At 45.8% G+C, this 254,406-nt stretch overlaps 1 protein-coding gene and 2 long non-coding RNA genes across 5 annotated transcripts; all 3 read right to left on the bottom strand.

Moving 5' to 3' along the window:
- Nucleotides 1-28,393: 28,393 nt before the first annotated feature.
- On the bottom strand, nucleotides 28,394-166,187 carry SLCO3A1 (solute carrier organic anion transporter family member 3A1). Of its 2 annotated transcripts, none has more exons than XM_040569570.1 (10): nucleotides 166,170-166,187; nucleotides 131,394-131,859; nucleotides 56,426-56,524; nucleotides 53,125-53,388; nucleotides 45,093-45,257; nucleotides 42,974-43,172; nucleotides 41,900-42,038; nucleotides 37,319-37,494; nucleotides 34,162-34,226; nucleotides 28,394-29,456 (listed from the first exon to the last, which is right to left on the bottom strand). In XM_040569570.1, the coding sequence occupies exons 2-10, from the start codon at nucleotides 131,692-131,694 to the stop codon at nucleotides 29,077-29,079; spliced, it is 1,788 nt and encodes a 595-aa protein (XP_040425504.1). In that variant the 5' UTR covers nucleotides 131,695-131,859; nucleotides 166,170-166,187; the 3' UTR covers nucleotides 28,394-29,076. The 2 variants fall into 2 exon arrangements, with proteins under 2 accessions (XP_040425504.1, XP_040425503.1); XM_040569569.1 differs by lacking the exon at nucleotides 166,170-166,187 and adding an exon at nucleotides 155,674-156,174.
- LOC121075862 lies at nucleotides 103,883-109,453 on the bottom strand. The gene is made up of 3 exons (XR_005823201.1): nucleotides 109,309-109,453; nucleotides 108,951-109,027; nucleotides 103,883-107,362 (listed from the first exon to the last, which is right to left on the bottom strand). It is a non-coding gene; the product is annotated as an uncharacterized LOC121075862 (long non-coding RNA).
- A 2,702-nt stretch (nucleotides 166,188-168,889) lies between the features above and the next one.
- On the bottom strand, nucleotides 168,890-200,291 carry LOC121076174. Of its 2 annotated transcripts, XR_005823380.1 has the most exons (8): nucleotides 200,281-200,291; nucleotides 190,528-190,533; nucleotides 188,094-188,170; nucleotides 180,473-180,616; nucleotides 179,754-180,044; nucleotides 176,756-176,946; nucleotides 171,649-171,737; nucleotides 168,890-170,676 (listed from the first exon to the last, which is right to left on the bottom strand). It is a non-coding gene; the product is annotated as an uncharacterized LOC121076174 (long non-coding RNA). The 2 variants fall into 2 exon arrangements; XR_005823379.1 differs by lacking the exons at nucleotides 168,890-170,676; nucleotides 171,649-171,737; nucleotides 176,756-176,946; nucleotides 179,754-180,044; nucleotides 180,473-180,616 and adding an exon at nucleotides 185,519-186,664.
- Nucleotides 200,292-254,406: the final 54,115 nt, after the last annotated feature.

Here is a 254,406-nt window from a genome sequence, read left to right as displayed (position 1 = left end):
CGAGAGCTTCAGCTGTGGGCATTTCCCAAATGACACCTTTCTTGTGGCCCACGGGGCTGGGAAGGCAGAGAGGGAGTGAAAGCAATGAGGGATGTGGCTATTTTGGGACAGAGAGCTCTGAGAGCCCTGGAAGCAAGGACAAACACTCCTGTGGGTTTGGGTTTGGGTGTCGCACTTCTGCAAGATGTTCATATGCAAGTACCCATCCTCTGTCTTCCCACAACAATTCTCCACATTGCACATGCACGTGCATGAAATTGTCTTGTAATACCCAAAAATCTGCTTCCAAGGGCCAATATTGCTAGTTCAGACCCCTGGATGCTGCACAAGGCAGAGCGCACCAGCCTGGTCCAGGCAGCCTGGCCCCGCTCGCTGCAGCCCTCTCACCCCTCCGCCGGGTGGGGAGATCAAGATTTTTGGCCGCAGCTCCAAACGCTCCTCTGCCGATGAAATATTTATTATGACATGTTGCCTAGCAATGACCAGACTGCCCTGAACATGCAGGAGATAAAACATACTACGGGATGCGGGAACCAGGGAGAGACAGTGGAAGACAAAAATCAAAGGAAAAATAACTCCAGACGGTCACCGATTTCGCTGGGTTTGGAACAATTTGCTAGCAAGAGATGAAAAATAGATTTTGTTCAGTAAAGTGTTGGATTGCTCAGACTAATTTCACCAGCTAGGTAGCAGGCTTACAGGGATAAAAGCAGACAGTCAGGAAGCACTTAGCAGTTATGTAGCAAAATGGGTTATTTTTGTCACTGCTTGGTGGTGTGTGTCCGGACTGCACGGTGCTGTGGTGGTGTCTTCCTGCTCGTTGTCAATGTGCCAGAGCTAATTAAAGCAAGCTGGGCCTATCCACGGAGTGGGATTTACTGAAACAAACTAATCAGGAAGGCAAAAATAGCCGTGGATTTCTGCCGTTCGGAGGGAATTTGTCTGCTCGGGAAGAGGATGGCAGGGAGAGCCGACATCAGATGTCTGTTTCGCCATCTGATGCTTCTCATTCATCCCACTGTATACTCAGAGCGCTTGCAGGGTTGGTTTTGTTTTGTTTTTACCTCCCAGATTTAATCCCGTTTCCAACAAGCTGAATAGCCAACAGGTGACAGAGGTAACATTTCCGAAAAACAAGCGCTTTAGAAAAGCTGTCGGGCATTTGCCTTTTGATGGAACTCCGCACAAAAGAGAGGGAAAAAGGGAAAGAGAGAAGTCCTTTTTCTGTGAAAAGAGATCATCTCGCGACTTCATTCACCGTGTTTGTTTGCTGGAGCCTTTGCAGAGGCCAGCTGTTAATAGATGGGCTGCATGAGCCTTCTCATTCAATTTATCACCAGGCTTGCACAAAACGATTCTGCTGCTTTCGCGGGGGCATAGTCAATCTAACTACCTCTCGTGTCGGGTAAAGCCCTGATTGCTTTAGCATCCATTGCCTGAGAGCTTTTATTCTTACAATAGCCCTGCGGGGAAGGGATTAATGCTCCATTTTACAGATTCACAGAGTAGTGCTTAAAACCAGGAGGAACTTCGGACTACCCAGCCTAACGCAGCTCAGGACAACTCATCAGATACCCCTGGATGCTGCCCACGTTTTTGAAAGTGCCTGATGTCCTCATGGTGTCCCCATGGCAAAACCATGGCGTGGTCCTGCCACCAAGAGGTGGAAAACCCCTGGAGAGCTTGGTCTTGGGAAGCTGTGTAGTCTCAAATCTATGCATCTCCAGTTTCAGCTCCAAGACACTGAAGCCCTGGTCCTCAAAAGCAACAGGGTGCCTTCTTTCACTTTAGGATTTAGTGGGCTTTACACACCTAAAATTTATAAGAACCTGAATCCCCTTTTCAGGGATCCTAAAGAATCAAACCAGAGCTCCTCAGTCAGAGATGCAACACTGAACTCCCCTTGCCCACCATGATGAGGAGCTCCTCAAAGGTCTTGCTTCAAATGTTCTCACAGTCCTAAAGGATTCAGTCAACCCAGGGCTGTTTAAAATAGCCACAAGTTTTTTCTTTTTTTCCCCTTATTTCTTTTATTTATTTATTTATTTACTTATTTTGCAAACCAGCGAAGGTATAATTCCAAAGTAATCCCCAGAGGCTGTTGTGGAGACTGGGGCATGGTTGAAGCCCTGTTCTAGGAAGGTATTTGTAAACAGGAGAGAGAGCACGGAAGGGGACTGAAAAATATTCTGGTCTGGAGGGTGTGATTTATGGTGACAGATGAGGTAGAGCTTCCTATGTTGGCCAAGTGATGGCTAAACGGGAAGATGCTAATGGCAAATCTATTTGAAAGAAAAGGTATGAACTATCAAGGACAAAGACTGAGTGCTTCTTGTGGGTGCATGGCAGCGTGCTGGGCCCGCTGGCAGAATGACCTGTGCAGCAGTGAGGTTACGGTGAGCTGAGGAACAGTCTCCATACGGATCAGAGGAGCTTGTGTTAAGAATTTAAGTAAAAATTTAATGGTCAGGCTGGGAAAAAAAAAAAAAAACACAAAAAAAACCAAAAAACAACAAACAAATCGACCAAAACAAACAGACAAAAAACCAGGTGTACGGAAGGGAGTTTCCTGGCCAGCCCAGGAGCAGGGCTGTGGGACAGGGTCAGAGCTTTCCCTCCCCAGGTTTCACCGTGCCCACGGGCTCTGGTCCCAGCAAGCTCCTTCAAGCATTTCGTCCACAGCCTGAATTTCTGCACCGCTCTTGCTTTTTCAGCTTCGTCATTTTGACAGGCCAATTCTCTGACATTTTCCCCTCTGCTGGCTCTGCAAGCAGAGGCGACACGCATTACTTGAGCTCCCAGCACTGTCCTTCCCCAGGCACCAGCCGTGGCTGCACCAACGCCTGCCAACCTTGCAGCTTTTTCCCCCATTTTTTTTTATTTCACAGCAGATGTTTGGCTGGGCCCCTTGGGGCTGTTCGTTCAGCTGCTTGCACGGTGGAGAGAAATCCCTTTTTCTCCAGGGTGGGTGATGGCTGTGGAGCCGTAGGAAGCTATCGGGGTGTTCGTGCCTTCCTCCTGCAGGTGTTTCGGGGACAAGGTTACCTCGTCCCCTCCCGATTTTCACCCAGAGTCAGCATGGGGGAACTAATTGCCTGCCTTTAATAGATAAACCAAGGGCTGTTTAACCTTTGATGACTGAGTGGATCTGGGAAATGAATCGACCAGTCTTTAACACAAGGAATTATACGGGCAAAAGAGGCAGAATGAGGAGACAGGTCTGTTCAGCTGCTGAAACTGAGGCAAAAGAGGCCAGGATGCGCCCCTCTCTCCCACACCCAAATAAAAGGCTGCCCGTCAGAATAGGAGGCTGGGGATGGGGTGATGAGATATGGCACGCCTGTGTCAGGAGCCAGACCCATCAATTACCACGGCAGGACTGTCGCTGGGGAGATGCCTCCCTCGGCAAAGAATCCGATGGTGCTGAGTCGAGACCGTGCCCTGCAGCAGATTTCAGAGGCCCTCGTGGCCCTGCTGTTAGTAGCAGCTGGAAGAGGGAGGTGCAGGGAGAAGAGGAAGCACCGGCTCCCCTGGGCTCAGTGCCTAGCGTTTCCAGCGATTTGCTGGATGCCCTTGGAAAAGCCAATTACGGTTTTGCTGCCTTGGATTTCTCAGTTGTACAATCCAGAGCTGTTCGCAAGCGTAATTAACCGATAATCTGACCACAGTTTCAGGCTTGTGGTTAGTAAGAGGGTGGCGTGATTATTTCAAAAATCATGTATTGAAAGTATTAATAGATTTTTAAGACCTGGAGCAATGACTGTGCTAATTTATTTATACAGCATTTGTTAACCAGATCGCAGAACCTCTTCCGGCAGTATCTACACTGCAGGCACGCCTGTAAGTCCCCTCTGTGCTATAGCATACCCTCCAAAAAGCTGTTAAGTTTTGATTTAAAGATCCCAGGTGACAGAGACTTCATCACATCTGTAGGTCAGCTGTTGGAAGGCTGATTTCCCTGCATTACTGAAGTATGCCGTATTGCTAGGCTGAGTGTATCCAGGATCAGTTCCCACTGGGAGAAGATTAAAGAGCCGTAAATGTGAGCAATCTCTAACCCAAGTAGGAAGCTGCAGACTGCGACTGAGTGAGCACTTTGCATGCTTGTGGATAAACTGAATAGATTAGGGTTTAAGCCTCTCAGAATAAAGCAGGTTTTTGAGATCTTAAATAATTCCTGGAACTCTCCTCTGAAACCTTTCTGATTTTTCCAAACTCTCTTGGAGCTTTAGGTGTCAAAACTGAAGAAAGTATCAAACGCAGTCTCAATGACAGTAGATTTAGATGTAGCAGCTCTACACTACCTACCATTTCCTTCCTTACTCATTCGTGGCTCATATTTGCACTTGTAGCTACAGATTTGTGCTGGCAGTCTGTTTGGTTGTCTATCACGACGCCCTATTTCTATTCCAACAGTTTCTGAACACTCTCAGAATACCTATTTACAACGTGATCAATGTTTAGACATAAGGGCAGGATGAGTAACTGGTATTTTGATCTAGAATAACTTAACAAGTGCCCAGTAGTCAGTCTGCGTCTGAGAGATGGAGTCAAATCCACAGCTGGAGTTTTTAAGCCCAGACAAGCACAGCCTGGACGGGGAGCAGCATTAACCTGCAAGGTGGGCTGTGCTGCCGGAGCACGTCAAACCTGGCATAAGCTGATGAAATGCACTTTTCTAGGAAAAAGGTCTGTGGGAAGGGAGGGGGGCTTGACAGGCAGGAAAAGGGGATTTCTCTAAACAGAAGGGAAGTTGTGGCGAGAAGCAAAAAAGCCAGGACCTGCTTTACTAAAAAAGGGAGAAAAAAGACCTAAGGGAGTGGTAGGGAAGCCTGCAGAGAAACCTGGAGGTGAAAACTCTTTGTTTACCTGAATTAAAACCAAGGTTGGTTAATTCCAATTAATTAATCCAAGTTAAAAACACAATTTTCTTGCCATGTGGAGATATTCTGCCAAGTGGAATGGACAGGGAGATGATCGGTGAACAAAGTGGGCAGAAGAAAAGCAAATAGCATACACTGACTGTGGGGTGTCAGAGAGATGTATCAGAGGTTGTACCAAAGATGCAACAGATTTGAGTGTTTAGTATAGAGGGGAATAATGAGAAAACTGGGGGAATGGAGAGAGTAGAGAAAGTAGAGATGGGAATTCTCCAAACTGAGCGATGACCAAAAAACACAAGAGCTTCAGGAACTGTGAAACCAGTGGAAAGGGAAGCTGAAGAGAATGGGGACAAAATCAGGTGTGCCAACAGCAAGTGGCAGGGGAACATGCGGGCAGAGAGGGCGAATGGTTTGCAAAGGTGAAAGCGAAGAGAAAGTTCCCCTGGAAAATCTAGTACTGAAGAACTGTGATTAATTGCCTCATTAAAAGTTTTGGCCTCTGGGGAAGTCCCTGAGAAGCTTCATATGGAGCTTCCAGCTGCTGTGGTCTGGTAGATAAATGTCATCTTCTTGGAGGCTTTGTGCTGCTGTGTGGAGCTGGACCCCAGCCCCAGGCAGCGGCGTGATTTACCATGCCAACATTAATGCTATCAAGTGATGGGCCTCTAGTTATTGGGGTGTATGGTGGCGTATTTTACTGGTAATGGATGTAGCATTTGCCTTGAGATGTCAATCAATAAGGCACCTGCCCTAATTGCTATCAATTTCTTCATTCGTTATTGTTCTGTATGATTAGAAAACCCACACTGTCACGGCCACTGCAGCAACAGCAGCAGGGCTCTTGCAAAATCCATCCTGCACAGCAAAACTCTTCATCCGAGACGGAGGCAAACCTCCGCAAGACTCCCAGTGACTTCGCATCTCCACTGGGATGTGAAGGGGCCACTGCGCATCACTTCTCATTGCCACAGACAAGGGTCTGATGTTTGCTTTTGCTTCTCCTGTCGTGTCTGCTGCTGAATGGAAAAAGAACGCCACTCGCTCCTTGCTTTCTACATCAATTCAGCAACGGAGAACAAAGCTTCCCCTAAGTGAAAGTGTAAGCTTAGCTATATGATTGGTTACGAGGCGTGTTTGCAGCCTGCAGAGACGCTCAGGAGCACAGCGACTGGCTTTGCTTACTAGCGGCGACAAAAGCTCCTCATCTCATCCTGCCCAACAGCACTAAAACCTCCCGGCACAAAGGCGGTGGTGGGGCTGGCGGCTTCTCCCTGCGACGCCCGGCTTCTGTTGCGCTGTGTTTACAAGGCAAGCAGGTTTTATGCTACTTTGGGCTCGGTAGGATCCTGCCGGTATAACAAAACCTCCTCTCCTTTTCCTGGGAGGAGGCAAAACGCTTAAGAGGAAAGATTAACTCTGACACGGCTCTGAAGCTGCTCCCAGGGGCAGGACGACCTGCCTGGAGAGCCAGGGCTCCAGCAGGGGCCAAGAGCTGGCTCCGAAGCTCGTGGCTTTTTGTTTGGTTTTGTTTAAAAAACAGGGGCAGGAGCAGCAGGCAGCCCCCCGGGAAGGGCAGGCAGCCCCCAGAGCACAGCTCCTCTCCCCACCTCTCCCATCACGTTATTCACCACGGTTCAGTCCCAGCACTACAGAACATCTCCCCGAGTCTTTCTTCCTGTGCAAAAGCACCCAATTAGATTTCAGAATGGAAATTTACCAATTACATAACTTTTCTACAGAGAAAATTGCTGTCTACATGCCATATCTTTTCAGGAGGAGATGTCCATTAGAGCTAATTGTGCGGGTGGCTTTGGTAACGGAGACACCGGTTGCGCTGGAGCTGGACAGACAGACTTAATCCTGTTTCCACTTATGCTACTGAACAGATAGTGGATGTCAATTACTTTAGTTACTGATCTTCTGGACCGTGTTGTAACCCATTATCCAGAGGTGAAAAGTTTTGTATCCCATTATCACGTCCATCACATCAACTAATGACACCAAAAATAAACTACGTGTTTGAAGATGTTGAAATTAATAGCGATTTCTCTGTGCTTTGCGATATCCCTGGTTTTGGTACATGTTCTCTAAAGCCTCAGTATTTTACTGCAGAAAATGTTAAGCTGGGAAAGCTATTTATTGATTATACGTGGTATTCGGGGAGTGCTTTTTTGGCATTAGTCCATCTCGTGTCCACTTGCATTTTCAGGGGAGACTGAGTGGCTCTGACGGGAGTAGAAGAGGGCAAGCACATTGAAAAAAATGTAATTGGAGTAAATGAACTTTCCAAGACTCAAAGTGGACTGTAAGGAGAACTCTGGAGTCTGGAGAACCTTCCCATTCCCCCCAAATTACTTATTCCAAGAAAAAGACTGTAGTCATGCTGCTAGGGGTAGGTGCCCAAGCAGGACACATGGTTTGTTGGAGCCCTTCCCTAAAGAACCCTTCCACCAAATATGTTGGCCATCTACCCCAAATTTCCATTTCTCATTGGAAACCTAGGGATTTGTCTATGGAAACCAATCATTTCCCATAATTTGGGATAGAAAAATGTTGGTTTACTACCAAATAATACAAAATTTCCCCTAAATTCCCAACTTTCTATTTTCTCTCCAGCTTCCATTCGTCTCTGCTCATCCATCTTAAAGTATAATAGGGAGTTTGTGGTGCCTTTTTTTTTTTTTTTTGAATCTGAATAGATGCGTTGAGCCTTCAGAATAATTTTTATGACAGGCAGACAGGTGAAAGGGAGAAATCACAGACATTTGAATAAATGTCATATAAAACACAAGAACCAATCTGAAAGTTCACAGGATGCTGAAACAGATGGTTTTCTGAGAGGTAATCTATTTTCTGAATTTGGTGTTGCAGCAGGCACATAAACATTTCCTAAGGAGAAGACTCCTCGTCTTTTGATAAAAGGCACCTACCCTCCATGCAGCCAGTACCTGAACAAGGAAGAAAAGAGAGAAAACTGGGGGAAAAAAAATAATCAGGTTGCATTTTTTAAGTCTTTGTTGGAAAAGGGATGCGGAGAGGGTGAATACTCCTAATTATTATCTGAGAACCATTCACAGCTACTAGCTTTGGGGAAGCCTGTGGCAGGTTAAGAGAGCACATCAGCGAGTGCACACAAATGAAGAGGTACCTGCTCAAAGCAAAACAATGCATAAAACATCCTGCTTATGCAAATGTATGATGATGACATTGCCAGGCACTGATTAGGAAATAAATCTGATTTGCTTAGGGCTCCTTTTTATCAACAATATACTGTTTCTTTAAGGTAACCACGGCTCATTCCTCATATTTGGCTGGCCCCTGGGGTTAGGTCTGGAGCTCGGAGACTGGCAGGGGAGGAAGGCTCCTGCTCTGAGGGCGCCCTGCAGACACCTCCAGACACGGCTGATGGGCAGGTCGGGGTGGCTTTAGTGCTTGCCGCAGGTGAGAACAGCTTTTTAAGCATCCCGTAAGCTGCCTTGCTCCTGCTCCTAAGGGTGCTATGGTATATGTTAATTCTTCTCCAGCCTTACCACGTGAAGGAGGACCTGCTCACGCAGCAGAAGGAAACAAACTGAAATAACTCGCAGAGTAGGCTGGTTGGAAGTTCCCTTCTGGCTGTGTTTACATAGGATTAAACCTTCCAGTCCACACCGCAGGGGCAGAGACATTAGGAAATGGCAGGAACCTCTACCTGTATCAGCCGATGTGGTCCCCGATACCAAAGAGCATCACAGCCCTCCTTTGATAGTGTTCATTGCTGGGAAGATTTTTCTGATAAACAGTGGCCATTAGCACGTCCCGCAAGTGCCTATTCTAAGCCCATCTCATCTTGGCATTCATGACCTGTGGAGACTGGTTGCTAGCTGCTAGCTCTACAAATTGGCAACAGATCACATTAGCAGATGGCCTTAAGTACACGCGTGCCAGGCCTCATTATGTGTCTTTTTTTTTTTCCTCCTCCTTTTTTTTTTTTTTTTTTGAGCCAAGTGTGGACTCTGTCCAAGTATGTGGCAACACCTCCCATGCCTGGGATGCTGCTGATACACCTTTGTTATTCAAGAAAAGGGCTGTCTCCATTTGCAATGCTTTCTGAAGTTCTCGCCCTCTGAAGGCGCAGAGCATCTGCCTGCTTTGAGGAAACAGCTGTGCGTTCATTTCGGACAGCTTGGAGTAGGCTGCTGGCAGCCTATGCAAAATGAAGCTACCAGCATCCAGCCATTTCTCAGCAGACTCCCAATCTCCGTAGATTTTCCCCAATCTCAAACACTTCCTCGGCTGATATTTCCATGACAGCCACAGCACAGGCAAAACAGGGCATGGAAGGAGAGGAATTGTCTAGCAAAAGGCACCCGGCTGCAGACAAAGCCTGCAGAGAGGATGAACGGAGCCCGGTGTGTTTGCTGCTTGGGATGCCTTGCTCCTGCTGCCACGCCAAGCTGCAGAGCCGTGCAGGGAAGCATTTCCAGGTTGCAGCCAGAGGACATCGGCACCACAGCACCTACAGCTGTCATGGATGCTGGTTTTGAGGCTTTCAGCTTAGTTTTTGCATAGCTTCAGGTCTGTGTTATTCACCTGACGCCTTGCCCCTTTGTCTTCTCGAAGATCGCCGTGACTCCGCCGCCTCCCCACTTGTGCCAATCTCAATTTTTTTTCCCTAAGAGAAATATGTGCCACGTGCTGATCTGTCAGTCACTTCTTCATGGATACCGAATCTATTAAAAAGAAAAACCTGATTTTAAATGACATGTCATACTAAACTGTCTCATTACCTCCGAAGCGAGATGAAACACATTCTCTCTCCATATTATTTTTTACCCCGTGTCTCAGTATTACTCCTCATTCACGAGAAGGGCGTTTAGCCCAGAAGATTATAGACTGGTCATAACCAAAGAAAGGGAGAGAAAGATTTACTCCAATCATGTCGGAGGGACCTCAGCGAGTATTAACTGATGAAGTATACACAGATCACAGCACACCCTCAGTGCCCGCCTGTGAATTTATCCCGCTTGATAAATGGGAGCAGTTTATGGAACAGGCAGAAATTGATACGGAAGAGGTTTCTATCTGGAATGCGCTGTATAAATTACGGGATGCTTATCTGTGAGTAATTCTCTTGCATATGCTAACTGTCCAGACACTTACAGCCTATGGCAAAGACATTAGATAACCTTCGATTCACAATTGCCGGGGGCAGTCTTCATGCTAAATAAATAGTTCATCTTTTTTGGACTCAAATGATATATCTGTTTGCAAGCACTACAAATACTGGTCTTGAAATGGATACTTAAGGTATAATTTTTTTTTTAAGCTGTCCTTTTTTTTTTTTTTTTGTGCCTGCAATTTGTGGCTGCACTTTATGTAATTTAGCAGCCTGCTACTCCTGCCTTGTCTATTTTATCTATCAGGTTTCTAATGTGCTATCTAGGTGCCTGTCAGGTAGATGGACAGTTAAAGGCATGATATTTTTTGTCTTGCTCTTTCTTGCTACACGTGTCCCATTGAGGGCACACGATACCCTTGTTCATCTATTTGCCTGTTAGGCAATTTTGCCCACGGTTCTTCGCTGCCACAGACCTATGTGCTGATCTGGAAAGGAAATATTTTTTTCTACTGCGCACTGCAGGCTTGAGATCAGAATTCAGCCGAGCAAAAAGTGAGGCCGGGATGCAGGCATGATGAAAAAAAAAAAAGTCAAGCACTCAGTATATAAAGAAAAGAGCATTTCCCAGTGCTCAGACAGGTGAATGACAAATATCTTCCTCTTTTGACATAACTCCCCACCCCCCCCAGCTTAATGCAGACATTGCATAGTGTTTGTTTGGCATAAGCCGGGTTTATAGCTCTATTTTCTAGAAATAAAATCACTGTCTGCCTGAAAGCCAAAAGCATTTTTTTTTTCTTTCCAAAGGAATTGCATTGGCACTCGCAGCCCATCTCAGAGGCTGGTGCCAGCTGAGTGCAAATGAACCAGGAGGAAATTCAGCGCACAGAGAGAAACCTCGGGCTCCAGGCAACTTGCAGCAGCAGATCAAGATCAGCTTGACACCACTACTTCTCCAGCCATCAAGCCCCAAGCCAGGGATGCCCGTCCCATCGTCACCCAGCTCCTGAGACACTGCCCAACAGTATGCTTTGCTCTAACTTCTGCGGCCTAACAAGCAGTGCTGATAACTTTCAAGGGAAATTGCACTTATCAGCAAAGACGGCTCTGTTTGCTCACAGGATTTGTATTTCTCAGCCCTGGAAGAGGTGCTGATCCCACATCTCATTCTTGGCACTGCCAGCATCCTGGCAGAAAGCTGCACATGACTCTGCCCGCTGGGAAATACTCCATTAATCAAGTGCTGACAGACCTCCTCGCTACTTTTCCCCCCCATGATGGTCACACATGTCATTTTTTCTCCGAAAAGCTGTTCTCTGCATTTCGGCACGGCACAGATGCATCATCACACAAGCCTCAGGGGCAGCAGAGAGGCTGGATCTCAGCCTGTATCTTTTGGGAAAGGAGCAGTGCATCCCACCAGGATCTCATGCGGATGCAGGCAGAGAGCTCATCTTCCGAGGAAAACTGGGATGGAGTCACCACTGCACACCTGTGATTTGGGTCGGCCAACCCCTTTTCTGCGTGCATTCGTCAGTGATTTCACAACTTTCTTTAGATGCACGGGTCCAACCAGCGTCCGACTCAAAAAAAAAAAACTGGGAGCAAGTTTCCTTCTCTGTCTCAGCAGAGCCACGCACACGTCTGTCTCAAAGGAAAGAGCATCCAGATGTTATTTCTGCCTCCTCAGGGCTTGTTGCAACAAGGGCTCCCTCACTACCTTTCCCAGAGGGCAGAAGAGTTGCCTTTAATTCTAAATTTAGCCTTAATGAGCGCAAAATGAATGAGGTAACAGGGGAACTTAATCTGGTTAACAGAGCAGCAGCAGAAAAAGCAAGATGTTTGCGTGCGGTGATGGATCCTGATTTCCCATGCTGAATCCACGGGAGCATCAAAAGGACTCAAGTCTACTGAATCTTGAGTGGTTCTGTGGATACGTGGTTGGATATGAAGCAGGCAGGTAGTCCTCACTGCCAGCGATGACAGCAGAGCTCTATTTGGCCTTGGGCAAACACACATGCGTGCTGACTTTGGTGCTTGGATGTTGTTTATGAAGGGAGAAACAGCACAGGCTGGAATACATAGAGATCTGTGCAAAATCATCTGCCTGCATGGCTTGCAGGTACACCTCACTCCTAACACGTACCCCCTGGCTGTTCCTTCTATCATCCAGGCTCTCGGTCTGACAGCGCCTGATCTTGCTTTCTCCTCCAGTCCCGGAGCACCGCAGAGCTCTGCTCATTCATCTGTTTGAAGAAAAACGACGTGTTCCATTTAGTTCAATCCAGGATCCCCGAAACAACAGCATCAACACACCTCGGCCTTGGTCCAGACCTGATTCTCTGACCCTGTGGAGCTGACCTGCACAATCCTTCCTGCCCTTCACAGCCCAAAAATGTGTATCATAGTTTGCAGAGATGTGCTATCTCAACGAATAGTATGACCTACCTGACTTTCGCAGCTAGGGTTTCGGATTCACATAAGACATCCAAGGATGTATTCAATAAACCTTACAAACCCAAATTCCTCAGTCCATTGCTGAGGAGTAGCTCCGTGGGCAAAAGAAAAAAATAAAAATGAATGAACACCATTGTAACCAAAGCAGGGCAATACCGCCCAAAACCACAAAGAAGAACGTGTGCAGAGAGATAAATTATTCAGACACCACTGCAGGGCTTTTTAAGCCAGGACTCCAGAATTAGCACCTTGCTCGTGTCAAAAACGGCAGAGGATGGCTCATGACTGTAAATGATCAAGGCCTTTCCTTAGTTTCACATTTCATATGAGACCAATTTCCAGAAACAACAAATTCCCCTCGTTCTGTGCCAACGCCAGCACTTTCTGCGGGGTCCTGGGGCTTCCTTGGAGGTCTCTGGACCAGCCACAAAAGGGATGCACGGACTGAATTTTTGGAAGGGGCTGCGCACCCGCAGCTTCCACCAAAGCCATCCGAGAAGGGTGCAATGCTCCAAATCCTTTCCTAATTAGATCAGCAGTCTCATCACCTCCTGGGATGGCTTGGTATATCCTATGGCTTTTAAAGGATTTTGTATTAAAAACAGATCTCTGATAAACCAGAGCCTCCCTGCATACAGAAAGAAAAGGACGATAAACTCCTTTCTTTTCCTTGCAGTTTTGAGCGATGATAGCTAGAGAAATAACACTTGCTTGTAAATAACCCATGACCCTTTTCATCCAAGGGGATCTTCCTAGCAAATTAATCCATTTTTTAAGACATGGAGGGCATTAAAAACACGCTCAGCCAGTTTTCTCATTTGGATTTCCAACTTCTTCAGTTCTGTGACCGCTCATTCTCCGAAAAAGAAATAAATAAAATTCTCTCTAATTTCTCCTAAGTTTCTATGAGCTTATTTTTAGGGAATGAAGCAGAAATAATTATCTTTTTTTTAATAGACATTTATATTTCAGGGGATGAATGAAAACAGTAAGCACCATCGGTTTTTGGTGGCAACAACAGGGGAGCAAATCAGCCGTGTGTGAGCAAATTGCTCGTATGAGCACCAGGGCCAACTCTCCCCCTAGACACCATATTTCAGCAGTCTGTACATTCATAAAAAAGGCTGGATTCATGTTTTAATGTGACACACACCTATGCACGTAGCCAATAAGCCGGTAGGACAAGTAAATAGCACCTGGGGAAGTAGGCATTATTATTCCCATTTGACAAAGGCAAATGGAAGTCTATAAAGGACTGAGAAGTGAATACTGGTTTTTCAGCACATGGTGCTTGAGTCACAAGGCTTACGTCTTCTCACCAATCTCTCAACCTCAGAAATTCAGCTCGAAAGCCACAGCTTTACCCTCACCATCTCCAGCAAAACGAAAGGGATTTGGAGATGCTCAGAGAAACCAGGCAGCCCGGAGGGCACGGAGGAGCCAGCCCCTCACATGCCCAGACCGTCCTGGTGAAGCTCACGCAAGCCAAAATGAGCAAATAACAGTGAAGTGTCTGCAAAGATTTCCGTGAACGATGCTTGAATATTTTCCTCTGACTTTTGCCACGAGTGTTCACGTGAATGATATTTTTGATAGTAAAAACAATTGTGCAAAGGGAAACGCTCAGAAATACGCATTTGAGTGAAGCCTCACCACAAAAAGGACATACGCAGCCGTGCGGAGATCTCCCCGCTGTGTACAAAAGTTTCGGTCCCCCAGGAGGGAAGCAGAAGTAATACGATCTAGGTAATACATTTTGCAAAACAGAAAACAGCCGCGAAAGGATGGCAAACAGCCAGGCGCAATCGAAATGAACTCGAGGACTGAGATGCATCACGGGCTGCGTTTGATTAAGGAACGTTGTCATAAAAAACAAGCCTGTTCATTCATGAATAATACAGGACCAAGAGACAGGTCTGGATTTGTCATTTAAATTATTTATCATAACTACGAAACAGCCACCTGTCCAGGCTTGTGGCAGTGTTTGAACCTTGGCCATTTAAATCAAAAAGCAAAAGCTAACGCTGCTTACACTAAACTTTTTTTTTTTAAATTATGATCATACTCCTCAAGGTGTGCTTTTTGCCCTGTTCCATCGCTGAAGAGAAATCAGTGGTGATTACGATTTCTTCCACAGGCCAAAGGGACCCCAGGGTATCCCAGACACTCAAACCCGCGGGCAGGATCACCAAACCGCTGCGATGCGGCAGCACGGCGCACATCAGAGCAGGACTACCTGCTCCAGATGTGGATTTTAGGCTTCCTGAGGTTACAGCTCTCAGTACAGGGAAATGATGAGCTCAGGGCAGGGATGTCTCGATTTGCAAAGCCTGTCCTACATGGTGCAGGGAGCAGCTCTACACGGCCAGCCTGACAAAGCTGCTCCAACCTCACGCCAAGGAGACAACATCTCCTAGAAGCATACCATCCTCGTGCCCAATCAAATAGTTAGAGATGGAATAAAATCAGTGCTGGAGGAGGTCTAACAGGTATTTGTGAGCCTTCTGGATAGGCCCTTACGTGCCTCCCCGAGGCTGTTCCCAGCACCTAACCTCAGGCAGCTCCTTCAGGGCAAGCTGCGGCTCTGCTCGACCTGAGCTGCAAGTGAGCCAAGCTGCTTGGGATTTCAGTACGGCTTTAAAAGCCGATGCTCTTTCCAAAATATCTCAGCAGATCTATAGTAAACAATAGCTACTTTTGAAAGCCACTCAGCATTCTTGTTCAAATAACCCCTCTTCCTCTCGAAGCATCTTGTTTCCCTCGGGGTTGTCATAGAGAGGAAGATATCGATGAGCTAGTCATGTGTCAGTGAGCAGAGACGAGAAAGAAGCATTGAAGTGAAGCCATTTACTCTCTTCTTGAAAGCTTACAGTTTTGACCTGTTTCTCCAGCGTGTATCTACAGCATCTCTGTTCCTTTGTGTCAATTTGGACACTGGGAAGAGCGCCCTGCAGCAGAGGCGGTGCACAGACACAGTTAATGCCGCGATGCCTTGGACTGGAGAAGCATCTGTCATGTTCAATGCAGCCTGTGAAAGCAGACACCTCGTAGCAGGGAAGTCAATAGGTTGTTTGGTTACACTGAGCTTCTAGAAGGCAAAGCCTCGCTTTCACCTCTCTAAAGAAAAGGAAGGCCTTGGATAGCAGTGCATTAGATCTTAAGAACGTCCCATCAAAACGCAGACTGCTATAAAGGTTGTTACCTTGTAAGAGAAACATCTTACTGAAATCAGCAAGGTCTTTGCTCTCTCCCTTATAAGAGAAAGGTAAAGAATGAAAGCAGCCAGTAGGTTCTGAGGCTGTTTTCACCAGAAATAACCCAAAGCTTTTTTTTTTTTTTTTTCCCTGGTGCATTCCGGCTTTGCTTGCACTTAACTAGAAACCTGAAAAAGAAGAGATAAAAGGTGAGCGATGCCAGGCCAGGCCATCAAGGAGTTTTAACCATCAAAAAGCTTCTTCAGCAGCAGCAGCAGTCCAAGTCAGCATCTATAACGTGGATCAAGAGCTGCCTACAACCTCCAGTCCTTCTGGTACAAACATTTTTGGAGACTTTTTCCTGCCCTTGCTGGAACACGTGGCTGTGTTCCTGACCCACACAACACCTTTATCCTGTTCAGGCACCTCTAGCAGTTACCCCATTCACATTGAAACGGTTTTTATTGTAGCAATACATTAACTGAACATATTAATTAAGTGATGTGCCCTTTTATCTTCTCAAGTTTCCACCACCATATGGTCTGCTGTACTCTAATCATACTTGAAATTTCTAACTGTTTTCTACTTCCCTAGCTACCAGACATTATTGTGTGCCCATTTGCAGCTTTGTATAAGGGTGCATATGCAAAAACAAATAAGCATGCATTTTGCAGGCATCTCCATCTTGTTCTGAATGCAACCATCAAAAGGCTGACTTATTTCTAAAGCCTCACCCAAGTGATTTTAAATACATTTAAATACAGCTATGGCAATGCATGGCCAGGTAGCTAATTCTGGTGATGACAACCACGGAGGGAGGAAAATAAAGAACCAGCTCAAATAACATTTGCTGAAAAGACAAACCTGAATGTTGTTAACCTGATTCTTCTCAGCCATCACATTGCTGGTTCAATGAGATTCAGAGCCTGAAAGGTAAAAACAAATCCTTTCTGCTAACAAGCCCATAAACTAATGACACTCAGAAAAAACTTGGCACACCAGGCTTCGCGGTCTGCAGTGAAAACAGATCAGATGTCATGCCTGCAAACCTCAAAAAAAATCCCTGAGAGCCTCACTCAGCTGTGAAGTGCCTTGGTGCGATGATCAGACTTCGGTTTCAGCCCAGCACCCTGTTCTGCACCGCTGTGTGCGTTTGTGGACTCAACAGCACGTGCACAAAGTCGGAGAGATCAGAGACCTTTTTGTTCACGTGTCACTTCCACAAAGCCTGGGTTGTGTTCTGACTTGTGGCTTCATCAAGAAATCGAGGTGTCTTTCAAGCTGCTCTGCTCCTTTCCAAAGGCGTTTAGAAGCTGTGTGGGTGTTAGTACTGGATGAGCATCGATTTCAGTGGGGAATTAGTACATGCTCAGAATGGAGAAAATACGCTGTATAGACCCAAAGCTTGCAGGAAAAGGTACCCAGGATTCAATGGAAATGCATTCCTCCTATTTAATCGAAGGGAAAGGGTGGTGGGAGAGAGGAGTTGAATCCCAGAGGCCACCTCTACGAGCGAAAGGCAGGATGAGGCTCCACTCCCCTTTCCTGTTCAGCCAGTGGCTGAATTTGCCCAATTTCTGCACCGCAGTCATTTGCTGGATGGAGGCAGCCCCAGGCCCCCTGCTCATTGTACATGGGCCATCCTGGAGCCTTCAGGGGCACCTTCACCCCTCGCTGCCACCTTGAGTCCATTTGAGATGGAGATAAATCTGCGCCCCCTTTCCTCTCCCACCTCTCAGAGGAAGTTTCCCTAACGTGCTGGATAATGAGCCCATTTTTATTCTTTCTGGCCATCTCCTAAAGGTGAAAATGGGACCTCCGCTGAGCGCCATCACCAAAGGCTCAAGGTTTTTAATAAAAAGCCTGAAATTCCTTCTCTTTAAGGCCAGAAGGTGACTAATGGGCTACGCAGCCTGCGAGGCAGGGGAGCGGCTCTGCTGAAGAGCCTGGTGGCCGGCAGTGAGCCCCACAGACCTCAGGCAGGAACTGATCCCCTTGATCGGCCCTTTGTCCTCTGCAAGCTTTTTAGCTTTTTGTCACCTTTTCCCTGCCTGTGAGGTTGGTGGAAGTGCCAGATTTCTCTGGCTGCCCTTTTCCTCCATGGATTTGCACCCTTAAAATAAAAATCCTCCTACTGGGGCTCCTGCCGTCTGCAGAGCAGGCTGGAGCAATGCAGCCAGTGCCGTGTTCCTCCCACCCGAGCAGCAAAGTAGCAGGACACGAGCAAGCTCTGCCCCAACCACAGAGCTGCGAGCCCGGCTCCAGCATCGTGCTGGCAGCTCCTTTCCAGACCCTGCTCGGAGCACGAAGCAAATTTGCAAAAAGAGCAAACCCAAAGCCAATTTCAAACGAACGCTGGCCTCAGACTGACAGGAAAATGCACCATTTGCTTTGATTTTTCCATACATTAGTTCTTCTCTCAAAGGCTGGATCGATAGAGAGGGAAAACCAAGCGATGGGTAACCCTTTACTTGTGTAGGAATGGGATTTATCCTCATGCTGCCCGGCAAGGACTGCGGGGTGGCTGCGTGCTCCTGCACTTCCCTCGCAGCAGCCGCGGCTGCTCTCGTTTCCCAGTTAAGCACCAGGCTCACGATGCTCTAGAAATAGGCACCAGCGGGGTCTGGGGAGGCAAGGAGCCGCCCGTGGAAAGTTCCAGGAGGTCTGCACACACGGGTATTTTGAAACAGAACAAAATATTGAATTTTGAGATTTCCACAGAAGCGTGATCTTAAGCAGAAGAGGTTGCTGGAAGGCCATCACAACGTTTCGTTTCGCTAAGAGCCCAAACACTTTATTATACATGCTGATAGCATTCAAGCTGCCGCCTCCCAAAGAAAACTTGACGTGATCCAATTCCAACGAGACCCTTTGAGCTCAAAAGATTGTTTAAATGAAACACCACTGAAAGGGGGATACTCCCATAGTATCCCCGAGCAAGGCACAGCTGCAACGTGGCTCGCAGGTAACAGCATCGCTCGGGAGCGTGCCAAGCCCTCCTCCCACACGCTGGGTGCCCGTGTCACCGAGCTCAACGTGCATGGCTCCTCGGTAGGTGCATGACAAAAACCATCTTTTGCCATAGAGAAAGAAGCGAGCCCTTTTGGGAGCTGGGAACAGGGAGGAATTTGGCTCTGTTATAGGAGCAGCGATGGCCAAAATACAGCACTAACAAAGCTGTAGGCACCATGATAGCATTGCGCAGGTCTCGGGGGATCTGCAAAAGGCACACACACGTGCCTAAGCTCTCTGTCTCAGGAACGTGATTCAGCACAGGGCTGCTGGGAACACACCTGCTGCTTAAAAGCAAGGTTTCAAAGAGAAACCTTTGTGCTCCCACCCTGCTGCAAGAACCTGCCTGATGTGGTCCAGGGCCGCTCGGGGTCCCTGCGGCGGCAAAGCCAGGCAGGAGGCTCACTGCAGAAGGCCCACTGCAGGCAGCTCCCATCTTGCAAGAACCTCCTCACCGTGCTCCTGCCTGGCCAGTGTCTGTCACAGGAGGAGGAAAAGACAGAGACCAGGGGCAAATAACTAACTTAGCACTGCCATGAATAATACGGGATATGTCGGTCATCTCTGGCTGACCAGGACTCTACAAAGTTGCTGGTATATATATATATATTTTCCTTCCAAAACTCTCCCCTCCTGACCTCCCAATTGATCTTTTTCATGATCCCTACTCCAATATACACATACCTCAGGGCATGCTCTGGCAGCAAGCGCAGGAACGTCAGAATCCCCAACCAAACCGAGTTCCTTTAAACCCCCAGTGACCATTTCTAATAACCCCACAGCATTCAGCCAGCTCCGAGCTCACCAGAGGCTTGGGGAGCTGAGCAGACCTGGTGCAGAGCTCAGGCTTTCTGCTAGGCACATTCCTGGACACACAACCACCTTCTCAGCTTGGAGATCTCCTGACTCCACCACTGCTATTGACCAAGCACAGGCTCAGAAATCCAAGGTGCTGGGCTGCCAGGATCGTGCCCTCCCCAGGGCTGGCACCACATCCCTGAGACTTACCCAAGGTCCAGGGACAGCAAGGAGGAAAAGCAGCAGGGAGGGCTGAAGGAGGCAGACAAACCTCCTCGTGCTGTTGATGTGACCCATCTGCGAGTCCTTTCTAATTAGAATGGGGCTCACAGCACAGCCACACATGGCTCTGCTGCTAATTAGGGAGGGCTGAGCACCGACACATTAACCTCCCGGTCTCGAAACATTAACTTTACCAGGTGTAATATCTTCTAGGTGACATAAAGGTTAATAATCTGCATCCAAAACAGAACCCAGCTCAGTAAATACCCAATTAACCGGGTTCTGGCAGAGGTGGCAGCAAAACGCAATGCTGTGGGGACAGCCAGAGCGTGCGGCAGTGATGCCTTCGGAGGGGTTCTGTGTGGGCCCCACTGCCAGCAGTAGCAAGGGAAAGCGACAAAATAAGATAAATGATTTTTTTGCTGAGGGTGTTTCACAAAATGTATTTCCTTCTTCCCTCACACCCTCCTTCAGAAACTGCTCCCCACGGCTTCTGCCGTACGAAGGGGAACTCAAAGTGGTTGCACTCAAGGTGTGTGCAGTAAAACGGCAGGTTTGGCTAACTTTTAATGGTTGTTTTGTACTCTGCCTTCCAGAAGAGGGACTGGGAACAGGGAAGGATAAAGAAGGAAACAAATGTGCAACGAGTGAATATTCTGCTCAGTATGAACGTAGATGCCTCATTTGGGATCATTTTGTAGAAACTAAGGAGAAAATGATTTCCTTTTCTTACAAGAGCTGAAACATTTAAAAATAATGGGCCAAATAAACGCCTAGTCTTACCCTGACCACAGCAGCAGACAAACCAAGTAGAAATGATACCCGCATTCTCACTGTGCTGCCCTGACCCCGGGGCCCTGGGCGCACTGATGGAGATGAAGGCAGAAAACCTCTCCAGCTCTCCGAGCAAGAACAGCTGCAGGCTCTCAGGGTACTTCGCAGGGCTCAGCCACTTCACTGAGCTCTTGTTATTTTAACTAAAAGCACTTTTTTTTTTTTCCCTGCACAGCTGAACTGACGCAAAGAGTGTCAGACAACTAGAAGACATCCAGCATTCTTCCAAACTGCTCCACTCACATTCCCTCCCAGCTCCTCCTCGCATTACTCTCTTCCAGGGGTTCAAGTTCCCCCATTCTGCAACCACTTAGGATGCCCTGGTTCTCTCTCTCCTTTTCTACAACCACTACGCACACTTCAGCTGAGAATCCACCTTTCCAAGAATCTGCCTTGTGCTGTCACAACCAAGCATTTCTTCCCCAGGAGCTCTCCTCTGCAGGCACTGTGAATGCACAGGAAAATGTCCAGCCCCACTGCTATTCCTAACAAACTGCGCCTCGACATCACACCTCCAACCCAACCTCTCCGCTCTGCTTTTACTGAAACAAACCCTTCTGGGAGAGGCAGAGTACCAGCCCGGCCAGCTGAGCAGTAAAGAAGGGGAGTACTGAAGAGATCATCCAGTGAGACAGGAGAAGAATGAAAATAGTGTTTTTAATATCATTTACAGTAAGCTTACAGTATGTTATTTCACATCACATATTTCTAAACTGCTCATCTGGAAAATATAAGCTGCAAAAATACAGAATGCAGTACTCAAAATATATCGAGCACGTGGTTTCTCTCTCTCTCTCTCTTTTTTTTTTTTTAAATCAATTGCACAGCGAAATATTTCCTTTTCCAAACCAAGTTTTGGTTTATTTTGGAAGTGCTGCTAAGCATCTGCAAAATGACCAGCGGTAAAACCAGCACGCTTCAAAGACGGTCCCTTGGGCACCATAGGAAGGGGCTGACCCGCAGCCTGAGGCAGGGGCAGATCCCGTGCTGCAGACCTCGATGGAGCTGCCCCACGCAGCAGGGACCTCCTTGCTGTGCAGTCTCCCAAAAATGCTGCTCTGCCCAGGTGACGGAAGAACAGCAATGATACGTGGGTCCAACACCACGGACCGGCCTGGCACAGAGGCAGGAAGGTGCTCAGCCAATATCGCGGGTCCTGAGGGGCGAGTTTCAGGCCTCAGTGGTGAGTGATGGTCGTATCCTTCAGCAAGACAACCAACGTGGAAGCATCCTCCACGTGCTGATGGTGGATTGCACTCACCAACAGCCCAGCTATGAGAGGCATCAGGATTTGGAGGGCAGGCAGCAGATCTGCCTCACTGAAACGCGTTGGTGTGTTGTTCTCCATTACTGCACCATGGAGAAACGTGAGCATGGAGAAGGGAGTGGGTTAAAGAACAAATTAAGTTCCCAATATTCTTATCAGCCAAAAAAAAAAAAAAAAAAGCTCCTCAGTGTTTGCCAGAGCCACAGAGGGGCCAGCTGGTTGAGTTAACAGGATAACTTCTTTCCCAATCTGCTTTGAATTTTAAGCTCTCAAGTTTGCTCAGCTGTAGCTGCTGCTGAGGGATCTCAAGGGTGGAGAATAACTGGGTTACACAGGCAGGGCATATGCTCCTGATCAACCTCTGCATCAGGAAAATGAGCAAGGAGAAATCAGAAACATGGCAAGGTGGCTGGGCAGTGCTGCTGCTTCTGCTCACAGACCACTCCAAGTAAAGAGCTGCTCTCCTTCTATGCATTGCGGCTGCCCCACTCCCTCTGCTCCGGCTTTCACATGGTGCTTGCTTCTTATCTATAGAGGGCAAGAGGAATTTTAAAATGTCCTTATTGCAAACATTTCCCATCGAATGCCATTTACGTGCTTCTAGCTCACACGACCCCAAACGTCCCCATGCCTGGAATGTGATGTAAGAACATACAGCAGGGAAAAAAAAAAAAAGAACAAAACATTTTTGCAGACTGCATTTGACTCGTATCAAAATCCTAACAAACACCACGTTTATTGTACTTTATTTACACGACCGTCACGTATACTATAATACAGCACAGCGTTCCGTTTGCAGTGTTAGGCACTACGGGTTTTAAAAGGTCACAGCTCTTCCCCTGCTCCCATCCCACCCTCCTCCCCACGGACTTTTTACCGAAGAGCAATGAGAGCTGCCGTTTGCTCATGGTGCTGTGTGGTCCCAGCACTGTTACACTGAGCCTTACTCTGAGATGGCTCCTTCCCAAATGAGCAGGATGGGAGCTGCTTTCAGTGCCAACATGGGGTCTCCCAAAATTTGGGGGTCAGAGACCACCAGCAAACCCTAACAGTTGTCAGTGACAGTAACGTACATCCGCACGACGAGGCGTTTAACTGAAAGCATCAAGAAGGCAATAACATGGGGCTGTAGGACAGGGCACAGACCCGTGAGCACAGCCTGTAGGCCACCTGCGATCAGCAGAGCCCTGTTTTGGTCCCACTGCACTAAGGACTTTAGGAAAACAGCTGTGATCCTGCAAGGGGGATCGCAATCCTCCGGGCTCACTGGAAGCATCACGGGTGCAGAACAGGGCTCGTTTCATTTCTTTCTTTCTGGTTCACAATGTTGTGAGGCACCAAAAACATAGCACTTGGATGCAGTTTGCACTGAAGGGTAAAAGCACTGGTATTTGTGCGATGCCATACTGCAAAAGAAACGGGTTTTGAAGGACTAAAATATATGAGTGGTGGGGAAAGATGCCTTTTGCTGTCCTAGCAACTGGCAATCCAACTGGGAAGAACCAAGATATGTCGGGCCATATGCAACTTGTTGATTCCCGAGAGATTTTTGCTTCAGGTCTAAGAGCTGGGCAAACATTGCAAATAAAATTTCCACCACCTGCTTCACCTTAATACCGATTTGTTTTTGTCTGGGTTCATACCCTTCTCGTATTTGCTCTCTGTAATTACTCAAATGAATGCATTAACTGGTAGGAACACTGCGAGAGGCAGAGAATTTCAAGCATCTGTGAGAGAATATTCCTGGAAAGTGAACCGGGAGCTGAAAGCCAGCACTTTGGCTGTCCTAAAGCTGTGCATGTCCAGCGGCGCTCTGCCCACTGGCATTGAGCAAGGCTCCTCTTACTCAATTTCTAATCACATACTTCTGAACTAAACATTTGCACTGATGAGAAAATTCCAGTCTCGGGAAGTAGGGATCAGAAACGTCCCCAGTGACTGCGATGTCCAGACAGAACAAACCAACTTGCATGAATTATAAGGAAGCTTTTTCAACCCCCCTCCCGACCACAGATTATATGCAGAAATGACCTTGCAAATACACTGGAGGCATTTTCTTGTTTTTCTCAGCAATTCACAAGGAGGAAATAAAAGGGAAAATTCATTTATGAAGTCGCTATAAATTATTTGCTGAGTTGGACTTGACAAGTTTCTTATTGCTTTTTGCCATGTGCAGACACCAACATCATGTAGAACAAGCCCAGCACTAGAAACTGTCAGGGTATCGCTAATCTTTTCCTTTCTAGGCTGTGATACTCTGCTCTGCCGCAGTTAATCAGAAGAATTTGGGGAAAACACCACAAGCTCATAGCATCCCTAAGCCCACATCCCTGTAGTGCCCTCGTTCCCTTCCTCCTTGGATCAACCTCAACCCGAAGCGAAGCCTGACTCGTGCCAAAGGCTCCCTTCATGTGGCTGCCCACCTGAATGAAGGGCTGCTCCTGTCAACTGATGGTGTCCTGGCTGCCTGGGGTGTGTGAGGTTGTGGGGACAGGAGGGCATCACGTTGGGAGGAAAGGAGAATTTCCGGAGGCTCCTCAGCTGCTGCCACAAAGCAGGGGAGTCACAGCAGCAACACGGGCTGTTGGGAGAGGTGAGCTCAACTTAGGTAAGGAAAGAAAGAGCTCCTAATGGAAGTGAGAACAGGTCAATATTATTGCTTACATTCAGGGTGCTCAGCCCAGCGCATGGAAAGCCTATGAACTTGGCAGGAATTAATCAGATCTGGAGAGAGAGCAACAACAAACCTGCTTCTGCCTGCAAAAGTTCACATACATGAGGGATAGATGAGCACGGCTGTGTCTAAATGCAGAGTGGAAGTAAGTCTGGAAACCCCTGCGAACAAAGCCGTTATCACATCAGTCCAGCGAAACATTTGCATATGTCTTTCATACTGACAATTCCCTGCGTCACCTGCCAAGAATAAAACAAACATCACAGCAAGACTGTCCAAGCCTTAAGAAAACACAGGCCAACACAAACAGCTGTAAAAAAATTCACTTGACAGTAACGGCCGTGGTTGACTCTGGGGCTAAAGTTTCATGGTGCTGGCGGCCTCGGGGTTGTCTTGGGTTTGCTCTGGGGTGAAGCTGCTGGTTACTAGTTGCAGTTGCCCTTCTGTCTCCCTTTTTCACTCTGAGAAAATGTGTCGGACTGACACGCAAAGGTAAACCCCCAGTACATTGCTTCCAACAGTTCTGATGAACAAAAACCAGCCAAGGATGCTACTTTGAACCCTGATGGGGATTGGAGGGACTAGAAGTCTCAATCATTCCCTTTATTATTATTATTATTTCTTTTGAGAAAAAAAAATGCTACGTGTCTTAGCCATTTGGAAATACTCCAATCACTTTCCAAATGTCTGCAGCCTGCCAGTTCAATTCTGAAGCAGCTAATTCCTTTCTGCATCTTTCCCTTTTCACCTTCCCAGCAAGGTGAGACCCAGCTGAGATTAAAAATAGGAGCTCTGAGTAGCTCAGAGCATCTCACAGGGGCATGGCAGCGTGAGGCCCTTCTAAGCTCCTTGCAAACCCTTCAAATTCTAAGGAATGGGGGTTTGGTCTAGATAATTCAAGTGATGGCCTTTTCATTCCCATTACACATCCAAAATGTGCTGGGCAAAGACAGAAAAACGTATGATTTCAACACGTATTAAAAAAAGATGGTTCTGAAAATGCATCTTCTTGTTGAAAAAGGATGTAAAACAAACAAGCAAACAACCCAAACAACAAAAAACCACCCATGGGACAGATTCTAGTGTCATCTGCACCAATTTTAGATTGGGATTCCCTTCTAATTCTGTTGGGGCAACATCAAGGTGGGATCTGTGCTAGGGAAGGGAAACCCCAATCTGAAGTCACGCAAGGCAACCAGACAAACCTTAGAGACTGCTCAACCTCAGGTAGATTGAATCTCCAACATCCCATTCCTTAGCAGACAGCCATGAAGAGAACACAGTGCTTGGAGATGTCAAAATAAAATCTCTGCTGAGACAGAGGCCTCAACAAAACCCTGAATTTTAATGCCCCTGAATACGGAAAAGAATTTCTAACTCTAAATCTGCACTGCACGGCTCAGACCATGCCACTACTTCTGCTCCCAGGAATGGACATTTTTCTAACCCCATCTTTGTTCTCAGGTTTCCCGCATATTAAGGCAGTTGCGGATGGAAGTGGAGTGCTCGCAGGCTAAGGCGCACACCGCGTTTTGGGAAAGAGGAGGGTGTCGGAGACTCTCCACTTGCTATTCTAAAACAAAAATGGGGTTGCAGGCAAAACTGATTTGTGGTTTTGAAATCAGAAAAGCAAAGAGGTTGCTGGGATGGATGAGGGTTCTGGTCTGCACATTTTCTTTAAAATAAAACTTTTATTTGAATCTGTACCAAAGCACTGACAGTAAAACCCTTCACAATGCAGGCATCTGATACATCCTTAAAAAAAGAGGGGGATGGGAAGAGCTTTTCAAAAGCCACATTATCAAAAGAAATAAAACAACAATCATGCAGATATTTTAAGTTACGGCTTAAAAATAATAAAAGTAACCCCATTCAACTGCATCTCCCATACACACCACAAGAAGAGATTAAAAAAAAAAAAAAAAGAGGAAAAAAAAATTGAAAGCATTAAGTGCTCTGGAATCCTGTTTCTATAACTCCGGTCAAGGGGGACTTTTGACTGTACTGACAAACCACAGCTCTTGAACACTGGGAGTTTGTTTTGCATCATGCCAGCACGTCGTTCTCCTTCACCTTGGACTTTCAGAGGGGAAGCAATGGAATTGTGGAAGGGGTTATAGAATTTCAAGCAGTCAGGCTTTGAGAAAGGCTCTATTCTCCAACGTTTGTGTTCAAGTCTGAATGTGTGTGTACGGTATAAAATTATGAGCTAACATTTGAAAAGACAGCAGTCTAAGTAATAAATTTCCAGAATGAAGAGAACTGTACAGAATGATTTCAAAGGCTTATACTTGACAATTATACATATTTTATGAGACAGTTATGCACCCTGTGCCTTTTTTAAATTCATTGTTTTATGGATGCAGTATCTCTTATTTTATCAGACAGGATATACTAAACAAATCCAATGGTCTAAAAAGCATCATTTACCGCCCAGCGTAACAATGGCACTGCATAGCTTTGTAACTTTTTTTTCTTAAACTCCTTCATTAATCAAACGATCCTTAACATGGCTGAAAACCGAGTATCTGCAGTTACAATATTTGTTTAGCATTTGGCACCATGGAGTTTATTTGATACACCTTTTTTTTTTGCCCTTATTGTTGCTGAACATTTAATGCTGTGCATAAATTACAAACACACTTGTAAGTCAAACGGAAGCAGTTTGATACCCCACGCCCATGTTTAAATGCCTAGATAAGAGCAAAGTCTGCTAAAAACAGTGCTGAACATGAGTAGCAAGTCATCAACTCCCCTGTAACTGCACCAGCTGTAGGGTGTCCACTGCCAGCAGTGGACAAGGACCTGGGGAAGATCACCCAACCTCCAGCTGCATGGAAGCGATGTCCAGCATTCGGTTCAACATACCAGGTTACTTCTCTAAACACCTGCAAGTTCACAACAGCTTCAAAATACGAACAAAAAAGGCGTCTTTTTTTTATTAAGATGCTAACCCTTAAAACCCTTCTGACATTTACTCCATTGGAAATGGGCCTGGTTTCCATTTCTGACTGGGGAAAACTCATCAAACACAACCACTTAGTATTGCTTCCCAACAGGAATGTTTTGGAAAAGAAAAATAAGCATGCAAAATAAGCCTGGCCCAATGCTTCTTGAAATCAGATGAAAGTTTTCCCTTGATTCTTTACAGTCTTGGCTAAGACTGCATTGCAAAGGCAAAGCCAAATCTGTTCTTGTATGGGTGCCTCTTGAGGATCTGAATGAAAAACTCAGAGGTGCTTAGTGCTGGCCAGCCTCTGCTCCCACAACCCAGCCTTCCACGGGAACACAATTTGCACATCTAAGGTCAAAATGTGGCCTCCAGGAGAGGAGATTATTCCACCTTTCTCACACGGCTTCCATTGAAGTGAGTGGCATTTCTCAGGTGAAAAAATATCAGTTGTGAGGGTTCAGGATCAAGGTCAGCATTCCTTTCATCTTGTACACACACACACACACTTTAAAGAAAACATCCACCACACAATTTCTAGATTGCAAATTATATATATATATATCTTTAAAAACCGGAGAGAACATAAATAGTCTCTCCATATATATATGTATTCACTGAGTCACATATAATATGAAAAAACTATATTATGTAAATCATCATATTATCTATAATTTTCCAACTGACATTTTTTTTTTTTAGAGAGACACAGTGCATTCATTCTCTTTTTTAAAAACATATTGTGTGTCTTCATTGGCTTGGTAGCATATTAGAATGAAGGCGTATGGATAAAAAATGCAGAGGATTAAACAAACCCCTTCAGTCATATTATTAAACAGAATCCTTCCCCGAACTAGCATAAATAAATCCACCCTATGGAAAAGTGTCAGCGATTTAAGGGTTAACATAGATTTGAAAATAACTTTATAAAACCTTATTAGAGGACTACGCAGACAAATATTTGGAATTCATCCCCCTTTAAAAATGACAGCACGTTTGGCAAGTGTGAGCAAATGTCTTGAACTTTACTGGGTTTGACAGATCTGAGCACAGCTATTCACAGACACCCAAAGAGCTGCGATCTGCGAATGCGCCTCAGCTGGAAGGACTCGGATACTCGGACAGCACTGCCAGCTACCTGGAAGGTTTCCAGCAGCTCTGAAGGTATTTATCGTGGACTTGTGGCTGGTGGCAGAGTGTGAGTGGTCGAACAACTCCAGCACCATTCCCTCTTTGCCATCACGACGTGCGCCGGGTTCGAACAGCCCAGCTAACCCCTCAGCCCACGTCGCGGGAATAGCAGGGCTCCACACATCCCTGCCCTTAACATCTTGCTTTCTCTATGCCTCATGCCCAAGCCTGTCCGTTTGCCGAGCTCTCCGATGAACCTCTGTGGATGCCCTTCGTCGATTCCCGTTTTGGAAGCCCGTACTGTCATCAAAGGGGCTGGTACCCAGCCGCAGCAGCTCCCTGCTTTCTCCATCACCCCGCAGGATATCGCAAGTGATCCCATGAAAAGATGTTGTTCTCAAGAATCCTGACTGGGTTTGACTTTGAGAAAAAGACAAAAGTTTCCTGTGTCGCCATTGTTGCTTTGCAATTGTACTTCTTCACTCTCACTCTCCTCTTGTTTTTATTAAAAAGGACCCTTATATTATTAATATAGTTCACCCCTCCACAGTCACTATAAAACAGACTCCATATTTTCACACCACTCATGATCTTCAAGGTTATAGATAAATTTTGTCCTATGTGATTGATTTTGGGGCACCGAGTCCCGCCCCAGATTGTCTAAGGTGAGAGTAGAGGCAAAAAACTCACTAGTGCTGAGCCCACCTTCGTGGTTCTTGATGTATCTTTTATAGTTTTTCCTCAAGCACTGCCAGGTGGTTGTGTACAAGATGAATGCAAAAGACTTGAGGGCTATAGCAATACTAACGTACAGGTATCTATAGACCACGTTGTCATACAGTGCGCAGGCTCCTTGCTCGCCACAGAACGTGCTCCAGAACAGACACGTGGAGTCAATTCCAGCCCCAAAGATCAGGGGAGGTGGAATAAAACCTGTCAAAATAAGAGAGACAAATCATGCTTTTATGATCTTTACGATAAAGGGAGAGGACATGATTGCAGTGAATGGAAAGAGAGGACACTTATCAAGGTTAATGGTCCCAGATGGAGCCTGTAATTCTCCTGTTTTTTCAGTTCTAAATCAACCTAAACAAAGGCTGTGGATACGAGTTTTTATTTTGGACTCATTATCTATGGAACAGACTCCTGCTGATATCCCAAATGCAGGTAGGATTTTCTCAAGATTAAGTGCCTTACATTAAGCTTCTGGTTTGAAGCTGGGTGGAGGAGTAAATGAAAGAGGGGGAGGATGGCCTTGTAGCTTGCTCTCTGTTTAGATACTGGTAATTCTGCACCCTGGGATGCTCACTTGAAGGGTGTCACAGGACTCCAGAGTCTGAAATCAGCTGGGGAACTGAGATCTAGTTTTGGACCTTTCGCTGGCAGAGGAGTAGGCTTTCCGCTGATCCAAGGAGAAGAAGCAATGGCCTGTAATGCATGCCAATATTAAATAGGAAAAGAAGGGAAAAATTCAGTGTGTCATTAAGTGAAACATCACAGCAGGATTCTCCCAGAGCCGCTGCAGCTAACGGCTGATGGAGCATTTCTCCATTTGCAACAGAGCTGCAATCAAAAAGCAAAGCAATCACTCCAATCTCTGTTAACCAATGAAGGCGATGTTTTTTCTTCTCTGCTTTTTCTCACCTTACAGGGATACTGTAGAGCATCACATTACCCCATTTCACATTACCCCCACAGTGGTGAGGTTGTCCACATCCAGCTGTGTGCTCCCCATCCAGCACATGGGCACCGAGCGTGCAGCACTCAGAAGAAAATGCGGATGCTCTAAATGTGGATGCTCTACATAATGCAAAGTGTTTCTTTTCCTTCTGTTACATTTATGGGGGGAAAAAAAAATCAGATGGAAAGTGGATAAACCTGGGGGAGAGGGGGTGGGGAACAAAACCAAAAAAAAACACAAACAAAACTTACTGCTGTGGGTTAAGACAGCAAGCAAAGGAGGAGAACACTGTGGGCACCATGTACTCTCCCAGATTGGGCCTTGACAGTATCACCCCATTTGTAGGTGCTGTGATGGCTGAGTCCCTATAAATACATGTGTAGGCAAACAGACACAAGGACTGCAGTTTTTAGACAGAAAAGTGCTTAATCTTGGATCAGGTTTCATCATTAACCTGGATTTCCAGGCTTAGATAAGATGCCTTCTTTCAGCTTGTCACGAACAAAACAGTGACATTCATGACATATATCCTACGACTACAAATAAATTGGTTGTCTTCACTGTTCCCTGTGGCAGCTGAGATCTCTTTATTTTATTTTGATGACTAGAGCTCTGCAGGTTTTGTTTGATCTTCCTTATATGTTAATAAATGCAGGAAGGAAGAAAGGCTATATGGACTTCTGGTACTCTTTTTAACCAGTCATTAATAGCATGGATTTAGTAAATAAAAATAGACGATATAAAAGAGAGACGATCCTTTTGTTACAAACACTAGTTCCAGTCATCACATCTAAAACCTGGTTATGTTCTGGAAAAACAGTCAGTGCCAGCTCACTGTTCCTCATGGCAATGACTGGAAATTCCAGACTGAGCTGGGTCTGCGCTGAAGTTAAAAGATGTCTGCTTTTTAAACCCGTGGACAACTGCACACTCAATCTAGCATTTAAAAATTCAGGCAGGCTCCTGCCAGAAACAAGCAAAGAGATTGTGCTGCTGAATGCAGTTTGTGTGTCCGGAGCTGCAGTGGCTCTGGATGCCACCTCCCTAAGGGCTAACGCACAGATGGGGCCGTGACCAAGGAAGCAGGAGCCGCATGCGTTCTGGACTAAGGGAAAGCTGCATGCGAATCATAATTTTGAGGTGTGAACCCATACTTATTTTAACACACTGAGAGATGCTGATGCAAAGCTTTGGAGGTGCACAGGCTGGACTCCAGAAATAGCTCCCATCGGCTGCTTTCAGCTGGCTTTCCAGCTTTTCAAAAGATAATTTGACCTGGAATTTGCTCCTTACAAGACTCGAGGAAGGACCTGTTTCACTGAACTACAAACCTATACCTACGTGGATGCAGGCACGTGTGGAAACCTTTAAGAAAAACACATGAAAAAAACTTCTTTTTAGCAACCAGTGTTTCAGGTCATTTTCATCAGGGCACAAGACTCTCAGGGTGACTCAGGGATTAGACCCTCTGAGCGATGGGAGTTGAGGGATTGCACTGTGGTAGGAAAGTCCTCCCAAGAGAAGCACTGCATTTTTGTCACGTTGGACGGAGACAGGCAAACAACATGGGCTTGTACAAAAAAACAAAGGAAGTTCCCTGGTAAGCGGAGGCTATGCCAGGATGCACAGTGAACACAGTTCAGAAAGGATGCATCCAGGATCTCTGCACGTGACCAAACCCTTTCACCACTCCAGACATGCCCAGTCGGTGCTGACAATCCCTGACACAATCAGGATGGAATTATCAAGGATGTTTTGTCTCATGCTGTTTCCAAAAGCCATTTTTCAGTCTCAGAGGGACCTGAACTGGACATTTCCCATCCAGCTCAGAACTTCCCCAGCTACTGGAAGCATTAAAGAGATTCCAGGTTTCTAGTTCTATCAGCCCTACCTCTCTGTGCATGAGGTGTTATAGGGAAAGAACATCCCTATCAGAGCTTCCTGTATAGCAGCTGCTGCTTTTGAAAACCTTTGGCTCCAACTGCATTGCTTTACACTCGTCCCTGAGAAACTGCAATAGCACTTTTATATGAAAACACTGTTATGCTGCTCTCTCTCAGCAGAATTCCTGTGGAATGAGATAATACATCCAGAAGGATACTGGAAGAATTCAGTGGTGTTTCATGTTATTATAGTGAATATTAAAGAGATTCAATCATGCTTTACCTCTTATTGCAAAGCGTTGCAAAAAATTCTGCGATATATATTTCATGCAGAAACTGCAGGGCCATAGAAAAAAAGCTACCCCTGGCTTACTGAAATCTATTAGCTACGATTGCACCTCTGGGTCTCATACCACCTATATTTAATATATACTCTCCTTTGGTTCAAGAAGCAGCTATTATCACTCTCTTCTTAAGTCAAAGCTTAAAGGTGAACTGAAAAGCTTTTAGAATAAATCAGTAAAGCTAGTCTCAAACCTCAGATTGTTAAGGGCAAGATTTGCATACCACAGCTTATATTGAAAAGTACCTTTCTCTTCATTTTCTATATGTTCTAGCTATGTTGCTGGATATATTCTCTTATTTCAAGGGAATTCCTTAGTGACAGAGCAACATATAAGGATTTGAGTTTAAATTCTTATTATGGCTTCTTTACTGGAAGAAAAAAAAAGATCTATTCATCTTCAGTACATGCGTCTGAGCCCAGTTTTAGTGGAATTCAAGATACTGCTATCTCAGAAGGTTTCTCTCTTTCAAAATGTAGAGAGAAGAGAGAAAACCTTCCCCCTTAAGTACTTTTTCATTTGGAAACAACAACCCACAGATCTCCTCCTTGCACACTTGCCTGCTGACACTCCACATTCAGCCAAAAAAGACAGGCCAAAACCTGAGAGCAGCACTGACAGCGAAGGAAAATACTGTCTTTGCGAGGCTTGAACCAGAGCCAGGCCAAGTCAACCCAGAAGCTTCCCGTTGACTTATCTGAGCTCTGGATAAGATTGCTTGATGGAGCTTTAATGCAAACTGGCCTGGAACATCATTTCCCTTTCAGCTCATGAGAGACAAGGTGTTACTAAAAATAAGTAAATAAACAAAGTCACTTATTCAAGGCAATGTGTGTTACTGTGTGATTTTTAGTCCTCTAGTTCCCAGTGCCTTGCTACAGCCTAGAAGATGGCATTTTACTCTCCAGCTCATCCCCTTGAGACTGGGGGATCATGCAGGGAAGGTACCACCTGTGCCCTGCTGCGGGAGGCATGAAGTGTGACCCTAAAAAAAGCAAATTTCAGCCCTAAAACATGAAGAAACCATGTGTGTGAGATGGACCCACACAACGATGTGTCATTGAGATTAATGAGCTGAAATACAGGAGCTTTAAAATAGGAGCCATCTCTTTAAAAGGGGAAACAATTCCACCTAGAAATAAGAAGCAGACAAACAAAAGCCCAGTGTGTTCCTTTTAATTCACACATGAGAAACACATACTGGTCCAGAGGAATAGCTGCATGCATTTTAATGGGATATTAACCCACAGGAGAGTACAAGGACTCAGCCTGTCTCATTTCACTGTTTTCTTTTCTGAGAGACCAGAAGGAAGGGACAAACACAGCATGTAACATAGGTCTTGTCCCTCAAATAAGGATCAAAATATACATTCCTCTACTTCAGCAATATGCAATACAGCAGTAATTTTGCAAGCTGCTGACATGTTAATAACAACTATAGAGGAGAACTGTCTGCATGGGAGCGTGACAGAAATGGTCATTCCTCATGCAACACCACATTTTCTTCCATTAGCACAATCCAAGTGGCAGGAAAAGCGCCTTTAGGAGCCTTGATGCAACATCCTTCACAGGGAGGTCCTAGACCTCATTGCTTCAGACCCCACTCGTGACAACCAGTGTCTGATGTGCAAGTTTGCACGAAGAAGAAATCAACTCTTGCATATTAAAAACAGTGTTTTCTGTGAGAGAGGAAAGGGTTGGGGAGGAAGACAAGAATTTTTTGTACCTACCTAGCAAACGGAGAAGCAGGAAAAGCACCCCCAAAGCATAAGACTTGAGTTCAGGGCTCACGGTTCTGTAGGGAGGAGAGAGGGAGAGAGTGAAATCGATTCTTATTCTGCTTTGATTAACACACCCCATGGCGATTCTGTGCTGTCAGCCAGGATGCCACCACCACCTCTTCAAAAAGTCATTAATGGGGTTTTCTTCTCCCTTTGCCTACAGCCTCGAAAGTAATTGCGATGGTGGCCATGTGATGGGTTCAGGAATTTAGTGAAGTCATTAATAACAGCAGCTGATCCTGCTGTCGGATAGGGAAAAATGAAATTCCCATCCCAGTAAATCATCGCTTACAAACGCCACATCATGCTTTTAAGGCTCCATATGCTGAGAATTGGTGGGAGAGAAAACTTTCTGATGCTTCCCAGACTACTAGGAGTAAGAGGGGAAGGGTGGATGATGGACCAAAATGTTCGGCCAACCTGTTACAACAAGCCTCCCAGTGATGACGTGCTCGAGAAGACTTCTTTTCATGGAATTTGCTTTATACCGGGAAGACAACCATTGCCCAACCTTTTGCTATGAACAGAACCCGGTTTATCGCATTAGTATCAGCCTCCAAAGTGCCTTAAAAAATAATTCATGGTTTTCCGATTGGCTTAGCTCAAGGATCCTATTGGCTAAAGTTATCCTCTCGAGGCAGGCTCAGCAAAGCCTCTGGCATTTCAGAAATCATTAACTTGGTCTCAAATCTTATAATAGCATTTTATGTCCCACGGTGTACAAAGGCTTGGAAAGCAGACGGTGATCCCCACGTGACTGGGTTCATCACACGGGAAAACGTTAAAGGCCTCGGTGGTCTATTCCCCCAGCTTCTCACAGAGGCCTGCACTCAGCGCTGCCAGTGACACCCATGGGGCACAGGCACTCCTCTGTATAAATATATCGGAGGGGAATCAGACAATACCAATAAAGAAGCCAGAAAAGCAATAGGTTTCAAATTAAGAGAAGACCATTCTGATCACTGCCCTTATCTCAGACATTACACAGGCCATGTAACGTGGTATCAGGATTCCTGCATGAAGCCTATAACCTCTGGCTGAGGTTCAGCAGTTTTCAGGCAGACACCCAGGCTTGATGTAAAGACTTGAAGGTGTTAAGTATCTACCCTTGGAAAAACATTTGAGTGGTTAATGGCTTGGCTCAAAGAGGGTCTATGGTAGCATGGGAAGTGAAGGAAACAGAAACAGTATCAAAGTTTATTTTATGGAAAAAATAGATTATCATTTGAAAAATTCACAGTGGGTTTTTAATCAATATTGGTGTCTGTCTGTCCACCTTTTTCTATTTAAGTCAAGGTCAATCCCCATACCTTAGTGTGAAGTACAATTTGTCAGCTGGAAACATCTCCTTTTCTCGACTACAACAGTGAACTAATGACTTTCCTAGACAAGACATCTAATTTGTGGACCCTGCAGGGAGGGCAAACAAATTTCATACCAAGTGCTGAAATTCTTCAGAATATGGACTTGCCCTGATTTCTACCCAGGTGGTACCCACTTCCCTTTGGATGCTGGGTGAGCAATACCAGAAGGCCTTGAGGGGCAGAAGGCAAACCTCTTTTTATTTTTACTCCCACTGCAACCCTCCAGCCAGTCCCTAAACCTCCCAGTGACTCAATTCCAGAGCCTCAGCTCCAAGGCAATCAGTTACAGCTGATCAAAGTGTTTTCTGGCTAAAACTTCAGTTCCTGCCCTGTGGCCATCTCAGGCACATGCCCGGGCGCACAAAAGCTACCAGTCCCAGTGCAACTCTTGCTTGTCTGGTGAGGGGAGTTCGTTTTTAAATTAAACACGGGAAGCGAATGATGCTGTTGTCACTGCCAGAGACACCAGGGATACATGCCAACACTTCCTTTTAGCAATGCCTTATCCAAGATGGCATTTGCGAGAGAACATGTGGTGGGATATGGTGAGCGGCTCTTTCCCATGCATTTTAGCAGCTAAAACACTAAAACTCTGAAGGGAGTGCAGCTACTAGTTTGGAAGGGTGAATTGTTTGTTTATCTGAGCTGAGCGCTAAGTATTTTTAATGCTCCCTTCCCTTTTTCTTGTATTCCTCTTCCTGGCTGGTGACTGGCTTGTCTCATTTGAAGTCGACACAAAGACAATTTCATTCAGGATCCTACAGGTGATGGCAGCTCCCTCGAACAAAGAACCCTTCAAACTTCAAATTACTTTTGCCACAATATTTATCATGAGAAATTTGATTTCCCTTTAGCTACTGTAGATGCAAAGAGAGAAAAGAACTAGTAGATGGAATATCTCATTTTGTATCCTGCAGGGAGACATGCCCTCACAGAGCTGTTCTGTCCAAGATCCACTCAAGAGTGTGCCTCTAATACAGACCTTATTGATTGGGTTTTATTGGAATTTTCCAGGCTGCAGAATGGATCTGCTATTTATGCCTCTGGTTATTATTCTCACTAAGTGACAGCCTCTGGATAAACGTGGGCTTAGATATATACTTGTATCATAGGGTGAAGTGTTCCGTGTGTCTGGAAATAACACAGGGTCAGTTATCTGACTAAGCTACTTCAACTATTCACATTGGCTCAGCCCGAGACGTCCTTCATACTTTAAAGTTCCTTCTGGTTTTGGACTTGGTCCAGGGTGAGAGAAGTCAAACTCTAGCCAAGTGGGTACTGACCAATGCTCACCTTTGCCACAGTCTTGTATTTTTCCATCATTTCTAAGATCTCCAGGGCATCTCTAACGGTATCTCAGCCATTACATGCTGAGACCACGGGGCTGCATTTCTGCCACTTCGCTGCTGCAGCTGTAATGTCCCTCCTGACTGGACTGGAAGCTGTACTTCTGCATGTCCTTTCCCATGCCAACCCCAGCCTTGTCAAAACCAAGTTTGCTGCCTCTTTTTGCAGCATCCTGGCAGCGACCTTCTTGGTTGGCAAGCCCAGCTCCTCCTCACTCCCTTTTTACCAACACCGTACATGAGTGATTCCTTTATTCCCATCAGCCACGGCATGGATGAACCAGGAGCTGTGAGTAGTACCCCATGAGCCCCTGGCCCCATTCCCACCCCGAGAGCAGCGCCCCAATGACTGCAGCCCCCAGGCAGCCCCCCAGTTCCTCCTGGCATTGGCCTTACCTGATGAGTATGATCACTGAGGGCGTCTGCGCCATGGCCCCGATCATGCTGCAAACGCACATCACGCAGAGGAATGTCAAGAAGGCCTCTTCGCAGCCGGGACTGGGGCATTTTCCGGGAACAACGGTGGCATTTTCGGCAGGGACCGAGCTGAGGCATGAACAGCCGCTGAGGTTCTGTGGAGGAGCACAAGGGTTCAGGGAAAGCAAGAGCTGTGGTCCCCAGCACCTGCCCTCTGCGATAAGGGCTGCCAACAGCCACTCGGAAGGCTCCCATGGTCAATTAAGTCACTCCTAAGTGCTTATCTGAGGGGGGCTTGGAAAGGATTCCCAAGCATGTCAGCTCTGATGCATGTGACCAGCAAGGAAACGTCCCTCGGCTTGTTTCTTTTCTCCCGCTCCTTTCAAGTCTCTCCCATAAATGTCACGGCGATGAAATTATTGCCAAGTTATGCCCCTTTGGAGGAGAATAAAGAAACGATCTGTGTCCCTCAGACACAAAAGATCCCCAAATTATGGTTCTAATTACTTCCTTCTTTACCTTTGTCTTCGTGGCTCTTACAGTTAAATCGAAGTACGTTAAAACCAGGTAAATCCGCAGCCCTGTTCCTAGCTGTGGGACTGGTGCCCGATTCCAGCACCCTGGGTATCGGGAGGAAGACACCCATGGCAGGTGCTGCAGACCACCAAGAGCTGACTATTGTGGTGTGGCAGCACGGACACTGCTGGACTCGAGTGCACTGCAGGGCTAATCAATGACATCTGGTTCAGAGGAATTCGTGTCGAGCTGAAAGCTGAAGTCAGGCAAGATAAACTGTCAATATGTGATCAGAAGAAGAGTGAAATGACTGCATTTCTCTTTGATGTCTCCAGCAAGTGCAGGATGTGAAAAGAAGCTTTGTTTGCCAGTCACAGATTTAGTTTTTTTTTCTTATTTTCTAGCTTGCCCTCCTGAATTTGTGAGTGGGGGATGTCAATGCAATTAAGGCGCACAATACTACCAAGAAATCCCTTAATGAATACAGAATGAAACGATCATAAATGATTCATGTCTTGTCTTCGTTGGGTTGCTGGGTTTGCAGGTCACATGTTTGTAAGAGGAGTAATGCCATAAGTAAAACATACTGAAAAACAGCTTCGTCTCCTCCCCTTCCCTCTACCACGTTCAAGCAGAAATTCCTTTGCTTTTCTACTGGGGTCCTCTTAGGACTGTACAAAAGCACACTTTCTGGTTCACCGCCTCTAAAGTTAAGGATCCGTGGGGACGCTACTCTAGCCTTTCTGACACCAATCTCTTTCTTCTTGCACAGGAGTCAAATGATTTTCTTCCACATAAGTGCACAGAGGGCAAGAGAGACCGCAGTGCAGAACTCCAGGATCGTGGCAGTAGACACGCAGGTGCCTTTCTGGCTGGCAAGCAATCATTAACATAACAAATTCCTGTGCTGTGAGTGAGAAGCTGCCACCTGAAGGCTTTGAGTTGGTGACAGTTAGCACAACTGCAGTGGTGTTTGCACAGCAATAACAGTGCAGTAATTTGTAACTCCTGGCTCTTATTGCTGTACATTGTTGGTATCCAACCAGCCAGGACACGGCCCTGTAGATTAAACCACATCTAAATACATACCTGTACTGAAAAATCCTGGGATAAAATTTCCATTGTGGTAACCGTGCAAACCTGGCTGCTTATTTCTGCTTATTTCTGATGGGCTCTCATCAAAGAAGAGAAAGTGCCTGTTCCTGACAGTGATGGGGCAGATTCTCCTCCCATTGGTATGGATTTATACCCGGTACAACAAACCATGCAGCAGGTCCCTACCTTCGGACCCTGAAACTTTGCCCCTCAATCCGCTTTTCCAACCACCTTGCACCGAGGTGCTATCCCAAAGCAATGCAAGTATTTTGTTCCAGCTACATCCGCTCGCTTAGTGCTGTGCCTCAGCCTTACTTGGGAGATCTTTGATCTTTTATTACTGACATGCGATACAACTCACAGACATCAAACCCAGGAAACATCAAAGATGGACTTTTACCTTTGCCCCGTGGCAAGGCAACTTTTTGTTATCCATGCCAAATCGCTACAGATTCCCTTGTCCGCAACCCCACCACCATTCAACCACACATTTATCTTCCACCGCCTAGCAGCTTGCACACCCACATTTTTTGTGCACGTGTGAAGCTGCACACACGCAGACTTTGCACCTTGAAGAGCATCCCAAGTTTGGGGTAATTATCTACACAAATTACCCATGATTTTAATTATCTATCTTTTTTAAACCTTGGCTCTGACAGGAGAGGGACAAGCTGGTCCTTCACTGCAAAGCCCTGAGATGCCAGCAATGTAATGCCAGGCTGGAATTCACGCACCTCCCGCCAAAAGAGAGATTAAGAAAAGCAACGGCACAAAACAAACAAGATGTACGGTCAAAGGCTTTGCATGCATGGGTCACTTGTGGGAATGGCTCAAAAGAGGTTTTCCTGTGGGTGCCAGAGCTCTGCCTATCAGCCCCGATACTCCTAAAGCTTTTTGGAAAGGTGCACCCCTGCAACCAGCTCAATAAGAGAGCATAAATGAAAAAAAAACAACACTGAGCTACACACTGCTTTTAGAAATTGTTCACAGAGGGAAAATGTAGAGAGGCAGTCAGAAACATCCAATGCAGTAAAGTTAAATAAAGCATTCAGAGAATTTTATGTCCCAGTAAAAAGCAACCCTTGGCTCATCACGAGCATATAACACTCACAAGAACCTCTAGACAGGTCATTACCTGGATTATAGGTTTAAAACCTGGTTTGGAAATTTGGCTTTGCCTCAGGGCCATGACATGGCCAAACTGGTCCATAATTCTTGATAATGCCCTTTCAAGAGGATGCTATTGCTTCACTAATTTGTATTCAAAACGTTACTGCAAGAAACCACACAACCCAAAGCATCAAAAAGAACCCCAAGATGACGATGAAAAGAAACGAAGGAATGAGTGTGTAAGAGAGAAGGGAAGGGAGAGAGAGGTTCTTGCTCAGGGTTTGCTCTCATGGAGCACGAGGTCAGGCAGCTGCTCGCTGAATGGACGGAGCTGAATTTTCATTCCTGAACTCCTTCCAGAGGAGCCCGAGCTTTGCCCTGAGTCGCACAGCGAGGCGGTTGCTCCTGCACTCCAGACACGAACAACACTGGTTGTACTCTTGCTAAGGGCTCGGTGAACTGGTGAGACACCACTCTGCGTGCTCTGTACAAGCTGGCTTCTTGTCAAAACGCTCACGTTGCTGCCCGAAGTGCTGGCTTGTCTCTTGTCGGGAGGCTGAGGGCAGGACGTAACATCTTTGCGTGTACCACGGCCCGGGCCACACGCTCGTGGAGGCCCTTCTGGGGTTGCTGAGAACACCTTGAATCTGTGGCACTTTCCCTTTTTTCAAAGGGCCGCCTGCATCTTTGAGGCTGGAGTGGGAATTCGGGAGAGAAGAGGTTTCAGCAAGATGAGCTGGCTCCCGGGTCATCTGTACCACGAGTCTGCGCTTGTTAGCAGCGAGCTTGTGCCTCCGCTGCCTGGTGCTCGCAGGCGGTTTGTCTCTTCAGGGAGGGAAGGCAGGTTTGATGTCTCCTCAAAAAGGAAGGATGAAACCACAGAGGGATAACTGCACGTGGTGAGCACTGATGTCCCTGCAGCTGCAAACGGTCACCACGACTGGGCTCACCTCCCTCAGGCTCCACACAACACGGCAGTGGTCACTGTGCCTGGCACAGCCCCAGCCAGGGAGCAAAGACAGCAGAAACCCTGCTAATTCCCCCCCACGGGAGCGACAGGCGTTCATTTGCAGTGTAACCCAGCGGGCATTAGCATTTCAGCAGCAAAAAAATGGAAAAGCAGACTTTTAAGAATTCCTCATCTTTACACAGAGATGGCTTGGTCTTTAAGAGTTTTCTAAAGGAATAAACTCTTAGAAATAGAGAACTGAAAAATGCAGAATGTCTTTAGATGGAGTCTCTGTTCTCTTGACAAGCGTTCTTGCCATTGCCTCAGAGAAAAGGAGTGAAAGAGAGAAGCAAGAGGAGTAGAAAGAAATCTTAAACAAGGATGAATAAAATCAGGATTTGGTCATATGTGTCTAGGAACCAGACTTGGGAAAAAAGCAAGAGGAAAAGTAGAAAGGACTGGGCAGGGTGAACATTGCCAGGTGGAGAGCCAGAGAGATGGCAGCAGCAGGAGCAAAGAGAAGCTTTCCCCACAGTTTGGGCCAGCAAGCTCTCGCAGATCGGGATTCTGTCAATGCACAAACACGCAGATTTCCTCTTGTGTTCCTCTGCTTCAGTGCTGAGAAGAAAGACTGGAAGAGGGGGATGACAAGGAGGAGAACGAAGGGAAAGCCCATCCTGCTTTGTGAGTGCCCCTGACACACTGCTGCCAGAGCCAGTGGGCCTTTAAGCAACAGAGTGAGAAACATCAATGGCTCAGGACCAGAGACTTGGGGGTTTAACCACTGCTGACTGTAAACGAGTGACTCTACCAGATATGCACTACCGTCCCGCACTTGCTCTCACAGGGTCATTCCTACAGGTGAGAGATACCAAGGAAAGGCTGCTTACCGTGCTGCTGCAGCCAGCAAAGCAGGCAGATAAGTAGGTGACCCCATCTGCACCACAGACTGGAGTGAAGGAATCAGTTTGGCATTCACAGTTGTTATTGCAGGGGGAATATGGGTCCAGAGATGAGGTTGGAGTTGAGCTGTAAGAGAAGCAGAAATAGAAATTAACAGGTAGTATAATGATATCAGCAAGCTTTTCCAATCAGTGCCGCACAAAGATGGCTTTGAAGGGGGGTCAGTTAAGGCAAACAAATTACAAAAAGCAGCGGGCAGGCTATCTGGGTCCCAGCTTGAGGAAACTGAGGCTACAGTGTCTCCTGAGGACAGAAATGCCTTGGCCACCATCACTCTGCAGTAGGAAATCTAATGCAAAACTTGGGATGCCTTGGCTTCTCAATGAGCAGCCCCAAGGAGATCCAAAGATATGCCCGGAGAGGTTGCTCTGTGTTTTTCTGAAGCACTGAACAGCCGAGAGCCTGAAGTTTTCATCTTCATAAAAGTCACTACTGCATACTGAGGAGCACCAGAAAAGAAAACAGGGAATAACTCTCCAAGTCTTGTGAATGCTACAGTGAACTGGGTACCTCATTACTCCCATCAAAATGGGTTTGGAGCCATTCATGCTCTCTCCACCATATCCAAATTTCCACGTGTCTAAAACCTGGTTCTACAAATTCCCCTCAGGCGCTCCAATAAACATAAAAAGCAGTGTTATGTCCCTCACTGCCAGGAGAAACCAGATGGTGTGGTGGACCGAATGCTATGTAGGTGGCCATGGGTTCAGGATTGGGTTTGGCACCTTTGATTCAGTTTCGCTGATTTTAGTAAAGCTCATTTGTCAGCTGCAGGCACTCAGCTCTCACGGAGATATGTGGTATGAAGAGCCCCCAGAGTGAGAGCATTATTCGACACGGCCCTCTTTAAACTGCTTGCTATATGGTTGCCCGTGGGCCAGCACCGCCTGAAGGCTGCTCATCGAGGACAATAATGTGGCACTTATGTTGGCAAGGCTGAGAGGGATGTGCCCTTTGCTGGCTGGATGGACGGGAGACCTTGAAACTCTCTGGGGACTTACTTGTTTCCATAGGGAACAGTAACCCCTGCCACAGGTCCTGTGTCGCATCCCAGGAACAGGAAAGACACGTAGCAAGCTGTGGACACCAGGTTCACCAGCATGGCCATCCTGATGGCTCCCAGAGCAGAGAGGCTGAGCTTCTTCACCAAGAGGCCACCCAGGAATATGCCAAGACACGCACATGGGATTGCTGTCATCCCTGCAAGAGAAAAAAAAAACAGTTAGCAGCAAGTGCAGGTAAGGGTCAGCAAACCACACTGTTACAGGCTTGTATTTCTCCGCAGACAGATCTGTGTGTTATCATTGGGAAACCTTCTAATGGTCAACTACTGGAGCTGGTATTTATTCACTCAGGCATGTTCTTCTTAGCAGTCATCAGTCAGAAGGCACAGAAGCGCTGACACCTGGCAGTGACTGAGTTAGAGCCCATTTGGGATGGCAGACCAACTCACCGACCACCAGCCCGCTCCTCTCCTCGCCTCAGGCACTGCACAATTATATCTGTGCTGTTTTCTCCAGCCTTGTTTTAGGACACGAACTGGGGCTGCTCCACACAGAGGGATGTATACAAACAGACAAGCTGGAGGAGCCACGATCTTCTTCCAGTTCTCATCCATATTTTAGGAGGATGCCAAAATAGCCGAGGCTGGCCCACCCTAACCTAAACAATAGCATTGTTAATGCTTTGTGTGACAGTCAGCAGCCAGAAAAGCCACAAATACTCTGAGGTGTCTAGAAGCTCTGGGTGAACCCCGTTTGGTATAGTTCAAAGCAGTCTGATTTTCAGAGATTAGGCAATAGTTGCATTTGAAAATGCTAAGCCTCCCTTATAGGATCTCCTTAAAATGAGAGATGTAAAATCACTGCCAGAAGTGACTCACTTTCCAGGCACAGAAAGGCATTATCACACTGAACGTGTCTGGGTTCACTTTAATCCCTTTGCTGCCAGTTGCACTCCAAACCTCACCTTCCCAAGCTAAGCTCAGAAGTGCATCCAAATCCTCACATTTCTGGACTCCCACGAAAGTCACCTGGGAAATCTGGCAGCAACGCTGCTTAAATTAAACAAGTTGTGAGGACAGTGGAAGTATCGAAGTCTTCTTTTCCCCTGCTCGGTCAGAGGCAGGACGTGCTCTGGCTCACAGCAGTTCCCTCTTTGCTGGCCGGCCAGCTGGACACACATGCTGACCGGCCAGACACCCTCCTTCAAACAGCACAGTGGTTGTCCTTCTTCCATTGGGCCAATACTGAAGTTGCTTTCCTTTGCCAAGCCTTTAATTTTCAGGAAAATTACAAGAACCCAACATCTCTGAGACCTCTGCCCTTCTGTAAAACCCATTAAAACCCACCAGCAAGTTTTGCATTGCTGGTGGAGGCAAGATTGACTGCACGAGGTTGTTTCTTTTGGAAAATTGGGCCCAAACCAGAAGATATCAATGAGTTCGACGGGAAAATAAGTAACTGTCAGGAGAGCAGCTTGCAAGTTTTTTATTTCGATATTAAGATTCATCCATTTCATGATGTCCCAGTTTTTGACAGGTCACTGCCAGATGCCCATCTGGCGAGCTGTGGGTGCAGATCAGCCAAGATCAGCTCGCAGATATTTCAGATGGGTGCTGCTGAGAGAATGGCTGTCACAAACAAATTGCTAGACTGCTTGCAAATGAGCAGCAGGAGAAAATAAATGAAGATCCTGCCTATGCATGAGTATCCTGACAGAGAATGAATGAATGCTGAGAAATGAAGAGTATATGGGAAACAGCAGCAGCATGAGAAGAGAGAAGGGGTTTTTGAAGCTATTTCAGCTGATGATTGCAATCTTCTCATTTCCAATACAAGAAGAAAGGAGGGGACTAGCAGGAGAAACTGGAGAAATTTGGAATACCTGAACCAGGAGGTAAGTAGTTAGATGGGCAGCCCTGCAGCTTGGCAGGTAATTGTGCCAATGGCCCAGTTTGGTTAGGATTTCGGCTGAACTTCAGGCCCATCACGTCTTTGGATGATGGGCAAGTTACTTTCTGAGCAGCCTTATCAGTCAGCCTGGTTGCAGCTACCAGTCACGCCGAATATTTCAGTGCCTTTGGATGCTGGAGACTCGGTGGTCCCTGTGGTTACTCACCCAGCAGCTGGTTGGCAGACGAGGTGGTGAGGTTGAACTGCTGCTCCAGGTACTTTCCCAGGAAGGCGGCAAAGCCCGCCACCACGGCAATCTCCATGCAGGCTGCCAGGATGATGCAGGTGAAGACAGGATTGGAGAGCAAGTGCTTTGTTACTTTGGGGATCACTAGAAGAGAAAAAAAAGGGAGAGGTGTTATTGTGCAGGCTCTGCTCGAGGTGCTGAAGGTGCCTTGCTACTCTCCTGAGGACAAACTCATGGTATTAGGACTAAATTTCCACTCTGCACAGACAAGCTGGTTGAAAAGTGGCAACGCCAGAACAAAATGAAACAAATCCCACGGTGTCATCTAAAGTACCAGGAGGTGCAAAGGGAAGTCATCTGTCATTATTCTGAAAGGTCAGAGATGATTTTGAAATTTTAAAGGATCAATGTTTTCCAGTATTGCTTTTGTTTCCCCCATAGAGAGGTCAGTCAAAGCCTGGTATTCTTTTTCCTTCACCTCTTCCTACCTGCTCCCCACAAACAATACCGAGCCAGCTGATAAGTGCCATGAGTACTGTACTTAGCACCCGCAGTCTTTCAGGCTTTCAGACACAAACTAATCCAAGCTCACATTTGGCCCTTCCTTTTCCTGCCATCCAGATTTGCCTCATTTTTTAACTCCTGCCTAACTGGCCCACATGCCAAGGGACATCTTCTTGCAGCATGTTCGGATACAAGCTGAAATTCTCTTCTCTGGCCCAGGGGCACTCATGAGCATAAAGGATCCCACACCTAGGACAGGCAGATTAGCCTGTATGTTCCCATAAACCTCAGCTTGAGCAGCTGAACGACACCTTGTGCATAGACCCTACCAGCCTCGGTGGCTGCAGGGGTAGCTGGGGACGTGCTGAGCTCCCCTCTGCCTAACACACACGCACCTGCTTTAGTTTCATGATCCCTTGCTCCTCCCTCCCGCATCATTAGTGTCCTGAGTCCTCTTCTCCAAGCCTGTCTCTATTTCCGATAAGGAAACACAAGTTACCTTACAAAGGGAAATTTGGCTAATGAATCAGATAGCACATTTTCTACTTCAGTGAACATTTTAATTATTGCCGAGATAACACAGCTTGAAGAGGATAGCATCGCAGTACAGGAGAGAGCCTTGCTTTGTCTTAATACCTGATGACTAATTTCTCCCTGAATTAAATGTGAAAATCATTAAGTTTGAAAATTACCCTGCTGAAGTGTAGTGAAGCCTCAATGGGCCCCTATTTGCATTTTGAAAATCCATTCCCCACCCACCTCTGGTGTACCAGGGTCTGCCAGATGACAGATTTCTCTGGTGTGGCTTCTATTTTCCCTTAGGGTTTTTTTTGGTGTGAAATCTAATTGCATTGGCCTCAGCAAGAAAATGCACAGCTCTTTGTCAAGGCTCTGCTTGGGTCCCCACGGTTCTTTCTTTGGGAGAAAAAAAAAGGTTATAATTAGGTTTGATCTAACCTTTCTGGAAGGGACCACTCCACAGTTTCTGGTCTCTTTATATCACAAATGTTTTTTCGTGCTGTATAAAATTCTTGCTTCCTGAGGATTTGCTGAACATAATGAAGGTGCTGGAGGCACAGCATTTTTTAGTGGGAAAGGACTTAAACAAAAAAACAAAACAAAAAATTACAGGGAGGAAGAAGTCTGGGAGATTCGGATGTGGACAGATCTCAGAAGCTACCTGCTGCCTCCTTCAGTTCTTTGGAGGCCACCCACAGAACTTCCCCTCCTTGCCAGGAAAAGAAGGGAAAAAGCAAAGGTGGACTTGGCAGAGCTGAGCTCGGAAAGCCATATTTAAGGTATTACTGCCTGTTGTGCCTCTGGAGTTCAATCTGTACAAGATTAATGGATTCCTTGAGATGTAGCTTTGTGCCAATTCAAATGTAAAGACACAGAGGTCTCTCCGTAACTTCACCCACCAAATAATAACAGTGACAGCCTGTCTTTTGCAAGATGGAGTTAAAGATCACGGACATTTATTGCTGAAGGTCGCAAGGCCGGTACCAAATCATCATGCATTACAAAGTGAAAACCCATCCCTCATACATGCTGGAGGAGGGGAAGGCTTTTGCAGTCCCTGCAGCATCTCACACGAGGGAGGAGGCCGCTACGACTGCCTGGCCTGGCAGCGCTGGGCTACAAGTCCCATCACTTCGTCACTGGTCATCCTCTCTGTGCATCTGGGCGTGAGGTTTCTGGGACAGGGTCTGCCCTTTACTGCACGTCTGACCAGTGTATACTGCAACGGGGCTCTGTACCAGCTATATAATAGGGTATAATACAAAACCCACAACAAAGAGCGCAAAGGCAAAACAGGAAATGCCTGGCAGCCTCCACCATCTTCTCTCAGCATGGTCCAGCTCATTCCCTTTTATTTTCTAAGGAAAATGACAAGAGGTTCCCCAAAGAAATGAATATCCTTTCATCTTGCTACTGCCACCCGTTAAGATGATCCATTTGATACCTGCTGCTGCCTTATCTGTCTCAGTTCTTGGGGTGAAATACCTCTAGGAACAAGATTAAAAGTCAGCAGTGAAGTTTAAAAACCTCTCCATAGACTGGAGTGACGTGCATTCAGCTGTCTAGCATATGGTGCTGGGTAGGAAGGGAAAATGGAAGATGTCTGATGGGGGACAGGAAAGCCCCAAGAGCTGAGCGTGGTGCTCCTTCCCTGGATCCCAGTGGAAGTCATGATAAATGTTACCTTGCGCCTTGCTGACTCAATCAGGAGTTCGATGTGTGCTCCAGCCCAGAAGGTTAGCCGTATGCTTTGTAGCACCATTTTGGAGCTATAAATCTGATGTTGAAGTCCACCCATCGAATGGAAAAAGGGAAAGGATTTTGGGATTCAAAATAGTCTCCAAAGTCTTCATGGAGAACCCACCAGCTGTATCAGACAAGGCACAAGAAACCCACCCTCCCGTGGTCAGAAGGACCAGCTTATTTAACATCCTCATCCCAATGCACCCAATACGTTACAGCAACAACGATACACTGAGAAGAAGTAGAAACTTCATCACCCTCTCTTCCCTGCTCAAGCACCCAAAGCCCAATGCTTGCAGCACTGGTCATAGGATGTTCAGGTTGGAAGGGACCTAGGAGGATGCCCCACAGCTCTCTGACACCCCTGCTAATTCCTCACCTTCACACCTTTTACCACCCTCAGCAACACCAAGCCAACCACCAGCAGTTCGAGCTGAGGTTATCGAGCATCCCCTCCTGCTGACGGGCCAGCTGTGGGTGACAGACCACGGGCTCGACGAGCAAATGCACTTATGTACACCAAGTAGCTTTGATTTGTCACTAAACATCGGGGAGTACCGGGGATAATTGGCAACCTCATTACATGAGGTTTAACTACTCTCCAGAAACGACAAACTATAATCATCATGTTGGTGCTTGAAATGAATTGTTTGGAACATTACAATCACCAAGGCCCCTTTTTCCAGTTGGAGCACCCTACAGAGACATGTTTTCAATTTGCAGTAAAGATGAGGAACACAGAAAGCAAAGTAATAAATTAGAGGGAGGTTTACAGCCCAGTCCACCTAGGACAGTGCGATGGGAGAAAGACGGAATTTAGCATTGATCCAAAATACTACTTTCTAACAGCAACGTAGGCAGCAAGTCTCAAATTTGAATAATAATAATAAAAAACAAAACAAAAACAAAAGGAAAGATCTACAGCTTGCTTGAGGTATAAGGGATGAAGAAAAGAGTGAAGGCAGCAAGAAGAAAATACCTCCTGGAAAGAGGAAGCTCCTGTGAAAGAGAGAGAGAAGATGGGATAAGGCAAGAGGCACTGAAGATAATTCAAGTGAGCTTAATATACCAGAGTTCATAAGGCCTGGGCAAAATTAATACCACAAAGGGTATGAAGAAAAAGGATGACACCCGTGTCAAACAGGCTTCTTGGGCAGTGAGTCCCTCTAGTCTATCGCCCTGCCTCCAGCATCAGCAGCAACCTGATGTAGGGCCTTTCACGGTCACCTGCCTCCCCTTCCTTACAATTAGGACTTCTCAGCAAGCCTTCTAGGTGTTGGTAAGGAACCGAGGTCTTGGGACCAACAGCTCTGGGCCAACGACTCACCTCTACGGCCATACAGCTGGAGCCCTCTCCAAACGGTTGTCCCCAAGACACGTTAGAGCTGTGAATTTAAAACTCCTTGTGGTACCTGCTAATCCTGCTCAATTCCACGAATGCCCACAGAGGGATACAGGTTGGGACCTGTGCACAGCTGGGAGCTTCTGGCCCAGCACAACTTGTCTGCCCGGAGAGCACTCGTGGGGTCAGAGAGCCAGGATCCAGAGGAGCTCTCTCTCGAGGTACTCAGGAGATCGGCACATTGAGCAGGAAGGAACCGAACAGAAGACAAGACAGCTGTCAGCTGTACATCTCGGCTCTCCTACGCTCTTGGAAATGAAGCTGGGTGGAAAGCAAAATGTTTCCAAATTGAGGGAATTTGCAGTTTTGAAATTCATTTAATTCCGCAGTGGGTTTGCTTTTAATTCCTTGTGAATGAATTTCTATCTCCGAACCTGAAGGATTCCATATCAATTTCAATCCCGTAACATTTTTTTCATATCTCTCGCTAGACAGATGTAATGAATTTCTGGTTTAAATAATTACAAAACAAATGCATTTAGAGCAGAATGTTTCAGGATTAATAAAGAAAAAGCCAAGGAAGCATTTTGAAACCAAATTTCATCAGAGCTGACCACTCAAATTCAACCAAAGCGATGTTTTCATAGGGAAAAATGATTCTGACAGAGCATTTCCAAGCACGTCCCGGAGCAGGTGGTGGGTTAGAGGCAGCGTGTTAATGTGGAGCGAGGGGGCAGATGCGTGGCAGACACGAGCAGAGGGCACAGGTGCCCTGACAGAGCCGAACGTCATCTCCGGCCCCAAATAGCAGAGAGGTCCCCAGGGCAGAGCAGAAGTGTGAAAGCAGAGCTGTGCCCCCGGGACAGCAAGGACTGCTGCAGCCCACGCCTCAATTGCTTTCGTGGACCACACGAAGAATGCTGGATGGGAACAACCCCGCCAGGCTGCCCGTTGGGAGCAAAGATCAATGGCAGCATTTATCCACCCTCTCCCTGCTATTAATCCTTCCCTTCCCTGTACTCCCAAACGCATTTGTGTTGCTTAACTGAAACACCGATCACATAAAATGGTGCAGCATTCATTCTCCAGTTTGGTGAACCTCCCAGGTCTGTCCCCGGGTTTTCTTGAGGACAGCCAGGGGGACAAGGGGACTGCCCTGGGCTCAGCCTCCTTCCCCAGCTCTCTGGGGGCACAGAAGAGCTGCCCCAGCCAGCAGGTCCTACCTGCAGCACGGTGCGCGGTTTCCATCGCAAGTTTGAAGCTCCTCTTAAAGATGCTTCGTTTCCCATCGTGAAAATACCCCGCAGGAAGAAATGCCATGGCTTCCCAAAAGCCAGCTCTTCCTTTCTGTTTAGACCTTGGTAGAGATGTAAAAGACTTTCCAACACTTTGAGAAGGTTGTTTTTATATTAGTTACAGCTCGTCTGTGTGCTAAGGCTAGAGAAAGCCAAGGAATCTCACCCAGCCTTACATCTCCCTGTCTCTCAGCAAACATTGTAGTGTCTCAGGCATCCTCCCATGTGCCAGACATGCCTTGTCACTAGCTGACAGCCATGACCCAGCTGGGAGCACGTCTCCAAATTACACTACCCCCCTTCTCTCCTCCCATGTCTCCTCACTTGTAGCAGTCACTGCGAGACCTGATTTTTTTTTTTCCAACAGCCAAAAAGGACCTTCAGTTTAGCCTCCATGAATGCCCTGTTGATACAACGTGTTCACACAAAGTCCAGAGGAAGAACTTTTCCTTCCCATACTAAGCACAAGAGATGGACAATCCCACGCCTCCCTGCAGGTGTGGACTTATGCCCCATACACACCTGTCCAGGACCAAGCTGCAGTGACAACACATATGAAAAAGGACTTGGAGTTACTGGCCACACAAACCCTGATGAACATTTCCACCCACAACCCCACGTACAGGTACATTCTCTGCTGTTCGGCTTCACAAATACTTGAAAACCCCGAAGCCCATTAACAGTTGTAATCTGTTAATGTAACCTAACGTATGTAACCTAACGTAACGTATGTATGTAACCTAATGTAACCTAACGAATTAACAGGTGTAACCGTCCCCAAAGGAAACTTTATACAGCCAACAAATGGATTAAGGATATTAGGTCCTGCCACGCAGGAATGCACATGTATTTTGCAGCTGGTGGCAGAATAATGCATATACACAGCAAGATTCAAGCCATCACCTTAAACACTACACATCAGAAGTGAGTGAAGCATGTTTGTCTTCCCTTGTGGGGTCTGATCACCTCCTCCAGGCGGGCACTTCAGCAAACACAGCTCCTGACCACGTTCTGACTGTGACAACAGTGCCAAGGGACTCGAAAGGAGATGGCAGCTACCAACACCATGTCATCTGTGACAGCCTCAAAGGCGTGACTAAAAAGGTCGTTCCCTGTCTTATTTGATGCGATGTAAATTGTACTTCAAAGTCCATCTACAAGGAGACTTCTGGAGCTCACTGATCCGAAGTGGGATTTACCTGCAGTGAGAAGACTTACGTGGAAGACTGTAGTGCCTCCTGATTTAACCAGTACTTTGAAGCATATGGAAGTGACACTTACATTTCTGTACTTTGACAAGCAATAGATGCCGTAGCACCCCCCCTCTACTGGCCTCTCTACGTGCTAAAACCCAGCTTGCTTAGAACCACCCCCAGGCAGAACTGTCACCCTTCCTTGCAGCAAGGACATGCCATATTTTATCCTCTCTACAAAAACGCAAAAATGTCTAGTGCCCACTCCAAAAACTTAGCAGCCAGAAACAGATGCTCCAACGAGTCCACAACAAAAGCCACAGAATCATCCAGATGGACGTACCATTGAAAAAGCCCATTTCCCAAACCTGAGAAAATCCTTGCAACAAGGACAAGAGGATCACGAAATTCATTTTACTGGCACATTTTCAAACAACGTATCCTTTTACCTTCCTTTCTTTTGAATTTTCTCACCAAGTCAAAGTTTCACATCTTTGACCTTCCCTTAATGAACAACCACATCAACTATTCAAACGATTTTTTATATTTAAGAAAACATTTTTTCCCCAAAGCCTCTTTTTTTCCTTCCCTCATGTACCTCATTCAACTCCCAATTAGGGTGACTGCACAGGGAGTAAGTGATTTTGTCCTCATTTATCAAAATGTATTAGGCAATAATGAAACCTGCTCTGCCACAGTGACAGAGAGTGGGAAGCAACCACCAGTACTACAGAACCACCTTCTCAGATGAAAGATTTTCGGGTGCAGAGTATGGAAAGGATACGTACCCACACTCCTGCAAAATGCCAGGTCGTTAGCTGGCCTTCATTAGAGCCAGGCCCCTTGACATCACTGCAAGACACGATGTAGGGTTTTCTATTCTGATCTGCTTCAAGCTATTTTCTGCCCTGCTGCTTTGCTGCCATTTGGGCTGGTATCTCTCTCTTCCCCCTCCCAGTTTAAGAGCTGTGTTGGTAAAGCACTTGTTGCTTTCTATCTGGGATTGCAGTAGCCCTGCTGCAGCTCCAGTGCTGGGAGCTCCCCGTCCCTTTGAAGCACCCGTGCAGGCTCGCTCTCTGTTTCAGGAGGCAGAGGGAAGCAGGACAGCAGACTGGAGAGAAGTCCACAAACTGCGTTCCCCTTCATTTTTATCAACTCTACAGGACTATCACGGATTTCAGAAGCTTTGTAGTTTAAAAAAAAAAAATCTTTCAAGTGGAACAAAGTCTCTCTTTAAAACGAGGACAATGCCAGAGATAATTAGAAGCTAGGGACTGAAATCTCAGGATACTAGGTTTGTATTTTTTTTCTGGGTAGAGGTAGGCAGTCCGAATCAGAGACCAATTATAAATCCCGCCAGATGTTAGCCTGTCGCTGACTCTCACAGAAAACATGACAAGAAGGCAGTGCCTCACCTCGCAGCTGCTGGAAGCAGGTTGTGCTGTTCTCCGCATCCAGCGGGTGCCGCAGGACCCCGTTGCTCGGCTTGGCCCTCTCGTAGTCCCTCTCGGGAAGCATGGCCTGCTCACTCTCCCCTGCGTGCTCTGTCCGCGGGGGCAAGGACTGTGGGAACCCAAACATCGGCAGGGACGAGAAGAAGAGTAAGGCACCGCAGAGCAGGAAGCCTCCCCACCACGCACCGATCCACCGAGGGTCGTCCGGAGTGATGTCCAGCTTACCTGCAAGAGGGCACACGTGTCAGTGAGGGCTGCGTGGAGGGAACACAAGGGGTTAATGATCCTGTAGGTTTGAAGGCAGTTGTTGGGGGCTCTGATGGCTGGTGAGGGGCTACAGAGCATCCCACACCCCTGTCGTGTGAGCCACCAGCACATACAGACCTCCCCCTGCAAGAGGTCCTTAGGACAAGCAACCCATCACTTGTCTACCCCGATGGCACGTCCAGCTTCTGCAATGCCCTGCAGTCAGGGCTTCTCTCCAGTGTCGTTGGCCCTGCCAGCTCTAGGATGTTGCTGTGTACAAACCAGTGTCCCCTTTGTTGGCACCAAGGTTTTGGGCATCACTGGCCCAGTGTGTCAAACGTGCAGAGGAAATAAACCCTCACTGGCCTCTCCAAAAGCTGGCCCGTGAGGGAAATGGTTGATGGATAAGAGTACGAGTGAGGTGCCTGTGACGGGGTGCAGCTTTTCAGACCGACCCTGACATGGGCTCCAGCACAGGAAACCTGTGCTCAGCTGAGACCTGCGGCTGCATGAAGCCTTGGAAATGTCCTAAAGAAAAACAAGCACAGCTGACATGCAGAGACATGCAGGGAACAGAAGCGGCACAAACAAGGCATTGCATCCCCATCCTGGCTCATCCAGGATCAGGCTCTCCCTGCCTCGAATTCACAGACGTGAATCCTTTCCAGCAAAGGAGAGCTGGATATTTGGGCTTTTTGGGCACCCGTGACTGTAAGGAGGGTGAAACACTCCTAAACATTGGGAAAGAAACCCACTCACTGCAGCGAATGGGCCTGGAAATGTAGAGATATCAGAAAAGGAAGAAAAGCAGAGCAAAAGGCAAGAGTATCCTACAGGCTGCCACTCAGCAGAGATAAGGAAAAGAAAGGCACTGGAGTCAATTCGGGGGAATAAAAATAAGCAGCAGGAGAGAAGAAATTGTATTCCCAACAGCAACCTCACTGCCACAGCCACTAAGTGTGCCGGCAGAGGGTGCCCAGCACTGGGAGCTGAGTCCCGGGGGAGACCGGGGCCCACGTGGCTGGAATAACAAGCTCCCCCATCGCGACGTCTGTCTGGTTACAGCCACTCTGAAAAATCTGTCTCAAGTGAGGCAATCAAGTTGTCTCTCAAGCAGAGACAGAAGGAAACTCTTTTCTCCTTAGGGAAAATAACGTGTAGCTCTCAAATATATATAAAGTTTGAAATATAGTGTTTTGGGAGGATTGAATTCTTCTGCTGTTATTTCCTCCTGCCTGAAGTGCATTTTTTCAGGCTCTTGGGAACACAGCCACAAGAAGCGCCATATAAACAAAGGTCTTCCTCACATCCCCGTCCTATAACAAGCCCTGCATGGCAGGCAGTGCAGCAGCTGCCCTGGCACCCTACACCTCTGGTCCGGAACAGGGAGCAGGATTGGGCTCACCCCTTGGAGCTCGGTCTCCTTGCACTGCCCCGAGCTGCAAGGCAGAGCCAGCTGAAGGCTGAATCTCCTTCTGACAACAAAAGAGACCACGGCCACACATGCCCCAGCCTTCAACAAAGGACCATGGCCAAAGCCAGCTGGACCTGCCCCTGGAAAGTGCTGTACCCTCCCTGTAAGCTGCTGGGCCACAGCCCCTCCAGGCTGCTCAGCGATAATGCCCTGCTGCTCTCCTCCACAGCTCCGTATTTGTCTGGGGCTTTTTGAGCTGTAAATCTGGAGTGACGATCTTACATAAAAAATAGTCAGATTGCATTAACTTTTCACCTAGGCCAGCATCTTGCCACTGACGGTACCAACTGCAGGCGTCCAGAAAGTGCACAAGACAAAAGCCAACATATTCCTGATGTTACTCCTCCTACTTCTTGCAGTTTGTGGCTTAGGGACTTATAAGCTAGATTTGGTGGCTTTTCCATTTGTTCTTCTATAATCTCATGAAGGTGTTTTTGAACCCATTTGTAAACTTTTAATGCCCTGTGGTGAGGAGTTCCATAGCTTCACCTACTGGACAAGGAATGTCTTCTTGTGCATATTCATATTTCGGAGTGAATTATATTTAATGATCAAATGTGTAGCAGGGTTCAAGCAAGCTCCCCTGCCTACAGAACCAAGCGAGCCTTTGGCATAGGTGTACAAGGTATGAAAAGGGGCCATGCCCCTCTGACCAAGCCACAGCTAAAAGTTCCAGCCATCAAAAAAAAAAAGAGACTTCTTCCCTGCTCATTTCATATTATTAAGATTTCTTGGCCTGCCACATACATGCAAGACCAAGAAAGGCCAGCAGCACTTTTCCAGATTTGCAGAAGTCTCTTCTGACCCCTGCAAGGCTAAACTCCATCCAAACGCATCCTATGAAGGTGTATCCACAACATCATAAAACCGGAGCGCACCCTCACAGGTGACAACACGAAGCCTTAGATTTTCAGCTTACAGCCAAAGGGCTTTGGGAGCAGTGGAGAAAAGCCTGTTACACATTGCCCTCTAATGGCAAAGAGGGCATAGTGCAGGTAGCAATACAAGAATTTGCACATTTTTCTTAACGAAAAAAAAAAGACAATTTGCCAACAAATTGCTTTAACCCAAGAGCAGTGTCAAGGTGAGCAATAATTAGCACTGCTTTGGGAAAAAAACAACAATGCTGTGAGACTGAACTCGGTCATTTGCAGGTAGTGCTGGGTGTGGGTCTGACGGGTGTGCATCCCTCCGAGCGCCTGGCTGCCTCTCCCAGGTCCCAGGGATGGCAGCTCTCTCTTCCATCCTCTGCTCTGGACACAGCCCCCCTAGCATGACTACACCCACGCTGCCCTGTATGCTCTGCCACAGTGATATTTTAATCTTTTAGCCACTACAAACCTGTTACTTATGGGGATGAAGTTGAAAATAGTTGAATCCTAGTCAAAAAATAAATAAAAACCCAAAAACCTCTAAAAGTGATACACATACATAAGGGGCACTCAAGATGAAATGAGAAGCAGCGTCCTACTTGCACGCATCAATGTTGTCACGCTGATACATCAATACACTTGATTTTAAATGAAACCCCTTTCTCCTTACTTGTGTCAATGAAGACAGCATCCACGTAGATTTTGGTACAGAAGGAGCCCAAGATAAATCCACAGGCTGGCCCAAATACCAGCATCGTAAACAGGATCCCTACAAGGAGAGAGAAAATAGAAAATTAGTATTTGGCTCAGATTATTCCTTGCAAGTTGTTCTGCTTGGCTCCTACAAAATGGCATTGCCCTACTAACACCAAACAGATATGGATATGTGTCTGTGTCGAGTGCTTCAGACAAAAGGGCACCCTAAATGCTTTTTGCTTTTCCACAGCCTTTCAGGAAAAATAGATGAAGCTGTGATAATGCTGAAGGATTTCTACTGAGCTGGGAAGACTGTGGACATACACCATGTTTTGCTTGTCTGGTTGCTCTGAAGGATGTCTTACTCGAGAGCACGAGGTAAAGCAGACCTGTATTCTCCCCACAGGAATGTCTTTACCTTTGCCACCCCCAGCTAACTCTGGGATATTTGTAGAGCTTAGAACCAGTGAATCTATGAAATTCTGAGTTGTCACAGACTACTGAATAAAGTCCCTTTAGAGAGGTAGGAGCCCTCATTGCAACCCATGAAAGCCTTCTCCCCAGCATATATCACGTAGCAAATATTCCCCGAGACACACGGCTACTCAGACCTCTCCTGCAGACTCGCTCCTCCTGCAGAACCTGCAGGAAATTGCCAAAGCAATGCCAGGCAGAGAGCTCTTGTGAGTCTACGACTTACTTCTTTAACACAATATTTGGAACCATTTATTCCCACTCCCATTTTGGCCCTGCAACAGGAACGCCGCAGGCACGCCGCCAGCTCTCAGCCATCCAGGGCAGAACGGCAGCGGGACGCGAGGCTAATCCAGAGGAAGCAGCAGCAGAGATAACACAAAGCAGCTGTAAATTAGACAACGGGAGCATATTTAGCGCCTTCACGTGGGACGGACAAACAACTACAAGTCCCCAAGGAGCCTTGTAAACGGCTTTCTGAAGGAATCACTGGCAAGGCTGAACAGCACGGAGAGGAGCCGCGTGTGCGGTGAGGACAGCACGGCCAGGGACGTGTCGGCCTGTGGTGGCACCAGCCTTGGTGTCACTGCCTTCAGAAATGTCCCCTGCAGGAGCTTCTTCACACCTGGGTGCTTTGGGATGCATCCTGAGTCTCCCTCCCAGTCTCTGCGGGTGCCGCCTGCTACCAGTGCGTGCGTAACCCGGCCGAGAGAGGAGGGATTTGTGCACCTGCATCAACCGAGCAGCTTAGGAAGGCCGTGCCTTGCTCCCCTGGGACCCGTAAAGCTCCCCTGGGAGACCCCAGGTGCTGTGAAGCACCTTGCGGGACGTGAAGGAGAGAAGACCCAGGTCGGAGAGCAGGGGAAGAGCTTTCTGCCCTGTGCCCACCCAGTACCGTCGCCCTCTTCCCCAGGCCGGGGCTAGAAAACTTCCCGTGGCACTTCATAAAACATCCACAGCACATTTTTTTGGTCACTAGATGGCATGAGTGTCTGCCACTCGCCCACGAGCAGCGCTGGCACTGAGGCTGTAGTGGAAGAGTTTAGTTTTAACAGACGTTATCTGGCAGGGGAATGGCCACGGCTGTTACCCTAATGGCACTCCGGCAACTCAACCCCTGTAGGGTTGAAGAGGGACAGAGGTTTGTCTGGGGATGGTTTCCAAACCATAGGCAGAGCTGTCAGACCACGCGTATATAAGGAAAAACACATTACCAAAATGTGTTTCATGGGGCAACGGGTGAGACGAGCACACACACACACACAAAATCCTTCAAAATAAACAAACAAAAACTGGGGAATAATTTCCCTTTTTCCAAAGCAGAAAGGAGCAGAGGCCTTTCGCCCGTGGCCCATCAGCAGCAGGGAGATGCAAGCACGGGCAGCGGGCTCAAACAAAAAGCCAACTGCAGGAGAGCTGTCAGATGCAGGTACGCGCACACGTGTGCGTTCCCTTTCCCAAGGCATCCCCTGCAACGGGCGAATGCTGCTCCTCCTCGAGCTCTTTGTATTGCATGGCAAACAGCCCCTTCGAAACCAAGCCATGTCCTCAGTTATTAAAGCACCACCTTTGATATCCTGGCAGCTGAAATCCAGAACGCATCACTCTGAAATGTTCTCGCTAGAGGGCAATGTGGGATAGGGCATCCACTGAGCAGGGAGATGAGGAGCTAAGACCTTACGGGAAGGTATTAAATTAACATTCACCTCTAGGGTAGGTGCAAGAAACCCTTGTGTTAATTGTGTTTTTACTTTTTCTACATTTTGTCCTAAAACCAGGTAAACAGCAGACTCTCCCCATGCCCTTTTTGCTATGTTCTTTCGAGATGCCAACAAAATCCTTTGATTGCAGAATTTTACACTTTGCCTCACAAATTGAACAGATCCTGAAAAAAACAAGGCATGGGCTGTCACGATCAATAGACTGGGGCCTGGAGATCTCTGGACGATGCTCAAGGGTCGGCAGAGCACACCACTGGGCAGAAGAAATAGGCAATGAGGCAATTTGGATCCTACCTGTGGTTGAACATGTATGTGGAATTCAGCGCTCGAGAGGAAATTACCCAAATTAGAATCAGCTTAAGACATCCTTCCTCTTCCGAGAAATTCTGCATGATTGCTCATCACCACCGTTATTAGGAAAACACTTTCCACATCACCTGCCTGACCACACAACCATGAAGCTGCTTAGTTAGAGAAGCTCGAGTAAAACCTCTTCTCCCAGCCCTGGGGTTGCTGCTAAGGATAAAGATGTCTTAAGCTTGTGGATGGCTTTAACACCACTTGCTAGGGCTTTTCCCATCTTCCCCTCTAACTTTTTATCGAATCAACCTGATTCAACACAGGTCGCTGCTAAAGGGCACCAATACCAGGAGCAAACAGATCCAAGATCTAATCCCGGCTCCATTACAGCCTCTTGCAGAAATCCCATTGATGGCAAAAAAGCTGGCCATCAGTGCAGGATACTCCAGCCTCTTCCCTTTCCTTTGTAGCTTAAAATTCATTTCCATCGCTCAGAGCTGCACATTTGGTAACATCCTCCTTGAGAGAAGGGAAAACAAAGCTGGGACTGTCAGATCCAGTAGTGCTCTGCAAATGAACACCTCCTGCTCTGCACGGCAGACTGCCCCTCTTCCAGGGGGGCTCTGCTTCATCCTGCACCCAACTTTGCAAGGAGGAGCGGGGCACATTCCCAGGATAGCCCTATACAAACCACTGGAAAGAAGGATGAGAAAGGTTTCTCCTGTGTGCAGTTTGGTGGGTTTTTAAATTTTTGTTTTTAATCTTACTTTTTTTTTTTTTTTTAATTCTTCCCAAATTATGACGATTCTTGAAAATGGTCAGGAGCTGAGGACTGAAACAAACAAACTTGCTTTGGGACAATTCAAAGTTTTCTTTGGTAACTCAAAAATACTTAATTTCATCTTGGTCTCTTTTAAAGCACAATTACATTTAATTTTGAAAAAAGCTCATTATTTTCAGCTTTCCTGTTCTATCCCTTTCGACCACGCTGATTGCCTCTGGAAAAGTCCGGAGGAAAAAAAAAAAAAAAAGAAAAACAGGCTGGACTGAGGAATTAGAATTATTTTCCTCCCCATCTTTTCAAATGGAACAATTTGCCAAATTCTACTTTGTCCTGTCAACTAACAGACATCTTCCAGGAGCTGAGGAAAGGGCAGGGACAGAGGGAAGAATTTGATCTGACATTTCATGATGGGACTTTATCACTTCTTAGTGAATAAGGCCCAGGACTGCTAATGCAGTTCTCCATTAGGGCAAAAGGAGAGAGCAACAGCAGGTACGGCTACTTCTGTGGAGAGAGACGTGCACAGGGATGCTCCATCAGTCATGCAGAGTTACAAGTTACAAAGCCAGGGATAAAGGATGTCAATATTTCAGTAATAAGGAGCTGTCCCCTGGCAATCCAGGTTGCTTTCCAGCACCAGTAGGATCCCAAAACACTACCAAACTCTTGCTGTCCGCATCAAGTCGATCTCTGTAAAGAATTACCCAGGGACAGTAACTCCCAGCAGAAAACTGGGAAATAAGACATTGATGGAGATGCAGCAAGGCTTCCCACCCGTGCCATGGGTTAGGAAAATAATGCGTGCTGTTAAAGGACACCTTTTTCCATTTTTGTTTGTTTGTTTTTACATGAAACCCTGAAGCAAAAGAGTCAGGACTCTGGGTACGGGTTTGCTTTATAAAGGAACTAAAGTACTTTGTGAGGGGATTTAGTGAATAGTGGTAGAGATGTTGGAAGTGGAGGTGGAAAGCGAAGTAGCCTTGTTAGCTGTCATCTTGTCCCATCTCTCATTCCTCGTAAGTCCGGATATGAAGTACTGCCATTATCTGCCACGTGCTTTGCCCAGTAACGGACCATGTAGCGATGACTAACAGCAGGATATGCGTTTCTGACTTACTCCACACAACATTCAGACATGAGCTAAGGCTTGCTTCAAGAACATACACGAATCCAGCATGTTGGCTTCAAAGGAACTGGCGCAGAGCAGACGCTAAAACAAGATTTATCCCTGAAGCAGCCAAAGGCTTCTGTCCTCTGCCTTGGTATCAAACTGGTCCAAAAGTCAAATTGCCCAGCCACAAGTCAGCGCCTCTTCCAGGTTACACACTGGCTCTGGGTTTCCTAACAGCTTTGCCCAGCCAGCAAAGCATGGCTAAAGTGACCTCTTCATGCCTTTGCTCTGTGCACTGGGTGCCATGTGTCTGACGTTCAAGCCCAGACTGCTATTTGCCTTACCACCAGCTGGTTCAAAGCCCACCTTGAGCACACACTCCTCAGCTCTGTGCACCATGCAAACAGCCTGAGCCCAAGGGCTGTCAACCTTCCTGGCCTTACAAAGCTGCAGGCTGAGATGCAGTTGAGAAGTGCTCACTTTGGAGAGCTAGGGGAGAGGAAAAAGGTTGGGAGGTGAGGCTGTGAAATGACAACCTTTCCCCAGCACTCCCAGCTGTAGGATGTAGCTGAATTACAGCCTCTGCTGCCCCTGCCCCCTCACTTCTTTTCAAAGCCCTCCTGTCAAAAGAGCCCTGCTGCCACTCCCAAGAGCCAGCGTCAGCAAGAGAAGTCATGCTTCAACTATTCCCAAAGCAAGGATTTTATTTAGTGCTGAGAGGATGGACATTTGTTCGTGATGCACTCTGGAAGAGCTCGGTTGCAAAGCCCCTGTGCAGAGCCACCCTCTGCCAACAGAGTCCCTGGAAAGCACTACGAGAACTGCCTCCGGGGACCTGCAATCGCCTTGGAAGTTTGCTCGAGTCAACCAGATGCTGCTGAAAATGCTGCTTCCTATTTCCACGGCTGGGATGGGCTGGATCCGAGGTGTGTGTGCACAGACACCGCACTGCTCCGCTCCTCCCAAGCTGGATGTGTTTGAGCACCAGGGAGTTAAATGACCTCTGTGATGTGCCTTGAAATTGTGGCAAAGCAGTGGCACTTCCGAACCGATCTATAAAGCCAGCAGGGCCTGGATGGCTCAGCCCCACTCGCCCCCCAGGAACAGCTGCTCTGTCGAGGAATGGGGTTTCGAGGGAAGCATCTAAACTCAAAAGTGTGATTTTTGACTCCACCCAGCACTCCTTCACAAACGTTCGCCTCGCTGTGAAAATCACTTGCATGTGAAGTGGGGAAAACAAGCTCAGTTTGGGAGATGTGGGAAGCTCCGTCCGCTGCAAAGCCGGTGGTGCTGTCGCTGCACCGAGTAACTGCATCCCCGGGGGAACGAGGAGCGCAACGCGATCTCCGTCAAAGACGGCAGTGACCAGATGGTTCAGCGACGGTCACAAAGTGCACATACGGGGCACGCAGAGGAGGGCAGGGCACACGCATGTGCTGCCGTGGCCCCGCGGGTGCTGGTGACACGAGGAGGTGTCGCGCTGCGGGTGGCGGCCCCAGCCAGCTGCCGCTGCCTCCTGCCCGCCGCAGGAGCGAGCTGTCTGAAGCACAGAGGGAATAGTTTTGCAGAGCACGAGATAATCTCAAAACCCTGCCTGTCCCACATTTCGCGCTGCGTGGAGGACGGGGCAGGCCCCTGAGAAGGGATTATGGAAACACAGCTCGCGTGCTGTCCTTAAAGGGACACCGCTGCCCTGGGGATGGCAGGCAATGCTGGGCCAGCTGCAAAAGCTGCATCCCCCTGAACATGAATAAATGGCCCTCAAGTGCTCTGGAGATGGGCTTCACTGTGGGCTGAGCTACCGTCACTTTCAGTGGGCTTTCTGTCACTTCCATCAGCTGTTGTAACCTCACAAACGCACACTGCGGGTACGGGGTCAGCTGCGTCCTAGCCAGATGGCTTCCTCCTGCGGCACCACAGCCGCCGTGGCGCAGGGATGCCTGCGGCGCCCAGCGACACCCCCAGCCTTTCCTTCCCTGCTTTCCTGGGGACAGCTTTCTTCATTTACCATGGACGGACGTCATTTTTCCTGCCGCTCAGCTCCTGGTGTGCACCGGCAGCCGCCCGCCTCCTTCTGAGGCCTGCTCCCTGGCCCCACCGTGGTCTCATGGAGGAAACGTGACTGGCGGCGTTTGGATCTGTTCTGCTTCCTCGCTGCGGCCACTGAGGCAAAGGGAAGGCTCAGACAATCCTGGCAGATGTTTCCAAGTGCCTGCAGCTGACGAGGAGCAACTTTGGATAATTCACTTTAACGTCGAGGCTCTGTTCTGACGGGCATCAAAGCGGTCCCAGCCCTCTGTTGGTATTAGATGAAATGGGGAGTGGGAGAGGTTGGCTATCTCTGTGTAGCAGCACACGTACTTTTTATTAGCTTTGCCCCCGGCCTTCAAGAGCTCAAAACCAGTAGCCCCTCAGCTGTGGGCGTCTCTTGAGGGCTGCTCAGTGACGCCTGTGAGAGGTGTCCCAGTGCTGCCGAGGTTCCCGACAGCCTGAACTCCCTGCTCAGCCCCGGCCTTTGATGGACTTCTCCCATTTCTGTGGGGCTGCTCATGACAGGAACCCCACACAGGGGTTCAGTATTTGAGTGCCCTACTTTTAGTCAGTGAAGTAAGTAATTGCCTGGTTTGAAAATCAGACAGTTTTGGACATCTTCTGTCAGCTTCGTCCCCTCCTCTCCTATCAAAGCTTTCTTGTTTCCAACAATTTACGAAATCGCTGCCTGGTAAGGCAGGCAGCCTGTAAAATCAGCTCCGGCTTCACGAAGATTTTTTTTTATTTTAATGCAAGCTACCCATCGCTTCGTGGAAATGCTGCGGAATGACTTATTTGCCCCTGTATTTAATAAGCCTTAATGGCTGTATTTAAAGCTGGCTGGAGTTTTCCTTTACTTGTCAAGAGGCAGGAAAAAGTGCATCTGTGCTACAAGTACAACAAACTTCTAATGTGATCCTTCCAGAGCTGCAGAGAGCTCATAGCATGGCCTTCCTCACCTGCTGTAAAACACTGCTTAACTCCTCAGCACAGCCCTTTGTTCTGGCCTATATTTAGCATTCAGATGTTAATCCCTAAAGAGGTTGCTAGGACGTGAAGATACATTACAGAGAGGTTTCTCCCCAGACTACCAGTGTCCCTTGAAATATTGATTTCCAACAGAATTCAGGATTTCTTCAAGGAGATGTCCGCTGCCTTTGAGATGAAGTCTCATTCCTATAAGCAGGTATTTTGCCAGGTGAACTACCCTGCATTTTCAATTATTACCAAGCCTGAAGTTTGTTTTATCAGCAAATCCCTGTCTCCAGCACTATCAACACTGCATTTGAAAGGATCAATGTTATACGGACAGCTGACAGTCCCTGGGGATCCCGACACACACACACACACACAATGTTTGCAGAGTGGCACAAAAAAGTGATTGGACCATTGCATTAGGAGCACAAGCTCGGAGCCCAGCCCTGAATTTTCCATAATAACGTGGAGCACTTCTGCCTGCTCAAAACCCCCCTGTTTGCTGGCTTCTGCTCCTCATTCTGATAAGCACAGAAATAACGAAAAGCCAAGCACACAAACAAAAACCAGCCCAGATCCCTATTTGTTCTGGCCTTTGGGTCACTGGTTTGCCCAGCTACTGAAACAGGATCACCAACAAGATTGCAGAGGAACAAACAGTGCAAGGACAAAAGCTCCACAATCCCCAAAACTGCATTTGTTTGCAAAATAGAAATTAAATAGTCTATCTGTGAGCTCTGAAAGGAAAACTAGGGGGATGCTCCCACCACAAAGTCTTAGAATTACTTCGGTCCCTACCAGCTGGCACTGGGCGCTAGCTATTCCCCTCTCCTGAGCAGTTTTCCTCCTTAGGCAGTGGAGGGACTGCTTGTTGCATTTCTTTCCTTGCTGATGGGAAGCTGGAGAAGAAATTTGCTTATGTTAATCAATCCCTGGCACGCCTCATACCAGACACTAATCCACGAGCAATCTCCATCAGTCTCTGCATATTTAACTAAGGCAGTGAACACTCGTGGAGGATTATGAACGCAGTGGTATTGTTGTAGCAGTGTTTTCCTACCTAAGCTGCAATCACTCAGATGCCCTGTCTCCTAATATTTACATCCACTGCACATGCAGGCAACCTGCAGGATCACCGGAGTCCACGCCAGACCTGGCCAGACCCTGCGTACCAAGCCACACACCTGCATCGTGATTTAATAGACGTCCCTGCACCGTACAACGCTGTCTCCATTACCCTCTGTCAAAATGCTTATGTTCACGGGGTTTATTTATAAAGCACCATCCTTGAAGGTATAAATACTGCCTTACGCTTGTAAAACGTGCGCTTCTTCCTCCAAACTACTCACAGGTAGTCTGCACATGCATTGCCAGAGATTACAGACTGGGGGCTGGGTTGAGCAAGCCTTTTGAAAAGGCTTTTAGTGGCCCAATTTTCCATCTCCTGCCAGAATCAAACCCACGCCACATCCACTCAGGTGCATCACCGACTTCACTATTCCTGCTCTCCCAAGAGCGAAAAAGGCAATGCTAAGCACTCTTCAGCATCTCTGAAGTGTAAGGACAAGTCACCCGCTCCACCTACCCAGCTGGCTCCGTTCTCGTCCCTGAAATTTGCTCCTCACTACACGTTCAGAAGAAGCCAGCTCAGCTGAAGTGGGTGTGAGGATGTATCTAACTATAGCACACACATCCATGGCCAGCTCTGCACCCCGTGCACCATCCCCAGACGCAGATTCCACACCTTCGACGTACCGTGCAAATACGCCAGCCGTAGCTGTGGGCTCGAATGAGAGATTTCCACATTTCAAGCAAGTTTCTCTGTGCTAATTACCTTGGGAAGCAGCCACCAAATAGACTCCGAAAGAAAAGTATGCTTGGATGCCAAGTACACTCTGAAGGGTTTAAGTCACATGCCTTGGAGCTGTGTTCATCTCCTCCCAGCCGTTAAACACAAACACCTGTTTCACCAAATCTGTGGTGCTGCTTTAGCTAAAGAAGGCCAGATTTCCTCGTGTTATTTCACAGGAACCGTGCCAGCAGGAGGTTAGAATGGAAATGCACTTCCAGGGCACATTTCCCTCTCTACAGGGCTGTAATTCTCCGAGTTTGCTGACTGATTTCTCATTTAACACCGAGTGGTTTTGATCCTACGTTGGGATACATCAGGAAACTGCACAATGTCCTTCCCATCCCTCTCTGCCCTGCTGGGGCAAGCTGTCTAACCCACCTGTGGGCACAACCCGTGTTTGTGACATGGGGACGTGGCTCTGGGATGTTTTTATCTCCATTACTTGAATTCCATAAAAGCCAGCACCTCTTATCCTCCTTACACATTAGAATACACTAGGAAAAAAAAAGAAAGAAAAAAGAATAAAAAGATCATACCGCTGAGAGGCACACACAGACAGCAAATCTCTGAGCCTGAAAAACCTGAATTTTGGCATTTGTCAGTTTGGAGGTTGGCACAACACCTCCTTCCTTTTTTATTTATTTTTTTAAGCTGTGCACAGAGTTCAGCACAGATACATCAGTTTGAGGATAAGGCTGCCAAGACTGCCTTCCTCCTACTTTCACCTTAGTCTTTGGGGTATCCCTCCCCAGCCCACACACCTTAAATGAGAAAACAGCAAGTCGCCTTTCTAGCTGACGCTTTATGTCAATACAGACAGCTTGCTGCTTTCCTGAGCAATGATGCAGTCAGGAAGAAAAGTTCAGCTCCATTTCTTCCCTATTGGATCTATTCTGTGCCAACCTCCCTGTTTGAAAGGCTTTTCCCTGCAAAAGTCCCCATTCTTCCTTCCTATGCTGCACAGGCAGAAGGGTAAGCACGGGTAAGCCCCAAACCCCTGCAGCAAGGAGAGGCCTGGGAATCACCTACAAGGGACATGCTGGGAATGCAGAGCTGATAACAGTTATCAGTACCAGCCATTTAAGAAAGGCTGCGCTTTTCTCTGCAAAGTAGATTTAATCTGCTCCAGGAATGGCTGAGCCATGAGGAAGGAAAGGAAATTAAAAACAAAACTTCTGTTGTTCTGCTTCCTCACATTGTGAATGCCAGCAGAAAAAGTATTTGCTCTTGACAATAGTCATTCTTTGCACTGACCCAAACCTCGCTGAAGTTTATAGGAACTCTCCCACTGACCTCAGCTGGCTTTGGATCAAATCCATCGTTCGCTCCGCTCCGCGGGGAGGAAGGATGGCCAGACACTTCGGGTGCAGGCCAGGGACCCAGGGCACTCCTGCTAGGGAGCAGCCGTGGCTGATGGCAGGTAGTGGTTGGGATCCTGGTGCCTCTTTCCACCCACCTCCTGCCTTCGAGGTCCCTCGCTGCAGAGGGAAGCCATCCGTGGAGATCACCACTTGCCACGCGCTGCCGTGGCTCCAGACGCGCTTGCTTCGTGGCAGCCTGACTTCCCAACCGGCTCTGGGCAAGCTTCTCAGCAGGAGGAATTTGGGAAGCCTTAAAGATGTACCGTTTGTTAGCATCGGGAGCATCGCCGGGAAATTTAATTTGCCGTGTCTGAAGCGGAAGAAATGCAGTCGAAAGCCTGAAGCCAGGCATGTGCTAATGAGGGCACCTTACGGAGATGTTCAGGAATAAATACGAGAGGAGGCTGGGACAGCACCGTGCTCCCAGGGACCACTTCAGAGCAGGCAGGGGGTGCCCTGGTCAGACAGCCCCCTCCAAGCACGCCCTGCTCACCCCGGTGAAATCTGAGGGATGCCAGATGCCAGGCTGTTCAGGGGGATGGGGAGGCTGGCTGGATGCAGGATAATCCCCCAATCTAAGATTACCTTCAATATAATTTCTGGCAGTCCCTAGCAGCTCGGTTGTGCTATGAACACAAACCCTGGGGGCTGGAGCCAGAGGAGTGCTCCTGCAGGGCGCACCACCCAGCGGTCCATCCCTAGGGACCCCCATCCAGAGCACACCCTTCCCTCCACGTCCCCAAACTGCAGGGCACAGACTTTTTGCTGAGGCTTCTTACAAAGACAGAAGCCACGAGGAGCTGCAAAGTTCCCCCGTGCTGCTTTCGTGAGAATATTTTCCTTTGTGCCAGGGAGGACCCTGTCCCTGATGAGTCTCTTTCTCCCCAGGGGACAGAACAGCTGCTGCTATCATTATGGGCTTGTCTCCCTTAATTAAGCATCCACAACCACAGCACAAAGATGAAAACAAAGCCCTTTTCCAGCCCTCCAGGAGGACTAGGAGGGAGGTCCTGGACAAAGCAAGAGAAGCAATTCTCTCCCACAGTAAATCTTCTAAATTGGGAGGTGAATTAAAGGCACCTGAACATCCCATTTAAAGGTAAATGCACCAGGAGCCAGTTAAAGGTGTTTAGTGGGAGGTTTGCCACCTGTGAGGGAAGTAACCCAACTGGGCTATGTAGGCTCATCCTACCACGAATGCAGGAAGGTGCACGTCAACCTCTTGTTTCCAAAACAGGACGTCCACAGATATCCCCGTGCAGCTCCTCCCAGCGCTCAGGGACCTCTCATGAGATGCTGTGGCTCTGCCCAGCCTCAGCCGTTGCCCTCCTGGCAGCAATACCTCGGTGATAAATGTCCAATTCCCACACTGTCTGGAGATGACCAGCTCTGGACTTGTTACTTGTTGAGGAGGTTCATGCTTTCAAGACGGTGGAGCTACAGTTTTCCTTTCTTTAGAATTAAATTTTAAATTAATACAAGCTCCTTAATTCCCGCACCTTTGGCTTCAAGCTGCTTTTCTGTATAAGCATCCCTTCGCCCTGGTTAGACAACAAACAGATTGCACTCGACCAAGTAACAGGTTTAACTCAACCAAGGTTTGCAGCTTGTTACCACCTATCTGTTGCAAGTTCTGCCAGCCAAATTGCCAGTGTTGGCATTTCCAAGCCCAGTCCTGCAGAGCGATCCAGGTTAGGAAACCCACGCTATTAAACTAACCCAGCTGAAGAGCTGCCATAGGGAAGAATCCTACAGACAGTGCGACAGACGACTGGAAATGGCGATTTCTAACGCAGCAAATAGAGGCATTTTTTAAAAAATATTGTCATTTCATATGGTTTATCTTTATTGGAAAGTCCTGGTAAGTGAAATAGGTCCATCAAAGGCTTCCTGGCCAACGTGCCACTGGAAAAATACAGTGGGTGAAGTCAGGAGGCTTCATGAGATTATGGCTGCTCGTCCTTAATTTCATTTTGGGGAAGGGAAATAAGGACAGGATTTTGAAAATTCCCTTTCTCAGAATTTCAAAATGAAACACTATTTCTGGTCTTGAAAAAACATTGTCACTTTTATGCGATAAATTTCTTACTGCAGGATATACGGCCACATAAAAATATGAAGTGGTAATAAAAACAATGACCTCACAGACATTTTGTCCTCAAAATATTCCGTTGTGGAAAATTTCACAATTTGCCTTTTTTCCTCCACAAAGAGGAATGAAGACACGTTTCACAAAAACCTTATAGGGAAGGGAGCCGCCAGCTGAAAGGGAGCACGGCCCCGCTGAGAGCCGGCCCCGCAGGATGGCGCTTGGCTGGCCAGCGGGAGCTGCCACATGTTTCAGCCGGTGTGGCTTTGGATGATGATCTACTTTTATTATTTCTGGCAGAGTTTGTCGTATTCTTTAGGACAGTAATTACATTTTCCAGGGCGGGCTTGCTGCCAGAGCTCAGACCGATGACCGACAGGCCCTTTTTAACCACCTGCTATGGTTCCAGCCTTGATTAGTTATTAAAGTGCTGCTGAAACCCGTTGCATCAATCGCCCTTTCTGGTTGTGTTGCCAGCCTGACTCCAGGGAGAGGTAGGCTTGAAAGGAGAACGGGGAAACACCGTAAGCAAAGACACGGATTTGAAAGCACTGAAAGAGGAGAGGTTTCCTACAGAGGTCCTTACCGTTGTCAATGTTCAGACAGCACCAGCCTTGTCCCCACTGTTCCCACATAAACCAGGATCGAGCACGCTTGGTAAGATAAAACTCATCTCTGATAAGCAAACCCAATGCAAACTTTTAGCTAAAAAATGAAATAAAACTTCTCGTAGGAGTCTGGAGTCTCTTTACCTTCCAAATATCAGGCTTCCCATTTTCTTCATGTGCTCTAGCTGGCTTTGGGGAATGCGACAGGCTTGAAAATGCTGGGATTGCGCGCGTCCTGGTTGCCTGCTCCCTAAATATTCTGGGTTCATGGACTCATGTCTGACAGACAGTAAGGACCTTAAAGATACTAATTCTTGTAACTCATGCATCTGCGGCCATGGGGAGCAGCAATAACGCCATGGCCAAAGGTCAAGCAGGAACATCCCGGCCGCAGGCTCTATTTGTAGGTGTTGCAGATGCTCATTACATGGTGTCACACAGTGATCCCAAAGCGCAGCCAGAGGTTCATCTGTGGTTGGGAGGGTGCAGCGAGCGTGCCTTGGCCGGGGAGCAGGCCTTTCAGTCCAACGAAAGCCTCTCATTTCCTCTATCTTCTGATTTCCACCCTCTAATTTCTACCATCTCCTTGCTCCCAAAAAAGAAACAACAGTTCCTGCCACGGTAAACCCCAAGCAGGGGGCCAGGCCTTGCGCGAGGAACAATCGGGCTCCCTTCTGCCTCAGTAAGAGGCTCCTGCTACTGCACATCACGCACGTTGGGTATTTTCTTCATTAAACAAGTGAGAGAAGGGAACAAACAGAGGACTGAGGCACCAATGACCAAGCACATTTCCAAGGTTTTATGGACCCTGGATTTTAATCCTACCTCTTTTTCCAGCACTGTTGTCAAGAAATGTCCGGATGACACACAGACCACACTAGATCCTTTACAGTCTTTGCTGGATCCCTTCTCATAGTTTGTGCAGTCACCCGCTGAACTCTCTGTCCTCCTTTTAACACTCGTCACGTCTTAATTTTACTTTCAGCCATCGAGCACGAAAAGCCAAGGGCTTGGCACACACCACAGGCACGAAGGACACAGGCACCTGGCACCTTCACAGAGCATCAGTCCCTAAGCGAGCAATCACAATTACGCTCACCATGAATTTCCATTCTCTACAGCCTCCAAGTTCTAAAGGAAATATGACTGAAAATATTCCCTCAGCGTGGTCAGGATTCCTCTGGCCAGGCTTCCTGCGGCATCCTCCTCATCGCAGACTGCAGCTGCAGGCTGCTCGGGCTGGCTTGCTGCTTCCCTCCAAGCAGACCTCAATAAAGTTACCCACAGGATCCTGATAAAAATCAATGTGATACTCTGCCATATGTCACCGAATCCGCATCCTGAGGGGGATACGATATATGAAAATTACAACCTTAGTTTTGTGGTAAAGCATCGCCAATGAAATGGCCATCTCAGGGGACCACTGTGCCTTTGCTTTCACTCTGTTCTTCTACCATCTCCCAGAAGGTTTTTATTATTGAACCTCGCAATATGTTTAAGAGGTTCCAGAGCAGACACACAAAGTGCTTGGTATTTGTTGTGCTCGTTTCTGCTTTGCAAAGCAGGCATATGTCTGCCAGAAAGCTCCGCATTTTGCCTCTCCCAGAGTAACCTGAACCCCGGGGAGGGGAAGGGGACTTGGTTTTCACATTATCCCGTTTACATTCCTTTTCACAATGAAGCTGCAACTCTAAAAACATCCCCCTCATCGCTTTTTTCCTTTACATGGTTAAAGGTACGATTTCATCAGGTTAGCACTCCATGGAGATAAACATTTACAAACATCCCGGTGGTTCCTCGGTGTGTGCCGTGCTGCCAGGAAAAGTCAAAGAGCTCAGCTCTAGAGAGCTGAGTTTCTCCATGGGAAGTTTGGAAGAACAATTCAATAAAAATATGATTTTTCCATCCCCGTGGAAATACTTCCTTCAGTCCTACAGCGAGACAAATCATCAAACCTTGTGACTTTTTTGCCAAAAGAAACATTCCCAAAATGCTTCGCTGAAATTACTAGACCGTTACGTGTTGATAGAGTGAAAAATAGCTACCACGAGTTTGTCTCATCTCATTATTAGATTAAAAGTCTTTTGCCCCCATCCAAATGACATAATGGTGAAAATCTTCTTTAGAAAATTTGGACAAGTTTGATGTAATCCAGCAAAACACCTCAATTCGAACGAATTGGCCTTACAGAAAATTGCCAAAGCCAGCAAGGTGCAGGAATGACCGAGAAGGTTTTCTGATCTGGAAACGACCTTTATCACCATCTTCAAACCTGCAGGCTGTAGGAGTTTGCACTGCAGACTTTAATCATTTCGTCGTTGCATTTTGACAAGATTATGCACGAGACTGTAGCGGGGCATGCGTCTGAAGGAAATTACCTGGGCCCCGAGATCACAGGCTGTGTGCATCTGCAGCGCTCTAATTGAAGCCTGCGGGCTAATTACTGTACCTTTCCACTTAGGCAAGAGAAAAGTTTCCTTTCCCTGTGAATGACCATTAACTGTGTAATAATAACAGGAGACGGTAACCATTCTGTATGATAAACTGAAGTGTGTGTCACGAAGGACAGTTTGGCAATGTACAATTTTCAGAGTCCAACCAGATTAGAGTCCATCCAGTTCATTACTACAAGAAAGCACATCACAGCTCAGCAGTATTATGGCAAAGCCGTGTTAGGTCACATTTACTTGATCGCCGTGCTCAGTGCAGGAATGCTCTTCCCTGCCTTTGTAAGGGACTAATTTTCAGATGTACACATGTACAGCTGTAATTTCGTTATGCAAAACCGAGCATTTATGCTCGTGGTCAATAGTGAACTCATAAACGAGTAAAGAAAAAAGACAGGAAAATGTATTCTTGGTAGCGTACGAAGGTATGAAAATGATACAGTGAAAACTACTTTTCCTTTAGACGGCAGGTGATATAACACAACAAAGGTGCTGACTGACACAGTCTGAAATTACAGAACCCTTCTGGGGACAGCGACGCTGTTTACGAGGGGCCCTGCATCCTGACGTGATGACACTACACAGGCACTGCTGTAAAAGGTGTGCAGAATCCAGCCCGTGGATGGCTCGCTAGCACCGATCCTGCTTTCTGCGTGCTGCTGGATGAGAAACGTGCTGCACACAAGTGCCAGAGAGGCAGAAAGGATTGAATGTGCTTGAAAAGGGGGAAAAGGAGCACGATGAGACATCCAACATGCTATGGATGTCCCACCTGCAGATCTCCTTCTCCTCACCTGCCCCTGAAGGTGGGCACTGAGCTGTGACAGTCCCCTTTGTATGGGGGATGTTGCTCTCCTTTGATTGTCCTCACAACTTTCCTCATGGGTGATGACAAGACCTAAAAAACCCCGAGCACCTCCACTTCCCAATTTCCTTGATGTTTTTGAGCCAGCACTTTCCGAAAGAACTTCCAGTAAGGATGATCACCGAGCTCTCAGAGGAAGGTGTTCTGCCAGGAACTAATCGCTCTGGGCACTTTATAGGTGGAAAAACAAAAAAAAAACACATTTTGAGACAGCTGTAGCTGAAGGCCCTTATTCATCCCCACAAGGAATTTGCCAGGCCACGCAAGGTACAAGCCTTTCCCTCCTCTGTTCTCCCTCCTTCCAAATAGAAAGGAATCTGCTAAGGCAGCCTTGGCGGGCCAGCAAGCTCCTGGGAGGCGCATCGCCTCCCCTCTGGCCATGGGGGAAGCAAGAGAAGACAGGTTTTATATAAGGCACCTCAATTCAGTAGGGATGGATTAGGACGTAGAAGGGTAAGAGGGAGAAAGTTGCCCAAGTTCCGTCCAACTTGTACGCTGGCGCAGGATCTGATTTCTGCAGCTCAGGGAGCAAACTGTAAAAAAACCTGTAGCAGCAGCAGTCAGAAAAATGGCATTTGTGGCATACTAAAGACGGACCACTTTCACTAACGGGCGCTTCTCTCGCAACCCAGCGGTTCCCAGACACATCCACATAAGAGGCTTGAGCGAGCTGAGCTTTGCGGAGTGCGTGTCATGCCAGACCCGAATCGCAGCGCTGGGATGTCACGGCCAACAGCAGCTCAGCTCCAAGACTCGCCTTTTTCTGCACCCAAATAGCAGTTAAGCCTGAACAGGAAGTTCTGAAATATTCATAATGATGGAATTAGAGGGAACACTTAATCCTCGTTACTTACTCTTGGTATTTAGGCAGCATACTGTCCCGCTAGAGAGCAATCTAGAGGCAGAAGGCAAAATAAGCTAATATACACGAACAAGGTGCTGTCATTTCAGAGAAGTTGCTCAGCGCTGCCTATTGGCCCCGTGTAATCTTTGTGGGCAGAGAGAATACAAATTCCTCTCTCTAACTGTCATCGTAAGAAAAGGCAGAGCTGGCATGAATAAACCAGGGAGCATCCAGTTGCATATTCTGCTTCCAGCCTCCTGGAGCCATATTTACAGTGTAAGAGGTGCACAGAAATTTCCCTGCACATTTAAGGACGGTTAGGTTGGTGGTTCTGTGCGTCCACGCCACCTTGTCCACACAGCAACAAATCTTGCTGTAAGCAACTGATCTTGCAGTCCAGGGACTGTGCTTTCCACAGTCCTGACCTCGAAGTATTTTGCAAGAAGAGCCAAAATAACGCCTTCTTTCCTTCCAGAAGGAACTGAGGTCAATACACCTGCCCCATACTTCCCACTGCTGGCAAGGAGACGGCACAGCCGGGCTTGCAGGGCCACCACCAAACATCTCACCCTGCACACGCTGCAGGGACCACGTTACCGTCCCTTCCGGCTGTGCTGCATCTCCCCGGATGATCTTTGTTTTTCCTACGAGGACAGGGAAGCAGCAGCTCCCCGTCACACCGACTTCCCTACCATCCACCCACGCTCTCCTCTCCCTCCTGGATGAAAGCTCCTGTTTCAGCCCGCTGTCACGGCCGAGGCGTCTCGCTTTCACTCCTCGCACTAAAGCAGTTCAAGAACGGAGGCTGCTGTGCCCCGATAAAAGCAGCAAGCACCAGGGTTTTCAGCAGAGGCTTTGAGTTTGCCGTCTAAGGCATCAGGCTGCCAGGCTGCCAGCCTGCTGAGCAGCGAGGGAGAGAGAGGAGGCATCCTCAGGGGCCCTGTACCAAAACCAAACCAAAACGGACTCACCAACTAATAAAGCCCTTCAAAGCATTGTAGGGAAAGCAGTTTTCCTTCCTGCTCTTAGGAGCATAAAGACTCACATTTCAGTGCCGTTGCTGGATGCCCTGTGAACAAGGACAAAGCTGGGTACCACCAGGCAGCTCCCAGGCTCTGCAGGTCACTCCCATGAGGGGGACAGGGGTACAAGTCGGGGATAGGGACCCCGCAGACAGGGCTGTGACAAAGCTGTGACCACGGCACGGTCACCCAGCACCTGTATCCCTGCATGCAGCCTGCAAAGGGTCACCAAACCCATCTCCAAAGCAAAATAAAATGTAAAAGTAAAACCTAACTCTCAACTGGTGAGGTTTTTGCGAGTTTAAAAGCAGCTCAGCTAACTGCCACGTTGCAGAGCAGTGGCAGTAGTGTCTGCCTTGAAATGAGAGGTGGTGTAGGTCAGTGCTCAGCTATCCCCAGGTGGTCCTGAACCGCTTTCCAGATGCGGCGGAGCAGGCACCGTGTCAGCCCTCCAGGTTGTTTAAAGCACGCTGCAAGGTGACTGAGGGAAAAGAAAAGGAGATTCACCGATCAACGTGCAAAGTGTCAAACCACCGGCCTGTCCTTCCCTCCGCTGCGCTCTGCCCTGTGGAGACAGGGATGTGTAACCACAGAAGAGAGCAAGATTTCCACCTCTGACATTAAAAGCGGAGCACAAAGCCTGCTGCTTACTCACAGCTCCTCTGTGCCTTCCCCGGCGTGTGGGCAGCGAAGCTGACTGCAGAGCGCTAACCGTGGTGGCCACTGCCATCTTCAGAACTGCCGCTTGCGACTGATTAATTAATGCTGCTCGGGTACAGACTGTAATGTTAATAAGCTAAGCGGGAATTTCAGAAAGCAATGCTGATGAGTGCTACCAGGCGCTAGAGAAGGGGCTGAACGAGGCGCTCTCTCCCCTCCAGAAGCAGGGAAAACAAACAAACAAGTAAAGTATAGACCTGAACAAAATGGGACCCAGTACACTTTTAAACCGATCTCATTTGGTTAATTTCAAATAAATGCTAGGCAATTTAATTTCCAGGGCTATAGGCACGAATAATACAGCCCTGCTGTGTTGTCTTCATCTGTCTTCTAATAAACTGATTAGAGCCCAACACATTAATGCCCTGTGCACCATTATCTATTATTCAGGTCCCTAAAAGATGTTAATTAACCCGCGTGTTCTGAGAAGCTCCATTGTAACATGTACAATAAGGAACCACATGGCACAGTCAAAGCACGTGTTGCTTACTCATTTTGACTTAATTACACGGGCACGACGCCAAGGTGGTTCTGGAGGAAAAAATGTATTATTGCAGAGACGATGTCCAGATACTTGCATCGTGTTACAGTGCAATATTTCACCAGGAAAAAAAAAATAATCACCCTTCTCTGTTCTTATATGATAAAAAAAATGCTGGCTCACTCCTAACTAGGTTATGTCAGGGAAACAGATATGTTTGGGTTCAACGAGCAGCACGGAGAAAGAGTTCATCCTGCCCGCTGAGCATACGCAAAATAAAACCTTCTAGAGGCTCACGGCTTAGCCCAGGTTAAGCACACTTCTGCAGTGATGACAAAAGGCTCCTCGGAGGCTTCAAAATTATCTCTCCCCAGATTGCAAGGCACAAGAGCACACGATAACCGTAAGAATTACAGTACTATTTAAACGGGGTAGAACAGCATGCACTTAGCCAAAAAAAGCCAAGACAGTCATTTGTGCTGAAAATCATTTTCTCTGCATAAGAAGTAATCCTGAGATGTGAAGTTCACGTGGAAATCCCGGGCTCAAATGGTGAAAGTCAGCAGCGCTGCAAGCCCTAAGGACAGGGCAGTGCAGAAGGCAGGGCCAGCCAGCGGGCAGCTGGTACCGCTCCTCACTCCACCTCCGGACAGATGTAACGAGACATCAGGTGGAGCAGCCAACCCTTATAAACCCCAAAGCGCTCGAACGGTGTCTTTTAAACCCGGTGATCAAATACAGAGGCAGAATCAATGCAATCTGGGAAGGTTTCTGATCGGCTGGTGCCCTGCTTCCCGGCATGGGGTCGCCGGTTCGCCCTATGGGAGCTTGCATCAGGGTGCTGAGCATCCCCGTACTGCGTGGGTTAAATTAAATGGGATAAGTTACCTGCGAAGCTCAAACGATGAATATCGACCAAAATTAATTGCTTACAGGTTTTAACTCTGATTTGGGGCCGGTCCAATCATTACCTGTGATAAGTAAATATTACCCCGAGAAGAGATCAAGCAGGATGAAAGCCAGCACTCTGCACGTTATGCTAACTCTCCTCTCCTCCTATTTTGCAAACTTGTTTTTTAAAACAAGATATTCAAAAAAAAAAAAAAAGGGCGAAAAAACCCAAAGCTTCCCCTCTCAGCCCCCACGGACCATGGGGCAGGTGAGGCTGCAGGAGGAGCACAGCAGTCCCTGGTAGGAGCTGGCCCTCTCGCCGGGACTCCCATGAAGTACCGTGGCAGGGCTTAGCAAGAGCACACCACGTTCATTTTTAAAGGACTCGTAACACGCAGCTGGCAGGAAATGAGCTCAAACCCCACTCCTGCAGCCAGGCACCTGGCTGGGAGCTGGCTGATAAGGGCAGGACTTTGCTCTGGGGCAGGAACCGCCTCGGTCCCCCGGGGCTTTCATGCTCCGTGTCTCTGCCATAAATCTAAGCCAGCTCCATAAACCCGCTAACGAAATTTTCTGGTGGGAGTTACACAAACATAACACGTGCAACGGGGAGCTTGGAGAGAGCCGACCTTCTTGTTCATCTCCTGGCGCTGCTGGGTTATTTGTTTTTTAAGTAGTTTAAGAGCTACTGGATCTGCCGAGCGTGCGTTACAGCCGGCATAACCAGCGGCCTCTGGGAGCCCAGCACGTGGTGGGTTGCATTTTATGGCCACACACGACCTTTGTGATGGGTTCTCAGACGTCTCTGATGTCAGGATTTGGTACTTAAATGCAGGACAATTTGTTCCTTGTTCCCGGAAAGAAGGAACTTGAAGACATGACAAAATTTTTATTGGAATTCAGTGTTAAATAAATAATTTGAAAGGGATATTTAACTCAAGGTGTTCTTAAGCCCTTGGCTGTTGGAGGGCACCCAGTATCAGGGACAAATTTTCCTCCCATGTGTATTTATTGAAGATTTACCCTTCAGTAGCCCATGCTTTCCCTCAAAAAAGAGGGACCACGGGTTTGGGGACCATGGAGAAAATAAAGGAAAAAGCCAGAGAAAACTGGATATTTACTGAAATATCTACTCAGCAATGCACAAAGTGCTCATCCAGGGTATCTTCTGCTGGCAGAACTGCAGATGCTGAGCAGATCCCCTGCTGGCAAGGGAGCACGGCTCGCCGGGCAGCAGCATCACCAGGATTTTCCTGCATCTTAAGGTCAACCCTTCCGCGCACCCACCCGGCCGCTTCTCCCGCTGACAGCGGCAGGATTTTTACGACCAACCAATATCAGTGCAGACGCCGTTAATATGTCTGCGTATATCAGCACAAGTAATAGCGCGGTGTTACTTGAATGGCGCAGCGTTCGTTTCATCACGCATTAACACTGCTGAAAGTTATATAATGCAGTTCCCAGGGAACGTTTTAACGTATACCATAAACTACCTCCAGAAAAAAAAGAGCGAAGACAAAGCAAATCAGAAGATCAGATGGCTGAAAGCTCCTAGCAGCTTCTCCCCTTTTGGAGGGCTGTTATTTAATCAGCTTTTATTTCCATTATTTATCATGTGGAAGCAACTGTGCTGTTTCAGTTGCTGTAGCTTAAAATGTAATAAAATATGGTTGTGACACAACAATACCTGGATCCTCCAGCCAAGCCCTGAATTTCAGTGTCAAGATGTACAAAATATTAATCATCTGATGCAGCCGCTGCCGCCTTTGTGAGCAGAGCATATATTTCACTGCACCCTGCCACAGCTCTTCTCCTGAGGGCTTTTATTAAAAAGAGCCTGAGTTACTGAACTGTAAGGGTTGCAAGCCAGAAATTCAACCCCATATGCAGGTTCATAATGCTTCTGGAAAATATTTAAACCAATGATGAGACCCAGACCCTTAAATCACAGCAGAATAACACCCGATACACCATTATACAACAAATCTGTTTAAGAAGAGGGAGCTGACGGAGCTTAGCTTCTGGCATCATTATTTGCAGTGTTTTGTAACCAAGGCGGCCAGGTTCCTACCTACAGACTAGGTCAACAGACATAAAAAGAAAACATTTGGGCAGAACACCCCTTCCTGGAGTTTCAGCTTTGAGCTGCGAGCGTCACGACACTGCCATTAAGGAGAACATGAGCAAAACGTGGCTGGGTGGCAGCGCCACGCTTTGCTTGGAGGGGAAAAACCAAAGGGACACCTCCCCTGCTGCTGCTGGCCGCCCACCCGTGCCATCAGGGCCGGATCCTGGCTCTTGTCTCGCCTGACGCAGGAGTCGGAGACGAGGAGAAGTGCAGCTCCAACTCCCTCGGGTTCCCCAGTTCTTACACCAAGCTCTTCCATTCGCCCCAGACTTTAAGAAAAGGGAATGCAGAGGCACAAAGAAGGATAAGCACATTTCGTTTGGCTGCAGTGTCAGTCCTGATCAGAACTGGGTCATTAAAGAACAGCTATTTCAGCCATTATATCTAATTACAAAGAGGAATCTGTCGCTAAAAATAAAGCTTCAAGTGCCTGAACTATATTAAAGACAGATAATTAACAATCAAATAGATGATGCCATCCTCCCCATCACGATAAGCCCAGGTACCCTGCTGGGACACATCATTTGGGCGCATCGCTAACCCAGCAGCCCAAGTAAAGGACAACAGCCACGGCTGCTGACTGATGCCACCAATATCCAGTAACTTCTGTCCCGGTGCTTTTGAAAAAGAAAAACACTGCTGCTGGGGGTTTTGCTGCCGAAGGAAACGTGTCCGTGTTGAGTTCAGAGAAACAATCGACTGAGTATCATCCCTCTCCATCTCAGACAAATCCCAGCTATCTAGACACAATCGAGGCACCTAATTTATAGGCACTCCATCCTCCAAGGACATACCTCCAAAAAAAGTGCCAGATGTCGGGACTGCCCCTTCACCTGAGGATGTCTGAGGCCACCCTTCATCTCCAATTCAGTGGGGGCCGCCAGGCCGAGCTCTCCGGTGGGAGCTGGGAGCAAGACGCCTTTGGAATAAGACGGTGTAAAACAGGGTGCAAGCTTGCAGAGCCAGTGCTCAGCAGGCTGGCCTCAAAGCTTGTTCTGTGTACACAAACACGCCAAAGATCAGACGTATCTCTGGAGCTCTTGGAATTGCAAAGCTGGAGCAGAGTCTCACAAAAATAATCTTGCTCGTGGTACAGCTTGTTCTTCCTATTTCTGAAAGTGATGGGAACACTGTGAGAACAGTCTCTGCCACCGCAGAGGAGCATATTGTATTCCCAGGCCGTGCAGCAACAGAAAAGCAGAAGTGAATGGGCCAAAAAAAGCCTATCCTTTGGCATTATCAACCACAAAAAGACTGTGTTCAAAAAAAAAGTCCAAATTGCCTAACACACTGTTTGAAAGTTTTTCATGTCCATTTTACCATCAGGGTAGTTCTCTCGGAGATAATTTCACAGAGAGGACCTAAAAGGTGAATCAGACGTGAGAGATTCATCCACTTTGGGTGAAAGCCCTCCCCTCTCCTCCTGTTCTCCAGACCAGCATGGATCCAATTTACCTGTACCAACCCAAGAGAAACGGCAGGGAGGATGGGAGGGAGCCAGCCCAGCTGCAGTGACGGAGGGAAATCGAACACCAGGAACTGCAAACCTGCATCCAGCACCGATGGGGCAGTTCTTGCTAAAACCTGGATGTGTGCAAAGCAGAAATCTGCGTCCACTGCTGCCTTTTCTTTCTCCCCATCCCCCAAGAAATCTTTCCTAGACTATTACCTGTTACTCACTAAAAAAAAAAAAAAAAAAGAGAGCACTGCTATAAGGAAAAGAAGACAGAGACAGCACCTTTGGGGGATTCAGCTGAGGCTGAAAGGGATCACTAGGAACATACACCAGACAGCCTGCACAAGAACCTCACCCAACTATTTCTACACCACTCCAGAGTATCTGTTTGAGCTATGGCACATCTTTTAGACGAATGCTCAGCTTGGACTGAGAGACTTCCCATGACACAATTGTTCAGTGAATTCCTTCGATGATTCATTAAACTCGGTATACAAAATGTGTCCCTTATTCCTTTTCCTAATATGTCCAGCTTCAGCTTCCAACTACTAGATCTCATTTTGCCGTCTCCTGCTCAGTTGAAATACCCACTGCTATTGGATGTGTTGTCCTGTTAAAATCCTCTGCTGGGTGCTTGTGTACCACAGTAACAGGCAGTGCACAGCACGAGATCAGAGCGGCAGGAGCCGAGGCTGCTCAGAGGTGTGCGCAGGTCCTGAGCCGGAGCTGGCAGCGGCTGCCAGCCCCCCCTGCCCTCCTCCCAGAGCTGGGGAGCAGCGCTCACACCAAGCCGCTCAGGACGACCAAGCCCCGGTGCCAGAGATGCTCCCGTAAGAAAGATGGCAAGGACGGACCGGGTAAAGGCTCAGCAGGAGAAGAACCAGCTGCAGAAACCACTCAGGCAGGGACGTCCAGCTTTTTCAGCCTGTTCAGGCTTTCTTTGAACCGTGATCTCTCGCGAATCCTTATCGTGCACCCTTCCTCCCCTCTCCCTTTTAGCCAAGCTCCTTTCATCCCTCCCTCCTGACACGCAAAGCGTTTGCAGACACCATTCACCTGCCCGTGTATCACCCCCTCCCCGCTCTCTGCCACATCTGTTCAGATCCAGCTCTTCAAACGCGCTCCTTGCGTCACATCTGCTAAGACTTTGTTAGCCATACTTTCAAGAGCTTACAAGTGGGATTAAATAGCATCTAGTAGATACTGAGCTGCAGGAATCAGCATGTTTTTCACACAGGGCCATTCAGGGTAATTACTAATCACATATTCATTGCAGATGCAACCTTTCCTGACCCAATTCTCAATAAGCAACATCTGCCCGCCCGCAAAAAACGTGGATCACTGAGCTACGCCTCTCATATATGTAGAAAGAAACTACTATGTGCAGAAAGCCCCTTGAATTTATAGCTCTGGGATGCCTTGTTCTGAACCTAGGAAACAGGAGCGCCAGGGCTGCTGCTGGGGCTGAAGGCTCGTGTAGGTGGGGAAGGAGCAGGGAGGGCTGCGGAGCACCCTGTGCTTTCCACTGCACACCAAGCACTGCTCGGCACCTGGGCTACCTACCTGCTAATCCACTTCTGCTCACTGCTCCCAGGTTAGCCGCCTTCTGCTGAGAGTGGTACTGAGGGACGTAGAAAGAACGAAGAAAAGTAAAACATCAGCACCTTGTCGCTGGTTAACCCGGTGCAATTACCACCGAGCTCGTGTCCCGTACCGGGCAAGAAGCTCTTAACGCGGCGATGTAGCACAGAAGCTCCTGCAGCTCGCAGCTGGGAGCACGGCTGAGAGCTAGGAAGCACTCCTGGTTAAAAATAGGGCAGTGCATGGAAGAGGTAGGGTTTGTAACTTCTAAAAATAGCCTTCCCTAAAAGGATGCTTCTTACCCCGCTCACATGTCACACGTGCATCAGGCCGCTTGGCTGGTACCGGCAGCCATTGCAGGATTTTTGCCTGGTCCTAACTTATTATTGCAGAAACGTCTAATCTTAAGTCACTAATTAAAAAAATTAGTATTTACCACGGTGACTCATTCCAAGGGCTACATTCACAAATCTCCCTTCCCCCTACCAGGAGCCACATTCCAGGCCCATGTGAGCAAGAAAACGCAGCGGCAGTTCCCAAATACCACGGGCTCTGCTTATTTAACAATTTTGGCAAGCCTCTGTTTCCTGATTCAGTGTTTCAGCTTTGCAACAACAGAAGTGAGAGATTACAGAGCAGGTTCGCGTGGAGGCTGAGATAAATGTAGGTCGACAAAACTGAATTTCCTACCAAGTGTAGGAGAGCCGTGTTGTCACACCACAACGGTCTCCAGCTGTTACGCCACCAAAATACACAGCTCCGCTTACAAGATGTGTGGATAGTGCTTGAAAGCATGTACAGAGCCGGCTCGTCTCACGGGAGGTCTGCGGGGCAGTCACTAACACAGGGCCGAGGGTTTATAGAAGGCAGCGTGATCACTTGGTGACACTGCGATGTAATTCAACTGAATTGTAGCGGGACAAGGATTAAATTCAATGATTCTCCAAGTTCCTGCTGCCTGTTGCTCTGCCAACATCCCCACTAAGCTCTCTGTTAACACACAGCATCAAAGTTGTTATTCCACAGGGAGGAGAAAAGCCCAAACCGTGTTGCTGGGCAGACGGAATGAGGTGGCAGCAACATCCATCGAGGGTCCTGCTGCTCCCAGCCCTGCCGCTGCCCTACGGGGCGTCCCTGTGCAAGGACATCTCCCTCTTCATGGTCTAATTCTTTATCTTTGGGCAGAAACACCTCTTACGTCTCATCAGACCTACCACTGGAACAGAAGTGACCGCTACGCATTGATCTCTGGCACAGTGGAAAAGGAAGCAAGAGGTTTCTCTATTTCGTTTTCTCTGCTTCCAACAACAGGCAAGCGTTTGGGCAAGCAGCTGCGGTGCCATGTAAATCTGGGGCCTGCCTGTATAAGCAGCGGCACTGAAAGAGATGAGTTTAAAGGATACCTTTGATGCATCAAAAGCTACAGTCTGCCTCTCTGAACCAAACCATAAATCAGAAAGGAAACTCTTCTGAAGTTTCTTTCTTCTCTAATTTGCATTTTGTTTTCTTGCTCCTCTTTTGTAACTTGTGCTGTGAAAACACGTTTCTCTGCTAGCAGCAAGGCAGAGCCCGGGAGGTGAGAAACCTCCCTCCCACCACCGCAGGGATCCCTCGCTCGCTGCCTACGTGTCTTCCAGGCCTGGCTGACCCGACCCACCTGCGGGAGGCTGGGAGCTCCCTCTCCCAGCTCACCCATTCCTGGAAAGGCTCCGGAGACCTCCAATTGCACCCCGACACTCGGGGAAAAAAAAGGGTGCTTCATCAGAAAGGGGAATAAAACCCAAAAAACATAGATGCTTGCTGTCAGTTTACACCCACCCCACACGAACACATGTTCCTGTGCTTTCCTCCACCTAGTTTTTAAGGGTATGAGTGGTTAACGCAAACTTTGCAGCGCTGTATGCATAACCCTCTACAATTATGCTCTATTGAGCACCATACCCCCGGCCCACGGTCTGATTAGAAGGAATGATAATTGTCCATTTAATACCCAAGACATTTACTGATAATGGCAGCTAGGTACTGCTCCAGGAGGAGGTTTTGCACTTGTACAACTGCTTTCATGCAGTGTTGTGAAAGCACATTGCAAATTCCAGTATCTATCTAAGCTGGAATTTGTTTTCGCTTTTGTTCTCTCCAAGAGACCATGTTGCAGCTCTGAGCGTATTATGATGGTCCCACTCTACACCCAGACCCTTGTAGGGTTCTGTGACTGTGTCTCCTGGGAGATGGTTTACAAACACTTGGTAAACACTTGTAAAACAGATGGTTTACAAACATTTAAAATCTCTTCACAAGGCAATAAACCAGCATCTCATGCTGCCAAATCCTAGGTGAAAAAATGTGCAAAGGCATCACATTTTTCACGTCTCCACTCCTGCAGTCTCTTTTTGAACCTAGAACTCATTTTTAAAGGAAGTTTTAAAACAACTAGAAGACCACAACAAAGTCAGTTGTACATTCAGACCATTGCCTGCAGAGTCGGTTCTGCCCTGCAGGAATTGTTACTGACCTCCCGAGCTGCCCTCCAAGTGGCCAAACGTAGGCTGGACAGAGCTGTACCAACACCTCCAAGCCCAGTGGTGTGCACCTAGATCTCAGCAAAACTGACAGCTCAGAAATTATGCAAAGTTTGTGCAGAGATAAGGCAGATTTATCAATTTCCTGGCACCTCAGCAACAGCTCCATGGCTACCGCCTGTGTATCTAACCCTAAACACAGAAAGGAAAAAAAAAAATGTATTTCACGGTCAAAACCTTGTGTTTAATTTTCTCATGAATAACGCAACAGCAGCAGGATGAAATCTTGCCTTCTGCCCCAATCACGGTTCCGCAGTCATCAGAATTCCAGCAGTGTCTTTCCCTCGCTCGCCAACTCCCATAGGTAGATACTTGACAATTCAGTAAACTAAACTGAAATGAAGGCTCAACAGAGCACAAAATTTGAGGCTAGTTGCAGCCTTTGAACCAGACCATTATGATATTTTGGGTCAGTGAGTAGGAAAACAAGTTGGGATAGAAAAATGTCAAAGTGTAAAACTGTCAGAAAAAAAAAAAAGATGTCAGAAACAATATACTTTTATTCCTCCCTGAAGATGACTCAGTTCGTGATACAATACAAAAATCATTTTACACGCCAGAGATCCATAAAGTCCTTTCAGATGGAATGACAGCAACTGATATCTCGCTCTGGAGCGAATACAGGGAGCTTCATCACTCGATCTCGTGTTTCAAGAGTTGACTTGGACCATGAAATTTTATTGGTAGCACAAAAATTTTTCAGTATAGCTAAGCTGATGGGTTAATAGTGCTGAGAACAGGAGACATGTTCATTTTGATCATTTTGTCTCCTCAGAGATAAAAGTAAGAATTTGAGAAAGGTATAAACCCCAAATCAGAGATCTTTTACGTGAGAAAGATGAAAGTTTCAGTACTACTTCGGTAGGAAAAGCGGAAGTTCTATTAACTTATGGATCGCTCTGAAAGCCTGACAGTCAATCTTGCAACATTATCTATATTTAAGCAAACTACAGCATAGAACCTACAATATCAGCACCAGAAATATCTTTGCTACATTTTCGTAAGGATATTTGGACTTCCTAAATCTACAGCGGATAAATTTGTACTCACTCACGTATTAAAATCAATGATATGATAGGAGACAGAACACCTGAAGCGTTGCACAAGCAATTCCATAATTCTTAGCTGCGCTGTACCCTGAAATAATTTGGCTAAAGCTTTTTATATTAGCCTGCCCTGGGTTCGTCGATTAACCCCAGCGATGACTTGAAGCATCTAGTAAACTCACTGTAAAAGGAGCACATAATTTGTAACCGGAGAAAGAGTTTCTTTCTACAAACATTTTTGAGTTATACGGGATGGGAGAGAGATTTGAAGGCTCCAGGTGCCTCAGAAAGATCACAGAAGACAGAGGTTTCAGATCTCTGCTGAGAGCCAAGTTATCAGTAACCACAAGAGATCCTTCTCATCCTGCGTCTGTTTCCCAGCACATCTAAAAATGCATTTGAAGGTCTCCTGCCCCAGCCTGATGAATGCCATGCCATGTGCCACCCCCACAGCGGCATGAACTGGGGGCTTTGCTGAAAGCTCAGCGTCACTGCCAAAATTCTGAAGAGATGCAAAGTTAAGAACACAGAAGAACACCAGCAGGTGCACGTGGGGAGCCCTCCCCACCACTCAACTCTCTAGATGAAGACAAACGCTCTCATGAGCGTTAAACTCATTTCAAATATTTTAAAATGATAGTTTAAAATTCATAGCCTTTTGCTTCTGTACATTAAATACTGAGCTGAGAAATCCCCTTGCTCAGCTCCCAGGGAAAGCCAGCAGGAAGCCACTCTGCCGATCACAGCTATCAAACCGCAGCCCTGGCTTCCCAAGGGGCACCTCAGCACACAAGGCATTCAAAGCCGGACTGGATGGGCCATCAGCACACGTACCGGTGGAAATCAGCTTCCATTCAACCCTGAGAGGACAAGGTTGTAAATAAATATTTCCAAACTCTCATTTCTCCAGTTCCGCTAGATGCACTTGTGTCGAAAAGACAGAAGATAAAAGGCAGAGTTAAAATAGCCACTTACAGAAAACGCTCAGCTTGATCCATCCAGGTCAAGGATCCTGGCATGCAAATACAATGCAGCAGAAGGCTATAAAATAATGGATTTGATCGTTTTCAAGTATGTCTTTCTCTCTCCAGGAGAACTACCTTTAAATAAGCCACGGTGCCTTCTCAAATACAGTGCCCTCAATTAGCAGAAGTAGTCTTTGAGTGAATTGTTGAATTTAATCTAGAAGTCTGTTCTTTTCTCATGCTTATTCCCTAATCAGATAGTCATTCAGAAGGAGAGAAGAGCAAAGACATTGTCAAGTGTTTTCATCAGCTGAAATGCACCTCAGATGGCATGCAGATGACCCCCACCTCACCTGTGATCACACGGCCTTTCCTTCCCCCCTTGCTGAGATCACTGTGCCAACCCAAGCAATTTCTTCCCAGGAAAAGTAATGCTAGAGATATCTGCCAAAGTTTTTAGAGCACCTAAACAACACAGGGGAAGACCAAGCACCAACCAGAGGTAAGTCAGCTGCAGAAAATTCAGAGGGAACAATTTGGCTTACTCTAACTTTTGTTATACTAGTGTATCCCAAAGACCAAATGGACAAAAACACCTTTTTTCCAAAATTTATTTGTAAGTGGTGGAACCCATGATGAGAGCCAAAATCTTGGATGGATTCGGAAAGCAACTGGACAAAATAAGAAGTCTCTCTTACTGCCAAGAAGCACAGCATATACATGCGGACAGGTGAGAGCAGGGTCTCACTTAACCTGCTAGAGATGGGACAACGGGCGATGCGATGTGGAGTTAATATCACACCGAATCACCGGCATCTGAAATCCCAGCCCTGGGTCAGTATATGTATTTGAAGAGACAGACACTCGTATCACCCAAGTGTATTGCGCTGTTTTATGCTGCCCCAAGTATATTTTGATGTTTAATGTTTGCTCAACACTTGGACCACGTGTCTTCTATCACAGAGAGGTCCTTGTACAGCCCTGGAAACGTGACAGCATGGGCAAGAGCTCCTGTGCTCCTCTTGGCGTCCAAGTAGTGACGGTGTTAACTCACAGGTTTATTGATATTGATCATTTCTGGCACTAGAAAACATCAGGGACCCTCCCGACACCTTTAGGGAACAAAGCAGCATTACTAATTCTGCATAAATGTATATAGGATGAGACACAGAGGCACAAAGACATTGAACTACACGGTCACAAGCACGAGACAGTAGGACAACAACCCAGGTCCCAGCCCAGAGACCCTCGACCAGCTGATGCAGGCGTATTGGCATGGAACCTTGAAGTGGATTCTGGCTGCAGCGACAGTGGTTAGAAGCTCTTTTCTTTGCTTTTCCCTTCTAATCTAATATTTTACTTCTTGGAGGCAAATGACATTCCTTTTAATAAAAGAAAAAAAAAATTAAATGCCAAGAAATTTGAGAAGGGAAGGATGATTGACAAAAACATGTCAGTTTTCAGAATTCAGCTGCCAGAGAGAACACTCAGTCTATCCCCTTCCCATGGCCGTGATGGGAGCACGACACAATTCACTGGGAGACCTAAACCCCACAGAGCCATGATGCTGCTCACAAGAAATGTCACGTCACCAAACCCAAAGCCTCTCGTTTTGTCCTGAGCGCTCCTTCCACAACAAGAAGACAAAGCTACTGCACAAAGATATGGATAAATGTCTCTGTTCCAGCTGCTCAATGGACAAAGAAATCAGGGCAATTAATCTGTACTCACAGCTGGCACAGATTTAACTTTTATTTGGAGACGTCGACCATAAGAGACAGCCCAAGTCTCCATCCTATAATCAAACAACTGTAAAGGTTGAGATAGCATTTTCAAAGGATGCAAGTCAGACCAGCAATGGCTCAGCATATCTTTTTTTAAACTTCTGCGAGTGAAAAAAAATAGAGGTAGGCCAGCACTAATTCTTTTTTCTATTAGAAATCAGTGCAGACCATATGTGCTCCGACTTTCTGGACTCAAGACAGCCACCTGGCACCAAAGCACTGCACCCAATTAGTGTGATGGATTGATTTCTCCAAGAGGCCAAATTAATGCAAAGCATTAGTGTTATCCAGCTTGTATCAGCATCTCACAGTACCCAGGAGCAGGTGACACCAGCCTGGCACCACTCTGAAGATGCAGGGGAAGGCGCGTCCCTAGCGCTGGCCGGCTGGTTGTGCACGCGGCCAGGATTTGAGGAAACCTCAGGTGATTGCCGCGAGATCTCTGCTCCGCTGGGAAACTTCACTCAGTCGTGGATGTCTGCAGCTTGCTAACGTACCTTTTCATCAACCAGTTTCTCTTTGCCCAGTAAACCCCATGCCTTGTAGCACTTCGACATCTTGTCTTCTTGCATCTCTTTTACCTTCTCCCGTTCACGCAGGGACAGCACTTCCCTCTCTGCATCAGTACAGGCAACCTTGAGGGTCCCGTTTTGTTCACAACAGGGCTGCTTTTTGCAGGCAAAGAACAGGCTCAATTCATCTGCCAAGCCTTCAACAGCAGCAACGTGGATCACAATCAAAGGGCCCTTCAGAGGAAGTCTTTTCAGGCTGCGAGCAGATGAGCTATGCTTTGGGAACTCGCACTGTATGGCAAAATAGCCCTGAAGCCCCAGCTGCCACAACAGGCTCAGACTCAACAGCTACAGCTTCAAAAATGAGGCAGAATTTAACTGTACCATAAGAGCAAGAGCAGATTTCTTTTTGCCTCCGAAAAGCCAAAAGCAGGAGCAAACCACATGAAAAGGAGGTAACGCAGTAAAATGAGCTAGAGTTTGTAGGCATTGCTGCAATATGCTTCAGTGCAGCAGAATAATAGACTCTTCTCACAGTATTTTGGCTGCTGCAACCCCAGCTGGAGTGCAAATGTGCAGCAAAAGCCAGGGAAACGAAGAATAACGAAAATAAATTATTATTTTTAAAATGCTGGAAAAAATCAATTTGAATACGACGCACACATTTATTTTACTTTAAGACTGCTACAATAAGCTTATTACAGCCTCATCGCACATGTATAGGTTCAGGGCAACACCAAATGTTAGTTTATGACCACAAACCTTCAAAACCATAGGCAGGTAAACACACACACAGCAAGTCAAGCTCCTGTTTAAGAGTAAAGCCCTAGTGACACATTTGTAATTTAAATGGGGGGAAATACCCTTGGTTTCCAACAACATTAAAAAAAAAGATATTTATTTAGGGTTTGATGGGTGCACCTTCAGCCAGAGCAGTGTGTGCTCCAACCTTGACAGTTTTACCATAACTGATGGCACAAGCCATGGCCAAGAGGCATTTTGGTCCCACCTGTGAGCCCCAGACTCCCCGAGGTAGCTGCCAGAGCATCGGAACAAGCAGAGCGCAGGAGCCAGCCTGGTCATTTCACCCCAGAAGAAATTTCAAGGAACAGCAAGGAAAGCAGTAAGGGGATCAAAAGCCTGGTTTACTGATAAACTGGGGACCCTCTGCATTTTTTTTTGTTTTTGTTTTGTTTTTCTCCTGCGTTAACTTTATGGGATAAGAAAAGGGAAGAATGAGGAACAAATAAAGCAGGATTTCACAACTTGAACAATTTGCACAGGCATCTACCTTCCCAGACACCCCCTTGGCAGAAAGGCTAAGCAAGATCAGCTGAGCAGTAACCACCAGGGCACAGCATGGCAAAACTGCGTACATGTACTGAGTTGTCTGAGGACATACAGCGGGGGACAGGAATATATCTCACTTAGAGAGGGAAAGAGTATGAATGGTCTCATAATCCAGAATAACATGAGGAAAATAACACCTCGGAATTTATGCTTAGGTAAAGGTAGCCAGGGCTTATAACCTCCGTGTTTCCTCCTCCGTTCTCTCTCCTGTGATGCTTGCTAAAAAGGCATTTATGGTCCCCTTGTGTGGCTTTGCTGTAAGATGACTCCTTGGTTTCCTCCTCTTTGAGTTCCTTCTGACAGGTGTGCCCAAGGGCACGCTGAGCAGCACCTCAGACATCTGTTGCTCCGGCTCCCTTTTCAAGCCTGCCAAGAGACATCAACTGGATTGTTTTGCAAATGCAGATGGGAGGATGCAACCTAAGGGTATTATCTACACGGTATCCCTTTTATAGGTAAAAATAACAACAACAAAAATAACCACAGCCTACGTGCAAACTCCAGTCCCTGTCTTTTTATCGTATCACGTTATGGTATCACCTGGCCACTTCTGCTAATGTCTTTTCTTTGGGGAAATGGAAAATAGGAGCTTATCTACAGGGATCATAAACCAGAAGGCTCTAATCTCCTGGAAATAGTGCACACCAAGAATAGTCATGATGGTGAAGTCACCCAACAACTGTTTGGAAAGCACTGACAGGAAAACACAAGTTCAACCTTCCCCACAGCATCGTATGCAGAAACATCTCCCTCTCAGCTGCCAACCTCTCAGCTCACAGCTTGACACTGCCAGTATCGCAGCTCTGGTTTCTGCTAACAAGACGCCTGCACTTCAGAAATTCTTCACAGAAGAGGCAGCTCCTTTCCTGTGAGACCGAGGGGTCCCCCTGCCACTGCCAGGACAGTGCCACTTTCCTTCAGCAATGCAGGGACACAGCCTGAGGACATCGTGATGACTTCCCCCCTCAGGTGTAAAGACTAAACTAAAGCGGGATTTTGTGGGCAGTGCCTGAATTATGTTCCCAAAGTAGCCGAGCATTTGTCCATCATTATCAGGAGTTAGCTGATCAGCAGCCAGCGCCAGGAGCAGAATGAGGATCAGCAACCGTGGCAAGCGCTGATGTGAAGTGAGACAGACGGACAGAAAGGCTGCAGACAAGCCTGCGGAGAGCGGTAGCAGGGACTGATGGAGTGCCAGATGGTTACGCAGCAAAGTTTTGCCAGCCTTCGCAGCTAACAGCATTGCCCTCTGAGCAGCTCCAGTGTCAGTGTCAAGGCTGTTCTCGTTCAGGGTCCTCTTGGTTGATATTTGCTCTCCGGTCCTCCTGCGTAGGTGCCATGTAATGATCGGCCTAGCTGCTGCTGTGGCCACAAGGAAGGGAGTGGAGAAGCAGGTTGTCAGATATTTACAAATTAAGTGCCAGTCTTGCAATTTAGACCCAGATAAACCATTTGGGAACTTCTCCCGGTGATTTTTGTAGTCTGTAGGATCTGTCAAATGCCTCAGTGAGAAGCTGGGTGCCTGGTTCCTATGGATGGGAAAGGCTTGCCTGCATGTCTGTGAGCACACGTGCATGGGGTGATCCAGGCTGCCTAAAATAACTGCCTAAGCCCAGAACACAGGCAGGCAGAGGCAGATGTCTCTGATGACCTTGATATTGAATCTTTGGAGGTCATGGGAAAAGCCTTGTTTGAGGCTTTAGCAACTGTAACCCTGAGCAATACTTGGGGAAATAGTCTACTATCAGGCCCAAGTTATGCAGCTGCACATGCAGGTTCATCCTTCACAAAGCAAATACAAGTCTCCCCACATTACAGGATTTGGGACACTGCAAATATCATCACTTCGTCCTGCCCTTGGAACTGGTGCTAGACCCACCTCTAGGCCAGGCTCTATGTCCCTAGCAGGCTCAGGAGCCCCGCTTTGGCACTGATGGGTACAGGACAAGGATTTTCCTCTCCTCTTAATGCAGGCAACGTAAGTGAAAACCACAGAATCAGCCCTCAGCAGTCTACAATAACACCCTGCACAGTACGGGTATCATTAAGGAATACTACCAATATAAAGAGTAACTTCAGTAGCCAAAGTGACTCACAGACAGTGGGGAATATACACCACAGTTCCTCATGCATACAGTTAAATGTGTTTCTCATCTTGCAATTCTCCAGCAGAACTATTCCCAAAGCCTCATTCCTCTCCCAGGAAAGACAGTGAACAGCACATTCACACAGGCTCCTGTACACGGAAATCCCAGGCAAAACCTACGGCTTCTACCCCACGTTCATGCGCTGACACCCCAGCCGCCTGCTGTCCTGCTGCTCTACAATTACAGCACCGGTAACGATATAAATAGATGGTGATGGGCACAGATGACGACAAAGATGAACTGTTAGGGATTTACTGTCCGTCAGGTGTTGCATGAGCAGATGACGGCCAAGAGCAGCAGAGAAGCCAAGCAGCCACCCAGAGCAGCTTTGCCCCATTCATAGAGCTCCGAACCTGCTGTTAGGGTTCCCACCTCCTGAGGTAAAATTTTGTCACCAGAGCCTGGAAGACCGTGTGTTATGAGGAGGACTGGATTTGGCCCTATGGGTTTAGTGTTTTCTGGAGGTAAAACCATAAAATCCTCCCATTTCACTTAGCTCTGACTATAGCACAGGCCCCAGTGAAGTGGCTCTGATGGCATTCACATGTCAGAAGTAGTCCCCTCTGACACCACACAGTGACCAAATGGCCCTGGGCCTAATGAAATTTCTTTAAAAAGCCTATTTAGGCACTCTGTCTCTCTGTTTAGTCACACAAATACCACAGGACAGGAAAATTCAACTCAACAGCACAGAGAAGGGAAGGAAGAAGTGTAAGGGAAGCAGGGAAAGTACTCTCGGCCGTAAACTGCCCAACTATGGGCAAGAAATAGAGAAGTGTGAATTCTGACCTTTAAACGCCACATTTCCATAATGTTTTCATAAGAAAAACATCTGTGCTCTGATGGCTCAATTACTGACAAAATAACATCGACGTGGGAAGGGTGCTCAGATTCACAAAGAGGCCTTTTGGCCTTAACTACAGTTTAAAAACTCATCCACCACCATATTGTGAGACCCTGGTGAAACTTGTCCTGGACTTTAAGGCTTTCAAGGGAAATTTTAGACAAGCACTAGCATTTTATGGATCAGACAATCCAATTTAAGGGTTTAAGGCTAGGAAGTTTGCTGCTTTTACCAGCCTGTGGTGGCTGAAGTGGCACCCTGCTCAGCCAGCCCCAGGCCTCACGGTGGGTGCAGTTGTGCATGTAATAGTCCTTGCATATGTACAGTTTATTCACTTTTGTGAGCAAAATAAGCTATTCCAATAAGAAATGGGCTGACATCCCACTACCTTTTCCACCCTGTGCTGTATCACCTCCAAATTGGCTCTACGTGGAAATACGCTCTCTTCTACAGCAAATAAAACTTCTCCTTATCGCACAATAAGTTTTCCTTCTCACTCAATTCTCTATCATTTTAAACACAAACTTGCTCCCCTTACACCAATTTTCTAACGCTAATGGTATGATACACAGGCATAAAAGAGGATTCCCGGTAACTCCTGCTCTGATCCTTGGTCAGGATGTGACATTAGTAGAGCCCCTGCTACCAATTTACTGGAACCATTTTCACATCAGAAAACTTGATTTCTACTGGAGTCTGGGGCACAGCCTGAGCAAACTGCTCTCCTCCTTGCCATTTCTGCCTTTCCCCACAGAAACCCAGCCAGCAGACAACACAAACAGAACCTACTGAGCATCCTCCCTCGTCTCTCTTCTCTTTTGTTGTTTAAACTGCTCTGTAAATTACTGGGCTCCAGAACTCCCTCTCTATTAAATAACGTAATTAGCCACTTGGATCTGGAGCACTATCATTAGTCTGCAGCTTAACAACATAGGTTAGAAATTGTGCAGCTTATATACAATGCTGCATGCAGGCTTGGATCATGGCTCGGTGTCAGGGTGTGCTCATGTACTACCACAAAAAGCAGACGAGCTCCTTGAGTGCCCAAGTTCTCTGTTGCACAGAGCTGGACTTGCAAAGTTTGTCTTTCCTGCTCCCACCCTTGGTCTTCTCTTCCCCAAGCCACAAGCTGCAATATCTACAAGTCACACAGGGCCAAATGGATGATTTTTTGAATGCTCCTGCACTTCTGAGCTCACACCTCCCCATGACAGTGGGAAACACTGGTCCTGCAGCAGGACCTTTCCAACACTCCCCTTGCACCAGCAATCCTGCAGCTCTGCCTTTGCCAGGTGGACTTAACGTGCACAAAACTGGGCTGGGATTAACAGACAGAGCCCTAGCCCACAGAGCAGAGAAAGAGCTAAAGCTACTATCTTTCCTCATTCAAAGCTTTTGCAACTTGAGCTTTGGTGAAATTAGCTGAAGCTTCCTCTGTGGTTTCTCCTTCCACCCCATCTGCTCTTGGATAAGCGAGATTCTTCTTATCTAGGTACCCATTCCTACGTGTGGTTTCACTAAGCTGGTGGATGAGGTTTTCTTATCCTCTGCAATCCACCAGAGTGGTGAACAGAACTGTCTTATGAATAACGGATGCTCTGAAAGGGAAAAAAAAAAAAGAAAAAAGAGAAAACAGACTCACTTATCCTCGCTATTTGGTGTTATTGAAATAGGTTTTCATTAGCTGATAAACACTGACAGTGCAATTACTCCAAGAGAAATCATCCTACAGAACAAATCAGTACATCCTCAAGGCTGTCTCTGTTCTTCAGCCTCCATGGGAATTGCTTCCCCCATCGATCTTAGCATAGGGGAAGGAGATGCTAATTCTTCATAGTAATACTTTGCCTTTCATCTGAGATTTTCAAAGCACAGCATTGACCGTTTGTTTTGTCAATGTTCAGACGACCCAAGAGGAAGGAGAGCCTCAATGCATTAGGAAATGTTGATACAGGCAATACAGCATCATCCCTACGCTAAAGACTAGAGGTGTGTCAGAGGAAACCAAGGCAAAGGAGCTCGTATATAATCATCCATCAAGATAATTATGAAGACAACTCTGTTTCCCTATGTCTCACCAGTCTCATTCACTGGATCAGACTGTGAACATCGCAGACAAGCTCCCTGTACTGGGGCACAGGAGGCCTCATCCCCATGCTACAGACAGGAGACAAAGATCAAAAAAAGGCCAAAGGAACTTTGACTTATAGGAAGCAGAAGTCAAAAGAGCAGAGACTTATTTCTCTGGCCCCTAAAAAAAGCTCACAGATGTTTCCCTGATAAGCTAAGGCTCGAATACATACGTAGAAAGATCCACCACAAAACCCAGGAAGAAACGTGTGGAAAAATGGCTACGTGAACAACAGTCACTCCTCTTTTCACTTCCAGTATTTGCTTCCAAAAGGAGAAAGTATTCTGTATTACATGGATCTATAAATACTTTATAGTTTAGATATCCAAAAGAAAGAAGACAAGGTCTTACAAATGAAGGTACCATATGCCTACACACACATATTTGTTTATGTACACAAATATATGCACGCACAACACGCCACTATCCTGGCACTCTGTTTTCTCCAGACAGCTCATTTCTTTCCCCTCTCCTCTCCTCCTTTGCAGGATCACAATAATGAAGTTAGGCCTGGCAACATTAGTGAAGCACTTATTTAATCCACCCTTTCAAATTCAACTGATATCTGCCCAGATAATATCAAGAGAGCAGCTGAGGCCCTTTTGTCAGCAGCCTTGAAGGAGTCATAAGCAAGGAGATAATAAGAAATCTTATTACCAGCTTGGAGACGAGGGGGAAAAAGAAAATATGGATTTGGAGAGACATGTAAGTCAAAATTGACCTTAGGCAAATGCATGTGAATAGGTCTTTCAAATGCAGTGCATCAGGAGAGTCCTATAATAGGGTTTTAACTGTGTACAACACAACTAACCAATTAAAAAGGCATTTTATCAGATGTTGGGCAGCTCTATCTCTATCAGGACACAAAAGCAAATACTTATCCTCAGCTGAAGAAAATAATTTGCCTTACTCTTTCAAGTCCAGGGCATGAATTTTCTTCTGTTCTTCCCTCTTCCCTTCTGAAGCATCAATGAACAAAATGGCATGCTTGGTTTACAGAGAGGATGCTTTCATACATCTCTTCAGACACATGGAAAGTCTCCACATATGCCTGGAGATGCCACCTAAATCTTAATACACATTCCAGAAGACGATTTCAGTAACAAGATGCTTTTGAAAGGCTCTATCTTGAAGAGTAATAACACTGCGTACTTGCCTGAAAAGTAAACGGAGTCACCTACTGCTTGGAATTTCTCAACAGCTGGAGACCTGGCATATTTCTATGCATTAGTTATCTCCTATTTCTTGCCTTTTTTTTTCCCTTCAAATTTTAACCAACTGGCATTTTTATACTTGAAGCTGGATAACAATTAAAAAGGTATAAAAGCCCCACAAAGAAGAAACAACCATATAGAGAAAACACAAAGAACAGTCTGATCCCCACAACGACCTACACAAACCCTTAGGCTGTTATGGTGGAATTAGTGGTTCCTTCACCTGTGTCTTCTTTCCTTAAAAGAAGGCTGGTACTTGGTTACCCATCTCTGAGAAGAGCTCCAGCACACCACGGGAAGTTTGCACAAGATGGAAGAGGTTTTGCTAGTGAAGACACAAGGACCCATCGCTACTTTACCTTCAAAGCCAGGGCTAAGCAATGCTTTGAGGAAAACATTTTCACCAACCTGTCTCAAAAGCAAAAGAGAAGAGCACATCGTGTTATTAACAGACAGATCTCAGCGGCGGAGCTTCACCGGAGGAAGTCTGTATCATCTTCCAGTTTTGGGGCTCGGAAACCTGAGACAGTGCAGAGGTGAGGTGGTTTGCCAAGGGGCACTCACAGTGACTCTGCTCCTTCTGATTTATTAATAAACTCTATACACGCTGTCTCAGCTGGAAAATATGAAGTCCTCTAAAGCCAGAGGATAGCTGGTTTGTGGCCCAGAAAAGTCATGCTAGTTGACTAAACTAAACTAAAGCCAAAGTTAATATGTGCTCCTAAGTGACTGCTGCTCTCACCCTGTTAGAGAACGTCAATTGAGCTGTGCACGCAGCAGGAAGGCAGGTCACCCCACTGGGGGTAGAAACTGTTACCTCAAACAATTGCCCGTATCCTTGTTGCTTTAACCTCAAAACTGAAATAGTAACTGAAATAGTTTTAAGCTGGCCCAAACCCTTGGCTTCACAGGACCCGTTTCTGACTATGACGACCCTGGACACACCAGTTAGAGGGAGCAGTGGGGTGCAGGCAGGGTGCAGCAGCGCAGTCCCCACCCGTTGACATCCTACTGCTGAGAATCTGAAGCCTCTTCATCATCACAGATCTGGGGGCAGAAAGGGCATTTCCAAAGGTTACGTTATTCACGCATCAACCATGCAGTCAGGACGCAGGACACGGACCCATCTGATCCACTGGCATGACCAGCTCGGATCTGGGAATTCTTCCTAAGCATGGGAGACACCCACTTGAAGAATCTCAGCCTAACCCATATTGATTCTCCGTCTGGTTGAATCAAACATAGGATCTAACAGCAATAAAAGATAAAGGCGGGCAGGGGCATCCCTTGCTGCTCTAACAAAGACTAATTGTAAGCAGATCCTCGCTTGCCATTAACTCAGCTCACCCTGCTACCTACCCCGACCTAGGGAAAGGTGGGGGCTGCTGGAGATGATGATGGAGCTGCTCTGCAATAGGTTTGGGATTTATGCAACAAAAGAATCAAGTCTGCAACAGAACTATGGACTTAGACCTAGGTTTATTAGGCCATGCGAATACATCCTGTTGCAACAGGAACCTTATAGGGACTGCTATGCAACCCCACGTTGTTCTCACTCCTGCGCCAGCCCTCCCCGTGCTCACATCTCTGCCTGGGATACATCTGTGAGCTGCACTTAGTACAGCTCTGTGTCTAATCAAAATTAAAAGCCTCTTACAAAGACTGCAGTCTGCCACGACTTCAAAGGGAAGGTTAGTTAAACAGCACGACTACCTGCAGACCTAGAGGAACGAGAATTTGTCTTACTGTCATAAGCGAGAGGCTACAACTGCAAACAGCTGCGTGTCGTGGCAGGGAGCCATGCAAGGAGCTCCTTTCTCTCTCTGCACGTTTCGCCCATCTCTGAAGTCATCCCTCCTGCCCTAGCAGCTCTCTCCCACAGCTGCTACATCAACAAGGCACTCGGCCAGCCTCCAGGATCTGCTTCTCCTCTCCAGTCCCCCTGCAGTTAGGCAGCACCAACCTCGAGAGCTGACAGCCCAGGGTACGGTGCCACGCTCGCCTCCTGCAATGGACGTCTGAGTGAGGTTGGAGAACTTATTGCATCCGCTGACATGGTTGCACACTTTGCAGTCTATGTCTACAGAAGCAAACGGATGTAGCCTGAGCATCACTTCACTCAATGGGGTGATCCCAAAGGGCAGCCTGCGTTCGGGCCCCACTCAGAGCACTGCACCAGCTCCTGCAAGCCTACCTTATTCTGTGGCAGGCTTTGACACCTGCCTAACTTTGCACCTCCTGCCTTTGGTTTCCACTGAAATGAATCAAGATGTTCCCATGCCTGTCCTAACCGGAGCCTTCCTGACCAACACTGAATTAAATCTAATCACCGGCTCATTGCCTAAACTTGATTAGTGTCCATGAGCGGCAGGAAACAGGAGATGTTCTAGAAAATTGAGAGCAGGGTCAGGCTTGATAAAACTTGTTAAAAACTAACTCTGCAAATAAATGCACTGATGGTGCCTAAAAGCAGGCTCCATAACAGGGTGAAGCAGCTTGTCCTGAGCGCGGAGACTCCACAGCTGGATTGCTTCCTGCATCTGGGCTAGCCTGCACAAAGCTCGACATAAACCTTAAGAATAAGATGGCAGCACATTTTTTTTTTAATAAAAAAATCTTTAAATGGATGATACGTCTAGGAGACAAAGACAGGAAGAAAAGATAAGGGACAGGACAAGTAAGAGCAGCCAACTCCTTTCAGGAGCAGCCTGGTTGTGCTTTAGAGACACGGGCTCCTCACTGCCACGCACATGGATTTGAAGGGCAATGCTGGGCTACAAACCCATGCCAACACCGCCGTAGCATCCCAGGAAGCCCCATGAATTCCTGAGCAGTTGCATACTTAACAACTTAGAGACAACATTTGGAAATTGCTGCCACAAAATGGGAAGTCAACACTCCTCCACTGACAGAGAGGGCACTCAGACCTCAGTGTGGCATTAACACAGCGCCCAGAGCTGCACAGAGGTGTTTGCATGAGAGTGCAGCTGGAAGAAGAAAAAAAAAAAAAAACCATATCTTTGCTGTTCTGGAATGTGGTTGTTTGCAAAACTAAAATACACATATGCAAGATCCAATTCAGAGCTTCTTCAGGTTGAATTTTCATAATTTGAGAGCTTGTGTTTATATTGCATTTGACCCTGTATTTTTGGGGGGTTATGCTAGTTTGGGATATTAAATACTTCTTATCAGCTGCTTCTTCCACAAGCGCAGATAACTGTCCTGCTTCCCCAGCCCAATTTACCACTAGAGCCCTGGGAGAAGCAAGCTAGCTTTGTTCAAGGCTTGTTACGACACGGAACAAGACACGCAGCAGTGCCGAAGCCTTGCCGTGACACCAAGTAAAACTGCTGCCAGTCGGACTGGCAGTCCCTCCTGCAGCTCGAGCGGAGGAGCAACGCCTGGAAGTGAAGCAAGGAGGGGGCCGTGTTTTCTGTGCAGCAGCCCAGAAAGAAAGCCACGAGCTTCTTTTCAAGCCCAGTCCTTATTCAACCGAAAAGATTCGACCGAAGACAAACAGTAAGCCATTCTCAAACCGGCAGGGCAGGAGGACGACACATGCAAGCAAGCAGCCTGCATGCAAAAATCAGATGGTTGGACAAGCAGCTGCTTTAGTTTCCTCCTGGAAAGCAGACTGGGAAGTTAGACGTTCCTTGGCTCTGCAAAACTTTGGATAGTATCAACCCCCAGATGACCAACAGCCCTTCCCATAGCCTTTCCGTGGCAGCTTTCAGAGGTGGGTCAGCAGGGCGTTACAGGGAGGCAGCCCAACAGGAGGGCCCCAGCCCTGGTGGCAGGCTCCTGCCTGGTATCGAGGACCCGAATCTCAGCCCAGGCAGCCCTTCTACGCGTGAAACCAAACTGGCTGGCAGCTCTGGCTGCGGGCAGAGTTGTAGAAAGGCGAGGAGGGGAAAAGCACTTCGATAAAACAGACCGTTTGGGGAGAGCTACAGCACCTTACTGCGGTACGGTGTTATTAGCCCAGGCAGGATGCAGGAATTCTGCTCCGATCTCGCTCTCTGCTCCACTGGTGTAAAGACAAAATTAATAAATATGACCGATACGACTTTTTGGCATAAGGGATGCCCACTGTAGTCCGTGGGCGCAGGGCAGCCCTATCCAGAGCTGGAATATTTAGATTATCCCAAAGCACAATGGTGAAATAAAGAAACCAGAAAGGTGGAGATGGCAATGGCTTTCAGATACCAGCGTTCAAGTCTCACCCTTTCCACCACCTTCTTACAATTTCTACTGAAATATTTCTGGAGCAGCAATTGTCATTTGATTTTATTGCTCAAAGATTTCTAGCCAGCGCTACAAATACAGGCAGCAAGGCAAAAATAAACTGCTGTAACTGTAGGTCTCAGAGCCCAGTGGAAAGCACAGCATTTTTGTTCTGGTTTCTGTATGAAACGAGCGGAAGGAGCAGGTACCTCAACAAGAACTTGAGAGCTTCTTAGGCCTTCCCCCACTTCTACAGCTCTTCCAAGCCACACCAAGCAGCACATCCCTGATTTCAGTAAGTGCCACGTGTCACAGTGCTTGGGTGTTTTTTCCTTGAATGCAAGTAGAAACACGGGGATAAGCTGAACGCCACTGATTACCATCACCATTAAAGTATTTGACAATATCCCAGTGAGAGCATTTCACCGCTGCAAAAAAAAACCCTTCATTAAGAACAGGAAATGTCCAGCCACAACTCACGACGAACAAAACGCGGCTCTATGCGGTTTGACAGACTGTCAATTTCTGTCCTGGTAGCTGCGACTGCTTTTACATCTCTGAAAATATTGCTCGATAAAGCCCACAACACCCTGTAAAGTTTTACAAACAGGGAAAGCATAATTGAAATCATTCATCCAAATTCTTGGAGGCAGCAGCGCCTCAACTGGACTATAACCCAAGCAGTTCTTCTCCAGCCCTGCTCCCCAAACATGAGCTCACGCTCGGTTGCTGAGGATTCAGAACCAACTCATTTTTGCACCACAAAAAACCTAGCTGTCTTTGCTGACAGAGCTCCCATTCTGCAAACCATATATTGTTGTTAACGGGAACGCAGGGTAAAATATCTGACAACGAAAAATTAAACAGATTCCACCAAGTGCCTCAGCTCCATACAAAGAGCAGATGTTAAAGCCTTCAAGTGGTGTCAAAATATCTCTCTCAAAGGTGGCAGGTTTTGAATGGTTTGGTAATTAAAAACTCTAAAGATTGCTGGCTTTAGTTCAGCACACTTCACATTTGCAGAAAGGCTTATTTCTTCCCTCCGCAGTGCCAGATATTGATGCACGGCTGCGATATTCAAAAAGCCGATCGCCCGCTGAGTTCCATCAGAGAACGGCAAAAGCCAGCAATGCTAAAAGCCCAACAGCTGCAGGGACTGTCCACGTATCAATCTGCCTGGCTAACGGAGACAAAAACTTGCAAAAACACACAGTCCACAACTAGTATTCACACCTAGCAGACAAGGGAAAGGTTTCTATGGTTGCTCCCCAGAGCGGAGGCATCGCCGACGTGAGGCCACTCCTGTTCAGCCACGCTGTGAGGCTTATAAGTTTTTGTTCTGCCTTGAGTAGATAGCAAAGCAAGCTGTCCCACGGGGACCTGAGGGCTAAAACCATGCAGTTAGCAGGCACAGAGAATCGCCCAGAGGCGAGAGAAGCCGCAGTGGTCCGATTCTCATAGCAGCAGAGAGAGACGCTGCCCCCTGTGCCCCAGCAGCTGGTTTAATACCTCACGGAGGTATCAAACACGAGCCCTAGGGGAAGAACAAGTGAGAAGCAGAAGAAGCTCAAGCAGGACATGGAAGCAATCAAAGACCTTAGGAGTGAGGTGTTTCCCAGAGGGATCTCCATTTGGATCATGCTGAATAGGAGGCTCCAAAGCCGTCGTGTGCTGGCCGAACTCCATCACTATTTCAGGAGCAGATCTGGGGCCGTCCCTTCCAGGATATGCAGAGCACACTGAAACACGCAAACTCCCCCGTAAATATGGTATAGATCAAGGAGAAAACCAAGTCCTCTTTTTGCACCAAGCTTATTTTCCACACGAAAACCATGTTAGCAATTACATTTTTTTCCGAAAGTGGCGCACAGCAAGGGTTAGTCATATACCTCCCATTAACTCTAATGAGAGCCTTATGGCTCGAGCAGCAAACAGCTTTTTCCAGAACATGGTGGGTGGAAGTAATTTCTATTTTAACAGGCCAGAAGTAGCAAAAAGACAGAAAAATGGGAATTAAATGCCCTGCGTGCTTGGAAGTGAAAGAAGTGTGGCATGTGTGTTCTCTGCCTGATGCCAGGGACTTGAGAAGCATCTTCAGATTAGTTATTAACATTTCAAGATGATACAAGAAACTAATTTTCAACATAAATGTGATTTGCTTTACTTGTTCCTTCCCAGAGGATGAAGAACTTCCACAAGGGAAGGACAGAGCACCGAGATACAGGCATGGAAGCTGATAAAAACAACTTGGGTTTGAGAAGGTTGACCTACAGAAAATGACATAGGCTGACGGTAATTTAAGGCTAGGATATTTAGATTACAAAACTAGAAAGTTTTTTTAAAAAAAGTCTAGAGCCATGACATTTTCAAGCCAACAGGCATTGCGAAACGGAAATGGAAACACCCCTCTGCACCTATACTTGCACACACACATATATATAAGACAACCCCTACAAAGTATAAATTTGAGGTTTCACCTCGGAAAGCTGAAAACAGATCTTGCAGTGAGGATTTTACAAAACACTGCTGAAGGTCCTTAAAATGCCCAAAGCTCAGCTGTTCGCAAGCTGACGAGCTGGGCAACAGGCATGAGAACTGGGTCATGAAGGGCATTTTAGAATGGAGGAGCCTTGCACTGTGCCCACATCTCAGCAGAGCCATGGGCAGCCCTACAGTTCCCACCTCCAGAGCAGCACACCTGCTGCAAGCGTGGAAGCCCAGGCTGCTGTAAAGCACGGAGACAATTCAGCTTTTGTTTCTTTTTTTTGATAATTCTGTAACTCCAGAAGCCCTATTAACAATAACCTTTATATTTGCGTAAGGTTTCAAAGCTCCATACAAACATCAATTAATCCTCTCAACAAATGTGTGAGGTAAGCAAATGAATATTATCATTTCCATTTCATGGATGAGAAAGCTAAAACACATGGCGGCTAAAGCCAATGTTTTCAAATGAACAGGTGAACATAACAAACCCACATTTCTGCTTGAGTGAAAAACCGGGCTGGAGCCGTGCACAGACAAGCAAAGATGGTTTTGTGTGCATGCAAACGTAGCCAGACTGGAGGCACAGCTCGTGGGTACTTCTGTAGGCTCAGCTACCTTGTGCCCAAGGACACGCAGCAAGCGAGCTGCGAAGGCAGAGGAATCCTGCCTCAGCTTCTGTCCAGCGCTCAGGCTTACGCCGATCTCAACACAGCCTTTTAAGAAAATATAGCAAAGGTGGAAGATGAAACACAAGTAAGTTCCTATGATTTTCACCGAAAAGGCGGAAAAGCTCAACTACTTTTTCCAAGAGAGAAAATGTGCAGTGGGAACACATCTCACCGAACACCAGGGAATCCACATTAGAGGGAACCTTACAAACGCCTCCCAACAGGAAAGGATTCAACCGGACGCGTCAACTCTGCGGACAAAGTCAGTGAACTTCAGTCCCAGACCCACAGAACAGGCTTCGTTAGCTTCAGTGCTCCCAGAAGCTCTTAATGCATAAAAAGATCCTTAATCAGTGACTTCTGAGAGAAGGCAGCACCGCGGTTACAGGAAGCATCCAAAAGCATAATAAAGGTTTTTTCTTCCAAGCTGTTGTACTACTTGGGAGTCTGGCTGGATTACAAACAGGCACTGTTCTTCTACACACAGCTGCTTACAGAGGCTCACAGGGTGCTATATAGCGCTCCTTACAGTACCTGACACTCATCTGCACCTGACAGAGGTGAATTTGGCTGGGGGGCTCCCAGCTACACCTCGATTACTTGGATCTGATGGTGGCGCGATGGGTAAGAAAGAGGCTGCTCACTGAGTACAGCAAGAGATGGGTCCCAGGATCTTCCTTTCAGGAAATACTGAATTCTAACAAGCACCCCCTGTGTTTCCCCGTAAACATTTCATCCCTTAAATCCAAAAGGTCAAATCTGCTGATCCCGAGGAAAATATATGTTATGGCAGGGATGGGAAGTTCAACTCCCGCTCTCTTTAGGAGTGCCTGCAGTGGTTCCTTCCCCAGTGCCAGGGAGCTCACCCAGCTACTGCTGCACGCAGCAGAGGTTGGTCCCAGATTTGTTTTCATGTCTGGGTTGTTTTGACCATATTTGTCAAGGGCACCTAAGTGTTTGGGCTGGGCACTTTATCATCTTGCTCTTATAAATCCAAATAAAACATCACATCTGCGAGAAAAATGGATTATTTATGAAAAAGCATAAACATGAGCAAGCAAAAAAAAATTTAAGGCCTCAAGGAAAGGACACGTCCAAAAGTCATTAATGTCTGGAAGGATAAAAAAATAAAACGAATGGTGCATCAGGAGCAGCAGAGGCTAATTTATACAAGCCAAAACCCTTTTGTACAAAGTATACTGAACTGTGAAACAGGTTTGACCATGGGCCAAGTCGTGTTTCCTAGGCCGGTGCATGATTATCCAGCATGACTTTGCACTACAACACAAGGGCACTGGTGCAATCTACAGGAGGGAGCTGCAGAAAAATCTCAGGTGAAGACTCAAAAGCTAAGCACTTTCAACACAGAAAGGAATGCACGTTTTTATTTCAAGTACAAGAAGTTTCAAGTTAGGTCAGAGTTTTTTATTGCGGGGATTGGAAGAGCACAGTAAATTAATTTTGCTCGACGTATACTAAGCAAGAATCTCGTCCCTTATATGCTTATGCTGCTGAAATATAAACTGATTAGATATATTCAATTGACAACAATGACACTTATCTTTGGAGCCAGGATGAAAAAAACCCTATGGATTTGCTGTCAGCACATGGAGTAAGACCCAGATTTTCATAAATCTCAGCTGTTGCTCCGGCAACAGCCACTTTCAAAGAGCGAACACGCAGAGAGCACTTCCACCAGCCCAACCGTCACATCGCTGTGACTCAGTTTCCTTGCTGCAAGGGATGAGAACCTCCCAGTGAAAGCAGCATGTGCTCCACGGCCCTTGCACGAGGAAAGCCCCCCCGGGGTCACTACAAAAGCTGAGGCTTCCCAAGGAGAAAGCTTTTGCGGGGATGCAGGCTGAGGCAGGGCTGCAGGGAGGAGTTGCTGCCCTGCGGATGCCCAGGATCCCTCTGCAGTCACAGAAGCCCCGCAGGCCAGCCCTGCCAAAGCCAGTAATTAACAGACCTGAAGCAAAGCTGCTCCCAATCCACGTGGCTACAGATCCCGAGACCTAGAAAGCAGCTACAGGCAGGGCAGAGCCTGCATCCTCCGGTCCCCTGCCTCTCCCTCTATTGCAGTGCGGCGTTTCTGTCCTCTAAAGGCATTAGCTTTTAATTTTTCCTTCCTCTGTTGCTCACTGCCCATAGAAAAGCAACTCGTTCACTGTTCCTGCTCACCTGATCCTATTATTTCAGCTCATTCTGACTGCCTGTGTGGGAAGGAGTGCTTAATAAATCAGCATCAAGTGTGTTATTACCAGATTTGTCTTTCCGTTTGCTGGCAAGGTGGCACGTGTATGTCAGCATGCTTCAACTTTTCTTGCTGAGCACTTTGGACAGAGCCTCAGAGTTGTTTGGGATGGAAACCTCATAGCAAAAGCAAAGCTGTGTTTCAGCACAGAGCTGAATTACTCTACGTTTAAGCATCATCCTATGATCATACCAAAAAAAGATGCTTCTTGCAATAACCCTTATAGCTCAATGAAATAGCAGCAGCCTGCTTTGTTCTGCGCATTGCAACAACAAAACCTGCTCATTTTCTTTTTTCTCTCCTCCAGTCAAATAACGCTGGAGGTTTTCAGCTTGGAAACAATTTAAATGTGTATTTGCCAGCAGTCACTAGAAAGCACGTTAATAGCTGAATGGCAGCAATAGGGCACAGATGACGTTTAGGTGGTAAGTCTCCCTAAATAGAGAGGGTAGCACTGGAAACTGGGGGACCTCGTGCAAGGGCTGTATTTTCAAAAACTGGAACAAGAGCTCCAAATAATAATTAAAGAAGAATAAAGGAGAATCACAGGGGAAAAAAAAGCACCAGGTGACAGGCTTCAGAAAGGAGGTACAAGCACAAGGAACAGGTGACCATCTTGCCACAGGGGAGATCCCAGCGAGCATGCAAAGCAGCCTCTGGGCCGAGGAGAGGGGGGAGAAGGAGAAAGGGATTCAAACGTGGAGTCAAAGCCAAATATCCACACAAATAGATGCTGATTTAATTTGCTTGTGTAGCAGCACTCCCATTACCTGGTGTGACCCCACAGAAGGAGCCCAGCAGCAACACGGGTTGGGGGGAGAAGCTGTGGCCACATTGTCACAGAAATGCAGGGTTTTAGCAGGTTAAAAAAAGGACAAGGCAGCTCCCCCGGTGCACGGCAGTAACACAGCAGCCTCCCTGCTGACCCCGCAGAGGTAAAAAGGTAGAAAGACACCAGGGTTTAGCTGAAATTAAATAGACAGTGGATTAGCATGGGATTTTTTTTTTTTTATCTTTGACCTGGCTTTCTCTTGGGCAGACAGCTTACACTCAAACACCTTGGCAAAAGAGAAACCAGCAGATAAGTGATACGATTTTGCCTTGGCGCAATCAGAAGGACGAGAAGAAGTTATCTGTGCTTTTCTGCACACAGGAATAAAAAAGAAACTAAACTTTTCTTTTTATTCTTATCCTCTACACATGCGAAATTTCCTTTGAAAACAAATGGAAACGTTAACAGCTGCAGACGGCGGCATAGAGCAGGATTCTCCTGTTCTCAGCCAGTTCAGAAAAATGCAAACGAACCAGAAACCAACCCCAGGAAGTTTGCTGCCATCCCTTAGCTCCCAGCGCGAGGGTTTCCCTTCCCCAGGCACAAGCCGCACCAGTGAGCGCCTCATCCCACGCCCCAGGAAGGGACGCTGCAGCAGGAGGTGGCTTCTAGTTAAAATATAGTCTGAAGCGTTTTCTGCATTTAGCCTAGAAGTACAGCCTGCGGCCCACCCACCACCTTTCCATACTGTATTTTTGAAAGAAACCCCAGAAAATCCCTTCCTGTGACATTGCTATGACCCAAGCAGCCAAGATTTTGACAAACTTTCTTTTGAAGTCCCCCCCCCGCCCCCCATAAAAAATACATTAAAAAAAAAAAAAGACTTTCTGCTCTCAAAGTATTGTTCAAGAACGAAAACCACCCTACAACATCTACCCAGCAAGCAGTACATCAGGAGGGGTAACAGCAGCAGGGAGCTTCAGGAAGATGCCCAGAGGGAAACCTTTGGCCGTGCGGCAGCACGCAGAGGGCAAGGCACACGTGCCCCATCCTGCACACGGCTCCAGCCATGGGCACTCCTCCTCCCACTGGTTTGGCTCTCTACCAGTGTTACTGTGGTTGAAACTGTTCTTTTTTAACACCCATGTGTGACCTGAATCCCAGGTTCTTGTGTTTTCTAAGCAAGCAACACCTGCCTTTCCTAAGGATTTGACCATAAGGAAGACTTTGCTACTCAGTCCCCTACAAATCCCTATTCAGTGTTTCAGTTTAGTGGGCTTAAATTGCTCTGGTATATAATGCAACTGAAAGAAAAATGCTCCCCTGAGCAGCTCCAATTGCTTGTTTTAGAGCAGAATAATCCTGCGTAGCTCCTCAGGATGGATCAGGGGAAATGCTGGAATTGTGTGATGTTAACATCCCGACCCAAGGTGACACGCGTAATCCTTTGGCTTTAAATCAAAAGCAAACAGAACCTCAGAGTGGACACTTATGCATTGCCACCATCTCTGTGGTGAAGTGAAGCTGCAGATTAACAACCCATAGAAGCCTCCCAGAACGACTCTGAGGACAAAACATTACCAAGGTTTTCAAAGGGGGAGGCACAAGCACTCGTCTCTAGGGCTGTCCCTGCAGCAATACTTCACACGAGCTGCCGGAGCAGCTGAGCTTTTTGGGGTCAGAAGAGGAAATCTGAGTCCTTGGGCAGTTCTGTTTCTGCAGCTCGGATGCTCTCGGAGCACTCTGTGTACACACACGCATTTTCCCATGCACCCCCTCACCTCCGTATCGACGGACGGCAGCACGCTCTGTCCTTTTCCCCATTCTTTACTGCCGACACTCCGACTGCAAGCCAGCTCTGTGGAAAGGAGGAAGCTCCAACAAAGCAGAGGAAATCGATACGTGACAACTATAATTCTCTGCTCGATAATTACACAGAATTTACATTGCTGAGTAGGCTCCCTCCATTGATTTTTACAAAAATATTTACTGCAGCAGGAACACAGCTCTATGGCTAACTTTTGAAGCTCTGCCTTTTTAGTGCATTGATTTTAAAATAATAACCAATTTCATATTGTACAATGCTTTAATGCCTTCATTCAGAGGCACACCTCCACACAGACGGGCACCTGTGCCTACCGGGCTCTTTTCCCTCTTTTTTCTGATCCTTTTTCAAACCAACAAAGCGTTCCCAGTCCCGCTGCTCGCAAATCCTGCTCTCAGCTCCTTGCTGCAGACTTCCCGAACAAATCACGTTCCAGTTTAGCAACTCCTGAGGACTTATCGCAGTTTCGATAGGAAATGAGTCACGTTAGAGAAGGCCCCGAGTCCAACGAGAGAGGAGAAACATCCCAAGAATCAAGTTAACCACCCTCCGCCCCATGACATAATTGTGGAGCTGTCAAGATGACTGGACAGCTTTAATATCTCAGCGCCGAGTTATTGCAAAGTCAGACTGAGCTCAGGCTGTTAATTACAGCCATGGGAAAAAACAACTCCATCTTCATACCAAAAAATCCCTCTAAGAGCACGCTCTGCAAAACTGGGAGAGGGATGAGAAGGGAACACCGTGATGTCACTGTCTGACACTGAAACAAGTCCCTATCTTTTATGAATGTCTGGCCATCCAACCTTCAGAACAACAGAAGAGAAGAGAACTAGGAAAGTAGACAAGGTGAGACAAGGAAATCAGAAATACAGAATGGGAATACGGAATGTAGGAGGAGAGAGCCACTATCACGGGAATTTAAGAAGAAAACAGCAGATAACTGAATTGCATGGAAAAGGCTAGCAAAAAACATCTACTCTCTCTTTTAATGCCAGAGCTTATGGGTACCCAAGCAGAACATTAAAAGCAATCTGAAAGAAAGAATTTAGTTTAGGGAACTTGCTGCTGCAAGATATTGCAAGGCCTAAAATATAAATCAGCTTCAAATCAGGTTAGATAAATTTGGGATGTACAGGCTAATTCAACACAGCAGCAGTCCAGATGCAGCCTCCAAACCACCCAGCAGGTAGACGTTGGTTGTAAATGCCCAGAAGATGACACTTGGGTGGTTTCTTCCACACTGGGGCATTTGCTACCGGTCACTACGGAAGACAGGGTGTAGGCAAGAGGGGCCCCCACAGCTGTTCCTCTGTTTAACGTTGCACAGAAGCTGCTGAATTACCGCCAGGGCAAACAGCACGAGCACGTGTGTGAAGGGGAGGGAAACTCAGCAGCACCACAGAAGGACGGAGAAACTCCTCCCACTTTCAAGGGGAAAAAAAAAACAAACAAACCACCATTCAATTACTTCTCTGATGTTGATGCTGTCCACTGGCAAAAATCAAGGCGGGCCATGAATCCAAGCCTCCTTTACAAAATACCAGTGTACAGCAGCTCCTATGGGCTCTTAGAAAAGAAACTGCCTTTTCTATTTTAGAGTAAGGAAGAGAAGAGTAAGCCTCTGACCCAAGAGCAGAGGTCTGGATCCAAACTAATATATCACCCTGGTAGGTAAGTATGAAGGGTAGCTCTATGTTTTCTGCATTTGCCTCTTAATTGCAAGCTTTTTAATTCAGTTTCTTGGTTTTTTTACATGATGGAAAGGAACTGCACTTTAACTCCAGGAGAAACAACGGCAGAAGGTCAATACTGCATAAAAGATCTGACTTCTCTTGGTTTTCCCTCGTGAGAATGCTCATGCTACTAACGTGCTGGGAATTTTTTAAGGGACTCATTATTCAAGTAATAAAACCTGCTTCCCCCTACCCCAAAGTGCTCCGAGAGCAGGGATTTTCAGGAGCACGATCAGGGCACCTCGCAGTGGGGCACGCAGGGGCCACGGCTGAACATGCAGCACTGTGCAGCGATCCCATCTTGAAATCCTCTTCCAGGCACTTCACGCAGCCGTGCACTGATACATGGCAGATCGGCGTCTGATGTGCTGCCGGAGAGCTTGCTTCGACTGCTGTAATTACAAGCAAAGCGGAAAGGCAAAGGCAAGTCTTCCAAGAGACAAGCATTAGAAACATTTGTTGAACAACGCTTCTTGGGGTAGCAGCGGGCCTCTTCAAATCCTCCTGCAAGTCCTTAAGTTTTCCCCGTGCTGGGGACACATCAAAGCCACAGAAGCTTCCACAGAAGCAGTGAAAAAATATTAAAAGGAATAAAATCCGCACTCGGGGTATAGAATAATAAATATTTATTGCCTTTCCTCTTTGCACGTTGTAGAAACAGATGCACAAAGTAGTTCAGTGACTTGCGGGAAGCGAGCCAAAGTCAGCTTTCCTGCTGATGCAAACGAACAGGGTCAAAGGAACAGCTCCTATTTACCTTCCTAGTGGAGCAAAATGTGGCTCTGTCCAGCCAGGACGGATCCAGGATACTGTTCTCTTGTAAGCCCTGACATCCCATCCCTCAAAAACTCAAAAACGCCTGCCTGCTCCACTCCACACCTCCCAGTCCCTCCCAGACCCAGCTCCTCAGCAGCCCTCCATGCTGGGAGCCACGGATCCCGCAGTGCCAGGCACGACAATACACCGAGCCGTGGCCCCTCAAACACCGAGGTGTCCGCTACTTACCCCTCAAGCATTGCCAAGATGTAGCAGCTGCTGTCAGGAAGCCAAATTGCAATAGCTTCTGTTTGTCCAAGGCCCAGACGCCAGCTCCTTCTCCTCTCATGTGATGAGGACCTGTTTTTATACCTCCGACTCGAGTCCTTTCAGGGAAGCCTGCTGTATTCTCTCCGACCTCTTCCAGCGTAACCACGCACTAATGAAACTGTTTGTTCTCTTGTCACGCTGCCATGAGCATGCAAATACTACAAAAAGCCACACACAAGCAACGCGACTGCATTTTTTGTTTGTTGTTCCCAGATTAAAGGCAAGTCCCACCATCCAAAACACAGCATTAAAAAAAAAAAAAAGCAGCTGCAATACAGAGAGAAGAGGCTTAAGAACAACTGTTACCACAAACTTTGAACACGGGGATCCCAAATCAAACCTGTCTTAGAGTCAGTAACCTGGCTTCAAAGGGGATGGGTGGGAGCTTTCATTTCCAGCCTTTCTCAGTGGTTTTTGGTTGCTCTGTGTAGTCATATTAAAATTACCAATCCCACCTAATATTTCAAACGACACGTCCCCCCGGATCACCCCTCACGGGTGAGATACAGAGGCACAAAAGGATCTCTCTCTTATTATTTAGCTGGTGACACATCAGGCAGGAAACAAATCTGGCAAAGTCTTCCCAAGCAGCTCGGGCTTTAAGCACCCGACCTTCAACAAGGTGGCAGAGCTCACGCACACACCCACAAAACAGACACGGTGCTAGCTTAAAAACGAGCTGTGGAACGAGACCGGGGTGAGGAAAGAGATCACTGGGGGAACAAGAAGCAGGGAAATGATGCTTCCTCAAAGCAAGAAGTTAAAGGTGGGTAGACAGAGGACAGGCTATGTATATATATTGTCCAAGATACGTTTATTTCCATAAACGAATGGCTGAAATGCATCACAGGGAAGCACGTAATGTGAATCAATTCAAGGAAAGAGAGAAACCTGGGCTGGTGGTTGGTTATACAGAACCCAGGCAGGTCTCTGGGCTGGAAAGGAGAAAGGCTGAACACGTTGCAAAGGGACCACACGTACAAAGGTCCCCAGGTACCTCTGGTGACAGCAGGTGAGTCAGGCAGGTGCAGCTTCACGTGTTCACAAGCAGCTCTGCAAACAGCAGCGCCTGCCAGACCGTGGAAGCCACTGCTCTGTCTCCATGCAAACTCTGCCCACAGTTTCCTAATGCAGTTTGTTTTCCTCCTTCACGTCACAAACATCTCCAGTTCATTTAAAAAGCCACTTCCTTTTTGTGGAAACAGGAAAGTTCTCCATTATTCAGCACTTATTCCACATGGATGAAGGCCGTCGTCCTCTTTAAAGAGCTCTCCTGAAGCATGTAACATTAATAGCTGGACCAAGAGGAAATTAATTTCATTTTCTGAGATCTTACTTTTGACACTGAACTAAGCGGGTGGGAAGGGATGGAATGGAAACAGCATGCAAAGGGCTCTGGGGTGAGCTGCTCCATCACGATTAGCACCAAATCCCAAACTTCTGCTCTAGCACATGATGTTTAATACCTACAAATAAATCAGTCACTGCTCTTCCATTTGTGACACTTGCAACATGCGTTTGCAGGAGACTTCCAGGAAGTCTTCCAACCCCTTAGGAGCTTACTAAGGTGAATCACTGTGTAAAAAGGCACTTTAGTAATCAGAAAGAACCCAAAGATTCAAACTGTGCCTAGGGGTGAGAGTAATGGAAGAAACAGAACAGCAGTGAATGGTGTAAGCACCCTCTCATCTCCTGGAGAAGTCATCATTGCCACCTTACGTCCAGTGTTCAGAGCTGGGTCCCAACAGCTGCACCTCTGCTGCAGATCTGCAGGAAAACAAAAGGGCAACCAGCAGAATGTTTAATAAACCCCTGAAGACACGATTCAAGCTCATTATGGCAGATCCAGGCCATACAGGTGGTCCCAGGATCAGCTCCACAACAGGCTGGCATCAGAGCAGTCCAAAGCTATCACCTGGGCTGAGGCTGTGCCTCCACTTAATCCCAAGAGGTCAGGGGCCCAAATTCCCCCATATACAGCCCCCAGTAATAGGTGCAGCAGAAATAAGTGTAAAAATTCAGAAGGGCTGACCTGAGAATAAAGCAGCGAAGAAACTCATAGAGGTGCCTCTGACCTGGCTTTACACAACGGGTAAAGAGAGCACAGCAAGGAAAGAGCAGCAGCGCCCTGCTTTCCTGACCCACCCCTGTTCAGTTCACGGCATCAGCTGGTAGAAACAGCCCCGAGGAGATTTGCCAGCATCACGCAGAAATCATATGCCATTTAGAGGCCCTGGAATTAGGTTGGCTTTGTAATTCAAACAACAAGCACAGGAGGAAAATAAATAAAAAGCCAGAGGGTTAAAAGCCAGGATCTCCCTGCGTGCTGGAAATACCGCTCGCATTTAGCCTCAGCTTCAGTCTTCGGGTTCACACGGCTGGGAAGATATCGGCATTGGGGCAGACGTCAGCAATTCTTTCAAGCGAGCTACAGATACCAAAGGCTGGAAAGTCAGAAGCATTTCTGTTGTGTAAAACGTGCCATGCCAAGATATTTAGTCTGTTGCAAATGATGCTGCACGTGAATCTTAAACACCGGGCTTCTCGCAACTGACCAGACAGACAGCCCGTCCTTACACACGGAGATCTCCTCCAGCTGTGCTGATGCTCCCGGTCTCTTATTCATCCCAAACTGTGGTCCCTCACAGGGCACTTGGGACTTGCACAGCATCCAAAACCCTAATATGTGGTGCCGGGGCGAAAAACGAGAGGAAAACACGCACAGAGCGGGCGATGAGCGCACGTTACCGGCACAGACTACAAATCAGCGGCAACGTACAGCCGCCTACTACCTGTTAGTTGATCAAGATCACGTTTTCATCTTACGCCGCCCTGGATAGGGTTTCTTCTCCTCGGAAGGGCCCGTGGAGGCAGCGGGATGGGAGGAGGGCAGCCCGGGACACGCCGCCCAGCTCCCCGCGGGAGCACTGCCAGTTCCCACGGGCAGCAGCGGCTGGGCTGGGAGGACCGGGGGCAGCGGCGACCCCGGGGGACAGAGCTGCCCGAGCGAGGTTGCTTTTAACCTCGCTGCAAATAACAGACTTTTTTAAGCTGTCGGCCAAATATTAAATGTCACTTTCATGCTAATTTTCAAGCTTGGACACAAGCGTTTGTTTTTCAGAGAACGCTCCAGAAAGCCTCTGCCTTCTGCACAGATGGGTACAGCCAAGATCGAGAAGAAAAAAAAAACCAACAGAACTGAAGGTTGATTTTACTCCTCGTGAAATGATCCTATTTGTGATTTTGTTCGACACAAAAGGTTACAATTAAAACTCGGAAAAATGAAAGCAGAAGATAGCTTTTGTCAAGAAATGTTGCCAGTACTTCTGCTGTACAAAAGACGTATTAAAGGCAACCCGCTATTCAGAAATCAATGTTTGATTTGACTTAGTCTTGTTAAATTAATTTTTGCAAGGTTTTTTTCTTCCATTTTTAAACTCTGTCCAATTTGCAGCTACAAAACCCTGAAACAGTCAGTAAAGAGAAGAGGGAGCCCGTGTATCCCGTTTGGGGTTAGATCACGTCCAGCTGCATGAGAAATGCAAAAAAAAAACAGAAGGGAGGAACTCAGCTTCTGACTTAGCGCCCGTAGGATGTCACAGCCCTGGGAACCACGCTTCTGCTCCTCTCCACAATTCCAGATATCCCAAAGGGCAGAAGATAAAGGCGCAGCTCCTGCCCCACGTGACTGGGCGTGCAAGGACACTCACTAATATCTCCACTGCACGTTAATCTCTGTGTCACCCCTGAACTGGGCCAGAACCATGAGGTACTGATGAACCTTCAATTTATTAATAACTTTCTTTGCTCCCTAGAGGGATGACATTAAAAAAAAAAAAAATCCCATTTTAATTTCCCTTGAAGTAATTTAACAAATGATCATTCTGACCTAACCTCAGGCTTTTTTTTTTTTTTTTTTTTTTTTTTTAAGTAGCCTATAACTCCCCCCGAAGGCAGCAGCAAACCAGTTGTCTGTAAACGGAGATTTACTTGGTCTCCAGTTGTATGCAAGGGGGATTAGATCTTCGTCATCATTTTCAGAGCATCACGGCTGTAGGCAGAACACTGCACAAACGGAGAGCTGCGCTAGACAAATAACAGCTCGCCCATCCAAAAGGGCTTACATTAATTACGTTAATCCAGCGGAGACAGGAGTGTGATTAAACAGCCTCTGCTGCCTGGGATTTGGCTGTTAGCCAGCAGTAATCCCATGCAATCTGCATCCGAAGCGTGTGTGAGGGGGATACTCTGACCACCTCCCTTCAACAAAGCCGGAGCCGGGCAGGTGACAGCGTCCTCAGGCGCCGGAGCAGTTCCTGGAGAGCAGCCTGCACCTCCCTGGGCCGCTGAGAACACCGGGACCCTGGGGACTTCAGCTTCGGCTGCAACTTTAATTAAACCCCAAAAGTCTCTTCAAGGGAGAGAAGAACTAGACATAAGAACCACAAATTTGCTAAACCATAATACGAAGCTGTTTTCTACGTGCTCGGTTCAGGACAAAATCTCTGTCAGAGAGGACTCGGCTGTACTAGTCCTCGGGGCAGACCCTTGGGGTTAGACTCGGGCTCTCCCCCCTCCAAAAGAGAGGAAACTACAGGAAGAAGCTCACCGCCCTGCTGCACAGAAGAGCCTACTGGATGACAATTTAAGCGTCACCTTCAAACCTCCCTTTTTTCCAGCCGTAACACAACAGTTGTGAACGGCAGCGGCTGACAAAGGATACAGATTCCCACGTGGCGACACGGCCCAGCGCAGTGCAGATACCTGGCAGCATCAACGGGGTTACGAGCCAGGCAGCCTCCTACCAAGTCATGTCTGTGACCAGCAGAAAAGACAAGCCTTCAGGCAACCGGGGTCACTTTGTACTACACAGGGAAGCTGTGACTAATACGCATCTAACTGGGTCGGCGCAGTAAGCCTCGACGGGCACTCCTGGCCCTTCTCCTCTCCCAGCACCCTCCTGCAGACAGCCAGGGCCAGAGGGTAGGAAGAACAGAAGGTGCAAGCCTTGCAAAATCGGTCCGTGGCCGCTCTGTGAGCGCTGCCCTACCTTCCAGCAGCAAGGCAGCGTCACGCCGGCGATGCCTGCCAAGCACGCTCGCTGTCCCCAGGAGGGTGGCACGGGGGGTGGCACAGGGGGTGGCACAGCAGGTCGCGGCCGTGACTCTGCTCCTGCGGCTTCGGGGTAGCAAAAGGTTCCCTGAGCTCCTGGCCCAGCTGGCAGCAGCCCCTCGCTGCTGCCCTGAGGACGCTGCTGGTTTTCCAAGCACCTGCTGTAATCGGAGTCCAGCTCGTTTATTTGTCTGGCTGTGGCAGGCTGTCTCCCGGCCAGAGCCATCTCCCAGAAAAGGGAGCAACAGCCCCGGGTCACTGCTAGCAAGCGCAGCGAGCTCTGCATACCCACTCAGCAGCTTCTACCAGCTGGTTTGGTCTGAACATCACCGTTAGCAAGCAGGGAGCAGGTCTGGGCTACCTGACACTGCTCTGGAGAGGTGCCAGCAGGAAAAACAACGAACCGTCTGTTAGCCGTAACTCGTGACGGCGCTAGCATGGGCTCTACCCTGCAGCAGCTGGGCTGGGCACTGAAGGTTGCGAGGAAGATGCCCAGACACACAACTCCTGGGGTGTGAAATGGGAGCGCTCCACTCCTAAACGTTAAATCCCATCGTCAGCTCTGAGCACGGAAATGAAGCAAAACCTTACACCCAGAGGGATGCGCTTAAACAAAGCCCGTTCTGCCCCACTCCCCATTGCATCCTTCTGAGAGAAGTCACCAGGATATTGCTGAAGAACCGAGGTACACTTTCATAACAAAGACAGAGGTCCCCACCCTTCTTTTGCTTCCATCGCACACATCGAAAATAACCCACGTAAAGGCAGATGAGGCCAATGCTGCATAGCTAAGCCTCCTCACCAGAAAACTAAGGTAGTAACTTAAGCCTATACATTCATGCAGAAGATGATAGAAAGATTACTAAAAGCTATTTCTAAATTCTCAGTCTCATTTACCAACTGACATGCTACACGGGGCAAGTCATTTCTTTATCTCAGCATGGGAGACGGGACAGAAATCTGGCAGACAACGCAAAGAAATGCTCGGGAAGGGCCTGGATAATGCAAAGTGCAGATCACGCCCCGCAGTTTGGTTTGCAGTGTGTTATTTCACAGTAAGGTAGAAAACCCCGCTCGCATAAGCAGGGAAGGATGTGAACGTACAGACATCCAACGCCGTGCTGGATAAGCTCAGTGCAAACTGTTGAAGAAGAACAAACTTGGGGTTTTTGCTGCACCTGTTGTTCCCAAACCTCAACTCAAACAGAGGTGCTTTTCTGTGAGCTGCTGACAGGTCATTTATTCAAAGTCTGTATCTTGTTTGAGAATGCCAGCATGCCCAGAATAAGAAGCAGCAACGTTTTCCCTGGGTCAGCTAAACAGGGCACGCGCAGCTTTTGGTTTTCACCATAACCCTAGATGGGGGAGGCACGGCTCAGGTTCGGAGGCACAAGTACTCCCAGCCACACGGATGGAAACGGGCTGGGGCTGTGTAACTTCATCTCATTCACAGTTGGAGGTTTTCCAGTTAATAAAACGGCCATATGGGGCATTAAAAAACAACACTGAAAACAAAGCATTTCCTTCCTTCGCCACCTCCAGTCTCAAAAATTCCTCCAAAAATTCCTCCAAAAAATGCCAGCCAAAAAGTAAAACAGCAGACAGCAGCACTCCTGAAATTCAACAATGCCTTTTTTTTTTTTTTTCTTACAAGCATTTTACCCACCGCAAGTGTTATCAGCACCTTTGATCAGCGTGCTATAGGCAGCAGACAAATAACGATGGGCTGGAAGCAATAATTAGCATCTTCAGCAAACACTGGGATCTCTTTGGGAACAAGCCCCCCAGCAGGCTCGCTTCCCCTCCTGACACCACCCACACCCGCCAACAAACACGCTGCTTATTCGCAAAACAAGCTTGCCTTGCAAGAAAACAGAGGCCACGTGCAACCCGTGGCCTAGGAGGAGGCACACAGCAATGCCTTAGAGAATCGCCCCAGGACCGTGATCCAGAAAGGCAACGTTTAGCCCAGATTCTATTTAGACACCTAATTCCCACGGTTAGCGGTTAAAACAAAGAGACCGAATTTTAATAGAAATTGAAGAGCTTTTTGATGGGAGGACCCAGGGTTCTGTACGCTTACTGGAAATGGCACATACCGTGGTTTCTCCCGTACGGGCTCAGCTCCCACGTTAACTCTCTTTGCTCCAACACACCTCTCCCCATCTAAATATGCTGCTGCTCACCACCACGCTTCTCCCCCATTCCCCTTTCACACTGCCTTTTTCTTGCCTTTGCTCGTGCAGATTTCCCAAATCTTCACCCCATCCTAAGCCACCTGCAATAGCTCCCCAGTGCATCGTAGATTCAATTTCAAATTGCCTTCCTGGACTTCAGTGAGCAGCACGGACATCCTCGAGCACATCCTTATCTCGCACTACGCCTCCTCACCTGCCACCTCCTCCTCCTGCTCCTCCAGCTCACTTCTGGAATTTACTGCCCCTCCAGGGCTAATAAAGCCCAAACTTGCTGATTTTAAGGCATGGAGCAAGTCTCATCTGTTTACTCAGACTCGGAATACCACAGGACAGCGAGGCTAATTTATTCAGAAAGCTTCGCTCAAGCTGCTGCAGTCACCACATCACTGGGGCTTGGGGTGTGCTGCGTGTGAGACAGACTCAGAGCTACACCCGGGAGTATTTTATCAATATCGGAGAGCAGCACGGCTTCATCCTCGCTCCCCTTCTTTATCTGAAATTTTCACTTCCGCAGGTCTTCTATGCATCAACAAAACCCATTTAAGGCTACATTTTTCACCTAAGGGGATGGCCTGCCCCAATCTTTGCCAGCTGCACCCGCCTGTGCCTCATCTCCCCCCAGGCACCTTCTCACCATTTCAAGGGATTTCCAGAGCGCTCCTACCCCTGGTGGGATCTGGCAGCAGGAAGGCAAGGCCAGGGTGATGGCACGACCGCCACCTCTGGCACCGCAAGGTTTTTGGCTGGCAGATGCCACTTCCAAAACACCTTCACGCCAGGGGAACAGCTTCACACCTGCTTCACCACCTTCACAGCCTCAAAGCCAAATCCTGAGCATCCAGGCAATTAAAACCGGTATCACAGAAAAGAAACAGACTTGGAAGAAAAATCACAGCCTAAGTAGGAGATGAGGAAAAAGCCGGAGGGAAGAGTGAAATTCTTTGCCATTCCCGTTGTGCAGGCCACAAGCACAAGTGACATTAAAAAGCAACAGCACAAGCCCAGGGTGCATCCCCTGCGCTGGGGGCTCCTGGAAGCGGGGTACAGAGCAGCGGGGAGTACGACTGCCCTAAACCCACTTCTCACTCCCCGTTGGCCTCTCTGTAAAGACAGGCCTTGCTCTTCGTTTAGCCACCCAGCTCTTGGAGACAAATTAAAAATAGTTTGCCGAGGCGGGGCAGGATGGTGCTAACAGACAAGAAGCCAGACCCGTTAACCCCTCTGACACCGAGGAGGAAGGGCACAGGAGCTGCAATGCGCTGCAGGAATGCAGCGAAACGTTTCAGGTGTCAGAGCAAGAGCAGGGCGCTGGAGTCAGAATTCCCCGAGACCATTCTCACCCTCCCACTAACTCGCTTTATAACCCGGGAGACATTGCTGAAGGAAGAGTATTTGTTTAACCTATGCTTAGTTCGGGTTTTACTACTGCTTATAAATCAAGTCCCTCCGGGATGCTAGGCACCTAACGAGATGCTGTATCCAGTTACAGGACAGGCTGCACTTCCATTTGGTACGTAACTCTCACCAACGCAGGAAGGGAAGCAGGGGCTGGAGAGACAAATGTATTTCACCAGCTCAGGTGACAGCGGGGAAACAAAAAGCAAATCCTTCCACACGAGTAGCGATCCTGGCCAGAACAACGCCCACCAAGCACTAACGCGCGCTTTCCAGCTGCCTCCGCTGATCAAATAGGAGGTGTATGTCTCCCTACAAACCTCGTACTCCATTACCTGGGGGAACCTCTTCTCACCTTACTGAGGGCCACTGCAAATGGTTCAGTCTCCTGCAGTGCTGCCCCTCAGACAGTCCACAAAGCAGCACGCTTGTCCACGACAAAACAAGTCCCAGAACAGCAAGATTTACGGAGCAGAAACAAAGGCACGCGTTGCCACAGAACAGCACAGTAAAACATCTTCGCCCGGCAGGGATGTACGCCTGTGTATCAAACACAAGGGGGGAAAATAGAGCCCCCCCCCTGAACTTCACCACATTACATCCTGTTATGAACGAGAAACTACATCTAGAGGACAAAGCCATCAACGGCCCCAAATAAGAGACGACCCACAGCCAAGGACCAGAGCATCAAACGATGCTCGTGTCTCCTCCGCCTCCGCAGCACGGCCGGGGATGTTTGCAGCTCGCTCCCCACAAGCCACCGCCCCTACGAGGCCCCCCCAGCGCGCAGCTTGTAAGGGTACAGAGGGGAAGCTCTCTCTAACAAGCATTATCCTTTTGATGATTGAATTAAGACATCCATATGTTGTTAGCTGATGGCTAACAAGATACAGGTGGTCTTTCATCACAGGGGTAATTGGTCTCTGCAGCAATGACTAACGCAGGAAAGTAGTCCCAGTTGTCTTTTTTCTTTTCCCCTCCTAATATTATTTCTTTTCAACTCTAATAAGCAACATCGCTGTCTCATACAAGCGGTTGCAGCAGGAATGTTTTGTCTAACATTGAAGACAGCAACATAAAGCAAACTGCAGGGAAAACGCAAGCAGAGGCAGACAGGAAGGAAAGAACTGCACAGCGCATCTTGCTTTCCTACCTGTTTAAACTCTTGGATTTCCCCTGTTGCTTCGATCTGCTGCCTTTGGTCGGGTTCTGCACCTTGTAAGAGTCTTGCCTAGGTGCAGAGAAGTGCTCTGAGGTATTCGTCAGTGACCTGCTGTTAAAACTCATCTGAGAAACTACTGAAATCCTCAGGTATTAATTAATAAAGGGCCACATTTGGATAGCCTCCTCCGGACAAAATCGTTATTACTGAAATCAAAAGGGGACTTAGTGAGGGCAGGCTTCCTCTAAGGAGAAGCCAAACACCTCATTAGCAGCCCAGTTAACGAAATGGCTGCACCTTGGCAAAAAGAAATCTGCCAAAAGCTTCCAAGTGCTTTCAAAACAGCAAAATTCAAAGGAGAAATTCAGGGACCAAACTTCAATCTCTAAGGCAAAGCCAGAGATTTTCCTCCACGGAAAAAAAGATCAAAAAAGCCTTGAGCGTACCCCCAGGGTGAACCAAACCGTGTACGTGACAGAGGAACATCATTTTACACCCGTGCTGCACCATTCCCTGCTGGAGCTTCTGGGGTGCAGCTAATGGCCGATTCCACCTTTCCCAGACTCAGTCTAGGTCCTTTACTCAGCGTTTCGTGACAGCAGAGCTGGTTGGGAAGGTGCGGCTGATCTGACAGCTGTGAAGTGACAAGTCAGTCAGTGGGGAAACACCTTGGCACGAGCTTAGAGGCAGCCTTCCTGCCAGCACAGCAAACAGGGTTCCAAAAATCAGGAGTCGGATCGTCGGTAGGTTAAATCCCAGCACCAGGCCCCTGGTGACAAACCTGCCAGGTGGGAGGGTTTAGTTCGTCACCGACCCGTGCATACACGGCCTTGCCTGACTTCCCTGAGCCTGCACACTACCCCAGGGATGGACTCCCCTTCAACGAGCTCTTCCGACTGGCTTATAACACCACCACAAAGCATTTCGAACATTACTTACATGTTTAATACAATCCCCACCATTTGATTTCATCATTTTTCTTCCGGTCAGTCCATTCAGGGTAACTGGATGACTGTAGTTGATGGGACCACACCGATGGCTCTACAGCAGCTCTGCCCCAGAAACATGCACTATTGAGCTGCCTCACACCTTTGATTCACGTCACAGCTGTTCCTCTGCTGTTAACACGATTAATTTCTAATTAGACAGGTTCGCATACTGAGCCTGACACGTTGCTCAGGCGCCTTTCGGATGTCTCGTGCCAGCTAACGCGCACAGCCTTGGGCAGTCTCATCCCAGGTCTGGCCTTCCCTCCCTGCTGTCCCTCCCAGCCCCAGGGAAAAGCTCCTTCCAGCCCCGCTCCCACAGCAGCTCTGCTGCATTTAGCTGCTGTGCTGGGGAGAGATCACTGCTCGACACGTGTGTGCGCGCCGTGGCACTGCCAGACTTAGCAAAACCAAACACTTAGGTTACTCAGATAAGCGCTATCTGGCATGCAAAGGGTGCGAACACCGGCAGGCCAGGCACCCAGCTCCAGCCGACCTGCAGCAACCTCTCCCCTTCAAAGGGAAAAAAGAAAAAAGAAAAATGGTTCAGCAAACAAAAATGACACACTGGCTCTCGGAGCACGTGAAAAAAGCCTATGGAAAGTGACAAGCAACATGGGTCACGGGCATGCTCGTGAGCTCACAAGCAAATTGAGCTTCTGTGAAAGTTTCGAGTTTACTTACACACTTCCGTGAAGCACCTTATCCTGCAGATAACCACACAACAGCTAGCCGTAGGCACGCAGCCATGCAGGCAAGCTTTCCCCGAGGCTCACAAGGCAGCAGACATCACCCAGTGCGACCGAGAGCAGCAGTAACAGTGCTGAGCAAGCTGCCCCGAGCCCCTGCCTGCCCCTCTGTGCAGCAGGGTACGTTCTGGTAAGCCCTGCTGACACCAGGCAGTACATGTGCGTGTCCGGATACAAAGGAGAGCAGTATCTGCTTGCAACTTTAAGGCAGTGATTATCTTTTAACACTAGTCCCCCTGCCATGCAGTTCACTGACTTCTTTTATTGCAAGGTTACAGCGGTACAGCAAAATTCATGGAAGCTGTCTTTTGCTCACTTGGGTGAGGGTGAGTAGGATAATCGTTTCTGACAAATCCTAAAATACCCTCCACACCAAATTGTTTTGGTAAGAGAACAGGACAATATAAGCCTCAGTATCAGGCAACAAGTAATCACCACTGCTTTGAGACCAGGGCCCTGGTTCATGCTGGCAAAGGGGCAAATTCTGTGCCTTGTCCCACAGTTGTGAGGCATCCCACCTATCGGTTTCACATCTTGAAGCGTCTTCTGTGCAAGGAGTTGCAGATCCGTCACGTGCCCAGGAGAAGGGCCAAGACAGACACAAGCTGGCCGGCACCTGCAGCCTCTGATGGCAACACGCAGGATGACATGTTGGCTCTGGCTGATGTTTGTGCCATTAAGGAGATACAATACGGCCTTCAGTTCTTGACATGGTCAGCTCAGCACCTTCCAATCTATTTAATTAATGTTATGAACTTAGAACTAATACGTACCGTCCTCTGCATGTCTGCCATTGAAATGACAAACAGCTCTCTCCCAGGGCACTGCTTCAAAGAGGCTGCCACAGAAATGATGTACCTCATGAGGCTCTCAGATGATAACTGTTTTAAATACATGACAGAGAAACCAACACGTTCAAAAATTAAATTAATTTTAAAAGACACTGAAATCAGCAAATCCCTAAAGTCGAAAATCAGCTGTGAAGCAGACAGAGCGCAGAGTAACAGGGGAACAGCTCCCACCCTCAGTACGGTCTCACGGATTCATTTGTGTTGGACCCAAGCTTTATTTACTCAACTCTTAGCAACAACAACAAAAAAGCTATTAACAGAAGGTTAAGGTAACTGGAGCACTTGCTGTAAAATAACGGAGCCCATACCAGTTATGACTTTGTACATATAGACATTTAATTGAATAAACACCGCCTTCCCCAACAGCCTTCCTGCCTGCAGTGGGGAAGGTTATTCCTGTTAATTGATTATTGTTACTGCTCTAAGACACCCTACACACTTGTTTAGGTTTCCGTTTAATTTTCCAGGATATTATCACTGCAAAAGGGGCCACGTGTAACCAAGCCAGCCCTGCTGACACACAGCAAATGAGGACAGAGATCTCACCCCAAAGGGGGATAATTTATTATAAAAGGCTGCAGGTTATCAATGGATCAGTGGGCTAGGCCGGCACAGTTAATAGTGGTATATCCACATGAAGCCGTGCAATTTAAACTGATTGGAGTTAGTCCACAGGGAAGACAACAAGTGAATTTGACGCAAAGACACCTCTCGCTAATGAACAGGCATCACAGCACTCACGTTGGCAACAACTCTCCTTTCAGTGCTGTGTTAATACCTTGTCTTTCTCAGCCCTTTGGAGACTGTGGCAGAAAGGAATGGCTCCCCAAATCATCTGTAGGAGGATGCACTTACTGAACAAAACGATCACAAAATTCTGTCAAATCTGTAGGCTAAAAATACTTCGTACCTATAGAACTGCACACCCCAGCGAGGAGAAAAACAATTCTGTGGAACAAGAGCTCACACTGCAAGCAAACGTGCCCATGTGGAGGTGGACCACCTCACCAAACTTGCAGGTACTTGACGGGCACGCAGAAGGTATACAACAAATAGGAAATGTCAGCTGAAATCCCCTATGAAAGACATGGGAGAAGTGTGCTCCGAAAGGAAAAGGGCTAAGGAAAGCACAAGGCTGGCTGAGCTTTAACAAGGTGAGCTCAGGAAAGCAGCACCCAGGGGTAATGGGGAGAGGGAATCTGAGGATGAGAAAATATTCTAAAGAACTGGGAAGGGACAAAACAATGCCCATCTCAACGCACTTCTGCGGGGAACGAGGGTCCTCACCAGCTTTAAATAGCACCGCTCACGCTGCAGAAACCAAGCTACGTGCAGAACAGAACATGCTTCCAGCATGAAAGCCCGATCATCTGCACAATCTGCTTTCAGCTCCAAAATACTCGTGTTTCCCAGCATTACATGCTGTGTCCCCCAGGAAACAGAATTCTTAGGCTTCAGAATAAATGGGAGACACTTATTCATTATTTTTCTATCATGAAAGGTGCCGTCACTGACTGCTCATTCCACACTCCTCCAAATGTGCTAACTTGCACACAAGGACATTAGCCAACGGGGGGGTTGCCCTGTAGATGGTTAAAGTTTTCTGCTCTCTGCTTTTTATGGCTTTCTCTTTAATGTCATGGACCATATTTTTATATTTGCTTTTAAAATCAGAAGCCCCCTTTTGTTCTTTTTTTTCCCTGTAGGTATTTATTGATGAACCCTACCATACGTAACACCAGATACACAGAAGATGAATGGTTTCAAGGTTCACAGCAACTGCTTAGCTTGCCAACACGTGCTTCCTAATAGAAATCTGAGTACTATTTCTTTGTATTGGCACACGCAAAATGTTGACTCAAACTCTGATGATTTCAGCATCTTACGCTGATAACTTGCTATTAACTCACTGCTATAGATACGCTCAGATTTAATTCTTGTCAGTAGCGAAAACGCTCCTGCTCCTCCAAAACACAATGGTTGCTGTCATTTTGACTGACGTAAGCTACCATAAGTGATTTTTCAAATGGACAAATTTATCCCCGGAGACAGCGAGATTCCAACTAGGGCACATTTGTCTTCCTCTGCGGCAAATCTCGAGTTGATGCTTACAGCAAGCAAGAAAGGCACCAGAAGCGAGAGCGAGCATTGCTCTGCAACTGTGGCGGCAAAACCAAAAGTGCTTCCACACGTCTGATGCAAAATAACCCCTGCAAAGGTCAGAGGCAGCAGTGACAGCACCGGGCACCGTCCCCTTTCCTGGGGCTGGTAAGTCCCATCTGGGCAGAACTGGGCACAAAACGCCATCCTGTTGGGTTTGCCTCTTACATCAGGGTCAGCAGTGGGAACAGCCCTAAAATAAACCCAAATACACACAGTACAGGCCAGACAGAAGCCTGGAAGATGAGGCGGAAGAAAGCAGCTAAAGGGACGCATCCAGCAGAGCCGAGTTCTCTGTTTCTCTGTTCCTCCACCCCGCCACGAAGCAGACCAAGAACAGCTGTATTCCCCCGAGCACACCGAGGTCAGGCACACACCCTTGGACTGCCGACGGAGGAGCACTCATCGCTCCTCGTCACTCACTCTGGCTCAGACTTGCCCTTTCTGGGACTTCCCTCGAGTCAGTCTTCCTCTTAGAGCCATTTCTGCGGGTCACCAGGACTTCGGTCCTCTGTGTGGGGCACGTGGACATGAAATTAAGCACCGAGACAGCCTGGGAGAACCTGATGAAAGTCCCCGGCACATTAAAGACCAACACAGCATTCTTCTGAACGAGCCAAGCGCCACGCAGCCTGGCACTGCCCCCCTCCAACATCAATATCAATTTCCTCCATCAACAGGAGACAGAATAACAGCGACTTCCTCTCCATAATGCAGCCTTTAATTGTCCCAGATCGAATAGCGGCTCCCCGAGCTATTCGCTGTGCTTTGCAGGTAACCGTGTTCTAGACGAGGCGCAACAGCTTCAGCAGCAAATGGTAAATGCTGCAGGAAGCCCAGAAGGAGCATAAGGAGACTGCCAACAACATTCACCTGCCACGGCCCTGCCCTGGCTCTACCTGAACACGCAAACCACTGCTGACACCAACGTGGGCACTCCAGTGACCAGAAACCACTTGCAAGCTCTTGCTCATCTGGGAGGCAGCAAATCCATACAGCCGCTGTCATTTTTCCTCTGGATCAGCTCCGCGATGCCTCTGATCCCCCTCCCAGTGACAAAGTCTTCATCGATTTCCACAGAACGTCGCAAGAGCTAGCAGAAGAGGCACTGAGGAGGGAAATGTCAAGTGAGTCATTAGCGGGTGGAAAAAGGAGCTGTGTAGTAAGGAGTCCTCAAAATGCTTTTCCCCCTTTAAAGCCAACAATGCCACAAATTGAGGGGATTTTAATATTAGTATAACTGCAGCAATGAGTCCTGCAGTCTGCAGGAGCAAGGAACTCCTCCCCTCGGAGGGGCTGCTTATGCCAAATGCCAATAAATGCAGGTAGCACTATCCTGCTCAACTGGGAATCTTTGAATTGGAGCCGAGATCTTAAATCCGACAGCAGACAAGGAGAGAAAAGCACCATAACAGAAGACTTCCCCAACTTCAAACAGCTAAGAAAACTCCTACATTTTCTCATTTTTTTCGATGTTATTGCCAGCTTCATGACCTTTGCTCTTGGTTGAGCATGCTCTTGGTTGCTGAAATGGAAGGGAATGTATTTCCCATCATTAGCAGGAGCAGACGTGGTCCTGCTACCTTCCAAACTCTGTTACAGCACAAATGTGTTTTCTGTTGGACATCCCTTGGCGCGTGCTCGTGTGCGTGTATCTTTCTGATTCGATTTGCCCTCAGTTACCACAGCACAGCCCTTTTCCTAGGGCTGGTTACTACAGCAACAGGATCTGTTTGAGTTTGTTAGCAGGCATCAAAAAACCTCCCGTAACTGCTGTTAGCTCCAGAAACATGAAGCTACATGTCAGCAGCCCGTGCCACAGAGATACCTTCCCGTAGTAGTTCACCCTACCGCTCTAATTATGAAACTCCATCAACCCCCACCTCCTTGGAAGAGCACAAGCCTGAACAGCCTCTGCCTTCAAAGGGTGCACAGCAGAGGGGCACAGCCCACCTCCCGTGTGCATGTCATCGCAGAGAAACCAGTGTGCAGGATTTCACAGACTTCAGGGCCATAAATGTATTCTATTTCACTGATGCTACTGGCTTTCACTACTATTGGAAAGTAAAGTTCCACTTTAAATCCCGTGTAGTAACACATCTGCATTCTTCTTCATAGACACATTTATATTAATACAAAAAAGGTTGTGGGTTTTTTTTGTTTGTTTGTTTTTGTGGTTTTTTTTTTTTGTTACACAGAGCAGTCTTCCTGTGTTGTCACTTCCCTGCACGGAGGTGGTATGAGATTATCTGAAGTTACTCCACTGAACTCTTGCACAACTTGGAGGGAAGGGAAAAATGCAGTGCATGGGTTTAGTTCCGTCTAATTCACTGCCTTGGGACAAAAGAGGAATTTTATTGCAGGTGAACAATTACTGGCACTAAGCTGTCAGGTAAGAGACTATTTCTTCCCCCAGCTACAACGGAGCCCGAATGCAGCCCATCCATACTTGACAGCAGCAATATACTGAAGGCAGCACGGTCTGGTCAATCTGATCATTTCTTCCCAGCCAAGATGGAGAGCTTGGCCAGACTATTACCACTGTTATTAATTAGTTTCTATCCTGAGGGAACAGCCTATGCCAGATTTACTCCTAATTTAAACTGAGGGAACTTACCCAAAAACGTTTCATCCGGTCACACACAGAGTAGCCCCTACTGAGTGAGCGTGCTATTATGAGAAAGAAAACTGCTATAAACATAGCCCAGTGACAGTACGCACTCTGCAGTTATTTCCTCTGTGAAACAGGAGAACGAAGCGGGTAAGCTGCTCAGCCAGCTTTCTGCTAAGGCCACTGAAAATTGCATTGACGACATCGACAAAAATAATCAGTTAAACACAAATCCAAGCACATAATTCTCAAACGGCATCTTAAACTACGGAACTGGACCACCTCTCAAGCACTCACAAACCTGAGAAGACACGTATTTCCACCAGCACCCTCTCCATTTATATTCATTCACAGAGCGCATTTTTTCCTATTCATTTTTTCCTGCTAGCTTTTATTTTCACTAACCGAATTGATTGCGGTTTGATGTAAGAATTAATCATCCCCTAGCCAAAAACCTACTTGTGATGGATAGCTCGGGACAGGACTAATATTAAACTTCATTCAATCAGATGACTGGCTGAGTGTGCATACACATGCACTCTTCTGCAACCCACAATTTATATATAGAAGTCCAGATCATGATTTTATGATTATGATACATTCTACCTGTAGAAAGGAACGCTACACGGTTAGAAGCGCGTATCTGAGGGAAAAATCATGAAACTGCACATAGGAAGCAGAAATCATTTTTTTCTGGCTGTATTTTCCCAGCTACAGTTGAGCTGCCAACTTTAAAGAAGATATTTTAGCATACAAGATGAATGTATCTAAGGAACAGAAAGAATCGCTCTTCCTAATCTTCCTCTTACGCACCCTCCTTAATCCTGTTCTCAGACATGAAGCATTGCTTCAAAAACGCCCGTGGAACAGCCTGAAAGAAGTTGCTGCTCCTCCATATAGTTATTTATAATAGATAATCGTAGAATCGCTCTTAATTCCAACTCATCATTTATGGTGTTGGCAAAATTGCCCCAGTGAATTTAGTCTCATTATTCACCTTTGGGTTGTACCGTACCTTGCGTTTTATATATATCACCCTGCTCTATCCAGAGGATCCCTCGCAAGCACTTACAGAACAAAGTGAAGGTAGTAACAAGCAATAACAGAAATACTAGGATTTTATGGCCAGTTACAGGAAAACACAGACACACTTTGAATATGTAGAAGAACATCTAAGCCAGGTAGAAATACATCCAGGAATGCTATACCATGCTATATAGCTAGTTGTTTTAACAGGCCTCTGCGCTACCCCAAGACATTTAAGGCCATTAGAAAGTCAGTGGGACTGCCCAGCTTTGGCCATCCCATAGCTGTGTTCAGTTATGGTTGGGAGCTTGATGAGTGTCTTAGAAAAAAGAATAGCTGCCAATGGGACCGTCTGCTTGGTTGATGTTTAAAAGCCAAGTGAGGGATGAAGGCACGAGTGCACGCAGTTTTTGTTACTAAAAACTCTACTAACTACCGCAGAAGAACACATTAACAGCAGCACAGACTTCACCTCTACTGTGATTTAATGCACTGGAGCCATTTACCTGGTGACAAGTCCTGAAGAAAGAAGAATGAGCCAAGCCAGGGAGGTTTTTTTTCCCCCAGAGAACAGCTTCACCCACAGCATCCTCTTTAAAACTGTCACAGAGGGTACTGCTGCTGAAACCCATGAGAACTTTACTGAAATAGTGGAGATGTTTGACCGGGTAACCGAACCCAAATTTCATATCTTAGCCATCTGGAATAATTTTGCAACATGATCACCAGAATCATGAGCTCAACTCTAGGCTCACCAGATCTCAAAATAGACATCACCAGCTTCCGCATCCTGTTTCCTTACAGGGATCACATTTTCTGGGGTCCTACTCCACAACAGGCACTTGCTTGCTGAAATGTGATGGTGGTAGTGCCATGACACGCATCTCTTCTCTGTCTCCTTATACAGCAAGGACTGCTCAGATGCAGTCAGGTGCTTCAGAAGGGAAAAGGAACTGGGGTGTCTTGGGACAAAAAAGTTATCACCACATATGCTACTTGGAAATTCTTCACCTAAAACTCAACCGTAAACAAACCATATCAGAATTTAAAGCAATACGGGTACACGCAATAAAAGGAGTAAGCATCTTTCTAATTACCCACTAATAATTACCACAGCTGTCAACTCCTACAATAAAGGAAAGTATCAGTGTGCTTCCCTGCTGCTTACCAACCACTTCGGTACAGCCCAGTGCTTCGTTACCTTCCCGGGCACAGATGCACACAGAGAAGAAACGTCAAGGCATCCCTTCCACTGCCGACAAATACGACAAAAGGGACACACCTGCCCTCAAGGAAAACTTTCAGCGAGCAGTTCAGCGAGCCTCACCTATGTACAGAGAGGAATCTTTCCGCCTCACGTGGTCGTCAATGTAGGAAACTCCCAGGGGCTGGACGGGGGTAGCACCAATGCCCAGGAGGACCTGTGCTCCGATGAGCAGCAAGTACATCATGTTGGTAGCAGTCCGATTTCTGCAGATAAGGTCCGGGTCTGGTCCCTCATCGCTGGCGGACCCGTTGGCAGCGCACACATCCCTCCCTTCGGCTCCCCAGCGTATTTCCCCAGATTCGTATTCATACTGGTGGGTCAGAAATTCAGGCAATGCGGAAAGCAGGGCGCCCAAGGCCATGACTATCCCTCCACATCCTATCAAGCGTGGTCTGTGTCCTCGGGCTCCGAAGTAGCTCACGAAAAGGATGAGGGCCAGGTTGCCGATCTCGAAGCTGCTGGCAATGACGCCCACATCAGCACTCTGCAGGTTGAATCGCCGCTCCAAGGTGGTTAAAACACTCACCTACAACAGAGAAATCCAGATAGAGTTACTGAAAGGGAACACAAACTGCTTTCTGCCCTCCTCGTATGCCCTGCTAAAGCACAAGTTTCCTCGACTCTCCCTTACAGCCAAAAACCTACAAATCAAGGACATCCAAATCACAGCACAGCGGCAGCTGACCTCCAAGTTCAAACGCAGCCCTGCTGGAAGGTCCTAACACCAAGGGACACTTCACGACCTTCCACTTGTCTGCACACGTGTTCATTTCCAAATTCCTAACACATCGATATCCACATACTGGGTGCTTACAGAGCCCTGAGACTCCGTGATCAGCAAGCCTCTCTTAGGGCTCCTTTCCATCTGACCATGCAACCTTCATGTTCCTAAAGCACCGTCCCACAGGACCAATGCAAAACCGCCCCAAGCCACACATCACGCCAGGCACCTGATCTTCCTCCTGGAAAGAACCGCGGTTATTGAGCAGCAGAAAACCTTGCGGGTACTTGGCTCCCAGGCTAGCACGAGGCCATGAAGTCAGTCAGAGACAGCGACGCACAAATAGGCAATTTGGCTGGCAGAGAAGGCTTCCATTAAAGCATTTAAATAAAACGCCGAGCAAATGGCTTAAACTGTTTGTGAATTGGTTAATGACTTGGATCTTCAATTGCAGAATAGTTTTGAGAAGAGTAGCAAATTAAGATTTACACAGAAGATCTAAATCTACAACAAAGAAAGGAAAATTTAACAAATAGCTGTTATTTAACATGAAAGAGGTACAAGAATAGTCCTCAAATGCTTCACATTGCCGCAGAAAGGAGTGATTTGTTCTTTGTCTTCAAATTGGGCAGCACAAGCAGTGACAGGCTTAAACTGCAGCAAAGATGATTCAGGTTAAACACAAGGTTGGGGGGGAAAACAGCCTTCTGCTGGCGAGGGTTGTCAAACAGGGAAACAGGCTGCCTGGAGAGGCTGCAGAGCTCTTTAAAAAGACCACAGGCCAGCATCTGTCAGGAGCAACACAGGTACGACTGATCTCGCCAAAGGGCAGGAAAATGGACCAGCTGCTCTCTTGAGATGTCATCCAGTTTTGATTATTCGGTGCAACGAAACACAACGTGGGTTTTATGCAACAGTCAAGGCACGGATCAAAGCGGGGAGACGAAACGTTGGGTGCCTCGCTCGCTGTCATCCCTGCTCAAGGGAGAAAGCTCAGCACATTCTCCTGTCTATAGCAGCGTCCGTTTTATACGGGAAAATCACAAGAAATTTTTTTTGAAAGTGTCACAGAAATGCCAAAAATGTTTACCTTGGATAAAAGACTACCTTTTTTTTCAGACCGCAAAAGATGAAGATGTTTAAGGTCGTCCTTAAACAGGCAAGTTTCTCTTTTTTTTATTTAAAAAAACAAACACACACACACACAAAAAAAAACCACATTATAAAGACCTCACAGCAGAAGGTAGCCCCTGGATAGAACAAAAATAGCCTCCCACTGGAGGCACTGAAAATCTTTGCTGATAAACCTCACGAAGCAGGAGCCAGCCTGACCGACTTTAAAGTATTCTGACAGCAGCTCTTGTCCGGGGGCAGCTAGCCTCTGCTAGGGGACACCAGGGCACAGCTCGGACAAAGACAGCCCCAGCAGCCACAAAAGGGAAGAACAGAAACAGCCCACTGCTGCTGCTCTGCACCAGCAAGAGCCCCCAAACCTCAACCTGAGAAGAGTCAGAGTCAGGTCTACAAACCCCGACGGTATTCGTGATTTTGGAAAATCCAGCCTTTGCCCCGTACAGGCAGTGGCCATTTTGTGCCAGTGCTGTAATCATCCTGGACTGAAGAGCCAAGAGGTGAACAAGGCCAAAACCAAATAAACAAAAACCCTAAAAATCCAGCCCCTGACTGCAGACAATGCAATAATTCTTCCCCCCACCAAACCCAAGCGAAGATGTGTGGGTCTAACGGAGAGGAGACCGCGGCTCCACCTGAAACGGGGGGTATGGTACCTGTTGGGGTGAAACAGATCTGTGATTCACCGGGAGAAATGCTGACCCTTTCCAGAGGGCACAGCACAGCCTGTCCCTGGCTCCAGCGACCTCCAGCCAGCAGTGCTTGAGCACACACGGAACAACGCCACCATCGCCAACCCTCCGCGGGAGCTGCGGAGGCACAGTGGAGCAGGTGGGGACAGACACAGCCCCAAACCACTACCTGGGTATCTTTATGGTGAGGTGCACCGAGGCAGGGAGAAGTGTACCACCTCGCGATGCCCGAGGCTATCCCACCAGGCACTGCCGTGACACAGCTGCGTTCATCACCCACGGCACGGGCTGGCTTCACTGCGAGGTGTGAGCTGGCAGGGTCAGTGCGCTCACGCCAGGAGGGCTCCAGCGTTCAGCACCACGCAGCCAACGCGCACAAATTCTGCACAGCCCCCTGCTACGGGAACCCCCTTCAGGCACCTGGGCTCTCAGCACAACCTGCAGCTGCTAAAGCAGAAGGTGATGGGGCGAGGCTGCTGGCCGCAACGGCACGGGGAGGCAGAAGCAGGCAGGCGCCTTCGGACTTCCCTTGGGAACTGCGTGGTTCCTGTCTGCTAGCCCTGCTGTGCCAGCAGGCTGGAGGAGCTCCTGCTGCTGTTTCGATCCTTACTCGCGCCAAGAGACATCCTCGGTTTCTGAGGTGCAAGGAACGTTAGGAGTGCAGGCGAGCTCCTTCTCTCCCAGATCCCCCAGCTGAAAACGCCTGGCGACCAGCGCTGTAGCTCGAGGCGCTGCGGTCAGAGCCGGCAGTGCTGCACCCATCTGAGGCAGAACAGCCACAGTGCAGATCCTCCTGCCCTCCCAAAACCCAGCCACCACCTTCAGCACGGCCCCAGGGGAGCACGGCGATAGCTGAGGTCCCACCAAGACGTGGTTTGGCAGAAGGGGGAATCTCTCCAAGATGAGCGAACAACTCGGAGCGTGCAAAACCACTGACAGTCACGGAAGAAAATCCCCAGATAAAAATAGGGCTTGGAAATAACTGGTCAACATGCAGATTTTTAGCCAGATAAACCAGGAATATAACTGTTACATCCAGAGTGGCAGGAGCCGAAAGCACAGCCCCAATTTTTGCTTTGACATTGGCCGTGACCTTAAACACGCACACTGACTACAACACCAGCGTTAGCACAGCGGAGATGTTACCTGCATTTACCCAAAACCAACCTCTGCCCAGGGTCAAGTCGTTCTTTTCGCTTTCTTCTACACCCCACCTTTCCAGGGCTTCCTGCATCCCAGCAGCCCCGTTTGTAACCTGACCGAACGGCTGCAGCTTGCGTGCGGGACACGGCCGGCTGAAAAGCCAGCGCTGTGCTGCCCCTGTTTCCTCACAAGCCTGCTCCCCAGGAGCCACCGCAGCTCCCCGACACTAGCTCTATTTACCGAGAGTTATGTAAACGTTGCAGAAGACACGACAGGTCCCTGCAAAAATACCGACGTCACGTGGAAAGGCTGCGAGGATTACAAAGAGGCCTTGTGCGCTGAGACCAGGCCGAGCGCTCGGGAGCGCAGCCCACGAGGCGGCTGCGTTCCCAGCAGGGACGCGGGGCACGGAGCAGTGCGGCAGCACGGGGCCTTCAGACGGACAGCCTCCCGCTAAACCACAGCGGGACGCGCCAGGAGCCCGCCTTGCTAGCTGTGAACTCGCTATTTCCTGGCTGCTGGAAGTCACGCAGCTGTTTTGTCACGGCTGGAATGAGCAGGTTAGGAGGACGTTCAGTTAAGAGTTTCTGCTCTGTGACGAGAATAGTTACAGGGCCGCTGTTACAACAACCCAGTAAAAGTCAGACAGATGAGATGCATGGGCCCAGTGCCTTGGAAGGAGAGTTTTATCCCAAAGAGGTAACTGTGAAACCATCCACTGACCAGGCAAGTCCAGAGGAGTGGGAGGAGAGAGGCAGCACAGACGGTGTTGTGATCACGGCAAATGCCAGCACCCAGGCATGGTGGGAGCAGCGTTGCAGCTACAGCTTCGTACGCGTTTGCACCTGGGCTGAACACAGCTCTGCCCTGCCGAGATCCCTGTTACTGTTATGTCCTCGCGTCCTTCCTATAGATCGGTCCTGAGCAGGCCACAGGGCGCTGCACCTGCAGAGCGCTTTAGCTGCAGGACTGCACGCACACAAGCGTGCCTGCCCCACGGCCTTTTTTTTTTCCATGTCTCGAGACCTTCACCCATCCCACCTCCTTCATCGGGAACTGCCTTTCCAGCCCTAACTGCACCCCACCTCCAGGAGCCCCATTTTACCCACTCAAGACACCCCCTGCTCAGCACTAAGATTTAGCTATGAGATCAACAGGTCAGAAGCTATTGGTGCTTTTTGCAAGTTCATGCTCCTCCAGAGTAAGCCTACACCAGATAAATCAATTGGACCACCCTAAACTACATCAGTCTGGGCTCCTGCACGTCTTCCTCTCCCAAAAAGCAGGCCTGGGGATCCCGAAATGCCACGTAACCCAGCCTGCTGCCTATACGAAGGCACCACCTAACGTACAATAACCGTAATTTAAACTTATACGATGCTTGTGCTATCTGCAAGCTCATGTACCTCATTCCTTCCTCTTCTTACAGAGCCCAGGAACTCTGCACAAATGTGTCCGTCTCGGTTTTCAAAGACATTTCAGCATTCACAAGGACCTGGGCTAAAGGGGCCTCCTCAGTCCCCTCCGAAACGCTCTTCAATGATTGAAAGAGGAAAATGATCTCACACGATGCATACACTGATAAACTACCCACATTTAAAAAAAAAAAAAAAAGGAAAAAAGCAACAAAATCAATCACCACCTTAAATTTTTTCAGCCAAAGAGACTTATATTGCAACCCCTGTAAGTAAACCCAGCGAAGCTTTTGTCATGCCATTCTGGACTCAGTTCGATAATACTCGCTCACATTCATCATTCCTGTCTGCCCCAGATCTATACATCCTGGCATTTCTGACCCAAGGTAGATTTGTTCTCTCTAGAGGCTGTTTATTTTACATTAATGCTCAGCAAAAATGCAATCCGCAAAGCTGCCTCACACCATTGCCCCACTTTGTCACGAAGGAACGAATTGAAGGCTGGGGGCACCGCTGCGCGTATGTCATGCGTGTGTATGACCGGAGTCATACACACCGTGCATTGAAAACGAACATCATATTGTTCGTATCTCCAATGGTAAGTCATATTCACCCACGGAGTCTACAGATAAGTTCACTGTATTAATAACACGGGGTTATATATAGAAAACACATTGACTTTATGCCTGAAGGGCCTTTTTTAAAGGCTGCTTTTTAATGTAAAATACATTTTCTCAGTTATGTGGTAAGAGATCGGACTTGAAGAGACATGTCGGCAGTGCTATAGGGTGTAAAATAATTGCCTGGCAACTCCGTTCCCAGAGGAAAACGGACGTGAACCATCTCCCACAGTCTCCGTTACAGAGCTGGGAAACGTAAGATTCCTCGAAGGGCCAAAGCAACCGTCCCGCAAACAGCTCTGCTGCTTCCACGCACCTCCACCCCCGTCTTCAGGTGTCGCTCGTCCTCCCTTCCAGCAGCCACGCGGGACAGGGCCAAATCCTGTCTTTATTCTTTACGCTCCATGGTTTCAGCACCATGATGATCGTTTAGGGTTGATCCTTTTTCTTTCTTTTTTTTTTTTTTTTTTTTTTTTTTAAAGTATGGACAATTCCCGTGGCATTTTGCCCATTCCCCGGCTGGCCGGGAGGAGAGCAGGGAGCTCAGAGCCCTTTGCACAGGCATCGGCACCCACTGCTTCTTCCCACCCCGCTGCTCCCTCCCTGCCGAAATAGCGAGCGGGGCCATCGGGAGGGCCCATCTCCGCCTGCTGATGGCTTCTGTCAACGCCGTTCCCAGTCCAACCAAGTCGGTGGGAACATAAAAGACGCTCTCACCAGAGCTGCTGACACCTGTGCTGGCTTTGGGCATACGAACAGAAGAGCAAGCAAAAAGGGTGGCGATGCCAACACACCCAAGCTGGCTCTGCTCAAGGTCTGGAAATTGTCTCTGCATAGAAATTTGCATTCGCGTGACAGGGATAATAGTGCCGCAGCTGAGAAGGAGGGTGTTGTTAGCTTGGCTGTTGCAGCATGTGCTTACGCTGTTTCTAGGCCAGTACCGGTAAATCTGCAAGTTACTGTGCCGGTGCCACGAGGAATGCGCAGCTCGGATCTGTGCTTCACTCTCCTGCCTGGTGCAGACAATTTATTTTATTTTCTGGTGACCAGCCCTGAGCTTATTGACCCGGTCTGAATTAAGTACACGTTCACGGCCAAGATTTTCAGTGGCCTGAGCAGAAAGGATGGTAGAGCATGCAGCAAGAGAAGCAGCACCATGCACTCGTGCTCGAGGCCAGATGCACGCTTGTGACACCACCTCCTCTCTCCCCTCTTTACTCCAACCATGCAGAAAACTTATCTGCTACCTCCTGCACCCCGCTGTGTTTCAGGTGACTTCTCTCTCTGCATCTCAGTAGTCGCAGCATCCTTTGCCACTCACCTTCATTCGACACGAGGCACAAAGCAGCCCTCGGCCAGGCCGTGCAGCTATGCCACAGCCGCTCGGAACAATGCTAACTGCACACTGCAAACAGTGCAAAGAGCAGGCAGCACCCACAGAAGATATCCTGTTTGGTCAGGAGTCGATACGCCCATGGAAACCCACAGTTCATTTCAGAGTAGCTTAAAAAAAAAGTCACGTGCCTCGCGAAGCCGAACGAGTCTATTTTCCACTAGTCTAGCAAGAGCGGGCTCCACACAGATCAAAGACGCAGCATGAAAAACCTAACCTCGGTAATGCAGGCAACCATTGCAGTGAACAGCCGTGCAGTGGGCTGCTGTTAACCTTCTGCATTTGCTTCTTAAGGATCCTGCACGGGACACCAGACTGCCCCCTTTTGCCTGCCTCCCCTGGGGAAACGGAGCGCTGCCCCATTCGGAGAGGCGCAAACAGGACGACTGTCGGGGCTGTTACCTGTCACGGCAGGACGGAGTGAGTCACGGGCAGCTCGAAATAGACACAGGTACAGAGCACCAGGCCACAGCGAACTTCCTAGAGAGGCCCGAAAGGCCTTTTCTGCTGCTCTGACGCAGATAAGCATCACAGTTAAGATGGGCTTTTTTAAGACAAAACAAAACTTTCGAGTCCCAACCTCTGAAAATATTTCCGCAGCCACAAACCAAGCGTCCACACAACCTTTCTTCTTCCAAGCCTGCTGTTCAAGATTCGCCTCACTGCGTGAATGCAGGTGATATTTCAGTCTCTGACAGGGTATCTGCATAAATATATCCAGTGCCAGAACCCATTTGTAGCCCACACTTCTCTTTAGCGGCACGCGTACAACGAAGCTAGCAGATATTTGAATCCTGATTTATTTTTAAATGTTATGGCACTTTCACAGGCAGCAAAATAATGCATCATAAACACGCAAGGAGCACAAACCGCAACCCCAGACTGAGTTTCTGTGTGCTTTAAGAAGTGCGGTGCAAAACTGGCACACTGCAGACCAGGAGGGTGAACAACCCACGTGGGGTACGCAGGCGGCAGCGGGGCTTTGCGAAAAGGGGCCGCTGCTCAGCTCTGTGACAGTAAATGGCCGAGGGAGTGCAGCCGGAGCATCTTCGACGCATTCAGAGATAAATCTCCTTTTTTCATTTTTTTCTTGTGTCCGGTAAGTAGCTGAACAGAGCCAGACCAAAAGTAACCCAAACTGTATTTAACAACTTAAATGCAGACTCCTACAGCATGAAAGACACTCTTGGCGACACGCAGGACTGGCGATAGGATTCACACGCAAACCCAGGACTGTGCAAACAGGGCACCATCACCCCGGGTTCAGTTTAAGATGAGGGCCTTTGATCTGCACTATGCAGATGGATCAGAAGAAACACTGAGTGGAGATGAAGTGCATGTCTCTGGGAGGCTCCTACTGGCAAAAAAAGCCCCTTCCCACGTACTGTCAAGGCACCAGAGAGCCAGGATCCTGACCTGTCACACGGCAGCAGCCTCACTTCCCTCTCCCTGTGGCCCCTCCATCAATGCAAATTTGCTTGTCTATCTAATAAAATACTCCTAGCACAACACTTTGTGTCTGCAGATAAGACATTGTACTATACCCTGCGCCACTCACCACAACAGAAACCATAATGCAAGCCTGGCAGGAAAACCTGTCAGGCAAAGGACTTCATCTTATCTTAACTTACGATCGAGAGCTGAATTCGGGGCTAAGGGTTGCATCCGAGTCATGCCACAGCGCAGATAAAGACGAGAGGGCCGCGGAGCTGCTTGCAGCAGCGTTCCCAGCTGCCAGGCAAGAACCAGGGCAGAAGTGACACAGGCAGGACACTCTCAGGCAGCATTAATAAAATGGGAGCTGAATTCAGTTTTCACGGCTGGAGGACAACGGTGATTATATAAAGGCTGTATACTGAGAGAGGAGGTTTTCTGACAAGTCCTGCTACTTTTCTCCTCATCTGCTCTGGCTCTGCTGATACCTCTCATGCTCCTCTCCCCACCCAGCAGCAAGGATGCCTGGCTACCGCAAATGGGAACTCGGCTTTAGGAGAAATAAGAGGCAGTTCTCATCGACCGGCACACAAATACTTTTACTTAGTAAGCGATGGGAGGAAGGAAGCCGTCAAAGGGAACTAACGAAATGGCCACATGGTATTATCAACCCCCAGCAATCTGTGGTAACTCAAAAACTACCGCAAGCACCTGCAGGTGGTATTAGGGGGTCTCTAGCAGGTGAGTACCAATACCCCAAGTTGGTCTCAAAAATTAGAGACTCTTCTTCCCTGCAGCCCACACAGGAGCTGTCCAGGTCGTCCTGCTCCCAAACTACTCGTTCCTCCTTCCCGTTGTTCTGCGCGGAGCCAAGGGCAGGAAGGGGAGCTGCACGCCTGCTGCTGCCAAACCTCCCGGCGAAGAACGGGGCAGGCTGGGAGGTGAGCGCGGGGAGCGTGTGGTGTAACCAGACAAGAAGTCAGGGCGTGAAGGTGATCTTAAATCTGTTCCTGTCCGAGATCCTCGTCGTTATCTGAACATCTCCTGTGCGAAGAACGAGGGGTGGAAGTTGTGAAGGGCAGCCTTGTGACGTCTGCACGTTGAAGTTGGGCAGTCCTGAGCACAGCACAAGCCCTGCAACGTTACCTCCCCTCCCATCACACCATCTCCCCGTTTTGCCACTTCTCAGAAACGGCAAGCCCTTTCCTCCTGAACAGAAGGTGATTTACAAGTGCTTTTTAAAATAACACACAAAAAGTAACACAGAGGCAATTAAAAAAACATCTTGTAGTTAAAGAACAATTAGCCGGGCGATCTAGCTGTAACTTGCAGACTTGTTATAGCTCACTTGGACTCGACGCGTTCCCTGTAATACAGATACAGGCAACGAGATGTCTCGCCAGATGACGAAAGCTCTGTTCCTTGAGGTTCACTGGGAAGTGAGCTATCAAAAAAGCCAATGAATAAATGTGTCTGCTGAGGCTGTACACACAGATGGCTGAATTTCACCTCATGTCTGCAGTATTAACAACAATCCTTGTTAGAGACAGGCACGGAGCAGCAGCTTATGGGGTCCCCTCACCGTAGAACCACCAGACCCTGCAAAAATTCAATGAGTATGTGCAAGGAAAGCAGAAGTCACCACCACTTACCCACCCAAGCCTGAGATGAGCAAAAGCTCAATACCAGAGAAGTTTCCACAGAGGACCACTGCTCCTCCAGCAGTGGCACAACGAATTCTGGGAGGAACCCCGAATTCAGCCACTGCAGAGCTGGCATGGCTTTGCATTCATTGCTCAGCACCAAGCCAAACCAGGGACTCACTAACCAACTGGGTAGTGCAGCCAACATATGCACTCTTCTGTCCTTGTACTTCTCCAGCCTCTGCTTTCCCCTGACCCTGATTTTGCAGGTGCATGACACACCAGCCAGGGCAAGAGCTGCACACGCAGCTGCAGGAGTCTGTCATCCCCTAGGTGTACTGCTCAAAGCCACGCTAAGCTTCCCTGGGAGACGTGCAGTGAACAAAGTAAAACGAAAAGCCACCTGCATGAATCCATGTCAGATGAAGCCCCTGCAATCTCAAAGCGGCCCACACAGCCCCGAGCAGGGGTTTCTCATACTGGAGGATGATGCTGGGGACCTGCTGTGGTGAACAACAGGGATGTGTCCAGTCCAACTTGCATGGGGGAAGCTGGGAAACTGGGACCTGCAGGTTATATTAACTCCAACTGTTCGACTGGTGGATCAGTCTTTATGGAAGCTCACTACCTGCTAGTCTAGATCCTTTGTCTGCTTTAACATAAGCCTATTAAAGTTTTCCTTGCAGCTTCACACCCATTTTCTTCCTATCACATATCCTCTCTGCACCCATTTCAACTGCTGTGTTTTCATCTCCTTCCACAGTTCTTCACTTATTCTTTACAGACAGCTTTTATATGAATTTAATTCCCTTTACACTCAACTTCCCCCTGGTTCCTGCCTCCCAAAGATACTAATTACAGTACAGTTTATTAGCCAGGCACATAACGTTTAGGCTTTAAATCTGGACTGCTTTACATGAGGCTAGGCACCACTGAAGCAGTCCACTGCAATCAATAACAGGCAGAAAGATTTTTCAAAAGCACTTAAGTGGCTTTGGAACAAGAGCACCGTTTTCAAAGAGACACTTAGAATAAGTCACTTTTGCCAATTAGAGTGTGGCTCGGAAAGCATCTTTGAAAAATAATACCCTCAGGCTCTTAAATCCATCACTACCCACAGAGCAAGGAAAGCAGCCCCAAATAGCCAGGCCCTGGGAAGGCTCAGAAGGCAAAGGGCTGGATGCTCAACACTACAGCTCCAGGCAGGTGTGAAGGAAGCAAAGATAGCACTCAGCTGGCAACAAGGCTGCATCGTAGCCCAGGGTGAAGGAAGATGCCTCACAGATCAACCACAGGTGGGATAATACAAAATTAGCATTAAATAAATTAACAGCCTGGTATCAACTTTATTATAATATCTGATAGAGACCTGGTTCAGGGCATGCCTCTTTCACCCCAGCCACCTTCACTGTGGAGGCTGAGCATCGACAATCCCAGCCCACAACAAAGCCTGACCACATCACAACGACCCAATTAGTTAATGTAGAGATGAAACCCAAAGAAGGCCTGAGGAAGTCCATGACAAAGCCATGACAAAGCCAGGAAATGAACCCAAACGTCCCAAGATCCCAACCTGTACCTTTACCAAAAACTACCTATAGCTGTTGCTGAGCCAACAAGCATTACTCTACGGCAAAGCTGTCTTCTCCTAGCTGTGACACATGTCACATTGCTCAAATGCAAATGAAGACAGATTTCTCTGGGCATGTACGTTAGTCTTGACTGATGAAGGCAGTCAGTTTGGACATGACAGCTCTGGACAGCCAACTGCAAAGCAAAATCCAGGTTATAAAACATAACCCACATGTGGCAGGAATGTTCTTCTGCCCCTGCCAAGATGCCAACATCAACAGGTTCTGCCTAGTGAGTATTGGCCCAGATGAAACAAGTTGTTGTTCTCCCATTTGTTTCATCTCTTGGTTGTGTGCAGCAGGGGCAAGGCAGAGAGCAGGGAAATACCAGGGACACTAACTCCTGGAAACACTCCATGAATTTAAATTTTTGTGACCAAGAGTCACAAAATGTAATATTTGATACCAAGAGTTCTGAGAGCAATCAGGATGCTGAGAATCAAAATGAACATGCCTGAATCTATACATTATGTACCACTGGGGGCAAATAAAGGAGAAAGCAAAGGTAATTTTGGTTTCACCTTGCATTTCTAGTCCAGAAAAGTGCTGTGCATCTCTTAAAGAACGCATACCTTGGAGCCTCAAAGTGCAATTTCTGAGAGACATCTGTAATGGATGGATGTCCCCTTCCTTGATCCACAATCCCAGCTACACAGACTCTTCTTCAGGGTAAGGGTTTGAAACCAGACGAAAATATCATGTCCTAGGTGCAAACAACCTGGTTTCTCCTGCTGGCAACACTCTAGTCCCAACAATGCACTGAAAGCAGAGAGACTTTTATATCCAGATTTACCTAAGTTGTTATCCAGCCAACCAATTGCTCACTGAATACCTGTCCACAGAATACCAAAGATGCAGCTTATTAATGTGGGAGCATCTTGAAAAAACAGATGGCTACAAGGGACCCTGGGCGCTGTTCAGACATGCACATCAAAAGTTTGTAATCTGCATTCGAAAACAGCACAGAACTGATTCTAGAGACTGTATCCAGTATTTCCCAGGAGTCATTATATACAACTACAGTTATTCATTAGGGATCTTTTTAAATAAGGAAAAATATTCTGGCAGAAAACTTGTCCAGAATTGAATTAAGCTGAATGATTCAAATCAATAAATTTCTTCTCAGCTACAAAAGGCTGAACCATAAGCCCCAAGTGCTTCCACAAGACAAAGTGCAAAGAAATCTGAAACTTCTGCCTTCCTAGTAGGAACTAGCACTGTGATTAAGAGCAAGAGCAATACAGCAGCCTTGATGCATCCTAATTCACAGAAAACACTGGACTTCTGTAGAGGGCCAGCATTTGAGAAAGCTTGTACAGTCATGCCAAACAATACAGCAAACTGTAAGCAGCAAACCCACAAAGCTGTGCCTCTAGCACATGGATTGCTAGTGTGGCTTGACTTCAATAGCCATCGAATAATTCCCAAGCTGTTTTTGAAATCCATTCATTCACAGAAACATTTGCTAATGCAGAAGTGGCCTCAACAGAGCAAATAAGCTCTTGGAAGCAAACAGTTTATCTAGGTCCATGGAATGCTTGAAATCTTCCCTTTTCAGCCTTTGCTCTCAGGATATTTCAAGTTGGTAGGAGTGAATCCCAATGGGATTCAAACCCAAAACTATGGGATTCAAACTTCTTGGTAGTCCCAAGCCAGCTCCTTTGATACACATTTTCTTTTTAATATTACTAATTATGACAGATTAAGCAAGAGAAGAAACAAAAAATCCAACCTAGACTAGCACTGCAGCCCCAGGGCTCAAGCTAGCCATACGTTTTTTGATGCCACCTTTCAATGACAGAAACACAAACGTGGGGGCAAACCACCCCTCTGCACAAGAGGTAGAGAAGACAACATGGCAAGTGCTTGCAGAAACCCAGCTGAGCTCAGTGGGTGTTCATGGTGCTGAGCACCTCAGATGGGACTGACCGACCACGGGATCACCCAAACCAGGCGGTAACATCAACTTAATGCCACCACCCTTCACAAACAGGCACCCCCAGACAAGGCATCCCTTCAGCGAGAGCTCCTGTCCCTCGGCCAGCAGCTGCGCTGACTTCAGACATAAGGACCTGCATTATAACGAGCAAAAGGCAGCAGGAAACAAAGTGTGCATCTCATGGGGAGGCTGAAAGGCCCATTGTAATTAACTGCTCTCGGCCCTGTACGTTGAGCAAGACAAAAACAAAAACACAGTTTTCTTTTGCTGGTAAGCCCTAACAAATGCTGCCCACTGTTCCTCATAAAGGGCCTACATGCTCGATGCTTTCTCTGCGCATCACAAACTGCGGCACTTGGTGAGGCTCATTCCCACAATTATCAAATTTTACAGACAATGCCAGCAGGAGAGAAAGAATATCTGTTTTAGTCACACCCTCCACAGGCACTCATTCCTCCACGGCCTGAACCTGGCTGCTGCTCACCAGCCCACCCTAACAGCCTGTGACCGGCCACCAAGGGCTGACAGGAGCCAAGCACGGGGGAATTAATTTACCCAACGGCAGCCAGCATTTCTGCAAAGAGCATGCCAGTGCTGACACAAGATGCAAATTTTACTTTAGCGTCCACCCTCGTGTGGGAGCTCTCTCAGCATCCAACAAGGTGCAGCCTCTTGGGGCCTGAGGGGACGTGCCCCTTGCCTCCCTCTGTTTCAGGGCTCTCCAGACTCAGTGTGGCCAGGTAGGAGGTAGTAAAGGTCCCACTGCCATCGGAGAGGCAGCACAAACCCGCACTGGGTGTCCCCAGTGAGGTGCAGGCAGCTGGGGCTGCTGTGAGGAGAGGCTGGGCCGCCCCAGGCCCGGCTCTGCAAGGGCTCCACCATGGCCACCACCGAGGCAGCAGCAACGCTGAGGAAAACTTAAATAAGTTTTAAATAAGAAAGGGCAAAATGCCACACGGAAGAGTGAGGAAAAAAAAAAAGTGAGAGAGAAAATCCCGTTGTCTTAATTTTTGCCTTCATTTCCCAACCTCCAAATCTACTTTACTAGGCAACACATTAATTTTCCCCAAAGTTGAGTATGTTTCGGCTGTGACAGCATTTGGTCGGTGATCTCCCTGTTACTATCTCGACCCACGAGCTTTTTCATCTCATTTTCTCCCTTGTCCTGTCGAGGAGGGCAGTGAGAGCACATCTGGCTGTTGCAGTCCACGGTTAGCCCACCACAACACCTCACCAAGCATGGTGGATGCTTGTCAACAGGAAAAGTAAAGCCTTAGGAGCAACTTGGAGAAAACAGCTTTACTAAACTGTGGCAAATACAGCTCCTTCTGCATCTTAGAGAAACCACGAGAAGCAAATCTTATGACTGGAAAACTGGAAATCCAAACTTGGTTTCCTCTTTAAAAATCAAGACCCTGTTACGTACTGCAATTTTTCTGTCATTTCCCAGTTAGAGGGAAAGAAAGGATCTACCCCTAATTTGGCAACTCCATACATCATGCAACACTGCCAACCGTGTCAGGATGAGAAGCAAGCATGTTTCCAGCAGATGAAAGTCATTAGCACAGCACAACAAGCAGCAGGATACTACTGGGGCATTCCTCCTTCATATTTTTCAACGTCATTTTCTTTAGACCGTATTTGTAACTTATCTTTTGGAAGCTTCCAAAGCTGACCCTCTTCTCCCTTGACATTTCTGAGTTTAGACATGTATGTCTACATACAGGTCTGGTATTACTCAGAAGTGTGGGGGACTCACCAAGTGAGGTACATGCCAGTTCTCCTGTGGCCTCTCAGAAATTTTCTTCAGGCCAAAGCGTGAGGTTTAGCCTACACTCCAACATCATGCTCCCAAACAATTCTCTGCTCTACTTCTAATGTTGTGCCAACCTACGTTTGCACAAAGCCAAGGAGAGAAGTAGAAAGAGGTAGCAGCCATTTCACATCCTCCTTTTCAGAAATAAGAAACAAAACCCCCCAAACAACCTTTTTGCAGCTCTTCCTGTTGAAACTCTACCAGAGAAAAATAACATTTGTTGTTCAACACAACGGGCTGCAATTCTATGTAGTTATGCTATTTTTCTCGCTCCTTATTATCCCTTTGGAGAATTAAAGGAATGAAACAAATCTGCATCTACAGACAATTCAGAACTCTGTCTTGATATGGGGAACATCCCCATTGCTGCTGCAAAGCATGCAGGCCTAGACAAAGTGCAGTTTTTCTTACTATTCTGTCCGTCCTGCATTTGAACATAGGTGCTCCTTGCCAGCTGCGAGCATACAAAGCTTGATCTAATACACGTTCCAAGCAGGCTCCATGGAAAATACTTACTTTTCACCTTACATAAATTCACAGCATAATTCATCTGCTTTAGGAATTCTGGGGGCACCACTTACTGCTGGCACCTCCACTGTAAATCAATTCCACATCATTTCATTAGATACTGCGTGCTTTAACTGTTAAGCATCACCTTACAGTACACATGCAAAATATACACCTCAAGGCTATTCCTTATATATTGACCCAAGAACAATGCCAACCTCAATGCTGCCAGAGATCTAACTTTTAGTTGGAAAAGAAAGTATACCACTATACGTTTCTAAAAATGACATCTACTCAAGTATTCCTATATTCTTCCACACCCACACCACAGAACTCTTCCTAAACAGCCACGCTTTCAGTTTCTTTGTGGTAGAGTTTTTAGTTGCCTTTTTATAAGGAGAAAAAAAAATAGAAAAAAATGTTAGATTCAGACGCAAACATCAAAGCACCAAAAAACTTGAAAGCAAATCTGACATAGTCGCTTCAGAAACCATAATGCTGATGAGTCACGAAGACCTCAATACAACTGAATTACCCAGGTTCTTTCAAACACTTCACTGTCATTTTATGGATCACCGTAACACTGAATTTTAAGTCCTTTTCCACTTTTAGTAAACTAAGGAATTATGAATTATACAGATGAACAGCACGGTAAGTGTTTTAAAAGTACATTTAAATATTAAAAATAAGAGAATTCCAGCAATCCTTGCCCAGAAAAACACATCGTTAAGGAGCATGGAAAAACAACTTCTCTGTTCCCACACCTGCCCTCATAGCCACACATCTAAAATTCATTTGGCCTGCAAGAAATCATCCATGAGATCGCTGCAGACACCAAAAAGGTAAAGATGTTCAAAAACAGACGGGAAATCAGCTGTCTGGTTGGCAAGGAGAAAGGATGCTATGATAGAGAGGCAACAGAAGGAAAAACGAAAATCAAACCAAAGCAAATTGCTTTTCTCCTTCTTGGACCACAGAAAAATAAAGTAAATATTCCAACAGACCTGGAATAAAGATTTTGCTCTTATGCTGCAAGCAGTCATCTAAAATCATCAAGTGCTTTCAGACACCGCCACAATATGAGCCCCTGTCACTGATCTGCAACTTCAATACAACAGGCACTGTGTAACAACAAAAAGAGCGGGCCTGTGTCCCTTAGCTCAGCAAGAAACATCTAGGGATCAAAATGCAGAAGGATATCACATCCAGAATAAGGCTGGAAAAGGGAAAGTTATTAACTGGAGAGCTGAAGAAATCTGATTTTAGTTCTGAGGTCTTCCCTACATTTGCTAGGCGAGGAGGGGTAGTTCTAGCCATATCTGCATTGCAGGTCTATATGAATACAACAACTGTATCCCCACTTAAAATCTGGGGAAAAGGGATGCTTCTTTTTCTCCATGCTTTTATCCATCTACTCAAACAGAAACATCTTGGATGCAGGACTCATCTTTTTAAGTATTTACAGAAAGCTTCCCCTACCAGGGCAGAGTCCTCCAGCACCACCAGGAAGAAGCACCACACACTCCATCAACTGTTTGCTATCACTGTTCATCGTACTGATGCTGTATGAAGAGTGGCAGCGTGAGATCTCTACACCACGGAATAGACAATACTGTTTGCATTGCAGTATGTATTTACAAAGAGACAGAGAGTCTCATGGTTGCAACAAGGCGACCTGGAGATAGGACTCTTGGGGTTCCAGTCCTGGTTTTGCTGCAGTTATAATGAAACCTTGTAAATCAAAATCTGCAGCAGCAATTTTCTATGCAACAGGAAAAATGGATTCTTTTTGACTTCACTGGAGCACTTACAGGGGGTACTACACAATGTATTATTATGTGTTTGTTTAAACTTCCTTGAATCGTGGTTAAAATATAACACTTTGCAGATTCATCTGGTGTTGATCAGAAGGTCAAGCTACAGCAATTCATCCGAGCTGTACCCTCGCCTATTAAACAGTATTCCTTTGTTTAATCTTGCTACTGCGAAGGAACAACTAGAGACTAAGGAGTATACAAATAAAGGAATATCTTAGATTATTATACACAGAGGACAAATTCTTCTTGATAAATTGAAAAATAACTTTTTTTTGAAGCAATACATTTATTATGCTGTAGCAGAACAGAAACTGGCTTTTCAACCTTTACAATATCCTAAAAGTAAGGGAAAAGAAAGTCCACATAACCTGAGAAACACCCCTTTCTGGAAAACAAGCAATATCTGCTTGCCTTGCAGAGAAGGAGAGGGATCACAGCTCAGCTGACCCCTTTATGGGACAGGTGCTACACTACCATTTAAAGGCTCATGCTGCATAAAGTTTCTGAGCAAGACAAATCCAGACTTTCAAACCAATGTATACTCTCATCTAATTCAAGATCCCTTTAAACCTCAGCTGCATTAATACTGCAGGACGTTAAAACTCACAGACCTACTTGTCACATAGGCACACAGCGATTGCCAAAGAGATTTAGGAAACTAAGGGTAGCCAAAAGAAATTAGACTTTTTTTTTTTTTTTGTGGTGGATCATAACATTTCTAACAGGCTGCTCTTTCTTTCAGGGCTTACAAGTATCACTCGGCCCTTACAGGATAAAAGGAGGAGCTGCCAAACCTTCTGCTAAAAATAATAAAAAATTTAAACGTTAAAACCAATCAGTCCACACTCGTGCATGTTAAATGTGTTTTGCCTTTAAATGCATTTAACCAAAAAGCCATCAGATTTTAAGTTCAGCTTTACTCTGCAAGTGGTACAGAGCACTGGAAGAGATAAACACGTAGCTGTCCCCATTTCACCTATTAGTAGTAGCTGAAAGAAAGCTTTAAACCGAAGCATAAATGCCAGTTACTCATAAGCCTTCCTGGTACCCAAAATCCAACCTAGGTATGGGCCAGAATTTGTTTCTATTCATTTATATAAAGCTTGAACATTAATATATCAACGCTACACTCCTGACCCAAACCACACTGGAGCCTGCAGGCATCAGAACCCGGCGCTGGATCAGGTTTCCCCTCCGCTCCGCACTTAGAGACCCTAAAAACATCAAAAGGCTTCTGAGAGACGTATGAATGTACTCAAAAGCGCTAGTTCAGAATAACTTTCTGTGCAACTCAGCTGCAAAACAGACAATATTCTCTAATGGGAAAGGCATACTAGAAACAACTTTCCAGAAATAACATAGCCAGCAAAGATATATTAAGAAAAAATGAACTGTAAGCAATAACCAGCCAATGCTTGGCAATCCTCATCCCCACTAAAACATTTATTTTCTCTCCATGTTTTTCCCCCCTTAAATGCCCCAGCGACAAATAAATTATGAGCATTACAGCTAATTTATTACTCGGCACTGCTGAGGATGGAAAGAATAAAGAAGTACAGCAATATTTTAAAGTAGATTCTTATTCTAGGAAAATAAATACTTGAATAAAACCAATAAATTCAATGGGAAAAATGCGCTTGCAGTTCAGTCACTTGAGCGAAGCACCTGAAACTGGAATTCCTTGCTGTGCCAGACTCTGCTATCTCCAAGGCACTTGGACTCTGCTGCTGCTACCTAGGCTTTACCAATAGCTTCAGCCACAGAATCACTCTTTTAACCTCTGCCTCATTTTCCACACCTGCAACTTTTCTCCCAGCCAGTCTATTCAGACTGCAAATACTCGGGGGCAAACTCATTCTTTGGGGATGGTTGTACAGCACCATGTACAAGACGACACCATGAGGCACTGCAGTGCTCCTATAAAACTGCCTTCAGTGACATCCTCCACATAGACCTCTCCACCGCCTTCAAGAAGAGTTTGACCAGGTCACTACACAACCCTTTTTGCAACAGGAAAACAGTGATGTATTTAGAACATTTAAAATGGGGAGGAGGAGTTGTGCATCAAAACCCTTTAAAAATCCCAAATCCAAATTCTGCTCTTAACCACTCAGCTCCCTGGTGTCCATCTCACAGGACCCTACTTGTGTTTGCTCCAGCAGGAACCCTCTGATGATCGACTTCTTTATTTAATACCTCCTTTTTTTCCTGAATTTGGTATTTTAAATTCTTCATTAGCATCCCAAACCCCAATAGCAATAAAGACCAACAGAAAGAGCCTGTCCCAGATGCCATATAAGTAGACGCTATCTCAACTGGACTTACACGCTACTATTTTTACTGCAGATACGTTAAGAGGGATTTTGCAGGCTGTAGCCAAACACCGCTGCGCAGACAGCTATAGCGGGAAGTTAAGCGTGGCTTTAAAGTTTTCATTCAGGAAAACAAGAAACAATTTGGCATTCATTCCCACACAAACACCAAGGCACCCTCCTTAGGAGGGACCAATTATTTTCCTTTCCATCTCATGCTCAGGCCAGTCATCCTCTATCACTTGATAAAGCACATGAATAGCTGCATTCAAAGCTGCAGCAAACAGAGACATCTCAGTGGAGCTCTGTAAAAACAGCTACCCGGAGCACACCAAATAACTGCTTCTCAACGTGCTTCCCATATGCGTGCCCTTTATCTAAAGAAGCCCGTGACTTTGGCAGATGTTGGGTGCTTGCAACTAGGTCAGTTTGAACGGGAGCGATCCGAGGCTAAAGGCTAGGGAGAGAAAATTAAATTGCGCTCCCGCTCCACTAACTGTGGCTGTCAGACCGAGAGCTCTTCGCCTTCTGCTAGAGCAATGATTTCACCACTGGCTAGGCAAAAGATTTGACTGGCAGGGTGATGAAATGCCTCAGCGATAAACCATCAGGAGCACTCGGAAGGTTATTACCAGTTAGAATATACCAAAATATAGTGCTTGTAGGAATTTGGGGTGGGGAGGGGATGGGGAAGGAGCTGCTGCCAAGGTATGTGAATCAGCCTTATCAAGATCCTCATCGGCATGACTGATCACACTGCTGCAGTTGCCCGAAAGGCACAAGGCTCCGGCTGGGAACGGAGGTTCCCCTCCTTCCCTGGCGGTCCCGGCTGCACCAGGTAACGCTCAGCTCTCTTATCCACAAAGCTCAGCTCCCAGAGAGCAACCCAGGGGAGATCGTCTGGGCTTTTAAAAGTTGCTGCTAAAACCCCGAGTAACTTCTGCAGCAGGAACGCCTGCAGACGACCAGCAGCATCTTCCCCAGCGCCACTGCAGTTGCTGGGAAATTCAAGTTTCCAAAAGCACGCAGGAGTAATTAGATGAAGCCAACTAAACGCATACACAAAACCTTACAAGAATATGCAAATAATAGGGTGTATTCAACAACCCCAGAAATTAAGGCAGCGGCACAGGCTTGCATTTGCATAAGCTATGCAGGATATGGCACAGAGTCATTCTGGAACACGTGCAGTTTGCAGGCAGCAAGCCCGATAATTGACAACTATTCTGGAACGTGGCATTGATCAAACACTCCCTAAAACTTCACATAAAGAACCTCAGAGACACCACACTAATTAAACATAGGCGTCCACTTTTGGCATCCCAGGGTATTTTCATTGCTGAGTTCTCTGGGAAAAGAATTGGACTTTATAGATTTTTATCAGCATTTATTATTTATAAAGCCCTGTTGGCAAGCACGATGTTTTATGAACAAATAAAAGTGAATGATCTTTGCTTCAAAACGACATAATGAATGAATGTATACTTTGTACATACATTCAGGCTGGCACTGCTAGTTTATTGTGCAGAGAACACGGGAAAAGAGTTGTTACATCTCTAAAAAAATTAAGAAATAAGAACAACCACTTCTAAATTTACTGACATGAAAGCCAAGCCCAAAACCGAGCTCTTCGATCACTCCTAACAGGCCAAGACCCTGCCTTGTTTCCTTACCAAGCTCAGTTTTTGCCCTCATCATCTCTGTGTTGAGCCAGGCAGACAAAACTGAGGAAATCAACTTGTCGCCGTATAAGGCAATAAAAAAGAAAAGCAGAAAGGTTTCTCTTCCTGAGTTGCAAATAACTAGGGAAAGTCGTACATGTGGCCAAGCAAAGCAGAAGTATGAACACAGTACTCGGTCACTGCTGACAAGCTAAAATTAGTAGTTTATTCAACTGCCCAGAACAACACACCGTGACTGCCCCCACAGCACCTCCCTATTTGTCTCTCTTTCTGTTTGTTCACCCGTTTGTCTCGCCTGCTAATTTGTCCCTCGGGGAGCAGCCCAGCACTCAGCTGCTGAGCCCAACAGCCATACTTACACCAGGAACCTGAGTGAATTAATATTCACTCGCAGCCACACCTGGGCAACTCTGCAGTGCCTCTACTGAATTCGCTCCCAAGACAGCACCTGAGAACAGCACCTGGCCCCACAGGACGCCTGGTCTGCAAAAACGATTAGGTCCTAGGTACTTTCCACCAAGTTTTTTCAGCTCCTGCTTTTGCTCCCCCGCGACACCTGTAAGCACAGCACTCACACGGATTCACCCTCCAAAGACAATTCCACATTTGCATCCAATCATTGTATTGAGAACTGCGTGGTATTTGCAATGACAGGTGATAAGTTATACAGGGAACAGAGAAACACTTGCACAGTGCAGCTGGGCCACTGCTTATGCATGCTGTGGATTGTTTGGAGTTTAGTTTTCTTTTTCTTCCTCCCTACGGAGCAGTTGGCTGTTACTGTCTGTGGATCTGGCTGGCCATCGGGCATGATGTCAGGCTGGGGAGGATACAGGGCACTCCCACCAGGCACCCTGAGAGTGGCACAGGGCAGGGAAAGCAGCTCTGTAGCCGTGTTAAATCCTCAGAGGAAGGAGCTGAGACTCCAGGAACTGTGATGGCAGCACATTTTCCAGGTGGTACAGCTGGGGTACGTGAAATGCTCCAAAGGAGCAAGAGGCAGCAAGTGCACTTCAGCACAGAGCATGCTGCAAGAGTTGGGAAAAATGGGACAAGAAACGCTAGGCTGCTGAAGAGAGAGCAATGCAATGGGGTTTGATGGAAATGCTACGCTCAGGACTGTTCTGCCCATCCTGCGTGGCAGGTGTTCGGACACTGTAGCCAAGTGTGCCAATACACAGTTCTCTAGCAGACCCATACATTGCCAGCATACTGGTGCCCACCGAGTGGCATCACCTCAGTGGGCTGTTCCTTGGCCATTACTTTAATGGAGGATTATCACACACTCCTTCCTCCTGACAGCTCATTTTGCAAGTAGCTCATTGGAAACAATATATTTACTTACTAAGGCGTTACTCACCTAAAAGAGACATGTCTCCTAAAATTTAAGTGATACCCACCTCTATCCACACAGGCTGAAAGACTTACTGAATTTAGCTCAGTAGAAGCAATGTAGTTTCCTTTGGAATTACAAACGTGTTCCAAACTCAACTGGCATGCTTTATTATATGAAGGTGACTGCAATTTTCCCTTGCATATTAATTGAGAATATTAACCATATTAATTTTAGCCACATACCTTGAAAAAATTACAGATCACATCCAGTACAAATTTACATAACTAGTTGAGTGCCAGAGCGGCAACGCTAAATACTGAGCACAAGTACAGAACGTGGAGCTCTTACACTTACTGTATAACACATTACGTATGTGGCCTCAAAAAGCCTTACAGATTACAAATACATTTCTTTTCCATGGAAACTCTAACTCTCAAATCCAGCGAGCTATTTTGAGAAATTTAAATCAACTATACGCTCGCATCTGCTGGAAGAGCACCGCTCGCTTTTCACAGGCTGTCTCCCTCTGCGTATACTCGGAGGCACGAGCCCAGCCTTACGGACATCTTTCCAACTCTTCTACTACAGTTCTGACACCAGATCCCAACGCACGGATTCAGTGCGAGGACTCAGGATTCAGTGCGAGGACTTATTTTGAGCGCTCTTTACCCAACGCCGAGCAGCGGAGACTTACGGGGCTGCTGCGCTTAGCGCTGCTGTACCCCTCGGAGAGGGCAAGGAGAGCGAGGAGGGGGAAAACGAGTAGCACAGGAGGCAGCAGGTAGATGCCCCCAGCAGATTTCCCCGGTATTTACCGAGCACAACCCGGGCAGGCTGCCGTGGAGCCGAGGCACCGGGCGGGCAGGCGGCAGGCACAGCACCGCGCCGGGCTCCGGGGGGCGGCGAGCAGCACAAGTTCCAGCCGCACACCGAGAGGGGCGGCAGGCGGGGAACCCCTCGGCAGTGCTGAGTCATTTAAGCCGGGGGGAAAAAAAAAAAAAAAAAAATGCTGCTGGAAAAACGCGCCTGGGTGCGCTGCCCCCCTCCCCGGGGGGAGCTGCCCTGGGCTCACGGCAACTTCCCCGCAGGGCGGGGAGCCGGCACTCACCAGGTAGGCTCCGACGGTGCCCTGGGCCAGCATCAGGGCGCACTCGGACACGAGGAAGAGCTGGATGCTGGAGAAGCAGGACACCTTCCTCCGCCGCCTCCGCTGCCGCGGCGCCCCGGCCCCCGGGAGCTCGCTGCCGCCGCCTCCACCTCCGCCGCCGCCCGCCGAGCCCCGCTTCCCCGGCATCCTCCCGGGCACCGCCGCCGCCGCGGGATGGCGGGCCCCGAGGCTGCTCCGAGCCTTCCTCCTCCTCCTCCTCCTCCTCGGGGTGCCGCTCACAGCAGCAGCAGCAGCCCGCGGCGGCTGCCTCTGCGCCCGCGGGCTGCTGCCATGGCCAGCTCGCCGCCTCCTCCTCCTCGCTTCTCTCCTCCCCTCGCCCTGCCGCGCTCCCTCTCTCCGCCGGATCCGCGCCCCCGCCGCCGAGGGGCGGAGGAAAGAAGCACGGGGCTGGCGGAGCCTCCACGGGGCTCGGCGGGGGCTCCGCGGAGCCCAACGCCGGGACGGGGCCGCTCCGCCTCCCGCCGGCCTCCCCCGCCATGCCCCAACGCGGCCCCGGGGGCCACGGCGGTCTGGGGCCGGGCTGTGGGTGCAGGCAGCCCGGGAGGCTCCCCCAGACCCGGGCTGGAAGTTCCAGACGCGGGGTGAGGGCGAGGTGCCCCCCGAGAGGCCCGGCCCTCGTCTTCCTCCTGGTTGCCCCGGCTTGGAAGTCCTAGTTTCGTGTTCTGCTAAGGGGTGGAGGGAGGCACTATAAATATCGCATGTTGGAAAAAATAAATAGCAGTAGATTCATAGAATATCCCGATTTAGAAGGGACCCACAAGGATAGAATCATTTAGGTTGGAAAAGACCTCTAAGATCATCTCGTCCAACCTTTAACCTAGCACTGCCAAGTCCACCATTAAACCACGTCACTAAGCTCTACATTCGGGCATTTTCTGGAAGACCTCCAGGGAACTCCTTGCTCCACACAAGACCACCCAAAAATCTGACTGCATGTCTGAGAGTGTTTTCCAAACATTTCCTGAACTCCGCCAGGCTGGATGCTGTGCACGCTGCCCTGGGCAGCCAGTTCCAGAGCCCTACCAGCCCCTTCGTGAAGAACCTTTTCCTAACACCCAGCCTTACCCTTCTCCTGTCCCAGCTCTACACCATTCTCTCGGGTCCTATCATTGTTCACCAGAGAGAAGAGATCAGTGCTTCCCCCTCATGAGGAAGCTGCAGGCCGCCATGAGGCCTACCCTCAGTCTCCTCTTCTCTGGGCTGAAAAAAAGCAAGTGACTTCAGCCACATCTTATGCATCTTGCCCTCTAGGCCCTTCACCATATTTGTAGCCCTCCTTTGGTCACTCTCTAAGAGTTTTATGTCCTTATAATATTGTGGCACCCCAAACAGCACACAGTTCTCAAGGAAGGGCCTCACCAACAGAGTTGGGTAGATGTCCTGTGTTGCAGCACCGCTTCCATGTGGACAAGCTTTTGATCTGAGGCCTGTGCTTTGTGTCCACAGCTGTGTGTCATTCTGATGATGGCTTTTGTTGTCACCCCCACCTTGAGTTCTAATTTCAAGAGATATCTTATTTTAAAAACCACTAATCATCACTTCTACTATTACAGATCGCATTCCTTCTTGGCGTACCAGCAAAACCTGATCTGCTTTGCTCTTCAAGCACACATTTCCAGTTCATTTCTGGCTGTACATGGGGGGCTGCTGCCACACATTTTTGTGTTATTCAACTCCCAGCTAAGTGGTATTGAACCACTTAGTACTGGTATGCCAGTGGTCTTTCAGAAGAACAGCTTTCTGTGGAAACACAGGTTACATTTTTCAGAAGTAACAACATGATTTAGATCCTAAATTTCATTTTCAAGGATGATTTAGTCTTCAAAACTCCTAAATACTTAGGAAGAAGCCTGTGAAAATGGAAGTTAAAAACATCCTAATTTCTCACAGCATAAGCTAGTCATCACCAGTCACACTGCGAAGTCAAAAGAAGTAACATTATAAAGGAACTTACTTTCCACCCAGCACCCCTTCTGAGTTTCTCTTTCCAAAATGCTGTCATTGTTTGGGGGATTTTTTATCTTGCTCTTCTTTTATAGGAGTACTTTCAATAAATATAATGCTGAAAAATTAATGTTGAGCAGTCTCCGCCTGAGTTGATAAACCTTTACCCAAGCCCAGAACTGCAAGCCATTACCTGATAGACACGAGAGACCTGGCATGCTCAGCTGTTGCCCTTTGCTCATTAGCTGCCAACATCTCCCTTGCATGCTGAACTTCAGCTCTTTGCAAGTTCTCTAGCACCTCTGGGTCACAGTGGGTGTCAATACAGCTGTCTGTCCTAGGGCAATGGTCTCCAACACTGATGGCCCAAGGCAACAGCACCAAACAATTAGTGAGGAGAACAGTCTGGTAGCTGAGTGGTCATGGTTTTAATGAGGTGCGTATTGGTCTTTCAGACGGAGCACCTCACGAGATACACATCAAATGCTACCTGAGGCCTCAGATGCCAAGGTTTTTGCATGAGGTCATGAAAACTGGGCTCATCACGTGTTTCTGCCAATTCATAAGGTGGCTGTTTTCCATCAAGAAAAACTGGTTCTTCCACCAAAAGAAAAATGAAAAAAAAGCCATTGTCATTAATTCTCTTTAGATTAGAAAATTGCTCATCTCCTTCCTGTTTATTTAGGGACCACTGCTATAAAAATTCTGATGTTAGAAGGCTAGAAAGGTCTCTATCTCTAGATAGAGAGATTCGGAGACTAATTCAATTAACATAGCTAGACAGATGCTTTGCTGCAGATGGATTTTATAGCGTGTTATAAACACGATAGATAATCTAACGGACTTCTTAATGGGTGAAAATAGAACAGCGTCTTTTAAAACACTTGAAGATTTAGAATTATGGCAGGACAAGTCTTGCAATTCCCTGCAAAAATAAAGTTTTGGAATTTGCTGGTCTCGCCAGTCAGCTTTTGGAGGCAGAGCCAGCCTGTGCTAGGTTATGTGCTAATGGCAGCAAAGCTCTGAAAACACACGTGTAACCCACCAAATGTGTATCTGGTGACCCATCTGAGCTCCCACACATGCTACCACACTTACCACTATTCAAGCTAGATGGTTTAAAACTCTTGAATACATATATGCACATATATATGCAAGTGCCATCACGCATCATGGTCATGTCTTAGACATCCTGTTGTAGGAGTTTGTCCAGGAAGCAGATATACTGCTTGCCTGTCAGAAAGAAAACAGCTGCTATAAGAATCTAACTTTAATACTAATTATCTGAAACATCTGGTTAGTTAGTTTATTGCAGCAGAATACAATTATCAGTTAAATTGTCGTCCAGAGGAGACAGAATGCCTGGATTTTTTTCTCTTCTTTATTTTGTGCACTTCCACTTATCTTCTTTAGAAAAAAAATCCTCCTGTATTGCTCTGCTGGAAGAAAGAATGGAGGCCTTGTGTCTCCAGCCAAGTACCTTAGTAGACCTAAGCTTGCCTCCTGTGAACTTTTAACGTACCGCATTCCTGAGGGATCTCAGTCGAGTGCTTTAGGGATGGACAAGTGAACTGTTTGGATTTAATAGTTAATTATTGTTATACCCAAACAGTTTTTCTGATCTAAATTGACCCAGCTTTAATTACTAATGTGTGAAATGCTAATGTTCATGGATTATCATTAGCACAGAAAGGACTTTGTAACTAGAATAGTCCCTTTTCCTTAGGGCTCAATAGTTTTGTCAACACAATTCTCAGCTATTTCCCTGACCAAAGCAAGCATTAACAACTCCTCCCCACCCCTCATGATAATTTAAATTAAATTTCTTGCAGTCATCCTGTCAGATTTTCATAAACACTTGAATAGCTGGGAGGCAATGTGCTGTCATAGATAAGGGTGAACACTACAGACTTAACAGAGTTGGCTCCCCTGAGACATTCTTGCTATATCTTGTCTGCTGGACATCTCCATGTTGAGTACCTGTGGGTTTGTGTCAACTTTCACCTTTGGGTAACCTTAGCAGCTGAAGTTTTCTTGATCTATCACCTTCTTAAAACATTGTTTTATTTTTTTATTTTTTCCCCTTCCTGTTTATGGTTAACCTTAATGAAATTTAGCTATTTAGTCATGTGTTTTGATACAAGGCAGGTGTAACTTCTTTCATCTATATCTAGAATCACTACCTATGGTTTATGGGGTTCATGACTAGCACGGGAGAAGAGCTATGAGGAATGATGGCCTTAGTGAAGCACTTAACTAAAATCCCACACCTCAAGGAGCAGAAGTGCACTTAGAAAATCCAAACGTAACCATCAAGCAGTGTTGGTAACAGGAGGAAGAACAGGAGAGTAGTGACTTTCCTTAGGTAGAGCTGGTGGAAACCTCTTTTGTGAAATGTACCAAGGCAGGCGTCTCTGACATTAGGCATCTCTACAGTCGTCATTAGAGCCATATTCCCAAACCCTCCAGATGTATTTTACAGTCCAGGGAGCTAATGAGTGCCTCATCCAGTTCAACCACACTGGAGCAGCAATGGGCACCCATTGTACCTGTTCTTGCTGAGGATGCAGCACAGAAAAGCAAGGAGAGGTGCTAAGAGAAGACAATGGTCTCATAGGACACACATCAGTCCTGTGGTGTGAATTAAAAAAATTCAACAAAAGCAGTGCTGCAACCCTAAATATTATTTTATTTTTAATTTATTTATTTGCCAAAGCTGCTCATTGCAGGGCTCTGAGCATTTTCTGCAGGGCGACTATTTCATTGCTCTCCTCGACACTGCTGTACACTGGAAGCTGTTATTAGAGTTTGATACTCACCCAAGTATCTAAATCCTCACCCTTCCCTGCAGCTATGGTTTTATGACAGGTGTTTGTATAGTGCAATATTAGGGCTCCTCTCCTGCCCTGTGGTCCCGGGTGCCAAGCTAGTTGCAAATCACTGTTAATTTGGCGTAATTGTGAGAGCTACAGAGGAATATTATCTGGAGAGCCACCTTCGGGGCACGCCTGTGGCAGTCTGCTGGCTTGATGCTTGTTCTGCCCTTTCACCTGGCAGAGTAGATGCTACCACCTGGCTGCTAGGAGGTCATAGCGCAGCATTAGGTGCTGGAAAATAACGTTCCTGAGAGGTCTGCGTTCTGCTTTATTCAAAATTATGCCTGTGAAGTTAAAGTCAGACACAGCTGTCTCGGATATCACTCTCAAACTACACCCATCTGGGTTTCTCTCTGGGACTGTGCAGCCATGTTAAGGCAAATTTTCATTTGCTTTAAGCTATTTGGATGAAAAGAAAACTCATGTGCTGCCAAAATGGATTTGCATGTAGCATAAATCGTGACTCCTCAGCACTGTATCAGCACTCCTGCCTTGTCTGAGCAAAGGCTTGGATGTAAAGGAAATGAGGAATAACTTCAGATATGTTCAAAGAGCAAAGAAGAACACATAAATAAGAAACCCCAAGATGCCAGACAAGAGGCTTTTCCTTGGGATTTCTTTGAAATTGTAATTCTCTGGTGCAAAATCTTGTGGGTCAGCTGGCACGGGAGGGAGGTGACAGGAGAGGATTTTGATGATCTACCAGTGTAGAAGGGGAGTATGAGTATGCACATCAGCCAAGTGTGTACAGCAGAAGGGAGGGTTGAGATTGGTACGGCATGTAGATGGATCAGCAGTCATCATTTCCAAGATACCACGATGCCAGCAGTTTTAATGCTATTTCTTTCTATAAACACTTCTGACTTTACTGCCTTGCTATTTTGAGTCCTGCTGGAGACTTGGACTCATTAAAAAGGCATTTCCTTCAGACAAGCTGATTAGATAGCTGTTCCTTCCCCCAGCTGATGAAAAGCTGGAGAACACCTTAGTGAGACTAAAAATTGCAGAAAATTAAGACATTATTTTAACAAGAGGTGCTGGTTCACCTTGAAATCTCCTACTATGAAAACAGTTAAAAAAAAAAAAAAGATTTATAAATGCAAGAACTGGATGACTTGTCTACAATCTACACTGCATAAACCTGGCTCCTAACCTCTAATTATGGTTTTCCCAAATAAATGAGACTCAAATCTGAAGGGAGCTGAGTAATCTCTAATGCCATTGACTCCATGAGACCTGGGGGCATGCGACGCTTTTACAAGGAAACTAAGCACCCAGCAGGATCATGGTCTAAATGGGAATCAGAATGACTTTTGAATTAAAACAACGTGATTTAGCAAGCACAGTATAATTGTGGAGTACCTGCAAATATTGACATCAGCCTGACGCCTCATTTAGTAGGAAAGTTAATTTGCAGAATCAGAAATTGAAAAGCAAATTACTGGACAATAGACTACCACTTTCCTGATTGTTAATTAGCATCTCAAAAGGAAGTGATTGTCCAAACTGTAAGGTGGTACACAAGAAAAATGTTTAATTTCTTTATTGTAAGGATGAGACGTTGAAGTTCTAACTTCAGGAGATAATTCTATTTAGTCAGTCAAAAAAAAGGGGGAGGGGGAAGGGTGGATGGGAGTGGGAATTGTTATCTGTTTGTATTTTACAAATTGTTGTGTATTTATGAAACAACTAAGATCCCAATGGCAGGAACACCTTATTACAAATATTCTGCTTTCCTGCCACTGTCACACTCTGGAAAATGTTCTTGGCCAGACTCATCCGTGGCTGATGATGCAGCAGAAGGCAATGTTCCCTGGAGTCAGTAAGAATTTGTCTTCCAGGTGGCGGGGTGGTACAAGAAGTGATGGTGCCATCTTTTGTGTAGGAAGTCACACCAAGCTCTGACACAGTCACAGTTGCTGGTGATACACGGTACTTCTGCCCAGCTCTGAGCATCAGTCTTAGTGCGTCAGCCCAAAGTTCATCCCTGGGATTACATTATGGCCCTTTACTTTTTTTTTTTTTCCTCCCCTCTCCCCCTTTGCCCCCTTTCAACAACCACTTTCTACCTCATAAGTAACTTCAAGTAATAGCAAAATGCAGCAGAAGTTTATAGGCAAGTTTTCAATGTGTTTTGGACCATGGGGGCTGTAAGCGCTTTGAAAGCAGCTAGGGTTCTAACCAGACACTAAACAGCTATCTCCTTGCTAGATAATAATTTGAATACCCAATACTTCTAAATCACATTGGCTATTTAATAAAGAAATTATTTACAGAGATACTCAATAGCATCTTGAAATCTAGCCCTGTATGCACAGCCTGACTTCCTGTCGAGCCTTTTATTTACTGTCCACGATGATATTCTCTGTGGATCTTGAACTTTTGCATGAATGCTTTCAATCTGCCATTCATGCTTCCTTTACTCAGCGCAGTCATATTTTGTTCTCTGGATGTTATGTGCAGCATGAATCTGTCTTATGACACTAGTCCCTGAGTTTATTGAAATTACTGGTGTATCTATTTGCAGAATAGATTTTATCAAAATTTCTGACCTGGTAGCAACCTGTCTTAGGGCTTTGCTGGATTAGCCTGGATCTTCCCCTTGGAAGTGACTCTCTGGTGTGATTTTCGCAGTGAGTTTGTAGTACTAGAGAGTCTGTAATACACGTTGCAGCTGCAGGTGAAAGACCTGCCATGTACCACTGTGGGCGATATTCTGTCAAGCTAAGGTATGATCTTCATGGGACAGTTTTAAGCTAAATATAGAGCAGATAATTTTAAAAAGTGTCCTCGCTGTCTATGAAAGAACCAAGACAATCAGCAAACACAAAGTAGGAGCAGTACAGGCAGAAGGAGGAGGAGGTGCATTAACAGTGTCTGTTGTGCTGTTGCACGCCAGCTTCTCCTAAGGAAAACAGCTCCCATAGGCCAGCTTTTAGGTTTTTTTTTGGCCAGAACTGGATTCTCTCGCCCCATCAACTGATGCATAATACAAGTTCAGTTCAACAGCTTCTTCTTAGCAGCAGCTAGCAGTGTTGTTGGATGTTACCTTATATACTTATGTAATTTCAGTTGAGCTAACGATGTAAAAGAACACCCTTTTGTCACCTTAGCTATACCGACACGTTCGGGCACCATAAGGTCAGTCACCATCTTTTTGGCTGATTACATATCCCTGAGCTGAATAGTAATCTTGTGGGTTTACCTTAATAAGCTATGATGTGCCTTCAAAAACTGGCAGCAATGTGAGAATATAGTGAGCATTTTTGCCAAAAATAAATGTTTTCCTTGTGTCTCATACTCTGCTCTAAGAGCTTGTAGTAGTTGACTTCCAGCATTCTTGACAGCCTTTGGTCCTCAAGAGGTTCATATACAGCCTAACGGGAGCAAGTAGAGACCCCAGGAAAGGCGTTTGATAATTTTTTGTAATGTTACTTATTTCATTCTGGAGAACAGTGATTAGTCCTCACTGTGCTTTATTGCTTCAACTTTGAGAGGTAGCAAAATCCCTAAATTCCTTTGAGTCTGTGAAAGCACGTGAGACTGAAGTGTCTATAACACCCTGTTGTAATAAATAATGTTGGAGTATACTAAGTGGCATTTAAAGCAACGATCATCTGGCATAAACACTTGAACTAAGTGCGAGACGACCTTTAGTGAAGGCACTACAATAGGCTGCGGACCGTGCTGCTGATTTCTTGGGGAACTGTAGGCATCCAAGGACCCTCGTAGTCCTGCTGCAGCTTTTTTTGTCTTTAAGGCCTTAGCTGCAGGAAATTCCTCTTATGAAGGACCCTTAAAGCAATTGCTATGAAGGAGTCTAATCTCTCTGAAGTAATGATAAAAATGCAGGACTGAGGAATGCAGAGGAGACGGGAGTTGTTGACCTCAGTGGAACTCAGATAAGTCAGTGGAAGATAAAGAGAACTGCACTGACCTCCAATATAAAAACAGGGCAGTGCAAGGAAAGGTCAAAGAATTAAAACAAGTCATCTGATAGCACCTCAATAAGACAAAGAGTTTCTCTACTTGACCTTTAAATAAGCAAGGCCAATTGGGGAAAAAAATGGCCAATTCCTATTGCTTTATGGTAAACAATTGAGCCCACAGTTTTGGATGTTGTAATAGAACAGACCTCCTGTGACTGACCCCTCAGCAGAAAAGCAGGATATGAGAGGAGGGTTTTGCTAAAGGAGATTTGCAAGCCTATTATCTTGATGCTTCTCAAACACAGCCCCATCTGAATCCAATTCTAGAGCATTTAATGAACATGGAGAAAATGGAACAAAATGAAGAGCAACAACAAGAAGAGGAAAAGTCTGACAGATTCTTATCAAAGCTATTTTCCTGCTCCACTTTTCATTGGCATTTTAAGAAGAAAATAATTGGGTTACAGAAAATGCCCTGAAAGCTCCAGCATGAATGTTTGCTGTTTAGGTAGTATGACCTGCAGGTGAGCACTCAGCAGTTAGTTTCCATTTAAAAAGAGCCACAATTTCTCTCTCCTACATTTGCAGAGCATGAAGAGTTGTCCGCAAGCGAAGAATGACATTCTGCTAATGCTGAGGGGAAGCATGGCAGAGAATAGCATGGCTAGTTCAAATGAATGAAAAGATAGTTGATCTCTCCCTACTCATTTAAATTTCCCTCCCTTCTAGACTAAGAAACCAGCTTCTAATACAAAAGATGGGGCATCAAGAGTTTGGACACATTCCCCCACTAAAATTGTTTAATTTCCCAGGGGAGACCATATGCATTTAAGAAATTTACTGACAGGGCCTAACCTAGTGAAATAAATAGTCTTGAAAAACTGTTTTCAGGGATATTTCCCTGAGTTTAGTGGCATTTGATGTCATAAAGCCACCACAACCATTATTGTCACTACAAGGGTAAGAATTATGTCCCATTGCTAACCCCAGCTCCCTAATTTCTTCTTCTGGTCTGCACAGGAGATACATGAGTAATGACATCCACTTGTGAACATCATCCAGTATCAACCTTCACAGCTGTATCTTGGCTTCCTTTCTGGCATTCAAAGTGTCTTTTTCTGAAAACATCCTGACTATCAATTACTGAGGATATGTTTGGCTGCATAATTATGGATGAAGGACAGTTGTACAGAGGGCAACGTATATATCAATGATAATATAAAAATCTCACTGTAAATCAATCATAAATGTCTCTTCAATGATTTATGACCAGTATGTGGAAGCTGAGAGACAGCTTTGAATGTAGATTTTGTTATAAATTATTTCCTAGAATTTTTGTCCTAAATGCAATCAGTTACTATTATTAATAGTCTGCGTGCATCACACTGAGGCAAAATAGAGTACAACATCTTAAGACAATAAATAACATCAACAAACTTTTTTGTACAACTTCCTCCATGTGGATATATATCATTAGTCTTTTCCCAAGCAGAAGATTCTTGATTCTTTCCTGTCTTAAAACCAAAGAAAAATTGCAGTTCTGAAACAGCACAGTGAAGTTGTACCTCTGCTAAGAGGAGGAGAATCAAGCTCTTTTCACAAACAAACAAATAAATAAAATAAAACATCAGCTTTCATAATATTCAAGTTTGTTGTCTTACATAAATTGCAGCAGTGCTGAACTGACCTGTTGGGATCAAAGTTCCAGAGGTCCCACTCTCCCAAGTTCAACCTCTGTCTCCACTCTTCTCTTTGTAGATACTCATTTACCACCTGCACCATACGATATGGTAACGATCATTCACGGATTTTCACTGCAGTCATTCAATTACATCAACATGCTTTTTCTTGATCAAGCTGAATAGACCACCGATGAACTAATGCTGCAGTTTGCCAGAATAGCTCATTACCTGATCTGATCAAAGTATTTATATCATATTTTCCTTACTGTTGTTTTTAGTGAGAGATGCTTTCCCCATAATAAATGTGCATATTTGTGTGAAACATTTTGTTTGTGACTTTTTTTTACTGAAAGCAGTATATTTTGTTTACTTGATTTTCTGTCACAATTATTCTTTCAGTAAATAAAAACTATGATGTTGATTTTCATACCTTTTATCTATCTTTTCCTCTGTGTTTATCTGAGAAATTCAATGGAAAATGTAAAAACATATCCATTCTAAGCTTTAAAATGGAAACTGAGACATCAACATTTTTGTCAAATTGCTTTTCCTGTCTTGACTAATTAGCCAGCTGTAAGGGCAGAAAGTATCTTATAGCTCCCTGTGTATTATGAATTAGTGTAATACTGCTGACATTACCCAGGGAAACCATAATGGTTTTCACATCCTACTGAGCTTTTTGTGGTTTTATTTTTCCTAATAGCAGCATTAGAGGGGCACATTTACTTGCTTGACCTGATTTATGAGTACATTTTATTTGTGGGGAGATTAAATTGTGGTGGGTTGGATCTGTTTGGGTTTCCTCGATAGCCTCTGATTAGTTTTGGTACAGGTAGCCCTCGCAGTAAATCGGGTGTCTCGGCTGATCGACAACGAAGTGAGGCTGTGACTCATTACCTGGTAGACGAGCCTTTGCTCGTTTGGTAACTCATTAAACTGAGGAGATTATTTACAATATTTGCAGCCACCCCAGCCATGGTGGCACTTAGGGCACTCAAAATTTCCATATAGAGTGTGAAATATTTGATAGTTCATAGATGACTCATTAAGATCTGAACAACTTCAAGACACGCTTTTCTGAGAACATCTCATCTGGGTGGTGAATGTGACCGTCATTGAGCTCCAATGGTCACCTGGCAGCACGAAGAATGTCCCCTGCCTTTGCCCAAGGTTAATGTACGTGAGGTTTTCTTGGAAACTCGGTATCTCTGCAGTTCTTTAACCTGCACACTGAAGTGCAACAAATAAAGTGCATCCCTAAAGACATGCAGGTCCCAGCCTTGGCTGCCATGCTCATTTTTTTTGGAAGCCGAGCACGTAAGTCATGCAGAAACTGCACAAGGACAGGCTTCAAGCTGGAGGTGGCATGAGGGCAAGATAGTGCCCAATGCTTGCGGAGCATTTGAAGTCACTCCTCAAAGAGGGAATTTGTAGCAGCAAGTTTAGTGGTCAATCATCTCTGTTAATAAGCATCGTCAAAATATTTCATTAAATTTCTTTCTTTTTATCACGTTTTGGTGTTAATGCTAATAAAGTTTTAGTGCTCAAATACACTCCTCGAGTCCATGAATTGTCATGCCATTCTTAAAAACTCACAACTGTACCACTGCATTTACACTTCAAGAGCAAAACCAATCCCAAAATTGCTGTGTCCACCTTTACAGCCCTGCCAGGAGGATCCTGGCCCTTCTCTTTGTCATATTTGTTTTATTGTCACTTGGACATCTAGTCTGTCACTCGGATGGCAAGCAATCCGAGACAAGGTCTGTACTCATGTTTTCCATTAAGTGGCGAGCACACAGCGGAGGCAGAGGGGGATATTAAATAATAATGACAATAATAATACATCTGATAGAGTTCAGTTCCGCTTTAGCACTAAATGGAAAGCTGAAAGCCTCCCTATGGATCTTTTCCATCTTGAGCATCAATGATTGTAACAGATGCATCAGTTTTAAATCAGCGCCTTGCATGATGAATAATACTGATCCATGTGGTTAGGAAATCTGGGCCTAACTGGCACAGTTTGGTTAGCTGCAAATGATGCTGCCGTCTCTGCAATATAACCTATAAAATCTATAGATGGGGACCCCTTTTTTAACTGGAGCAAAACAGTGTAGATTTCTTGAAATGGCAGAAGTCCTTTACCTCCAGCTTGATAGGACTTTGGTGAAATAAAAATAAAAACAATGAACAAAAGACTTTCTTTCATGATTTAAAAAACACCTGCAAACAGGAAAGGATTAGTAAAAACCAAAAGAGGAATGAGGAAACAACTGACGATGAAAACCACTGATCCATTTAAATACAGATGAAACGATCTGGCAATGCACTGGGAAGGAATATTAAACAGATACAAGCTATTAATTTTCACTGAGGGTCAGCCTGGGAGCTCGAGTAGCAGACAAGGTTCAAGTTAACCCTTCACAGCAGGGAGGACCTCACCATAAATCACAGGTTCTTCCTGAGCTCACAGACATTGCGATTTGGGGTCAATTGTGTTTAAGGTGCAAGGAGGCGTACGTCTTCCTTGTCTCCTACCAGCATTGTGCTCTACATGCCAATCTCTGCTGGGGGCTGCTGATACAGCTCCTGTAATATCTGAGAAATGTTTTGGATGGGTGGTAATGTTTGTAGAAAGAAGGGACCGTTTGGAAAGTGGAAAGTTGTCAAAAATTACCAGGAAAGCTAGCAAATGACAAAATCAGGATGAAGAAATATTGATCCCTCTCTTTTATTTCTTACAGGATGGGGGGAAAGGCTGTGTGGTGAGACCAGTCTCCATGAAAAAATGCAGTTTCTGCTATTAGGGCTCCTCATGGGAGCAGAGATCTTCCAGCTCATAGGTCAGCATCATATATTGCAAACTCCCTGCCGGCTGGACTCTACTGGTGGTTTTTAATGGCTACAGAATTTGAGCATCTTCCATGTTGAGCTGAACAAACTTGGAACTTGTATAAGACTTCAGGAGGTCACTGGCTCATCTTTAGTTTTGCTCAGTTTTGTTGGAGAGGAAGAACGATGCTGGGAAAATATAAACACTTAATGTGAGGAATTTCAGCCTTGATGCATTCATTCTGATCACTCCTCCTACAACAGAGCACTTACCACCTCTCAGCTGCCTAGCCTGCCAACTTTTTGTCCTTGTCCTTAAAAAAAAATAAAATAAAAAATTAAACTGCACAAGAAATCACTGCATTTGTCCACAGGGGACAATAAATGCCACTCTACTCATACCTTACTACTCCTTCAACTATTCCATTCCCTATTGCTAAAAATAACGATGTGAACGCCTTTACATCAGTCTTTTCTATTATGATTAAGACTGTGCCAGTCATAAAGGTCACCATAAGATAGACTACAGACCACGAGTCTCCACCTGCCAGTGTGACCAACACGTTAAACATTGGAGTGCAGCTTGGTCAAGTGACTAGTCTAGAGTGAGAAATGATATCAATACCCGCTCTGGTGAGAAATGTTAGAGATGAGCATCCACTGTCAGCTGTATTCAGGCGGCTGAGGGTCTGGAGTGCCCTATTTTCATGTTTGTAACCTAGAAGTTGCCTTAAAAAATCACCCCTGAAACTCAGTAGCAATGGCAAGTTACTCCTGCAAGCCTGTCTTTGAGTTTATTGAGGTATTCCTGCTGGGAGGGACCTGCTCTGCCCGGCTGTACTGGGGAAGATTTGGGTTGCTTCTGCCTGTGAAAATCCCTCTAACAAAACTGTTGTAGCTGGTCAAGCGGGATTGTATTTCTATCCCTCACAAGAGAAATATTCCAGGTATAGCTAGATGCATTTTTAATGATCCAAATGGAAGTCGTGTGGAAAAAAAGCCCTCATGCCCCCCCTTTTCTCCCTTCCCAACCTTTACCTCTCTCTGTTGTGTCATATCCTTCCAAGACAAAAGGCTTGTAAGTAAAATATATTGTGCATAAATCCTAACAGTAACTGCTTTTCATAACGAGATCCTTTAACCACGTTTGTAATGTGTTCAGCACCAAAACACACGGCAAATCTGTCAATGGCGATTTCAATAACCTCTGCCACCATTATACCATGTTACATCTTATTGAATCTGATTTAACCATAGGTGTTTATAGAGGGCAGGTTGATCTCTGTCTCCATAACTATTTTTCAGTTGTATCATTCTCTGTTTGGTCTTTGAAGGCAGCTCAATTTTCTTCTTCTACATTTTATTTTGCTTTCAAAGTTGCCTCAGTCAAGCAAACAAATGGGAGTTCAGACTGATCTTATTTCTGTTTACAACAGGTTGATCTTGAGTTCAGAAGTATCACCGTTTAAAAAAGAACTGAAGTTTTAGTCATGAATACTGGAGTGTGTTTTATGTACAACCTTCTGGTTTTGGAAACAAAGAGAAAAGCTGAAGCATTTAGCAAGTATGCTCCTTGAATATGTATTTTCCAGATCAGCCTTAAAGGCAGCCTCTTCTTCACAAAAGCAAATCCAATACTGAAGCTGTAAGTCCAGACACATTCTAAAAACTTGGCCCTGTCTGAAAAGTAATTAATAAGAAGAAATAAAATTATGTTTGTGTAACCTTTCCATAGAAGACACCTCTAATTGGTACAGATATCAGTGCAAAGAGAAACACTCGGAAGAAGCTTTGATTACAATTCACATTGGGACACTGCTTACTAAAGGGCAATCACTTCTTTCATTAATTGCTTTAAAAATAAGATTTAGAGAAAGCTGCTTATGAAATAATTATGGGACTCTAATGATTCCTGTTGCAATCTATGGCAATGTTTCCATTGAGTTCAGTGGGAGAAAGTTGTATCCTCTCTTTCAACAGCAGCAAGCAAAGCCACAGCTTGGATCAGCCCATTTATTTCGTCTGGGTTTGATTTTAAGGAAATTGGCTGCTGAAGAGGTGAGTGTGGCAGAGAACTGCCAAAGCTGCGGGTCTGGTTCTGGCAGCTGAACGGAAAACACATGCATAGCAAACACCTCAAAAAGTGCAAGAGAGAAAATTAAGTCTGGATATGTTTCATCTCTCCAGGCAATTTTTCTTCCTAGGTTACAAGAATCTATTCTTTTCGGTTGTTTAATAAAAAAAAGTCACAGAGTGTAATTGTTAAAACGAGCGGTGGGAAATGCAACAGCCTGACAAGAAATTACATGTCTTATTTATCTCCACCTAAGTTGCTCCTCCAGGAGGTGCATGCTGGTGAAATGTATTGCATTCGAACGTGTGCCTTCAATGCTTGTCAGAATTATTTCCCCATGGCTCTGCAGCAGTTTCTTCCCCACCGTTAAGTCCTGTAGGTAAATGCAAACCCAGGCCTGGACTACCTGTGGGTTGTACTAGAGCCTTGTTTCCTCCCCTGCCCTTGCTATTAATGCTGAAGCAGGAATGAAGCAAACGAGGCAGAACTGGAGTTCTGTGGGTGGCCTCCTGGCTGTAGGAAAAATTAAATCAAAGCTCAAGGAGTAGTTATCCCTGGGGAAGAGGGTTGGTGCTTACAAGCTTTCTCTGTAGATGCTTGAAAAACTGCCAGAGCACGATGCACAGTACGCAGTCCAAGATCAACGGGCTTTGGCTGGAGTATAGACCTGGAAAGGTATGACAAGAAGAAAATAATATTTGGGGTACATTTATTTCATGGAACGTGCAGTGTAAAGTCAGATCCTGATTAACCAGATTGGAATTCTTCTGTGCAATGATTTAACAGGATACTGATGTGCCGATAGCATTTGCACTCGGCTTAGTTAATGTTGGTACATCACACTCCTGTCCTACAAAAATACGCTGGCTTTCACAGACAGCAATCTGAGGGCATCAAGGGTCTTCTGGGATGGATGGCTTCTTCTTCTGAGGAACTTAGCTACTATTTTGATCAGTGCAGTGCAAAAAACCTGAAGGGAATTTAAATTAGATTTAAATTATTTCTTCAATTTTGCCATCCTTATGTATATTGGGAAGAAAGAGAGCAAGCAAATAATGAACAATATTGCAGTTATACCTTCAGAGCGTTTGGCTTATGTAGGGCAACTGGGCCAGCAGATGGTGAATGCAATTTGATGTACAAAAGTATGAAATAACTGATCTGGGCAGAAGGATTAAAGTGATGTGTGTGTATAAATTGCACATGGATCACAAAAAGTATATTGGGCTATTATGGGAAATCACTGAAGCCTGAGCACAGATGCTGCAAAAGACAAGAAATCAAACTGCACTGGCACGGTAACAGAAACAAAGACAAAAGGTGATAGTGCTATTGTTTTAGTCTTTTGTGCATGGTGCACGCTTTGATCCGCTGGAAGGAGAGAGCTGCCTTGGGGCAAGGCACAGAGGGTTCTAGTTGGGAGCAGAAAATTCACAGAGACTGGGCTAACTGACACTGTAAGCTACCAGATGTGATTATAGAAAAATATCTTTAAGGAAAGGCTCCATCAGGGCGTTGCATTTCTTATACTAGCCCTCAACGAGACAGAGCATCTTATTAGTGTTGGCAAAGTGGGCCTGGGTGGGGAAAAAAAGGCCAGGCTGGCTCCTCCAAAGCACAATGCAAGCACAGAATGTGTAAAATGAGGACATGCACTTAAGAGTACTTAATGGGAAACACCAAGTTTTTAGTTGGTAATAGCCACTTAATCAAATAGGCCTTATATAAAGTCCTTCTAATCCTAGCTCATCAGCTGAAGTTATGCATCGCCAGGGTACTCCCAGGACAGAACTACAGTTTAGCTGGTAAAGAAGACTAAATGATACCAGGAAATTTGGGTGATGCTTCTGGTTGCGTTGCTTACTCCCTAAGGGGATGTGTGCACTGGTGGGGATCCCTGGGGACGTCCTGGCTGAGCTGGCTGCCAACATGGGCTGGGGGATGGCAGACACCGATGTGCCTGCATCGCTTTGGGAGCCCACCTCTGTCTCTGCACTGCTCCACAAGGTGCCATGTGTTCAATGCAGCCGGACATCCCACCCTGGATGCAGCCCTGAGGTGGCCACCTCAATGCCATGTGTTCAATAGACTATATGTACATTGAATATGCTACACCAGAACACTGTGGCCAGCCCTCCCATCCCAACCCAGAAACATTTGTGTTCCCTGCTGAGCTTTTCTAACGAACGCGTGGTGCCATGGAGTCCCTACTGATCTGAACTTATGTCTTACTGCCTTCATGCTTGGGGAAGATTATAATGTATGGCTGGCATAGACCAGCAGCACAGCACTGTTTTCCTTACTTCCTAGCTGGCTAGGTTACTTTTGGCCGGACATTTGGTGGGTGGAGAATTGCTTCAGTTCATTTCCCACCCGTAACCGAGCAAATCAACTCATTTAGGCAGAGCTCTGATTAGCAGACCTGATGTAGAGGCATGAGGAAGTTCTTATTTGCTTTTCTGTCTACCCACAGTCACACAGTCCAAAATCAAATTAAACCTTCACCCTAGAAATGTGTCTTTTTGTGCGATGCAGTTAATTCCTGCAAAGGAACCCAGAGTGCTGAGGAGTCAGAATGGCGCAGCCGTAAGGGCTGAAGTGCAGTAAAAACCTGACTTTTGGATTTAATGGCTGGAATAGAAAATAAGAGTACTGGAGAAAATCAGTTTAGGGCAAGTAAAAATGGATATTTCAAAAAAATAGTTTTCTCCAGCTTTGGATTATTTACCTTTATAAACTTTTCTCCCTTTTAAAAAATCAGTTCTAGGTCAATTTTTCAGTAAAAATTCCTGTCTCAGCATGAAGAGGCAAATCCTTTCAGCTTGAAAACCTACTCCTGCAAATGCCATGCCAGAAGTGAGATATTTTGTTTGAAAAATGTGTACGTGGAAGTTAGGACATAAGAATCTGCTCCCCTCACTTTTTCCGTCCTTCATTGTTAGCCTAAGTCAGCTCGAACGCGTAGTCTCAGTCCATCTGAATCACTATTAGGGGGAAATGCTCTTGCTGAAAATATTTCAGCTGGATTCTTTCCTGGAGCCACCAAATTCTTAGATCCCAGTTCTGTTTTGTCTTCTTTTTTCTTCCCTTCTTCAGAAATCTGGGGGCTGACAGATGGAAATGAGAAATATGCTAACTTGTTTGACTGTTTCTTGCTCTTTGTCTGCTCCTGCAGATGATCTGCACTGCCTCAAATCCCCAAACCTGCCTACATCTAGAAAGGAGGTGTCAAGCTGGAAGACAGGCCAGTAATACATAAGCCAGGAGCATGGGTAAATTTATAGTAATTAAGGTAGAGTCCTGAAACAAAAGCAACCCTTACGGGATAGGTTAGTATTAGTTAGCTTTAAAAGAAATTACAAGAGTGTGCTCAGACCTTATTGGTGGATATTCCCTGGGTAGAGAATACATAGGACATCTTAAGAGTTAAGCTGAAAAAGAAAATCTTCAGCAAGGGCTGTTTGGCTCATATGAAGGCCAAGAAGGATTCCATTTAGCAGGAGTTTTCTGGCTAAGAGATGTTACCTGCTCTCTTTGAACCTTTGCTGTTAGAGCAGAATTCACCAACATGCCACCTATCCAGCTGTCAGTAGACAGTAAGGACAGGCCTAGTACAAGACAGGCAGCGACCTGCAGGGCAGAAGTCCCACTGTTAGCAACAAACTGCCTGCACCAGCAAAGAAAACCCGTACCATGGTTGCCAAAGCAGGTGGTACTGGAAAGTAGTTGGACAACATATACATGACATGTGAAACAAGGCAGCAAGGAAAGGCCGTTGTCCCGAACTCCACCAGTCCGCACCTTTAACAGAGAAAAATTACTGATAATTGTTATATTTGGCATGTGGTGTCTTCTGGCTTTCTAATATTCTGTCCCTTCACCCTGATCTTGTGAGACAAAACGTGGTGTGACCCAGCAACTCTGGGAAATTCTTGCTGCCGTGCCTCCATCCCACGGCGGAGCTCCTCGTGGAGATGCTGACACAGGCCTAGTGGTGGCAAAGCCGTGGTGACGTCTGGTGACACCTGCAGCTCCTGAACAAACAGGCTGGCTCTCCCAAGATCCAACAGCTCAATAATACTGCTTCCTGGGCTGCACGTACTGCCTGGGCATGGCTTAATCCTCTCTGCATTGCACAGTGTGACCTCTTCTTTAGTCGCCCTCATTTGCCAGAATTTGTCCCTGCTGTGAGCCAGGTCCCTCGTGCGGCCCAGTCCTAGAGAAAAGCCTCGGTGCGTGCTGGGGCTGCAGAGGTAAGTAACAAAGCGTGTTTGCCCCCGACATGAAAAAAGAGAGAAAGTGAATTTCGTAGCTGTAATAAATGCATTCAAACCTGGAGTGGGGGCTGACAGCAATTCTGCTCTCTCAAGTGGCTAAGCTGGCCTTGAGCTCCTCACTGCAATCCACGGTGCCTCCAGCGCTGCTCTCCATCTGACGCTTCACCCAGACAGACCTTTCCTCCGCCCCAACCCCCTCCCCGAGCAGCACAGGCATGCTGGCTGCGACAGTGTCTTCTGATATTCAGAACAAGGTGCATTTCTGAAGCCTTTTACATCTCCGCAGCATCTCGCAGATACTAACTCACGTTAACTCTCCGGCAAGTTGACGCTGCTTGCCATAAATTCCTTTCTTTTCATTTTAGTGCAAAAGGTTGAAAGGAAAAGATGCTGGCACAGTGCTCTCGCTGGCAGAAAGCCAAATCAAGTGTGGAAGGTCCCCAACTGGTTATAATTAGAGATATAGATCATCTTCTCTCTCACTGTCAGTGCAAGAACCGTGTTTAGTATTTAAAGGCATGGGCCACAGTTCCTTATGACATTTTTCTTGTTCTCCACGGATAGCATCTTGCAAAATCGGATGGGTAAACAAATGTAATTAAGCAAATTTCTTTTGATTATTGGTCACTCTTTGTAACCTGAATTTAAATAACTGTACTACACGAAACACTAGTTTCATGAGTATTTTGTTTGTTGTCAGATGCAAAAATCATTTTTTGCCTATATCCAGTATCAATAAAATGAAGTCTGCATAGTCCCATACCCTGACCACACTCCCTGATGCCAACCCGGATAAAGCATCACTTCATCCAGAAGAAACAAACTGTTGTCGGGTCTGTCACCTTTAGGAAAAATATCATCCTTTTTTTCTTGCTACTGGCTTATCTCTGAAGTGCTTCTCACTTGAGTGACTCTAGTTTTGATGATTAATCAACCTGTTTTCAGGCACCTAAAAAATACCTTTCTCAAGCAGAAAAGGACTTGAATAGTAACTCCGGCAGCATCGTGCTTGTATACAGACCCGTTACTGCTGTTTGTTAATCATGGTGGTGTGCCTAGTGATTGGGTTTTGTAGTGTTTGGGGAAGTCTGAACTCTGGTTGAATCCATCCATTTATTGTCTCTCTTTTGAGCACATTGCTTAGTGATCTAATAACGACCACGGTTCAGCCTTTGCCTCAGCTGAAAATTGGCTTCAAATGAAAACTGGCTTCAGGTGAAAGCTGGCAGAATTTGACCTCCAGGCCCGGTAGTTTGGGGGAAGGTTAGGGGCAGACGTGAAGACACGGGATGATCTGAACCTCAAGAAGCCCAGCAAACGGCAGTTAAAAAACTGACAGCAAACAAATGCTACACTCAGGGCAATCATTATAAATGTATCCCTAGGGCTTATCTCAGGGAAAACCCACCTACTTGGCTGGATGTTCCTGTCTTTCTCCTTTTGCCCTTCGTTGTTTTGCAGCCACAACCAGCGCTGATTCTCCCCCTTTCCCGGGCTGAATTCAATCTCCCACAACGGCAGCTGGCACCACCTCAGCAGACACAGAGACGTTTTGGGCACTGCCAAGCCCATTCGCATTGCCAGAGGAAAGATTATTATCTGCTGAATCAATGAGACCTGTATCAAACTCAACTGTCTTTCCAATACCCCGAACACTTTACTGCTGCATGTGTCTGAGGAAATGGGAACTATTTAGTGATAAATACTGAGGTGCAATCTATATCCCATTGCTGCAGGTGTTGTATGCCCTAGGTTGTTTCCATGTGCATGGAAACGTGAAATAGATGCAATAGGTATTTGTACTTCTAGAGGCACTCATTTTGAGCTATGAAAGTTCAGAAAAAGACCTCCCCATCTGGAAATTAAGTAACAGTCACAAAGGTTAAAAAATCTTGAGTGACAAAGTTTGAGCTCTAGTTATAAAACAACTTCAGTGTTAGAACTGCGTGTGGAAATTTTCAGGTCACCCCAGCAAAGAGAAGTTTGCATAAGCTCCCTTTCCAGTAACACTTTACCCAAACCCCTGCACACACAAACTACACAAATGCTGGCAGGTGGCCCCCCGAGTAGAGAGAGCTGGCCACATGGCAGGCACCATGTGTGGGAAGTATACTTTGCCCCACACTGCTTGAAATCCCAAAGATTTCCAGAGAAGTGCAAACATTACGCTGTAGGTTGGCCATTTCCGCCCTATGCAGTAATCTGAGTTCTCCCTCTAACTTCTGCCAGCATTTTTAAGCAGGGCTGGGGCAGCCCCTATCTATAAATACTCCTCTTCCACACCGATATTTGAAATTCCAGCTGATCAAATTCTGTCTGCTACGCTGCTCTTTTATTTATTACGTATTAATGCTTTGCGATACCCATCTCATTTCTCTCCCTTCTTGTCACTGCTAGGTGAACCTCATTAGGACGCGCTCAGGCTCTGGAGGTTTAAAAAACGTGTGTTTTTCCCAAACCGAGAGCCCTGTAGCTCTCAGCCCATGGTGTTTCCAGGATGTGAAATAACACAGTCAGCAGGACAACATGTCAGTCACTAGCACAAGCCAAAAATAGCACATGCACGGCCAAAGTCAAAGGGCTAATATGGTGCACTTAGAGCAGATGTTTAAAAGCTTGTGCACGGGCTATATGCTTATTGGCCAGCCTGGATCAACTGCAAAAGGCCTTCGGGAAGTATTAAAACTCTTGGCTAGGACACTCTCGTCTCCGTTGGAGGCACTGGAGATTAGTCATTCTTAATAGTAAAAAAAAAAAAAAAAAAAAAAAGAAAAAGAAAAAAGCGCTAACCTGGGCTGAAGTCCTGCTCAGAGGTCTCCTGGCCCTGGTGTCATTCTTGTTTTGCGCCAAGTGCTCGTTAAATCCACCAGGAGTTTGGTCTCAGGATGAACTAACCAGGGATATTTATGGCTCAGGAGAGCGTTGTCTTAGGGAGAATGGGGGAGAAGCAACTGCTTTAGAAATGGGGAAAGTTGATAATTACGAAAGGACGAGATGGTAAATGTTACAACAACAAAATAAATATATTATTTATATAGGTGTATATATATAAATATATTAAAAAACACAATGTGTTAATAACACAATATGTTAAATAGTACCTGAGGAATGCTGGCAGGACTCAGAAAGCCCAGTGGCACTCCCAGCTTCATTTTGCTTCTAGATCAACATTTACTGAAGCACCAGATCCTGATAAGTTTTACTTCAGGCAATATTCAAGATTTTGCCATTTTTTCCCACCCAGTATCTCAAAAAAGCTCCCTGATGAGCAAACCATTTCCTGCCCACCTTTATTGTTTCTGCTGTAACTTTACTTTTGTACATTTTCTAGTTATAACTCTTGATTCTTTTGCCCTACTGCCATGGCAAGAAGGTGCCTAATGTGCCATCCACAGTGAGGAACCTCAATCCCTTCTACTCCACTTAGTGATTTTACAACCCAGCACATGATAACATAAACTAACCTGGGTGGAGAAAGCCAGCTTTCACCCTGATTTATGTACATTTGGAGCTGATTTCTTCAGTCACCAAGCTTTTGGCCAAGTAACACCATTTTTTTTTTTGTTTTTCCTCATCACAAGAAAAAATACCATTGAAGCCTGTCCTAAATGCCAGATTCTACAAGTAACAGGTGGGGAGTAATTACTTCATTAGCTTCCATGCCCTCCTTTCCACAACCATCAAGACCAGCACATTATAAAAGGGGTTAGTTGGACTCAACAGTGAATGAACAATTCAGTAGGGCAAAGAACAGAGAAGAAATAGTCTGGAAGAGGAAACAAAATAATAGATAATTTATTTATTTATTTTAACAGAAGTGAGCCACTTTTAATATTTTCTCTATCCTTGGTGGAAGCCAGATGAGGGAATCCACCTAGAAGTGATGCTTAATCAGAGTTCTGTGAAAAGCAAGTTTTTTTGCCCCCTTTTTTTTTTTTTTAAATAACCACTGTGGTATTAAAAATTTCACCCAAATATGTGATTTTTTTTTTTTCCTGACCTTTCTGGCACGGTTGTGTGAGAGCTCTACCAAGGGCAGAGGCAGAAGTCACTGAAGGCAGCGTATTGTGGAGCAATTTTCTTACAGAATAGGGCAGAAACTGAGAAATGAGCACTGGCTCAGCTGAAAAGCTCAGGTTAAGTGCTAGAACAAAAGCCCATTGAGGAATTAATTTGTAGATCTTGCAAAGAGTAAGGGAACGAAATCTTGCTAAATGAGTTATTCATATTTTTCCCTACCGGGAGTAAGCACAAGCTATTGAATTGTAGCACAATGATGCACTGATCTACCTGCAGTGCATTAACTGGCTCATTTATTCTGAAGCAAGGTTGTGGGTAACAAGGAGCTTCATTAAAGGCTGATCTCAAAAAAAAAAAAAAAAAAAGTGGCTTTGGGCCGCATTTACCTTTTTCAGGCCCTCCTGGGGGTACTGAAGTTTGCTAGAGCTGGGAAGGATGTTTTAGGAAACCTGGTGGTGTGGGCAGGCCAGGTGGTCTGTCTCCTGAGGGTGCGGATTCCTGAAGCTGCTGGTGCATTTTGCTCTTAGCAGCACATTGGATCTGGTTCCCTGTCATCAGCTGAGCTACCTACATTGTTCTGATTGGATTTGGCACCTGGAAAAAGCTTTCTTTCAAGAGTGAGAGAGCAGCAGTACTGTGTAGTGCAGCTGGCATCATCCTAGGAGTGAGAAAGAAGGCTGGCAGAAAACAAAAGTTTGACCTATATAGAAAGATCCATCTGTTTATGGGAATGTTCCTATATTTCTTAGAGTTAGCTTCTACACCCACTTTACCTGTTGGTGTTGTTCTGACAGCTTAACAGAAATTGTCTGGTTTTGCCAGAAAGGGTCTTTTTTTTCCCTGCTGCAACCCTTCTCCCAAGATTACTGCCTGAAGCGTGGTGCTGGGGAAGGCTGAGTCCCCCAGACCTACCGTCGCTGTATGGTTTTCAGCAGTATCCCGTGTTCCCTTAAGGCAGTTCTGCCCTTTTTTTTTTTTTTTTCTTTTTTTTTTCCCCCTGTCATCTGAACTGTTGTATTAATAAATAGACCTTTCCCCACACCAATCAGGCAAGCATATGGAATATGGAGCAATAAATGACAAAGCAGCCCCACATCTTTCATACCGTCATTGGCCTTCATGTCTTGCAGGAGAGAATTTCCTCCATCTGGTTTCACCATGGCTGAATGATTTTCAGTATTAAATGCAGGGCAAAAGTGAAAGATCACAACACCAGAATCCTCTGTACGTAACGTTACAAATGACTCGCCTGCAAATAGAATGAAATGTCAGAAGATGATATCAAATAAATGAAGATATCACCACAACTACTCATGTGGAGCGTAACGTCTCAGACCTTCTCTCTATTATTTCAAAGGCGCTCACATTTCAAAAGAGTGTTTTTTTTTCTCCTCATCACAGAGAAAACTGATGCTGTAGAATTGAAAACACAATTGTGGTGCATGCTGTGTGAGAAGCAGCCACTTGCTGCCTTGGAAACCTTGAAAAGACTTTGTCTCTGATTCCAGTTTCTCTTTCTCTCACCCTCTAATTATGTAAGCCCCACTCATTTGGATTTGGATTCAGCGTGCTTTTCTTCCTAGTATCCATTACACCATTAGTCGGTCGCAATGTCAGAAATGACCTGGTGGGAGGGTGAAAACCATCACGGGCTGATTGAGGAAGCAGGGTGTTGTTCCTGGATGAGCCTTCCTGTAAGTGGGATACAATGGAAGAGATTCTCTGTGTCAATTGTGGTGCCAGTGTGATGGCAACAGCCGCGCCGCCTGCTCAGCCATCGGGGTAGCTGAGCTGGTAATTTAGATGTAATTGGGCACCACTGAGTCTATTTAATGGGGCCCCTGATAAATAGCTCTCCTGCCTAATTGGTGCAGTTACCATAGAAGGGACTGGCCCAGAGTGTGGAGCAATACAGGCACCTTACTCCCACTGAAATCAATTATGCTGAAATCAATGAGAGTTAAACAGCTGAATAGCTTTAAAAATCTGGCCCTCGGTACACCCCAGAGCTATAATTTATCAAAACACCAAATAAATGGCATGCCTAGTTGATTTCAATGGGTGTGATAGGTTTATGGGAGTTAATACTGGAAAGCCCTCAGCTTTTAATAGATATTCCATGTTATTTCTCCAGAATCTACGTCTGTTGATGCACAAGTGCAATGAAAATGTGCTTGGGTCTGATTCTGCTATCAGGGTGGAGTACAGCATATCTTGATTTAGGCCACGAGGAGGGAGGGGGTACTGGATTAGACAGACCTCTACTCTCATCCCATGCAGTTCTTAGCAGGATGATTGCTTTGAGACAAAATTCCGAGGTCCTTGCCTCATCAAAGCTCACCTGAACATCACTGGGCACAAAACCAGCAGTGACATTGAGGATGGAGCCTTTTCCATACACTGCAGTGTTGTAAAATCATCTGCACACAAAAATGGGAGACTACCGTGAGTGCTCTAGTTTTCCAAAGAGAAAGATTATCCAATTAGGGTGAACTGGTGCTTGCTGGCATGATCTTATTGCTCTGTTACAGCTGCTAAGCAGAGTGAATTATATTTTTATAAATGTTGTACAGTGCTTCAGTGCTTTGCATGTTATTGTATGTCTAGTTAGCACCAGATACTAAACCATGCCTCAGTCCCTGCGTCCCTGAGAAACAGAGTCACATCAGGACTGGTACTGACCAGGTATTTGCTTCCGCAGGGGTCGGTGTTTAAAAGTGCCCTGTAGTTAATGGTGTACTAGTGAATGACTGATTTATGTCCCACTGTAGGAATACGTTGTGGTTCTGTTTGGTAGTTCAATCACAACACATTTAGGTCAAACTTTCTACCTATTCTTCTATTTCCTCATGCCCGTTGATCCTTTGACTTCAGAGTCTTTGTATATGTGTGAGTTGAAAAGAGATCAGAAATTCTTTTTCTTGACGTGAAGGTTGAGGTGGCAATATGCTGGATGGCCTCGGAGGATAAATGGCCAAACTCTGCCTTGCTGCAATGTCCCTAGGAAACCCAGCACCTTCAGGATCACAGCAGGGTCATTTACAGGCTCTGATGGATGAACTGAATTTGCTCATTTATCAGAGCATTTTCATGATGCCTCATAACCTGCTAAACCAGATGTCAAGTATCAGTCTTTTAGAGAGTGACAAATAATCTCAATGCTGAGATGACTTCATGTTGCTAATTGGGCTGCTGATGTGGTGTCAAAGACATCAGGTTTGGCACCCATACTTGATGACAATATGAAAACTCTGTGGTGATCTACATACTGGCTCAGTGACTGACTTTATTCTTTCCTGCTCAGAATAGCAGTATTTCCTCACCCCTCCAGTGAATGACATGTTTCTCACATTTTTGTGGCGCAGCTTGGTCAAAAGGCTTGAAGGTGTGAAAGAAAAGTAGCAACAAAAAGTTGCATCACTCCTTCCCAACATAACTCATGCTGGCACTGTTTATATTGTCCTTGTTAAACACGCCAGCGTGCTCTTGAGTTTGCCGTGCTGAGTGGCAAAATTTGCTCACAGCTGTGCTGCCAAGGGTAAGACAGTCCTTTTCTCTGCTCATGACACCCAAGTGTCTCCACTCAGCAGCCAGTTGGTTTGCCCCAGCCTTGAGCCAGGCAGCAGGCAATAAGGCGGCAGTGTAGTTAACACTGGAAACCTGCTCAAATGTGAGCTTAAGCCCTAGCTGCAACAGCATGGATGCGTCTTACTGTCCCGAAATCCTGCATTGGACTGAAGGCAGCTAAAATGCAAGTAGGTTCTGGTATCGGAACATTTCATTCCATGTCAGGAGAGATACAAGGCCTTGGGAAAAGCCGTGAGATGCCTCTTGGTCCTTTGGTGTCTTTGGAAATAGGGACTTGAGTTCCTGCTTAAAATCTACCACTGAAATCCCCAGTTTGGTGCAACTGATATATAGCTACCTCCAAGAGCTGAGCTCAAGGTTCGGGTAGATTTGCTTTCTCAAGGATGCCTGGAAGGGGCACATTTGAAATGACAGTTGTGTATGTTTGGTCGTGCATGCTTTTCTTTCTTTCCTTCTCCACCATAACTTTCTTAATGTTTCCTTGAGGCAGCAGGCGTGCTCTTCAATATGGTCTGATCTGCTATTGCATGAGCTAATCTATGCCACGTGGATCCAGTGGCAGCAATGGAGCGGTATCCATCAATATCTTGTCTACTTATGATATAACACATCCACAAAATTCCTTCAAGTCCTCCCCACCTCTACTCACTTCAGGCCCCAAGCATTGCTTTCTCTCTTCTTTTATTCTTTGCTTCCGAAGTGATGTGTTTCTGTCACTGGGAAACATTTTTGTAAATTTCTGTGTTTCTTAGAATGACCTTGCTGGCATTTTGACCACAGTATGTGAACGACCTGAAATACTTGCAACCTAGCAAGTATGAATTTAATAAATATGTAAATCAATCTATGTTTATTTATAGCCTGGCAGAACTCAAAGGTCCAGATTCTAGCCAAAAACACTCTGCTATCTATCATTTCAAGTGGCTTAACACCTCTGTATCTCAAACACAAGGAGATCAACACTGATAAAAAGAATATTTAAAAAAAAGAAACACCACCACCACCAAAAAACAATTAAATTACCTATCATTTCCTCCTGTGTAGGTACTAAGCTATGACTTGCATAACTCATAGGGGCTCAATTTTCAGAGGTACCATTGCCCTGTGGAAATCAGCAGGAGCTCAGCGTATTGCTCAGCTTTCTCTTCGTATTATTTCTTAAACACTAAATAAATATAAGAAAACTAAATAGTCGTGGGTAGAGACTCAGTGTTTCTGCAATGTTCAAATGTCATTCAGATTTTCTACCTCTGCCAACATGAAGTTTTTTTCCCAGTCAAAACGTCAAAGCTGAAATTTTGAGGAAGCTCCTGTCCAACAATGTGCTGTAGGTTTGGCACTGTCAGGATGTTTAAGGGCATATGCATATTGTCTTGATTTAATTTATGGCATGACCTAGTTTTATCAAACTAATTATGGACTCTGTGTTGGTTTACATTTTCCCTTACTTAATTTAAGATTAAATCACTAGGTAACTGATTTATGCTGGAATATGAAAACACAATTTTAAAGTAGCAAAAGTGGCTTGACATGATATATATATATATAAAACTTATAACTGGTTTATAACTTATAACTGGTTTAGTTACACTAGCAAATTTGTGCATAGACTAATCTTAGGAAGTTTAAAGGCCATTCCTTTCTGGAAACCATTCACCAGTGATGAAGGAAGAAAGTTGCCCTCCTCTCATGTTCTGAATGTTCTTATGAGGTGTTAATGAAGCATTTCATCCTTTAATGGGACCACTGGGATTGCAGTTGTCTATATTTTACTTTAATTGTTGTTCATTTTCCAGGGATCAATACTTAGTTCCTAGAAAAGATGCAAAAAATTCCAGTAATGTAAGGCAGAGAATTACTATGCACCTCAACGATTAATATGTAGGTAATGAAATCTACTCCACAGTGTGAGACAATTTAAAATTCTCTACAACACTGATCTTCCTTTTCCAGATGCAGAAGGGAAAAAAAATCATGTTGTGTAGCATAAACTGTCAAGATAGAGCAGAGCCCTGGCAACTTATCACATATGTGTTTTGGACTCAATCAGTCATTTAACAGCACAGCTTCAGTGGTGCTTTGGGTGAGATAAAAGAGCCAGCACGTGGGGCAGAGAGGCCACCGGTATCGCAGAAACTGATGCCAGGGTTTGTTGCCACCAACGCTGCTTGATGCTCTCAGGAAGAGACCTTGCATTTAGTACGAGCAGCAAAGACTTTTCTGTCATCAGTTTTATGTCCAGTTGCCACTACTTGAGGGCTTGGCATGAACAAAGGCTGCAGGATTTAAGCACTTTAGAGTGCACTTGCTGCACATTTTTGAAATGCTTGTATATCTTCTGAGCTGTGGTAGTCTGGGTTTATTTGACTAGATATCTTCAGGTAAAAGAGGCTGCCATAGGAGATTTTAACCTGTATCAGGAATGACTGGGACTGCGTTTGAGCAGAAAACAGAGTGCTTTGGTTAAAGGCAAGATTTCAATGTGTGTGATTGTTATTCCTGTTCACAGACCAGGTCCATCACTATCATCTGGCTCTGTGAACTATACAGTTTTGCATGGAAAACATGCTTTTCCTTTCCTACCTCAAACCATCTGAAGAAGGAGCCGTTCTTAGTTGCTGTGTAAAGCGTAGTAGTGCAGACTGGAAATTTTCAGATTGATTTTTTTTTTCCATCAGAAATTTGCAAATTCAGTGAAAAAGAATTTCCCCCATTTGCTGGAATTCCTGTGCAAATCCACCAGGTCTCTGAAGCAACCTTCCTTACCGTGCTTAAACCCTGCCTGGTTTTCTGCTGGGCTGGCACCTCAGGAGGCCTTCTGGCAGCCCTGGTAATGCTTTGCTTGGCAGCTGCTCTATTTTAGAACAGTTTTTATTAAAAATTATGGCACATACCCCAGAATGAGAATTTCATTTTATAAAGTATGGAACTGCACTGATGTGGTGGCTGTGTTTCCATAGCTTCCACAGTGTGGTTGCTAAATGTCTTTGTAAAGATTCTCCCCAAATCACTGGGAGATTTCAGTCAGACACATGATTTTCATGCATCATTTGTTGTTAACAACAATTGTTTAATTATAGCTGAGAATATGCTGGATACTGCTCCACGTACACAAAACAGAAGCACTTGTAAGGTGTGAAGTGAAGGTATAGATCGTACTGAGTGTTCCTGCCAAGCTGAGCTTGGTGACAAGCCATAATTCAGGAGAGAGGTAAGAGAGAGCCTCAAGTCTTTGCCTGGACCAAAGCAGGTGCTGAATGGAGGGGCAGATCTGTGAATTGTGATCATGAAGGCACATTGGTTTGAGCAGAGTTCAGGGTATAAAAGCCAGAAGGGAGAAGGCCTAAGACAGCGTCAGTAAGATCCCATTACAGCCTTCTCCCCCAAAAGGCAGGAGTGCCACCCCAGCCAAAGTCTGCATCATTTCTTCTCTCTATTGCTTCCAGCCAAGTAAACTCTGCTCCTGCTTTTTCACAGTCTATATGCAGTACAGCATCTCTTGCAGGCCAGAAATGGTTTCTCATTGTTGCTTGTGAAAAATCAGATGATTTGTGCCCCATTGTAATGGAAATAGCAAAGCGCTCATGGTGCTCCTGTAGCCATCTGAGCCTGAGAGGAGAGCTGGAAACTTCCCCTGACATTGCCAAAAAAGTCGCTGTATTTCCTCTGTTAAGTGATGCTATGGACAGAAGCCCCAAGACCGTTCTCCCTGTCAGTTCCAGAAACAGGCATTTCAGGGAGATGCAATTAATCTCTTGTGATTACATTTTTTTTTCCCTAACAACTAATTGCAAGGCAATCAGGCTGAGGGGAGGGAGAGCAGGGTGGCAGCACAGGTGGCGGTGACAAAGAGGACTGTCAGCCCCGACAGAGTTGCAGAGTTAAGCTGGTGCTACATCACCTGTGAGTTTCAGTTACCAGAGTACTATATTTTGATACAGGGTAATTATGCTTCCACCTCGCTTTTTGTCCCTTTCATTTGTTGCTGCCACTGAATTTCAGGCATCGTGTGTCACGGTAGAGAAAGACTTGAGAAATCCATTAAAAGCTTCCACAAAGAGCAATTTTTCAGACAAATGCACAAAGAAGGAACCGGTCCCCTCCAATGATTAATACCAGTAACTATTCATCAAGCCAGGTGCCAGACTTTGTGGTAGGAGAGGAGCATTAAGGGCTGTGATGAGTAAGGCCTTCTAGGCCTGAGCCGAGAAACTAAATACATCAGCAAATGCACAGGCAGCTAGCAGAAATACAACATTACTTTTAGTCCCTGTATTATTAAAACCCCTACTTTCACTAGCAGGCTGCAGTTGCCAAACCATCGTCAATCTGTCCACGGAGCCAGCTCCTTAAGCACTGCTGGGACAGCTCTGACCCTTCGGGTTATTGAAATCTCACCCTCAGGGAGATTCATGTCTGTGTCTGCGTGGAAGTTTTGGCTGAGAGCACCTGAGGTCTTTAGTCAGCCAGAAGAATAACCAAGCTATGATCACGCCCAGCTATAGATCAGGTACTGCTGGTGAATAGTTAATCCACTGGTTGATGTGCAGAAGAGAGATCAGGAGTTCTTTGTGCTCACAGCTGGCTTGGCAGCTGAGGCTGTGGTTTTCACGGGGAGCTGAGTGGTGCTGATTTGTGTGCCATCGGCAGCACAGTGACCCCCCAGTATTCAAGCAGAAATCCCCCTCCCTAAAACATCATTTCTCATCTCCTTCTACCGAACTTAATTTTGCATTGCACGAAGTGATGCCCCAGATTTCCAACACAGAGAGCTTCTGTTAGGTCAGAGCTCTGTATATTTTATCACAGGAGCTGGAGAATAAACTTCTTGACTGTGGCTTGGGTGAGCGATCTGTTCTAGGAAATACTTTGAGTACGTGTGCTGTGGGGTTTTCCTCCTTGCAGCCTCCTTCCCAGAGAAGGAAGCCGTGGGGAATGAAACAGCTCTGGCATTCTGGCAGCCTCTGCTCCTGAGCCTCCCGCTCTGATCCCACATAAGCCAAATTCTCCTTGAAGTTGCACTTGGGTAATTCTATTGAAATCAATACGATTTTTACAGTGCGATCAAGAAGAAAACTTGTAATACAAGTGTTTTTTTTTTTTTTTTTTTTTTTTTTTTTTTTTTAAGATATACTTACTTTATTCTCTCTTTTTCTTCTGGCTAAAGACATATTTAGAACATTCTCCTTCCTTCTTGCTCTCTTGTGCATACACTCTTCCAGGAATGGAATTCTTCAAAAAATGTCTGTAAAAAAAGGCAAAAAGAAACAAGTTGACTTTTTTCTTTTCTTTTTCTTTCCCTAAGAGCTCTCCTCTGCTGAAGGGCCTGCAACAAGTGATGAGAGAATGTAGGAATCTGATTCTGCCTTTAGACACACGTAATTCTAAGGTAAAGGTATGGGTGCCCTTAAGATGTCAACCTAAAAGTGAATGCCATTTCTATCAGAGTAATGAAGGGAATATTAACCATTCCCTAGTGATGGGAAACTAAGTTACAGAGAAATGAAACAATACACCCCTACTCACACACACACAGCCACAGAGCATTTTGACCACCAAGCCATGGATTAGCTCATTGACCACTGGCAAATCCTCCCTTTTGGTTAGTCTGCTGCTAATAGGAGTAAGCCAAAATACTGGTTTCCATCCAGAAGCCTCTGGGGAGCCAGTGTTAGTCTTGGGCTAAACTGCTGTATTTGATCTCTCACTGCAAAGATGTGTTTTGACATCATGTAGACACAAAATATCTCACCAGCATCTATCCTCACACATGAAAGTATCCACTAATGGAAACTCCATCTCACTCCAGAGAGACAGAAAATAATCCAGCTGTGGATCATTCTTCCTAACGCCCAGAACAATCTCATTCTGTATTTTCTGCCAGATGAAGATACCTTGTGCAGAAAGGATGTCCACGTTACAGCCCAGCATGGACCAACACCCCCCAGTAGTTTGTTTAGTTGATTTAGACATCAGTAGCATTATAAATGACAGCAGCAGGAAATTCAGCTAGCTCTCATAGTCTAAATTCTCATACAGGACCCTGCATGGGTTTGCTGAAGCTCATAACATGGAAATCACACTTTTATCAGAGCCTAGGATAAATAAGCATGGTAGCACAAAAAAAAAGGTTGTTACTTGTGAAACAAAACAGCAAGGAACAGGGGAGTTCTGCACCCCCATTACATTCCTGTATTCTTTAGATAATTTCCCTTTTTTATTGTTAATTTTATTTCAGAGTTTTACAGCTCTCTAAGTGCACAATATTGAACATATAATGGTTCATTTAATTTAGAATAAAATCTATAATCCACTGACATGTAACCAAGTCTTGGAACTATCATCCTGCAGCAAGTCAATCTTTCCTTGCTGTCTGGTGTTTAAGAGCTACAAACCACAAGTAATCACCAGCCTTCTTGACTGTTACTCTTAATGGAAAAAGGAAGGACTTGGGAAGATACTGCTTGCAGGAAGAGCAAACTCCATCACTTTCCTTAAAATGTAGTGTAAGCGTCTTTCTCTTTCCTTACAATGCTGCTTTAGTGTCTTTTACTTCCCAAAATTAATCTGCCTCTAAAAACCAAGTTTTTTAAAAAGGAGTAGAGGGTATCTCTCCATAGCCTAACCTCAACTTGGCACTGAGTTTTAACAGACAAAGTAAAATACAGAGTAGAAAGCTCATTTTTATTCATGTTTATCCTCTTATTCTCTCTTGACAGATTATAGTGGGGCATATACTTTGCAGCTGAGACACCTCGGGCTTTGACTTGAGACTTCTCTCCCTAAGAAAGTTTAAAAGTCTCCATTGTTTTCTACCTGGTTCTTCCATGGACACAACTCTTCATAATCCTCGTTCCTTATCAGTGAAATTGTCTCAAGAAAACAAGAGGATATTGAGGTTCTACAGTCAAGTGCTCAACGTGTAAGATACGCACTGAATTCAGTTTGTCTAACCAATCTTAATTCATACCCATATGAATTTTGAATACAAAAAAAACCCACATTGTTCCCCCCTGCAGGCTCTGATCTGAAGGGGCTCTTATGAGGAAAATCATTCTGCAGCTTCACTATAAATATCGCCTCTAATTCTGCCTGTAATGAGAGTATCATTGTTCTCCAGATAAAATGCTACGGTGTCTTTGTGAAGCATTAGATATGAGCTATCATTACTGCGTAGACATGTGTTATTAAGAGTGTTATTAATGTATCAGAGCATGTTTCTTGTTCTATCATCTGTAACCTTCTATTCAATATTTCACCGGATCTCTGGGGAGGGTCCCTTTTCAGGCTGTGATTCAGACTCCACGCAAGCAGAGCACAGCTAACTGGGAGATGACACATGTTTGCTGTTGGACCGCTGAAGATGGTTGTGATTCTGGATCCCAGCTGTCTTCTAGGATGACCAATATATTTTGGCTGAATGACATAATTAAATGCATGACTAAAATTCTCCTCACACAGCCTCTCTTCTGTCCCCACGCAACCGCAGATCTCTGAACTTTTCTTGCACTCTGCTGTTGAAAAGTTAGCTATTTTCTTCCCTTAGGAAGGATGAAGTTGAGTCAACTGAACTTTTGCCTCTTTCAGAGATCACAAAGATCTGTCCTTCAAAATACTGGTGGACATTTCCTAACAGGCAGGTGTTTCCCTGCGACATCCTTATATCATGCTTCCCACCAGCCAGGTACGCACCAGGGGTCTTCCTTGGATATCACTAGGTAAACTTCAGATAACGAAGTTACTTGAGATGACTTTGTGAACAGTTTACAGGAAAAAAAAATCCATTAATTTACTTTGGTTAGAGCGATTATACAAGCTTATGCACTTATTTTGCCTCACAGAATCTTTCCAAGCACCATTAGTTTTCATCTAACAGGAGGCACATTTCTACCTGTGCATGAAAACCCCTCCCAGCTGCACCAAAGCCTTCACAAACCATAACTGACCTCACCTAGTACTCTCTACCCACATCCAACATTTCTGCTGATTGCCAGCTCCCCACCCCTTTTCATTACTCCTCCAGAGCACTACCTCCATGGTGCCGCGGAGCTGATGCTCTGGGGGCCAACAGATGCTGTAGGGTGATTGCAATGGTGAGGCTTTGAGCTTCCCAGCATGGCAGGCTGAAGGGGGCTCAGCTGAAAGTCCCCTGTGACCACGCAATGCGAGCACCCTGCAGATTGCTCCCTTCCTGGTGATAAGCAAAAAGCCATGAGAGCAGAGCTCAAGTCCCCAGAGCTGCAACCTTCCTTCTCCCTGTGAAAGTCACTGACCAGTTCTTACCATCAGATGGACTTTGACGGCCTGGCACCTCCCTTCTAGAAAAAAAAAAAAAAAAAAAAAAAAAGGCATAATATACAAACCCCCTACACCAGCATTTTGAGAACATTTTCCAATTAAATAAATCAAACAAAAATAGAGGGAAATTTCCAAGTGATAAAATTGGCCCAGCCTGTCAGTGCTGCTGTACTAAAACAATCAGTCATACCTGGAAGCTAAGCTCCCATGAAAGGCAATTGCATCTTCATGTTGTTAATGCTTTTTGTCATTGCAGTATGTCTTTAAGGTACCTCCAGTCCAAGTACGGCTACTTTAACATAATCTCTTCTGATAGCAAATAGGAATTTTAACTGTAGTCAAAAGGGCTTGACAGTGTTGCTTTCATCTTTGTACCATCCACGCTGAGGATCTAAGCAGAAAAATATCAAGAACAATGCATCAGCTGGATTATATTGTTGCAAAGAGTTCAAAAAAACAACCCCACTACCACTTTCTGATGACACCGTCATTAAATCCCACTACCCTGAAGCATGATTAGTGCACACATGGACAAAACAACATTCAGGATAACAAAGTGAACTGGCAATAGCTACTCTTTGAGTAATTCCGAGTTATCCCTGATTACGTGGTGCATGATCAAGGAAGGAAACAAGCAAAGCCAAGCTGATTTATGCTCCAGATGCAACATACTTTGCCAAATTCAGGCTAGCGCGACTCCATTGTCCTCAGAACTGACTACAATGGCTCTACATCAAGGAAGAATTTGGATTAGCGTGCGTTGAGGAATTAGCATCTGCCAAAATGAAACAAAGCAAACAGTGGGAAAGGCATCATTTGGATTCATTTTGTGATGCGACGTTTTGTAAGTTCCCTTGGAAACAGTTTGGTGTTTGACATCTGATGCTTTCTAAATACATTGCCGTGTTTGTAGCATTTTTGAAGGAGAACCTGTAATCATCACGACCTCTTTAATGCACCACAATGAAAGCTGACTGTACCAATAAATCATAACTCATCTTATTCTATTCTCATTGATTTTGGTGGAACAAGGACTCAGCCCAAAGGAATAAAACCGTGTGAATATTTGGTTAGCTTCTATCACCTCTTTCTCAGTTCATTACTGCTTTGCTTTCTGCTCTGATGACTGGTCACGAAAGGCAATTTAGTAAATAAATCTGGTGAAGGAATCGTGTTCTCGTTATACGTGAGAAAACTGTGTTTCATCTGCAAGGAGATTAGTAGGGTGTTAAATCCTACAAAATATGTAAACAATATGATACTGGGTTTGTCCCCGATTGGTTGAGAATAATCCAAAATTTTTGACTTTCAGGTACAGATATTTCTAGCTATGTTAAAATATACTTGCTGGGAGATTATACATGTATGTAGTGGTCCAGGGGCATAGACCATGAAATGGCAAAGCTTCTCCTCATATTAACTTCTCCTGGACTCTCTTTAGACTGACCTTGCAGTCCACGTCACAGCTCTCTAGTCTCAAGTACTTCATGGAGTTGGGGATAAAATATCAGGGTGCAATAGGAGAATTTGCTTGCAAAATGATTTTCACAGCAGTGAGGTGCAAGACAGCTGGCTGAACAAAAAGTGATGGCTGCCACAATGAACTAACTTTAGTTTCCCCCACACTTCACTTTTTCAGTTTACTGGACTTAATACTCAGGCTGAGAAAGATGGATTATTGGAAAATAGGCTCTGGCAACCAATAAGGATGCTGAATGCATTTGATTAGGTTTCTATTTAAGGGGGCACATTCTCTGGGAAATCGAGTCTCACTCCTAGTTAGAGACTGTGATACCAGCTTATCAGATGTGGGGTAAAGGAGGATAGGTAACATTTCAATGAATCAGCTGCTAGTGCTACAATGACCCCTGAATTTAAGGGAATAATTGCTCCATCTAGCTTAGATTTGAAAATGGAGAAGACTTGACTCACAAGGTACCAGCAAAGTAAATCTCATTTTGGTTTTAATTGGGAAGCAGCAAGGAGAAAACTGATCGTCCTGCGGCTGTCGGTGCAACCTCGCTACCCAAATCAGGATGACTTTGGACATTAGCATGAAACAGCACCGCCAGCACCAGCTTTATGCAAACCTGCAGCTCCTGATGGGGAAGGAGAGAGGAGGTATCTGGGACTTCTGTCCAGACATCGCTTTGAAAATTTACCACCAAGTGCTACCTTAAATCTATAATGCAGTAATGGTGTTGAGCAAGGCAGGGACATTAAAGCACTGGCTTAAATCTTGGATTGCCATAATGCTATTAAATAGGACGATTGCAAATCTAGCACTTGGTCTTGATTAATTATGTGCGAAGGATATGCTGGACTGACCAGCGCTGTCATAGGCAAATTGCTTATTAAAAAGGTTATGCTCTTTTCTTTCCCATCCTAAATACCTCCTAAATGCTCCATCAGCTCCATTTGAATGGAAAGAGGGGACGTCATTGAGGTCACCTGCAGGTAAGTATTCCCCCAGGACAATCTGCAAGCTTTCCTCTATTCCTGGCCATGCCAGGATAGTAGAAACTATCTTCCCTATGGGGATTGCAAAGCAAAAGGCAATCCCTTTCCACCAAGCAATGCTTTATATTCTTAAATTGCACCTATTTTACAAGGTGAGAAGCAGGTACCTACAGTGCTGGATTGCGCCAGAGAGGATGAGGGGTAAGGGATGCTTTGCTGAGCACTCCCAAACAGGCTTTTGTCTTTTGCTGGTGGCTCTCCAGCAGCAAATCCTTCTACTGTAAGATGGGAAGTGAAGGGTATCAAAGGCTGCAGAAGCATGGAGCTTATCCACACCTGTTTCTGGCATCTCTGCCATTAGAGATGTGGAAGGAGAAGGAAACTAGCCTCACGTTCAATCCACGCTGCTGCACAAACACATTTTTCTTTTTCTATTCTCATTCTGCCACCCCTCCTCCCGTGAAGTTTGCCTGCAGAGAGGATGCCAATATTCTTAGATGCTGTTTTCACAAAATAGAGCAGAGCTGCTAAAATGTTTCGACTAGTTAGAAAAACATTTTCCTGAGAAATGCAGTTAAGATTTGTTTGAAGCTTCTGAGAAGCTTAATGAACCATGGCAATGCCTGTAGCTTTTTCACATTTGAAAACTTTTGTTGCTAATTAACTTCATTAATAGTAGTTAGAGGCACGTTGGCCAAAATTTACTAAAAGCTGGCATTGCTGCAAAGTAACAATGGACTTAGTGGCTAAGTTAATGGATTCCCTACAGAAACCTTGACCAGAGTTGAACTTCTTGTGGCCAAATCGTTTCTCCTTTAAAAACAAAACCCAAAAAACCCTCATTGACGCTGTTGTTTAAATAGCCACGAGATGCTAAATGAATTGAAGGAACTTCCTAACCCTGCTGTGGCTGTTATTGATAGCAGCATTCCCACAATGAACTCGCAGCAGGATCACGCCCTCGAGCCGAACGCGGCTGCACGAGAGCAGTTCTGACTTGCAGAGTCTGGGAGCTCAGGGGAAGGCTCTGCAGAGGCATTTGCTCCCAAACAAGCCCAGATCGGCTTGGTGGCACCGAGGGACACGGCTGGGGAAGGTGGTGTGGCTCTGGGTGCCTGGCCTGTTTTGGTCTGCCTGGATGACTTCAGTCTGGCAAAATTGGTGACAACTCAGCATCCCTTGGGTAGCCATGGGGTACATCCCCTGTGCACAACAGGGTAGTGGTTCTTCATAAGATCACCCTACCAAAAAATGCTTTCTCATCAGGTGAGGAGGAGTTGCATTGACTCCTCCGTCCCCTACAGTTATGCCCTCTGGAAGTGCAAGGCTCTTTCAATGGCAAAGCAAGGTCAAGCCCATCTAACTGGACATCGTTGCCCCAACGAACCGATCTCCTGCAAAACCGCTGTTATCATTACCAAACAAGCAGCTGGAACTATTTCTTCCCCAGATTTTCACACATTTCTCCTCCTTATTCTCTACCTTTGTCATCTTTTACCTCTTTCTTAACCCCTCTTATTTACAGTATATCCTTCAGGGGACACTGTTGAGCTATCCACTATGAATCTAAAATATGAACATCGAGGTTGGTATATATATGAAAATAGATGAGTCTCTTTAACTTAGACTTCTAGTCAGTCTCGCCAGATTGTGTTCTACAAAGAGACTTCTACTGAGCAGAAAAATGTTTAAACTAAATTTTCTTTTTAATTCTACATGAGCATTTCTATTGGTCTGATGGTTCTCAGATGCTTCTTTCCAGCCCTTTTGGCTTTTATTCCACTGACAGGATTTCAGGATGCTCTGGCAACTGCTGAAAAAAATAGCTGAAGGCCGCTGGGATATGAATTTTCTCCTTCAGCTTTTGCTGCAATTCTTCTCTTTTTTGACATGAGAATGCAAAACCATGAGGGACTGCTGAGACGGTGAGGGCATCTAAAAGAGGAGGAATAGCTTAGTAGGCAATTGCTACAGGAGCAAGGAGGTTTGTTAAAGCTTCCTTATCACCATGCCGTTATCCACAACTCCAAATTCTCTTTGCTCTTATACGAAGAATGTATCCCTTAGTACCTTACATAGTGGATTACTGAATTTCTGTTGAGAATTAATGTTTTTGCTCGTTTGTTGTCCATGAAAGTAGGATATGGGAGAAAGCTAGAAAGAGAATCCTCACTTGATGCCCTGGTTTTGGGGCATTGCTGAGGGTCTCCGTGTGCTGGGTGTAGGTTGGGCTCAGCCCCTACAGTTAGCCATGCACTGTTCCTGAAAGTCTTAAATAAAACCAACCCAGTGAATTTTTTTGGGAAAAAAATCCACGAAGATAAAAAATGAATGAGAAAGACATGAAAAAGAGCAACTAAGCCTTAAGGGGATATATCTAGCAGGAAGCAGGGGAATAAGCGACCAAGGGAGGACGCACACCCTCCCACGCTGGAGATGTTAGAGAATGTTTTGCTGGAGCAGCTTTCACAAAGCTGAGGTCCCTCAGTATGCTGCTGCCTATCACTGTGGCTGGGATCATATTCGAGATCTCCATGAAAAACAGGATAGGCTTGTGCACAAAAGGAAGGAAGGATCTCCAGAGAGCAGCATTCCTCCCAGGTTTTCATAGGGTACAAAAACCCCTCATTTCTTCTTTTTTTGTTCTGAAAAGAAGTGTATGATTTTTTCTTGAATGTGGGGGCCTCAGGGGTAAATGTCTAATACCTTAATTAATAGCTTAACAGCCAAGATTAGTGCTGATACTTTCTTAGACAAGAATGGAAAGATCAGTATTAAACATGGCTTTAAATTATAAAGAAGGTATATGGGAGGCAGACAGGAACTTAGGAAATGACAGTGCTTTTATGTAATGTATCAAAATGAATGAAAAAGCATCCCTGTGCAAGGACCAGAAGGAAAAAAACAACACTTAAATTGCCCTCTCAGGGCCCAGGTCTTCTCCTGCCCTGTTAACAACAGCCAAACTCCTAGGAATGATTCTGCAAATACTTTGCACCCCAACTCTCTTCGAGTCACTGACTTCAGGAGCCCAGCTCTGCTGTGAGCAGGATCATACCGCTGCTGTCAATAGGAAATGAAAAAGAGATGAGTTGCTGCAATTACAGGGACTGGAAGAAATACACAATGTACACAGCAGCAAGACGTTTAGTGAACTCCTAAGGCATTTCCATCACTGGCCAACCTCTGTGGGCTGTAAATGGGTCTAAGGCTTTGGGATGGTTTCACCATCTCTAAAGGTCTGCAGAGGTTTTATCCACTTCAGCTAAGCCTTCAGCGCCAAATCCTGGTGTCTTGTAAGTATCCATCAAAATCACCAGTGGTTTCAATGGGTGCAGGATCAGGTCCCTTGGAGCACTTTAAGTAATTTAAACCACCCTAAATCCTTGAAGCAGCTTAAGTGATAAGCTACTTGTTCCAGGGTTTGCAGCCCACAGACCTTGCCTGTAACCTGCTCAGGGCAGCTGGGCACATCCTTCACTGCCAGCACTCAGAGCTGTCTGCTCTGAAATAGAGCCAAGGTGGTGAGCCTGTTGTCAAGCTCTAAGTGTTTTGCTTTTAGAGAAAGCGGGGCTTTGTGAGTTTTCACATGCAGACAATAAGTTTCCAGCAGCCGAGGTGCTGTTCCCTCAGCTCCAGCAGGAGAGATGGTGCCAAAGGCTCTAGGACCAGCCCCAGCTGCTGCTCACTGCTGTCCTCCCAACCAGCCTGGTGTCACCATAATCCCAGCAGGAGAGAGTCTGTCCATAGCAATAAGCCCCTCTATTTTCCATGGGAATCGTTGCTCTTGCCACACATCCTCCATCGTGTGGGAGAACTGAACCCTGCAGGGACTCCTCATGGCTCCTGGGGACTGATGGGCCCTGGTTAGCACTCATCTGGCTGAACACACCTACTTCCAAATTGAGTTTGACATCAAGTGAGTGGTGAAAGAGGACATCTCAGCAGCTGGTGGGAGGGAATTGCCACCAGTCAAGGGGCAGAAGCAGCACTCATGGATCAGTGCTCCTCTTCTCTTGGGGGGAAAGCATTGCTTCTCTCAAACCTAACTCAACATGATGTGACACCTCCATCTTTTGTGCCAGGGCCTTTAAGGGAGCAGCAGCTCTTCCTGATGGGCCCAGAGACACTCGGAAGGAGAAGGCAACTGATGCTCACTAGTAACAGAGACAGAACCACAAACCTTTCTGAAAGCTGATGATAAACTTTGGTGCCTGCAGCTTGGAGAAAGGTGAGAATCAGAAGTGTTGTCTTTTCCTCCAAGCCCTGTTAAAAAAAAAAAAACAGGCACCACATGGACAAGAGCAGATTTCAATCTGCAGCTCTGCAGTTCCAGCTGCTTTCAGAGTCCCAGCAGATCACCAAGTAGTGCTGGAGCAGAACTGCTACAAACAGATAAGTATCTTTAAAGGAAAAGGAGGGAGAGAAGGCAGACAATTTTCACTGCTTTTTTTTTTTTCCATTTGCATGAGAGCACCTGTTTCACACTTGCATTTTCCATCTATTTTTTGCACATCTGCAAATCAAAGCAATTATGGCCAGTCCTAGTCAAAGGGATATTTTAGGGAACTTATTAAGTCTTGCAGAAATCAGAGTGGTTTGCTACTTAGCATGTGATGGCAGAGACTAAGATGTTGTCTGAGGCTTTAGCCAAGCTGTCTCCCTGGAGATGCCTGTCTCCCTTGTGCTGCAGGGGATTCGGCGTTCCTGCAGGAGCGTGGGAGGCTCTGATGGAGCCCAGATCACTTCTTAGTGAGCTCCATGAGCAGACATGGAGATATATGGGCTGCAGCTATGTTGGCCAGCCCAGCATGAAATCTTTTCTGTGTCTGTCATTGCTGAGCACCATCTCAATATTTCTGTCCTCTAGCCCATCTATCCTCCCTGTTAGTCCAGGATCCTTTCTTCCTTGAAGCCACCAGAAGTTCTCCTTCCCATTTTGTGTACTCCTCCACTGCCTCTTTTCCCTCCTCAGCATTCTCATCATCCTCTGCCTGTCCCAGCTTCCTGCCCTGTTCTGTCCTCCTCATCCCACCTCTCTCACCCTCCTGGTAGTCCCCAGATTAGTGTCATAACCTCAGTGACAGCTGCAGACCAGAGGCCAGGACTCCAGGGGCCAAATCCTGCCAGCATTTATGAGCTTTCACAACTTAACCTCTCCCTGCTTCTCCTTCCCCAATCTACAAGCAGAAGCTGAAAAAAGTGGTACTGTGTGTATCATTAATTTGGCACCACATAAATGCAGGATGTGATCACCATTAACCTCTTCTGGAAGGAGTTGGACTGGCCAGATTTTCTGGTTGAGGCCAGTGCCTGCCCTTGGCTGTCACATTTGCCATTGAGATTTTTTTCCCCCCTCCCCATCTGTGGTGTGCTTGGCACCAGAGCTGCAAACCATACAGTACTATTAGGGAATAAACAGTGCCAGTGAATGATTAAAACCCAGACAGAGCTGCTGGTATTGATTTTTTTTAAACTCTGTAAAGAGTTGCACAGAGTTTTTTAATGGGCATTACGAGGATAAGCCAGGTCATCCATAGGGAGTCTTCAAAATACCACTCTGCAAGAATGCAAATAGAGAAGCTTTTGATTTGCAGAAAGTCTTCCAGGGACCTGTGCCCTGGGCTGCCGCTGCCAGCAGCAGTGGTAGGCACAAGGCACTGGCTCCAGGGGATGATTTCTGTGATTTGAACCTTATAATGAGAACAAAACTGCTGCCATACTGGGGGAAGCAGAGGGGCTGCAGAAACAAGCTGCATAGACAGTGATGGATATCAGTAATATTTAGTAGCCTTTTCCCTGGAGCATCTTGTGCTGAGGAGGCAGAGCCCTTCCTCCTCTCCTGCCCTGTTCCAGTCCCAGCACAACCAGCCTCCATGCCTATCCCTCTCCTTCTTTCCTGCCTTCTCACTGCCCTCAGGTTAAGCCATCTCCATTGGTATGATGCTTAGAGCCATCCACTTTCTCACTGTTTGTCCTACCTCCGCTTCTCATTAGCGCCTCAGGACAGAAAGCATCTACTTGACCTTCCTTAACCAACACAGCTACATCAGTGGACTTCATGCTGGAGCAAACAAGGAACACCACAGCTCTTTACTAGCTTATGCTTTACAAGGGGTAGCCTCTCGCTATTTAACCTCGTAACCTTTCACAAGGTGATAACTTTCAGGTTGGTTGAAAGGGGGGTGCTCTTTAATCACCCCTGTGGTTCCCATAGCAGTTGTCTAAGCAGGGTGCCTCTTACCATCAGACTCTTGTCCCTAAAAACTAATACAAAAAAAAAGACTCTGCATTCAGATGTTCTCTGCTCAGAATAATTTACAAGTATTTTTGCATGCAGTGAGATAAAGAAACATTACAGAAAAATGCCTAAGGTATATATGGGAATTGGATCCCCAGCCCTTATTAAAAGTCAGCAAAAATCGATGCCTAAGAGTGGTTTGTCTTTGAAAAGCTCTCCATTTGATTTCAGGAGACAGGAGCAAATGGCTCCTCCTGCACAGAAATTGCTCAGTGAAGCCGCTCACCTTTGTGACTCAGGAATATTTGACTTAGGGACTTAAAAACAAAATCCCATTTTAACACTCAGTTACACACCTACAGGTCCAGCTTGGAAGAGCGCTCAGGAGGTGCCTCTGCACATGTAAATCTCTCATCCTGTACGGCTGTAGGAATTGAAAATTTAATGCACTGGAAAGCAGTGATCCCTGGGGTGTTGGATGTAATCTGGATGCTGCCCTTTGCTCTGATAAATAGTAAAAATAAAAATAAGCTTCTTTGCAAGACTGAATATCTGAAAAGCAGGCCTAAAACCCAGACTCCAAGCAACGACAGCAAGAATTTAAGTTATGTGCATGTGGAGAGAACAGGGACAGCAGAGCAGCAAGCAGATGGGCTGCACAAGTCCCTGCCACCACATCAGAGCTCGCATGGAGAAGAGACCTGAGCACCACAGCTGTGACCAGGGATGCTTTCAGTGCCTGGGGGTCATGTACAAAAGTCTTCTGTGGAGTCAATTTAATTAATCCTGAAACAATCAAAATCACTGTGAGTGATGTTGCTTTTAAATAAGAAAAAAATAGTTCTGTAGATTTCGATGGGCCAACATTCAGCGTTCTTTACAGACCCATCTGCCTAAGGACCTGTATCTTATCTGATCATTTCCATGGCAACAGCTCTGGGATTAGAAGAGGATGAATGTTTAGGAATAGTTGTTGGGATTTCATGGAAGATGATGAATTGAGGATTACTTCACTACCTTCGTGTTACCATGGAAATGTACATTTACAAATTGCACAGGATTTAAGACATTATTAGTATAAATTTGTGCTGCTTTTCTAACTAGATCCAGGAAAGGAAGGCTCCGAAGGCTCCTCTCCCATTTCACACTCCTCTACCCCACGAAGCAGCTGCCTGATGAAGAACCAGAGTAGTGCTGGCTGCACAAGCGGGAGCAAGTCTGCTCCTGGACATGGCTTTCCCTCAAATTGAGCTTCCTACTGAAAAGGGTTCAACAATGCGTACCTCAAAAACCCACTAGAGTATACAAAGCTTCTCAAACATATTAATGAAATTTTCTAAGTGAATGACTGGGCTTATGAAATGCCACATCTGAAAATGACTGGGGAGATCCCTTTTAGCCTTGCAAACGTAAGGCCAATTTTACACTACTTTTGTTTTAGAGAAGCTTTTTTGAAGCAAATCTATAGTCTTCTCTTAAACTCTTCATGACATCCTCCGTAATGCATTAGCCTCTTATGCCCCGCCTCCAGGACTGAAGCTGGACTTGAGATTAAATCTTAGCAAAGCCTTGAAAAAACAGTTCTCATCTTTGAAGCACAATGCAAAGGGCAGCAGAGAAATAACCCCCACCCATACATAAAGCATGAAAATTCAGAGGGTCAGAGAAATAACCACTGGAAATTCTTTTACCACAGATGCACTTCTTATTCAGCAGAGCCCAAACAAGCATCTTACTGTACAAAGAACAACAAATGTAACAAAAATAGAATGACAGAACTCAAAGATATTGAATTGCGAACAGTGGATTTCATCTAAAGGTCCCAGAGCACCTTTGAAGCAAAAATGAAGATTTGCTGCATCTCGAGCTGGAAATATTAATGCCATTTTATGTACTAGGGAAACGGAGCACAGGGACTCTACCCTGAGGGTCAGCAGCCCAGCTAAGGACATGAATCCAGTCTGGCATCAGGCAAAACTCACTGGGATCTGCTGTTTATAAGCCTTAAAGAAGTGAGGGGTTCGGGTGTCATAGTGATGCATGTAATCACGATGCAGATGTAAGGACCACCTCAGGGCAGGGAAGCAAAGGTGTCCTCTAAGGAGCTGCGTGGTTGAGACAGCTCCAAAATGAATTCATCAGCACTGACAGTCCATCAGTGTCAGGTCTGTATTTAGGCTGGCATCCTCCCTCCCTAAGACTGAGGGATCTAAGCGGTGACAAGAGCTTTCCAAACAAGGCCACCTTTTGGTATAACCCAGCTGCTCTCTTGTACTCTTTACATGCTTTTGGCCTCTTAGATCCTGGGCTTGCTGAAAGTGTATTGTAGTGATGCTCATAAGGGGTTCTGGATATCTCAGTGACCTGGAAACAGGGCTGAAGGCAGAACAGGCACACAACATACCTATGCTGCCTTTTGGCCATTAAGGAACCAGCCAAGCAGCTCCCCCCAGATAAAATCAAGGACATGAGCGGCTCCAAGAACATTCTGCCCACTTGTCCTTCCCATGATGGGAAGAAACACCTAGAGGTGGCCCAGGAGCGAACTCTCAGCACCACCAGGGCTCCTCTCCCTTTTGTCCATATGCCGCCTCCCAAATTAACACAGCAGATTAGTCAGATCACGTTACACTTGGTGGCATGATTTACGGTGGCTTCTTTTAATGCTCTCCCTTAACCACCACTTTCCTGCAGGCTTTTTCTTTAAGCCACCTTGATCCTGGTTTTATAGCAGAGATTACTTTGAGCTGCACCTTCCTGGGAGAAACTGAGGGGATGCCCCTACCCTGGGCATCCTGCCCCACTCAGCCTCCTGCAGGCACTCTCACAAACAATTCAGAAACACCCCAACAGCAGGGAGGATGCAAGGAGGTATGACATTTTCCCCACGGCAAGAAAAACAGATGGGAATCAGCTGTTTCAAAAGCCTCCACACCCCTTCCTCTGAGATAAGCCCCACTGCTGGACACACAAGCAGAGACAATGAAGGAAAGCAGCCTGGAAAGGGTGAGGTTTCCACCTCTCTGACCTTTGGGACTGACATTTCCAAGGGCTATGAGCCTGTGGTTGGCTTCACCACTTCTGTATGCTTTGTGGGGGCAGAAATAGCCCCAGCACACCACAAGTACAGAGCCCTAGAGCCTGGCTGCTGCCTCCTTCAGCACAACTGCATGTGGCTGCTCAGAGATCTTGCACAGACTCCTGAAGCCTTGCACAGTCACTGCAGCAAAGGGGTTTTATCCCAGCAAAGGGGCACTGCCCAGCACCCTCCTTTCCCAAGGAGAAATAAGAGTGTTATTAGAAGTTACCTGCACAGTTCTGAACTGGCAGCTGCTTGGGGCTGCTACAAGCCTTAGGAAGCCTTAGTTCTGTGCCTTAGGCAATAAAGACTCATTAAAGCTCAAGCAATGAGATACTTCTGGCTTTCTTAGCAGTTCGTTGACAGTTTTTAAGCTGCTGTTTAAATATTGCAGGGCAATAAAAAGATTATTGGGATGGCATGGGGGGCAGCCAACTGCTTGAATTCCCTTTTCTTTCATGCCTGCACAGCTAAAATGCCTGTAACTTTCCACACAAGGAAGCAGATTTAAATGCCAAAAGTTTTTGGAAACTGATTTCTATGAAACCAAAACTGAAGTCTTACTAAGAGAGGAGGCTGCTTCTGTATCAACAGCAGGGGTTTGGGACTCCTGAGGACTGTCTTCCTCTCATCTTGGAGAAGGTTCATGTGCTGCACGGTGTGACTTGTAGAAAGAAGATAACATCACGCACACTATGAGATAGTCAATCTTCCCTAGTAACGTGCAGGAAGTAAGCAAACCTCTTAAAGTATTTTGAGTTTCTGCATGCAGAAGGGAGCTGGGATTTTTCTAGAAGGGAAGAAAATGTTTTCACACAAAGGCGGCAATCGAATACCTCTAAGATATTTAACCTTGGGAGATGAGAGATCTAGTCGTCACCTTCCCTAAATCATTATCAGAGCAATTGTGTGATTTAGGAGTCTGCTCTGTTGCAACACAATTTTGTTGTCTGACATAAGTGGAGCTGCAGACCTGACCCCCATACAAGTTCACTGAATCTGCAGCACAGGACAGGTGAAAAATATTACAGCAAGGTGAACAAAAGCTCTGGGTAATGCATGGGAATGAGCTGATCACTGCAGGCTTCTTCACACATCCTTAGCAGTCAGCAAGTTACCAAGAGGGAGAGAAGCTACCCAGAGCTAAACAGAACAGATTCCACAAATATCTAAATGCTCAGGATAAAAATCCTGCAGATGTCCCTTTCTGTAACCACAACCCCAGAGGTCTGTGCTGTGCCCAGCAATGCAGGGCAGTCTGGTTTTGCAGGAAAACAAGTAAGTAGTTGACCTGAAAGAACAGTCTTGGGATTTACAACCACAAGTTTACCTCTTCTCAGACACAGACCTCATACATCCCCCCACAGGTTTCCTATACTAGTAACACTCCTACAGATTTTTGGATTGCTACTGCAAAACACTCAACACCACAGCCATAGCTCTGCAGTATGTTTTAGATTTACAGCTATAGCCTTGTACATTAGTACAGGGCAGTGATACCTTGTCCCTGCATAAACTACACAAGATTGTGGATACAGTCTGGGGGCTGCCCAGAACTGCCCTATTCACTGACAAAGTAAAAAGTCCCACAACAGATATAAGCTGAATGGAAAGCCCCCACTTATTCCCCAGGAAGAGGATTCTGAGCTCAACACACCTTCCCGTAAAGCTGAAATTTGCTTTGCAGTGCTAGAGGCAGGCAGAAGTGAAACAGTGATAAGAGCCTCCACTGAAATGAATGGAAAGTTCCTGGTGACATTAGTGATGCTGCATTAACACAAACTTCAGGCTTGCTCCCCCACCCTCCACCCCCCTTTGTACACCCAAAATAGCTATAGGAAGTAGAAGAAACATGACTCAAAGAAAGACTTTTCCTCTTAAGGCCTGGCTTCCTTCCTTGAACAGTTGGGAGAAATTTCAGCCAAACATCTACAAGTGAGGGGCTTTCTTTGAATTTCTTCTGTTGTTAGGAAAAACTCCTCCAAAACCCTGTGGCCTCTACAGCAGACATCCTGGGTCAGACAGGTCACTCCTGGAATACAGGATCTCGCTGCTTTAGGATGCCATTTTATTCAGGAAAGCAGGATGTGAAGTCTACTCTATCCTTTTACTCTTAAAAAAAGAGCAAGGACTTGAGGTTTTGGTCCTTGAAAGATGTCCTGGCACAGGAGTTAAGTTTGGCCATTTAAGCCAGCATATCTTCCACCCACATGACCTGTGTCAGCCACACATCCTATTATTTAGCAAGTCACACAGGACATATTCCAGGATGAAAATGTGCTTTTTTCTTTTCTGAGCTAAATATTGTAGCTAAATGGGAGGTTTAGCTTCCTCTATTTCACCACAGTGCTACTCTTTTCAGTGCTCAGCCTTCAGGAGGTGCCTGACATGGTGGGAAGGTGGGAAAGAGAGCCTTTGTGTGAATGGGAACAGCTTAAACTCGTGTTAATTTCTGTCTGGACACTGACAGCCCCTCTCACAGAACAGAGACCATTTTTTGTGCAAAAAATTTCTTGCTACTCCCTGAAAGCAAGCACAGAGTGGGAGAGGATTCCAGCACTTTCTGATCAGCTCACACAGGCACTGAGGGGTATCCTGGTCTGTACTGCACATGGCTGCCCAACAGAAGCACAAGGGTGCAAGAGCTGCACATTGCTGGTGTTTGCAGCTAGGCCTGAGCATCCTTCCCAGGGCATGCAACAGATTCAGACAAATCCACTGAAGGAAAAGCCAGGAGTGGGATCTTACAGCAGAATTTGAAACTTCAAGGCTGCAGCAGTTCAAGGGTTTTTAATGGACCTCTTTAGGGGTATAGAATGTTTTGGTGGAAAGACCATCACTGCTGATGAATTACTAAAACATATCCTTTTGCCAAAGATGACATTCCTGTACTGGAAACTTATCGAAATCTAAGTGAGGAATTTTGGGAGAAAATTTTAAAGCCCTAAAACTGTGGCTTGAAAGAGCTCAGATGAAGACAAATCACATTTCCACATTCATGCAGTATTTCAACATCAATTACAGGGTTCTCCCATTCCTCTTTCCAGACAACTAACTCCTTTCTCTGTTTATTACTTCTGGTGCCAGTTCTCCCCCCAGCCAGGCTAGGAGGCATGGTGCAGGGAAGCCCGAGCTCCCCAGAGGAACAGGCAGCCAGGGGCAAGGGCTGACACATCTCTGCCCCAGGAATCCCCAGACTTTGCAACTTCTGAGACTGAGCAAATAATGATTTCCACAGGCATGCTAAATTCTCCATAAATTAAAAGCAGGGAGCATGCTGTTCCAAGGGCTCTAATCCACCTGGATGAGCAAGACCAAGGAGAGTTACCCCATAGGAATGAGAAGTGCTCTTTCCCATTTTCTCAAGGCGATACTGCCCCTTTTCTCATCTGTTCTATGCCTGTGGGCTCCTCAGCTCTGCCAAAGGGCAGCATTTCTTTAATTGTTACATCTATAAATACATGCTACCAACCAAATTTATTTTCAAAAACTAGGTAAGAAAACCTCCCTGAAAACAAAAAAAAAAATCAGGAAAGCCTCATACTAAAATCATAGCCATCACTCCAGTCTTAGTTTATTTGCCCCTCAAGATCTCGAGCACAAAGATGCTGTAAACAAAACATCACGTTATTCAAGCTTAGAAAGCCTCGAGGCCATTATGAGCCACCAGTGATCATGGCAAAGCTGGATCATTATAAAACATGCCCAGAAGACACAATAAAAGGCCTAGTGAAGGACACCAGAGGGAACCCTGAGTCTTGCTTTTCCAAAGCTGAGGAGTCTCTGGGACAATAAGTGGTAATATTGTTACCCAGAACAAACCCAAAGCCCTTGCCTAACTCTGGTAATGACCATTGTGTGATTTACAGGGTATCTCACAGGCTGTGACAGAGCAAGGTCACACTGGATTGAAACCATGCTTCTAATTGCAGCACATTGTCACTTGACAAGGGGCACAGGTCCTCTCAGAGTAGCGAAGCATCAGCTAGTTCCAGGTGCTTGTCCCTCCGGGAGGTGCCAGTCTGTTGGTTGAGTTGGGTGAATCCAATATATTTACCCTGAAATCATCAACTTCACTGGCATCAAGAAACACACCTGATGAACATGCACAGGTAGCTGCCTTGCCCTGGAGCTTGGGGGTTTGGCTTTCTGTTCTCTACAGCAGGCCACTTCTAGCTATGGTGCCAAGGTATACAGCCAGAGCTGCAACAGCTTAATATCCAGTTTAATTCTGTATTCGTCAGTGCACCTGAGATGTTTAAGCCATTCACTGTTTCATCAAGCATTTAAGCATGTCCTATATGGGATGAGCCATCAAGTTGTCAGCTGAAGGATGTATTTTTCAAAACACTGAGCACTCAGTAGCTCTAGCTGAAATAAAGCTTTTAGAACAAGTTTTGTCCTTTTACTTCTATCTAGTGAATGGGCAAAGTCATGGGAAGCCTATTGGATTTCACTATTCAAGAGTTCTGGGGCATGGGGGAACACCACCAAGACAATCTGACAAATCTGTAGGAAGTGTTCTGCCTTTGCAAGAGTGGACTTCTGTTCTAAAGGGCAATGTGAACTGGTAGATAAACTGGGAAGAAAAACAAAAAGCAAAATTCTTTTACCAGGCTTTAGACATAGCAAGTTCACCCCAGCCTTCACTCCTCATTGTGCGAGAAGTCTGGCATAGGCCATTTCCAGAAATTACATCTTTCAGCAACCTCATTCTCTTAATGAGCATACCACAGGGTGATGGACTTTTATAGAGGAATATTTCCCCCAAGATACTGCCTCTCCAACTAAGTAGGTCCTATTCACTCTAAATGCCAGGTGGGTAAAATACCCTCTGAATTATATTTGTCACTATCAAACAAGACAGTATTTGCACACAGGAATAAAACAAAATTATCTTTTCATATGCTTGAAAAGGATGTTCCACATCAGATTATTTTATCTTCATTATTCCAAGTTAGAGAATTATGTAAATACTAATTTAGAGAACCCAGAGGATGCTGAAGATTCAGTTTAATGATTTGTAATGGTTTAATTGGACTGTAAGCTAGCCCCTGCAGGGAGTTGAGCACAGGTACAAGTATATACTTCATGTCCCTACCAAAAATGTCTAATTGTCTGCTTTTGCTTAAGCAGCAGCTTCTAACCTCCCCCAACAGCACAGCAGTTTCATATTTGAGTCTGAAGATGATTAAGTTTTGGCTAGGGAATGCCTGTAGCCTGGCATGGACACAGGTACTCAGAGACAGCAGAACCCAACTGCAGAGCATTCGCCACAAGCAGACCTTAAATACAGGTATGGGGGGAAATGCTATTAGCCATGAGAAAGAAAAAGTCATGGCTCAATTACTCAAGACCCCTTGTATGAAAGATGCACATGGCAGCTTAGGAAAGCAGGCAGCGCGGGAACATGTAAAACCTAGCAGTTTCTGTAGATTTATCCAGCATTTTGCGGATGTGCCCTGTGAAGGATGGCTTGACAGGAGCTACCTGAAAACACACCTAGGTAAACATTTCCTCAGATGCTGGTTCAACAGATCTATAAAATCTTTACCTCTCCAGTGGAAGCAGCAGGAAACTCAAACTACTGAAGCAGGGACTCAGCCTCTGAGCAGAGGGTCCAGCCACACAACCAAACCCTCTGCTGTCCCTCCCAGGGAGAATAAACAAGGCAAGGAGCTAAATTACTGCAAAGGGCAGCAGGTGTCCAGAGGAAAAGAGGCCAGAGAACCTGAGATTATTTCTGCAGCAAGACTAACTAGCTTGACAAATGAAACATAATGGAAAGTGCAGACTCCACTCCACTCCTCATCCACCTCTTCTCTGGTCATTTCACTCATCCTTCTTCCTCTTGAGAAAATAAAATGAAATGCATATTTTACTGTAAGCTTCTTTACAGTGCAGGCTGCAAGAGGCTGGAGGGCTTGCCTAGCGGGAATAAGCTAACCAGCATTTTTTTTTTTTCATCCTTTAATTCCAAAAGCCAGGGACTTTCATTTTCAATTTCCTTTTATCCAGGGCTTTTCATTATGCTCAGGTTGCTTCTCCACACCCTTTTATTAAGTGACAAGTGTGTGCTGGAAGGTGACAGACACCATGTGTATTCCTGATACTGGAAAGAAACACCACAACCTGCTCTGCACATGTTCAGAAAGAGCCCCTTGCAAACAAAGATCTTGATGAGTTACTGGACTGTCTGATGGGGCTCATCTTGGTATTGAACCATACAGATAGGCATCTCATTGCTAAATGTGATTAAAGCAACAACCAGAAGCATCAAGGCTAGCAAGAGATCAGATACCTGATTATCTGTACACTAACCAGGTTTTATTGAGCAGAAAACAGATCCGGCAGTTTTCTGGCTGTTGGTTTTATGGGACTTCATTACCCCCTGCTTCCATCAGCAGATGCAATATTTTACTTGGTTAGATGGTATCTTACTTGGACAGGACAAAGAAACTATGTCATAGGAACACAGGATTGGGTCCTTGACTATCCAACCATCTGCAACGCATTTTTCTTTTCAAGCCATCCATCTCTGTAAATACACATTATCACAAAGTATAGGTTATGCTGCTCCCATTGCAGCCAGCCTTAGATGCCTCCAGACCTTCACACTGGGCAATTACAGCACACTCCACCCAGGAAGGGCAGACTGCCTCCCTTACCAGAAGTACTAACTTGATAACTTACTTTTCCAAAAAGACGACACTGCCATAACGGTTTAATACCATACATTATACCTATCCTCATATTCATCGATAGCCAGGCAGACCTGGTCTGGTAACCTCACATTTGACTCAAAAACACCTAGAGAAGCCCCACTCTAAATTCCTGTGACTGATTGCTGGCTCTGAACTGGAGTGTTGACAGAGGACTATCATCCACTGCAATGCCATAAGATGTCACACATGCCACCACCTTCCTGTCAGTCCTGATTGGCAACAATTTTCCATATCAAGTGGGTTAACCATCAGTTAACCTCATATTTTGAGATGTTTTTTCTAAATATCAGTCCTCTTTAGCTTATTCCACTCGAGAAGGATTTGCAGGCAGGTTTTGAAGTGGCACAATATTAGAAGCTCTCAGAGGTCAGACAACTCTGCTGAGACACTTAGCCAGCAAGTATGACCCCTGTGGAAGAACCACTTGAGAAAGAGCACAGTAGATGGTTAATTTGGATACACCAGGTAGCCTGACCCTGCACAGCAATTACGTAGAATATTTAAATACTTTATTTATATGTACAGCTAATACATACATGCAATCATACAATAAAAGCAGTTTGAAGGTGATTATTGCATTTCACCACAGGTTCAGGTTACTCAGAGGTCAGCATCAAGTGCTATTTCTACAAACTCCCAAGCACACCATAAAGATGCAGAGGGCAATTCTTTGTCATCTTCCCCCATAATCCTCAAAAATATTACCTTGCATGGTCATCATGCAATTATTTGAGGAAAAAAGGAAGCTGTAATCACTTTACATTTCCATGAATGGAAGATGCATTACATCTATTATTTTACATTTAAACAATAATTGAATATGTGAACAGCTAATTACTGTGATATATTGAAAGCATCTGTAGCCCCAAACCTGCAATTCTTTTTTTTGAATTAACTTAAAGAAGGAGACTTACTACATGTGAAGTGTTTAATTCCTTTTGTTTTTCACTTTAAATATGCCTTGGCTTATTGTAAATTAAGGACAACATAACTTAAGTCTAGAAGCTCTTAATTTAAATATTTCAGCCAGAATATTGAAAGAGTCCATGGAAAACCTGAATTTTTTAGACCATCGGTAACACAGGCTTCAGTATAATGCCAAGTGCTAGATGGAGAGATTAAGATGCAAGGACAAAGGAAAGACACCATCAAGCATATAGAAATGTGTGCTGCTTTCCAGCTCTGCTCTCCTCCATCTCCCAGGAGGAGATGTTCAATAAAGCAGAAGAGCCAAGCCTAGCCTAAGCACCTGGCTCCATGCTGCAGTCAAGCCAGGAGCATTTTCATTCTAGATTCCCTTGAAGACAGTCATAATAACCCCGTGCAAACAAGCAAGAAGTGGAGCTGCTCAGCAGCCAGATTGTCTTGTACTTGCTTTCAGCTCTGTTACAGGCATCACATCCAGGAGCTGAGTAGCAAGGAAAGAAACAAATGCAGTCAACTGATTCCTGCTATTAATTTTCAGAATATAAATTATAAATCATTAAGTCAATGGGTATAACCTGTATAAACCCATTATGACAGATCAGAACAAGACCAAAAAGACTGGCATCTTCCATCCATTACATCACAAACGCAGGGGCTTGTCAAAAAATAATACCCCAGATCTCCACAGCACAGGATCTACTCTACTTTGCAGTGAACCCAAGTCATCCCCAAAGCCCCCATTACCTGCACTGATCATCCCCTCCCTGGGTCTGTAAGCACCACAGGGAAGCCTTTTAAATTGAAATATACTGGCTTCACTAGAAGATGGAGGACAACCACTTTCTTGTGCAGCCCTGCCTCTCCTGTGTGAACCTTTAATTGCCTACCATTCTTATTGAGCTTCTGACCAAGCAGAAACCAAGGTACAGAGGGAAAATGCTGTCCTACAAGTATTACATTAAGTACAACAGGGACTCTAAGATCCTCACTTATCAGAGCACTGAAGTATAGCTGTTAATTCATCAGGGTTCAGTGGCTGCACATTTGCCCTGATTTCTTCTAATAGAGGCCAGCATGGCTGCATTTCAGGGAGCAATTGACTGAAATCAAATGAGGGATAGTCCATTTTTCCATATCAGATCAAATCCTTGACCATTCTTGCTTAAGAGCAAAGCTGCTCACTGATGCAGACTCCCGATATTTTGTTAAACACCCACAATGCACCATTTTGCAGTGTTCAGGCTGGGGCAAACCAGCCCAGCAAGGCAGTTCCCTGAAGCATAAGATTTGATTAACCTCATTAGCTTGCCTTGCAGAGCTGCAAATGTTGTTAGACATCATGAAGTTATCCAGCCCTGTTTAAAACCCAACTGTAGTATTTGGCCTGGTGACCTCCCCCAGCAACAAATTCCTCAAGTAAAGTGAGCCACTGCTGCCAGCAGCCCACAGGGGCTCCCAGTCCTCATCCCAGCCAGCAGCTGCTTGCACTTCACCTTTGGGAGTTCAGGGCTTCTTCCATCTCTGCACCTTACCCCAGCCAGGCCAGACTGACCTCCACTTCAGGCCTCAAAAACCTGAAATAGTCCAGATCAGCTTTAAAAATATTGATATATTGCTGCTGCTCATCTACATCTGTAAAGCTGTCTACAGACTCCAAGCACTTAAAAGCTAAAAACTGATGAATTAAAAGTATTTAGTCCTCTCCTCAAGTTATGCAACATTATTGTGGCTAATGATTAGGAAACATAGGATTATATCTGCATGGACATCCAGGCAAATACATTTTTATGCATCACATAAGCCAGAGCACACGACTACTTTATTACAAAGGTAGCTGGTCCACTGTTTGTATTCTTTACCAGCAATCTTCAGGTCTGCCAGTCTAGGTCAAGACCCAAGCAGGTGCTTCAACAAGCAAAGCAACAGACCTTGTCTGATAGCTGGGAAGTTTCTAACCTAAAGAAAAACACCAGAGGTAGAAAACAGCAGCAATATAGCCACAGGGCTGCAAGAGCTAACACCACTCACAGTGGGATGGCTCCAAATGATGGAGGCATTTTCTCCCCATCTTGCTGATTTTCATTCCATCAGCCACCCCACTGGTTTGCATTGGATGCTCCTTTGGGCCCCTCTAGAGCCTGCCTGTTGCTTACCCTGAGTCACAGCAACAATAAGCATTCAAAGTCCTTCTGTTGGAGGCACACACCTAATCAATTACAGCAACATCATCCTTCTTAATCAAGGTTAATTTCTGCGGGTAACATTTTTCTCTGTTGGAATATTGTCAGACGTTTTTAGATCTCCAATTTTATATAAATTTAGCCTCCAAATTCTCAAGGAGAGAGTTGCTAAGGTAACCAGAGCCAGTCATACTGCTGTATGTTCTCCCCATGGAGCTTCATTAGGGTCAATCAGTCATTTCCAGGGTAATAGAATATGTGGCTTCCTGAGATAAGGATGCATCTTTCTATGGTGACAGAACATTTTTATTAAGTGTTAACCCCCTCACCCTCTCAAAGAGAGGGCACTGACCCTCTAACTTGCAATCCTTTGCCTCATTTCTCAGGTATTTGGAAGACTAGTTAGCAACTAAGGCCAAATCAGATGAAGTCAGCACACCTGGGGTGTGTCAGCTTGTAATAGTAAGGCTGGGAGTGGTATGGGCAAGGATAACTTCCTCTGATAAGGGACCCAAAGCAATGTTATCTGCTAGTAACCAGGCACAAAGCCTGCATCTAAAACTGATCTGACCTGCCAGGATTAAGGGTTTGGTTTTCCTTTTGTGCCAGTATAGATGAGTTCAAACTCAGCAGGTCGTCCATATCTGAACATCCCTGTCTTTCAGATCTAAGAACTTTTTCACACCAGCTCATAGGATTTATTAGGAGCTACTTTGGAAGACTATTTGGATCAAGCTACTGGTATCAGCCCAATTCCTAGACTTTTTTCTTCCCCAGAACCTAGAAACCTCCCTAACTTCAGATAGCTGGAAAACCAAGTAGTGCACCTTTCTTGGTCAAAAAGGCCCTGTTTTCCTAACTGTCACTACACAACTCAACTATTACAGCTAGTTTCAGAACATATTTCATATCTATGCTGTTTTCCAAGATCCATTTTCTCTGAAGCTTCCCAGCCAGCCCTAAGAGAGCCCCACTGTACCTTCTGCTGGCTCCTTCAGAAGGACATCTAATGTTCAAGTGAGCCATGCTCCCTGACCTGGCGTCTCAGCTGATGCCTCCAGCATGGACCTGATCCAGTTGTCCACCAACTGAGCTGTTATCCACTAACAGGAGCAATACTTTTATCCCTGTGCCTCCTTCTAAGCAAGAGTATCAACAGCATCTGAGCAGGACCTGACTCAACTTCACCTTATGTACAGCATTTCTGATTAGCATTAAGAAAATACATTTGCTGCAGATGCACTGACAAATTTTTGAGCAGCTCCCTGTGCATCTCAGTCTTCATATCCAGCAGGGCTCCTCCAAAGTCCTGGCTGTGCTCAAAAGCATGAAACACCAGAAACCCAAAGGAAATGCTTCCCCCTTTCCTCCTCCATTAATCTCTTTGGAGGTTCCTCTGTGAGGCAGAACAATATGGTTACACCTCAACACTCCAGCTCTCCTGAGCATCATGTCTATCTTATTAAATAATGGATATAAAACTGCAGCCAGGAAGGACAGCATCTGTCAGCTGATACTGTATTTATTGTTTTCCCTTGAAAGAGCATTATTGTAATCCTGCAGCAGGTTCACTTACAGATAAACAGAACTTTTAAATAAAAGAGGCAGGATCCTTTGTGCTGAAGAAGCAAAGGCAGCTGGGCACTTGTGTATGTTCTGTCATAAGATTTTTCTTGCTGCTAGCTTTTCTTATCCCATTAATATATAATTATGTGAATTTGAATAAGATCCAGGACATTATAATCACAATAATGGTTTAAAATGCCTGAAAAAAAGCAGCATTTGCAACACATAGGTATTTAATGACCATATGAGTAATAACTCAGCTTCTTTCAGCATGAATTCACATTTCATGCAAGCACAGAGATCAATGAAATTCAGTGCAATCACCACACATTTACATCTGTTTTGCATTTTGTTCTTTAAAATAGATATGTAGGGCATGAACATGCATTTGAATATGAAGAGAGCAGTGCTGGGTAACACCTAGGCAAAAAGCAAAATGGGCAAGATGTTTAATTTTAGAAGTTCTGGGGACATAATGCTCACTTTGTTGGGTTTTCTTCCCCTTCTAAGATCTCGTCTCCTAAAATGGAATCTGCTTGAGCAGCTTGGACATCTGGGGAGGAGATTTCATGGGAAAACATTGAGAAATACCATAACGCTGCCCTGCCTCAGGATCCAGACTGTCTGAAGGCCTGGAGTTGGTCAGTCCTCTCTGAAGAGAGAAGATGGTCAGGCCAGTGTTAGGGAGGAAACCTGCACCCCAAATCAGAGGGCAGAACACCAGCTTCCCTCTGACTGAGGCTGCAGGGTGTCTACAAGGGCGGAGCTGAAGCTCCATTTCAAGGGCCTCAGAGTCCATTTACCTCTGCAATGTCCCCTCCTGAACATGGTAAGTCACAGGTGTACATTTGCAGGAAAAAAGAATAATTCCTCACCTCTCCCCTCTGACCTCCCTGCTCTGCTTGCACAACACTGCCACGGGTCCAGCCCTGCAGGAGGATCAGTACAAACCCAAACTGCCCTGCTGGTGCCCATCTGCCAGCCCTGCAGCTGCTGATCTTCCTGCTCCTCCTCTCCTGGCACCACAGCCACACCCCCCACAGCTGCAGTTATTTTCTCCAGGCCAGGGCATCCAGTTGTGATGCTTGGTTTGAGCAAACATCCTTCCATCCTTCCTCACTAAGCAGAGCCAATGCACTGGCAACATCCCCCTCACTGTGGTTTAGGGAAGACACTTTCATCAAATTACATCACTTTAAGCCTTCCACTTACCACCATTCTGCCCCAAAATAGGAGGCAGGGCTGGCAAGGTGTGGATATAAGCTAACATCCATTTCTTTCATCTTCCCAGGGGAGAAAACCAAAGAAAGCTGGAGGCATCTTCCTCATCACCACCCATACTAATGAACATTTAGCATTCAAAGCTTGACTGGTGCCTCAGCTGAAGCTACACACAGCTCAACTCAAATAGAAAGGCCCTGCAAGCTGCAGGGAAGATGCTCAGAGCCCAGGCTCCAAGGGAGTGCCTCTCTATTAGTAATCATTAAGCACTGAAGGAGGAAATTAGAAACAGAACCTGTTCTGCTTTAGTCATCTTTGTCAAATTCCCTGGTACAATGACTACCCAGGTTTTTCTTCAGCTTCTTTTCATCAGCCCTCCACTAATCTCCAGACAAGCATGTAGCCCTGCAAATACACAGGCATGGAAATGCTGGGCAGGCTGCAGCTGCTTGTAGAGCCATGGCGAGCAGTTTCCTAACCTACACCCTCCAAGACTGTCCCCTTCAAGAGCATGCAATGGCTTCTCTGCTTTGCAAGTCAGAACTTCCTTCTAACAAAGGAAAAAATAAAGCAATAAGGCAGCAAATTAACCCCCTGCAGAAAAACCTGTGTTCCTGGGTCTGAACATCTGCCTTAGCTGCTTTGTGGAGCAGCTGAGAGGTACTGTGAGCATCATTAGACTCAAAAGCACTGTGGTGTAAAACTGCTTGATTTGGGAGCTCCATGGAGGATGCGAGATCACAGCTGCCATTTGAACCATCACCCTTTGGTGGAGGAGGACAACTCACTTCATATCTTGCTTCGCACCCACCAACACCTCCCATTTCTCTTGCTTAGGTCTCAGTTCCCAGAGTCCCCCTGCCTCTGGTATTCCCTCCAGGATCTCTCACCTCAGCTACCCTCAGACATCACACGCCTTGGCTAACCATTGTGAACCTTCCAAAACTAGGACTTCCATGCACCCAGATCACCCTCCCCTGCAAACACCTCATTTCCACTTAACTACAGGCTGTCTGCTGCTAGGCTGATCTCTACAGCTTTTTCATCAGCTGTAATGATAGCTGTTCTTGATAAGAAAGGAATATAGAATAGAAATGCACTAAAAAATACAAATTCAATATAACACACACACTTATTTCTACCCTCAGACCAACCTCTAACAAAGCCTTGGGACAATAGGATATTCTTTGCAGCTCACAAGTAACAAAGCCCATGATAATGATGCAATTGACATCTGTTATCTTAGCACCCATCAAAAGTTTTTTCCAGCAGTTGATTCAATACAAAAAGAAGTCATCTCTAACTGCAGCTATGCTTGAAAAGCTAAGAAATGTATGAAAAATCTAGTGGTTTTTGCCATGTGCAGACAGGCTTCCTGATGTGATACAGAAGCTAAGGTAACAGAATTAACAAAGTAAAGGCATAGGAGAAAATGTTTAGGGAAACTTGCGTTCCCTCTTCTTTCTCTCCAATGACGGGAACTTGTTTATTATGTTTCACTTTTCAGATGTGGAAGCAGAAGAGCATCCCACTTTCTGCAGCACTACAGATCACAAACAGAGCTTCTTAGGCACTGTTGCTCAGCTGGAGATTATGAACAATTCACTGACTATTTAGGATTTTGAGCATCCTTCATTCCTGCTGGAGCTAACATCATGCTGATAAGCACCCAGAAAGTTTGAAAGCTTATGCAAAACTTGTCCAAATAAGCCATCTAAAAATCCCTTGATCTGCAAACCACAGCAGGAAGACAACAGCTAAATCAGCCTTTCGTATTTTCCAACGCTCGTGTTTCTGTCTGGAATTAGGAAATGCACAGTCACAGAAACTGGTAGAGCTTTTTCTAGTTCCAAAATACAAGGCCTTTTGGAATAAGTGCCACCTTAGGCCACCCTCTTGCGGCCAGGGATAGTTTTGCAGCCAGCGTCCTGCTTTCCCCTCTCCATCACACTCCAGAAGCCTGACAGCTTCCACCCCCCGGCTTGGGGAGTTACTGAACCTACCCTCCTTTGGTCGCTTTGTGGCTTTACATTGTTTCCTGCTAGGGACTTGTGCTGTAAAATAAGTCTCCTGAGGAGATGCATCACTGCTGGCAAAGCTACATAGGGATAAAACCAATACATTGGGTTGATTCCTCAGGTGGAAAAAGGCAAGTAGTAAAAGCTTGGAGCAAAAAGAGCAATTCCCTCCAAACATGTACTACTTACTATGCCCTGAACTCACACTATTCCCGTTAACCCCAGAGCATCTACCTGCTCCTTGCCTTGGCAGATGAACATCCACCTCAGGTGCCTGTCACCTTGCAGAATGGCAAGACTGAGCTTCCTGCACTGTCAGAGCCCCGCATTGCAGGGCACTCAGTTGCTGAGCCTGAACAAGGCAGTTCAGTGACGTGAACTGACAGGAGGGGGGAGAAAAAAAGAGCACCCTTCCAGGAGATCAGTTTCTTGACCTAATTTGCCCTGAGTAGGTGAAAGGAAAGCAGGGAGAGGGTGAAGCTGGGATTTGGAAGGGGAAGGTGATGGGCAGCAGCATGATCCTGGCTGGATGCAATGTTAAGTCACAGCCTAAGCCTCCCTCCTCATTTGTGTTTCCTGTTTGGATGACAAAAATGCATGCCCACATTGTCACTTCATCAATGCATTAAAAGATTGTTTCCTGGCATCAGAAAATTCCTTCACTGCATAAGTGCAAGGCAGAAGGTTTTTTGTTCCTTGTACCTCTCTGCACCAAGGGTGACCCCTACCAGGACCAGGACCCTACAAGTGGCCAGAGCTCCAGAAGAGCTGCCCCACATGGTAATGACAACTATAGTGTGCTAGTTATTCAGATCTACTCCAGCTCCCTAACCTCACCCTGCTCTTTTCTAACCCTCTCCCAGAAAACTTGAAATCACATTTTTTCCCCCCAGAAAATAGCAGACCTAGTTTTTCACCTTCTGTTGCACATCTTTGCATACTCACACACAACACTTTCAAAGTCTCCTTAGTCTTAAACTACACCTGAGCAGCAAAAAGCCTGTTCAGAATTTCATGAACTCTGTCTCTGCCTCCCTCCTTTTGCTGTCTTTGTGATTTAGGTTCCCTCAGACAACACAAACTTAGCTGCCTGGTTCTGCAGAGATAGATGGATCTGCTTGTAGAAGGCACAAATAGTTGCTCAGATAAAATCTTTGTCAATACTTTCTATTGTCAAATCCATCTTGCACACACAAATCCTCTTGCTGCCCTTTCCCTTTGCATTACACTTTGTGTAAAGCACACATTGCTCCGTGCTTAAGAGAACTACTGAAACATGAATTTACACTTCCCGAACTTATTCCTTTAGGGAGGAGAAAAATGCCTAAGTTAACAAAAGGGCTGATGTTTTATACCTCCTTTGATATCCTCCTAGTACAATGCAGACCAGCTGAGAACCTGCAGAGGAGGAACAGAACCACCCTTGGCTCCCATTGTCAGGATCCCAACAAACCCAAGTTAAAGCTGCTGAGGGCAGCACTTCTGGAGAGCAGCAGGTCCAGAATTCTCCTGCTCTAGGGGAAGCAGAGGCACTGCACAGCAGCCTAACAGGGTGCTCTGCAGAACAGAGGCAGGTGTTATTTATTGCTCTGGACTCAGAAATAATTTGCTGAGCAGAGCTGTGCAGGTTATAATGAAACACTCATCTGACTGATTGCAGTTAGCACATTTATAACAGCCAGTGGGATGCGACAGAAGCTGCCTAGAAAGGGGCTATGAGGACAGCCAGGTCTAGCTCTGATCATCCCCTCCAAACAGCTCCATGTGCAATAGCAGCACAGGGCAGCTCCTGGCACCTCATTACAGGTATCTGAAATGGGGGCTGGAGTTCAATCAGGTGGTCAATCTGAATTCTAGAGCATCCCTCAAGGGGCTCCTATTCACATCCCTGAGCAAACTCAAAGGTTAAGCTGGATAGAGAAGTCTTCCCCCTTTTACAAGATGTCCAGAAGCCTTCACTGCACCCTTCTTCCTCTGGGCTTTATTATTCAGGATGAGTAGTAGGGGTCACTTTAACAGGGAATTATTTTGGCACTGTTACATACCATCTCTGTTTGGGGCAAACAACACAGAGTAGCTGGTCTCTGGTCTGCTGGGATCACCCCTCTAAGGACTGAAGGCTCACTCTTTGGGAACAGACAGGGGCCACCCAATATATAAGCTGGTCAAGACTAGATTTGACGTGACACACACTTTCTACCTCCTTCATCACAAGGAATACCCAGAACTACTGAGAAACCAGCCAGCCAGCCCATTATTTATGAGCCATCCCCAGGAGGACCATCTCCTCCTGCCTCTGTCCTCAAGGAAGTGCAACCTCTTAGCAGGAAAGAAATATTGATGCTGAGGAGCATATAAATAACTTTGGCTAAGGTTAAAACTCTTTGTTTTTCCCCTCAAATTAGGTACTTCACATTGCACTGATTCATTGCTGTGGTGAGGCACGTATTCTCATTTTTCTTAATTATTCCTGACACATTATAAAAGCTATGAAGGTTCCCATAAAGAAACCTAAAAAGCTTTCTCCCCCTGAAGAAAATATAGTAGAAGTTCAGCAGGTCTGCAGGCTTCAGTGCAAGGGAAGGCAGGGAAGACCAAAAGGGAGCAGAAAGAGGTATTTCTGTGCCTTACAGCCCCAAGATCCCAATGAAAACGCGAGGCCTGACCTCATTTCTCCATAGCACCATGGCACAAGGAAAATATAGGAAAAGCATGGCCCTAACATCAGCTCCAGAATCATCATTGCCATAAGAAAAAACAATCAGGTAGCAACAGCCTGAACAGCTTGACAAAGCATCTATCCTGATAGCACAACAGGCAGGGGAGCACAGAAATCCCCCAGCCTTTTACCCATCTCAGGATCTGGGTCTCCAGGACAGACACATCCACTCTCTGCAACCACTCTGGACTGATGTCTCACACAGCAGAACAAGCACAACAGCACATCTCCCTGATGCTCAACACTTACAGGCAGCACACTCAAATCACCTGCCCCTTCCAAGGTCTTACATTTAGCAGCTGGTCATCATTTGATCTGTTAATGCAGCTTCTATGGCTTGTTACTGGTGACAACAGAAGTAGAGTGAAACATGGCTTTCACCCTAGCTGTGACCAATGGGTTACTGGAAAGGAATAGCCAGAGAAATTGGCTGAGCAATTTCATTAGGGCACACATTAAACACTGCTTTCTTTCTTTGCAGGAGGAACGCTACCTTCCAAGGAAGATATCAAAACATAGCAAAGTATACTTAAGAAATAAAATAACCTGGAAATAGGGATAAGGCTCCTAATGTGGCAGTCTTTGAGTGCTCTCTAGCATTGGTGTTATCCATGTTCCACTTCCCCATGCCCTTTGAGACACAGAAGAATTTAGCTCTCTAAATCCCCACCTTGTTACTTCAGTAGAGGACAGGGCCAAACACCATGCTGTTGTTGCAGCACCAGTACCTATATTAAGTTGTAGGCAGAGCTGTATGCTTTTTCCCCTTTCATAATATGCAGAGGTCTTTCTTTTGACCACGTGCACACACCTCACACAACAGGAGCCCAGCTAATGCACAGTGTGCAAGGCCTTCTTTCTTTCACAATTTTTCCGTGAAATCCTTTCACGATTTTTCTGTGAAATCCTTCTTTCACGATTTTTCCTTTTCTCAGCACAGGCATAAGGCACAAATGCAGAAAGGTGGTAAGTAGCTCAACCAATAACAAGAGAGAAAAGCACCTAGCCAAAACAATTTGTTGGAAAAGCTTCCAAGAATAAATGAGAGCAACTCACCAGAGCCAAAAGATTGCAATTCTCCTAACTTCTGGCCCAGCACTCTCCCCTCCTGCTAATGCTTTATGGATCAGAACTCTTAGGTGATTAAAGGTGCCCTTACTGGTCCTTAAAAGAACTGTTCTGGGAGGTGGTTTCCTCCCTCTTTAATTGAAGAAGGCTGGGGACAGCAACTGAGATCAGTTTGCAAATGCTTATCAGAGCAGGTTGGTTGTATTGGCCCTACTCAAGCCAATTATCAAGTCAAAGAATGTATAATGTCTGGGAGGGGGAAATAGGGGCGAGATCTGCAAGGAGAGGCATTTCAGTAGGAATTGGAAGAAAGTGATTATTTCTTCTCCCCAAATGCTTGTGAAAATTCAATTTCTGGTTATGCTTTTTTCAAGTAAAAAATTTGCCTTATTGGAATTAGCAGGCTGGAGACACAGGGTTGACATTTATTTGTCTGATATCTGTCCAGAGCACCTGGGAATCTCAGGTATCTTCATGCACAGTAAATCCTGAGAATGTGACAGAGTGCCCTAGCTGGATCTCACGCACCTTCAGGAAATGTTGGATGCCATGTAGCTAAGGGCAGAGCTGGAGAAGTTTTGATCCAGAAACACCAGAATCAGACAATTTCTCTATTTCATCTTATTCTTCTCTTAGAAGATGAATGAAATATGAGTAATATAAAGAAATGGTCCTCCTTCAGTGTTTGCTCTGAATATCACAAAACCACCCTCATTTGTGAAGGTTTCTTGCCTGTAAAAATATTTGCTAAGTCCTAACTCCTGAATGATATCTACCCCAAGCCGCTTGTTCTGTGTCAGGAAAGCACCCAGACATTAGTCAATATACCAGGACCACTCGTGGTGCTGGTGCACATCCCCTCGTGCAGATGCAGGGAGGCAGTTTCTGGGACAATGCAGCCCGCAGATGGGAATGCAGATGTCCCAACGTACATCCCAACAGGTGGGGAGCATTTACACAGGATGCTGAAGACCTAGAAAAACAACAGCATCCAATTAATGAATTATTTCTAATAACTATAGTAGAGGCTTTCGATCAAAGGAACTTTAAAACACTGTGCACAGCTGTATGCCAGAGACAATGAAAGAAAACAAGATAAATAAATCTTTGTAAGTTTCATTGTCTCTGAAAATGTGATTGTTGGACAAATCTCTCTGTGTGTACACATATTTTCATTGTTTACCTAGGTCTTTAGGCATTTACATTTTTAGTGGAAGACACTTCACAACCTTGTTTGGATAAGAAAGATTTTGGCCAGACAGCTGGGCAAATACTTCACCTTGGGAAAACTGCCAGCTGATTTGCCCTGCATTCGCACCGCTGATAAGAAATAAGTTTTCATGGGCTCACTCACCGTCTTAAAAGCCATCTCCAGTCCTGCAGTGCTGGTGCAGAGCTGCTGAGGAGCTGTGGGCCTGGGCACACCACAGGGTTAATGAGAAGCTGGCTGTAAAAGCAATTGCAGCCCCTGCTAATCCCATCCACTGAGCTCTAAGTCTGCTCCCAAGCTTTCCCAGCACAGCTCGTTACTGTATGTGCCTTTATATTAAAGCAGAGCTTTTTATCTTCTGACTGAATTTTGTAGGACTCTTGAAAAGTTGCAAGTCTCCAAGCTGCACTGTTCAGATAAAGGCCTGGGTCTGGGCTTCTTGGAAATGCAGGATTTGGGTCCCGGGTCAGTATTCTGCCTCTCTGCAGATGCCCAAAGTGCACCTAACCTGGGTGCCAAGGGAGGAGATCAAACAAAGAGTTTCCAGGCAGGATGCCCTTGATTTTCTCACAATTTAGAGATAGATTTTCCTCTTCTGGGTTCACTCTATGATTCCTGGGGTTACCCTGGACCTCTTTAGCTAAAGGTTCTCTCAGGATGCCCTAAAATCTCCCCAACTTGTATTTCTCCTGGACATCTCCCATGCTTGTCATCCATGGGAGCCAGTTCAGGGTAGCTGTCCTCTGGCAGTTTTACACTGGTGCAGCTGGAATAACCATGCCAAGGATGCTGGTGGTCAGACCCCATCAGTACAGGAGGTACTGACGGATCCAGGACATTGGTGAGGGAACAAGCCCAGGGACAGGGACCACCACTGCCCATGGCTGTTGACAGTCTCTACCCACAGCGAGCACTGGGCAGCCATGAGGTGTAATCTCATTTCTCCTTGCTCTTTCTCTCTGGCACCCCTGACTGCTTCCCCATGGTTTAAAGCCCAACTGGAGGTCTTGTTGGGGAGGACATCACTTTTGCCTGTCCAGTGGCAATGGCATCTGCATGGCTTTTGGAGCCCTGCAGGCTCTACTGCAACACCAGCATCACTTATGACAGCAACCTCATAAGAATCTGGCAAGAGGATTCATTTTGGACTCCTCTGAAGTTAGACCGAGTGCCTTTCCTCTGTAATTCTCTGCAAGTAGCGAAGGTAGGATGACCTATGGTAAAAATGTTTTGAAAAGGCAATGCTGCGCTTCTTTCAGCCTGCCTGGCCACGGGCAGCATCAGGCAGCCTCAGGAAGACGTTTGCCTTCGGTGATTTCCACACCCCTCTGCACACGCAACGGAGCTGGATGCTCAAAACATATTTTTTTTTCCATCCTATTCCCATACCTTCTGATTTTTTCCTAGCCCTGACTGGAAATGATGGCTTTTTTTTCTCCCTACTAAGTATTTCATTTATTCTAACAAGACGTGGATTGCATTTAATTGTTTATCTGAACTGAAGCTGTAAACTGTTCAAATGATTCATGCATTAATATTCAAGGTGAATACTGCTTTCACACATTGTCCTGCGCAGAAGAACAAGGATGCGCATGTTATTTTAATGAATCAATAGTTACCGCTCATAAAATACTTTGAAGGTATAAAGCGGTACACCACTGTATACAAGATTATTATTTTAGGCTGTTTCATTTAATTCAGTGACGAGCACCAGAGTTTACATGCAAAAGGAAGGTGCATCTGCAGAACATGTGGAGTTTGTTTCTGCTGCCCTACGCAGACAGCGATGCGCTAGAGCTCCATGGGAAGAGGCAACACAGCAGAACGCAGCAGTGACCGGTTCCTGGAGAGCATTTTGCCAGCCCTGAGAGTTTGCAACCTGTGAATATCTTCGTTTGGGCCCAGCAGTTTCCCCCCAAAACCCTGACTACTTGCTGAGGCACGATGCGGTGTAGCTGGGCAGCCAAGCATCCTGTCTCAGCCCCCCTTCCCCTGCCCATGCTCACTCTGCACACTTGGTGCCGGGGCCCCTCCGTGTTCTGAACAATTCTTCATGAGAAAAAGGCCACAGAGTCAGTGCCGGGAACATGGGGATTGAATGACGAAAGCCCCATTGAACCGACAGGAATTTTGCCTTTCATTTCAGCGTGGCCAGGATTTACCCACAAGAAAAGAGGGGAGAGTTTCTCAGATTTCATTCAATTTGGATAAGTACCAACAATTTGTTTGGTTATCCCAGAGCCTTTTATCTGCAGTAAATACCCAAAGAAAAGGCCTTTGAGCAGACAGATTGAGAGGGCGTTAAATAAGTTGTTACCCTTTTGCTTATTCTGAGTGCAAGTAGCCAGTTTTCATTGATGGAGGCTTTACAAGGCTGCCCACATTAGATCAAGAAGAAGTAAATTGCATCTGAGACTTTAATGATGGAAATTTAACATGCTGCTTATGGCTTACCCTGGCCGAGCCAGCAGATCGATGCACGAGGGTCATGCATTATTTCAGCTGAAGAACTGTTGACAAGCAGTGCTGTCGAGTTGCAGAGGAGGATTCGAGAGACATACCTACAGAAATAGCTGCCGGCAAAGAACATTTTTCCTTTATCAAAACACGCAAAAACCTGATACAGGGAGGTCTCTGCTGCAGTGAAACTTCACCTCCTGACTTCTCACCTTCAAAAGTCTCTGCTTTTTGCTCAGGACAGACTCCTGTGCAATGCAAACAGCGGTCTGGTTTCAGTGTAATTCTCAGTGCTCGTGCCAGAGAGGTTTAGTAGCAGCCACGAGACTGAATCAATATTTGCAACAATTACATGGAACTTTACCTTCAAGCTTTCTGAGTTCAGCCGTCTTTTAAATCTGGCAGAAACAATTCTCCAGCATCTACCCACTGTTTTTTAGCAGTAGACCTGAACAAATAGCCCTGGCAAGTGGGCCAACAGTCCTGTCCCTGCTACTCATGCAAATTTGACTCAGGATTTACATGGGGCCACATCAAAAAAGTAGTAAAAATGTTCTGAGAATCTGAAACACCCAGTATCGTTTGAGCCCTGTACTCTGAGCAGCAAATACTTCAAGGCAGCAAATTTATTGCCCTTAAAAGAACTTATGGTTGATGGTTCATGAGTGTTTAACAAGTCTCCTATACGGCAATTCTTTCTCTGGCAGGATATCGATCCAACCTTTCTGCCAGTTCCTGTACCAGTATAGTTACTGCCACAATTACTGCTACAGCAGTAAAATTTCTTGAACGGACGTTCATGCTCTGCAAGGTGGAAATGCAGGGCAGTGTCTGCTCCTTCCCAGCAAGCATCCATCAATCTCTCAGGAAGCAGAGAGCTTTGAACATTTCTGGAGCTGCAGACTGGATTTTCAAAACTGGATGTTAAGAACAACAACAAAAAACACAGAGCAAGCAGGAAAGGAACAGAATTCATTTTTTGGTCTCACGTTAACCATTGTTCACTTCTTCGAGGTACAGAAATCTCTTCCTGCAACTGCCTGGTGCAGAACAAGCTGTGAGCACTGCGTCTTTCTCCTTGCTCTCTCCGCTTTCTGTCCTCCTGCCCCTGGTAAATGCTGTACAAGCCCTGCAAGGCAGCTGGAGAAGCCCATTTGTATGAAAAGATGTGACTGCAGAGCAGAGACATTTGGGTGAAGGTCTGCTCTGCCCCCAGGGCCAGGTGCCCACACAGTGCTGCTGTCACGGACACAAGGAGGAGAAAGGAGTAAGAGGGGCTGCAGCTGCTGTGCCATTACTTTTCCACTAACTATCAAGAAGAGCATGTGATGCATCCCTGTACACCTCTAGCTGTCAAAGGTATTAAAATGCCCAGTGCCATCTGACCGGGAATGGGAAAGGCAGTGGTGGAAAGACAAGTCACATTAAGCAAGCAGGAAGCAAAGGGGCCAGCTGGTATCTTAAGAGGGTGTCATTTGTAAGGCACAAATGGGTCCGAATGAGCAAAGGGAGGCTGCGACCCTGAGCACTGAAGCATGTACTTCTCTTTAAGCAGTTGAATAATTCCACTAAATTCATCGGCAACAAGATTTTTGCCCAATTCTTTTCTGTGTCTAACGTTCCCTGGATAACAAATAGAAGTGATAATATCAGCTTGCCAGTTGTTGAGGCTTACAGGCTAAATGTTTGCAGAGTGCTTTGAGATAGGAACCTAGGAAACAAGCCCAAAAGGGACTCCAAGGGAACCAAATCTCATAGGCACATCCACTGCTTAATATCTTTGATAAATTTAACAAGCTCCATCCTGAAACCTGTTAAATTTCTCACCCCTAGTATTTTGGCTGGCAAACTATTCCCAAATGTTACCTTTCTGAGGATTGGAAGAAGAGCTGTTAGTACGGGTGACTGATGAAAGAAGAAAAGCCAATTAAAAAAAGATTATCAGATGCATCATGAGCCAAAGGGAGCAAGTGCACTCTGAACAGTCCATTTGCTTCCTGCCTGGCACTGGGCACAGTCCCCTCATCCTCTGCCACCCTTATATCATTGTTCTCCCTCCCTCGCTATTTCCAGGCATTATCTCCCCATTGCCTCCTTCTGCTCTCTCCAAGCACTGCGACATCCTAAGCCTACCTCCATCTTCTTCCTAACAATTTTGGGATACTGTCCCCCTCATCCCCCTTATTCCCACCTGATTTAAACATCAGAAACCCAGTCTCCCCCTACACCCCTAAAGCACGGACATTTTCCCCTTCCCACTGAGCTCCTGGCGCCCGTTAGCACCCAGCCCCATCCCAGGCTGGGGCCAGGAAAGCCTGTGGCTGTAGAGAAGCCCCTCTAGGTTTGACAAGATAGCATTTCTTTCCCTCATGATGAAAATGAGTTTTATGGAGAAAATGGAGAGCGTGATGGAGGGATCTGTGGGTAGCGTGGCTGTACCATCAACGTGGGGCTCCCAAATCCTGCTGGTAGCCATTGGGGCAGGCTGGCAGCTGAGTCAGCACCAGGAACAGCAAAGGCAGGAATGAACTAAATCTGCAGTAACAAGCCATTATTTTTCATCTCTTTTCAGTCATTATTTCCTAGGATGAGAAATTGCTTTTGTTAAACATTTTAAAATTGAGGCCGCTTCCTGCGCAGCAGTCATGATCTGCCTGTCACTCTCAGCTGACGGCAGGGAGAGGACCTGGTTTTGGATCTCATCCATCACTGACAGATCCATGCTGCCATGTGACGAAGGGCAAGGAAGGGAGGAAGGAGGGGGGGGGGGGACTGAGAGGTGCAGAGGGCTGGTAAATAGCATACAGAAATTTCATTTTCGGTTGCCAGCTCAAAAACAGCCCCAGCTTGCCATGGCCCAAAGCCAATTCCTGTTGAGCGCGATGACTTTGGTAGTTGCTCTGCACTTATTAGACAAGCAGCCAAAAAAAACAACAACAAAAAGCTGTCTTTGGAAATGATCAGACATTGGTAACAGCAGCTATCCATCTTGGTCTGCATTTCCCCTTGGAAACAGCTCCCAGTAATTAGCAGGACTCGTGCACCTCTCATGGAAGTAAATAGAAGTTAGTTAACCCCAGACCTGCCGTCATCTCTGGGAACATCATCAGAGAGATCGAAACCTGCACAATGTCTTCGCAGCAAAAGCAGCAACTGGCACCACCAAGAGCCAGTTTGCTCCCTGGAAAAACGTTGCAAGCATGCCAGTGGGAGCACGGCAGGGTGAGCCAGGAATTACCGCCCCACAGCCATCCCCTTCCAGTGCAGGGCTGGTCAGGGCAGCGAAGCAAAGCCCCCTCCATCCTGAGCTGGCAGCTCTGGAGGCAGTCCCTGTGCATCTGCACCCCTGCACACAATGCCTTTACTTCTGGCTCCACCTGATGAGCTCCGAGCTGGCAGCCAAGAGCGACGGCGATGGTGGCATGGATCATTTCCTAGCCCAACAGCTGTGCTGGCAGTGCCGATTAATGTTTCAGGATAACTAACTTCCTCCTCATCTGTGATTCCTCTGCATCTCTTAGTCTGCTCATGTGGAAATGGCTTAGCGCAGGATTTAAGCGGCGCACTTCCGCAGACACACTTTGCCGGGTGTTCGTTCGTGTTATGGCACATATCCACTTGAAAGAAAAAGCATGTTTAGGGTAACGGAGCAGAAGGACAGAGAGTCATCATTATTTTTTTTAAGCTGCACTGGGGATTCCAAAGAAATCACTACCTGGCAGTGGTGTTCTTGGTGGTCACCCTCCAGCAGCTGCTCCACAAATAGGAGAGTTGGCACAGAGCATGGAAGCTGTTGCCACCACCAAAACTTCCCCATCAGCCCTCAAAACCCTTCTAGCTAAAGAGGTGGTGTACAACTTGCTGCGTGGAGGTCTCCAGGAGATTTTGTTCCCACCAAAGAGCAGCTGGTGGTCAAGAAGGAAAGCACAGCCCATGCTGCGATAAGCATCTGGCCTCAGGTTTTAACCTCTCCATCGCTGTAGAGTCCTGATTTATTTTCTTGTCCAAAGGAAGGAAAAGATCACAGGGCTTGGTGTTTTCCTGCTCATATCAATGGGATGCTTTCTATTAACTTGAATTGTGAAAGATCAAGCTCTCAAACCACTCAGGAATAACCTGCGTGAATCTCAATAAAAGCCTTTCCCATCCTTTTATAAATTGAACTACCTTGGAACAGTAATACAGAAACTGCATCGTGGAGGAGATGGATGGAAATATATATATATATTTTTCACTGCCAGATTGAAACTCTCTGACTCTCATGATATTTCATGTTTTTCTTAGCACTGAAGCTCCTGCAGATGTATGATTAGATAGAAATCTCAGCTACTGGTAAAAAGAGGGAGTATGTTTTCAGCCTTCAGGATTGCATAGGAAAGCTTGAATTCAATGTTAGGGCTTAGGAAGCAGAAGGTGCATTAAAAATAAGTTGAAATATCATGTGTTCTTGGAGGCTGACTCATGCACTGGGGACTGCAAATTCTGGAAATGGTTAATTAGTACAAACACTTGAGACATTCTCAACTTGAGCATCTTCTGTGCCAGGATCACAAAGGGCCAGGAATTAATCTATGTATACAACAGCAACGGGAATTACACACCCTGTTGTATTTTAATATCCATCAAGAATTATGTTGGCATATTTAGATCCCTCTGCAGCTCTGCACCACAATGGGGTTTACTCTTCTTTAAAACAAGCTAATCAGTACCTGTGGAAGACACAGCAGATTTCAGCACAATTCATTAATATATTACATGTTATATAAAAAAATATGTATTAATGAATCTCTCCTGCACCAGAATGTACCTCTTCAGCAGAGGATTGTCCAGCTCATATTGAAAAGTGATGGTTATAGATGCAAAGGTGTAAACTAGCTCTTATTTTCATTTTCTTATGGGAGGTCACACATTCTGTGTGAATAATTAAGGATCTGCTAGTCCAAGGGTCTCAGATAAGAGGCTGAGTAACTATTAAGACTTAACTGACTTTATTGAAGGAAATAGGAAACACAAAACAAATTCTTGACATTTTATTCCGGAGCTACCCTTACAAAACATGAGTCCTGTCATCTATTTGCCTTGTCCTTGAAAAATATACACACAAAAAGGGAAGATTTTACAGTAGAAAATATCAATAATGTCTTGAGGGAGTCAGGCAAAATTGGTTTGTCTATTTACAAATCAATACAAAAAAATCCTCCGTAAACCCACTACTTATTTGACTTCGATGCCTGAGCATTACTGTGGGTGTAAAGGGTTGTTCTATGTAACGTGTCATTGTGCGGAGCAGTGAAGCTGATGTTCTGCATTGTATTTCAGCTTTTCTCTCCGTATGCCTGTGTCAGTATTGTCCCACACCGATGTGCTTCATCTGTGACTCGGGGACCTCCTGAGGCCTCCCTCCCCTGTCCGAGTGCTCCTGGCATTTAGCACCCCTGTCCTAATAAGTTTGGGAATAAGTGGGAAAGGCTATGTAAACTCATCTGGGACAAGAGAAGGGAGCTCAGGACTTGTCCGCTGAAACCCAGGGAAGATATTCTCTGCGAACATCCTCCTGGGAAGGCTGGGATCTGTCCCTGGGAGAGGGGATGGTTTTATATCTGGGCAAGACTTTAACTGGAGAAAAGGAGAGCCCAGAAAGCCCAAGGGCATTCCTTGTGTAATTACCAGGAGTCTGAAATGTTGCCCAGAAAAGGCACGAGGTGGGATGCAGAGGGAGAAATGATACCTTTTATTAAATTAGCTGAGCAGACCGGTTGCAGTACAACAGAGGAACAGAGAAAAGACAGCTGGCTCCCAGGCACACCGGCCCTTCTGCGGGTCTGAGACAAGGACAGCAGGCTTGACAAGCACAGTCGCTGCCTTCGAGCACAGCACAGGCCCCAGGCACCAGCCTGAGAGCTACAATTATGAAAACATTGCCCTTAATGGTATGCAAACATCGCTTGTAGGAAGAGGGATTGAACAACCTAAGGAGTCAGCAAGAGAAAAACTGACTGGGATGAAATTGCATAAAATGAAGGTCAACACCCTTTCTATTTTCTCCATCAGGATTTAAAAAGAAATAAAGAAATAAAGTGTAGGACATACAGAAAGGCCAACAACAAGAAATAAGTTGTTTTTTGTTTCTGTTTTTTTTTGTTTGTTTTTGCCAGCCAGCAGTAAACAACAGACATCTTTCAGAAAATGAGACATGTCCCAAGGAATTTGAGATGGATCATTGCCTTTTATGAAACATTAGATGTGTCTGGAAGTTAACACTGAAAATTAGAATGCAGAGAATAGGCAGACCACAGAGAAACATCATTATGTGCAATGTATTGACTTTCCTTTCATTGTGGGGAAAACAGTATTATTGTTTAGGTAAGTAAATGAGAATTCAAATGGGAGACCAAATCCACCTTGCATCTTGTTTTTCGGACATGATGAAATTTGCTGCAATGTCCTGTATTATTGCATTATACATTACTGCCTGGAGAAAAGTTTCTCCCCAAACAAGCGGATGAAAATATTTTGAGAGAGATCACAAAGGAGCTTAGAGCAATGAGCAAACACCAAACAGGCAGCACCAGCGTGATTAAATTGTCTCTGCCTGCTCCCCCGTTCGGAGAGGGATGAGCTGGGAAAAACATGGTTATTTGCAGAAGAAACAGATTCATATCGTGACAAGAACAGGGAGAAAACTGCTTTGAATTCTGCCTATGCCTTTTGTGCAGCAAATTCTCAGACACAAAGACTTAAAACTCCTGCATGTTGGAGTGCTATCACATTACTATTTCCAGCGACAGCGGTCTGCATTTAGATGCTTTTGTTCTCCATCCCTCCCTTCCCTGCTTCATGTGCTCTTTATTTACAGCCATCTACCTCTTGGTTAACAAATTATTGTGTTACATGAAGGGGAAGACTGGCTCTCTGAGAAGCCAGGTGATGGGCCGGGTGGTCTGTGCTAGGATCTTCTTCCTCGACCCTTTGCAGCATCACATTTGCAGCCCTGGGAGGACGGGCTGTGTGAGCCCCAGACATCAGTGTTGGCATGGTTGGTGGCTGCCTAGGGGTCACTCGGAGCACAAAGGCGGTTGAAGAGCCCTGTCACCGCTCTGTCCCAGCTCTGCAGGTGTCCCTGGTGGCACAGCCTGGTGGTGGGTGGTGGCCTGAGATCAGGAACTGGCGGCCGTGCTGCGACTTCCCCACCTGGTTTTGCGGCTAAGCTGGAGGTGCACGTAACCATGCCCCAAATTCAGGAGAGGGAGCTCGGAGATTTCAGGTCACCTACTTTCCGAGGCCGCCCACCTCTGTTCTCATGGCCCTGTGGAGATGAAGCTGTCGTGTCTAAGTTGGACACCTCTATTACGTAGCCTGATCATCGTGGGGCCGGCCTCAATCTGCTCCGTGGTTTTGTTGCGCTGCCATCCCTGGGCAAGCAGCGGGGAGGCTGCTGCATCCCCCTGGCAGCAGCCACCTCTCCCTGCCCTCTCCCAGGGGACCTGACCTCAGCTGCTGCCAGCATGCGTCCTCCCCCAGCTTCTCCTTTGTGTTAATCAATCCGGAACATTTATCAGATGGTTTGCAGTAACCTGGCATTTGTACTGACAGCGAGCTGGGTCAATGTGTAAGGGATGGCCTCAGCTTTCACAGTGATTCAGTGTCATTTTGGCCTCTTTTAGAGACCTGTTATTCTTTTTTGTCCTTGAGAACAGGTTCTGTTTGTGTCGGGGATAAGTCCAGCAAGGGCGACTCTCAGATAAGTCAGAAAATATGCAAACAAGAAAGATTTGGAGGAAGGCAAGATATTTTTCTCAAGGTTCGTGTGCTTTAACAAAGGACTGAAGACTAGTTAAAACTTTATTTCAAGCAAAAGTTCATGTGTGTAACTTGAGATGAAGAGATCAAATGCACCAACCACAAGACTCTAGGGCCTGCTGGAGCTCTTTTCCTTTAAAATCATACTTTTAACACTGAATTTTCAGTGTAAACCTGTTTGTCTCTCTCTGTGGTCCATTAAAGGGAACGCCAATTTCAAACTCCTGCTGAAGATTTCCTACAAATATAAGTAGGTTTAAAGAAGGCAGAGACATTGAAAAAGCAGTTTTCTGGGGACAAAGTGCATTGCATATGGCTCAGCTGTGGTTTGGAGGTTTGCTCCTTTTTCCTTCTCCCCTTCATTTGCTGTGTTGTGTCTTCCCTCCTGGTAGTTAGCAAGAAACTAACACCTCAGAGACAAAGTGGGTGACTGAAAAATCACCAGGGCCTTTGCTGGAAAGCCTTGACTCAGATGTACCTTCCACTGCAATTGAGTAAGAGCTTGCGCTTGGATATTTGATGGAATCTGGCTGAATTCAAATTAAACTGTAGCTGGGAGAGGAATAATGCAAAGGCAATCTGTAGTAATGGTCCCAAGTAGCGCCGTTTGCAGAACGACACCGTGCCACTCACTGCGCATTGCTGCCGTGTTGTTAATGAGACCTCTGAACACGCCGAGCCCATTAATGATGGGGAAAAGCCTGCGGGGAGCTGAGCACCCGTGATTTTTGGAGGCCCTCGCCACGCTCCCTCTGCCAACTACAGGCACTTCTGAGCACCCCGCAGCACCCAGGGGTGCCCCCCCTCACATCTCTCCTGGCACAGCACATGGGAGCCCTCCCTAACCCACTCCAGGGTGCAGAGACCAGCACTGCAAACAGCCCGCTACTTCGGTGCCTTGAGCTCTGATTTTGCTAAGGATGGGCCAGAAAATGCTCCCAGCAGCAGCGGCTCAGCTGCCTGCAGCGTGGGCAGCACCACAAGCCCTGTCCCACAGCGGGCCTCTGCTCCAGCATGGCTGGAGAAGCAGAAAGGCAGTATCTCCTCTCTCCTCCGACGGCTGCTGAAATGTTTTTGCCTGCAAGCCGCTGCAATTCAACAGTGTCATCCTCTGTTGCGACAGCTCTTCCTCCTGTTCCCTCACTGTCATGCAGCTGCCAAAGCCAAAGGAAGGTTGTTTATAGACCTCCCCGCAAAACAAACAAACAAAAACTCTCCTGGTTAAGTGGAAGACTAAACCTGGAGATAAAGCTGGCCAAGAGGTCACCTCTGAACCCCTGCAATGGTCGGAGATGTGCACAGTTCATTTCTAAGCCGGGTAAGATACTACAGAGGTCGCTGAGCACAACTGGTGAGGTTGCAAGCGCTACCAGAAAGCCCCCTCAAAGCAAGGAGCTTCAGCAGAAAGGTAATCACACCTTTCAAGCAGCTGGCTTCTCGCCAAGCGAAATAAAGAAACTTTGGGCCGTCACCACTTCCTCCAGCACTGCTGGGGGGCATTGGCAGGGAGAAGAAAGTGGACATCCCCTCAGAAGCTCACACTGATCTCCTAATTGCATCCCCATTAAACGTCGCTTCCTGACCTTCCCCATCCCACAGGTGTTCCCGACGGTGCCTGTGTCTGAGCACTGATCCCAGCCCACAGTGGTGGAGACCCTTTCAAAGAACTGTTACCAGGCCAAAGGGAAAAAGACTTGTTGTCCCCATTCAGCATTTGGCGCCGCTGGTTAAATTGATAAGCAGCAGATGAGAGGGGGGCTGCTTCCATTTGGATCTCGTTAATGGCACTCTAAATAGTCACAGTGGATTTTTCACTCCAGCTTTCCCCAGATGCAGGAGAGAATGAAACCACTGTGGTGACAGGCCCGGAGGGATATGCTCTTATCTCACATGATGGAGAGCTTGTGCTGGACCTGGAGATGTGAGCAGGACAGGGCAGCCCCTGGGGGACACGTGCAGGAGGCACAGTTAGGAATGGGGAGAGAAATTTATCCTAAACAGCAAGTGGGAGCAAGCAGGCATGATCTCTCTAAGTGCTATCTCTGCTTCAAAAAGAAAATCCTCAGAGATTAAAACAGAATTTAAAAGATCAAGTGGCAAAAGTTCTTCCATTTTAGGTGGCTTCACAAAACAGGAGAGAAGTTGGGCAGATGCTTGCCCACCACAGCTCCAGCAGGTATAAAGCTGCTTGTTGCAGGACATGGACAAGCCTTTTGCTCTGGGGACCAGGAAGAAACATGTCCATGGAGCAGGTCACTGCTGGATCTACCCCTGCATCTTCTGGATTGTCTGGCTCTGCCCTTGCCTGGAACGGGGTCTGAGATGCAGCAGGTCCTGGTGTGGGCAGGTCTGGCTATTTGGGCTCTGCCTTCCGTCAGCTCAGACTCTGCCCTCAGACCCAAAGGAGAACCTTTCTGCCAGCATTGACCATTTAAACCCAAATTTTGTGCTCAGAATATTCATTACGTTAAAGAAGAAATCATTATTGGGCCAGATTCCGAAGAATAACATTCACTCTTGATTTGTAATACAAACCATAGCCTTGTGCTGCCCCATGGGGCATTTATTCAAGCTTGGCCCTCAAAATGGGTTATCAAGCCTCTGTCCCAAGGTATTTCTATTTACTTTCAATTACAAATGAACATTGTATAAGGACCCCAGTTTGCCTTGAAGTAATTGATTTATCACTTAATAACACCCTTGCTGAGATGGGGCAAGAGGAGGCAGAGCCTGAGCAATGGTTCTGTTGTGCTGTCAGTATAAATTAGAGCTAAAGACATTACTCTTTAACCACAAGCATTGGGGTTTGTGGTTGTTGTTGTTGTTTTGTAAGTGCGATTTTCAGCTGACAAAAGGTTTTTCTGTACAATGGATTCTTTCCTGTTTAGGGTTTCCTCCCACACAGTTTTTGCAGCCTTGCTGCCCTCTGAATCTCCTGCACGCAGCAGCGTGCAGGGGGAGAGAGGGTCAAACGACAAAAAAAGAGAGATTTCTGCTTTCTGCTCCATAAATTGCAACAAACAGCTACAGATGATAATTATAGAGAAAAGGATCATCAATTTACACTCCACTTTCTGAAAAAAAAAAAAAAAAAGTTTCAATAGACCCAGGGAAAGGAAAAATTAAAAATGAAGAAATCTGTTCTACTTTATGTATTATTGGACAGGAGAAGAGAGAGCCCACTTAAATTGAAGACTCGATAGTCCCTGAGTTTACCCAGCCCAAGACTCAAAGGTAGCATCAATCAGCCTGTGATTTCTTTGGGCTGAACAGGAAAAAAGAACCCAAACTCTATAAGGTAATATAACCCCGTACTTATGGGGTTAACTAACTATGGCATAAAGAATTATAGGGGGGAGAAAGATTTATTTATAAGTTAACATTTTTATACACACACACGCATAAACTCATTAAATTGCTAGAATGTATACCAGGAACATTTAATACATTCTTCAACTGCAGAGAAATTTCTGTTCAGCTCACGAATTCATCACCAGCGAGAGATAATGAGCTTTTTGCTGTAGGATGTAGCTCCTGGTGAAGGAGAAACTAGAAAACCACACTCTTCTTTATATTAAGGCTAGACCAAGAAGAGAAAACTGGAGTTAACCCCTGTCGTGTTTACTAGGTATGCCTATAACAAGCCATACTAAAATTAGTATAAAGAGGTAAAGGCATTTTAAACAGAAACTAAAACAGAACTGATGTACTTCATTGTTAATAAAGAACAATTTCTTCTAAGCAAAACTTTTCCAAAATTTTGTTAGACCTTTTGTACTCACAGTCTCTTTGGTCTGGAAGAACAGAGTGAGAAAATCTTGGGAATAACTTTCAAAACATTTTCTTCTAGAAATTATTTAATTTACATATCCTTTTACCATTATTGTACAGTATATTGGGTCTACCTTATTGCAATAGTTACCTAATTCCTTTTTATTAACATAATTTCTTCACTTTTATCATGATTCAGTTCACAGTGATCTTACAAATATTTCCTCAAAATCATTTTGGTTTCCAGTAACTTTACTGATATTTTATCCATACCCTCAATGTCAAAATGACTTAATTTCAGAAATAACCTCCCAAAACCTTTGCACTCAGTACACGTTCTAACCAACAAATTAACATTTAACAAGAATTCAAACTGTTTTACCCATATAAGAAAGATTTTTTTTTCCCTGTGTCAAAATAGCTGCTGTTTTGCAAAGGGGGAGGTACAAATAAAGTCCTAAAGATGCCTTCACTGTTCTCTCTGATCTCACCCCACCTTCCATTTGCTCTTTCATGGAAAACATTATTTGTTAATAAAGATTTTTTATTATATCAGAGAGATACAGATCAGCATGTCAGTGAGAGATTTGGTACTCTGAAAAAGGATACGCAGACCTTATTCATTTTTCCCCGCTTGTTGGTGAAAGAGAGATTTTTTTATTTTATTTTTTTTAAGTTCTCTATGTTCTTAAAGACACTTCACAGAATAATTGAGCATTTCCCTCTCTGCACTAATAGGACAGTCATTTCAAACCCATGAAGTTGAAGGAGAAGCTCTTTTATGAGCTGCTGAAGAATGCACCGTGCCGTCGAACATCAAACATTCAGTCAAAAACATAATTAAGCCATTCTCTAAGTAATAGTAATGATCTCTTGTATTTTCCTAGATGCTTTCATCACTGCAAGTACTATATCTGAGAACTTGCAGACCTTTTCCTGTCTTTCTTTCTCAATAGAAATTAAAAAACAAAACAAAACAAACAAAACGTTTGCTTTGATGAGATAATTTATCCATTATTTATTTATTTATCTATTTATTTTTATTTTAATTTAACTTTCTAAATATTTATTAATGGGATAATTTGTAAAAATTGTGGCTGGGTCATGTGTATGTATGTGCATGAATGTATGCCCAGGCTAGAGTTTCTTTTTCTGGCTGTTGAAGGGCATCAGTCTCTTCACGGCACTCTGCAGCTCTCCAGGACTAGAGGCCACTTTATCAGATGAAATCGAAGATGTGTTTCTTCCACATTTTCTTCTCCACATTTTGCAAAAGTATGCAAAAACCCTCCAGACCTGCAACATTTTTTTTGTTTTGTTTTGAGTGTGTGTGTGTTTTTTTTTTTTTCCCAGAACAGGAGGCCTCCCTTTTTCTCTCTTTTTTTTTTTTTTTCTTTAAATTAACCCATCTTCAGGGACAAGGCTGCGAGTGCTCTCTGAAGAGCCTTGACTGCAGACAGAAGCCCTGAAAGGCGTAGGTGGGCAGCAAGGCGAGCGTCACCGCATCCGCACTTCGGGTTGGTAGCCAGCCCACACGCCGGTGGCATCTGTTCATCTCTTCATTTAAGCTTGTCTCTCCCTGCAGTCCTGGGAGAATGATGCCTTCATGCAAGCAGACCCGGAAAATCAATATAAAGTGTGCCCCCTTCTATTTTATTTATTCCTTTGCTTTTATCTTTTTTAAGGGAAGGAAAAAAAAAAATCTCTTGCTTGTTCATCCCTTGTGAGGGATTTTAAGGTAATCTTTCATCAGCTTTCCTTACAACCACAAGAAAAAAAAACTCTCTCTCTCTCGTTCTTACTTCAGGCAACTGAAGCGTGAAATGGGAAATCTCATCCACAGTGGAGATCAAATGTGTCACTTTATTTATTAATTTCATGATCAGCTGAAAACTTTGATTCAGTGGACAACACCAGCCAGAGTGTTTTTGATAAAAAGCAAGAATAAGAACTAGTCCTGGAGAGGTTGCTGAGGATCTCCTTTTGATTATTTACATGGAGATTCAATGACAAAAGTTGTTTAAAATTAAGAAAGAAAGAAAGAAAATGAACAAAACCAGAAACCCTTGTGTTTTCCCTTCCTCTGCCAAGTCTCTCATCATGGCTTTGGCCACATCATATACAGTCCCATGCCTCGATTTGCAGATTTTGTAGGGGTGTAGCTTGGTTTTATGTGACCTTCAGTTCAATTTAGCTCAGCTGTTGTCATGGCACGGTGTTTTCAGACCGTGAAGTCCTAGCTTCAAGTTGTCACTGAAATAGTATGAACATTATTTAAATATTTGCAGTGCTCACATAGTGCTTTGAGCTCTCAGGCACTGTGGAAACGTCTGGTATTTTCTTTGTAAAAAGCATTTGCGTGTATTTGAACATTTAAAATCTTGCAAGAAAAGGAGAAGGGGACATACTAGAAAAGGAATTTTGTGTTAAAACTAAATGTCTCTGAAATGAATATTAGTAACTGTAATAAAAACATCTTCAGCCTCGCTGGGACTTGTAAACCCCTTATTACTTGATATCTACATATTGTGGCTAAAAAATAGTGGTCTGCTAATTTTGAGACATTTCATCCACCCAAGTAAATTTCCCATTTTTCTGAGAATGACTGTAGTAAGAATTTTAAACATCTAATTATAATCTCTGTAGTTTGACACCATTAGCACAGAACCTAATTGTACCTGTGCACTGATCCCAGTGCCAAGGTCCTGGCAAAACAACAGCCTTATGAGAGAAAAGAGAATTAGCAGGTACAGCTTGGTGTGGAATAGAAAAGATCACTGAAGCACAAAATTAAGATACCTTATTACCATGAAGGAATCTCCAGTGAGACCTCTGAGCAATAGCCGAAGTTTACTGGGAACATATTTATTAGAAAGGTGGCCTCACGTTTTATTTAGCTGTATTTGGGAAATAGAACACATAAGCACTATCTTTCAAAATCTACATTTTCCTTTTTTTCCAGGGCAAACATAAGGCACCTTGCACATAGAACCAGCATCATATAAATCATCCAAAATTTGCAAAAATACTCAAATTTGTGGGAGCATAGTGAAGGAGATCCCTATGTAACACCGAAAAATGAGCTCTCGGGTACAAAATCAGAAGAACTGTAAAGGCAGAGAGACACTACCAGGCACAGACATCAGCTTAAGTGGATACCATGTCCCATTATGATATCCCCACTTTAAGAAGGATACTGGAAAATTAAAGAGGGATCAGAAAATATGTGAAGATAGAGCAACCTGCTACCTGTCCAAAAATAGTAATGATAATAATAAAGACATCTAAACTGTTTAGTGCATTGCTGATGAGCTTAGAGGGCAATGTATCATCATCTTTAATAGCTGCAGAAGGACAAGAAAATCAGAAATGAGGGCTCTTCAGTGTTGCAGGCAAGAGCAGAGCAAAATCAAATAGCTAAGAGCTGAATTCGGATCTGTCTGCCCTCTGACTAAGAGATGGCTGTTAAACAACGTGGCCACTAGCAACATTTCCCCAGGGTCATTAGTAGATTATGCAGTGATGGCTATGTTTTAATTAAGAGTGGACACAGCTTCCAAACCTCTGATCTTCATCCAGATGTTAATTCGGAGACGTCTTCTGGTCTGTTTTATGCGGGAGAATTGACCAAGATGATCTGAACAGTCCCTCCTGGTACAATAATCCATGAGCCTTATCAATAATTTACACCATGGCTCCAGACTTCACCATGGAATCACACAGGCAAAGGATGTGATGAAGAGGAACCAATCTAGTCCTGATCTTTGTTGAAAGCCACCCTTTTAAGTAGGATTGCATATAATGGTTGATTCACCCAGCCCCCCCTCCTCAGGCCACCATTTAATCATCCAGAGGGAAAACAGACTGACATTAGGGATGTGCACATATGCAAACCAACCTGTTTTATTACTACGAGGCAATTAAGCTCATAGGTACAAAACAATTATGCTTTTAAGTTTGCTTCTTTCCTTAAAGAAAAGCCTGTGGCATTTAAAAATATCTGTTTATTATTGGGTTGCAGTTGTTTGTGATGTTTAATGGATGTGGGGCCAGAGGGTTAACTGTGCTGCTAGATGGATTTACAGTAGACATCAAAAAGAGCATGAATGAGTCCCAGTTTGACAGCTTGTAGATAAACTGTAGATGGGAGACATAATTTATATGTATTTTAAAAATTCAACAACAACAGCAAATAATTCAAGGGACTCTAGCCAGCTGGTCTTCCTTCTAAAACTGGATATGGAAAGCAGGGAGACTTTGCACAGCAATGATGACATGCAGAAGCCTTCTATATAAATTTACACATTTATCAAGTCTTTGTGGAATAATAAGCTACAATCTAGCCAGCCTGGGGCAGCCTGCTGTAATTGTTATGATTTGTTTTCCAGATACAGTACAAATTCCTTGGTAATCTTTCCTGAATTTTAATAAGGGGAAGGGAAGACTTAATTAAAGAGGCCTTTGTGCTGTTCTATAGCGACTGCCATCTGCAAGTGCTTCAGTTCAGTGTCTTATCTCCATCGTGCAGCCCGCAGTTTCGCCTTTGTAGACAGAGGTGGTAACTTAGGCTTGAGGAGTGAAAGAGCCGAGCAGCGTGTTTTTCGGGGAGCCTGCACCACTCCAGCATCTTCACTGGCTGCTGCAGAGAGGCAAGGACACAGCCCTTTGATCTCCTCTGCTGCGTTACAGGCTGCTTAATAGCATTTATTCCAACATAAATTAGGGAATACACGGTTTACATATGAAAGAGGCACGAACCTTTCTTTTTTTTTTTTTGAGGGGTATGTACAACATAATTGACTTCTATCAAGCATAGGCTCTGGTGTCAATAGGGCCTTTTATACATTGAGCCAAATAGGCTTTTATTTTTGCAACAATGAAATGAGCAAATGTATCTTCCCAGTAGCTCACTGGCACATCCCAGAAGACAGAAAAGAAGAGATGAGCTTCTCAGCTACAGTTCTATATAAAAAAAAGTTTAAGATTGATTTGGAAATAAATCTCCCTTTCCCATATTTTTGGGAATAAGCAACTTTTATTACAGAGCTTGTAATTAAGCATGGCCACCCAGTTTACAAGGCTCTGAAAATCCAGATAAATGACAGATTTGCTCACAAACGTGACCTCGAAACTGGTTTGGGATTCAGAGTGGATTACATCTGACAACAGGCAACAAGAACTCCAGAAACTGTCTTCTTGGCTTGATGCAATAAGAGCAAGCTCCAGGGACACCTTATTGGGCCCTTGCTCCATCCTTTTCTGCTATTAGACTTCTGAGCTTGTGATAGGGTTTTGGACATCTAGGTGCATTGATATTAGATGGTCTTAATGTGAGGTATGCAGGTGGCAGGCATTGAGATAAAATGGTGAGGATACCTATGGTCCATGTTGTACATCATATACACCTAGCTTCTGTTGCAGCAAGGCAGTCAGTTAAGTAGCCTTGGCAATGTGATTTGGTAATTTATAGATAGCTCTATAGATAGGGGTTCAGGATGGAGCTCTGCCTCGGAATATAGGGGCTGGTCCCATCTGGTTCATGCCAGGGGTCCCCATCAGGGCAAGAGCAGCCTCTCCACAACTTCTCACCATATCAGACCTTTGGTCCTGCAAATAACCATTGCCAAAGGGCATTCTTTGACTTCTGATATGTTTCCCCTTCAGAGACATATTTTACAGTTCAGGTCAGTCCACTTTGTCATCTGTTGGTTAAAGACAAAGTCATCACTTTTCCACTTGCATTCACAGCCAGGTTACTTCAAATTTTCAGTGAACTCGAACCAGTCATTTGAAGTACAGGTGAAGTAGAGTCAATAGCTGCAAAAACCACCAGGGCAGGACCATTTGGTGCAGATTGTCCCTCCTTTGCAATGAGATGTAGGACATATTTAAATTTTCTAAGGAAAAGAACTAAGCAAAGCTCAGTTAGAGGATTCTGCTGATTTCAGCAGCCTGGTGAGAAAGGGTATCCGTCAGTCCTATGGCCAAATCACAAGACAGGTGGGATTTTAAAGATAAAAATAAATAGCTGGAACTCCACCTAGTTACACACAGAAAACTGTGAAAGGGCTTGCTTTGATCAGCAACTTTGACGTATGTTACAGGAGGTATTAATGTGTTTCCTCAAAATAATTTTACTGGGAAAAATGCACACGTATATAATTTTATTCACATTTTGCTATAAGGAATTAAAATCGTGGCCAACATCTACTTCTCCCTGTTCTGTTTAAGGAAGCCTAGTACAGTTAGGAAACCTTTGCTATTTGCTCTTTGCTTTCTTTACTGATATTTGCTCTTTGTTTTCTTTCCTACACCTCTCTCCCCTATCCACCTACCCTACATGCCCGATGGGCTGAGGAGCTGCTACGGCCCCAGTCCTGCTGTCCAGGTGGGAATCCTCAGCACCTGAATTGTACTTGCACCAGGAGAACTTTGCTTCCACGTTGATCCCCCACAGGAGCAACCAGGAAACTAATTATTAATCAGTTAATGTGGTGACTGAAGAGCCAAAACTATGATAGCTAACATCCACCCCATTTAAACCTGTCCTTAATATGCATGTACTGAAGAAGTGTCTTGGAGCTTTCTGCCTTCTGCTGCACCTTGATATGAAAGCCCAGGGTTCCCCTCATGAGGAGAAAACAGCAGCAGCAGACCTAGCAGTGCAGGTTTCATTATTTCCTTTCTGTAGAGAGACAGCACATGTGGCACGATGCTGCTGCGTTAGCTGATGGGTGGACGAAAGCCTAAACTGTGGACACGGGGAGTAATTTGTTTAAGAAAATGAGGATCTCATTTGCTTCTTTCTCTCCTCTTTCTTATTTTATTTTTGTTTTCATCAAAACCTATTCAAGCAAACAACTTTTTTACTACATCTAAATGCATTCAGTCTGTATTTTATTATCATTGCACTTTTGTGTCCTTCCAGCTGTTAAGGTAGATCAAAACAATACAGGAGCTTATGTTACTGTCAGATTTAATGTGCCGACCTCCTTATATCTCCCCAAAGCCTTTTCAGATGCAGAGCTACATTTAAGTAAGCAATTAATCACTGCATACCTCTTCCAATGCAAACACAATTTGTTGGCAATTTAAACTGCAATTCCAGCTCTTTTGAAGTTTCCTTTACGAGCTAAGGCTTGTGCAAATTTTGATCTCAGGCAGTACCTGTCAAATCATCAGAGGGCACTGGGGAGCCCCTACGTGTCAGGAAGGATCTCCAGTTCTTCACTCATCTCAGTGGAGGTCAGGGACCAGGCAAATTCAGTCACACATATCTGTACATGGCAACCACTGGACTAAAACCTCCCTTTAAAAAAAAACAAAACAAAACAAAACAAAACCTTTACACACAGTGTCTCAGCTAGCAGGATGCAGCCTTCCTATAAAAACAGGAGGAGAATATTTAATTACATCTATGATGCTCTGAAACAGTAGGCAAGAGGGTGTGCTTGGGGAGGGAGAAGTGAACTGAAATTCAAGTGCTTTTCTGAAGAGATGGGTTATCTGTGGTTCAGCTGTCATGCTGGCTGCAGACAGGACTGTTCCCGCAGACCCAGAGCCCTGACAGAGCTGGGAAATACTCACACTGGGGCTGGGGGCAAAATATGTCTTTCCACTGGAGCACTACAGGAGGTACGATGGCTTGTCATGCTGTAAATCGTCTTCACTGTGTGATAGATCACCTGCTCCTAACCCAACAGTAGGCACTAGAGCCTGCGGACAGCAGACCCCATAAATACTCAGAGAAAATTCAGAGGGTTAACACAGGGCTTGTTGTGTTGATTTTTGAAGGAGGGCATATAATTCATCACTTGGGGGCAATCACGAGAGGGATATTTAAATTACTCTGAGAGCACAGAGCATATAAATAATAATGAACAGAATAAAATGCAAATGGCCTGGAAGGAATCTATAGTCATGAATGAAATCAGCCCTCTGATCCTAATTGAAATGAAAATGAGATGCATATTCAATATGTGCTTAATAGAATATACATAATATGAGCATCCTGAGCTAATGAACAAGACTTTTCAATCACACGGATACATACGGGCAGGCACCCCTCCTAGGAAGAGAATGCCAACAGAGGCACCCACCCCCACCAAATCTGCACACATAGCTATGTACATATACACATGCATAATAACTATACATATATACACATGCATACCATATAATGAACTTTTAACCAAATGGTGCTAGATCACAACTGCAAACCTTTATGAAAAGCCCAGCTGTGGTTTTTGAACATCTTTGAAGCAGGTATTTTGCACACCGTTCCAATATTTATTGGAAGGTTTTGTTTGTGTCGGAAATAACATGGGCCAGGGCTTTATTCTGCTTTGCATTTTGTGTCATTTCGCAGTAACTGATTGGGTGCTCACATGCTAATTGGTCTGGCTGGTTTCTCAGTTGCCTTTTATTGGAGATCACTGACCTACGCAAAGCAATGGGAGCTGTTGCCCTTTGAATCTAATTACAAGGAATCAAATTATTTCCTGACACAGGCTGGAGTTGGGTATCTCACATCTCAGCAGATGTGCACTGTTGCGAGGATGCCTTACTTGACATGTTCAACACTGGCACAATCCCTTGAAATAAGAAAAGAGCTGCCTTTTTAAAGCAGATTTGTGGTGTTCTGAGTCTTGGAAGAATCACCGTGCTGTCCACCACACTTGCTCTTTCCTCACCCAAAAAAAAAGGATTAGACAAATTCTATTCCCAGGTTAAAACCCCAAAGCCTGAGAATCCCAGCTGCAATTCTGCCACTGCTCATCTCAGAGGTGTCTCTTGCAACCTCTGTGCCTCAGTGTCCTCATCTCCACTTCACATCTCTCCTTTTTTAACATTGCAATGGGGTTTTGAAAATGTTCTGTGCTAAATCCTGCCTAAGAGTACCTAACAGTTAAACAGATTGAACCTAGTTTATTGCTTTGCAAAGCAAATGTCATCTGTATTGAATTTCTTTCCTCATATGAATGAGGAAATGCTCATAATGAAATGCTCCTCTGATTTTTTTTTCTCCCCATTTCTGTGGAGGCAGTGTTGTTGGGAAGGTAGCTGAACACAATAAATTAAGGGCTAAGATTCTCTTTCTTGCTTTGGTATCCAACAGAAATGCTACTGCCTTGTCACTGCTGAGCCAGGGTCCCAGTGGATATCAGACTGAGGAGGTCTTCATCTCAGACCTGGAAGAGACATTATTTGTCTCCCACTTAGGACAGAGGTGCTCAATGAAAGCAAAAAAGTAAGTTTCATTATTTCTTACATTGTATGCATAAGATACTGTGGCTGCAGTGGTCCTGGCTGAGCTGCTCCTGCCCCCCATGCCCCATTGCTCTTCCCAGTCTCAGCTGAGGCGTCCCCTTTCTCGGAAGTGAACATGGCCATTTGGGAGGCCCCTTGGCCAAAAGCAGTTCATGGAGCCAGCTGAATAATTGTTCCAGTTATATGCCTTTCTCTTCCAGCAGATGGTTCTCTATGGCTGTTCATTTGTAATTTTGCTCTTCGTGTATTGACTCCAATCAGTGGGGAGCCAAGAAAATGGGAAACGTTGACATGACGGATCTATCCTTGTCACCTGGCCTGGATTCTCTCACCCTGCTTGCCCAGAACGGGAGTGCTGGGTTCCAGCCCTTCCTCCCAAGGACCCTACAGCCTCTGCTTCTTCGGGAAGGTGGCTGTGAGTCATAAGAAATAAGCTTGTAAGAACTTGAATCTATCCTGTGCTACTGCTGCCAGGTACAACAGATGCTATCCATTAGATTTTACTTTCCCAGAAATTCCTCTGATTCATAAAACATTCAGGACTGTGTGCCTCTATTTGGTCCACTCCTGCTCCCCACTGTGTAGGCTTTGGCAGTGGAAAAGGGTATGAATGATTATGGAGCAGGTCTTCTTCTCTAATACTTTGGTTGGCCAGAGCAGTATTTCCTAATTTGTGGGCCTCTGATCCTGGGGAGTCTTCAAGCCATTGGGAAGTGATTTTCCAGATGAGAAGAAGAAAGAGAAAAGAAAAAAAGGAGATTTAAAACTATACACATGAACACCCATGGATGCAAAACAAAACAAAATTGAGAAGAATTAATTCAAGAGCATTCAAAGTTCAGCCTTATTTTAGGTTTTTATAAATGAAAACTCATGTAGCTACACCGCATCACAGTGTATTTGAAATTTGTTTCTTTATATTTCTTTTTCTGGATTAGGCAATCCTTCAGTTGAAAAGGTCAGGAAACTGAGCTGAGGAGCTCAGGAGCTGAGAAGAAATTCCTCTTGCTGTCTTCCCTGTGGAGCAGCACTCCAGGACAGATGTTTGTCCCTGGGCATCCATGACGGCTCTCAGCACATCCCTTAATAATGACATGAGACAGACGAGAATTACAAGGATTAATCTGGAGCACACGTTATTGCTGCTGGCCTTGGCAGGAGAAAGTGCAAGCACATGCTGAGCTCAGTGCTGGGAACTCAGTGTCACAGCTTGCAAGGAGGGCACATCCCTGACATGACGGGGACATGGTGATGAAGCTGAGACCAGACTTGAAAACCTGAACCTACACCTCATATACCAAATGGGCACCATTGCCAATGCTAGAAGATACCAAGAGTGAACCAAGAGTGATGTAAGAATGGCTTCACATCAATAAAACGACTATTTATATGAACTCTCCTTTTTGAAATATCAAATGTACATACGCAATAATACATGAGTAAGATACATCTATTTCTAAACTTACCCATGCTATATGGAATATGAGCAGGAATCATTCACATAGGACTCACAGACTGATGACAAGACAATACTGGAAGCTTGAGGAAAAACTACAGTTCAAACTGATCTGGAGAAGTAAAACATTCAGGACCAATCTCACCCCCTTCCTCACCAAGACATCCTTACCTTCTATTACTAGACTTCAAAAATTATCAACTTCCTTTTTCTCTACACCATTCAGGACCAAACTCACCCTCTTCTCCACCAAGTTGTCCTCACCTTCTACTACTAGACTTTTTCCCTACTGCAATGTCATCCTCATCTTTTGAAAGACTGTTGCATTGTCAGTATCAAGATGAATTCAGTACTTGCTATGTTGGTTTCATTTTTTTTTTCCCCTAAGCAGAATAGATTTTATTTTTAAAAGTGAAATTACCAGATGGGAAGCTAATCTAATAAGCTGATAATATCTGTTCATTTTAATTAGAAGACTGCACATAGAGCTGTTTGCTTGAATTACAACCCGAACACAACTGAAATATTACAAAATTGCCAGATTTGATTTTTTTTTCTCCAAGCAGGAACTTGAAAGTACCTTATTTAAAAATGCGTTGGAGAAGATAATATTTAATCTACAAGGGCATACTTGAAGAAGACTGACTCAGGCACTCAGAGACTTGGAAAATGACACAGGTAAAAGCAACTGAGTTGATATACAGTGAGGACCACCAAATAAGAAGCATAAAACCTGAAAATAAACAGACCAGTTTTGCCATCTAAACCCTTGTTATGGGCAGAATGCTTCTGTGATTCACAACACAGAGCTTATTTTAATATTCTGCTCTCTCTGCACATATATTCCACAAATGGGAGAACTGGGCTTTACCTTTGTATTCTCAAAGTGTTTCCATCAGAAAAACACCTTACAGAAACCAGACTGACTGAAAGTAAATGCAGAGTTTATGGATTAAAAATGCAGATACACAGATGCAGGATAAAAATCAAGATGTATCTGCAAGAGAGAATATTATGTAGACCCCCAAACATAAGAGAATATTCTGCTTTTACATGTACCTACTTCCTAACTCTGTTTCCACTGGAGGAAATAATAAATTATTTTTTAAATTCCATTTTTACCCATGGAGCAATCTCAGAAACATTAATGAGCAGGAAATGTTGTCTGATAGTAATGTGGTTAAGAAGCACACTACTTTATAATCATTTTACTTGGGTTCAGATTAAGACTTTAAGTCCCAGAAGAAATGTTTCTCACTTTTTTTTTTTTTTTTTTTTTTTGGTCAGAGATTGTGTACTTTGACCAATTCAGATTGGAGGTAATCCCAGCTTTATTTTACACAGGAAAAAGGTTAAGGTAGAACACATCATGGGAAAAATGCTGCATAAAGATGCATCTGACCTTGTATATCGGTGAAGAGACAGAGGAGGTGTGAGCTACAGGGAAGACAGTGATTTATCTAGAGGAAATGGGAGGAAGGGAGATTTTCCTTGTTTCTAGAAAAAAAAAATAATCCAGATTTCCCCCTCACCCCCAACACTACCCCATGTATGTGAAGTAGTCAATGTGAAATGAGTTCTTGTTCTTCAGCTGCTTCAGCACGCATGTCTGCTCCACCAGCTTTCTTAGTTTAACTTCATTGCAAAGCCCATGAGGATGGTGTTCCCTCTCCCTGCTGCTACACCACTGCAGCCAGTGTGGGTTTCAAGCAGTACTGATCTTCACATGAACCAGAGGCAAATCTTAGGGTTCATTCCTTCTCTCTTGTGCTACCAATTCAATTATAGCAAGCAAAAAAGCATTGCCTACCCCTGCCATCATTGCAGCCCTATCACTTAACCTTGGAAAAAGGCTTTCCGGAAAGAAATAATCCTGGGAATAATTGCAAATCTAGGACCAAAAAGTCTGAATGACCTCCTTTTAAACATGACAGAAAGCTATTGGCAAACCTTTACAGCTACATTATAAGATAAATATCCATCCACTCATGGTTAAATTTCAAATGAACATGATCTAACTAATCAATTGTTGTTTATTTAACATGCTCTAACTACTCAAGTAAATCTAAATTAATGGCATGAGTAATTGGATTCATTTAAGACCTTGTATTTCCTCTCCTTGTGCTCTGCTGCTCACTGCTGCTTAAATGGAAGCAGCCAAGCCACTTTGTTCTGCGGGCCACACAGCTGATACTCTGATCACCAGGATCTGGGGCCCAGCTGCCCTTTTCAGAATTATTCAAACACAAGCTCAGCATCTCCTACATGAGATACCTTGTGATTAAACCTGCCAGGTAACTCTGAGCTCCAGAACAACTCAAAGCTGAGATTTCTAGCAAAGAAGAGCAAGGTGTACAGAAGAGAAACTAGCCAGGGTTGTTCCCACTAATGCTTTCTACCTCAAGGCCTGCTATCCCTCCTTTAATGTCCAGTGACATGCTCTCCCACAGCTCTCCTCCCAACACACGTCCCGACACCTTTGTCCCATCCCACGAACCACGTGCTGTGATGAGTCTGCATGTGCACAGCACCTACCCATTTGGTGGACTGACGTACAAGTTTTCCACTCTTTTCTGGGGAGTTGGTTCTGCAATGTTCTTGACAACACAGCACACCTGTAGCTTCTTTTTCACTGCACAGCAGGGGATGTGTGCTGCTCCTTGTCTCAGGTACACACATGTTTCAAGCACGTTTGCATTGAAGGATTTAAAATGTTTTTTTAACCTCTCCCTTTTTGAAAAGCCAGGACTTGGGGGGGAATTTTCCACTTGCAGCTTGCTAATGGCTGGTTTCAAGAACCACTTTAACTTCTCTTGTTTAAGCTGCAGCAGCCTCACAGGTCAGCCCTTCCCTGTCAGTGCTTTTCTGCCACACTTGTAGATGAGATCTTACGGCCCTTCTTCCATCAGTGGCCTCCACCCTTTGCTTTGCGGTCCATGACACTCCTTTCATCTGACAGCTTCTCAAAACAGCAACAGGGAGCCCTCTGCAAGCTGCTTTGTACAGCTGCTCTGTCCTCCCTCTGCGCCGAAAGCAAGCAGACTCCAGGCATTCACCTCGACTGCAATCCATAGGAGAGGGGAAAAAACTCCTTGCTCTTTTACCTGCTGCTGCTCTAACTGATCTCCTGCAGGTCTGGGCCAGCTGTGGGTAGCAATTCTGGTCCAGCACAAGGTAGGCTGACATTAGAAATAGGAAAGTTTTAAGTGTTATTTACAGCTTTAAGTGGTCTTAGACAGTCAGGGGTAAAGGCAAGCATAGGGCAGCACTTAACTGAACATTAAACAAGCAGGGTTACAAGCAGCCCGCCTCTCCTCTGCTGCTCCTCTCCTCTTTAGGCTCCCCAGCAGGTTTCAGCTGAGTCTGGAGGCACCTTCACCACCACCACCCCCAAGGAAAGCTGCTTGGTGCAAGGACAACAGCCCAGACCCTAGCCTGCATCCACTCCTTGCTGCAGGAGGAAAACAGCTCTCCAGATAAGCTGGTTCTAAATACACAGTGACACCTCTTCCAGAGCCTCAACTGCAAAAATGAATTCCTTCCCCTAATGTTGATGGGCATTAGCTGCTGGAAATCAGGCTCCTTTCTGTTCTCCTGGAAGCGAGGACAGAGAGGAGACCTTCTCCACAGCAGACACCTTGGCATCATTTAATCCAGGCCTGGGGTTTCTGATGAGCCTGTAATCCAGTTATTCAATTAGTAATCAAGAAAGATGGCACGCTTCTTCCATCTTATCACAAGGAAGGCTGGGGCCTCCTGTGGCAGCTCTATTTATAGCTCCCTTACTCCCCTTCCCCTCTCTCACAGGCATACAAGAGATCAAAAGCTGGCGCTGGGGTCTCCTGCATGGGGAAGGATAAATATTTGGGTAGGCAACATGGGATTTTGCCAATGCTATGTCACAATTCATAGCATTTCCAAGACTATGTCTGGAGGCTGCTTTTTCTCTTTCTCGCTATATGTATATTTTATAGAATAGCCTTTTTTTATGGAAACAAAATAGTTTTCACCTAAAATCCTGAAGTTTTAGTAAGGTGATTTAGATCCAAAGGGGATGAAATATGTTATTTCTACCAGAATATTTCTGGGAGAGAACAACTGTCTTCTGGACTCTCCCTGAATAGATCTGTGCTCTCCATATTTTAGCTAAAATTTCTCGTGGGATAATGCAGATTTCCTGAGGCCCTGCACCCCTTAGCCCACCTGCATGGGTAAAGTAACTTGTGTGAGGACAGACAGGCAGGAGAGCAGGACAAGGTATCCTAGGCCAGAAGCAAGCTATATTATGAGAGCAACTGATTTTTCTGACTCTGGCCATGCAATTGCTGACTCTGTTTCAGATTATTTTCCCTAACTTTCTATAAGCACTAACAGGCTATAAATAAACCCACAAAAAGTTACTGCCAGGGAAGGCTAATGCCTGCTGCATTTAACAGTGTTTACAACTTTCTTTTTGTGCCAGATAAAATCACTGGGATGTTGGCTGTATCTAGTACTGCATTCTGGCATTCCTTTACTGGTTCAATCAATGACCCTAGGCTGGGTTTTGCAAGATGCTGAAGGAATTAGGTGCCCAGCCTGACTTATTTTGGCCATTTGGCTGCCTAGATTTACCTTAAAAATGTAAACCCTGAAAAAGCACACCTTGTATTCAACATGTAGCCTACTGAGCAGTCTTCAGAACTAATGAAGTTATTTTTCTTTGGGCTCTTACTTGAAGTCTTCCTTTGGCTTCTGGTCCATACAGCAGGCAAGAGACAGTGTTGTGAACACCTGAAAAGCAATTTTAAAGTCAGCAGCTGTTGAGGGCCTGCTTCTTCATTGCCCTCCCCTGAAAAGTTTCATGAAACACTATTTGCTTTCCTTGAGCTGCTAAAGAAAATATTAGACAAATTATGGTTCTGTGCAGAGGTGTGTGCCTGCCCTAACCTTCCACATCTCTGTGTTATCTGGAAATCTATTGACAAATTATTTCCTATCTGCCGTTCACAGTTGCTAGATTCATGGGATGAGAAAGTCTTTATTTCTTTGCAGGGCAGAACTGTAGTCAGCTAGATTAGAAAATGTTACTTTCTGATAGATTTTTTTTTTTCCTTTAGATGTCCAACAGAATGTTATACTGAGGTGCACTGAGAAAAAATAAATTCCGCACCAGAGATATGATTTTTCTATTAACCCTCTAACCCCAAACTTCTTCAGGGAATTTTTTTTTCCTTTGAATTTCTACAGAATTCTTCCATAAGAGCTGAAGAAGTTTGCAGAAATAAGTCGTTCATGTCAGTATTTCCTAATGCTTATAAAACTGTTCATTGTTTTTAAAAATTGATTCCTTTTAAATATATAATCAAGTTAGAGATGAGATCTTTTGAAGCTTCAAGGATTATCTTGCAGAGCCGTTCATTACCAGGCTCTGGTAAAACTCCAGCCCTGTGTGTTACCAGTATGAGCTTCCAGGAAAAAAAGGCTTCCCTGAGCTGATATCACACACAGTCCTCAGCAGAAAGCTGACGTTTAACAGGACTGGAACATTAAATGAAATTTTGCATTATGGACTGGGCATTCACTGGCCCACTTGAAGCATGTACTTTGCAGCCACGATTGCCAGCAGAAAAACCCGCCTGTAAAACAGTCACTGGTACAGGCAGGGGCACGGAGACAAGCACTGTTAATCAAACTTTCTGAAACATGAAAAGAATCTATTTAGTATGCAGCGAGTGTTGAAGACAGCTCTGAGCAGGAACATGCCTCCGTGCTCCAAAGGGAGAATTTCCACGTTTTGATTGCACGAGTACTTGGAAGAGCAATACGCAGAGCGCTGCCATCAGGGTCGCATTTGCCATTTGCAATCAAACACAGCCTAATGCAACGCTGCTCCTTGTTCTGTTATTTTTATTTATTTATTTATTTTTTCCTCCATATGAAATTTTTTCTCCCTCATTCCTCCTCTATTTATTGTATCCTTTCAGGCATTAATTTCATCACTGCTAAATATAATTTCCTACCGACTGAGATGGAATGACAGTCAGGCTAGGATTTACACTTCCAGTCTAATAAAACCAGTGAAAATGATTTTTAAATCAATGCAGGAAAATGCAGGAGGGGAATTTCAAGGATCCCTGGGTTCATGGGCATGATTGTATAGGATAATAAGTTTGATTTGCTTTGATATGAAGAGTTTTCTCATGATTCTCACACAACAACAGTTGTCCTATAGTGCTGCTTTATAATGTCTAATCTAAAACCAGTGACATTCACTACTGGTAGGACCACAGCTTAACAAGACTGTCCTTTCTTCTCTACCCAGAGCATTTCACTACCTCTTTCTTTCCAAAAGTGCTTTCTTCTGGAACCTGGGGTTGATTCCAAAAAGAGTTTTACTCATACTCAGGTCATTGGGCAACCGTGTATGATACAATTTAAAATGATCACATACAAGATACAAATTCAAGATAAGCAGTGCTGACAAAAAAAGACACAGTAAATATTAAACCCATCTCCTCCTTGTTTTTATTTCATAAAACTTTAGGACACCTAGTAGCTTCTTGTAAGAGACAACTAAAATTTGCTCCAGTACTCAGATGATTCGTGTTTGCTGCCTAGAGTTTGGGATTTTATCCTGAAACCTGGGGAACTACTTAATTTCAAGATTGTTCATACCTATATCTAAATTTAGTGATTCAAGATGTCTTTTAGAAAAAGGCCAAGGTAGCAATGACTCCCTTCTGTTCTGGGTATGAATGTGAGTAGCCTGACATTTCTGTTCAGAAGGCACCCAACAAACTTATTAATCTTGCTGAAATAGTTTAGGTATTGATGCTTATATCAGTGTTTGGTGTTACTAATTATTGTATTAGAAAATCAGGGATTTAGAACTATTCCTAATTGTTGATGGCTACTGTGTACTAACAGGAATTTCTTACCACTTGGACTAGAGCATGATTTTACCTACGTAGATATAATTGACTTCACTCTGCCTTCCTTCTCC

This window comes from Cygnus olor, chromosome 11, assembly GCF_009769625.2.
Source record: "Cygnus olor isolate bCygOlo1 chromosome 11, bCygOlo1.pri.v2, whole genome shotgun sequence".
Taxonomy (NCBI): Eukaryota; Metazoa; Chordata; class Aves; order Anseriformes; family Anatidae; genus Cygnus; species Cygnus olor.
This window is presented reverse-complemented; position numbering and strand designations above follow the sequence as displayed.

Coding starts and splice junctions, on each gene's coding strand:
- SLCO3A1 (XM_040569569.1), bottom strand. CDS start 155,859: ATGCCGGGGAAGCGGGGCTCGGCGGGCGGCGGCGGAGGTGGAGGCGGC. Junction 131,860..155,673: donor GCACCGTCGGAGCCTACCTG/GTGAGTGCCGGC, acceptor TCTCTGTTGTAG/GTGAGTGTTTTAACCACCTT. Junction 37,495..41,899: donor TTGCTGGCTGCAGCAGCACG/GTAAGCAGCCTT, acceptor GCTCCTCCACAG/AACCTCAGCGGCTGTTCATG.